The sequence below is a fragment of the Anomaloglossus baeobatrachus genome, chromosome 5, assembly GCF_048569485.1.
Source record: "Anomaloglossus baeobatrachus isolate aAnoBae1 chromosome 5, aAnoBae1.hap1, whole genome shotgun sequence".
Classification (NCBI taxonomy): Eukaryota; Metazoa; Chordata; class Amphibia; order Anura; family Aromobatidae; genus Anomaloglossus; species Anomaloglossus baeobatrachus.
Genome location: NC_134357.1, coordinates 372,334,355 through 372,622,712, shown reverse-complemented (window position 1 = coordinate 372,622,712; position 288,358 = coordinate 372,334,355). Strand labels below are relative to the sequence as shown.

The following is a 288,358-nucleotide window of genomic DNA, read 5'->3' as shown; positions in this document are numbered from 1 at the left end:
ATGGCTCTGCACCGTACACACATGGCTCTGCACCGTACACATGGCTCTGCACCGTACACATGGCTCTGCACCGTACACATGGCTCTGCACCGTACACACATGGCTCTGCACCGTACACATGGCTCTGCACACGCATGGCTCTGCACCGTACACATGGCTCTGCACCGTACACATGGCTCTGCACCGTACACATGGCTCTGCACCGTACACATGGCTCTGCACATGCATGGCTCTGCACCGTACACATGGCTCTGCACCGTACACATGGCTCTGCACATGCATGGCTCTGCACCGTACACATGGCTCTGCACCGTACACATGGCTCTGCACCGTACACATGGCTCTGCACCGTACACATGGCTCTGCACCGTACACATGGCTCTGCACCGTACACACATGGCTCTGCACCGTACACACATGGCTCTGCACCGTACACACATGGCTCTGCACCGTACACACATGGCTCTGCACCGTACACATGGCTCTGCACCGTACACATGGCTCTGCACATGCATGGCTCTGCACCGTACACACATGGCTCTGCACCGTACACACATGGCTCTGCACCGTACACACATGGCTCTGCACCGTACACATGGCTCTGCACACGCATGGCTCTGCACTGTACACGCACACACATGGCTCTGCACACGCACACACATGGCTCTGCAACCCCCCCATCCCCATCGGGAACACATGTGGAGTACATACTCACCCGTCCTCGGTCCCCGCCGCTCCTGCACGTTCGTCCGCTGTCTGTGCTCTCTTCAGCACAGTAGTGACGTCACCGCTGTGCTGCAGAGCGCACAGACAGCGGGAGGGACAGTGACTTCTCATCAGCACATTCAAATGTACCGGTATCGGTGATCTGTGATGCCGGTACATTTGAATGTGCGATCCTGGGCAGGGGGCCCGGTGCTGGAGCTGACACTACGGCAGCTGCCGCCAGGCCCCGCCCCCAAATCACGGACCCCACAGCAGTGCAGGGGGAGGTTACTGGAGGTGCAGGGGAATGTGTGGGAGGGTGCAGGGAAGGGGGGCGGTGACTCCTCGCACTGTAGTCGCCCAGCAGGGAGGTGACATGCTGCTCCACATTTGCATGTCAACATGGCCCTGCCCATGTAGACGTGCAAAGACCGGAAGCAGCAAAATCGCGGCAGGAGCGGTCACATGACTGCTCTGAGCCGGGGGAGAGGGGGCTGACAGCGGGGCAGGTAAGTGGTCTCTATCTACTTACCTGCCCCAATGTAGCCCAATAGGGAAATAAAAAAAAAAAGTCAAAGAAGCCGGATAACCCCTTTAACTATCTCTGACGGGTTGGACAAGTTTCGCAGGGCTCTGCTATCTACTGATGAGTGGGATGCGGATCGCAGGGCTCTGGTATCTACATGGCTTCTGGTCCAGGATCCTGTAAATCTTTTAGGTCAACTCTCATATCACATGAGTGACTGTCACATTTGTCGAGGCCTCTCCTTTAGACTATAATTTGGATACATTTGATCGTGGCCAGTTTGACATGGTAAGATTTGCTGAATGTGTGTTTCCCCCTCATTGATTTTTTAGGGGTTATCAAGACACTATTTGTTGGGTCACCAGGGAGTGCCTGTTGGTCATGGTCCGTGATAACTGATTTTCTGAAGCCGGGACCCTTAGTGACCAATCAACCACCACCCTGCTTTACTTTATAAAGGATCCTATATACCACCCTGCTTTACTTTATAAAGGATCCTATATTTGAGATGTGTTTTTTCCACTAGTATTATTTCTTGGTTGCAGCCGTTATTACAGTTCCCATTTACTTTGTTGCCGTTCACTTTCTTAGATAGAAAATGTGTGTTTATTATGTAGCTGTCCGAGCGTGAAGGCAATGATACGACACGGTCAAAAATAACTTGTTCCTTGTCTCCTGGCAGTCGGGTTTGAGTTCTGGAAGCAGCTCTGTGCGGAGCATGGCATCAGTCCGGAAGGGATCGTGGAGGAATTTGCCACTGAAGGCACCGATCGGAAGGATGTGTTCTTCTATCAGGTGAGTATGGCATGTGGACAGTAAAGAAGGGCATGTGATCAACTGTGTGGTTTCTGTATAGCATCAAGGCATCTGTTTATGGATATGTCATCAACCTTTCTTTGTCGCTCCATTGGGAGACCCAGACAATTGGGTGTATAGCTTCTGCCTCCGGAGGCCACACAAAGTATTACACTTTAAAAAGTGTAACCCCTCCCCTCTGCCTATACACCCTCCCGTGCATCACGGGCCCATCAGTTTTATGCTTTGTGTTGAAGGAGGCACACATGCACTCAAGCTCCCATTTTAGTCAGCAGCAGCTGCTGATTGTATCGGATGGAAGAAAAGAGGGCCCCTGGGCCCCCGGCATGCTCCCTTCTCACCTCACTAAGTCGGCGGTGCTGTTAAGGTTGAGGTACCCATTGCGGGTACAAAGGCTGGAGCCACATGCCGTTTTCCTTCCCCATCCCTTAGAGGCTCTGGGAGAAGTGGGATCCTAACCGGTCATCCAGGCACTGGGACCGGGCTCCCTCCGCAGCCCCTGTGGGATTCTGACGGACAGGAGACTGAGTATCATCAGGGACAGGCCCTGCATCATAAAGGTACTCTGTGTCCCCTTGGGGACGGTGCATGGAGCACTTGGTCTCAGACGCTGCAGCGGCTGCTGTTTTTTGTGTGACGACCGGGACTACCGCACCGACCGCGCCTGCTTGCCGGCTGCGGTATTAAATTTAGTCCCCGGCTTTTGCGGCCTAGTGCATTAAACTCCCGCCCCCGGGCCTGCCAGTCAGGGGTAAGGGCGGGACGGTCGGCCTGACGCCGACTGTGAGGGCTGGAGCATACTTTAGTGTCCTCCTCCCCCTCACTCATCACTCTGGGGCACCAGATTCCCGCACTTTATTGATCACGCCCACGGCTCCCTCCTCCCCTTAGAACGCCGGCAGCCATGTTTTAAACACATTCTGCCGGTGGAGGACTTATGGCTGCAGATCTGGGAGACCCAAGGCAGGGGATCTGGTGGGCACACACCACTCTGGGCGGTCGGTAAGCCGCACCGGTCACACGGTGCTGGTCCCCCTAGGGTGCCGAACTGTATATATATATATATATATATATATATATATATATATATATATATATATATATATATATATATATATATATATATATATATATATATATATATATATATATATATATATATATATATATATATATATATATATATATATATATATATATATATATTATATTTGTATACATTTTCTAGGTTCGGCCGCAGTGTTTAGCCTTTGGCTATATACCCTCAGTGATTACTCTCCTAGGAGAGAACAGCATGTCGGTCACAAGGACCAAGGGTGCCAAGACACAGGGTTATTTTGCAACCTGTACCTCTTGTGCGGCTATGCTACCTGCAGGTTCCACCTGCCCTCACTGTGAGCAATGCTCGGGCCCTGTGGCACTCGCTCAGCGGAGCCTCGGACACTGGTGGGACCCTCGGCCCAGGTAGAACCGCCGGCCTCCCCTGTCCAGGCGGCAGGGACAGAGTTTGCAGTTTTAGCTGAGAAACTCTCTGAGTCACTTTCACAATCCATGGCTCAGTCTATGGACAAATGGTCTGCTAAGATACTAGAAGCCTTACAGTCCAGACCGGCCCTTACACAGGATCCAGGCACTGCGGGGTCATCGCCCCCAGGCCCCTCTCGGTCTGCGCCGCAGCATGCTCCTGGGGTGGCCCCTAAGTATCACGTGGAGGACTCCGGCACGGACCGCAGTCCCAGACCGGCTAAGCGGGCTCGCTGGGAATCTTCCCCGACTTCATCACGCTGTTCGGGGGCTCACCTTGAGGACTCTCTGGAGGATGAGGCAGAGGTCGCAGCCCAGGGCTCTGACCCTGACGTTGCTCTCAATCTTGATACACCTGAAGGGGACGCCACAGTAAATGACCTTATAGCGTCAATCAACCAGGTGCTAGATCTATCTCCCCCGCCTCTACCTGTGGAGGAGTCGGCTTCACAGCAGGAGAAACACCAGTTTAGGTTTCCCAAACGTACACGGAGTGCTTTTTTCGATCACTCTAACTCAGAGATGCTGTCCAGAAGCTCAGAGCTTTTCCGGACAAGCGCTTCTCTAAGCGCCTTAATGACACACGTTACCCCTTCCCCTCTGACGTAGTCAAGGGTTGGGCTCAATGACCCAAGGTGGATCCTCCAGTCTCTAGACTGGCGGCTAGATCCGTAGTAGCACTGGCTGACGGTTCATCGCTCAAGGATGCCACTGACAGGCAGATAGAGCTCCTAATGAAATCCATCTTTGAAGCCACAGGCGCGTCTTTCGCCCCGGCCTTTGCAGCCGTGTGGGCACTCCAAGCTATCTCAGCTTGTCTGTCTGAGATTAATGCGGTCACACGTACCTCTGCTCCGCAAGTAGCATCTTTGACTTCTCAGGCGTCGGCTTTTTCGTCCTACGCCATGAACGCCGTCCTGGACTCTGCTAGCCGTACAGCGGTAGCATCCGCCAATTCGGTGGCAGTCCGCAGGGCCAGGTGGCTACGCGAATGGAAGGCAGACTCTGCTTCCAAGAAGTTCTTGACCGGTTTGCCTTTTTCTGGCGACCGATTGTTTGGCGAGCAATTGGATGAAATTATTAAGCAATCTAAGGGAAAGGACTCGTACTTACCCCAATCCAAGCCAAAAAGACCTCAGCAACGGAAAATTCAGGCGAGGTTTCGGTCCTTTTTGCCCTCAGCCAGATCCCAATCATCCTCGTTCAACAGGCCACAGAAGAGCCAGAGAAACTCTTCTGCATGGCGGTCTAAGTCACGTCCTCCAAAGACCGCCGGAGGCACCGTCTCCAAGGCGGACTCCTCATGACTTACGGCCTCCACAAACCGCATCCTCGGTCGGTGGCAGGCTCTCCCGCTTTGGCGACGCCTGGTGGCCACATGTCCAAGACCGATGGGTGAGAGACATTCTGTCTCACGGTTACAGGATAGAGTTCTGCTCTCGTCCTCCGACTCGTTTCTTCAGAACATCTCCGCCCCCCGAGCGAGCCGATGCACTTGCTCAGGCGGTGGACACTCTGAAGACAGAAGGAGTTGTGATCCCCGTTCCCCTTCAGGAACGTGGTCGCGGTTTTTACTCCAACCTGTTCGTGGTGCCAAAAAAGGACGGATCATTCCGTCCCGTTTTGGACCTCAAATTGCTCAACAGACATGTGAGAACCAGACGGTTTCGCATGGAATCCCACCGCTCTGTCATCGCTTCGATGTCACAAGGAGACTTCCTAGCATCAATCGACATCAGGGATGCCTATCTCCATGTGCCGATCGCACCAGAGCATCAACGCTTCCTGCGTTTCGCCATCGGGGACGAACATGCGTCCACTCCAATGGGACATTCTCCGCAAATGGGACAGGAGGTCGACGTCCCTAGACAGGAACGTCTCTCTTTCCCTGGCAGCCAAAACCTCTCTTCCAGTGGTGGCTTCCTCCCACTTCTCTGTCGAAGGGAAAATCCTTCCTGCCCCCATCCTGGGCTGTGGTCACGACGGACGCGAGTCTGTCAGGGTGGGGAGCGGTTTTCTCTCCACCATAGGGCTCAGGGAACCTGGACTCCGACAGAGTCCTCCCTTCAGATCAGATCAATGTTCTGGAGATAAGGGCAGTGTACCTAGCCCTAAAGGCGTTCCATCGGTGGCTGAAGGGCAGGCAGATCCGCATACAGTCGGACAACGCCACGGCGGTCGCGTACATCAACCACCAGGGCGGCACGCGCAGCCGTCAAGCCTTCCAAGAAGTTCGGCGGATTCTGCTGTGGGCGGAGGCCACAGCCTCCACCATCTCCGCAGTTCACATCCCGGGCGTAGAAAACTGGGAAGCAGACTTTCTCAGTCGCCAGGGCATGGACGCAGGGGAATGGTCTCTTCACCCGGACGTGTTTCAAGAGATCTGTTGCCGCTGGGGGACGCCGGATGTCGACCTCATGGCGTTTCGGCACAACAACAAAGTCCCGGCATTCATGGCACGGTCTCACGATCACAGAGCTCTGGCGGCGGACACATTAGTTCAGGATTGGTCGCAGTTTCGACTGCCTTATGTATTCCTCCTCTGGCAATGCTGCCCAGAGTGTTACGCAAGATCAAGTCCGACCGCCGCCGCGCCATCCTCGTCGCTCCACACTGGCCGAGGAGGTCGTGGTACCCGGATCTGTGGCACCTCACGGTGGGTCAACCGTGGGCACTCCCAGACCGACTAGACTTGCTGTCTCAAGGGCCATTTTTCCATCTGAATTCTGCGGCCCTCAACCTGACTGTGTGGCCATTGAGTCCTGGCTACTAGCGTCCTCAGGCTTATCTCAAGATGTCATTGCCACTATGAGACGGGCCAGGAAACCAACGTCCGCCAAGATCTATCATAGGACTTGGAGGATCTTCTTATCCTGGTACTCTGATCAGGGTTTTACCCCCTGGCCGTTTGCCTTACCAACTTTTCTTTCTTTCCTTCAATCCGGAATGGACAAGGGGTTGTCTCTCGGCTCTCTCAAGGGACAAGTATCGGCGCTATCCGTATTTTTTTCAAAAGCGTCTAGCCAGGCTTCCGCAGGTCCGCACGTTCCTGCAGGGAGTTTGCCACATAGTCCCACCTTACAAGAGGCCGCTGGAACCATGGGATGTTAACAGAGTGCTAAAGGCTCTTCAGAAACCACCTTTCGAGCTACTGCGGGATGTCTCCCTTTCACGTCTTTCGCAGAAGGTGGTCTTTCTAGTGGCAGTCACTTCGCTCCGTAGAGTGTCGGAGTTGGCAGCGCTGTCATGCAAAGCCCCCTTCCTGGTTTTTCACCAGGATAAGGTGGTTCTGCGTCCGGTCCCGGAATTTCTCCCTAAGGTGGTATCCCCTTTTCATCTCAATCAGGATATCTCCTTACCTTCTTTTTGCCCTCATCCAGTTCACCAATGTGAAAAGGATTTGCACTTGTTAGATCTAGTGAGAGCACTCCGGCTCTACATTTCTCGCACGGCGCCCCTGCGCCGTTCTGATGCGCTCTTTGTCCTTGTCGCTGGCCAGCGTAAGGGGTCGCAGGCTTCCAAGTGAACCTTGGCTCGGTGGATCAAGGAACCGATTCTTGAAGCCTACCGTTCTTCTGGGCTTCCGATTCCTGCAGGGCTGAAAGCCCATTCTACCAGAGCCGTGGGTGCATCCTGGGCATTGCGGCACCAGGCTATGGCTCAGCAGGTGTGTCAGGCGGCTACCTGGTCGAGTCTGCACACTTTCACAAAACACTATCAGGTGCATACCTATGCTTCGGCAGATGCCAGCCTAGGTAGGCGAGTCCTTCAGGCGGCGGTTGCCCACCTGTAAGAGGGAGCCGTTGTCGGCTCTTTTTATTGGGGTATTCTTTTACCCACCCAAGGACTGCTTTTGGACGTCCCAATTGTCTGGGTCTCCCAATGGAGCGACAAAGAAGAAGGGAATTTTGTTTACTTACCGTAAATTCCTTTTCTTCTAGCTCCTATTGGGTGACCCAGCACCCGCCCCTGTTCCCTTCGGGCTGTTGTTCTTTTGGGTACACATGTTGTTCATGTTGAATTGTTCTTTTGGTTCATGGTTCAGTTCTCCGAACATCCTTCGGATTGAATTTACCTTAGACCAATTTATAAGTTTCCTCCTTCCTGCTTTTGCACCAAAACTGAGGAGCCCGTGATGCACGGGAGGGTGTATAGGCAGAGGGGAGGGGTTACACTTTTTAAAGTGTAATACTTTGTGTGGCCTCCGGAGGCAGAAGCTATACACCCAATTGTCTGGGTCTCCCAATAGGAGCTAGAAGAAAAGGAATTTACGGTAAGTAAACAAAATTCCCTTCTTTGTGAAGGATCCATTAAATGCATGCCATTATAGCCCACCAGTTACAGATCACTTAGTCTGGGCTCACATTTACATGTTTGCAAATGTATGGCTTATGTGTCGGACGTATAATTACTCTTACATGCTTCAACCTACGTCTATATACATTTAAAGAGAACCTGTCAGCATAAATTTTTTATGTAATTTAAAAACATGACTTTAATACTGATTAAATTGATTCCTTTGGTGAAGAAATCCACATTGTTGTTCTTCTTTAATCAGCATTTGAAGTTAATACCTAATTGAATTTCAGTACACAGGTGCCGAACTGGGTCTTCTCCTCCCTGTCTGTGATTCCCCAGCCCCTCCACCTGCCTCCTCTCAATGAAATCTCAACAGTGACCTGTCATTCACACACCAGAGGAGCTGGGGAATCACAGACAGGGAGGAGAAGACCCAGAGAACAGTCTGGCCCCTGTGCACCGAAAACCACACAGCAGATTTCTTCATCAAACATACCAATTCCATCAGTATCACAGCATCAGTACAGCCATGTCTTTTATTTACATGACATTTTCTCACAGGTACTCGTTAATGCGTCCATTTCTGTTTGTATGTGTGTTTTATAAGGAAAACAAAATGATAAGATTTGGAGGTTTTGTTTCCAATTACTTTTTACTGGTCTAGATAATTCCACCCTCTATAGATTTCAGTGACAACAGAGGGGTGCAGGGGTTATGTTTAGAGCTGAACTACCAAACCCCCACCAAATTCATTAAAAATGTATACATTATATACATATAAATTGAAATATACTTGAATATGCTTCCCATTGAAAATAATCAAAAGAGAAATTTGTCACAGGGACAACCTGGGAGATCAAACAGATATATGCCACCTCTGCCACCAAGTTGTCATGAGCAGCAGTCTGCTACTTCCAATCATCAGGACAATACACAATTGACTGATGGTTGTTGGACATGGCGACGGTTGCTTTCACTACTAGGGAGATTATTGGGTGATTTCGCAGTGAATGTAGATTATATACACAACCAATTCCAATGCATGGAATATATAATATATACACACACTTTGGAAAAGCAGATGTTCCAGCAGCAGACTGTTCAAAGACCAGAGCAGAGTTTATTGGCAAAAATAGATAAAACCAATGTTGCAAGACTTAAAATTAACGAAATAAAAATGATAAAGAAAAGTACTTGACCAGTGGTCGCAGGGATGGCACAATTCTTTTAGAGGGAAGTGCTCCGATTGTAGTTTCCAAACTGAAAAACTGTGAACACTCAGAATCTGTATTTATTAGTTCTCAGTTACTCACACATACCTCCCTTTGGTCACCTCAGATGGGGGCTGGTCATTGGGAGGCAGGTCGGGTCCCAAAAATTATGGGATCTCAGCTCTTCAGGATATCTGACCCCCTGGATGTCCTAGGTGGAAGATATTAATCCCATGCTTCCTATCAAAATTTTATTTTTCTATAGATTGGATGGGGTTATATAGGCCATATTTCCTTTCAGCCGATAATAGTTTGGGCCTGATACGAAGGCCACACGGTTATGTAAGAATATGCATGTTGTTCCCCTCAGGATCACAATGTCAAAAATGTGTCTTCCATTACGCCTGTCACAAAAACCTAAGTATTCATAACTGGGAAAGTGGTGTCAGTCTGTCTATTGTATTTTGAGGTGGGGAAAAGAGTTCTCTGAATTTTTTCACCCTTCAGCTTCTTGCTCAGATTTTGTTTGCTTTCCGTCACGTAACCTAATTAAATTACCTGTTCACACTAGGGGGTCGTAGCTGAATAGGTGTCAGATGTAGTATTAGCGTGATAACTCTTGCTTCCTTTCAAAACTATGCTGAAGTTTTGTTTTAATAGATTGGTTCTCATTTACCATTACATTATGACATAATACATCATGAAGAAGCCCATTTCAGTCTCTACTAGATGCCATCACAGTGTAACGTATACGTCAGGATGTTTTCCCCTCACCCATGACAGCACCCATATAATCACGTGGTGCTGTCATGGGTTCTGGAAAAAACAGCTACCGGTAAGTAACCATGGTGTTTTCCCCTCACCCATGACAGCACCCATATAATCACGTGGTGCTGTCATGGGTTCTGGAAAAAACGGCTACCGGTAAGTAACCATGGTGTTTTCCTCCCACCCATGACAGCACCACGTGATTTATATGGGTGCTGTCATGGGTTCTGGAAAAACCGCCTACCGGTAAGTAACCGTGGTGTTTTCACCGCATGGCCAACTGACAAAAAAAGTTGTTTGCCAACGTATTGTTGCTGGATCCATTCTAACGGATGATTACTATGAATTCAGCCTTACAGGTTTTCAGGTATCCATGGGACCCCTCCCCAATCCAGAGAAACCCATTTGGACTTAGCAGTGGCCGCACATGTGCTCCTCTGCTTCATTAATTTTCTATGGGACTGTCAGAGATAACTGAGTGTAGCGTTTGGCTATCTGGCAGTCTAATAGAGGATACTCGATTAGTGGGAGTGCTTTGCTGAGGCTTTTCTAGGGTTCAGTGGGTCATAGTGGTGAGATCGTCAGCATTTAGGGGATAACTTCACTGTTCTTCTGAAATGGTTGACTATAATAAAAATACTGATGCCATAGATTGTTGGGACATTTTAGAGTTTGTCTGGACATTGTCATCCTTGTGTATCTGATATGTCTGGAACATAAATATTTTATGACCATATAGATTCCAGGTAGCCGCCTGCAGAGAAAGACACCAATACAATTTGTAGTATATACCATTAAAAATACATTATAACCACTGACCCTTGTCCTTATATGAACCTGCTATTTTACAATCCATACAAGAAAAAAGTCCAGCTTAACACTTTCCAGGTCAGGGGTATTTCACATTGTCTGCACACGGAATCTCAGGCACGGGAGAGGCAGAATCCAAAAAGGTATTCTATCCAGCGGACCTCAGACAGATATGTAAAAGTTCTATTTGTTAGCAAAAATCAAAATACACAGTACAGGCTTGAACAGAAGACAAAGGAAAAAAAATCGCAACGCAATCCAACACGTTTCGACCATACGCTAGTCGCTACATCTTATTCCTGGATACTACAAAATCTGATAAAAGCTCCTATAACAATAAGTCTAGAGATATCCCGTCATGCAACAGAGCTGCTACATCATTAAAGTGAAAAACACCTGTTCATGCAGCTGTGCATGACACTGAATATACTCATGCTTATGCAGATACCATTGTCATCTTTTCATTCTCACATATAGCTATGGTATTTTTCATATCCGTATTCACACAGCAGTTTCTGCTTTACATTTATTCCCCTTGCACTGTCACTGGTGTGCAGCCCTTCTCTCTATATAGTGATTTTTTTTTTTAGGTTTTTGCACCCAGTTCAGACTTAGAATGGTGTTACAGACTTTATTTTTAACTGAATGTACTCCGGCCCAATTTGTAGACAATGCAGAAGTATACATAAGGCTGGACTCACACTGGCGTATGGCATCGGATGCGGTATGCTAATGACCCCCGGCTCAGGCTCTGCTGCGAGCGTGAGCCGAGTGTCATGCGACTGTAAGGGTACCGTCACACTTTAGCGACGCAGCAGCGATCCCACCAGCGATCTGACCTGGTCAGGATCGCTGCTGCGTCGTTACATGGTCGCTGGTGAGCTGTCAAACAGGCAGATCTCACCAGCGACCAGTGACCAGCCCCCAGCCAGCAGCGATGTGGAAGCAACGCTGCGCTTGCACGGAGCCGGCGTCTGGAAGCTGCGGACACTGGTAACTAAGGTAAACATCGGGTATGGTTACCTGATGTTTACCTTAGTTACGAGCACACACCGCTTAGCTTAGCGTGTGCAGGGAGCAGGAGCCGACACTGGCAGCGTGAGAGCTGCGGAGGCTGGTAACGAAGGTAAATATCGGGTAACCACCTTGGTTACCCGATGTTTACCTTGGTTACAGCTTACCACAGGCTGTCAGACGCCGGCTCCTGCTCCCTGCACATTCAGGATTGTTGCTCTCTTGCTGTCACACACAGCGATGTGTGCTTATCAGCGGGAGAGCAACAATAAAAAAACGAACCAGGGCTGTGTGTAACGAGCAGCGATCTCACAGCAGGGGCCAGATCACTGCTCAGTGTCACACACAGCGAGATCGCTAATGAGGTCACAAAAACCGTGACTCAGCAGCGATCTCAGTAGCGATCTCGCTGTGTGTGAAGTACCCCTAACCCAATATTGCAATTGGGTCACAGCTACGGAGGAGAGGGAGGGGTTAATCCTTCCATCTCCTCCATTTGTCAGCCTGTGTGTATATTGCACTGCACTGGGATAACATCCGAGTGCAGTCCGATGTTTCTCTTGCACCCATTCACTTGAATGGGTGCGAGGGATACGGCTCTCGCAGAAAATCACAGCATGTTGCCGCTTTTCTCGCATCCATAATCTGGATGAGAAAAGCTGACCAACTGCTCTCCCTCATTGACTAACATAGGTCAGAGTGCAATGCGAGATTTTCTCGCATTGCACTCGTCCGATTTTTCACGCTCGTGTGAGTGTGCCCTAAAAACAACACACATGAAAAGAATTTTGATCAACACTGTTCATATAAATAATGATAATATACATTTGAGAAATATTAGTATAAACCTCATCATCAATTATACTATGTAATAAGATCTTCACAGATATTTAATCCCTGCGGGGTCCTTGTACACAAGTTGAAAATCCTATATGATTCCCGATTGAGGATCTTTGTCTGAAAATTACCTCCCCTCTCTGATCTTATTGTACATCCAACATATTGTGTGGAACAAGAGAACCTCTTGCATCCATGAATAAGATGTAGCAATTCGCTTATTGTTGGATTGCGATATTTTCCTTAGTCTTCTATGCAAGCCTGTACCGTGGATTTTTAATTTTTGCTAATAAATGGAACTTCTACCTATCCCTGTCTACGGTTCCCTGGATATAATATCTTTTTGGATGCTATTTTACAATAGTTTCCACAAGTGGTTGGACGGAATTAATATTAATAACAGGAAGGAGTTTACTATTCTTCATTTTGTAGTATCTGACAATCCATTATGGCCATTAATCTGTTCAGCTCACAAGACACATTTCTGGGTGGATGGTGATCGTTAATCTTTAATATTGTCCATTTTTCAACTGGCCTGGAATTTACGACTGTGAGCCCATACACAATGTAATATTGGTCTGGTGATCTGGTATTCTGCCTTATGAATATCAGTCCCCTGGGTGTAGATAGCAAACATTGGTTCTATGAGGAGATACGTCTACGTACGAGCAGAATGGTGACAGGTGACATTGACTTACATTGGATGTCTCCTATTCCAGGCTGATGATGAGCACTACATCCCTCGAGCCGTGCTGCTGGATCTGGAGCCCAGAGTTATTCACTCCATCTTAAACTCCCCATATGCCAACCTCTACAACCCCGAGAACATCTACCTGTCCGAACATGGCGGAGGGGCTGGGAACAACTGGGCTAGTGGCTTTTCACAGGTGAGTGTGCAATAAGGCTCACTGGATTGCTCTGTATGATAATATATGGATAGAGCCACACGTAGCCAGGGCCGAAAACGTCTCACATGCGGTGGTGATTGGCTGTATAAATTTATGGTTAAAGTTGGAGTTTTACTGGCAAAATCATGAAGCCCTTGGCCAGTGTAGGGGCATGGTTTGTTGGCGCCGCTTTGTGTCCTTGTCCTAATGGCTTTTTTTTTTTTAATGTCATAATAATGACAACTTCAGCTTTCCTCTACTTTCCTTTAAGCCCCCGTCACATGTAGCGACTTACCAGCGATCTCGAAAACGATGCGACCTGATAGGGATCGCTGGTAAGTCACTGGGAGGTCGCTGGTGAGATGTCACACAGTTAGAACTTACCAACGACTCAGTAACGATACAGGTCGCAGTAGTGACCTGTATAACGATCTCTGCTGTCACTGTGACCCTGTCACACAGTGTCAAACACAGCGATGTGTCCTGCCCAGCAAGACATCGCCTTTGAAGAAAATAAACCAGAACAGTGTATAACGATCAGCGATCTCACAGCAGGGGCCAGGTCACTGCTTAATGTACCGTCACACATAACGAGATCGCTAGCGAGATCGCAGCTGAGTCACGGTTTCTGTGACGCAGTAGCGATCCCGTTAGCGATCTTGTTATGTGTGACACCTACCAGCGATCAGGCCCCTGCTGTGAGATCTCTAGTCGTGCAGAATGGTCAATGCCATTTTCTTCAAAGGCGATGTCCTGCTGGGCAGCACACAGGACACATCGCTGTGTTTGACACTGTGTGACAGGGTCACAGTGACTGCTGAGATCGTTATACAGATCGCTACTGCGACCTGTATTGTTCCTGCATCGCTGGTAAGATCTGACTGTGTGACATCTCACCTGCGACCTCCCAGCGACTTACCTGCGATCCCTATCAGGACACATCGTTTTCGGGATCGCTGGTAAGTTGTTGTGTGTGACTGGGACTTTACTCTTTCCTTAATTTCTATAGCATCATTTTCATTACATCTAGTGACAGAGAAGATTATAGTCTTTACATAGGTGATTACCCCGCACAGAAGGTTTCCATTGTCAGGGAGAACAGGGCTGTTTAGTCTTCTCCTGTACATACAGGTCCTCAAAGGTCTATTGTATGGAAAGTCTGACGTCTTTCCTTTGTTGTGAAGGACTATAATGGTGGCACATAGACAGTAGCTGCCCGTGGCACTTTCCCATGCCGTCGCCTGAATTACTAGGGTTCTATGCTACAATATTAGAGCATCTCCTTCATATAGCAGGGGCATTGCTAGGGCGTAAAGCAGCTTGTGGCCTGCAAGACAGCAAGTGCTAGAGAACGGAGCCTGTGCCTCCCTGCTCCACCGTCAGATTAAACTGTATTGGCATCATGTTAGTGTTAATACAGGTCACTGTCACTTGCTGGAGCCAAATAAGGCTAGCGATACCTATGCATATGCGTAATAATAAAATGAGTTTTACTACTTTTCTAGGGTGAGAAAATCCATGAAGATATATTTGACATTATTGATCGGGAAGCTGACGGCAGTGATAGCCTGGAGGTGAGTAGTCGTAAAAGCAGATGGCAAACATTGGACGCCTCACAGGAGCAGGTGCTGCAGTTAGGATTTAGTTTTTTATACTGTCTAATGAATATGCAATGGAAATGTATTGTCTTCTTTTGTAACAGGGATTTGTCCTTTGCCATTCCATTGCTGGAGGCACCGGTTCTGGTTTAGGATCGTACCTATTGGAGAGACTAAATGACAGGTAGGAGTCATTCTATTTGTGGAGAACTAGGGGTCTGACAGCATGGGACTATCTTATATATAAAGCCTTGTGATGTTCCTCTTTTAAAGCGCACCTATCACCAGGATTTTCCTATCTAACGTAAAGCCAGTGCTATACTGGCACTATCAGGCTGATTCTATACAGACCTTTAGTTGTCAGCTAGGATGTATCAGTTTTGAAACACAAGCAAGTAAAGTTTGTAGAATCAGCAGCTTTATGAATGACAGCAGCTGCCGATCAGCTGATAGCTAGGGTGGATAGTCTTAGTGATTTCTGCCCCCTGCCTGTCCATACTCCCCCTGCCTGTCCATACTCCCCCTGCTATTTATGGTAATTCTGTTATTGAATCGTTTTACTATCTAACTAGAAGGACCTGTGCTGACATCATACCCATGTAACCAGAAGGAGCGGGGCCTCAGCCAAGAGAAAAATAATGTTGCTTCCTGGTATCAGCTATGTTGGTTGAGGCCCCGCCCCTTCTGGCCACATGGGTATGTCAGCACAGGTCCTTCTAGTTAGATAGTAAAACAATTCTATAATAGAATTAGAATAAATAACAGAGGAAGGATGGACAAGAAGGGGGGCTGGAATCATTATGAATATCCACCCCATCTGTTAGCTGATCGGCAGTTGCTGTCATTCAAAAAGCTGCTCATTTTACAGACTTTACTTGCTGTATTTCAAAACTGATACATCTAATCTGACAACTAAAGGTATGTATAGAATCAGCCTGATAGTGCCAGTATAGCACTGGCTTTAGGTTATATAGGAAAATCCTGGTGATTGTTGCGCTTTAAAGGGAATCTGTCACCCTGAAAATGCAGTCCAATCTGCCGACACTATGTTATAGAGCAGGGTAGCAGAGCTGATTGATTATATAATTTTGTGAGAAAAAAAATCAGCATAACTTGTGTTTTCATAATTAAATCGTCTGGGATTTTTGGTCCATTGACAGCAATGTCTGTAAGCTCACTTATACAAATAAAGCTGTCAATCACTGCTACGACCACCCACTGGACCGAAAACCCAAGAGAAAGCAGAGATTTAAATGATTAAAACAAAAGTTATCTGGAATTTTGTGTCTCAAAACTATAGATCAATCTGCTACGCTACTTCTCTATAACATGATGGCTGCAATTTCAGGTTACAGGTTCCTTTTAAGGATTTGTGTTAAAGGGTTTGTCCAAGAACAAACTACATTTCTTCATCGTTCCTTATGGGAGACCCAGACCATGGGTGTATAGCTTCTGCCTCCGGAGGACACACAAAGTACTACACTCAAACGTGTAGCTCCTCCCTCCTAGCATATACACCCCCTGGTAGCCAGTCCTAACCAGTTCAATGCTTTGTGTTCAGGAGGTCAGACACACATGCATTCTCTGATTTTTGATTTTTTGTATTTCAAAGATTTGGAAGAAAAGCGGGTCCAGTCTGGACTCCCGGCATGTCCCTTCTCACCCCACTGTGTCGGCGGTGCTGTTAAGGTTGATTTTCCAAGGCTGGAGCCTTCACATGCCGCGCTCCTTCACCATCCCCTGGGGCTCTGGCTTGAAGTGGGAGCCATCACGGTTCTCACTGCTTTGCAGGAGACGGGTCTCCATCCGCAGCCCTTTCAGGATTCTGCCGGACGGAGCGCTCACCTCCCAGGGACCTGGCACCTGCGTCTCACAAGCTAAGTACTGAGACGTTTTTCCCACAGAAAGTGGTCTTTCCAGGGGTCCCTTGTACTTTATTTATTGGGGAGAGTGTGTTTTATGATTGTGTTAACATTTCCGGCTGGTTCTCCAGTTTTCACTGGAGAACCGCGCCGATGGTGCCTGCACGCTGGCCGCATGTTTAAATCTAGGCCCCGGCTTCGCCTGAGGCCTAGTTTCGGTTTTCACTGCCCCTGCATGTCAGTCATGCAGAGGGACAGTGCGGCTCCGCCCAGCGGCTGTTCAGCACAGGGAAAGGACACTCCTCACTGAGGAAGGATTCCCTCCCCTGTCTACCTCATTTGCCCGCTCTCAGAGTAGGCCCCGCCCCCTCTCCTCGCTCCGGTCGCCATTTTCTCAGCGTTCTCAGTGTCTGCATAGGCACAGAGATACCACATTGTGACAAATGGGGGCCTGGGCTGGGGGTCTGGAGGGCACAGAAGTGTATGTTAAACGGTCTGGCAAGCCACAACCTCCGGTTGTGCAGCTGCTTATATTCTCTGTTTATATACTCTGCTGGGGGTCATTCTGGACAGAGCCCCCACTTCTGCAGCATGTCTCACATCAGAGCAAGGCTGCAAGGCTGTTCTTAATATGCACTGCATGTAGACTCGTACTGCCTGTACCGAGCACATAAACACAGTGGTCCCTCAGCCTGGAGGCTCATCAGTGGTCCCTCCAGCTGCTCCGACTCCGATGGCTGAACCCCCGGTTTGGGTAGAATCCGCTCTTCCAGGGGACAGCTGTCCCGGACTCTGCTGAGCATGCATTAGCCCCCTTCTCAGGGCGCTTCTGCTGCTACGGCTCGCTCAGCAAAGCTCACATGGTCTCAGACCCCGTCCTCCTACAACGGAGACGCAGGGTCCCCTGTCCTTCCCCGTCCCGCAGTTCTGATTCACGAGCTGACTCTCTGGACAGGGAGGATGTCTTTACTAGGGGCTCGGACACTACTTCATGTATCATTGATCTGTCCGAAGGTGATGCAGATGCTAATGATTTGATTACGTCCATTATATTTGTACTGGACCTCCATCCGCCTGTATCAGGGGAGCATCCCCCTCTGGCAGAAAGGCATCAGTATACCTTAAAGAGAACAAGGAGTGTGTTTCTTAACAACTCCAGTTTTCAGCCCACTGTGACCAAGCCCAGAGCTTGTCCTGACAGACGCTCCCAAAGCATGGTTCTGATGACTGTTTCCCCCTTCCACCAGAGGTGGTCAAGGAGTGGGCTCATTCACCAAGGGTGGTCCCTCCGGTGTCTAGACTTTCAGCCCGGATAGTTGTATCAGTGGCTGACGGCACCTCTCTAAGGATCCCACTGTACTTTAATTCTGTGCTGGATCTCAATCCGCCAGAGTTTCCCTTGCCTAAGAGAACGAGGAGTGTGTTTCTTAACCGCTCCAGTTTTCAGGCCACTGTGACCAAGCCCAGGGTCTGCTCTGACAAACGCTTCCCAAAGCGTGGTTCTGATGACAGTTTTCCCTTTCCACCAGTGGTGGTCAATGAGTGGGCTCATTCACCAAAGGTGGCTCAGCCCGGACCGTTGTATCAGTGGCTGATGGCTCCTCACTTAAGGTTTTGCTGTCCGCCAGGTTGTCCTTCTGGCCAAATCTGTATGGAGGCGGCAGGGGCCTCGTTCTCCTCAGCTTTTGCAGCAGTGCGGGCTTTCAAAGCCATCTCTGCTTCTCTAGAGGAGATGCATTCCCTCACAGGGACTCTATGTCCGAAATGGTTGCCTTAACTTCCAGACTTCAGTCTTTTCATCCTATGCCATGTCTGCCATGCTGGAGACTCTCACCGCACTGCGGTGGCCTCGGCTAATTTCCTCGCTATCCGCAGGCTCCTGTGGCTTCGGAAGTGGAAGGCAGATGCTTCTAAAGAAGTTCCTTGCTGTGCTCCCCTTTGCTGGGACCAGACTATTCGGGAACAACTGGATGAAATTATTAAGGAAGCTCTTGGCGGGAAGAGTTCTTCCATGCCACAAACCTAAACCAGAAACCTGTCCAGGGCAGGAATCAGTCGAGGTTTCGTTCTTTTCGTTCCTCCATCTGATCGTTCTCTAAGCCCTCGGCCTCGTCCACTAGCTCAGCCAAGGATCGTAAACCCAAATGGCGCACAAAGCCGCGTCCTCAGAGGACCGCAGGAGATGCTGCCACTAAGTCAGCCTCCTCCTGGCTATCTGGTCACGCCAGCAACGTCCTTGGTCAGTGGCAGGCTCTCCCACTTTGGCGACGTATGGTTTTAACACGTCTCCGATCAGTGGATGCGGGATTCCATCTCCCACGGCTACAGGATAGAATTCTATCCAGCCCGCCAAACAGATTTTCTTTTTCGCTCCTAATTGGGAGACCCAGACAATTGGGTGTATAGCTACTGCCTCCGGAGGCCGCACAAAGTACTACACTTAAAAGTGTAAGGCCCCTCCCCTTCTGGCTATACACCCCCCCGTGGGAGCACGGGTCCCTCAGTTTTTGCTTTGTGCGAAGGAGGTCAGACACGCACGCATAGCTCCACTATTTAGTCAGCAGCAGCTGCTGACTATGTCGGATGGAAGAAAAGAGGGCCCATACAGGGCCCCCAGCATGCTCCCTTCTCACCCCACTTTCTGTCGGTGGTGCTTGTTAAGGTTGAGGTACCCATTGCGGGTACGGAGGCTGGAGCCCACATGCTGATTCCTTCCCCATCCCCATTAGGGCTCTGGGCGAAGTGGGATTTTACCGGTCTCCAGGCACTGAGACCGTGCTCCATCCGCAGCCCCTGGAGAAGCCGCTGGATATGGAGCTGAGTATCTTCAGGGACATGGCCCTGCTCCGTCAAGGTACTCTGTGTCCCCGTGCATACGCGCGCACACCGCAGCATTGCTGGGTGTGTTAGTGCGCCGGGGACAACAGCGCTGCTGCGCTTGTGCCATTTCCTCACTTCAGCTTAGCTGAGTGGGTAGACTCAGGGAGAACGGTCGCGCCGGCCGCTGGGACTGCGACGCGGCTGGGACTTGTGGTGCGCCGGGGACTTCCGCGCTGACCGTGCATATATCACGGCCGCGCTTATTACTACAGTCCCCGGCTTTTGCGGCCTAGTTCGTTCGTTCCCGCCTCCGCACCTGCCAGTCAGGAGGAGGGCGGGACGCTGTACAGAGCATCAGCGCTGAGGGCTGGAGTCTTTTTTACATACTCCAGCCCTCACACCAGGCACAGTAGGACGCAGTTTCCCGCACTTTGTTTGTGGCACGCCCACGGTCCGCCCCTCTTCACAGAACGCCGGCAGCCATTCCTGCCTGCACGCTGAGCTGCAGAGGGGAGACGGGGAGACCCAGACACGGGATTCTACGGCCTCCTACCCGCTGTTCAGCGGGCGGTAAGCAGCCCTCAAGGGCTCACCCCCGCTTGTGCCGTTTGTATACTGAGTATTTTGTGTTTGCAAATACTTTGTACTGTACGGTCGCTGGTGATTCTCGGCTATATACCCTCCTAGATTACAAGGAGGCAACAGCATGTCGTCCGCAAAACGCAAGGGTGCCAAGGCACAGACATTATATGGTGCCTGTACCGCATGTGGGGCTGCTCTACCGGCAGGTTCCACTGACCCCCATTGTGTGCAGTGCTCGGCCCCTGTGCAACTTGCACAGCCGGGGCCTCTGCTGGACGTGACCCAGAGTGTACCACCTGTGAATGCTGTCCAGGTGACAGGAACGGAGTTTGCAGCTTTTGCTGACAGATTGTCTATGACCATGTCAAAGATTCTTGAAACATTGCAGTCTAGACCAGTAACTCAGACCATGGACACTGTGGCATCATTGCTCCCTGGTCCCCCTCAGCTGGAACACTTCCCAGCTCCGGGGGTGTCACATGCACCCCAGGGTGACGATTCTGACTCAGACAACAGTCCCAGACAACCTAAGCGGGCTCGTTATGAGGGGCCCTCAACTTCGTCTCACTGGTCAGGATCCCAGCGGGACGAATCTATGGGTGATGAGGCGGATGTAACTGATCAAGATTCTGATCCTGGGACCGCTCTCAATCTGGATACACCGGATGGTGACGCCATAGTGAATGATCTTATAGCGTCCATCAATAGGATGTTAGATATTTCCCCGCCAGCTCCTCCTGCGGAGGAGGCAGCTTCACAGCAGGAGAAATTCCATTTCAGATATCCCAAGCGTAAATTAAGCACTTTTCTGGACCACTCTGACTTTAGAGATGCAATCCAGAAACACCACGCTTATCCTGAGAAGCGGTTTTCTAAACGGCTTAAAGATACACGCTATCCTTTCCCCCCTGACGTGGTCAAGGGTTGGACCCAGTTTCCCAAGGTGGACCCTCCAATCTCCAGGCTTGCAGCTAGATCTTTAGTTGCAGTAGAAGATGGAGCGGCACTTAAAGATGCCACTGACAGGCAGATGGAGCTCTGGCTGAAATCCATCTATGAAGCTATTGGAGCGTCGTTGGCGCCAGCTTTTGCAGCCGTATGGGCACTCCAAGCCATTTCAGCTGGGCTTATACAAGTCGACTCGGTCACACGTACATCTGCCCTGCAGGTGGCACCATTGACCTCTCAAATGTCTGCATTCGCGTCTTACGCGATTAATGCTGTCCTGGACTCTACGAGCCGTACGGCGGTGGCGTCAGCCAACTCCGTGGTTTTGCGCAGAGCCCTGTGGTTGAGAGAATGGAAGGCAGATTCTGCTTCCAAGAAGTGCTTAACCAGTTTGCCTTTTTCTCGTGACCGATTGTTTGGGGAGCGTTTGGATGAAATCATTAAACACTCCAAGGGTAAGGACTCATCCTTACCTCAACACAGACAAAACAAGCCCCAACAAAGGAGGGGTCAGTCTGGTTTTCGGTCCTTTCGAGGCTCAGGCAGGTCCCAAGTCTCCTCGTCCAAAAGGACTCAAAAGGATCAGAGAGGCTCAGATTCTTGGCGGACTCAGTCACGCCCAAAAAAGACAGCAGGAAGAACCGTTACCAAGACGGCTTCCTCATGACTTTCAGCCTCCTCTCTCCGCATCCTTGGTCGGTGGCAGGCTCTCCCGCTTTGGCGACATTTGGCTGTCACAGGTCAAAGACCGTTGGGTGAGGGACATTCTGTCTCACGGGTACAGGATAGAGTTCAGCTCTCGTCCTCCAACTCGTTTCTTCAGAACTTCCCCACCGCCCGACCGAGCCGATGCTCTGCTGCAGGCGGTGGCCGCTCTAAAGGCGGAAGGAGTGGTGACTTCCGTTCCTCTTCAGGAACAAGGTCACGGTTTTTACTCCAATCTGTTTGTGGTGCCAAAGAAGGACGGGTCCTTTCGGCCCGTCCTGGATCTAAAGTTGCTCAACAAACACGTAAAAACCAGGAGGTTCCGGATGGAATCTCTACGCTCCGTCATAGCCTCAATGTCTCAAGGAGATTTCTTAGCATCAATAGACATCAAAGATGCTTATCTTCACGTGCCGATTGCGCCAGAGCATCAGCGTTTTCTACGCTTCGTTATAGAAAGCGAACACCTGCAGTTCGTAGCGTTACCTTTCGGGCTGGCAACAGCCCCTCGGGTCTTCACCAAGGTCATGGCAGCAGTAGTAGCTGTCCTGCACTCGCAGGGTCACTCCGTGATCCCGTATTTGGACGATCTACTTATAAAGGCACCCTCTCAAGAGGCATGCCAACACAGTCTGGACGTGGCACTGAAGACTCTCCAGAGTTTCGGGTGGATTATCAACTTTTCAAAGTCAAATCTAACCCCGATCCAATCACTAACATATCTTGGCATGGAGTTTCATACTCTCTCAGCGATAGTGAAGCTTCCACTGGACAAGCAGTGCTCTCTGCAGACAGGGGTGCAATCTCTCCTGCAGAACCAGTCCCACTCCTTGAGGCGCCTCATGCATTTCCTAGGGAAGATGGTGGCAGCAATGGAAGCAGTCCCTTTCGCGCAGTTTCATCTGCGCCCTCTACAATGGGACATTCTCCGCCAATGGGACGGGAAGTCGACGTCCCTCGACAGGGATGTCTCCCTCTCTCAGGCAGCCAAGGACTCTCTCCGATGGTGGCTTCTTCCCACCTCATTGTCAAAAGGAAAGTCGTTCCTACCCCCATCCTGGGCGGTGGTCACGACAGATGCGAGCCTATCAGGGTGGGGAGCAGTGTTTCTTCACCACAGGGCTCAGGGTACGTGGACTCAGAGAGAGTCCACCCTTCAGATCAATGTTCTGGAAATCAGAGCAGTCTATCTTGCTCTGCGAGCCTTCCAACAGTGGCTGGAGGGCAAGCAGATCCGGATTCAGTCGGACAATTCCACAGCGGTGGCGTACATCAACCACCAAGGGGGAACACGCAGTCGGCAAGCCTTTCAAGAAGTCCGGCGGATTCTGACGTGGGTGGAAAACACAGCATCCACCATATCCGCAGTTCACATCCCAGGCGTGGAAAACTGGGAAGCAGACTTTCTCAGTCGCCAGGGCATGGACGCAGGGGAATGGTCCCTTCACCCGGACGTGTTTCAGGAGATCTGTCGCCGCTGGGGGATGCCGGACGTCGACCTGATGGCGTCACGGCACAACAACAAGGTCCCGGTTTTCATGGCACGGTCTCACGATCACCGAGCTCTGGCGGCAGACGCCTTAGTTTAGGATTGGTCGCAGTTCCGACTACCTTATGTGTTCCCACCTCTGGCATTGTTGCCCAGAGTGCTCCGCAAAATCAGGTCCGACTGCCGTTGCGCCATTCTCGTCGCTCCAGACTGGCCAAGGAGGTCGTGGTACCCGGATCTGTGGCATCTCACGGTAGGACAACCGTGGGCGCTACCAGGCCGTCCAGACTTGCTGTCTCAAGGGCCGTTTTTCCATCTGAATTCTGCGGCCCTGAACCTGACTGTGTGGCCATTGAGTCCTGGATCCTAGGGACCTCAGGTTTATCTCACGATGTTGTTGCCACCATGAGACAGGCTAGGAAACCATCCTCCGCCAAGATCTACCACAGAACGTGGAAGATATTCTTATCTTGGTGCTCTGCTCAGGGAGTTTCTCCCTGGCCATTTGCATTGCCTATTTTTCTTTCCTTCCTGCAGTCTGGGTTGGAAAAAGGTTTGTCGCTTAGCTCCCTTAAAGGACAAGTCTCTGCGCTATCCGTATTCTTTCAGAAGCGCCTGGCGCGACTTCCTAAGGTACGCACGTTCCTGCAAGGGGTTTGTCATATCGTTCCCCCTTACAAGCGGCCATTGGAACCCTGGGATCTGAACAAGGTTCTAATTGCTCTCCAGAAGCCACCTTTCGAGCCTATGAAGGAGATTTCCTTTTCTCGGCTTTCACAGAAAGTGGCTTTTCTGGTGGCGGTCACGTCTCTTCGGAGAGTGTCAGAGCTGGCGGCGTTATCTTGCAAATCTCCCTTCCTGGTGTTTCACCAAGACAAGGTAGTACTGCGTCCAATTCCAGAGTTTCTTCCCAAGGTGGTATCTTCCTTTCATCTCAATCAGGATATCACTTTACCATCTTTGTGTCCGCATCCAGTTCACCAATTTGAAAAGGGTTTGCATCTGTTGGACCTGGTGAGAGCACTCAGGATCTACATTTCCCGCACGGCGACTCTGCGCCGTTCGGATGCACTCTTTATCCTGGTCGCTGGTCAGCATAAAGGGTCGCAAGCTTCCAAATCCACCCTTGCGCGGTGGATCAAGGAACCAATTCTTCACGCCTACCGTTCTGCTGGGCTTCCGACTCCTTCTGGACTGAAGGCCCATTCTACCAGAGCCGTGGGTGCGTCCTGGGCATTACGGCATCAGGCTACGGCTCAGCAGGTGTGCCAGGCGGCTACCTGGTCGAGTCTGCACACTTTTACCAAGCATTATCAGGTGCATACCTACGCTTCGGCGGATGCCAGCCTAGGTAGACAAGTCCTGCAGGCGGCGGTGGCCCACCTGTAAGAAAGGGCTGCCTGACAGCCCGATCACGAGGTATTCTTTTACCCACCCAGGGACTGCTTTTGGACGTCCCAATTGTCTGGGTCTCCCAATTAGGAGCGAAAAAGAAGAAGGGAATTTTGTTTACTTACCGTAAATTCCTTTTCTTCTAGCTCCAATTGGGAGACCCAGCACCCGCCCTGTTTTTTCTTAGGGTATTTGTTTTTCGGGTGCACATGTTGTTCATGTTGATAAGTTACGTTCTCCGATATTGTTTATCGGATTGAATTTGTTTTTGAAACAGTTATTGGCTTTCCTCCTTCTTGCTTTTGCACTAAAACTGAGGGACCCGTGCTCCCACGGGGGGGTGTATAGCCAGAAGGGGAGGGGCCTTACACTTTTAAGTGTAGTACTTTGTGCGGCCTCCGGAGGCAGTAGCTATACACCCAATTGTCTGGGTCTCCCAATTGGAGCTAGAAGAAAAGGAATTTACGGTAAGTAAACAAAATTCCCTTCTTTTCTGTCAACTCCCCCCTGCTCCAAGGCCGCCGCCTTCTCACAGGCCGTGGCATTCTTGCAGGCCAATGGAGTAATTGTACCGGTTCCCGACTGGGAACGGTTCTGAGATTTCTGCTTAAATCTATTCCTAGTCCCCGAAGAGGGCGGTGCCTTCCGACCTGGATCTCAAGCTTCTCAAGCATGTTCAGGTGCGGCATTTTCGCATGGAGTCTCGGCGATCAATCAATGACCCAAGGAGATTCCCTAGCATCCATCGACATCAGAGATGCCTATCTGCATGTGCCAATCGCAGTTTCACACCAGCGTTGGCTACGTTTTGCAATCGCAGTGGTCCAATTCGTGGCTCTTCCCTTGGGGTTAGCCACGGCCTCTCGAGTATTCTCAAGGTCGGGGCGGCTGTGATTGTGGTCCTGCACCTCTAGGGGTTGGCAGTGATCCTTTTGCCCTGGACGGCCTTCTAGTCTGGGCTTCATCCAGTGCAGACTGTTAGCGGAGTGCCTCGCTCACTCTCGCCACTCTAACCAATTCGGGTGGCTTGTCATTCTGTCCAAGTCCACTCTGACTTCGACCCAGAAGTTCACGTATCCAGGGACGCAATTCGAGACTCTCTCGGCACTTGTGAAGCGGCCCTTAGTCAAACAGCAGTCCCTCCGCTGGCGGTCGACGTCGTTCCATCAGGCACCTAATACAGGTGCTGGATCAGATGGTGGCGTCAATGGAAGCGATTCCCTTGCCCAGTTCCACCTGCGTCCTCTGCGGCTGGATATTTTCCGCTGTTGGAACAAGCGGACTTCCTCCTTCCACGGGGTGGTGGCTTCGCCACAGACCAGGGGCTCGTTTCAGTGGTGGCTTCGGCCCCTCTGTCTCAGGGACGCTCCTTCCTGGTCCCGTCCCGGGTGATCCTCACCAGGATGCTAGTCTATCCGGCTGGGGAGCAGTATATCTCCACCATGGAGCGCAGGGCACTTGGACTCTGTCCGAATCAGCCCTCTGGATCAATGTGCTGGAAATCAGAGCTGTGTTTCTAGCTCTCTAAGCCTTTCACCATCTGTTGGCGGCTGGGCACATTCGAGTCCAGTCAGACAACGCGACAGCGTTTGCCTACATCAACCTCCAGGGCGGGACACTCAGCCGCCTGGCAATGTTGGAGGCTCAACGCATTCTTCAGTGGACGAAGGACTCCTAGTCCACCATATCCGCAGCCCACATCCCAGACGTGGAAAACTGTGAGGCAGATTATCTCAGCCGTCCAACCGTGGTCCACGATCCTCAGGTTTTTGCGGCAGACGCACTGGTTCAAGTTTGGTTCCAGCTTCGTCTGTCTTACGTGTTTCACCCTCTAGCTCTTGCCCAGAGTCCTGCGCAAGATCAGTAAGGAGGGCCGTCGGGTCATTCTCATACTCCAGACTGACCCAGGCAAGCTTGGTACCCTGACCTGCTCCATCTGTCCGTAGAGTTGCCATGGCATCTTTCGGACCGTCCAGACCTTTTCTCAAAAGGTCCGTTTTTCCGCCAGAATTCTGCGGCTCTCAGATTGACGGCGTGGCTCTTGAGTCCTGGATCTTGACGACTTCTGGTATCCCTCCTGAAGTCATCTCCACTATGACTCGAGCTCCGAAGTGTCCTTTGGCCTTTTGGCCTTGCCGACCCTCCTGTCCCTTCTACAGTCCGGTCTACAGCTAGGACTATCCCTCAATTCCCTTAAGGGACAGGTCTCGGCTCTGTCAGTGTTGTGCCAGCGGCGTATCGCCCGGCTGGCTCAGGTGCGCTTCTTCATGCAGGGCGCATCTCACATCATTCCGCCTTACCGGCGGCCTTTGGAGCCCTGGGACCTTAATCCGGTCCTCACGGCTTCCGGAAACCCCCCTTTGAGCCTCTTAGGGAGGTTTCTTTGTTTCGTCTTTCACAGAAAGTGGTCTTTCTAGTGGCCATAATTCCCCTCAAGAGAGTCTCTGTTTTGGCTGCACTCTCTTCGGAGTCACCCCCTTTTTTGGTTTTTCATCAAGACAAGGTGGTTCTCCGTCCGACTCCGGACTTTCTCCCTAAGGTGGTTGCTGCTTCCACCTTAACCGGGGCATTTTCCCTGCCTTCCTTTTGTCCGGCTCCTGTTCATCGCTTTGAAAAAGCGTTGCATATCCTGGATCTGGTGCGGGCGCTCCGGATCTATGTGTCTCGCACCGCTGTTCTTAGGCGGTGCACCTCTCTTTTGTGCTGACCACTGGTCAGCGTAAGGGCCTCTCGGCATCTAAGCCGACCCTGGCTCGTTGGATTAGGTCGGCCATTTCCAATGCCTACCAGTGTACTCAAGTGCCTCCCCCGCCGGGGATCAAGGCACACTTGACCAGAGCTGTCGGTGCCTCTTGGGCTTTCAGGCACCAGGCTACGGCTCAGCAGGTCTGTCAGACTGCCACTTGGATTAGTCTGCATACCTTTTCGAAGCACTACCCAGTGCATGCTCATGCTTCGGCAGATGCGGGCTTGGGCAGACGCATCCTTCAGGCGGCTGTCGCCCATTTGTGAAGTTAGGTTTCGCATACTTCTCAGTTTTTCTGTTTATTCCCACCCATGGACTGCTTTAGAACGTCCCATGGTCTGGGTCTCCCATAAGGAACGATGAAGAAAAAGAGAATTTTGTTACTTACCGTAAATTCTTTTTCTTATAGTTCCGACATGGGAGACCCAGCACCCTCCCTATTGCCTGTTGGCAGGTTTTCTTGTTCCGTGTGTTTTCACCGGCTGTTGTTGTTGTAGACAGAGGTTCCGGTTGTTCCGGGTTTTACTCTGTCTCTACTTGTGGGTGGATGTCCTCCTTCAGCTTTTGCACTAAACTGGCTAGGACTGGCTACCAGGGGGTGTATATGCTAGGAGGGAAGAGCTACACGTTTGAGTGTAGTACTTTGTGTGTCCTCCGGAGGCAGAAGCTATACACCCATGGTCTGGGTCTCCCATGTCGGAACTATAAGAAAAAGAATTTACGGTAAGTAACAAAATTCTCTTTTTTAATCAATAGATAGAATAATAAGTGGCACAATTGGATGTGTTAAATAGAAATGTTCCTGTGCTGAGATAATCTTATATACAGTATGTGTGCCTGCTATGTACTGTGTAATGGCTGTGTCTGACCGTACAGGGACATGGTCTGATCATACTACATCTCCAAGATCTATTAATTAAAATGTACTTTGTTGATTGGAAAATACCTTTACATAAATGTGTTCCTCGTAGCCTCCTACGTTGTATCGCGTTACAGTGCTCTGTAAGCCTAATTTCATAGGACCCCTCTGTGTATACTCCAGGTATCCTAAGAAGTTGGTACAGACTTACTCTGTGTTTCCAAACCAGGATGAGATGAGTGATGTTGTTGTGCAGCCCTACAATTCCCTCTTGACGCTGAAGAGGCTGACACAAAATGCTGACTGTGTGGTAAGTGGCCATCTCTGTGTTAGACAAATCTGATACACTATGTTATGCACCGTGCATGACTTAGAGGTTGTCTCAACATCTCTAATGGTTAAAAATCCTCGTTCAGATTTACAAGCTCGATTTCAATGGAGCTTGTAAGCACTGATCTAAAGTTTGCTGGTGTGCACAATCCGCTCAGCTATACTGTCCCTGCGCTTCTCAAATGCTGCTGCATCATTGTAAAGTGCACAGTTTGGACCCGTGGGGCATCCATGCCGCTGATCTGAACTGACAGTCTTAAGGAGCATGCTGCTCCAGCAAACAGGCAGGTGAGCAATGCGCTCCTGAAGATGAAGCTAGAGAACAACTTTTTAAAGAGGGCAGCGCATGGGTTTTCATGAACTTTAAAATTGGGCTATCTGTCATGTTCCACCCACTTTGGCTGTGCTGTAGTCATAGTACAGTATATATTGTGCTTGGGAGTTCCCTAAATGCAATTTGTGCCACAGTTATAATTAGCCATAATAGGTGTAAAACTAATCACTTAATTTACTTGTATTTGGGTCTTACATTTCTATTTACTTTGTAGGTGGTTTTAGATAACACGGCATTGAACAGAATCGCTACAGACAGACTGCACATACAGAATCCATCCTTTTCTCAAATAAACCAGTTGGTGAGTACGTCACTACTTTGAAGTTGTTTTGCAACATAGGTATCGGCTACCTATAGGGAAAATACTTTCCTTTTCAGTTTCTTTAACAAAATAAAAGTTACTAGTGTCTCATATTAGTGTCAAAACCCCGTGCCACTCAGCTGTGTAGTACAGAATGCTATTAATTTGGTCATCCGCAAAAGAGAAAAAAGGATCCAGCACAAATTCCTTCTTTAAAATGAATAATTTCTTTTCCTTTATTGGTGCACTTTAAAAACGTGTGAAGACCGAGGGTTGAGACATACATCAGTACATAGGATCGCTTAACGCGTTTCGGACTTCAAATTTAAAACCAACAGAGTCCTTAATCATAAGTGACTTTGACTTATGATTAAGGACTCTGTTGGTTTTAAATTTGAAGTCCGAAACGCGTTAAGCGATCCTATGTACTGATGTATGTCTCAACCCTCGGTCTTCACACGTTTTTAAAGTGCACCTATAAAGGAAAAGAAATTATTCATTTTAAAGAAGGAATTCGTGCTGGATCCTTTTTTCTCTTTTGCTGATGTCCATTATATGCTGGTTAGGACCTACCAGCGGATCTCAGGCACCCTGAAGATTCACTGTTCGGGTGACAGGTGAGCTGAATTTTTTCCTTACCGCTATTAATTTGGTGCCTTAGATCTCCAGAAGCACAAATCTTAAACCTCTACAATGCCCCTATACAGGCATTGCTCTATAGGGCAGTTCTAGCAGCAGGTCCTACAGGGTCCTGGATCACCTGGTCTGTGCTGGGTATGGTGCACTATGTTGAGGGTTAGACTGGATCTGCATTTATTCCTGCACCATTGATACTCGCAGTACCTCCCTCAACCATGATTTTCACAAATAAAAAGTGTTTCACCAAACCCTGAAAGCTTGGAAAGCAGCAGCTTCTTGTGCTTGGTTTGTTGTCCTGTCAAACATGACCCTGGATGGGGTTGCAGGTTAGATCCCTTCAAACATGACCTTCAAGGAGCCTGCAGGTTAGAACTCCTCATGTACGACCTGGAAGAGGCTACAGGCTGAAGGGCCTCAAACACAACCCTTGAGGAGGCTGCAAGTTAGAGCTTCTCAAATCCAACCCTAGAGGAGGCTGCAGGTTGGAGCTCCCCTAAGGACATTGATTGAGAGACTCCTGATGGTGGCTGTGGCTTTTCTTTTCCTATGTTGAGCAGTTTTCTGTCCAGACTCCCTTGAGACCTTTCCACATTTAGGCAGTGACCTCATCTTCCCAAGTTGTTTAGCTAAGGCCATACAAAGGCATCCATAGTCTATAAAGGCACCCATTAAACATATGGCCCAGGTTAATCAAAGAGTTTACACCAGAAACCTGGCCTAGAACACTTGGAAAATACTCCAAATTTTTGTGCAACACGAAGTTGCGCAAAAATGTTGTGCCTTTTTGTGCTTTTATGCCAGTTTTAGATGGCAAAGCTGAGGAGGAGCTGGGGCGTCGTTACAATTGACTGTGAAAGTCATGGAAAGTTAACGGCGTTTCTTACGCCAGAAAAATGACGCCTCTTCCTGCAGTAACATTCTGACAAGGCGCGCCACTGAGAAGTGAATCGAGTGCATCTTATTCCTGCACGCCACCATTAAAACTGGCATATGAAACATGTACGAAGCCTGATAGTTGTCCTAGTGCACAGTCCCCGCACTTTCAGGAAAACTGGGGTCTGGTGATCTACTGAAACTGGGTCCAGAATATCAAGACGCAACCGGGTCATGTATGTGCTGCGCGCTCTTTATTCTAGTTTATAGGAAGCCATTGATATAAATGAGCCTTGCCATTCTCATAGGTTTGTCAGGAAAATCCATTAGAAGAGGGGCAGCTATTGGGGAAAAACAGCAAGAATAGAAACATCTAGTTTACAAGAGTGAGATTTGTGATGTTTGTGTTTTACAGGTGTCCACCATAATGTCCGCCAGTACTACAACCCTCCGCTATCCCGGCTACATGAACAATGATTTGATTGGATTAATTGCATCTCTCATCCCTACTCCTCGTCTACACTTCCTTATGACTGGCTACACCCCACTGACTACAGACCAGTCGGTAAGTCAAAGGGTGGGGGGAAATGCTGGTACCGGAGATTAATAGTGGTGATACAATGCCAAAAAGTGACATACTTGAGAAGATACAACTTATTGTCCTTGTAGGTGATTTCCGCTGGGGAGGGCACGCAGCAGAACGTATCTTCTAGTTGAGCACAGGCTGACATATTTATTAAAGGGAATTTATAATTCGAAAATTGCCTGAATTTTTTTTCTCCATATCAGTATGGTTTCAGCATTCACAAATTTGCTTTGATTATATTTTTTTTTTTATCCCCTTTAAAGGGAATCCATCACCAGGTTTTTGCTCCCCCATCTGAGAGCAGCATAATATAGAGACAGAGACCCTGATTCCAGTGATGTGTCACTTACTGAGCTGTTCGCTGTCATTTTGATAAAATCAATGTTTTCTTCGGCGCTCCATTGGGAGACCCAGACGATTGGGTGTATAGCACTGCCTCCGGAGGCCACACAAAGCATTACACTAAAAAGTGTAAGGCCCCTCCCCTTCTGGCTATACACCCCCCGTGGGATCACGGGCTGCTCAGTTTTCAAGCTTTGTGCGAAGGAGGTCAGACATCCACGCATAGCTCCACTGTTTAGTCAGCAGTAGCTGCTGACTATATCGGATGGAAGAAAAGAGGGCCCATACTAGGGCCCCCAGCATGCTCCCTTCTCACCCCATTCCTATTGGCGGTGTTTGTTAAGGTTGAGGTACCCATTGTGGGTACGGAGGCTGGAGCCCACATGCTGCTTTCCTTCCCCATCCCCCTGAGGGGCTCTGAGGAAGTGGGATCTTACCGGCCCCCAAGCCCTGAGGCCGGGCTCCATCCACAGACCCGTAGAACCTGCTGGATACGGAGCTGGGTACCGTTCAGGGACAAGGCCCTGCAACATTCAGGTACTCTGTGTCCCCGTATGGACAGGCCGCGCACACTCCAGACTTGCTGGGTGTGCTAGTGCGCCGGGGACAGTAGCGCTGCGCGCTGGGGTTACAGTCACTGCAGTTTCTCTGAGGGACTTTATGTGTTGGGGACTGCCGCGCCGGCCGCCCCTGGAGCGGCGGCGCGGCTGAGACTTGTGGTGCGCCGGGGACTTAGCGCCGACCGTGCTTTTACGACGGCGGCGCTTATAAATCTAGTCCCCGGCTTTTGCGGCCTAGCTCCGCTTCGTTCCCGCCCCCACCCTGTCAATCAGGGAAAGGGAGAGACGCTGTTCTATAGTCAGCGCCGAGGGCTGGAGTCTTATTTACATACTCCAGCCCTCTCACTAGGCACAGTGGGACGCAAGTTTCCCGCTTTTCGTCTGGACACACCCAGGGCCCGCCCCTCTCCACAGGACGCCGGCAGCCATTCCTGCATGCAGTCTGGCTGGAGAACGGACACAGGCTCTGGGAGACCCAGACAAGGGATTTCTGGCGACCACACACCCGCGTTAAGCGGGCGGTAAGCAGCACATTAGTGCTGGCCCCACTAGTGCCACAGTGTTATATTGGTGTATTTTTTTTCTCGATACCATATATATATATATATATTGCACTGTAAGGTCGCTTCTTGGCTGTATACCCTATATTGCTCTGAGGAGACGACAACATGTCATCCGCAAAACGCAAGGGTGCCAAGACACAGGCTGTATACGCTGCTTGTGCCGCTTGTGGGGCTGATCTACCGGCAGGTTCCAATGACCCCCATTGTGTGCAATGTTCGGTCCCTGTGCCACTTCGTCAGCCGCAGTCTATGGTGGTAGTGGCCCAGGCAGAGTCACCGGTGAACCCTGTCCCGGTGACGGGGACAGAGTTTGCAGTTTTTGCTGACAAGATGTCTGTCACTATGACAAAAATCCTAGAGACCTTGCAGGCCAGGCCAGTTACTCAGACCATGGACACTGCTGCGTCAATGTTCCCCGGTCCCCCTCAGTTGGCGTTAATCCGTGCTTCAAGGGGGTCCCAGGCATCTCAGGCTGAAGGCTCTGACTCAGATGACAGTCCTAGGCAGCCTAAGCGAGCTCGCTGGGAGAGACCCTCCACGTCATCACGCGGATCAGGGTCTCAGCGAGAAGAGTCTCTGCATGATGAGACAGAGGAGGGTGATCAGGAGTCTAATCCTGACGCCGCTCTCAATCTGGATACTCCTGATGGTGACGCCATGGTAAATGACCTTATAGCGGCCATCAATAGACTGTTGGATATTTCTCCCCCAGCCCCTTCAGCAGAAGAGGCAGCTGCACAGCAGGAGAAGTTCCATTTCAGGTATCCCAAGCGTAAACTGAGTACTTTTCTGGACCACGCTGACTTCAGAGAATCAGTCCAGAAACACCATGCTTATCCAGACAAGCGTTTCTCCAAACGTCTTAAGGATACACGTTATCCCTTTCCCCCGGACGTGGTCAAACGCTGGACCCAGTGTCCAAAGGTGGATCCCCCAATCTCCAGGCTTGCGGCTAGATCCATAGTTGCAGTGGAGGATGGGGCTTCACTTAAAGATGCCAATGACAGACAGATGGACCTTTGGTTGAAATCTGTCTATGAAGCTATCGGCGCGTCGTTTGCTCCAGCATTCGCGGCCGTGTGGGCACTCCAAGCTATTTCAGCTGGTCTGGCACAGGTGGACTCTATCATACGTCCAGCAGTGCCGCAAGTGGAGTCCTTAACTTCGCAAATGTCTGCGTTTGCGACCTATGCTATCAATGCTGTCCTGGACTCTACGAGCCGTACCTCAATGGCGTCTGCCAACTCTGTGGTTTTGCGCAGAGCCTTGTGGTTAAAGGAATGGAAAGCGGATTCTGCTTCCAAAAAATGTTTAACCAGCTTGCCACTATCTGTAGACAGACTGTTTGGTGAGCAATTGGCTGAAATCATTAAACAGTCCAAGGGTAAAGACTCCTCCTTACCCCAGCCCAGATCAAGCAAACCTCAACAAAGGAGGTGGCAGTCGAGGTTTCGGTCCTTTCGAGGCTCCGGCAAGGCCCAATTCTCCTCGTCCAAAGGGACTCAGAAGGAGCAAAGGGGCTCAGATTCCTGGCGGGCTCACTCACGCCCCAAGAAAGCAACCGGAGGAACCGCTTCCAAGGCGGCTGCCTCATGACTTTCGGCCTCCTCCCTCCGCATCCTCGGTCGGTGGCAGGCTCTCCCGCTTTTGCGACATTTGGCTGCCACAGGTCAAGGACCGGTGGGTAACAGACATTTTGTCTCACGGGTACAGGATAGAGTTCAGTTCTCGTCCTCCGCCTCGGTTCTTCAGAACTTCCCCACATCCCGACCGAGCAGATGCCCTTCTGCAGGCGGTGGGCTCACTAAGAGCAGAAGGAGTGGTGATCCCTGTTCCTCTTCAGGAACAAGGGCAAGGTTTTTACTCCAATCTCTTTGTGGTTCCAAAAAAGGACGGCTCGTTCCGTCCTGTTCTGGACCTAAAGCTGCTCAACAAGCATGTGAACGCCAGGCGGTTCCGGATGGAATCCCTCCGCTCCGTCATTGCCTCAATGTCTCAAGGAGATTTCCTTGCATCAATAGACATCAAAGATGCTTATCTCCACGTGCCGATTGCTACAGAGCACCAACGTTTTCTACGTTTCGTGATAGGACACGAACATCTCCAGTTCGTAGCTCTGCCATTTGGTCTGGCGACAGCCCCACGGGTTTTCACCAAGGTCATGGCGGCAGTGGTAGCAGTCTTGCACTCCCAGGGACACTCGGTGATCCCTTACTTGGACGATCTACTTGTCAAAGCACCCTCTCAAGAGGCATGCCAACACAGCCTGAATGTTGCGCTGGAGACTCTCCAGACTTTCGGGTGGATCATCAACTTTTCAAAGTCAAATCTGTCACCGACTCAATCACTAACGTATCTTGGCATGGAGTTTCATACTCTCTCAGCGATAGTGAAGCTTCCGCTGGACAAGCAGCGGTCACTACAGACAGGGGTACAGTCTCTCCTTCATGGTCAGTCGCACTCCTTAAGGCGCCTCATGCACTTCCTAGGGAAGATGGTGGCAGCAATGGAGGCAGTCCCGTTTGCGCAGTTTCATCTGCGCCCACTTCAATGGGACATTCTCCGCCAATGGGACGGGAAGTCAACTTCCCTGGACAGGAAAGTCTCCCTTTCCCAGACGGCCAAGGACTCTCTGCAATGGTGGCTTCTTCCCACCTCATTATCACAGGGAAGATCATTCCTACCCCCATCCTGGGCAGTGGTCACGACAGACGCCAGTCTGTCAGGGTGGGGAGCAGTTTTTCTCCACCACAGGGCTCAAGGGACGTGGACTCAGCAGGAGTCCACCCTTCAGATCAATGTTCTGGAAATCAGGGCAGTGTATCTTGCCCTACTAGCCTTCCAGCAGTGGCTGGAAGGAAAGCAGATCCGAATTCAGTCGGACAACTCCACAGCGGTGGCATACATCAACCACCAAGGAGGGACACGCAGTCGGCAAGCCTTCCAGGAAGTCCGGCGGATTCTGTTGTGGGTGGAGGACAGAGCATCCACCATATCAGCGGTTCACATTCCGGGCGTAGAAAACTGGGAAGCAGACTTCCTCAGTCGCCAGGGTATGGACGCAGGGGAATGGTCCCTTCACCCGGACGTGTTTCAGGAAATCTGTCGCCGCTGGGGGGTGCCGGACGTCGACCTAATGGCGTCTCGGCACAACAACAAGGTCCCGACCTTCATAGCGCGGTCTCGCGATCAAAGAGCTCTGGCGGCAGACGCCTTAGTGCAAGATTGGTCGCAGTTCCGGCTCCCTTATGTGTTCCCACCTCTGGCACTCTTGCCCAGAGTGCTACGCAAGATCAGATCCGATTGCAGCCGCGTCATACTCGTCGCCCCAGACTGGCCGAGGAGGTCGTGGTACCCGGATCTGTGGCATCTCACGGTCGGCCAACCGTGGACACTACCAGACCGACCAGACTTACTGTCCCAAGGGCCGTTTTTCCATCGGAATTCTGCGGCCCTGAACCTGACTGTGTGGCCATTGAGTCCTGGATCCTAGCGTCTTCAGGATTATCCCAAGGGGTCGTTGCCACCATGAGACAGGCTAGGAAGTCCACTTCTGCTAAGATCTACCACAGAACGTGGAGGATTTTCTTATCCTGGTGCTCTGCACAAGGAGTATCCCCCTGGCCATTCGCGTTACCTACTTTTCTTTCCTTCCTGCAATCTGGGTTGGAAAAGGGCTTGTCGCTCGGCTCCCTTAAAGGGCAAGTCTCGGCACTATCCGTGTTTTTTCAGAAGCGTCTAGCACGACTTTCTCAGGTGCGCACGTTCCTGCAGGGGGTTTTTCATATCGTCCCTCCGTACAGGCGGCCGTTAGATCCATGGGATCTAAACAGGGTACTAGTTGCTCTCCAGAAACCGCCCTTCGAGCCTCTGAAGGATGTTTCACTTTCTCGTCTCTCACAGAAAGTGGCCTTTCTAGTGGCGGTCACGTCTCTTCGGAGAGTGTCTATCCAAGGCTCCCTTCCTGGTGTTCCACCAGGACAAGGTAGTGCTGCGCCCCATTCAGGAGTTTCTCCCTAAGGTGGTATCCTCTTTTCATCTTAATCAGGATATCTCCTTGCCTTCCTTTTGTCCTCATCCAGTTCATCGGTATGAAAAGGATTTACATTTGTTAGATCTGGTGAGAGCACTCAGAATCTACATTTCCCGCACGGCGCCCCTGCGCCGCTCGGATGCACTCTTTGTCCTTGTCGCTGGTAAGCGCAAAGGGTCGCAGGCTTCCAAAGCCACCCTGGCTCGATGGATCAAAGAACCAATTCTTGAAGCCTACCGTTCTGCTGGGCTTCCGGTTCCGTCAGGGCTGAAGGCCCACTCAACCAGAGCCGTGGGTGCGTCCTGGGCATTACGACACCAGGCTACGGCTCAACAGGTGTGCCAGGCAGCTACCTGGTCGAGTCTGCACACTTTCACCAAACATTATCAGGTGCATACCTATGCTTCGGCGGACGCCAGCCTAGGTAGAAGAGTCCTGCAGGCGGCAGTGACCTCCCCGTAGGGGAAGGCTGTCTTGCAGCTCTAACATGAGGTATTTCTTTACCCACCCAGGGACTGCTTTTGGACGTCCCAATCGTCTGGGTCTCCCAATGGAGCGCCGAAGAAGAAGGGAATTTTGTTACTTACCGTAAATTCCTTTTCTTCTAGCTCCTATTGGGAGACCCAGCACCCGCCCTGTTGTCCTTCGGGATTGTTGGTTTTTTTTCGGGTACACATGTTGTTCATGTTCAACGGTTTTCAGTTCTCCGATGTTACTTCGGAGTGAATTTGTTTAAACCAGTTATTGGCTTTCCTCCTTCTTGCTTTAGCACTAAAACTGAGCAGCCCGTGATCCCACGGGGGGTGTATAGCCAGAAGGGGAGGGGCCTTACACTTTTTAGTGTAATGCTTTGTGTGGCCTCCGGAGGCAGTGCTATACACCCAATCGTCTGGGTCTCCCAATAGGAGCTAGAAGAAAAGGAATTTACGGTAAGTAACAAAATTCCCTTCTTCTCTGCTGCAGATCTAGGAGTTAAGGCCACTTTACACGCTGCTATATCGGTACCGATATCGCTTGCGAGCGCACCCGCCCCCGTCGGTTGTGCATCACGGGCAAATCACTGCCCGTGTCGCACAATGTCGCTAACTCCCGTCACACATACTTACCTGCCCTGCGACATCGCTGTTGCCGGCGAACCGCCTCCTTTCTAAGGGGGCGGTTCGTTTGGCGTCACAGCGACGTCACTATGCGGCCGCCCAGTAGAAGTGGAGGGGCGGAGATGAGCGGGACTAACATTTTGCCCACCTTCTTCCTTCCTCATTACCGGCGGCCGCAGGTGCGATGTTCCTCGTTCCTGCGGTGTCACACATAGCGATGTGTGCTGCCGCAGGAACGACAAACAACATCGCTACTGACCAGACAAGGATAAATGGTAAGTGAACGACCTCTCACAGACAAACGATTTTTGTCTCTTTTGCGATTATTTAAGGTCGCTTATAGGTCTCACATGCTGCGATGTCGCTAACGACGCCGGATGTGCGTCTTAAACACAGTGACCCCGACGAAAAATCGTTAGCGATGTCGCAGCGTGTAAATGGCCCTTTATACAGAGCTCATGAATATGCTGGACTACCTGGCAGCAGGACAAGTAGTCCTGTAACGATAATCTCTTGATTAAACAGTGATTTTATCAAAACTACACTTAGCAGCCCAGTAAGTGACACACCGCTGGAATCAGGATCTCTGCCTCCATGATATGATTCTCTCAGATTAAGTGGCCAAGATCTGCTGACAGATTCACTTTTAAAAAAAAAAAATTGTTTGTCACCATGTTTTGACACCCCTAACATTGTTCCACCGATTGGGCTGTGTGCATAGCGAGGTGACTTATTGATGCCAATTTTGGGTAGCTTTGACATTTTGATCATATTTTATTGCATTGTTTTAGGGAGGTGTTGTGTTCTCTCCCACCCAAAATAAAAAAAAATCACAATTTTGCCATATTGATTTATTTATTTATTTTTCTTGTTTTAATCTTTACCAATCAGGTTGATGAATTTTATAATTTGATAAGCTGGAGATAGACGCAGTGATGCCAGATGTTTATTTTTTATGATTTGTAATGAGTTTATTCGAACTTTTTTTATTTTAAAACTTTTGTGCTTTATTTTTTTAGTCCCCACAGGGGACTTGAACCTGCCATTGTCTGATCGCTTATACCATATACAAAAATATCATAAGTTTGCAGTATATGATGAAAATCCATCTGCTATGAAGCTCACCCTACAGTTCAACTTCACAGGAGTACCAAGATGGCAGTTATGGGGGCTTGCAGCAGCCTCCAGACTACCATGGTAACCAATCAGGGCTTCGCTTGCTTGTCGCTGATGCGCTGGAATACTGACACACATTAAATTTACACACAGCATTTAACTAGTTAACAGCAGCAATCAACGCTCTGCTTTGGCTTACTTCTGTTTAGACACAGATATCCACTATATAATATTCCTGGCATCTATTGTGTGTGGAGAAAGCTTAGATCCTGAGCTCTTTTAACACTTTCCACACAGTTACCCCTTGCTTTTGTTTAGACTGGTGCTTTTTGTCTGTCCAGGAAGAGTTTACAACAGTTGCCTTATCCGCACAGGCAGGATAACAATGAATGATAACACAGGATCTCAAGCCTCTCCTTTTACAAAGACCTTTGCCCTCGCTCATTAGATGCTTCAATACAAGAAATAGGGGCGGGATCTGTTCACTGTGACTAATGCGCGTGTGCGGATTCCTGGGACAACAGGAAGCTAATCTTATAAAGCCCCACTGGCCAATGTGAGAACTGCAGGAGTTTTTATTTGTAATACACATTGTGATGTGGGGATTTAAAAGAAAAAACACACCATATATTTAAAACAAAAACCTGATCTAAACAATAGGTTATATTCTGATGACAGCTTCCCTTCCCAAATCAAAAAAAGCTATAGTTGGTATAGCTATTCTAATTAATCCCTATGTGGGTGCATTGCCTACTGGTCAGTGACATCATTTTCTGTATCCACATTGATAAAGGGAATGCTGTCAATCACTTTACTGCCAGTGGGTGAAGCCAGACCTCAGGTTGCTACAGGATCGCCTCTCTTTTCTGAGCTTACGTGCTTGCAGTTATAGATGAGCCGTGACATTTTATAGACCCATAGACGGTGGAGGTCTGTGACACGACCCGGAGTGCTGCTCCTGGTCAGCATCACTTGATTCTGTCCTGGAGAGATGAAGACATTCCAGAGACTATAATCCACTCTAAAAGCTCATTCACACGACCGTTCCGTTTGTCCTGGTCAGTTCCTATTTCTTTTTCGCTCCTAATTGGGAGACCCAGACAATTGGGTGTATAGCTATTGCCTCCGGAGGCCACACAAAGTATTACACTTAAAAGTGTAAGGCCCCTCCCCTTCTGGCTATACACCCCCAGTGGGATCACTGGCTCACCAGTTTTGTGCTTTGTGCGAAGGAGGCAACACATCCACGCATAGCTCCACTGTTTAGTCAGCAGCAGCTGCTGACTATGTCGGATGGAAGAAAAGAGGGCCCATACAGGGCTCCCAGCATGCTCCCTTCTCACCCCACTTCATGTCGGAGGTGTTTGTTAAGGTTGAGGTACCCATTGCGGGTACGGAGGCTGGAGCCCACATGCTGCTTCCTTCCCCATCCCTTTTTACAGGGCTCTGGGTGAAGTGGGATTCTATCGGTCTTCAGGCACTGAGACCGTGCTCCATCCACAGCCCCTGGTATCTGCTGGACATGGAGCGGAGTATCTTCAGGGACATGGCCCTGCTACATGGAGGTACTCTGTGTCCCTGTGGGGACCGCGCAGACACACGGCAGCACTGCTGGGTGTGTTAGTGCGCCAGGGACAGCGGCGCTGTCCGCACTAGTGCCATCGCACACCACAGCGTTGCTGGGTGTGTTAGTGTATTGGGTGACTACTGCGCTAACCGCCGCTGCCACTTTTATTTAAGGCGCCGCTGGGATTTGTGGTGCGCCGGGGACTTCCGCGCCGGCCAGCACTGATATGCCGGCCGCGCTTATTAACTCGAGTCCCCGGCTTCTGGGCCTAGTCTCCCTTCGTTACCGCCCACAGGCCTGACAGTCAGGGTAGGGGCGTGACGCTGCATAGCACAGCAGCGCTGAGAGCTGGAGTATGTTTTGCATACTCCACCCCTCTCACTGTGTGCACTGTGAAACCGGATTCCCGCACTTTCTCAGGCACGCCCACGGCTTCCTTCTCTACAAGGACGCCGGCAGCCATTAGTGTCAGTTTCTGTACGATACAGAGACAAGTGTGGAAGACCCTGGCATTCTGATAGTCACACAATCGCTGCAACAGGCGTTAAGCAGCACCTGTGGTGCTAACCCCACTAGTGCAGAAGTGCACTTATAGATATGCTTGTACTATATACATTGCACTGTTTGGTCGCACGTTGTATATACCCTCCTGGATTGTGCGGAGGAGTTATCAGCATATTCTCTGTGTAAAACAAAGGTGCAGAACCACATGTTTTTCTATGCAGCCGGTACAGCATGTACGGCTATACGGCCGGCAGGTTACATAGACCCCCATTATGTCTAACTCAGCCGGAGTCTCTGCTAATGGCCAGAGGATGAGGACGGTGTCTGCAGTATTTACTGACAGATTTTCTGAGACTATGGCTATGATACTAGAAGCCTAGCAGTCCGGACATGTCTCTCACAACATGGGCACTGTTGAATCATTGATCCATGGCCCCCCTCAGTGTGAACAACTAACAGCTCCGGGAGTGTCACACGCATCCCAGAGTCACGGCTCTGCACAGACGTCAGTCCCAGACAGCCTAAGCGGGCTCACTATGAGCGGCCCTCGGTTTCATCAGGGTCCTAGCAGAAGGACTCTCTGTGTAATGAGGCGGAAGTAGCGGCTCAGGATTCTGATCCTGAGACCGCTCTCAATCTGGATACACCTAATGGTGACGCCATAGTGAATACTCTTATAGCGTCCATCAATAGAATGTTGGTTATTTCTCACCCAGCTCCTCCAGTGGAGGAGTCAGCTTCACGTATTTTTCTGGACCACTCTGCCTTCAGAGAGGCAGTCCAGGAACACCACACTTATCCAGATATGCGCTTCTCCAAACGGCTTAGGATACACGTTATCCCTGCCCCCTGACGTGGTCAAGGACTGGACCCAGTGTCCCAAGCGGCATCCTCCAATCTCCAGGCTTGTAGCTAGATCCATAGTTGCAGTGGGAGATGGAGCTGCACTTAAAGATGCCACTGACAGACAGATGGATCTCTGGTCTAAATCCATCTATGAGACTGTCGGCGCACCGTTGGCCCCAGCATTCTCACCCTTGGGGCACTCCAAGCTATTTCAGCTTGTCTTACACAGATTGACACGGTTACACGTACATCTGTGCCGCAGGTGGCATCCTTAACCTCTCAAATGTCTGCATTTGTTTCTTACGCGATTCAGGTTGCCCTAGACTCTGCGAACCGTACGGCAGTAGCCTACGCTGCTCCGTGTTTTTAAGCAGAGCCTGGTCTGCTCGTTAAGTGAATGGAAGGCAGATTCTGCTTCCAAAAAAGGTTGCTTAACCAGTTGCCTTTTTCTGCTGACCGACTGTTTGGTGAGCGTTTGGATGTAACCATTAAACAGTCCAGGGGTAAGGATTCATCCTTTCCTCAGCCCGGACACAACAAACCCCAACAGAGCAGGAGGCAGTCGTGGTTTCGGTCTTTTCGAGGCTCGGGCAGGTCCCATTTTTCCTCGTCCAATGTGGACTCAAAAGGATCAGAGGAGCTCAGATTCTTGGCGGGCTCAGTCACGCCCAAAAAAGAGACAGTCTGAAAACCCGCTTCCAAGGCGGCTTCCTCATGACTTGCGGCCTCCTCTCTCCGCATCCTCGGTCGGTAGCAGGCTCACCCGCCTTGGCGATATTTAGCTGCCATAGGTCAATGACCGTTGGGTGTGAGACATTCTGTCTCACGGGTACAGGATAGAGCTCACTTCTCGTCCTCCAACTCGATTCTTCAGAACTTCTCCACCTCCCGGCCGAGCCGCTGCTCTTCTGCAAACAGGGTGCACTCTATAGGCAGAAAGAGTGATGACCCCCGTTCCTCTTCAGGAACAAGGTCACGGTTTTTACCCCAGATTATTTGCGGTGCCTATAAGAACGGGCCGTTCCGTCCCGTTCTGGATCTAAAACTGCTCAGCAAGCTCGTGGACACCAGGCGGTTCCGGATGTAATCCCTCCGCCATGTCATCGCCTCAATGTCCCAAGGAGATTTCCTAGCATCATTAGGCATCAAGGATGCTTATCCACACGTGCCGATTGATCCAGAGCACTAGCGTTTCTACGCTTCGTTATAGCAGACGAACACCTTCTGTTCGTAGCTCTACCTTCCGGCTAGCGACAGTCCCACTGGTCTTCGCCAAGGTCAGGGCAGCAGTAGTCACAGTCCTGCACTCTCAGGGTCACTCTGTGATCCCATATTTAGACGATCTACTTGTCAAGGCACTCTCTTAGGAAACATGCCGACACTGCCCGAACGTTGCGCTGGAGACTCTCTAGAGTGTTGGGTGGATCTTCAACTTTTTGAAGTCAGATCCGACCCCGACCCTATCGCTAACATATCTAGGCATGGAGTTTCATACTCTCTCAGCGATAGTGAAGCTTCCGCTAGACAAACAGCATTCACTACGGGCTGCAATCTCTTCTTTAAGAACCAGTCGCACACATTGAGACGCCTCATGCACTTCCTACGTAAGATGGTAGCAATGGAGGCAGTTCTTTTCGCGCAGTTTCATCTGCGTCCACTACAATGTGACATTCTCCGCCAATGGGACGGGGAGTCGACCTCCCTCAACAGAGTCGTCTTTCTTTCTCAGGCGGCCAAGGAATCTCTACGGTGGTGGCTTCTTCCCACCTCATGGTCAAAAAGAAGGTCCTTCCTATCCCCATCCTGGGCGATAGTTACGACAGACGCGAGTCTATCAGGGTGGGGAGCAGTTTTTCTCCACCACAGCGCTCAGGGTACGTGGACTCAGCAAGAGTCCACCCTTCAGATCAATGTTCTTGAACACAGAGCAGTGTATCTTGCCCTACAAACCTTCCAACAGCAGCTGGACAGCAAGCAAATCCGACTTCAGTCGGACAACTCCACAGCGGTGGCATACATCAACCACCAAGGAAGAACGCGCAACCGGCAAGCCTTCCAGGAAGTCCGGCAGGTTCTGATGTGGGTGGAAGACACGGCATCCACCATATCCACAGTTCACATCCCAGGCGTGGAAAACTAGGAAGCTGACTTCCTAAGTCGCCGGCGTGTGGCCGAAAGGGTATGGTCTCTTCACCCGGACGGGTTTCAGGAGATCTGGCGCCGCTGACAGAGGCCGGACGTCGATCTAATGGCGTCACGGCACAACAACAATGTGCCAGCTTCATGGCACGGTTTCACAATCATCGAGCTCTGGCGGCAGACGCCTTAGTTCAGCATTGGTCGCAGTTCCAGCTACCTTATGTGCCACCTCTGGCATTGTTGCCCAGAGTGCTGCGCTAGATCAGGACCGACTGCGGCCGCGCCATCCTCGTCGCTACAGATTGGCCGAGGATGTTGTGGTTCCCGGTTCTGTGGTGCCTCACGGTAGGCTAACCGGGGGCACTACCAGACCAATCAGACTGGCTGTCTCAAGGGCCATTCTTCCATTTGAATTCTACGGCCCTCAACCTGATGGTGTGGCATTGAGTCCTGGAACCTAGTGTCGTCAGGATTACCTCAGGACGTGGTTGCCACCATGAGACAGGCTAGCATACCAACGTCCGCCAAGATTGACCACAGGACGTGGAAGATATTCTTATCTCGGTGCTCGGCGCAGGGTGTTTCTCCCTGGCCGGTTGCATCGTCTATGTTTCCTTCCTTCCTGCAATCTAGGTTGGCAAAAAAGGGTTGTCGCTCAGTTCCCTTTAGGGACAAGTCTCAGCGCTATCTGTATTTTTTCAGAAACGACTTCCTCAGGTACGCACGTTCCTACGGGGAGTTTGTCGTCTCAGCACTCCGTACAAGCGGCCGTTAGAGCCCTGGGATCTGAACAAGGTTCTAATTGCTCTCCAGATGCCGCCTTTCGAGCCTTTGAAAGAGGTCTCCCTTCCCGCTTTTCTCGGGAAGTGGCCTTCTAGTAACGGTCTCGTCTCTTAGGAGAGTTTCCGAGCTAGCAACGCTCTCATACAAATCTCCCTTCCTGGTCCTTCACCAGGACAGGGTAGTTCTGCGTCCGATTCCAGAATTTCTCCCTAAGGTGGTATCCCACTTTCATATCAATCAGGATATCACCTCACCTTCTTTGTGTCCTCGTCCAGTCCATCAATTTCAGAAGGATTTGCATCTGTTGGTTCTGGTGAGAGCACTCAGGTTCTACTTCCCGCATGGCGCTCCTGCGCCACCCGGATGCACTCTTTGTCCTTGTCGCTGGTCGGCGTAAACAGTCGCAAGCTTCTGAATCCACCCTGGCTCGGGGGATCGAGGAACCAATTCTTGAAACCTACAGTTCTACTGGGCTTCTGGTTCTCTCAAGGCTGAAGGCCCATTCTACCAGAGCCGTGGGTGCATCCTGGGCATTACGGCACCAGGCTACGGCTCAGCAGGTGTGTCAGGCACCTACCTGAATGAGTCTGCATACTTTTACCAAGCATTTTCAGGTGCATACCTACGCTTCGGCAGACGCCAGCCTAGGTAGATAAGTCCTTCAGGCGGCGATTGCCCACCTGTAGGAAAGGGCTGTTTGACGGCCCTATCACGAGGTATTCTTTTACCCACCCAGGGACTGCTTTTGGACGTCCCAATTGTCTGGGTCTCCCAATTAGGGGCGAAAAAGAAGAAGGGAATTTTGTTTACTTACCGTAAATTCCTTTTCTTCTAGCTCCAATTGGGAGACCCAGCACCCGCCCTGTTTTCTCGGGGTTTTTCTGTTTTTTCGGGTACACATGTTGTTCATGTGGTATGGTTCAGTTCTCCGATGTTTCCTCGGATTGAATTGGTCTTTAAACCAGTTATTGGCTTTCCTCCTTCTTGCTTTGGCACTAAAACTGGTGAGCCAGTGATCCCACTGGGGGTGTATAGCCAGAAGGGGAGGGGCCTTACACTTTTAAGTGTAATACTTTGTGTGGCCTCCGGAGGCAATAGCTATACACCCAATTGTCTGGGTCTCCCAATTGGAGCTAGAAGAAAAGGAATTTACGGTAAGTAAACAAAATTCCCTTCTTTTTGCAGACCTACTGACTGGACCATCTTTTCAATGTCTTTTGTGTAGGATGGGATGGCACACAGAAGCACTTTCGTGTGCTCCCGATCCTACAAAAAAACAGATCGGATGCCATATGTCCGTTCCGTTATTATGGAACATGTCCTATTCTGTTCCGTAATAACGCACCATGACTCAATACAAGTCAATGGATCCACAAAATCCCCGGAAGCACTTCCATGTGACCTCCGTCGGGTTCCATTGCAATCTGTGTCCCGTTCCTGCGTGTGCCCCACAGCTGCTCACACTGCAGTGTGTCAGCATACGCGAGCAACCGTGGGGATGATGAGCGCTGCCGTCAGGAGGTTAGTAAAGTTCATTACCTGCGGTGATGAAGACCTGCACTCCTGACGTCAGCGCTCGTCACTGACCTCTATGCCCTCCGCGTTCTCAGATCACCTCTCGCAGGTGGCACGAGACTGTGACTATCAGTGACATCACGGGCCGCTCATGAGAGGTAGTCTGAGAACGCAGAGTGACTAGCGATGTCGTCAGGATTTCAGCGGTGTACATCACCGCAGGTAATGTACCTAGCTAACCTCCTGAAGTCAGCGCTGATGTTAGCTCAGGTCACTGCACTGCTCCAGCCAATGGGGAACATTCTGTTCTTCATTGACTGGGACAGGGACTATGGTATGGATCGTCGTGGGACCTCCTTATTGGATTACGCTGGACCCAGATTTCTTTTTTTTCTTTCCAATAAATTGGTGAAAGAGGGAATGTGTTGAGGAGTGTCTTTTTTTTCTTTGTCGCTCCATTGGGAGACCCAGACAATTGGGTGTATAGATTCTGCCTCCGGAGGCCACACAAAGTATTACACTTTAAAAAGTGTAACCCCTCCCCTCTGCCTATACACCCTCCCGTGCATCACGGGCTCCTCAGTTTTATGCTTTGTGTGGAAGGAGGCACACATCCACTCATCATCTCATTTTAGTTATATCGGTTGGAAGAAAAGTGGGCCCCCACGGGGCCCCCGGCATGTTCCCTTCTCACCCCACTACGTCGGCGGTGCTGTTAAGGTTGAGGTACCCATTGTGGCTACAAAGGCAGGAGCCTCATGCCGTCTCCTTCACCATCCCTTAGCGGCTCTGGGAGAAGTGGGATCCTGAGCGGTCATCCAGTCACTGGGACCGTGCTCCCTCCGCAGCCCCTGTGGGAATCTGTCGGACAGGAGTTTATTTATCCTCAGGGACCGGGCCCTGCATCACTAAGGTACTCTGTATCCCCATGGGGGATGTGCATGGAGCGCCTTCATCCCGGACGCTGCAGCAGCTGCTTATTTGTGACGGCCGGCGGACTACCGCGCCTGTTTGTCGGCCGCGGTATTAAATTTAGTCCCCGGCTTCAATTGCGGCCTAGTAGCAAAACTCCCGCCCCCGGGCCTGTCTATCAGTGATAAGGGCGGGACTGCCGACCTGACGTCGGCTGTGAGGGCCGGAGCATCCTGTATGTTTCCTCCCCCCCTCACTGATCACTGTTGGGACTCCAGATTCCCGCACTTTTCTAACGCCGCCCACGGCTCCACTCCTCCCCTGAGAGCTCCAGCAGCCATTTCTTTGGCATTCTGCCTGTGGAGGATTTCCTGGAAAGAGCTCTGCAACGCTGGGAGACCTAAGGCAGGGAATCTGGAGGACACACACTCCGCTTTTTAGCGGTCGGTAAGCCACACCGGTCACCCGGTGCTGGTCCCCTTAGGGTGCCGGAATAGATACTATATATATTTATATACTTCTGTTCGGTCGGGCTGTATACCCTTCCCATATACCCTCAGTGATCACTCTCCTAGGAGACAACAGCATGTCGTCCACAAGGAGCAAGGGTGCCAAGGCACAGGTTTATTTTGCGACCTGTACCTCTTGTGCGGCTAAGTTACCTGCGGGTTCCACCTACCCTCACTGTGAGCAATGCTCAACCCCTGTTTTGCTTCCGCAACCGGAGCCTCGGTCACTAGTGGGCCCCTCGGCTCAGGTAGAACCCCTTGCTCCCCCTGTCCAGGCGGCAGGGACAGAGTTTGCAGTTTTTGCTGAAAAACTCTCTGGGTCACTCTCACAATCCATGGCTCAGTCTATGGACAAATGGTCTGCCAAGCTGCTTGAAGCTTTGCAGTCCAGACCGGTCCCTACACAGGCCCCGGGCCCTGTTGGATCTTCACCTCCAGGCCCCTCTCTGCCCGCGCCGCAGCACGTTCCCAGGGGGTGCCCTAGGTCTCACGTGGAGGACTCCGGCCCGGACCACAGTCCCAGACCGGCTAAGCGGGCCCGCTGGGAATCTTCCCCGACTTCTTCACGCTGCTCGGGTTCCCAGCGGGAGGACTCTCTGGAGGACGAGGCGGACGTCGCTGCTCAGGGCTCTGACACTGACGTTGCCCTCAATCTTGATACACCTGAAGGGGACGCCATAGTAAATAATCTTATCTCGTCCATCAACCAGGTGTTAGATATCTCTCCCCCGCCGCCACCTGTAGAGGAGTCGACTTCTCAGCAGGAGAAACACCAGTTTCGTTTCCCTAAACGTACACGGAGTGCGTTTTTCGATCACTCTAACTTCAGAGATGCTGTCCAGAAGCCCAGAGCGGTTCCGGACAAGCGCTTTACTAAGCGCCTTACTGACACACGTTACCCCTTCCCTTCTGACGTTGTTAAGGGTTGGGCTCAATGTCCCAAGGTGGATCCCCCAGTCTCTAGATTGGCGGCTAGATCTGTGGTATCGGTTGCAGATGGATCATCGCTAAAGGATGCCACTGACAGGCAGATAGAGCTCCTGGTGAAATCCATCTATGAAGCCACGGGCGCGTCTTTTGCCCCGGCCTTTGCAGCCGTGTGGGTACTACAAGCTATCTCAGCTTGTCTGGCTGAGATTAATGCGGTTACACGTAATTCTGCTCCGCAGGTTGCGTCTTTGACTTCTCAGGCGTCAGCTTTTTCTTCCTACGCCATGAACGCAGTTTTAGACTCTGCTAGCCGTACAGCGGTGGCATCCGCTAACTCTGTGGCAGTCCGCAGGGCCATGTGGCTGCGTGAATGGAAGGCAGACTCGGCTTCCAAGAGGTTCTTAACCGGTTTGCCGTTTGCTGGCGACCGCTTGTTCGGTGAACGTTTGGATGAGATTATTAAGGAATCCAAGGGAAAGGACTCCTCCTTACCCCAGTCCAAACCTAAGAGACCTCAGCAACGAAAAATACAATCGAGGTTTCGGTCCTTTCGTCCCTCCGCCAAGCCCCAATCCTCTTCGTCCAGCAGGCCGGAGAAAGGCCAGAGGAACTCCTATGCGTGGCGGGCTAAGTCACGCCCCCAAAAGGCCGCAGGAGGCACTGCTTCCAAGGCGGCCTCCTCATGACTCTCGGCATCCCCGAACCGCATCCTCGGTCGGTGGCAGGCTCTCCCGCTTTTGCGACGCCTGGTGGCCACATGTTCAAGACCGATGGGTGAGAGACATTCTGTCTCACGGTTACAGGATAGAGTTCAGCTCTCGTCCCCCGACTCGTTTCTTCAGAACATCTCCGCCCCCCGAGTGAGCCGATGCACTTTTTCAGGCGGTGAACGCTCTGAAGACAGAAGGAGTTGTGATCCCTGTTCCCCTCCAGGAACATGGTCGAGGCTTTTACTCCAACTTGTTTGTGGTGCCAAAGAAGGACGGCTCGTTCCGTCCCGTTCTGGATCTCAAACTACTCAACAGACACGTGAGCACCAGACGGTTTCGGATGGAATCTCTCCGCTCTGTCATCGCTTCGATGTCACAAGGAGACTTCCTAGCATCGATCGACATCAAGGATGCTTATCTCCATGTGCCGATCGCACCCGAACATCAACGCTTTTTGCGCTTCGCCATCGGGGACGAACACCTTCAGTTCGTGGCATTGCCTTTCGGCCTGGCGACAGCCCCGCGGGTGTTCACCAAGGTCATGGCATCTGTTGTGGCGGTCCTACACTCTCAGGGCCACTCGGTGATTCCCTACTTAGACGATCTTCTGGTCAGGGCACCCTCTCAGTTGGCGTGTCAAAACAGCCTTTCCGTCGCTCTGGCGACTCTCCAGCAGTTCGGATGGATCATCAACTTCCCAAAATCCAAGTTGACACCGACCCAATCACTGACGTACCTTGGGATGGAGTTTCATACTCAGTCAGCGGTAGTCATGCTACCGCTGGACAAACAGCTTTCTCTGCAGGCAGGGGTGCAATCTCTTCTTCGGGGTCAGTCACACCCCTTGAGGCGCCTCATGCACTTCCTGGGGAAGATGGTGGCAGCGATGGAGGCAGTGCCCTTCGCGCAATTCCATCTGCGGCCACTCCAGTGGGACATTCTACGCAAATGGGACAGGAGGTCGACTTCACTCGACAGGAACGTCTCTCTTTCCCTTGCAACCAAGACGTCACTTCAGTGGTGGCTCCTTCCCAACTCTCTGTCTCAGGGAAAATCCTTCCTACCCCTCACCTGGGCTGTGGTCACGACGGACGCGAGCCTGTCAGGGTGGGGGGCGGTTTTTCTCCACCACAGGGCTCAGGGAACCTGGACTACGATAGTCTTCCCTTCAGATCAATGTTCTGGAAATAAGGGCAGTGTATCTAGCCCTATTGGCCTTTCATCGGTGGCTGGAGGGCAGGCAGATCCGGATCCAGTCGGACAACGCCACGGCCGTCGCATACATCAACCACCAAGGCGGCACTCGCAGTCGTCAAGCCTTCCAGGAAGTCCGACGAATTCTGCAGTGGGTGGAAGCCACAGCTTCCACCATCTCCGCAGTTCACATCCCGGGCGTAGAAAACTGGGAAGCAGATTTTCTAAGCCGACAGGGCATGGACGCGGGGGAATGGTCTCTTCACCCAGACGTGTTTCGAGAGATCTGTCGCCGCTGGGGAACGCCGGACGTCGATCTCATGGCGTCACGGCACAACAACAAAGTCCCGGCATTCATGGCCCGGTCTCAAGATCACAGAGCTCTGGCGGCGGACGCATTAGTTCAGGATTGGTCGCAGTTTCGACTGCCCTATGTATTTCCTCCTCTGGCGATGCTGCCCAGAGTGCTGCGCAAAATCAGGTCCGACTGTCGTCGCGCCATTCTCGTCGCTCCAGATTGGCCGAGGCGGTCGTGGTACCCGGATCTGTGGCATCTCACGGTGGGTCAACCGTGGGCGCTCCCAGACCACCCAGACTTGCTATCTCAAGGGCCGTTTTTCCATCTGAATTCTGCGGCCCTCAACCTGACTGTGTGGCCATTGAGTCCTGGCTCCTAGCGTCCTCAGGGTTATCTCAAGATGTCATTGCCACTATGAGACAGGCCAGGAAACCAACGTCCGCCAAGATCTATCACAGGTCTTGGAGGATCTTCTTATCCTGGTGCTCGGATAAGGGTTTTACTCCCTGGCCCTTTGCCTTACCCACTTTTCTTTCATTCCTTCAATCCGGAATGGACAAGGGTTTGTCTCTCGGCTCTCTCAAGGGACAAGTATCGGCGCTTTCCGTGTTTTTTCAAAAGCGTCTAGCCAGGCTTCCGCAGGTCCGCACGTTCCTGCAGGGAGTTTGCCACATAGTCCCACCTTACAAGCGTCCGCTGGAACCCTGGGACCTTAACAGGGTGCTGACGGCTCTTCAGATACCACCTTTCGAGCCGCTGCGGGAGGTCTCTTTATCACGTCTTTCGCAGAAGGTGGCATTTCTAGTGGCAGTTACATCGCTCCGTAGAGTGTCGGAGCTGGCAGCGCTGTCATGCAAAGCCCCCTTCCTGGTTTTTCACCAGGATAAGGTGGTTCTACGTCCAGTCCCGGAATTTCTCCCTAAGGTGGTATCCCCTTTTCATCTCAATCAGGATATCTCCTTACCTTCATTTTGCCCTCATCCAGTTCACCAATGTGAAAAGGATTTGCACTCGTTAGATTTAGTGAGAGCACTCCGGCTCTACGTGTCTCGCACGGCGCCCCTGCGCCGTTCAGATGCGCTCTTTGTCCTTATCGCTGGCCAGCGTAAGGGTTCGCAGGCTTCCAAGTCAACCTTGGCTCGATGGATCAAGGAACCGATTCTTGAAGCCTACCGTTCTTCTGGGCTTCCACTTCCCCCAGGGTTGAAAGCCCATTCTACCAGAGCCGTGGGTGCGTCCTGGGCATTGCGGCACCGGGCTACGGCTCAGCAGGTGTGTCAGGCAGCTACCTGGTCTAGTCTGCACACTTTCACGAAACACTATCAGGTGCATACCTATGCTTCGGCAGACGCCAGTCTAGGTAGGCGAGTCCTTCAGGCGGCGGTTGCCCACCTGTAAGAGGGGGTCGTTTTTTGGCTCTTTTTATCGAGGTATTCTTTTGCCCACCCAGGGACTGCTTTTGGACGTCCCAATTGTCTGGGTCTCCCAATGGAGCGACAAAGAAGAAGGGAATTTTGTTTACTTACCGTAAATTCCTTTTCTTCTAGCTCCTATTGGGAGACCCAGCACCCGCCCCTGTTCCCTTCGGGCTGTTGTTCTTTTGTGTACACATGTTGTTCATGTTGAATTGTTCTTTTGGTTCATGGTTTGCAGTTCTCCGAACATCCTTCGTATTGAATTTACCTTAGACCAATTTATAAGTTTCCTCCTTCCTGCTTTTGCACCAAAACTGAGGAGCCCGTGATGCACGGGAGGGTGTATAGGCAGAGGGGAGGGGTTATACTTTTTAAAGTGTAATACTTTGTGTGGTCTCCGGAGGCAGAAGCTATACACCCAATTGTCTGGGTCTCCCAATAGGAGCTAGAAGAAAAGGAATTTACGGTAAGTAAACAAAATTCCCTTCTTTTTCCCCCAAATAAAAATTTGTTTGTTTTTTTTTTAATTATTGACTGGGTTACTGATGTCTGGTATCTGATAGACGCCGTGACATCAGTAACCACAGGGCTTGATGCTAGGTGACATTACACATCTGGCATCAACCCCATATATTACCCCGTTTGACACCGCACCAGGGCATCGAGATGAGCTGGGGCAAAACACCAGGATTGGCACATCTAATGAATGCGCCACTTCTGGAGTGGCTGTGGCCTGCTATTTTTAGGCTGGGGGGGGTTTCAAGAACCGCGGACCTCCCTAGTCTGAGAATACCAGACCCACAGCTGTCCGCTTTACCTTGGCTGGTGATCCAAATTGGGGGGGATCCCACGTTTTTTGTTTTAAATTATTTATTTTAAAATAACAGAGTGGGGTGCCCTCTGTTTTGGATTACCAGCCAAGGTGAAGCTGCCAGCTGTGGTCTGCAGGCTGCAGCTATCTGCTTTTCCCTAGTTGGCTACAAAAGACAGGGGGGACCCCACATCGTTTTTTTAATTTATTTATTTATTTTTTTTCCTAAATACAAGGCTAAGCACCCTTTAGTGCCACATGAAAGGCTCTTAAAGGGTGCAAGATTACAAAATGCTGGGGAGTGGGACATTATATATGTCTTTCTCATCTATTATCTATCTATCCCTCTATTTATCCCCTTCCGTTTTTTTTCGGTCTGTAAAAAAAAAAAAACTGACACACCACCCGTATACGGAAAGGAATGGATGCCACACGGATGCATCCATGAAAAATCAGGACTGTTTTTTGCGGATTACAAAAACGGGACGGTCGTGTGAATGTAGCCTACTGGGCTGGCATCATATCTCCCAAAACTGGGCAATAAGTGCCAAAGAGGCACAAGCACTTCTAGCCCCTTTATTCTAGCCATTGGTAATGGTCATGGCATACAGTGACACAGGAGGTAAAATCAGGAGACAAGATCCGCATATATTATGGCATTTGCTATAATTGTCACCCTCCACATTGAATGGTATGAAAATCTGCAACAGAAAATTGTCATGCTGTGGATTTTAGGCTATGTGCGCACGTGTGCGCTCTGCACCGCACCGAAAATGTGCGCTTCAGAGCGCAGCTGAAAAGCTGCGTTCTGAAGCGCATGGTGCCGGCAGATTCGTGCGCTCTGCATGCTGCCTCTCCCTATAGACAGCATGCAGAACGCACGAAAGAAGTGACACTTCACTTCTTAGAACGCAGCGATTCGGCAAGCAGCCGAATCGCTGCGTTCTAACATGCCACGTGCGCACGGCTCCTGCACAATCTCCATAGACTGTGCAGGGGACGCAGGACGCATGCAGTTACGCTGCGGTGCAGAACACAGCGTAACTGCATGTAATACGCACACGTGAGCACATACCCTTAGGCATCCCGCACAAGTATTGTGGGGCACTGGGATTGTTTGCTCATGGCTCATCTATATGGTGGGTAATGTAATCCGCTGCTGAATTTTGGTGCCCAATTCTGCACAGAGATTATGCAGCACCTATGTCCTTTTGTGTGTTCCCTACAACTACGTCATTGTTATATGGCTGCAAATTTGTCACATATTTCACCCTTTACATTCACAATCCAAGATCGAATCCAAACTGTGTAACACCGGTGACTGGGGTAAGGAGACCTCACAGATTGTGACTGACGGATGTGTGAATCCGACCTTCTTCTTCTCGCTGGTTCCATATTACCTCCCGGATTTAGAATAGTCTCCTCTGTGCGGTTTCTTATGTAATTGTTTGGTGGTGCTCTGTATAAACGTGTGTGCATTCACTTGTCATACAATCCATATTTTACTCCCTGCATTCATAAAGGATATTCCTCGGAGGAGCAGATCTAAAAGCCTAATGGATTATAAGCGGGTACATCTGTGTGACTATCGATTCTCCACTCTGATAGATTGATCTTGTAGTGTTACCACTTCATCTTCTGTGTGCTCTGCCCTAAATCTGCCTTTCCGTATAATTCATAATTTAATATGGTCTAAGAAGACGTTATCTTAATAGCATTGCTCAAAAGTACCTTATCTAGGTTCTTATAATAATTATGGCGTTTGGAAAAACGTTTATAAAAAATGTACTTTTTATCTTTTATAAACCTTTCCTTTATGAAACCTGTGCTAGCTCTTACTGAAAGTTATCATTGCTGACAGAAGATGGCGCCGGTTTCTGGCGTTCTCTCCAACTATGTTCTGGGGGAGCACTAAGGGGAGCATTTCTCTTTGTGGATAGTGCCAAGCTGGCGTAAGGAGACTTATTGGCCATGCAATGCTCCTTTTGGGATTTTAAATATTCAAATAGCCTCTTGAGACAAAGAGAGGATCGAAACTCTAAGGGTATGTGCACCCGATCAGGACCCAGTGTGTCCTAGACGTGGCGAGTCTTGACCTGCGGGCCGTGAGACTCCTCTGCAGGAAAACGCAGCTGCTCGTGCCCATGATCAGGGTTCAGGGCACTACGGTCTCTCGCTTGTGTTCTCCCTACGGAGGACGCATGTGACACTGCAGCAAAGAATGGACATTCTTGCAGCTCGGAAAGCCGCACCGCAGGTCAGTTTATACTGCGGGCTATACAACCACAGTAGGCAAGGGATTTCTAGAAATCTCATACTCTGTGCTTGTAATGTACAACACAGCGTTTTGGATGCAGCAAAAACACGCTGCATCCAGAACACTGATCACCCTAACACCACCTATTGGGGTAGCAATCCTAAAAGTCAATATGGAGCTTTGCCACATGACCTAAGATAAGAAACCAAACCAGAAACTCCATTTTCAGACGTGTTTTGGGGTGTTTGCCCTCATCAGGGCAAAGTAGGCGGTTTGATTTGGCTTGTTGAGAGCTCGGACAGGTTGTCTAAGGTGGAGTGTTTATCCTTTATGAAGAGTGCCAAGGCAGGCTCTCGTAGGATTACACAGAGGAGCATTGCATGGCCTATAGTGTCTCCTTACTCTGGCTTGGCACTCTGCACATTAAGCAACCATCCCATTTAGACCTAATCTAGCAAGGGTCGATACTGACTTTTAGGATTGCTATGCGCAATAGGAGGCGATAAACTTCAAGTTGTCTTCCTCTCTGAAGAGACTGAGAGAGCACAGAATGTGTGTTCATCGGGATCTGGACATCTCTGGAGTGTGTGTGTGTGTGTGTGTGTGTGTGTGGGTGTACTCTTCATGAGTATATACAGTGTGCTGCATAAATGAGTACACCTCTTTTGAACAGTAAGCTTTTAATTCTCTCACTGACTACAAGAACAGTTTCTAAAATTTTGACAAGGCTGAGTTTCATGGAACAATATTTTAACCCATAACATAAAAGGAAGGTGAATAATATAACTTTCATTTTAATATCTTCAGTTTTACTCAAATTAGTTGATCCAAAAATTATTTTGCCCCACATCAAATACGACTACATCTTGTATTGTGTATGACCTCCATGATTTTTATGGACAGCTCCAAGTCAATAATGTATGGTGTCTACCTACAGTGAAACATGGTGGTGTCAGTGTTCATTCCAGGTCCAGAAGACTTGGCGCTGTCCTTAAAAATCATGGCAGACATGCCAAATGCTAGATGTAGTGGTTTTTCATGTGGGGTGTATACATTTTTGTATCAATTCATTTGAGTAAAACTGAAGATTTTGTAATGAAACATACATTATTTACCTTACTTGCATGTTGTAGAATCCAAAAAAATGTTCCATGAAACTCAGTCTTGTCAAAATTTTGGAAATTCTTCTGTTCAGTGAGATATCAATTATAATCTTTTCTAAGGTGGTGTACTCGTGCTGAGCACTGTGTATGTATATATGTGTATACGTTTTCCTGATCGAACATTATTTTAGCTTTAAATCAGTTTTGCAATTGAACTCCAGTAAATAATTTGCACTCTTATTTTTTTTTCTCTCCTATAGCCTGTGTATCTATTGCTGGCACCAAATTAAGGTAACAAGAATTAGTCAGTGAATTTTTCCCCAACAGTAACGTTTATAACTCCTCCTTCTTTTTCTTTTGAGCTCTTTTATGCTGATTTTTTATTTTTTTTTTTAAGCCCCAAAGTTCAGCTCTATTTTCATGTTGTCATAAATAGCTTTGAAATAGGAAGATAAAAGTTCTAAATCTTCCTGTCAGAACAAGCTCACTGACTGATTCTCAGTTAACTCATTCTGCAACCAGCAATAGAGATTGTAGAAGTCATGTGGTGCAAAATTATTAATAGAACCCAATTGTACAAAGGATTTTTATCCCAAAATAGATATATTTAAAGACGCTAAAATAAAAAAGTCCCTCCCCTTGAGGCGTGAACATGTTAATTATCTAATAAAGTACTGATGAACAGAACCCTACTTGTGTGATGAGATTTCTTGGCACTAGTTATTTGACGTAAGTGCCGGTGTGGTAGTCATTTGGCTATTAGTAGCCCACATTATGCAGAGTAGGGAGGTTTTGTCCTCTCACTATAACGCTCCTCTCTGTTGGTCTTGGCTGAGTAATAAGATGCAGTTGTCTTTCCTTCCGCACTGTATGATCTTATACAAGGCTTTTGTCTGTAGGTGGCCAGTGTGCGGAAGACCACGGTGCTGGATGTCATGAGGAGATTACTGCAACCCAAGAATGTCATGGTGTCCACAGGTCGAGACAGGCAGACAAATCACTGTTACATAGCAATACTGAACATTATTCAAGGAGAGGTGGATCCTACTCAGGTGAGTGCAAGGAAATGAGCAAAAGCGGTTATACAGCCTTAGGTGACTGAAAGTAGAGATTTTACAGCTTTTATCTGACTAAAACTCATTTTCATGACTGAAACCCTCTATGATGTCACACCTGACAGAGTTGTGATGTCACGGTTCCTTACCTGACATAAACTAGTGATGTCACAGTAACTTGTCTATCTAAAACCTGCTTGGATTAGCATAATGATTTACCTCATACTATTGTGATGTCACCGCATCTTACCTGACTGAAACTCATTAGTGATGTCACAGCAGGTCCCCTCACGGGAACAGTTAGTGCAGCGCAACTCTCCTATGATGTCACCGCAGTTACCTGACAGAAACCCGCTAGTGATGTCACATTCGCTTAACTTCATGTCTAAATCCAACCAGTGACATCACAGCCTTTGAACTACTAACACGGGCTTTACACGAGACGAGCTATCGTGCGATGCATCGTCGGGGGTCACATTTTTCGTGACGCACATCCGGCATCGTTCACGGCGTCGTCTCGTGTGACACCTCCGTGCGACGCAGAATTGCTCACAAATCGTGAGTCGTGTACTCGTCTCTAAGTTTTAAAAAATAGTTTATTTAACATGGCGCCGGTTGTTCATCGTACCCGGGGTAGCACACATTGCTCCGTGTGACACCCCGGGGACGATGAACTGCAGCTTACCTGTGTCCCGCGGCTCCCGCCGACTATGCGGAAGGAAGGAGGTTGGCGGGATGTTTACGTCCCGCTCATCTCCGCCCCTCCGCTTATATTGGCCGGCCGCTGTGTGACGTCGCTGTGACGCCACACGACCCTCCCCCTTCAGGAAGTGGACGTTCACCGCCCACAGCGACGTCGCTCAGCAGGTAAGTATGTGTGACGGGGGTTTAACGACTTTGTGCAACACGGGCATTGATTTGCCCGTGACGCACAAACGACGGGGACGGGTACGATCGATCGAGAAATTGCACGATAGATCGTACCGTGTAATGCCCGCATTACACTCCTCTATGTTGTCAGAGCAGCAAAGTTGTGATCAGTTTCTTTCTCGACTAATGGTGCATTTTACACTGCTCGATTATTGTGAATGAGGGTTCCTAGGGACGAGCAGTTTCCCTATAATCGTAGAGGGCACACAGGGTGCCAAACAAGCTAACAAACAAGCAAAACGCTCATTAATTAAGAGGAATGAGCTTTTGGTCTGCAGAAAAGATCATAGTTCTCTGCAGCTCATCCTCCTGTGTAAACAGGACCTGTGCTGCCGAAAACAATGGCCGCCTATAGGCATAGAACATTCTATTACTGATTTATCAGTGCACATCTGCCTGTGAAGTGGCGTGCACCTCTGTGCGCTGTGCCAGATATCTTACTCCAGTCAGAACGCCACACTTTGGCATTAAACAGAGGAGCTGTGGGGTCCCACCCCCGTCCCACCTTGGCTTTGCACATTTTGGCGGAGCTGGGAAAACCTGATGTGAAAAGTCCAAAAGCTGCAAAATTATCTGTGATGTCAGCAATTAATGTCACAAACCTATAATGTCCAAGTGACTTAAAGCAAGACTCCATTGGTTGGTTGTTTGTTTTGGGGGGGGGGGAGGTTTAGCGCTGGAGTGGAGCTTTTAAATGTAAGCTCCATGCTAACTGTTTTTTACTCCCCCCTCCAGCAATTTCATGCTTTTTTGTGCACGTAACTCCTGTATGGCCGAAAATCAGAAGTTACGTTACAAGCTCTCAATACAAGTCTATGACAGCAAGAGCGAGGCTCTCATAGACTTGCATTCATTTCTGACCTCCAGCATGCTCCATGAAACACTGGAGCTGCTGGCAGGTCACAAATCCCCTGAGACCAACAGAAGCGGCAGTGATAAAAGATGAAGCTGCCGTAGGGAGAGTGTATGATAGGGGGGCAGGGAACTTTGATGTAAAGCACCATTCCAGCGGAAAAAGAAAAAAAAACAAAAAACACTGGACTGGTGATTTAATCAGACACTGACTCTAACAGAGGACCCTGTACAAGATAATATGGCTTCAATTCTAGTGTCTGAAGCTGGACAGCAGTGGTTCCAAAAAGTAATGTATGTATATATGCTTGTACAGAACTACAGAATGTGCTGTCTTATTACATATAGAGGCCATTATCCTATGTTAGCCAGAAATACTTTATATCCCCATTCCGGCTCTGATCCGTGGTTCACCATTCCACCTAAGATCAGTGCTCTTTGAATGTGATTTCTTCCTAAATCCTCAGGGATGGTGTCGCTCTACATCTTGGCGTAACCTCAGATGGGGTCAGATACTGCTGAGCTCTCGCTCCACCATAGATGTCTTGCCCTGAGCAAGCTTTTTTTTAATTTCTATCACAACTGAGGGAAAAATAAAGGTGAAATGCATGTGTTGCATAGTATGTGGCCCACAAGCAGGAGATGTCTACTAGACCATTGTATAAGACCATGATGAAACCTAATGAGCTGCTTGTTAATGCCTCTTGTATGTGTGGCTGTATTCTTGTAGGTGCACAAGAGTTTACAGAGAATCAGGGAGCGGAAATTGGCCAATTTTATTCCATGGGGCCCTGCTAGCATTCAAGTGGCCCTCTCCAGGAAGTCCCCATACCTCCCATCTGCACATCGTGTCAGCGGACTCATGATGGCCAATCATACCAACATCTCGTCTGTGAGTAAAAGGGAACCTCTAACAACTCTTTTGTTTATTCTTTTTTTCCTTTCTTTTGCTCCTTTTTCTTTTCCTGCTTTTTCTTTTTATCCCTTTCTTGCTTTCGCTTTTTTTTTTTTCTTTTTCCTTTTTGTCTTTCTTCCCTTTTTCTTTTACTTTTCCCCCCGCTGTCCCCCCCCCCCGCTGTCCCCCCCCCCCCGCTCTTTCCCCCTCTCCCGCTCTTTCCCCCTCTCCCGCTCTTTCCCCCTCTCCCGCTCTTTCCCCCTCTCCCGCTCTTTCCCCCTCTCCCGCTCTTTCCCCCGCTCCCACCGCTCTTTCCCCCGCTCCCGCCGCTCTTTCCCCCGCTCCCACCGCTCTTTCCCCCGCTCCCACCGCTCTTTCCCCCGCTCCCACCGCTCTTTCCCCCGCTCCCACCGCTCTTTCCCCCGCTCCCACCGCTCTTTCCCCCGCTCCCACCGCTCTTTCCCCCGCTCCCACCGCTCTTTCCCCCGCTCCCACCGCTCTTTCCCCCGCTCCCACCGCTCTTTCCCCCGCTCCCACCGCTCTTTCCCCCGCTCCCACCGCTCTTTCCCCCGCTCCCACCGCTCTTTCCCCCGCTCCCACCGCTCTTTCCCCCGCTCCCACCGCTCTTTCCCCCGCTCCCACCGCTCTTTCCCCCGCTCCCACCGCTCTTTCCCCCGCTCCCACCGCTCTTTCCCCCGCTCCCACCGCTCTTTCCCCCGCTCCCACCGCTCTTTCCCCCGCTCCCACCGCTCTTTCCCCCGCTCCCACCGCTCTTTCCCCCGCTCCCACCGCTCTTTCCCCCTCTCCCGCTCTTTCCCCCTCTCCCGCTCTTTCCCCCTCTCCCGCTCTTTCCCCCGCTCCCACCGCTCTTTCCCCCGCTCCCGCCGCTCTTTCCCCCGCTCCCACCGCTCTTTCCCCCGCTCCCACCGCTCTTTCCCCCGCTCCCACCGCTCTTTCCCCCGCTCCCACCGCTCTTTCCCCCGCTCCCACCGCTCTTTCCCCCGCTCCCACCGCTCTTTCCCCCGCTCCCACCGCTCTTTCCCCCGCTCCCACCGCTCTTTCCCCCGCTCCCACCGCTCTTTCCCCCGCTCCCACCGCTCTTTCCCCCGCTCCCACCGCTCTTTCCCCCGCTCCCACCGCTCTTTCCCCCGCTCCCACCGCTCTTTCCCCCGCTCCCACCGCTCTTTCCCCCGCTCCCACCGCTCTTTCCCCCGCTCCCACCGCTCTTTCCCCCGCTCCCACCGCTCTTTCCCCCGCTCCCACCGCTCTTTCCCCCGCTCCCACCGCTCTTTCCCCCGCTCCCACCGCTCTTTCCCCCGCTCCCACCGCTCTTTCCCCCGCTCCCACCGCTCTTTCCCCCGCTCCCACCGCTCTTTCCCCCGCTCCCACCGCTCTTTCCCCCGCTCCCACCGCTCTTTCCCCCGCTCCCACCGCTCTTTCCCCCGCTCCCACCGCTCTTTCCCCCGCTCCCACCGCTCTTTCCCCCGCTCCCACCGCTCTTTCCCCCGCTCCCACCGCTCTTTCCCCCGCTCCCACCGCTCTTTCCCCCGCTCCCACCGCTCTTTCCCCCGCTCCCACCGCTCTTTCCCCCGCTCCCACCGCTCTTTCCCCCGCTCCCACCGCTCTTTCCCCCGCTCCCACCGCTCTTTCCCCCGCTCCCACCGCTCTTCTCCCCCGCTCCCACCGCTCTTCACCCCCCCCACCGCTCTTCTCCCCCCCCCCCACCGCTCTTCCCCCCCCCCACCGCTCTTCCCCCCCCCCCCACCGCTCTTCTCCCCCCCCCCCCCACCCTTCTCCCCCCCCCCCCACCGCTCTTCTCCCCCCCCCCACCGCTCTTCTCCCCCCCCCCCCCACCGCTCTTCTCCCCCCCACCACCGCTCTTCCCCCCCCCCCACCACCGCCCTCCCCCCCACCCCCACCGCTCTTCCCCCCCCACCGCTCTTCTCCGCTCTTCTCCCCCCCCCCCACCGCTCTTCTCCCCCCCCCACCGCTCTTCTCCGCTCTTCTCCCCCCCCCCCCACCGCTCTTCTCCGCTCTTCTCCCCCCACCACCGCTCTTCTCCCGCCCCTCCCCACCGCTCTTCCCCCCCCCCCACCGCTCTTCCCCACCACCGCTCTTCTCCCCCCCCCACCCACCGCTCTTCTCCCCCCCCCCCCCACCGCTCTTTCTCCCCCCCCCCCCACCGCTCTTTCTCCCCGCTCCCACCGCTCTTTCCCCCGCTCCCACCGCTCTTTCCCCCCGCTCCCACCGCTCTTTCCCCCGCTCCCACCGCTCTTTCCCCCCGCTCTCCACCGCTCTTTCCCCCGCTCCCACCGCTCTTCTCCCCCGCTCCCACCGCTCTCTTCTCCCCGCTCCCCACCGCTCTTCTCCCCCGTCCCACCGCTCTTCACCCCCCCACTCGCTCTTCTCCCCCCCCCCCCACCGCTCTTCTCCCCCCCCCGACCGCTCTTCTCCCCCCCCCCCACCGCTCTTCTCCCCCCCCCACCGCTCTTCCCCCCCCCCCCACCGCTCGTTCTCCCCCCCCCCCCACCGCTCTTCTCCCCCCCCCCCCACCGCTCTTCTCCCCCCCCCACACCGCTCTTCCCCCCCCCCCCACCACCGCCCTCCCCCCACCCCCACCGCTCTTCCCCCCCACCGCTCTTCTCCGCTCTTCTCCCCCCCCCACCGCTCTTCTCGCTCTCTCCCCCCCCGCACGCTCTTTCTCCGCTCTTCTCCCCCCCCCCACCGCTCTTCTCCGCTCTTCTCCCCCCCCCACCGCTCTTCTTCGCCCCCCGCCCACGCTCTTCCCCTCCCCCCCCCCACCGCTCTCTCTCCCCCCCCCCCCCACCGCTCTTCCCCCCCCACCGCTCGTCTCCCCCCCCACCGCTCTTCTCCCCCCCCCACCGCTCTTCTCCGCCCCCCCCCACCGCTCTTCCACCGCTCTTCTCCCCCCCCCCCACCGCTCTTTCCCCCTCCCACCGCTCTTCTCCCCCCCCCCACCGCTCTTCTCCCCCGCTCCCACCGCTCTTCCCCCTCCCCACCCACCGCTCTTCCCCCCACCCCACCGCTCTCCCCCCCACCGCTCTTCTCCGCTCTTCTCCCCCCTCCGCTCTTCTCGCTCTCTCCCCCCCCACCGCTCCTCTCTTCCCCCCCGCCCCACCGCTCTTCTCCCTCCGCTCTTCTCCCCCCCCCCACCGCTCTTCTCGTCTTCTCCCCCCCCCACCGCTCTTCTCCGCTCTCCCCCCCCCACGCTTCTTCTCTCCCCCCCCCCTCCCTCTCACCGTCTCTCCCCCCCCCCCCACCGCTCTTCTCCCCCCCCCCACCGCTCTTCTCCCCCCCCCCCACCGCTTCTCCCCCCCCCCCACCGCTCTGCTCCCCCCCCCCCCCCACCGCCTCTTCTCCCCCCACCCCCACCGCTCTTCTCCCCCCCCCCACCGCTCCTTCTCCCCCCGCTCCACCCCTCTCTCCCCCCCCCCCCACCGCTCTTCCCCCCCCCCCACCGCTCTTCCCCCCCCCACCGCTCTCCCCCCCCCCCACCGCTCTTCTCCCCCCCCACCGCTCTTTCCCCCAGTGTTTGGGTATAAACGATGGTGGCAGAGCTTGGCTGTAACCATTCATACGTTTTACTGCTCTTTGTCACCAGGGGGCAGTATGCACCCATCTTTTGGTTTGCACAATTGCATCTGTCTATTGCCGAACAATGCACATGAATACTGAACAGGAATAATGCCTGTCCAGTTGTGACTTTTACGGAGTGGACCACTAGGGGGCACTGTTGCCTCACTGCACTTTACAGCGGCTTCACTTTTACTTCCATCCTTGAAATGTCATTTTCCAAATGCCAGTAGATTGCTTTAAAGTCTCAGGGTTGTGTCTCAGTGCTGCATTGCAGATATAAGCATCGCTCACTCACACCCTAATATTCATCTCCAGAAATCCAATAACGCAGTCCTCCTGCCCGGAGTGTTTCCGCTGCAGAACACGCCACTGTCTCCATTCTATATTTAGCACTGTGACCTATCTAAAAAAAATATTTAATAATGAATGCGATCAGCCTTGTGATGAGTAATGTGGAAGCTGCAGTACTTGTCTGTAATTCAAGATTTTCTAGGATGTCCATGTAGATTGCTGCCACACATGGGGCTCTTTAAAGGGATTTTCCAGAATTAGTAAAGGCATGACTGCCTTCCTCCAGGCAGCACCACTCACGTCTGCAGGTTAGGTCTGATTCTGCAGCTCCGCTCTGTTAAAGTGAATGGGGCAGAGCCGCAGTACTGCACACAACCTGTAGATAGAGGTGGCGCTGTTTTTAGTCGTGTTTCTCTACTTCTAGGCAACTCGATGATGACACATGTTTTACTGTAACATTTCTTGTGATTTTTATACCAGCCTCTCTCTTAATGACTCCCATGTTACTTTCTCCATTTCTCCAGCTATTTGAGAGAACGTGTCGGCAGTACGACAAGCTGCGCAAACGGGAAGCCTTCCTGGAGCAGTTCCGGAAAGAGGATATATTCAAGGACAACTTTGACGAGCTGGATAACTCCAGAGAGATTGTCCAGCAGCTGATCGATGAATACCATGCGGCCACCCGCCCAGATTACATTTCATGGGGTAGTCAGGATAAGTGAGCTGGTGACCCTAAGGACATTGCAGCACTACAATATTGGAGCACAGTGTGTATGCGTGCCGCACAGCACAGGGAGGGATCACCTGTAAAAGATTGTAATCCCATCCAAAAGAAGCAGCATATTCTCGTTCAGAGGAACCAGATGAAACTGCAGCTCATCATGAGTGTTTGCTTATACAGCTTGTTAAAGGCAATTTGATTTTTGCTATGTAATTTGAGAGCAGGGCTTAGACATAGATTCCAGCAATGTGTCGCTTGATTGTCATTTTGATACAATCACGGTTTTCTCTGCTGCAGATCTAGCAGTGTTCAGAATGCTGAGCTCTATAACCCCATCCACATCACTGATTTGCTGCTTCCTGTGCACACTATATATTGACAGAAAGCTGCTAATCAATGGTGGAGGCAGGGTTACACAACAGTTGACTAATAGGCACGAGACAACTAGTCCTGTATTGATAATTTCCTGCTGATAAAACACTGATTTTATTGAAACCGCAACCTACAGCCTAATGAATGATACATTACTCGGAATCAGTGTCTCTTCCCCTTCATCATGCTGCTCTCAGATTACATAGCCAAAACCGGTTGACAGATTCCCTTTAAGGAGCTTCACACTTCCATGTTTTGTGTGTGTGATGAAGCTGGCTCATGCTTATTCATTGTATATGAGGCTATCCAGGCAGACCTGACATCTGTACATTTTCAGGTATGACCATTCATGTCAAGGTTCAGAAAAAATCCAAGCCTTGATGAATGTTTACTAAGCAGGGTATATGGATGCTTTTTACATGTAGATATTGTTTAGCCACATGAAGGCAGCACTAGGTAATGTAAAAGTTCAATATGGGAAATGACCGATCTTATGTTAGAAGCGGCTGACAGTCGTACGTTTTCACTTCACGGGATGACTTGTGGGTTGCCTTTCTTATGAGTGTTGTGAACTTATACTACCTTTATAGTCTAGGTACAACCACACGGCGTAATATTATTCATTGGTGATGGTATCATTTATTAGTGGGTAGTCAAAAACTGATCCCCCTCCCATAAAAAAAGCCTGAAGGAGCGCCATTCTAGTCAATAGGCTGTTTGTGGTATTCATCTCGGTCCCGTTCACTTTAGTAGAGCTGAGATGCCGTACCATCGACAGCCAATGTCCGAGAGTGACCGATAATATTGCGTATAAGTGAAAGCACAGCTGCTGTGAATCTCCACACCTGCTTAATCTCTACAGAGCTCCAAATGGCTTTGATAGTTACAGTTCCGTGAAGCCACCACTAGAGGCCGCATAGTGTCTTATAATTGCGTTCAGTGTACAGTAGTATGCACTGCGCTCCAAAGCTCCTCCTAGTGGTGGCTACTAGGTACGCTTTCTGTTCCGATTGAGTTGACTTGGCGTTCTGTACCAGGAAAACAAAGTTGGGAATACTTTGGAAAAATCCTCTTTGAATTCTTTACATAACAAATAGTTAAACATTACAAAGTGCTTGTAAAAACAAGCAAGTTTGCAATTTACCTCTTTATTAAAAATCGTCTGTTCTCAAAAATGGAGGGATTTTTATATTTCTTTATTGCTTGTTGCCTAGGTTACCAGCCACCTATGCAGTCTATCAACAGTGGCGGGTCTCATAGGCAGCAAGCGCAGCACTTACAAACTTGCAATAGAACTTGTAAGTGCTGTTCTGAAACTGGACCAATCTGTCAGACTGGAGTGCACCGCCTCCCCCAGTAAACGGCAAGCTGGAAGCCAGGGGAACGGTGTGCTCCGGAAAAATGATCATAACTCAACATCTTTAAAGGGAGCCAGTCACCAGGTTTTTTCCCTTATGAGCTGTGGCCACCACCAGTGAGCCCTTGTATACAGCATTCCAGAATACTGTATATAAGAACCTAGGCTGCTGGTTAGAACGTAAAAAATACTTTTAGAATACCTAGTGGGTGGTCTGGACCAATGAGTGTCGCTACTTTCAGTCCAGCGCCTCCTCTCCTACAATCGCCGTCCTCCAGCCAGCCCCGTGTGCATGATCCTTCCTGTGTCATTCACACAGAAGCCCACATTAGACATGCGCACTCTGACCTGCCCAGCTGAGGGCAGAGCAAAGCACTGTAATGCGCAGGCGTGAGAAAAGGTCAAAGACCGCCCGTCCATGTGCACTACAATACTTTGCTGTGACCTCAGCCGGGCAGATCAGAGTGTGCCTGTGCAGGAGCACAATGGAGGCCTCTCTGTGAATGACGCAGGACGTGTGATGCACACGGGGCTGGGCAGGAGGACGGCAGCGACCCCCATCGGACCGGACCGCACCCTTCCCCCCCAGGTAAGTATAATAAAGGTCTTTTTTTATGTTATACAGTGTGACCTGGGCTCTTATATACCGTATTCTAGAATGCTGTATATAAGGGCTTACTGGTGGTGTTCGCAGCTTATAGGCGAAAAACCTGGTGACAGGTTCCTTTTAATCACCACAAAATTGAAGGTCTCTTTAAAAGTTCTATATCAGGTCCATATAAAATGTATCTTAAATACTTTCTTTTTAATGAATCTGCTGCGCTTTTTTTTTTTTAATTTTTTTATTAAAGGGATTTTCTCACTAAATCCACCTCCATAGCCATAGTCCCCTGTGTAAATAGAGCGGTAGTGCACACACATGATCACCATTACATTCGCTCTCGGGAACTGATGCATCTGCTGTCAGTCCCACAAAAGTGAAGCGGTGGTCATAAATTCATGCTACCCCTCCATCCACCCAGTGGACTAGGAGACCCCAATCTTGTGATTGGTCCAGCAGTCAGCCCCCCACTGATCATACAATTATCTATCCTCTGGGAAAACATTTGCAATATATGGAAAGGTAGGTGGAAAATCTGGATGTGTATACACACCATATAATGGATATATAACATTTACACTTCTTGTATGCATGAAAGCCTTGGGGCTCCCAGGTATCTGTCTTGTATTAGCTGTTGGTCAATAAAGTGTCCTTTATACTTGGAAAGCATATAGTGCATAATACATATATATATATTTGTACGTAAAATGTGTGTATTTGAGGTCTGCCTGGAAAGAGCTGTATTTTCAAAGCCTGTCTTTTCACTCTCCGCCATGGTAGAATTATTCTTATTAAATAAGATTCCAATAAATCGCTTGTTTGTCTTTTGTCCTATTATCTCATGGTCTGGGAGCGCTTCCAGGGTTGGAGCTGATGACTGCATTTCTTTTGGAAAAGCCACATCAGTCTTCTGCCCATTACCCTGTATATACACTGACATATTGTATTGATTTGATATTTTATCCCCTATGCAGTGGAACATGCAGACTGGATTTCACCTATAGAAGAGGTCATGTCAATGGCAGTGTTTATTATACTTTTTTACACCCTGATAGGTATATATATATATATATATATATATATATATATATATATATATATATATATATATATATATATATATATATATATATATTATATAAAACTCCTGGCAAAAATTATGGACTCACCGGGCTTTGAGGATGTTCATTCAGTTTTTTACTTTTGTTTAAAAAAAAAAGCAGATCACAGACATGGCACAGAACTAAAGTCATTTCAAATGGCAACTTTCTGGCTTTAAGAAACACTAAAAAAAAATAAAAATGGATACAGAAAGGATAGGCCATCAATGTCTAAACTGCTGACAACAAAAGTGAGTACATCCCTAAGTGAAAATGGCCAAATTGTGCCAAAATGTCAATATTTTGTGTGCCCACCATTACTTAACTCTCTTGGACATGGAGCTCACTAGAGTTCACAGGAGCCTCTTCTATTCCTCCATGACAAAATCCTGCACCTGGTGGATGTTAGAGACCTTGCTTTCCTCCACCTTCAGTTTGAGGATGCCCCACAGATGTGCAGTAGGATTTAGGTCTGGAGACATGCTTGGCCAGTCCAGCACCATTACTCTCCGTTTCTTTAGCAAGACAGTGGTCGTATTTGAGGTGTGTTTGGGGTCGTTGACATATTGAACTGCTGCCCTGTTCCAAGTTTCTGAGGGGAGAGGTTCGTGCTCTACTTCAGGATGTTACAGCACATTTTGCATTCACAGTTCCTGCAATGCTCCCCACAGCTGACAGCACTCATGGAGCCCCCAAACTATGAGACTCACTTCCATGCCTGACTGTAGGTAAGAAACACTTGCCTTTCTACTCCTCAATTGGTAACCACCACACACTTGACACCATCTTGGTCTCATCAAACCACTGAACATGTTTCCAGTAATCCATGTCCTCTGTCTGCTTGTCTTCAGAAAAGTGATTGTGTATTTTTTTGTTCATCATCTTTAGAAGAGGCTTCCTTCTGGGACAGCAGCCATGCAGACCAATTTGATGCAGTGTGTGACTGAGCACAGACAGACCACAACCCCTTTACCTCTGCAGCAATGCTTGCAGCACTCGTACGTCTATTTTGACAAGACAGCCTTTGGTTATGACGCTGAGCACATATACTCAACTTTGATTGACCATGGCGAGGTCTGTTCTGAGTGGAACCTGTCTTTTTAAACCACTGTATGGTCTTGAACCACTGTGCTGCAGCTCAGTTTCAAGGTGTTGGCAATCTTCTTATAACTGAGGACATCTTTATGTAGAGCAACGATTTTATTTTTTTTCCTCTTTATAGATCCTCAGAGAATTCTTTGCCTTGAGGTGCCATGTTGAACTTTCAGTGACCAGTAAGAGAGTGTGGGACCGATAACACCACATTTAACACACCACCTCCGAATTCACACTTGAGACCTTGTAACACTGAGTCACATGACACCAGGGAGGGGAAATGGCTAATTGGGTATACTTAGGGGTGTACTCACTTTTGTTGCCAGCGGTTTAGACCTTAATGGTTGCATGTTGAGTTATTTAGAGGCACATCACATTTACACTGCTATACAAGCTGTACGCTGACTACTTTACATTGTATCAAAGGGTCATATCTTCAGTGTTGTCCCATGAAAAGATATAATACAAAGTTTACGAAAATGTGAGGGGTGTACTCTAAAGGGTGGTAAACAGTGCATCTTTGTATGATTGGCTTACCAACCCTTTCACACTAGATATTCTGTAAGCTGTTGTCATTTTTGACGCTCAGCCCTCCGTTTATGGTGCACGGTGGGATTTGGCTTCTTTGGGGGTCTGAGCTGCAGTATACTTCACTCCGGCCTCTTGTTTTTTTTATCTGGAGTCGCTTTGTCCTCTATACTCTCCCATCACGCAGCAGGTTGCAGCCCCAGCTCTCATTACTCCCACTGGCTGGTTCTTGGAAGAGAATTGCTGGCAGCCGTCCTGGAGATCAACAGAAAGTTATATTTGTTCTCCAGCTTTTGTTCCTGAAATATATTCCAGGAAGCCTGCTTGTAATGTAGGCCACATTATATGTTTATATACTACCAGAAAGAGCTATACATACCCCCTAGTCTAAAGGAGGGCAAACGAGGATCAAGTATCGTGAATTCTGTACCATACTACAGTGCCTTGCGAAAGTATTCGTCCCCCTTGAATTTTTCAACCTTTCTCCACATTTCAGGTTTCAAACATAAAGATAAAAATTTTAATGTTATGGTGAAGAATCAACAACAATTGCGACACAATTGTGAAGTTTAACGAAATTTATTGCTTATTTTTTGTAAAAAAAAAAAGAATAAACTGAAAATTGGGGCGAGCAATATTATTCGTCCCCTTTACTTTCAGTGCAGCAAACTCACTCCAGAAGTTCATTAAGAATCTCTGAATGATCCAATGTTGTCCTAAATGACTGATGATGATAAATATAAGCCACCTGTGTGTAATCAAGTCTCCATATAAATGCACCTGCTCTGTGATTTGTGTTCTGTTTAAAGCGTAGATAGCATCATGAAGACCAAGGAACACAACAGGCAGGTCCGTGATACTGTTGTGGAGAAGTTTAAAGCCGGATTTGGTTACAAAAAGATTTCCACAACTTTAAACATCCCAAGAAGCACTGTGCAAGGGTCATATTGAAATGGAAGGAGTATCATACCACTGCAAATCTACTAAGACCCGACTGTCCATCCAAACTTTCATCTCAAACAAGGAGAAGACTGATCAGAGATGCAGCCAAGAGGCCCATGATCACTCTGGATGAACTGCAGAGATCTACAGCTGAGGTGGGAGAGTCTGTCCATAGGACAACAATCAGTCGTACACTGCACAAATCTGGCTTTTATGGAAGAGTGGCAAGAAGAAAGCCATTTCTCAAAGATATCCATAAAAAGTAGTGTTTAAAGTTTGCCACAAGCCACCTGGGAGACACAACAAACATGTAGAAGAAGGTGCTCTGGTCAGATGAAACCAATATCGAACTTTTTGGGCACAATGCTAAATGATATGTGTGGTGTAAAAGCAACACAGCTCGTCACTCTGAACATACCATCCCCACTGTCAAACAGGGTGGTGGCAGCATCATGGTTTGGGCCTGCTTTTATTCAGCAGGAACAGGGAAAATGGTTAAAATTGATGGGAAGATGGATGGAGCCAAATACAGGACCATTCTTGAAGAACACCTGTTGGAGTCTGCAACAGACCTGAGACTGGGATGGAGATTTGTCTTCCAACAAGAATATGATCGCAAACATAAAGCAAAATCTACAATGGAATGGTTTACAAATAAACGCATCCAGGTGTTAGAATATCCAAGTCAAGCTCCAGACCTGAATCCAATCGAGAATCTGTGGAAAGAGCTGAAAACTGCTGTTCACAAACGCTCTCCATCCAACCTCACTCCGCTCGAGCTGTTTGCAAAGGAAGATGGGCAAGAATTTCAGTCTCTCGATGTGCAAAGCTGATAGACACATACCCCAAGCGACTTGCAGCTGTAATCGCAGCAAAAGGGGGCGCTACAAAGTATTAACATAAAGGGGCTGAATAATATTGCATGCTCCAATTTGCAGTTTATAATTTTTTATAAAAGTTTAAAATAAGCAATAAATTTCATTCAACTTCACAATTGTGTCCCACTTGTTGATTCTTCACCAAATTTTTATCTTTATGTTTGAAGCCTGAAATGTGGGAAAAGGTTGAAAAATTCAAGGGGGCCGAATACTTTCGCAAGGCACTGTAGATGCATTGTTTATGTTTCTTCCATCTGACTGTTTTAGATTGTTCCTGTCCTGTTTTTTGCGCTGTTTGGTTTTTACAGTATCATTGTTTCTTTGCACTTAACTTTGATTTGGTCTGTGGTGATAAATTAGGAAGAGCTCAGAAAGACTAATACAAGATCCAAACTGCCCATCAGACTGTCACAGTGGATTCTCCAATACCTCATTCTCCACGAATAAAGAGTGCAACACAGAGGCCATACAAAAAAAATTGGTGCAATTTGTGTTTTTTTTTTTTTTTTGTTTTTTTTTGTTTTTTTTTTTTTTACTGCAAAAATGTATTTTTAGCCACAATTATGTGCACATAAGTAAAATAGAACTTGGACATCCCCTTTAAATCTTTAAATGGAATCTGGTGTTGGCTACCCCATCTGAGAACAGCGTAATGTAAACAGAGACCCTGATTCCAGCGATGTGTCACTTACTGGGCTGCTTACTGTAGTTTTTATGAAAGTCTATGTTTTTATCTTCTACAAATCTAGCAGTTAACGGATTATTGACCTCTGTATACCCCCGTCACTGATGGGCAGCTTTCTGCCCATGTCCAGTGTACGTGGAAAGCTGACAATCAATAAAGGGGACAGAGTAATACGGCTCTCGTGAATATAGAGGACTACATGGCAGCAGCTTGACATGGCAGCAGCAGCAAGCAGCCCAGTAAGTGACACATCACTGGAATCAGGGTCTCTGTCTACATTATGCTGCTCTCAGATTAGGTGGCAAAAACTGTTGACAGATTTTCATTTTATTGTGAGGCAAACAAGCAATAGGACAAAATAACTGAGAACTTCAGTATGCATAAGTATTCACACACACACCCCCCTCCCCATCCCTAAGGTAAATACTTTGTAGAACCTCCTTTTGTGCAATTACAGCTGTAAGTCCCTTTGGATAAGTCTCTATGAGCTTTCCACATCTCGCCACTGGGATATTTGGTCAGTTAAACTGCTCCAACTCCTTCAAGTTAGATGGTTTCCTCTGCTGAACAGCAATTTTAACTTTTAACCACAGATTCTCAATTTGATTAAGGTCTGAGCTTTGACTTGGCCATTAAAATACATTTACATGTTACCCCTTAAACCACTCTAGTGTTGCTTTAAAAGTATGCTTTGGGTCATTTTGTCTTGTTGGAAGGTGAACATTCATCCCAGTCTGAAATCACTGACAGACTGAAACAGGTTTTGCTCAAGAATATTCCTGTATTTTGCATCAGCCATCTTCCCTTCGACTCGGACCATTTTCCTGGCCTGGCTGCCAAAAAACATCCCCACAGAATGATGCTGCCACCACCATGTTTCACTGTGGGCATGGTGTTTTTCAGGTGATGAGCTTTGTTGGTTTGGCGCCAGGCAGAACATTTACCCTGGTGTCCAAAAAGTTTGGTCTTGTCTGACCACAGCACCTTCCTCCATACATTTGGGGAGTCTCCCATGTGTCTTTTGGCAAAATAAAAACGAGCCTTCCAATTTTTTTTTTTGCAAGTAAAGGCTTTTTTCTGGCCACTCTTCCATAAAGGCCAGCTCTATGGACCGTATGGCTTATTATGGTCATATGGACAGGTACTCCAGTCTCTGCCTGGGAACTCTGCAGCTCCTTCAGGGTTACCTTTGGTCTCTGTACTGCCACTGATTAATGCCCCCCCCTTGTCCATGCTACAGGTTTTGGTGGGTGGCCCTCTCTTGGTAGGTTTGTTGTGGACCATGTTCTCTCCATTTCATGATAATGGAGTTGATGGTGTTTTGGGGGCTCATCGGAGATATGGTATTTTTTTTTTTTGACCCATTCCTGCTTTGTACTTCTCAACAACTTTGTCTCTGACTTGTTTGGTTAATGGTGTTGCAGCCTCTAAGGCATTTCAAAAAAGGTGTGTATACTGACAGATCATGAGACATTTACATAGCACACAGGGGGACTTCCTGTCACTAAGCATGTGACTTATGAAGGGAAATACTTGCACCAACAAATTTTAGGGGTTTCATAACAAAAGGAGTGAATACATATGCACATGGCAATTTTTTTTATTTATTTTATCCCATAAATTTCATTTTTGCCTATTTTTTTCTCACTTCACTTCCCCAACTTAGACTATTGAGTGTTGATGCAACACACATAAATTAGATTCTAAAAATATTTAAACACAGGTTGTAATATAAAAAAAAAAAAAAGGGAAAAGCCCAAGGGGGTGAATACTTTCGCAAAGGCACTGTAAACGGTCATCTATGATAATGAAAACCAGTAAACATTGGCATAGCTGCTAACTCTCCGGCACAAAGAATAGGGGTATGTTCACTGAAAGAGAATCGCAATTTTGCCAGAATGTATTTACCCGTCTTATGCCAAACGCGCTGCCCCCTCCTCCCCCTGCAGGAACTAAATGTAGCATATAAGAAATATAAAAGTAAAACTTTTTATTTCTCAAATATTTTTTATTTAAAAAAAAAAAAAAAAAGAAAAATGCATAATTTTAAAGAGCACATATCTTTTCAGGTGAAAAATTTTGGCATTTGCACATCCAGCAAGGCATTCATTGTAAAATAGTGACAGTGCAAAATGGTGGGAACTCCAGACAAATAGATTTAACACACAAAATGGCGAGCGACTCCTATCAGCTGGTGATAGCCATTATTCCTGACGGGAGCGATTTTACAGGGATGCAATGGTGGCAATAACATGACATGATTGTCCTCTACATCAGACCTCGCAAGGAGATAGTGTAGTTGTGTGTCCTATTATTGCGAATGGTGGGTGATGGATAAATCCCCTCTGATATACTCGTGTGACTGGTCCCAAACAGAGGATGTTGCCAATAATTTCACAAGTGTTCGTGTTTATTTCCAGGCTTGTGAGTGACCGATATAACTGCATAAATCCTAGACACTGTTGTGGTATATGAGAAGTGAGCAGCCACTAAAAAGGGGTTTCTCATGAACAAAGTTAATTTTAACCAATAGATCTTGGAATATATAATATGTGTCCCTGCTATATACTGTGTAATGGCCATGTCTGACCATACAGAGACATGGTCTGATCATCCGACAGCTCCTTCTGGACAGGGGATGACACAAAAAAGTATAAAGACATTATAGCATGGGATCGCAAATTATTCTGTGAGGTAAAACATTTAGAAAACAAACAAATCAAGAAATGTTTAACCTCACAAAAAGAATAATCTATGATCTCATGCTGTGCTAGTTGTACACTCTCTTTTGCATCCTCCACTGCCCAGGAGCTGTGGGATAATCAGACCATGTTCCTGTATGGTCTGACACAACCATTACACAGTACATAGCAGGGGCACATATATAAGATTATCTCAGCATAGGAACATTTTTAAAATATAGGCAGGGAAATATTTTACCTCACAAACAGAATCAGCTATGATCTAGTCCTGTAATATCTTTACTCTTTTTCGTCCTCCCCGACCCAGGAGCTGATCGATCACACCAAACCCTGTACAGTCAGACACGGCCATTACACAGTACATAACAGGGACACATTTATAAGATTATCTCAGCAAAGAAATGTTTTGGGGTTTTTTTTAAAACACATCAAATTGTGAAGCTTATTATTCCAAGATCTACTGATTAAAATTAATTTTGACATTAACTTTGTGCGAAAATCCCTTTAAAAAAAATAAACTCCCCCATGTGTCCAATACTCAAAATATTACACATTTGGGACCTGTATGAAGGCTACATAAACCACAGCTGGTTTGGTTAATAATGTGGGTCTATTCGGAAGGGGCTAAGCAGTGGGGGGTTCATTTCTTGCCAGAAACAATTTTATTATATTATTAATTGACACGGCATGTGGAGGGGGTGCTGCCTGCAGCCTGAAAAATCATAGGCGAGAAGAGAACAGAAAAGAAACTTGGCACTTAGAACACAATACTAATTCTAACATGATGTACGGATGCTCAATCTGGCTTTGGCTGGGAAGGTAATTCTGGTTTATACTTAGAGGTTCTCCTCTCTTTCCTGAGATGTTTGAGTAAATACTTGTATTCCTTATAAATAGTGATGAGTGAGCACTACCATGCTTGGGTACTCGGTACTGGTAACTAGTGGAGTGAGCACTACTATGCTCGGGGGCTTGGTACTTGTAGCTAGTGATGAGTGAGCACTACCATGCTGAGTTGCTTGGTACTCGTAACTAGTGATGAGTGAGCACTACCATGCTTGGGTACTCATAACTAGTGGAGTGAGCACTACCATGCTTGGGTACTCATAATTAGTGATGAGTGAGCACCACCATGCTCGGGTGCTTGGTACTCGTAACTAGTGATGAGTGAGCACTACCATGCTTGGGTACTCTGTACTCGTAACTAGTGGAGTGAGCACTACTATGCTCGGATGCTTGGTACTTGTAACTAGTGGAGTGGGCACTACCATGCTCAGGTTCTAGTGATGAGTAAGCACTACCATGCTCGGGTGCTTGGTACTTGTAACGAGTAGTTTGATGCTTGGATTCGTAAACCGAGCATAATGGAAGTCATTGGGGGACTTGAGCATTTTTTTTGGAAGATTTTTCTGAAAAATGCTCAAGTCTCCCATTGACTTCCATTATGTTCGGTATACGAGTCGAGCCTGTCCAAGCATCAGACTACTCGTTTTGAGTACCGAGCACCCGAGCATGGTAGTGCTCACTCAAAACTAAAATTCTTTTTTGTTTAAGTAGTGATATTATTTTTTCCCCAATAACTCTATTATGTTGTTCCTCTGTTATTCCTTAATATTTTTGAATAAATTGACAACTGGGTGTTACCATTTTTTCCTTTCACAGGGGGTGTGCCCTTACACAGTCTTTTCCACTTGGCACTGGTTAGACATTATCACACAGAAAATTGACTATTTACAGACCTGTCAGGAGAGCACACAGGTTCCTTTTAATAAAATGAAGAAGGTGAACATTTTTTTGCCGTTGATGGATCTTCATGAACAGATTCACATATGGCCACTGTTGGGAAATGAATCATTTGATTTGTGAATATAATAGCTGTGTGCTTGGTATTGATCGGGGATGTGGTTGTAGAACTGTAGATGTAATGCCAAACTGCTCTGCTCTATAGGCAATGTACCAGGAAATTCTACAAACTCTATAGTCAAATTTAGCAGGAAGAGGAATTTCTGCCAAAGAGCAGACGTAGGCCTCCTAGCCATTACTGACTAATAATAGTTGTGGCTGCCAGTGATATTACCAGAAATAACAATAAAAGCTCATAAAACTTACCAGTCATTTCCCAGGTAGACAGATATAAGCCAGGTCTGTCAGGAAGAGCAAAACTAGAGCCGGGAAGATGGCTATCGAGAATGTGTCAACCTAATTGATTACTATGGGCAACGATTCAACTCTTTTGCTGTACGGAGTGATTCACTCACAACTTTGCTCTGAAAAATTGCTGTAACTACTAGAAGAGATGATTTATCATACTGAATTGTGGCCTGTACATACTTTGGTACATGAGAACTCGATGTTTTAAAGAAGGTGTTCAAAATGTCCACCATTCGCATCCAATCACTCCTGCACACGTTGCTCCATATTGTTGAATATATTCTGCAGGACCTCTGGGGACATAGCCTGAATTTCTCTGAGTGCCTGTAATGTTAGTGACTTCTGGCATCTCTATGTAAAGTCACAGTTTCACATCTTGAATTTTTTTCCTCAGACGTTTTCGGACGTTCTCCATTATGGCTATCCAGTAATGTTCCCGTACATACCAGAATACATGGTTTGGATGGTGAATTTTGGCCTCCAAATAAACTTCTTTAGAAACTCACTTTGACACCTCATTAAGGACTCAGCAGTCCAATAAGTTTTCACAATGAAAACATGCTCCTCCAAACTATATCTGTACCTTGTTAACAAATGAAGACGGAATTCGGCAGGAGTGAAGTACAAACACCACAAATTCCGGTGCACAGAAAGGCAAGCGGCAAATTTATCTCGTAGTGGAGATGACCAGCGGGACGACAAGTTGGCGAGACCACGCAGCGTGAAGATGTTTCTTGTCTCAGAGAATCATTGCATTCTTATTTCTCATGAACCAAAGTATGTACAGTCCAAACTTTAGTATGGTCAACCCTCTTTTTTAGGCCTCCTTCACTCATCTGTGCAAAACACTAAAGGGTGCTTTACATGCTGCTACATTGCTAACGATATATCGTCATGTCATGTCATTAGTGACGCACATCCGGCGCCCTTAGTGGCATCGCAGCGTGTGACACCAAGGAGCGATGATCAACGATCGCAAAAGCGTCAAAAATCATTGATCGTTGACACGTCGCTCCTTTTCATATCATCGTTGGTGGTGCATGCCGCTGGTTGTTCGTTGTTCCTGCGGCGTGACTCATCGCTATGTGTGACACCGCAGGAACGACGAACATCTCCTTACATACGTTCACCGGCAATGAAGAAGGAAGGAGGTGGGCGACATGTTCCGGCCGCTCATGTCTGTCCCTCCTCTGCTATTGGGCGGCCGCTTAGTGACGCCGCTATGATGCCGAACGCACCTCTCCCTTGAAGGAGGGATTGTTCGGCGGTCACAGCGACGTCGCCGAAAAAGGTATGTGCGTGTGACGCTGCCGTAGCGATAATGTTTGCTACAGCAGCAATCGCCAAATGTCACACGAACGATGGGGGCGGGTGCTATCGCGCACGACATCGCTAGCTATCGCTAGCGATGTCGCAGCGTGTAAAGCACCCTTAACATTTTGCATGGTCTGTGGTGAAGGTGTATATTTGTGTGTTTTCTATGTGTGACATCCAGATAGCACACGGACAGCATGAGGTGGTATATGTATTTACCTGTCCCCGGCGCTGCTATTACTTCTGGGTCTGCGCTGAGCGCAGTGAGTGGGCCCAGAAGCAACAGCAGAGACAGATACAGCCACGCAGGAGACAGGTAAGTATAGAAATTCTTTATTTTTCAGTGACGTGTTTTCTCCAGTATGTGATACACTGATATTACATTGAAAAAAAGGAACAATGACAGAGGAATAACTTCCGAAACGCGTCTGTTTTTGATATCAATGGCTTACTGATTTTTTTGGGACTACCATTCCTATGGTTTTAATTTTTGGACAATAAAGATTTTTGACTTTTAGAAGATTGCTTGCTGGATCTCTTTATCTTTTACTGATATTACATGGATCACTTGAGTGTGCGGTCCATATGACACCCGTGCTGCCGGGAGAAAACAGACAATTCACCATATGGAGCACATGGACACACGTGTGCTCCACACAGACACACGGTCCGTGTGAAAACACTGACTTGTGTGCAAACCCATTGATTTTAATGGGTCTACGTGTGTCTTTGTATCCAGCACGTGTGAAAATCTTAAAAGTTACAGCAATTTTTCCTGGTAAAGTAGCGAATGCATCACCCTTTACTAGTGATACATTTCCCAATGTGTGATTTCTTCCTACATCCGCCATCTCGGCTCTATAGCACGGCACAGTAGTGCTAGTATTTCCCCAAATGGGATCTCCCGATTGGAACCTAAAAAGTTCTATAATTTATTGCTAACCTTATGCTGGCTACTGTATTTGCTTGTTCATCCTAAGTAATGGATCCTACTATGGTTTATAGCATAGCAATTTCTACAACAATATGGTTGGATTTGCACATAATGTATGCTGAACGTCGATGTATAGTCAGTTAGTGCTACCCTTTCACATGTGCACACGCTAGCTGTATGGGGACAGAATGATTGTTAACACGATCTTCCTGCCTCCATACAGTGAGCAAATTCAGCAGCACATGCCCAGTAAGAGGGAGAAGAATGATAACGTGTGCTGTAGACATACGCTTAGTACCACAATAGGGCACAATACATTCCGAAATGTAGAAATGTCTCTATCCTTTGCCTGAACTTGATAGCTCACCTGTTATCAAAATTTAACATCTGCCAAAGCATAAAGGACTAGAACAGAGGTGCCAGTTTCTCCCCCCCCCCCCCACCCAAAATGTGCCAATTTTGTTCATCGGCTGTATCTGGTATTGCAATTAAGTGGGGGCTATATCACAATTCCAGACTCAGTCTGTAGACTCAAGTGGCACTGGTTTTTATTTTAAGTGACCCTTGAAGGGAACCTGAACGGTTATTCATGCTGACCAAATTATGAGCAGTTTGACTAGGAGTCTGGCTCCATAATTTCAGGCAGGTATGTTTTTGCATTGAAACTCTGCAACGATTCAGAGAAAACATACATGTAACTGTCAGCTGGTTACCATACCACTCAAGTTACTAGTCCAAGAGGCCAATTCCCACCGCTTTCTTCCTGCCCTGCTCTGTTGAGTGACCCATCTCATCCTACAAGTATGGACAAGGACAGACCTGTCCATCAAGGGGCACAGAGAAGCAGCTGGAGAGACCTGTCCTTCAAGGGGCACAGAAAAGCAGCTGAGGAGACCTGTCCTTCAAAGGGCGCAGAGAAGCAGCTGGGGAGACCTGTCCTTCAAGGGGCACAGAAAAGCAGCTGAGGAGACCTGTCCACCAAGGGATGCAGAGAAGCAGCTGGGGAAACCTGTCCTTCAAGGGGCACAGAGAAGCAGCTAGGGAGACCTATCCTTTAAAGAGTGCAGAGAAGTAACTAGAGAGACCTGTCCTTCAAGGGATGCAGAGAAGAAGCTGAGGAGACCTGTCCTTCAAGGGGTGCAGAGATGCAACTGGGGACCGGCCTTGGACAAGTCACCCAAGATCGTTCCCAGCCAGCTTGTAAATGTATATGTTCCCTGAAATGCTGCAGTGTTTAAAAGTGAAACTTACCTGGCTGAAATGTCAATCAGTGACTGAATGATGTTGCGTGTGGTTCGGGCATCATGAATCAGATATCTGGTTCAGTGTAATAAAATTATTTAGCAAGTGTACTTTTTCCACGAAACTTGAATCTTTAACAAGATTGACTTATTTATCTTTTTTTTTTTTTGTCCCAAGGATGGGGTCTTAAGGATGTTAAGTTATTGTTTCGTAATGCAAGCCTTTATCCCTTTTCTCTTCCAAGGATCCACTTCCACATACAAAGTACATTTGTGTGAGGGACTCGCCATTGAGGGAGAAAACAATGTTTTATTCCTTATGCAAATTAGTGTCCAAGTGCTTTGTAGGAGGGCCAAAATCTGGCAAGTGCTTTGTAGGAGGGCCAAAATCTGGCAAGTGCTTTGTCTTACATCAATCCCTCCCCATTGCTTCCCCACTTGCACTAATTGATGGAGCCAGCACCGAACAAAATGAGCTTGTCCAGCTCTAGAATCTGAGGCTGTTTGTTCCAGGGATGTTACATGTGGTGGATCCCCACAGCTGAGAAAGTACTATACTGTATAGCTATAAATCCAATAATGATCTCGTCAAGCACAGGATATCAGAGCCAGACTGAATAATGTAAATGGCTGAAACAGAACCCTAAAATACACTACAGTTATGGCTATTCTAACAATATAGACCAAAATGAAGTTAATTAGCTGATGATAGGTGCACTAGAGATTTAAAGAAACATAGATTCAATACTTAAAGGGAATCTGTCAGCAGGATTTTGCTATGTAAACTGAAGCCAGCATGCAAGAATTCAGGGATGCCTGTCTTTTCAAGGTCCAATCTGTTGTTTATTTGCTATGTTTGTTTAACCTGCAGAACTTGTCATTGCTCTGACTACAATGTCACCGTCATGCCCCGTCCTCTCCTCGCTGTTAATGTACAATTTCTGTTGAGAGCCTGGTGTGGGAGGGACAGCTCTCTCAGCTCTGCTGCATTGCTAAATCTAAAAATTCTGATTGTGTCAAAATGGCTGCAGTTAGTAAACTAAGTGATACATCATTGAATTCATGATCTCTTTGCCTACATCGTGCTGCTCTCAGATAAGGTAGCAAAACACTGTTGACAGATTCCCTTTAAAGGGGGCTGATCTCATGATCATTTCCCACCTTCATCCTCATACAAACATTTATAATATCTGTATCTTTTATTTATAAAATCCATAACTGGGAAATCTATGGTAATCCACATGCAAATGAGACTGAAGAGCTCTCAGCATGATCTGACTCAAGCCTCTAAGGGTGGTGTCACACACAGCGACGATGACAACGACGTCGCTGCTACGTCACCATTTTCTGTGACATTGCAGTGACGTCCCATCGCTGTCGCTGTGTGTGACATCCAGCAACGACCTGGCCCTTGCTGTGAGGTCGCCGGTCGTTGCTGAATGTCCAGCTTCATTTTTTGGTCGTCGCTCTCCCGCTGTGAAGCACACATCGCTGTGTGTGACAGCGAGAGAGCAACGAAATGAAGCGAGCAGGGAGCAGGAGCCGGCGTCTGGCAGCTGCGGTAAGCTGTAACCACGGTAAACATCGGGTAACCAAGGGAAGACCTTTCCCTGGTTACCCGATATTTACCTTCGCTGCCAGTGCCGGCTCCCTGCTCTCTGCACATGTAGCTGCAGTACACATCGGGTAATTAACCCGATGTGTACTGTAGCTAGGAGAGCAGGGAGCCAGCGCTAAGCAGTGTGCGCGGCTCCCTGCTCTCTGCACATGTAGCTGCAGTACACATCGGGTAATTAACCCGATGTGTACTGTAGCTAGGAGTGCAGGGAGCCAGCGCTAAGCAGTGTGTGCGGCTCCCTGCTCTCTGCACATGTAGCTGCAGTACACATCGGGTAATTAACCCGATGTGTACTGTAGCTAGGAGAGCAGGGAGCCAGCGCTAAGCAGTGTGCGCGGCTCCCTGCTCTCTGCACATGCAGCACAGCGACGCGTGTCGTTATAATCGCTGCTGCGTCTGCTGTGTTTGACAGCTAAGCAGCGATCATAACAGCGACTTACAAGGTCGCTGTTGCGTCACAGAAAATGGTGACGTAACAGCGACGTCGTTGTCACTGTCGCTATGTGTGACACCAGCTTAACTTCATGGCTCTATTCCCTGCCCGAAACCGCCTGACTAAACAAAGTATTGGGAAATGCTCTAAACACGCCCAGAGCATTCAGCTTCATTTGCATATTTTTTTTAAATGTATATTTTATAAACAAAGGTACAGATTGGCTAATCTTTCAAGGGGATTCCTAACAGTGTGGTTTGGGGGAGGGGAGGTTGATCATCATGACCGATTACCTTTAAATTACCATGTTTTGCTACTCCTGGATTTCCAAGGGGCTTTAATATAGAGGCCATCTGTCCATTGCGGCAGTATATGGAGACTGTAGTGGAGTAACCGAAATACATTAATTGTGACTGTCATAAACGACTACCGGGCTGGCCCTAACCTAGCAGACAATAATGACATCTCTTCTGATATAATTTTGCTTTTGAATATTATTGCAAAGAGTTCTTGTAGCAAGGGTAATTTACACTAAAGACGTAGAAATAACATTGATGACTAAAGTGCTTTTAAAACATAAACTTAGTTTTTCCCTTTATATAAAGCACAATTTATAAAATAACAAAAACATTACTCCCCCTTTCAAACAAGGCTGAGAAAACCTAATTTTCCTAAAATAACAAAAAAAAATGGGATAACCTCCTCTGAAATAATTTTTTTTTTGCCAATAAATATGAAGGTGATACCCTGGCTGACAATAATGGCATACTGACATATGCTGCGTGGTTTATGAACATGCAAATAGATGAATTATTGATGTATAATGAGAATGACATGTGAAGGAAACCGAACAGGGGAAAAGGTTTTTGGGTTAAAAACAAAACAAAAAAAATACTAGTATTTACTTCATTGTGAGTCCATAAACACATTGATTATTTTGTGTACAGAATATAAAGCTGTGGAGTCATCAGGGTAGACTGTATTCAGCTCCGGTGTATTAGCAAAATGTCTACCACCAGCTGTGGACTAGACTAGTGCAAGTCCAGTTGTGAGAGATGGCACAGGTCAGACCAGCTGGCTTGGGTCTTCAGAAAAACAACTGCTGCTTTCACCAGGATGAGGAGGTCCATTACTGATACAGGTGAGGTATGTGTTAATAAGCTGAGTGATCTCATCCACCTGAAAGCAGAACAAGCAGCTGTTAGTCACATGAATACATATCTATCGAGGAGCGGTGACGCGTGTTGGACCCATATGTTTAGTGTCAACACTAACAGAGTTGTCTCCCACCTGGATCATTCACACTAATAGTTTTTAAGTATTTACAATGGTAAAGATTGTGTTGACAAGTACACTGATTTAGCTAAAAACATCTTTACTTGAACGGGTTGTTCATGAAAAGGAGCCTGACTGTCAAGGTTTGACACTGAATAGTATCGTGCAGCTTGCAATGGATTGTAATCCATGCAAGCTGCAGAAACAAAATGATTAAAAGTTTACAATAATACAATTACTAACATTTTTTTCCACTAAGAGTATGCAATGAAGTTAAATAGCCTGTTACCTATCATATCCTATGAACCTATAGGTCTATAAGTCAGTGTTCCTCAACTCCAGTCCTAAACAGCCAGCAGTAAGTCATAGTTACATAGTTACTTAGGTTGAAAAAAGACCTAGGTCCATCTAGTTCAACCTTCCTCATGTTTTCTGAATTTCCCTAAAATTGCACAGGTAATGGAAATTTCACCTGGGCAATACTAATGAAATCCTGAAAACGTGATCTGTTGGTGGCTCTTGAGGACTGGAGTTGGGGATCACTGCTATAAGTGAAACGAGGTGACCAACAACAACTTTTTTTGTATAGTATCCATAGGTGAAAAATTGTGAGTATTGTATTGCCTATTAAATGGAGGTTCCAAATCCATCCTAAAGACCAGCTTATTACACTACATAACTCGTAATCATTAGCCAAATAAAAATACCATTTTATCATATTTACATATCTACCAACACGGGGTTATTCAGATGGAATAAAAATCTATAGATGTGATCCTAAGCAAATATACAATTTATTAAATTACTTGTATAATGGAAGGTGGCCTGATATTCAGATGTCGAAGATGTCAGGCTGGTGCTTGACACAGGAAAGTTCTCCTCTGTGCTGTATGTGAAGGGGGCTGGCTGATTGCAGTAGCTAAGCCAGACCCTTTCTTTTGTCTGAATCAGCCGAGATTGGAAAACTGGCTTCTGAAATAAACAGTAAGGCCGGTGTCACACTTGCGAGTGCCTCGCACGAGTCTCACGTTGCATCAACCGGCATGGACTCACCCTCTCCTCACAGGAGCGGGTCGGTTGCATGCATCTCTATGCAGCTGAGACGCTCCTGTCCGGAGAGTGTGAGTCCATGCCGGTTGATGCAACGCGAGACTCGCGTGAGATACACGCGAGGCACTCGCAAGTGTGACACCGGCCTAAGCTAGCTTTCTTCACAGAGTAAACTGATGACTCTCTCCTCAGTTCAGTACAAGCTCGAAGGGAAACTGCTGAGATTAGACTGATATTTGAAGATTCAACAGCTTTGATTATATAATTTAGAATTTCTATTTAGATTTTTTTTTTTGTCAAAATTAGGAAAACATACATTTAAAAAATGTTTTCAAATGGATGATCCCTTTAAAGTGAAATCAGACAATAGTCTTTTTCTCTTTACAAACATCACTCTTGGCCAATGGCCTCAGTCCAGTATGAAACAGGCGCATTGATGTGACTCCGGTAGGCTGACATATACATTTGCATGTGGTTGCTTCAGTGCAGTAATAGGGCAGCTTTCCCCACCTGCGCTATATAAATGTGCCGTTAATATGGCAGTGGTCTAGATAAAGGCTGCACAAACATGTAACAGCAGAGTACTGATGAATGGATTAACTGTAAACCTCACCTTGGGAGTTTCGAAGATCATTTCTTTTTCCTCCACTGTCACTTTAAAAGTGGAATTGTCTGAGACGCCAAAGGATGTTATCTGGCTGTACTGAATGCTTTCAAAGGAATCCACTTCTCCCTGCTTGTAGAGACTAAGAGAGGTGGCATTGATGCCCAGCCAAAGCCGCTGTGAGAAACTCCCAACAGAACTCTGCACGGAAGACAAACAAGTGGTGAGTATACTGGTTGGAGGCCTTCTTTGAGCTTCAGGTTAATGAATTGGTGATCATATAATATTCAATCTCTCACTGGAAAGTAGCCCATACATGTTAAATATAAGTCAACCCAGTGCCAATTTGAGAGCGTGAACAATGCTTGGACAAGACTAGCATGCATGTGTATAAGACAGTCAGAAGGAATAGCTGTCGGCCACTTAAAGGGAACCTGTCACCAGGTTTTTCACATATGAACAAATACCACCACTTTCATCAACGACTGTGTTGCATTTCACAAAGTTTTATATTAACCCGATTCCCCTGTATACCTCCCAAAAAATCTTTTGAATTGCTCCCATGCCACATACAAATCCAAGCAGTCCAGTCTGATGCGCGTCATTGCGGCAGGGTCTGTCCCTCCATTCCGCTGCCAATAGCCGTCCTCCGGCTTTGATTGACTATGTGGATGACGCAGGATGCATCATCCACATCAAACAAAATTTTGTGCCTGCGCAGGGACATGTACGGTTGTGTTTTATGCTCTGCCTGCAGTAGGGCAAAGTAAAATATGCTGTGCAAGCCAGCGATGTCCCTGCGCAGGAGCGTTATTTCATTTGGCTATATGAATGACGCAGGAAGCATCATCCACATCCATCAGAGTTGATTAACAGCGTAGAGGACGGACAGACGCCACAGCAATGACGGACTGTCCGTATTTGTATACAGCATGGGAGGAATTCAAAAGGGTTTTTGAGGGGTAAACAGTGATAATATTGAACTTTGTGGAATGCAGCACAGGTGCTGATAAAGATGGCGCTGTTTTTCATACACAAAAAGCAGGTAACAAGTTCAAGTTGAAGGGGTTGTCCACTATTTGGACATCCACTTCTCCCCATGTTCATCCCCATAAAAATATAATAAGCCTATACTCCGCTCCGTTGCCGATGTCCAGCAGTTTCGGAACACGCGTTCCAGGGGCTCATGTGACATTGTAATGACACGCAAGCCCTGAGACCAATCAGCATCGGCTTCCCTCTCCCCGCCTTCAGCTGTTTAAGTAATTAACAAGAAGTGAGCGGCCAGCCGCAGCTCTCACTTCCTATTAATTACATAACCATCTGAAGGTGGGAACAGAACACTGATTGGTCACGCGGCTCGCGTGTCATTATAATGTCACGTGAGCCCCAGGAACGCGAGTTCTGACACTGCTGGACACCAGTAGCAGAGCTGAGTATATGCTTTTTTATTTTTATGGGGTGAACATGGGGAATGAGAAGAGGTTGGCATGGACAACCCCTTTAAGTCGCTGACAAATATTGGGTTTAACATGTTAGCGATCCTAAAAACGTTTTGAAGATAAAAAATGCACTTAATTACGTGCATTTTGCTTTCTACTAACTCATTTGTGTATTCTTCATCAAAGGAACCTCCCACCATTGAATTTATTAGAGGAAGGATGTACAAGTACATACTGTATAAACCACCATTTCCTCTAGGAGCAATTCTTAAGAAAAAAACAACTTACCATATAAAAGTCAATGTCATATAACGTGGATCCATAACCAGACCATTGTTTAACTATGGACAGATATGTGGCCATGACTTCAGTTCTTTCCATGCTCTGTACAGCCTTCCATTTGTCTACAATAGCAGACATCATATTGGCCCCTTCCTCCTTCATTCGACCCTTAAACTTCTGACTTTCCTCAGCCTTCTGTTTTACTAAAGAGTTGTTCCATAATCCATTGGGAAGAGCTCCTGAGAAAAGTCCTTTATGGAGGCCGGGACAGGAAGGTTTTGATGTGATGTGAGGTTTACTAGATGCCAACACCCGAGAGTGAAGAATGTAGATAGGAAACAGCTCCTCTAACCGAGGAAAAGGTGCATTTGGAGAAAAGTCACCATTAAGGAACTGTAGACGAAGAGCTGCCAATGATTGCAACGTTTCCTCATTTGTTGGAAGATAGCCTTGGATTACCGCTTCATGTGCCTACAAGATAAAGGCATATCATAATTAAATCCCATTCTAAAGTGGGTTTTCATTCTCTAGATGAGCACAGACATGACAAAATTTAGAAGCAATATCACACTTGCAAGTCCCAACCCAATGTAGGTCAAATACATTTTTAGACACCCTTTCTCTAGATAGAATTACTCCCATGTACAAAATGAATGGGAGCACCAGTTGGCCTTGTGACATTAATTTTTAGCGAAGTAAAAAATGGAGATCCCACTGACAAGCAAAACGGTAACAATGTTGAACTTTTGACTTTAAGGCTCCATAGCTCACCACCCACGACAGCTTTGAGTATGAGACTACTATCAGTATGTCTACCAAAGACATACTGATAGTGGATTTAGATTTTGAGCTTCAATGAGGACAGTAATGATCATGTCTGTAAAGCTCTATGAAATTAATGGCACTATATAAGTGAGTAAAATAAATAAAAACTAACTAAATAAATAGTCAATCATCTTTGTTATCACATACACAAATTTGACTTCTTATCATGTCACTGCATTGTTACTGTTTTGCTCCTTGTGGTGGAAAAATCCTTTTCTTCCTATATACTACAAATTACAACCTGTTCTCACATTCCCTAATAGCTCAGTGTTGTATTAGGTGGATTTCCAAGCAAAAGGTCATTAGTTCGCATCGAGGAGCAGCCATGAAGAAGATTTCCCAAGAAAAGAGAAACTGCTCCTTCCAGCTCATCGATTCCTCGGGCAAGAAAATTGCCAAATTGAATCATGTGAGTACCATGACAGTTGGAAAAATACAAAATGCAGTCTGTCCATTCATTCAAAAGCTAAGAAGTGGACATCCAGGCAAAATATCGGAGTCAACAAGTTGGCTCCTTACAACATCTATCTGTTTTGGCACAACAAACACAGCAGTGGAAGTGGCTCATATGTTTCATAATAGTGAGATCATAGACGTCGATGCAAGCACCATGCAACACATGCTACAAAAGTCTGGACTAGTGGCCCAAAAAAAGGTGAAGAAGTGTCGGCTCGAGTTTGCAAAAAGTCTGAAAAGTGGACAGTAGAAGATTGGAAACAGGTTTTTGGAGCAACGGGATGAAAGTCAATAAATAGACTAGGCTCCAAAGGGTGCAATTGGGTCTGCAAGAGAAAGGGCTAATAGATCAAGAGATTAAAGGTACTGTCAAGTTTGGTGGAGGAAGCCTGATGATATGGTGGTGTTTCACAGCCAAAGGCGTTGGATACTTGACCAGGATCGATGAAGGTCTCAATGTTGAGCTATAGATGAGTATTCTACAAGATGAGTTACTTTGTACACTTGAGTACTATAGATATGAAAAGGGCAACATAGTCTCCAGCAGGACAACGACCAGAACCATACATCGAGATTAGCGAAGAAATGATTCAATGTCAATTAAATAGATTTGCTGGATTGGCCCCGACAGTCTCCAGAACTCAACCCAATTGAATACTTGTCGGTAGAGTTGAAGAAAAAGCTGTACACATAACCAAGTGGGTAGACCAGTAGGCACCAACATTAGGAGTGTGTAAAACAGACCTGGGATCAGATTTTGGTCCAGACATGCTTGAATCTGAGAGCATGACCAGAAGGATTCAGGCAGTGTTGAAAGCCAAAGTTGGATTACAAAATACTAACAAAATAATAAAAAATTAAAATTGATATTTTTCGGAGAAAAACAGTAACTATGCAGGGACATGACAAGAATCTCCATAATTAATCATATGCTAAATAGTTGCAAGTCAAATTTATGTATGAGATAGCCAAGATGATTGTCTATAAAATGAAGGTAATCTTACGCTCAATTATGTAGTAGATGGTGAGATATGGAGCCTGAAATTAAAAAGTTCAAAGCATTGTTAGACTTTTGCTCATCAGTGTATGTTCTTCCCATGTATGACTTAGTATTTTCAAAGATTTCTGTAATGATTGATCACAGGACTAAATATGGGTCTGAGTCAAGACTCAAAAAAATTGTTACATGTAGATCAATAGCATACCTGCTCGAAGAGGAAAGAAAATTCTAAGCTGTCTTTCGGGACATCGTCTGTGTCTAGGAAACAGTAAAGCTTGAAGCATAATCGCCATCGCGTTTCAAATCCCTTTTCTTTACACGTAAAGCTAGAAAATACAAAACAAAAATGAAGAATGGCTTAATGAAAAGAGCAAATCAATTGATATGATTAATTTTCTTTTTTATTATAACTTTTCTATCTATAAAAACATAATTCTTTTAACATTACATTTTTATAGAAAAAATTTTTTTTAATAATAAAAGAGCATTGTTACAAAGGTACACTATAAAACTTAGTTTTAGGGTCTTTACAGTGAAACAAAAATATAGGTGAATGATTTTTTTTTTTTAAGACTAAAGAAAAATCTTCTAGCCAAGGTGACCCATTATTCTTCTAGCAACTCTATTCTGGGTCGTTGTTCATAGTTCATTGTCCAAGCAGTGAGTGAAGGGCACAGGCCCATTTTTCCAATGTATAAACAATGCTCTGGTCTGGTTACACATGAATCTGATCAGAATAATTAGATGTAACTGAACGAACCCACCACCCTCCTACTCGCCCCTAAGAAGCCACAAGTAAAGATGTATTTACTTTTCAAACCTGGTGAGTGTATCGGCAATTATAGTGGCCTTGGCCAGAGCTTGCTCGTAATGGTTGTTCTGCTCGAAGAGTGCAAACACATTTCTGCTGTGAGTCAGCTTCAGTTTTTTGATCAGCTCGTCCACCAACTAAGGGGATAAAATTGAGAAAGATTCCTGACAATGAGTCATTCCATGTAGGAAGCCAGTGTCTAGCCCACGTGTCTTCTAAAACAAACACTGTTACTAATAAATATATTACAGATGAGACGGAAAAAACCCAAATTGATAAGATAGTAAAAACACAGATTCCAAGACAAGAACTGCCAGCTCAGAGCAAATTAGACCTCAAGGGTAAAAAAAAAAAACGTTGCAGACCCAATGGGAAGTCGATTTGGGCCTTTCTTTAACGAAAGTCAATATGGAATGGTTAGAGTCTCCAGCGGAAAAATTCCAGAAAACATTTTTTTCATAATTTAAAAAGTTTTTTCTTGCGATTTATTAGAAATTTTCATTAAAAATAGATCCACAATCCAGGCAATAAATGAAATCAGATAAGGAGTGGTCGCCTCTCAAACTACGCGTTTCGGCATATGTGCGCCTTCTACATGGTCCTTCAAGGCGCACATACGCCGAAACACATAGTCCGAGAGGCTACCACTCCTTATCTGATTTCATTTATTGCCTGGATTGTGGATCTATTTTTAATGAAAATTTCTAATAAATCGCAAGAAAAAACTTTTTAAATTATGAAAAAACGTTTTCTGGAATTTTTCCGCTGGAGACTCTAACCATTCCATATTGACTTTCGAGGCTGGCTCCTGCCCTAATATCCTTGCGGAAACTCTTTTCTGGATGATACGAAAGATTCCACATATCGGGGAGTACTAGTAAGCTGGCTGAGCGAATTGTATTTTTTTTTTCTGTCTTTTCTTTAACGAAGGATCAGTGGAAGCATATTTTCCCCCCAATGCATAAATCATCTATCTGCTCCCATTTTTATGAGGCCGCGTATAACTGTCTCTCTAGGTAGTATAAATGTCTCTCTAGGTAGTATAAGGTCATGACTGGCCTGTACTTTATCTTTCTGTAGGCGAGACCCTTGTGTTGAAGATGTGGGGAGGAGGAGAGTAATATGTTACATATTTTTTTGGCCCTTTTTTTGGGCGAAAGTGCAACAGGTGATACATAAAATCACAAATCTCATTTTAGACCTGGACCCGGCTCTCGTCCTTCTCAATTACTGTGCCGTTCCCTTAAAAACCTACAGGGATTCAATATTAAGACCTCTAATCGCGACTGCAAGAGCGTGAATCCCTCTGCTGTGGAAGAGATATACCACACAGACAATCTCCCTCTGGTTTACTAAAATAAATGAGGTGATATAATGGAAGAACTTACCTCTACGATTAATAACTCTTATCATCGTTTCTACAAAACCTGGTTTTTATTGGACCTAGTTTAGAACATCAGATGACTGTCTGGCCTATATAGGGGAAAACTAATCTGTGCTCTTTGGGCCCCATCTGGAAACACTTTTTCATATTGCCTTACCCCCCTCATCCCCTCCCACTGTCCTCCCCTCCCGTTGTCCTCCCCTCTTGTCTTTGTCCTTCTTCTTCTGCTCTTTTCTCTTTATTCTTCTTTGCTCTTTGTTTCCTTTTATGTCTGTTTTGCTACACTAAACCTAAACAATTATGGCTATGTATTTACATATTCTGATCTTCAATGCTCCAATGTTGTTTATATTCTATATAGCCTTCAGGATTTGAGTAAGATTTTTTTTTTTGTATATTTCTACCTTCTGATTTTTTTTCTTTCTATTTATATATTCAATAATTAAATGTAAAGTTTTATAAAAATAAAAAAAAGCTTCTGTTCACAGTACCAATAATGTGAATGACATTTCTGAAATTTCATGCACATGCTGCATATTTTTTCCTTGTGAATTTGACCCACCAATACGTTCTTTCAGTATTTTTATAGCGTTTATTATGTATGAAAATAAATGGGAAAACGCAAGTAAAGATGCACATAAAAATGCATCGAAAACACATGTATTTATGCAGGGTTTACCTGCCAGAACTCACAAACGGGTGATCCTAAATGAATCCTAATTTTCATCCTAAATACCTATCTATTTAATGCCATAATCTGAACTATTTTCTAGTATAATTGAATTCAAAACTCCCTATTTTTCCCTAACTACACTAACAGGTTTCTTTTTTTCTTTTTACACCTTTCTTTTGACACTGATCGGGGCCCATTAACCCCTTACATACCACTGTCAATAGCAAAAGCGGTATCAAAGAGGTTAAAAAAGGGGTTAAAAGATCCCCTTTAACAGTATTGGACTACGCGATTGTAATTGCAGGTGACGATTGTTGCCATGGTACCTTGAAGTGATCTAATGACCCCAGGGTAGGGTGGCCTGTTAGATTATGCTATAAGCGGGGTCTAATAGGTACAGTCAGTGAGTCACTGACAGGTGTCATGTACTGTAGTACAATAGTACTGTAGTACATGAGACCAGCTATCAAAGTGAGAAAAATTCATGTCATGGCGCTAAGTGAAAAAAAAACACAAAAAATTTGTGCACAAATTACAAAAAGCTAATTTTCCACTAAAAACGCAGCTTTTGTGTTAAAACAAAAATAAACAAAGAAACGTACACATAATTGGTATTGCCGCATCCAGATTACGCAATTTATAAAGCTGTCACATTATTTATTCAGTATGGCAAACACCGTAAAAAAAAATAAAAAACATGCCAAAAATGTAATTTTATCATTATACTAACACAAAAAAGTGAATAAAAAGAGACCAAAAAGTCATATGTAAAATAAAAAATGGTATAAATTAAAACACCAAACTGTCCAACAAAAAACAAGCACCAATATGGCTTATTAAGAGAGAAATAAAAAGTTACATCTCTCAGAATATGGCGATGCAAAAACAAATTAATTTTTGGAATATATAGTTTTTAATGTGTAAAAGTAACAAAGCATAAAAATGCAATATAAATATGGTATCGCTGTAACCATACTGACCCGAATAATAAATTGGCCCTCATACAGCTCAGTTTGCAAAAAAATTGCAGCTTTCTGGATATGGTGATGGAAAAAATATTTATCATAAATAAAAAAATATTTTTACTGTGTGATAGTAGCAAAACATAAAAACTACCGTATATCAATCTGGCATCGCTATAATCGCACCGACCCGAAGAATAAAGCTGCCTAATCACATACACTGTGTGGTGAACCGCGCAAAAATAAAAAGAACAATTCTTGTACTAAATTTAATTTTTTCTATGTGCCCAAACAGTAGTTTTTGACCATGTGGGGTATCACTGTGTTCAGGAGAAAATGATTAACTAATTATTGGGTTCATTTTCTCCTACTATCCACTGGCAAAAATACAACTTTGGGGCTAAAACAACATTTTAGGTTAATAGATTTGTCCAAGGACAAAAGTAAGCGCTAGATCCAAAAACTCACTTAAAATTCTGCAGCTGGTTTATAGGCAAAAAATTGCAACTTGAGGACTGCACTGGACTTTTTTTCATCCTGAATATGAGACTAGCAGCCTAGCCTTCCATGCGCGGATCCACATATACAGCGGATTACAGCAACTCGGCTCTAATGGAATGACTGAGCTATCCTTGAGGAAGGGGGACTGGTGACGCCCCCGAAACGCGCGTCGGATCTAGCTCAGTTTAATATTGTGAAGTGGACGTAATTGTCTGCCTGTTTCTATCGACTACGGACCCTGCCGGCTTACTGGCAAGTGAACGTCTAAGCAAGGTGCACGGAGGAATCTATGCCCTAGGACGGTGCAATCTTGCTTCAGCAACTCTCAACTAGTATCCTGCTTGGATCTAAGGACTTTCGCAAATCGCAACCCAGCATTATTCTCTCCTCTCCAGCTGGGAGAGAGAATTGCTCCACGCAAGGACCATACTTCACGGAGCTCCCATTGCCAGCGCGGGTGTCAGGTAATATACACCGGGACTTGTAACGAGTTCCTGGTGCACTGATCCCTCTGCCTGTTAGAGCCTTTGGTAGAAGCGCGGCATATTCAATCTCATTCAGGGACCGTGAAAACTTGCAGCGTGGATGTCAGTGCAATTTAATCAATTTTGAAGTATTCATCTGTGCACTAGTACCCGCCAGAAGGAACCCTTGCCCTCACACATGGGCTAGCACGGACGTGGTACCCCCCTTGGAAAAAAAACTCTTGTAACAATTACTACTCATTTTTTGATCATTCCTGAGGAAGTTGTTTTTCTTGGTCGGATTTTTAGTTTTACTAACACTTATTAATATTCGTGGTGCCACCGGCCGGGGCCCCACGAGAGTACAGTTTTATTATACTTCTTCTTGTTTGTATATCTATTTTGTCTTTTGTGTCCTGTCTCATGTAGTAGTATTACTATTCATTGTTATTTTCATACTGCTAATTAATAAAATATCAAAATATCAAATAATCTTATTATTCAGCGCTGGTTGGTGAGCTTTTTCTATCTACGAAAAATCTCTAATTTATTAAAACAACATTTTAGAGGAAAAAAAAACGTAACTATTGTATTCACATCCACATTTTAAAACATTCTATGAAGTACCTGTGGGTTAAAAATGCTCCCTATACCCCTGGATAACATCTTTAAGGGGTGTAGCTACTAAAATGGGGTCACTTGTGGGGGGTTTTGTTGTTTAGGCACCTTTGGGGCCCTGAAATTTCGACATGATGCCTGCAATCTATTTCAGTCAAATTTGTGTTCCAAAATTCAAATATTGCTTCTTCCCTCTTGAGCCAGGCATTTTGTCCAAACAGGTCTGCAGAACATGACTAAAACCTAGCGTCGAAGCGCGTAGTTCTCACTGAGATCTATATCATGAGCTGTTATGCTGGATTTTAAGAATTTTCTAATAAAGTGGAGTATTTTATTGGACAGCGCTGGAATTTTTTCTTTCTAATATTATGTTGCATTTCAGACCACCCCTCTAAGGTCTAAGGAAGCATTAATTATATGAGTAATAAATGGCACTGAGATTCCTATTCCGCACAGCAGCACAGGCATTTTGTGTTGTTGTATAGCAATAAACATAATTTTCACTATAAAGGCAAGTAGTAGCCACAATGCAAATGGACCCTCACCTCTCCAGCTGTAGTATGAGATGTAATTGAAACTTTGCAGACTCCGGATCCTGGGTAGTATACAGTACATATGAGCTCCTCCCTCTGAATAAGCACCGAGATCTCCTCGTAGGAGGGTACAAACTCTCGCTGCTTTGTCTTATCAAGAGACGAGAGGATGAAATCAGCGTACTTCTCCATTTCTGTGTGAGGGAAACAGGTTTTCGTTCTAGGAAGGGTAAAATAAGATTTTATGAAACACATCATTGTTTGTCAAGAAAGTAATAATTGACTGTCAATCATATGAGTTTGTCCTATTAACAACATGCAATACACGGACAAAAGAACTGGGATTAGATCTACATGACCTTTTAAAGCCATAAGTATTAATATGGAGTTGGTCCCCAATGTGCAGTTGTAAAAGTTTTTGCTCTTCTGAGAAACTTTCTATATGATTATGAAATTTTTCTAAGGGATATTTTCCTTATTACTGGAAGAGCTTAAGTGAGATCAGACACTGATGTTGGATGAGAGGTCCTGGCTCGCCATCTCCGTTCTAGTTTATCCTAAAAGTGTTTCCAATCAGGGCTCTATGAGGCCAGTCAAGTTCTTCTGCATAAAAAACATGCAGCCATGCCTTTATGAACCTTGCCCTGTGCACAGACATGTAGGACCAGAAAAGGGCCTTCAACAAACTGTTTCCACAAAGTTGGAAGCTACAATTGGCTAAAATGTTTTAATATAATGAAGCATTAAGATTTCCCTTCACTGGAACAAACCCTGAAAAGCAACCTCACGGTATTATGTCGCCTCTACTAATCTTAACAGTTGGCTCAATGTGGTCAGACAGGTAATGTTCTCCTGGCTTTCGCCAAACCCAGTCTTGTCCATTTGACTTCCAGACAGAGAAGTGTGATTTGTCACTCCATAGAGTCCAGCGGTAGTGTGCCTTATACCACTCCATCTGACACTTGGTTTTGTGGTTGGTGAAGGATGGCTTGCATGCAACTGCTCAGTCAGGGAAACGAATGCCATGAAGCTCCTGGAGCAGTTTTTCTGCTAATGTTAGAAGAGGTATGGATAATAGCAGTTATGGAATCTGTAGACCTTTGGCAATGTAAGAACTGTGACCCATCACTTGGCGACCCCACTCTTTCAACTCTTTCAACCCAACTTTCAGTTTGCCACTTTGTGGTTTAGCTGGTGTGGTTCCTAAATGCTTCCATGTATCAATAACCATTTAAAGCTGATCATGAAACATTTAGGAGGGAAGAAATATCACAAACTGACTTGTTACACCAGTGACATACAATTATCGGAACCAAACAAATTCAGTGAGCTCTTCAGAATGGCCCACAAATGTTGGTAATGACAAACTGCAAGTCAAGGAGCTGGAGTTCATATACTCTTATGGAAGCCAATGCCACAGATATATCAGCTTCCTACAGCATGGGTGATGAATGTATGATAGCTAGGAATCCAACCTCTAAGACCACCATTTTAACTAGAATAGTCGTCCAAAAGTTACCTGTGTGAGTGTGTACTGCCCCGTGCTCAGCAGCTGAGCCGCTCGGATTCGGACCTTCAGTGGGTGGCTCGAGGGTCTCCAGACCCGGGGGTCTCGTGGTCACTTCAACTAAAAGGGGGGTTGTGGTTTGGGGACGTAGATGTACGGCCGGAGCCGTTTTAAGTTCATGACGCCACCCACGGGATGTGGTAAAGGTGGACACCACCGCTGAAGTTACGGGGCACCCGGGGGAGATGTTGAGCAGCAAGTTGTTAACCTCTCCGTGGGCAGGGATGGTGGCCTCGGGACCCGTTGGGGGTGTTTGGCGGTGCAGGGAGATGGGCGACCGCAGGGTGCTGATGTACTCACGATTAGTAAACACACGAGTCTCTGGTAAACCAAGATGATGGTGGTCGGTGCCCGCAGCCGACTGCGGTCTGGTCCCCCACTCGGCTGGTGGTCTCTGTCTTTCTCCTGCACCTGTGTTGGATGGTGGACTGCTTGTGCTTGCAACTTCAGGAGTCCGCTCCCAGCTTGTTGTTGCCTAAGGAGCCCTTTGCCCGCAGACGCTGGCCCGTGGGATCTCTGAGCCGTGGCGGTGGCCGTTTGTTGGGCTGTTGCCTTCAGTCGGGACTTTGGGTGGGACAGGAACTCTAGTCCTGGCCGCAATCAGTTAATTAGCTAGCCCCCAGTAGCTTCTGGACCTAGCTTCAGGGTCTGAGTACCCCCCTTTGTGCTCCGGTTTCCGAGTCGGTTCCCTGCGTCGGTACCGGCGGGCTACAACCCTGTCCCAGTCCACCTCGGTTCCACCGAGCAGTCTTCCCGGCTCCTGCAGATGGAGACCGCCGTCTGCCTCCTAGCCAAAGGTACCAGGGCTCCTACCCCGGCATCTGCTCAAATTGGTTTCTCTCCTTTGCTGGAACTGCACCCAGCTCCAGCCCACACACCTCTCCAACCTGAACTCTCAACCTTCTCTCTCTACTGTGTACTTTCCCGCCCCAGGCTATCTGAGACTCCTCGGTAGGTGTCTTCCAACCGCCTGGTTCCGCCCCCTGGTGTGTCCATCAAGCCCTGAGGGGGTGACTAGGGTTTTAATGTTTGGCTGAATGTTACCTATGAGGGACAGGTGTAATGCGGGGCCCTATTTGTGACTACCTGGCCCGGCCAGGGCGTCACAAGTGAATGGAACAGTCATGAGCATGTGCGACTATAGAAGGGGTAATTACGCATTAGCTCTACTATTCCATTCATACAGTGCACTTTGGTTTCCTTGTTCTTGGTAATAATGTGGGTCTCAACATCTGCACCCCCAATGATCATAGCTGTGTCATCTGTCCTATAGGACAAACTTTACATATCAAGATCTGATTTTCACTGCTAATCCTGTTTTATGTCCTAAATGCTGTATATATCTCAACAATCCTTCCATCATTACTAGGAGTTTCATAATATAATGGTCTGCTCCTGTCTGAGGAGGAGACTAGAAACAGCGTGAAATTAACATTTGACACCTCACAGTCATTCCATTAGTGTATAAAGAGCTGGGGAGGGGTGAAAATTACAACTGATGATTCACCATATTTGTCACTAATATGTAATATCAGAAGAACTAACTCCATGTAACCGGCTTAGGTCACCTTGATGGCTTATAATTGACTACTAATTTACCTGTGCAGGTGAAACTGTAGGAAACGAAGGACAGCAGGACTGGGAAGGTAAGTGCAACTCATGCAAGTAAGCAGCTGCCAATATCGGAGGTCGGATACACTCCCTCGCTCTGGTGGATCTGTGGTTTGCTTTATAACCTGGCAGTAAACCTCGTCTCGAAGAGGCCGTAGGTCTAGGCATGTCTGAAGGACCCCCTGCATTAGCGGCACTGGGTCGCGTTCATTCTCCATTTGCTGTAAGGAGTTAAATATTTTCACCGCTTCATCTCGTAGAGCCGTGTATCCTTTGACATTATGCGCTGAAAAAAGCAGAAAGTGCAGATTAGGATTTGAAACGCACTAAATAGTAATGCTGATCTGTGATTTTCACTAGTCTAAACATGAAATATATATAATTATACACAATTTGCATTTGTAAAACGGCATGCTTCAAAAATACATGAAAGGGGGCACTTAAAAGAGCTTAATAAACCTTCGTTATACCGGAGTCTGGCAGGAGACAGATAATTGCTGCCGCAAACCCTTTTCAATCGTTTCACAAAAAAAATCATGGTTTGGAAGGTTTTGCCCAATGGCCAAGAGGGCGGAATGGAAAATGGGTGCAAAAAAAAAGTGGTGTTACTCTCAGCCAAAACTATAGAATAACAGCTTCTTTAGTTCTCTCTCTACAATCTCTTGCCCGCTCCTGCCGCTTGCACCTCAAGAACATCTCTAGGGTCTGCCCCTTTCTCACCATGGAAATGACAACAACCCTCACTGTGACCCTGATCCACTCCCACCTTGACTACTGCAATTCTCTATTAATTGGTCTCCCCCTAGCTAGACGCTCTCCTCTACAGTCCATCCTTAATGCTGCAGCCAGGGTCATGTCTCTGGCTAACCACTACTCTGATGCTTCCGCTCTGTGCCAGTCACCTCACTGGCTACCCATATATCATAGGATCTCATTCAAATTGCTTGTTCTCAACCACAAAACTTTCCACAGTGCGGCACCCCCTACATCTCCACCCTCCCCCCTGTCTATCACCCTACCTGCTCTTTACACTCCGCAAACAACTTTTGACTAACATACACGATTCCACACTAATCCGAACCTCCCACTCCCGGCTTCAAGACTTCTCCTGAGCTGCACCAATCCTCTGGAATGCTCTACCCCAAGAAACTAGGACGAACCACAACTTACTCATATTCAGACGCTCCCTAAAAATACATATTTTTAGGCTGGCCTACCACACTGCCTAATCGAATTCAATTCACATACTTCCTCCACCACTTCTCAGAACATGAGTGTCTGTCAAACTCTACCGCACCCAAAAGCATCACAAAGGTTGGATGATTTAAAGAATGTACGTCTGGAACTCCAATGGTGTGAACAAGGTGCAAAACACAAAAACATATAACTATACAATAAAATAAAGAGTTGCACATTAGTCACAATGTATGGGGAAATAATGAAAAGCAAAACTGCTATGGGAATACTAGAATGAAAAATACAATGAACTATTTAAAAAATTGAAAAAACTTGAAAATGGAATATGTATAACTGCTATGAATAATAGGAATATAAGAGATGTTTAGCCATTGTATTGATCAATGCAAAAGAGCCTCAAACGACGCCAAGGTAATCTCTATTTTTGGGGTCCCTAACTTATGTGTAACCTCACCTGCAGTTAAAAAACTTGCTCTGTATGGGAAGCAAAGGACTAAGCTATATATGTGAAATGAAACACATGGCTATGGGTGGGGTAGGGTTCTCAGACAGAAAGTGCATACTAATTAAAGAATACAATGGCTAAAAATCTCCTGTATTCCTATTATTTATAGCAGTTATGCATATTCCATTTTCAAGTTTTTTCAATTTTTAGGATAGTTTATTGTATTTTATTCTAGTATTGCCATAGCAGTTCTGCTTTTCATTATTTCCCCATACATTGTGACTAGTGTGCAACTCTTTATCTTATTGTAAAGATTGGATGATGATTGGTCCAGGAAGCCTTTATCTATCCCCCATTTCTTTGAGATGGCTGGATTGTCATTGTATATAAGCACCTATACCTTGTCCTCCTAAGCCTCCACCTCATTGTAGATTGTAAGATCTCACGGGCAGGGTTGTCTTTATTTTTGCCCTAATTATTGTATCTTCTATAACTGTTAAGCCAGCTTTACACAGTACAATATATCATACGATGTGTCGGCGGGGTCACGTCGTAAGTGACGCACATCCGGCATCGTAAGGTACATTGTAGTGTGTGACAGCTACGTGTGATTGCTATTGAACGGTAAAACGTTCATCGCATGCACGTCGTTCATTTCTCTAGAATTGAACGTCAGATTGTTCATCGTACCCGGGGTAGCACACATCGCAGTGTGTGACACCCTGGGAATGATGAACAGATCTTACCTGCGTCCTGTGGCTCCTGGCCAGCAATGCGGAAGGAAGGAGGTGGGTGGGATGTTTACGTCCCGCTTATCTCCGCCCCTCCGCTTCTATTGGTCGGCTGCCGCGTGACGTCGATGTGACGCCGAACGTCCCTCCCACTCCAGGAAGTGGACGTTCACCGCCCACATCGAGGTCGTATAGAAGGTAAGTACGTGTGACAGGGGTTAATAGTTTGTGCGGCACATTCAACAAATTGAACGTGCCACACATACGATGGGGGCGTTGCAAATCGCATACGAGATCGTATGCGAAATTGCAACGTGTAAAGCTGGCTTTACTTGCTTGTATATGAACCTCTGAATTGTAAAGCGCTGCGGAATATGTTGGCGCTATAGAAATAAAGATTATTATTATTTAGTTCCTATGCGTAACTTGCTATTTTACTGGCTCTCAGAAAGGGATATTAGTCACATAGCATAACATTGGAGGATTGTAAATATATGCCATGGACCAACTGATGCGGGTCTTGCTTCTCACACTGGCTGCTACAAGGGAAATGCGGCCATAGAAATAAATGGATGGATGGAGGGTTGATGTAGATGAAAAACAAGTCTGTAGGACTTGATAAGGGTACACAAATTGCCTGTGCTTTGTTTGGTCAGCCATTTTGTCCTGACAGACCCCCTTTATAGGGGTTGTCCTAGTGCAACAACCAATATGATCTCATGCATTTGTACAATGCCACTGTATGGAACAAATCAGAGGAGTCAAAGAACAGTTTCCGAGAAAAAGCACAAATGTGGTAAAAATAAAATGAGATATGAAGCGTGACCAGAAGCTTTCATTTTAATATTTAATATGGGATGTTTGTGCTGCTTTGTCTGCCAGACTGGAGGGAGCAGAGACAAGGGATCAAAGGACAGTGAATGACTAAGACATTTCCCAAACTCCCAGGCGTCTGGGGTCCTCATGAAGAGACAATGATTTCCTTATTAGCTGGAGTGAAAAATCCCCCAAGTGACAAGCTACATGTGCTGTAAATGACCAAATCACAGATCACCAGTAATATCTTCGGAGATTTGCTTGGTATCTTATTTTGCCTAATGAGAGCTAATGTATAAGTGTGTTTTTTTCCTGTATTTTGCAGATCTGAAAACTGACCACCACCAAACACTAGAAAGAAGGGCCCATGAAGCACGCAGCATTTAGAGAAATTACTTTACAGAAGCTACATGGACCATAGCTAGACAAAGATAGGCTCTGACTCATTGACTTCTATAGGAGAGCTTTCTAAGCATGTTCTGATCTGGGAAAAAGTTATTGTTAGGAGAGGGGGAGGAGGTGAGCTGTGACATCTCCTAATGTGAATGTAGTATCCTGTTCTACTGTGTGTTGTAATCCTGCCTGTAATGATAACATGATAAGTGGAGAAAATAAATCTTTACAGAAGACAAATGGACAATATTTCTGGGGGGTTTTCAATACAGATAGTGATATGAGAAAAAAAAAAATCAAAATGTAAAAATAAATCTTTTACATTTCAACTGCTTAACTAGTATAAAATTGGCACCAACCTTTTTACATAATGAAGTGAGCCACTAGTAAAGGCGGCCATACATGTAAGAAAGCTGCTGGCTGAACACTCAGCCAAGTCTGCATGTGTTCCTAATGGGGAGAGCAAAGTAAAGCGGCTGCCAAGACACCAACAGCAGCAGCTTATTCTAGTGCCAATCCTTCTCTCCCTGACACCCTCATGCACATTAGATGGTCATCCAGTTGCAGAAAAACAATCAGGTTCGTCTGACATTTATGTAATGTCTATGGCAAGCCTAAAGGGTGCTTTACACGCAGCGACATCGCTAGCGATGTCGCTGGTGAAAGCACCCGCCCCCGAGGTTTGTGCGTCACGGGCAAATCGCTGCCCGTGGCGCACAATAACGTTCGGAGCCATCACACGGGACTTACCTGCCTAGCAACGTCGCTGTTGCCGGCGAACCGCCTTCTTTCTAAGGGGGCGGTTCGTGCGGTGTCACTAAGCCCAATAGAAACGGTGGGGGGGAGATGAGCGGGCCAAACATACCGCCCACCTCCTTCCTTCCTCATTGCCGGCGGACGCAGGTAAGCTGTAGTTCGTCGTTCTCGAGGTGTCACACATAGCGATGTGTGCTGCCTTGGGAACGATGAACAACCTGCGTCCTCAACAATCAATGATTTTTTTAAAAGGAACGACGTGTCAACGATGGACGATTAGGTAAGTAATTTCCATCGTTAACGGTCGCACGTTGGTGTTACACGCAACGACGTTGCTAACGATGACGAATGTGCGTCACGGAATCCGTGACCCCGGCGATATATCGTTAGATACGTCGTTGCGGGTAACGGGGCCTTTAGTCTTCTAATATCTCTTAAGGCTACTTTACACGCAGAGATAAATCTTTGGCAGATCTGTGGTTGCAGTGAAATCATGGACATATTGTTCCATTTGTACACAGCCACAAACCTGGCACTGATTGTCCACAATTTCACTGCAACCACAGATCTGCCGCAGATTTATCTCTGTGTGTAAAGTGGCCTTAATTATTCAAGGTGAAACAATCGTCATCACTAAAGGCCCCATCACACGCAGCGATATCGCTAGAAATATCGCTAGCGACCGTACCCGCCCCCGGCGTTTGTGCGCCACGGGCAAATCGCTACCCGTGGAGCACAATATCGTTCGGAGCCGTCACACGGACTTACCTGTCTAGCGACGTCGCTGTTGCCGGTGAACCACCTCCTTTCTAAGGGGGCGGTTCGTGCGGCGTCACAGCGACGTCACTAAGCGGCCGCCCAATAGAAGTGGAGGGGCGGAGATGAGCGGCCGTAACATCCCGCCCACCTCCTTCCTTCCGCACTGTCGGTGGCCGCAGACAAGCTGTAGTTCGGCAACAACCTCAATAATCAACGATTTTTTGAAAACGAACGTGTCAACGATGAACGATTTGGTGAGTATTTTCCATCGTTAACGGTCGCTCGTTGGTGTCACACGCAACTACGTCACTAATGATACCGGATGTGTGTCACGGCATCTGTGACCCCGGCGATATATCATTAGATACGTCGTTGCATGTGACGGGGCCTTTATAATACATAGCAGGTAATATTTGCACGTTTTTATGGGGTATTTAAAAGACAGTAGTGCTCACTGCTGTCACTGAGCCTACAATTGTGGTCAGTGTTAATAATAGCATAGCAGATTGAAGCAGGAATGACTAGTGATATTTGTAAAGTGAAGGGTGCGTCTTATAGTCTGGATGTACCTGGCTCACTGTGGGGGTTAGTGAGGTGGTGGCAGTGGAGTGGATCGCAGGAGGCAGCAGGCAGGAGCAATTCACAGCTGCAGGAAGCCGGAGGCTGGGGCAAACTTGTGCGTCATAAAAAAAATTAATATCCACTGCTCCCCATGCACATTTAGATCCGGACTCTTTGCTGTCTCTTCAGAACTTTCCAGCACCTTGTATACATTTCTGGGAGCTTCTTGAAGTATGTTTGGGGTCATTGTCCTTCTGAAAGACCCATGCCCCAAGACACAAATCCACCTTTTTGACACTAGGCACTACATTGTGACCTAAAATCCTTTGGAAATCTTCAGATTTCATGATGCCTTGCACACAACCAAGGCCCCCAGTGCCAGAGGCAGCAACATCTTTGAGCCTCCACCATATGTGACTATAGGTACTGTGTTCTTTTGTTTGTAGACCTCATTTTGTTTTTGGTAAACAGTAGAATAAAGTGCTTTACCAAAAAGCTCTATATTGTTCTCTTCTGTCCACAAGACGTTTTCCCAGAAAGATTTTGTCTTACGTACATTTTGATAACCTGCAGTCTAGCTTTTATATGTCTCTGTGTCAGTAGCGGGGTTCTCCTAGATCTCCTGAAATAGTGTTTAATTTAATTCAAATGTCAACAGATAGATTGTGCTGACACTAATGCACTCAGCATGCAGGAAAGCTTGTATTTCTTTGGAACTTGATTGGGGCTGCTTATCCATCATCCGGACTATCCGGTGTTGCAACTTTTCATCAATTTTCTGGGAGAAATAATTCAATTTCTGGAACATTTTCCAGAAATTGCCAACCATGACTTTATATATACACACACATATATATAGATATATATTTTTTATTTTTTTCCTTTTTCCTGATGAGTTCCTTTTTTATGCAGATCTATAAGCAACTTCCTTTTTTTGTCATATGTTTCTGCAGTGAGTTTTTATCAGGTTATTTGTTTTGACCTACAAAGGTTTATCTTGTATATGCAAATACAGGTATATATCTAGAATCTTCTGGTTATAATACACTGCATTTAACTCTTCCCCGGACTATATGGCTGATAACATAGAACAAAGATTTGCAGTTGATGTCCTAATAAATTTTGACGCAACAAATCTAAGTTTCTAACTGTGCCTGGACAAACACACCCCATGGCCCTTGGCTTACCGGTATATATGATATATTTGCCATTACATAGTATAAACTATCTTTATTAAGTTGAGATAAAATGAGAGTGAATTCAAATGGTAAAAATCTTTAAAAATCTTTAAAGGGACAGAGAAAGACATGTGGAACTTGTGATCTAGGAATATCTAAGATTCAGAAAAATGATTGGACAATATATTGGACAATGTGTATGGGGCGACATGGCATATGCTGTCTATACAAACAAGGAGGTGTGCTAGATTTTAATGTTCTTCCTTCTTTATGGGAGAGATAACTGATGGCTTTAGAAAAGTCTGGCACATACGTGACATCACCTATTTTAAATCCTTCAAGGATTTAACATCTACATGTTTCATCTTCAGTCTCTAGTCTACCTTGGCAGAATAATCTGTCACATCTGATTGTTGCTATTCACAGCACTTACGGGAATGATCGTCAGATCCATAGGGGAAGGGTAGAAGTGGAGCGTATAGCGGGTTCTTTGTATGCCGTAGGATGGGGTTCAGTTTGTAGATTTCCTCTACAGTTTCTTGATTGCAATAATTTTCCTGAAAGAAGGACAAAAGAAGAAAGAAAAGACTCGCGTAGTAAGAATTTCTTTCTCATGGCACTGACGCAATAGTGGTTATCCTGTTGCAGAACGCACACAACATATCTAACATCATGAAACTTCCCTCTTACAAACTCGAAATCAGCTTCAGATTTCTCTCAATATCCTGTTTCCACAGAAGCTTTTTCTGTAAAATTGCTGAGATTATACGATATTGAGAGGCAGTGCTGCATTTTGTGTAATATGTTACGACATAAAAGTCTGATTAAAGCATAATTTAGTGGATACCTCTTGTGGGAAAATATGAATACCCAACAAATTAAGGCCATCATATACAAGTACAGTGGAACCTCGGTTTACAAGTAACTTGGTGTGCGAGTATTTCGCTATATGAGCAAAGCTTGCTGTAAATTTGTAAATCAGTTTACGAGCAAGCTTTGCTGTTCGAGCAAATACTCACCGCACACACTTCCGGTTCCGTACTTTCACTGCGCTCTGACCCGCTCTTGCAGTCCGCACAAACACACACAAACACGCATGGACACACATATTATGCTCACCTTACCTTCCGTTCCCTCGCTGGCCTCCTGGTTCTTGTAGTTCGCCGGTATAGGATGTGTATCAGGTAACCATCGCGACGATGGAGGAACTTCCGCTGTCAGACGCTACTCAAAGGCAGTGTAAGGTCCGGCATCGGTTGCGATGGTTACCCGATATACATCCTGTACCGGCGAACTACAAGAATTAAGAGGCTGGCGAGGGAACGGAAGGTAAAGTGAGCATAATATGTGTGTGCGTGTGTGTTTGTGCGTGTGTGGAATGGCACAATAGGGGACCAGGATGGGACATTGAATACGTTGAATAAGTTAATACTTACTCAATCTAAACGCATACTGAAATATCATGTAAAAGAAGATATACCACAAAAAAAGTCTCTGATGCACAATGCCTCACTGTTATACTTAAAGGGAATCTGTCACCAGGCTTTTGCTCTCCATCTGAGAGCAGCATAATGTAGAGACAGAGACCCTGATTCCAGCGGTATCACTTACTGAGCTGTTTGCTCTCATTTTGATAAAATCAATGTTTTCTCTGCTGCAGAAGTAGCAGTTATACAGAGCTCATGAATATTCTGGACTACCTGACAGAAGGCCAAGTAGTCCTCTAATGATAATCAACTGCTGATTAAACAGTGATTTTATCAAAACTACACTAAGCAGCCCAGTAAGTGGCACACCGCTGGAATCAGAATCTCTGCCTCTACGATATACTGCATTCAGATTAGGTACCAAAAACCTGGTGACAAATTCCCTTTAGGGCTTTAGGAGTTTCCCAACATACATCTCAGCCCTATGTGACATGGTATAAAGTGTGGAGAGACAATGCTGCATCATATAGATGGTGAGGAAATAGTCCTGCACCCAGGAAGTATCGTGCATGAGCCACAGTCTAATGAAGATCGGTGCTTCCTACACATAAGGTTATGGCAAGACTCCGTTGTATAACACCCAGTGCATGAAATTTAGGCCAATCCACAGCTACAAATAGCAAGAGAGAGTCTGTGTTCAGCTTGAAACACGCTGAGAGTTTTGTACATTTTTGGTAAAATAAAGCTTTGAAAAATTTTCTCTCAGGTGTTGGACTATTTCATGTTCCAATGAGATCCATCAAAAATACTTGCTGGGTTTCAGGCTGCTGCCTCTGCAGCTCTCCATGAACATGTATTTGTTGTTGTGAACACTAGATAAGTGGCTGAAGTCTACAGTCAGTCAAGTCTACTCACTTCAATGTCTTTTATGAGCAGCTGTGTGGGAGTCTCCAATGGGTCTTTGCTGTCAATCACTTTCTGGATGGCGCACACCCAATGCACCGCTTCATTGAGATGTTCTGTGTACAAGCGATAACAGTGCTTCCTTCCATACACAGTTACATTCCAGTACCCTGGGGACAAGTAGAACAGTGGACTGAATACTTAATACCCATCAAAGATTTAAAACCTTATTTTGGAACAAGAGGTCTATCAATTATTTGATTATTATCCTACCCAATGTTAAATAAATGTAAAACAATAAAGCCAAAAGATATTAAGGCCTCCTGTCCCAATGGATTTATTTCCCATAACCAGTGAGCAGACATATTGAGAGAAGTGTAAGCTGCTGCCAGACACCTTTGGTGGTGGATTATAGTCTCCGCGAACAAAAGTTGGAACCACCTTATTCAAATTGTCTCTCCAGGAAAGGAGACAAACTCTAGCGCAGCGCTACCGTGGCGATCCTAAAAGTCAAAAGTGGATTTTTAACAATCCTTTACATATGACTTAGGATTTATGCCAGCTCAGAATCCCAATTTGCAGACACGGTGTTTCAGGGTGCTTTCCCCTCGTCAGTGCAAAGTATGGGGTGTCTGATCTGGCTCATGAGAAGCTATGTGGGGGGACCACGGGGGAACACTATTCTCCTTAAGGAGACTTTGCAAGCCAGTCTGGCTGCCAGTAAGGGGACTTATAGCTGCAATGCCCCTCTGGGGAATATTCAAATTGTCTCTCCAGGAAAGGAGACAAACTCTAGCGCAGTGCCACCTATTGGAAGTGGCGATCCTAAAAGTCAAAAGTGGATTTTTAACAATCCTTTGCATATGACTTAGGATTTATGCCAGATCAGAATCCCAATTTGCAGACACGGTGTTTCGGGGTGCTTGCCCCTCATCAGTGAAAAGTATGGGGTGTTTGATCTGGCTCATAAGAAGCTATTAGATAATCGGAAACTGTTACCAAGATTGGTGGGTTCAGCAAGCATCAGTTTTAGGCCCGTTTCACACGTCAGTGAAAAGCACAGACGTTCTTCACTGACGTGTAAAACACGCACATGTCCCTCCGTGTTTCGTGATTCACGGCACACGTGGGTTGTTTATGTGGAATCTGTGATACGTGATCCGTTATCCGTGATTGCACATGGACGTATGCTCACCTGTCCCATTCCTGCTGTCCATGGTGCTGAAGTCTCCAGCTCTGTAGTGTCTGGCCACCGCTCTCTGCAGCTACTTCTGGTTCAGCTCTGGCTGCATTCATGAATATTCATGAGCCGGCCAGGAAGCTGCAGAGAGCGGAGGCTGCACAGAGCGTCACTGGAAAGGTGAGTTGAAAATGTTTATTATTTTAAATGTCCGTGTTTTTCTGGTACGTGTTTCACGGATCACACCACTGCGTGGTCCGTGGGACATCAGTGATGCCAGAAAAAAACGGACATGTCTCCGTGTGACAATCACGGACACGTGTGTACACTGCACGGAGACACAGTCAGTGAAAAATCACTGATGTGTGCTGTGACGGGGTGTACAGCAGAGCAAGGAGAGACAACAGGCCGAGGAACGATCCAACAGGTTTATTCACAAGAACACTGGAACAGCACACGATAAGTCCACGTAAAACAGATTCGGGGGCCCTTCCCGACAATCCTCGGACCGGATTACAAAGCAATCGTCCTTACAGTAGTCCAAAGAGTTCCACACAATCCCACGGGCCGCCACACAGGCCTAGCTCCGTCCGTGTCCACAGCCACACAGGCTGGAGCTCCTGCTCCCTTCAAGTTTCAGCTCACTCTGAAGTTACAAAAAGGGAAATGCATTGTCTGTGCTCCTTGACCAGCCCACCATGTTCAGGGGGTGGGGGTCACACATCCTATCATCAATGGTTTGGTCCATCACAGGGCTCCGATATGTCTGCCAGCCACAGTAGATGAAGGGATCCCCTGCTGTGCAGAACAATGACTATTCCTTCACTGGCCAATTCAATTACAGATTAGATACACAACTCTGGAAAGAAGAGGACAGGCTATTTACATAATCACATTAGATGCCAAGACTACAATTGTATGAGAGAGACACATTGAGATCAGTAGCTCCCCCAAGGAAATACATGAATTACAACTAATACAACCAGGGAAATATGCATATCATGACATAGTATCACAGCATATACAGTGAGAGGGTAAATTACATCTTCACAATCCCTCCCCCTCCCAACTTGTGTACGTACTAGGGACCTCTACAGGTCACTGGTTAAGTACACACAGGCAGAGCGTTACTTACATGTGGCTTCATGCAGCCACGAATTGGCATCGTAGCTCTCCCACATCATTGCCCAGGAGAACAGCTGCAGGCAGACCACCCATCACCCCAACCACACATCGCTTGACCCCAAAACCAAAGTTCAGATCCACAGTGGCTGTGGGAATAGTCCTCCATTGTCCACCAGCCAGTTCAATAACAATCCCAGGTCCTCTATGGATTGCCTCAGGCCGAACCACTCGGGGATCAGCCAGTGTGAGGAAAGCACCCGAGTCACAAAATCCAACAAGTCTCTGTCCATCCAGCACAACCTCCTGCAAGTGCTTACCTCGATGAGCAGAAGTCGTCATAACTGCGGGTCGCACCCCGTAAACTCCTGGTGATGCAACATGGGGGGCTGAGTCACTAGGCCAGTCCTCACATAACGGTGCCACATCTTCCTCCATGGCACTGGGCTGTAAATAATTAACAATCCGATTGGGTGCAGGATCAGTCCTCATTTGAACAGCTGGGCAGGAGACTTGCCGATGCCCTGGCTGTCCACATTGATAGCATCTGAGCTGGGTCTCCCTCCATCCAAGGCGTCCTCTTGGGTAAGGGGTAGGGGAACTTGGAGGCCGGCTCCCACCTGAAGGTGCTGTAGGGGTTTGAGGATGATTCCTCCATGGCCTGGCTGGGCATGAGGCCTGCAAATGCCCGGGATGCCTACAAACATAACACCTGCGCTCTGTTACTTCCTCTCCCCGGCGTATTCCAGAAAGTGCAGTAGAAGCAACTGGAGGCACATTAACACGGGTATCAACATGTGGTGGCTTAGAGGAACGGGGAACAATGGGGACAGAATAACTGGGGGCATCCGGTGTTGTGGAGCTGTTAGGCGTCTCTCCATCCTCCAACAGAACCCTCCACTGAGGCTTGATGGTGAGAGCCTCATCAGCGAGAGCAGCAGCTTCCTCCACTGTCGCTGGTTTTCTCTCACGCACCCATTCCCGGATCTCAGCGGGGCACTGGGCAAAGAATTGTTCTTTTAGGATGACCTGCAGGAAGGTCTCCCAAGATAAGGCCTCCTCTGCCTCCAGCCAGCGATTACATATTTGTTTGAGTCTATGAGCATATATCTTAAAAGACACTTCCCCATCACAGGCTAAAGCACGGAACTGAGTCCTGTAAGTGTCTGGGGTCACAGCATAATGTTTTAGAATAGTCTGTTTAATCTCCGCATACTCACAGTTCCACCGAGGGTCCATAGGTCTATAGGCTTCAGCAGCTCCCCCCTCTAGGAGCCCAACCAGATGCCGGACGCGCTCCCTTTCTGGGACTTCCATTAATCGACACTGATGCTCAAAGTCCTGGAAGAAGCCCTCAATGTCACCAGCAGCCTCATTAAACTGCTTGAAGTCTTTGCGGGACACTCTGGGAAGTTCCCTCATGATGGGTGCTGGGGTTACAGTCTGTCTGGAACCTCTCGCGGCTTCCACAGCGAGCTGCTTATCCAGCAATGCCATCTCCTCCATCCTGCGCTCCTTCTCTTCAGCTCCACGCATGGCCTCCCTCTTATCTTCTATGGTGGCCTCATCTCCAAGCAGTGCCATCTTTTCCTTGTACCACACAATCCATTGACTTTTTTGGGTATTTACCTCCAGCTCCCGTCTTTCCTCCCTTTGCTGTGAGGATCCTTCCTCCACGTCATTTTGCGAGCAGACTCCTTCTAGCGCCTCAATCAGCTGCTCCTTGGAGAGTCCTTTGAAACGAACTCCTACTTCACGGGCCTTTGATTGCAGGCTCCCCAAAGTCCAGGTCTTGTACTCTGCAGTGCTGGTTCCTGATGTTGAGCCATTGTCCTCCATTCCTTCTGCTCTGATCCCAGCGCTGCCAACCAGTTTGTGACGGGGTGTACATCAGAGCAAAGAGAGACAACAGGCCGAGGATGATCCAACAGGTTTACTAACAGGAATACAGGAACAGCACACGACAAGTCCAAATAAAACAGATTCGGGGCACCTCCCGATAATCCAAAGTGCCAGATCACAACGTAATAGTCCTTTTCAGAGTCCCAGAAATCCCACACAATCCACTGGACGGCGAGGTCTGTCCGCAGAATCAGATCTCGCTCCCTTCCTCTTCAAAAACTCAACTCCCAACTGCATTTAGAAACAGGAGTGAATTGTTTGAGCTCGTGGGCCCGCCCCTCAAGGGTAGGGGTCTATGCAATGGTTGGGCCCACTAGAAGATTCTAGAAGGTTGGCTCCGAGATGTCTACAGGTTTGTGTAGTTGGCGTTATCCACTGCTTACGAAACAATGAGAAGTTCCCCTGGCTGTGTGGACAAGAGATAATTGCATTATGGGCCCAGAGACACAGGAGATGGGGGGAAGGTATGGTTACTTACATCCCAAGACATTTCAAAGTGTTCAGTAAGTACAACCAAAGGAAAGTGACATCACATCCTGACATAGTATTACAGCAAATACAGTGAGAAGGTAAAATACATCATGACAATTCCTTTGTGCGCAGACCCATTCATTATAATGGGTCTGTGTATGTCAGTGATTCTGGTACGTATAAAAAAAAAAAAGCACAAATGTACCAGAATCACTGAAACAGGGCGAAAGTGTATGGATAGCTGAGTTGTAAGGTAGTGTGACATGGCAGGACAAGTCCACTGGGTTTCATTGTACGATAAAGAATTTTTCCACTTGAACAATGCTTCTAGTGGAAAATACTCTAATATGGGATCATTTAGGTCGGACATGGCACATAAGCCTTCATATGACTCTAAATAGAACTGGAGGTGTACAGAAGTACCGTAGAGTCTTATACAAGTTTATGGGTGTCCTATTGCCTTATGCCTTGAAAATAAAGTAAATATAAGGCATTGGATGTCATGACTATGACGGTTCTGGGATTGCTCTGTCCCTATGTGACAGTTGCTGTTGCTCACCTGTCTCCTTGTAAGTTTGTTTTGATGGCCACATGACAGAACACAAACTGGTGAGCACCAAGCTTCCCAAGCGTTTGTTAGGCTTCTCATTGCTACTGTAGCAATCCAAGGAATCTGGAGTCAGGACAAACCAGTATTTCTTCATCCTGGACCAGGGTCGTCTGGCTTCACCACACACCTCGCGCTGCAGCCACCCTGAGGCAATGGAAAGAGGAAAACTGAATTTAATTTTGTGGAGATGAAGCTAATCCTGCTAAGTTCACAATGGACAGATATCCATCCATTTATTTACCTCTAGGGTCGCTGTGTGTGAGTATAGAGCAAACATAATGGCCAGCAAGACCACAAAACGCTAGAGAACCAACAAAAAACCCCTTTCAATTTAATATACTAAAATCAAAAACTTGTTCTACAAATAACAATGTAGGAATCCTAATAGACTTTTATATTTTACTGGTAGAATTACCCATATTCTCACAAGTCAACTCTTGTTTAACTGTTTGTTGCTTGTGAGTGTGGTTAAAAACCTAATTTTCTCCACATAAGTAGAGATTGGTAGGTCCTAGACAACTGAAATCTAATCTAAATCCTTCCAAAGTGACTAATATACCAAATTTGGTGCCGATTGTTCCAGTCGTTTGGCCATGCATAGACATGTCAGGGTTGGCGCTGTTCCAGCAGGGGAGGTCTTGGACACTATGCGTATGTGTATATTTCCTTGATTCATGTGTCTATATGCACCTTGCTCTTTATGTTCTATACATTATACTGACACTTTCTGTGCCTAATATTTAGGTCATGTTTAGTTGCATGATATGTGCTACATCCTTCATATTATATTGTTATATCCGTGTGTAGTGTTTTGCAATTATACACCAGCATTGAATATGTGTCATATATAATTTTATTACTTTTTCCTCGCCTGCTGATTATTTTGTAGCTATTTATTGTTATTTGTCTCATCCTACGTGTTCCTATTAGCAACTAAATTGGATTTTTAATCAATTTTTGAGGTGTCTCAGGATTGTTGTTCCCTATTGTGTAGTGTCATTTATAATAAAGCAAGGACATCTGAACTTGCCAATTTCGGCAAGACAGAGCAGCTATCTCATGTTTATGGGGCCTCCCCGCACATGACGACAGGAGAAAGATGGATCGGTCATGTTGAATTTTAATGGCCATCCTTTTATTCTCAAAACTTCCAGAGTGGGTGAGGTTGAGGGGCGAGGGTTGGGAGGAATAGCTGTCAGTAAAGGGGGCTTTACACGCTATGACATCGCTAATGCGAACTCGTTGGGGTCACGGAATTGGTGACGCACATCCGGCCGCATTAGCGATGCCGTTGCGTGTGACACCGATGAGCGATTTTGCATCGTTATCGCTTATCGGTGACATGGGGGTCCATTCTCAAAAATCGTTACTGCAGCAGTAACGAGGTTGTTCCTCGTTCCTGCGGCAGCACACATCGCTCCGTGTGACACCGCAGGAACGAGGAAGCTCTCCTTACCTGCCTACCGGCCGCTATGCGGAAGGAAGGAGGTGGGCGGGATGTTATGTCCCGCTCAGCTCCGCCCCTCCGCTGCTATTGGGCGGCCGCTCAGTGACGTCGCTGTGACGCCGCACGGACCGCACCCTTAGAAAGGAGGCGGTTCGCCGGTCACAGCGACGTCGCCGGGCAGGTAAGTATGTGTGACGAGTCTGGGCGATGTTGTGCGGCACGGGCAGCGATTTGCCCGTGTCGCGCAACAGATGGGGGCGGGTACCCACACTAGCGATATCGGGACCGATATCGCAGTGTGTAAAGCCCACTTTAGTGTTTTGGTTACTTTCATCTGTTAGGGGTACTTTGCACACTACGACATCGCAGGTGCGATGTCGGTGGGGTCAAATTGAAAGTGACGCACATCCGGCATCGCAGGCGACATCGTAGTGTGTAAAGCCTAGATGATACGATTAACGAGCGCAAAAGCGTCGTAATCGTATCATCGGTGTAGCGTCGGCGTAATCCATAATTACACTGACGCGATGGTCCGATGTTGTTCCTCGCTCCAGCAGCAGCACACATCGCTGTGTGTGAAGCCGCAGGAGCGAGGAACATCCCCTACCGGCGTCACCGTGACTCCCATAGGATATACGGAAGGAAGGAGGTGGGCGGGATGTTTACGTCACGCTCATCTCCGCCCCTCCACTCCTATTGGCCGCCTGCCTGTGTCCTTAATAAGGAGGCAGGTCGCCGGCCAGAGCGACGTCCCAGGACAGGTGAGTCCATGTGAAGCTGCCGTAGCGATAATGTTCGCTACGGCTGCTATCACAAGAATATCGCATCTGCGACGGGGGCGGGGACTATCACACTCGGCATCGCAGCCTCGGCTTGCGATGTCGCAGCGTGCATAGTACCCCTAAGAGCTGCTGAACAGATATGGGGGATGATTCATTGCTTTTGTGATTGCTTTTTCTAGTTTTACACATTTTTGGCCCTTTTTTTTTTATTTATACTTATTTTAAGCATATTCATCTTACCATTTGTGCCCTTATTGAAGTCTAATTCATCTATTTTTTACATTCGTCATTGTGGGGGGAATTTAGGGTTTCCAGATGTTTTCACCTGACTCATCATTTGCCACATTTTGAAAATGTGTAAAAACATCATTTAAAAATTTGGAATTAATTTTGCCATAGTTCTGGTGTAAATAGTTTTAAAAAGTCACAATTTTTTGGAGCAATTTGTGACTTTTCACGTTTTCACACCGTTTCTCCCAGCTCTGTCAAAGTGTATGGAGCTGTGGTGGGATAAGGGCACAATGCCAAACCTTGTCCAATTCATGACGAGCTGTGGCGTTCCTTACACCACAGATTATTCCAGTCCCTGATTGGAGGTGCACGCCATTTGTGAGATACTCCTGATTCATTAAGAGGTGTACGCCTCTTAAAGGGAACCTGTCACCAGTTTTTTGACTATTAAACCAAAAGTGTCACCTTCTGCAGCTCCTGTGCTGCATTCTATGAAGTTGCACCTTGTTGCTGACCCCCCCTTGTAGACCCCAAAAAGAACTTTATAAAATCCCACGGTGTTCTGTGCTAATGAGCAGTGTTGGCCAGATGGGCGGGCTCTATTTCGGCTCCTGCCCCTCCTTGTTGCCTTGTTCGCCGTCCTCCTGTCATGATTGAGCTGTCCAAGTCTCACGCAGGCGCAGTTCTCTCTGCCCCTCTCTGAGCATAAAAACAGTTTACCTCTCGCGCGCCTGTGATGTATCTGCGCAGGCGCGAGATCATGGTCGGGTACGAGGATGACGCTGCTGTCATCACAGCGCCGACCATGATCTCGCGCCTGTGCAGATACATCACTGGCGCACGCAAGATAAACTGTTTTTATGCTCGGTCCGTGATAGGGGCAGAGAGAACTGCGCCTGCGCGACACGTGGACAGCAGCGTGGTATGATGACTGCGGCACCATCCTTGTCAATCATGACAGTAGGACGGCGAACAAGGCGGGACAGGAGCCAAAATAGAGCCCACCCATCTGGCCAACACAGCTCATTAGCATACAACATGGTGGGATTTTATAAAGTTCTTTTTGGGGTCTGCAAGGGGGGGGGGTCAGCAACAAGGTGCACTGACTCGCCCACCCCAGGGCCTTAGGTGACTCAGTGTCGGGCCGGACTAGTAAAGGGTAGTCAGTGGTGGCGGGGCCCGACTCTGTGACCTTGGTGGAGTCAATTAATGATGTGGTGATATTGGGGAGGTGATGATAAAGTTTATATGAATAGTCGTGATGCCACCTGTGGTAAATTGCAGCTATGGAGCCACAGCTGCTTGAAGGGACCTCCGGGGCTGATGTTATGGCAGCTAATGTGTTTCTTGCTCTCCACAGGTAGAGCGGATACCCCGGGGCAACCTTTGGTGCTTGGTAAAGTCTATGGTATGTGTGGACGAGGTGTAGGATAAACCAGATGACACACAGCTTGCAGTCAAGATGTTTACTCACTGTTCAGTTCAATTCGGCCGCGGACCGCTTGCCCACGGAGTGCCAGGATCCGCTGTCAGGGGCCGCCGCCGATCCCGGATAGGTCAAAGGTCAGTCCCGGTGTACCCCTAGTTGTGTTTTCTTTTCTGACTGACTTCTTAGCCTTGACTGTTTTAGCTGAGCTGGTCTTGGCCTCCACCACAGGGCCTGTACAAACGGGGCTAACCGCAGTTGTTTCTTGCCCTCTTCACCGGAGATCTGTGGCGGGATGTGGCCCTGGGCGCTTGCAATGCTCTCCAAGGCGTTCGGTTTTACGTTTGAGGAATTGTCTTTCTTCCCTCTGTCTAGGGACCGTCCCTGAATGCAGCCAGATCCCTCCATCCGATGTTATCAGTGGAACAGGTCACGGGAAAATTGCCCTTCCGTGGCCCTGGAATCCTTTCTTTCTTTGGGTGTCACCTGGGCCTAGCTAGACCCCAAGATCTTCACCAGGAACCTCTTTCTGTCTCTGTCCTTTCAATCTCTGCTGTCCTCTCCTGACAGCCCACCTCCTCACTGCTTCTCTCTCACTGCCTGACAGGCTGACTAAACTTGAACTTCCTAGTTCCCTTTGTCTACTCTCACTTTCTGACTCCTCCCACACACCCACTGACTAGGCCCCACCCACACTATTGGGAACAGAAATGGGACTTACGGCCCCATGAATACATCTATGGGGGTTCTGCCACTATCCCTGACCCAGTGCATGCCTACCAATTAGTGTGTGCAAGTTTTGTCTGTACACCGGTAGTTGACCCCATTCTACCCAGGATGGGATACCACACCTCTGGCAGAGGTGCAATATCTCTGTGGCGACAGAAGCCTCAGGGGCGCCACAGCACCTTCATAGAATGCAGCACAGGAGCTGCAGAAGGTGACACTTTTGGTTTAATAGTCAAAAAACTGGTGACAGGTTTCCTTTAATAAATCAGGAACGTCTGACTCTAAAGCCAGCTTTACACCTTACAATTAGGTGTGCGATCTCATATGCGATGTGACACGCCCAGGTCGCATATGCGATTTAATGAGATCACACGTAGGTCGTTCATTTGCTGTCACACGTGCGTTAGTAGTCTATGTTAAATTGATCAATTTTGTGTGCGATCTTTTAGATCATGTGTTCTGTGACGTATGCATTGGGCACCCTTTTTTTTTTTATTTATTTATTGACTTGCCAAGCGTGTGTAATGTGTAGGGATGCGTTTTTACTATGTCATCTGCCATTCAGCTCTGCTACATGGCCGCTAACAGCAGACACAGACAGCCATGTAGCAGAGCTGAATGGCAGATGACAGCAGACACAGACACAGCCGCACGATCAGAATGAACTCGGGTTAACTTCACCCGACTTTATTGTCATGCTGCGGCTCTGTCTGTGCTGCGTCCTGATTAGCGGCCACCCGTGAAGGACTCACCGGTGACCGCTAAACTCCTGAGTAACTGAATTGAGCAGCCCTCTCTCATATACTCACCGATCTCCGATCCCCGGCCCGGCTCTGCACAGCATTCACACTGCTCCGGCGGCTCTCACTATTTTGAAAAAGCCGGCCGCTCATTAAACAATTTCTTATTCACTGCTTTCCCCGCCCACCGGCGCCTATGATTGGTTGCAGTGAGACACGCCCCTACGCTGAGTGACAGGTGTCTCACTGCACCCAATCACAGCAGCCGGTGGGCATTTCTATCTTGTGCAGTGAAATAAATAATTAAATAATTAAAAAAAAACGGCGTGCAGTCCCCCCAATTTTAAAACCAGCCAGATAAAGCCATACGGCTGAAGGCTGGTATTCTCAGGATGGGGAGCTCCACGTTATGGGGAGCCCCCCAGCCTAACAATATCAGCCTGCAGCCGCCCAGAATTGCCGCATACATTAGATGCGACAGTTCTGGGACTGTACCCGGCTCTTCCCGATTTGCCCTGGTGCTTTGGCAAATCGGGGTAATAAGGAGTTAATGGCAGCTCATAGCTGCCACTAAATCCTAGATTAATCATGTCAGGCGTCTCCCCGAGATACCTTCCATGATTAATCTGTAAGTGACTGTAAATAAACACACACACCCGAAAAAATCCTTTATTAGAAATAAAAAACACAAACATATATCCTCGTTCACCACTTTAATAAGCCCGAAAAAGCCCTCCATGTCCGGCGTACTCCAGGATGATCCAGCGTCGCTTCCAGCTCTGCTGCATGGAGGTGACCGGAGCTACAGAATACACAGCCGCGCGATCAGCTGAGCTGTCACTGAGGTTACCCACGGCCACCGCTGTATCCAGTGACAGCGGGTAACCTCAGTGACAGCTCAGCTGATTGCGCGGCTGTCTTCACGTGAACGACGTGTATGCGATCACCGTATTTGCGTTCAATCTTGATCGCACGTAGGTGTCACACGCAAATACGTCACGAACGATGCCGGATATGCGTCACTCACAACTTGACCCCGACGACGGATTGAAAGATATATTGAAGTGTGTAAAGCAGGCATAACACACCCATTTATCAAAACCGGTAAGAAAATCGGGGGCCTTCATGTTTCCCACCATAGATTATCTTAATATTGTGCAATATTTCACAGTTTAATGTTTGGCTTGCATTAGATTTGGACTAAGATCAAAGATCAGTCAGTACAATAAAATTAAAGGAACGGCTGATAAAGATATAGGATATGACTCATTACTGTATTTGCACCTTTTTTGTTTAAAGTTTTTGATATTTTGCACCTTGTTTCTTGCACCAAATTCCATCTTTCCATACGTGCCTTCTTGTAATCTATTTTATGTATTCAACACTGTGGGTGGCATTTAGGATTTGCAGATTTATTTTTTTTTGCTTTTTTACTCATTTGCAACTTTTCCAAAAGCTGCAAAATGTGTTACAAATGAATGTTTGCGCTAAATAGTTGCAAAAACAGTTAAAGGATGAAAGAAGACTATTTTAGACTTCATGCAACATTCACAAACCATGTGCATCATTTTGATTACTTTGGCACAAAAGCGTCAGTGATTTCCACAAAACAAAAATTAAAGAAAAGTGACTTCACAATAAATGTAAATTATCATTCGGGCCCATATTTTTTATTGGTAGATAAACTCTTTCTGTAAAGTGATGGAAGCTTGTGATGTGTACAAGTAACGAGGAACTCTAACTTTTATCATATTATATGATGATGACCAGTCAACGACCAAAGGCCTCCATAGACTGAAATAGTTAGAAATCAACAATATTGGCAAGGTCAACCTACAGTCTGGCATCCTCATAAATCAAAACCTGTCTTTGAAGGCTGACTGATACGTGGGATTGATTTTACACAAGGACTGGACCTTTATTATACACATTTGATATCACTAGTCCTGGTCCATGGCCAATCCTCCCACCACTTACTTTTATATCTAAATGTTTCCAACTCCCACCATGTGTGGTTGACTTTCACTTATATTTCTTTACCTTTCACAATGACATCCTGGTCGTCCTTGCATATAACCTTGTTGCTCGGTGTTATCAGGCTGTCTTTTTCCTCAGAGACATGTAAGGGCCTGAAATAAGCAGATACAGGATAAAATCTCCTTGCCAGCCAGCCGCCCACACTTGTTACATAGCATATGATAGCTGATAAGAGTCTTCTAGGCCACCTACCCCTTTTTTCCCTCCTATCTCATATCAATCATGATTTATAACCAGAAATAACGGAAGTAAGCACTTGTGAAGTAAGATGTTACCACAAGTCATATATCCATCTTCTCAGATCTGTTAGTAATGGCATCTTAGAGCTATCCCTTTTAAATAAAAATCACTTTTGCTTAAAATGAACATGCCTCAACTCTCCGGAAATGGCTTTTTTTTTTAGTAATTTTTGTCCTTCCCCATAAAGTAACAATTGTCAAAATTTACTTTTCCAAATGTATTGTGCTTTACCTCAATTACTCCATCTGGAAATGTGTAAATAAATTAAAAACTAGGTTTTCCTATTTCCCCTTGAGACATATACCGCATCGCCAACTATGACACTTTAAAATGGTTTACAGGGAAAAACAAAACTGTCCCTCATAAGAGATATACAGTATATATATATATACACTGTATTTTTCGGACCATAAGACGCACTTTTTTTCCCCCAAATCTTGGGGGAAAGTTGGGGGTGCGTCTTATGGTCTGACTGTGGCTGCGGGGAATGAGGGTGCTGCGGTGGAGCGGGTCATCGGGGGCACGAGCAGGCTACTATAGCAGCCTGCCGTGACCACATGTGCCCGCTCATTACATATGCACGCCCATCCTCCCGCCCATTTCTCAGCGCAGAAGCCGGCGCTGACAGGTGGGCGGGAGGACGAGCGGGGACGCGCGCATAGTAAAGAGCCGGTCCACATTATCACCTGTTACGAGGGGGACCCGGGGAAGCGTGCCAAGATGGGAAATGGACTGCTTCCGCCGGTCAAGGTCCACTGTGCGGTGTAAGGGACCGCCGCTATGGTGGGTGAAGAGTGAGCGGGTTGCTGCTAGCGATCGTCTGGAATGTCACAGACGATCTATGTACACCGATCTGCCCTAACCCGTGAGGGTTGTATGGCACAGATCTCACGGCTCGGTGTACCTGTTGCACGGGGAAGCACAGAGGTGCCCACGCACGTGTGCCAGTGGAAGTCACGAGAATATGGCACGAGGGTAGCACAGAGGTGCCCACGCACGTGTGCTTTCAATAACCAGGTGAGTCCAATGGAGACTTGAGGAGCTCACCTGGGACAGGAACACGGCCTGTTGACGGGGGTACTGCCGGAGCAGCAAGGCAGGAATACGGCCTGCAAACGAGGTACTGCCGGAGCAGCAAGGGCCAAGCCCACAAGAGACAGAAATGCCTGAGCAGTGGCGTGGCAGCACGCTGCCAGACATCCAAACATAGAAGGACGGTCGCACGCCGCCATGATGGCAGGGGGAGCTTTTAAGGAGGTGCAGCTCCACCCGAGGGCGGGCGCGAGGCGGAGATGACGGACTTGACCCAATCAGGGTCCACGACGTCCCAGCCTGGCCAGTCAGGATTCACCACGTCACCAGCCTTGTCATCAAGCCGTGTGACGTCAGTGAGCGAACCAGGACCCACCACGCATTGCACATGCTCACCCTCCTGCCTCTGGGAAATAGAGGCGGGATCCTCGGTCTCACAATGTGCAGAGATAATGGGAATCTCACTGCTTCCCTGAGCAGTAAACCTCTGCACATTGCGCAGCCTCGCAGACCTTCGGGGCCGCTGAGCAGGAGAGTCTGCGGCAGGCCAGGAATGGGAGACCGCTTCACTCCTTGTAACAGGAGAACCACTAGGTGTCACCCTTCTGCTGCCTCTCTGAGAAGGTATCTCCTGCACACTGCGCAGTCTGGCAGACCTTCGGCGCTGCTGAGCAGGAGTGCTCGTGGCAGGCAAGGAATGGGAGAGACTGCCTCAGTCCTTGCCTCAGGAGAGCCACGAGATGTAACATTACCCCCCCGTCTAGGCCCCCCCCCCCTGTCCGTGCTCGAAGGCCGCTATCAAACCCGGGGCGCGGATATGATCCTCCAACTCCCAGGATCTATGCTCCGGACCACGGCCGGCCCACTCCACGAGGTAGTACCTCTTGCCCTGTATGACTTTTGTCTCCACAAGTTTTGCCACCTCAGGGTCGTCGGACGGGAAGTCGGTTTGAGCCGGCAGGGACCCCGAGAATTTATTAAGTCGTACGGGTTTCAGGAGGGACACGTGAAAGGTGTTGGCTATAGCCCAGCGTGGAGGGAGCTGGAGTCAATATGCCACTGGGTTTACCTGCTGTAGTACTTTAAACGGACCCAGATACCTAGGGGCGAATTTGGCTGCCTGTACCCGTAGGTTAACATTTTTAGAGGACAGCCATACTAGGTCACCAGGGGCGAAGGATGGTGCAGGGCGGCGGCGAACATCAGCCGTTGTCACCATCCGGTCTTTAGCCCTTTTAAGAGCCTCTTGGGTGTCATCCCAGATCTCCCGGGCCTTGGTCGCCCAATCCTCCACTCTAGTATCGGGTGACGTAATGGGCATCGGAACCGGGATTCTGGGATGTTGTCCGTTATTGAGTAGGAACGGAGTCTGGCCAGAGGATTCATGGACCGAATTGTTAATGGCAAATTCGGCCCAAGGAAGGAGGTTAGCCCAGTTGTCGTGGTGCGCGGATATAAAATGGCGGAGGTAAGTTACCAAGGTCTGATTAGTCCTCTCCACTAGTCCATTGGTCTCGGGATGGTATGCGGAGGAGATGTTCAGCTCTATCTGCAGGAGCTTACAGAGCTCTCTCCAGAAGCGAGACGCGAACTGGGGACCCCGGTCGCTCACCACCTTGTCAGGCTTGCCATGCAACCTAAATACATGCCGAATGAACAAGGTGGCGAGAGCACGTGACGTCGGGAGTCGTGGGAGAGGCACCAAGTGGACCATTTTAGAGAAGTGGTCCGTGATGACCCATACGACCCTGTGCCCTGCTGACTTGGGCAGATCTCCCAGGAAGTCCATCCCTACCACTTCCCAGGGACGATCCGGCACTGGCAGTGGGTGAAGAAGACCTGCCGGTCTCTGCCGGGACGGCTTATTCCGAGCACACGACATACAGGCTCCCACATATTCCTGTATATCCTGGGGTAGTCTTGGCCACCAATAATGCCTGGTCACCAGGTCTCTGGTCCTTTTGACCCCGAAGTGACCCCCGACCTTGGAGGCATGGGCCCACGATAGCACCTCGTTCCGTAGTTCAGGGGGAACGAGGGTTTTGCCAGGTGGCACCTGGTCCAAAGAAGTGGGAGTGACCATCCTCAAGCTGTCCGGGGGTAGTATAAGACGAGGCTCCTCCTCGTCCTCCTCCAACACAACCATACAACGTGACAAGGCATCGGCCCGTACGTTCTTCTCACCGGCCAGGTGGCGGATAATAAAGCGGAACCGGGAGAAGAATAAAGACCAACGGGCCTGCCTTGGGTTCAGGCGTTGTGCTGTCTGGAGGTATGTGAGGTTTTTGTGGTCAGAAAAAACCTCAAATGGATGCTTCGCACCCTCCAGGAGATGCCGCCATTCCTGGAAAGCTAGTTTCATCGCCAGTAACTCCCTATCCCCTATGGAGTAGTTCCTCTCGGCCGGAGAAAAGGTCTTGGAGAAAAAGAAACACGGATGTTTCCTTCCTCGTTCGTTTTTCTGGTACAGGACTGCACCTGCACCGACCGAAGAGGCGTCTACCTCCAGTAGGAAGGGTTTGGAGATGTCTGGACGATGAAGGATGGGAGCTCTGGAGAAGTGAGTTTTGAGAGTGTGAAATGCCTCTACCGTTTCCAGTGTCCATGCTTTGGGATTAGCGCCCTTGCGGGTAAGGGCAATGATGGGTGCTGCCACCGTCGAGAAGTTGGGAATGAACTGGCGATAATAATTGATAAACCCCAAGAATTGCTGGATCGCCTTCAGCGAGCGGGGCTCAGGCCAGTTCATCACTGTCTCCAACTTCCCCGGATCCATTGCTAACCCCTGACTGGACACTATGTACCCCAGGAACGGCAAGGATTCCTGTTCAAAAACGCACTTTTCCAGCTTAGCATATAACGAATGGGTGCAGAGCCTCTTAAGTACTCGGATGACATCCCTCCGATGGGTGGTAAGATCGGGGGAGAAGATAAGAATGTCATCCAGGTATGCAACCACGGAAAGATACAAATCCCGGAAAATGTCATTCACAAAGTCTTGAAATACGGCGGGGGCACTGCAGAGTCCGAAGGGCATTACTAGATACTCGTAGTGACCGTCCCTGGTGTTAAAGGCGGTCTTCCACTCATCGCCCTTTCAGACTCGCACTAGATTATACGCCCCGCGTAGATCCAGCTTTGTGAAGACCTTTGCCCCGCGGAATCGATCAAATAGCTCAGTAATGAGGGGCAAAGGGTATTTGTTCTTGATTGTGATTGCATTTAATCCCCTGTAATCGATACAGGGGCGCAGATCCCCTTCCTTCTTCTGCACAAAAAAGAACCCTGCACCAGCCGGTGAAATAGACTTGCGAATGAACCCCTTCGCCAGGCTGTCCTGAATATATTTGGACATAGCCTCCGTCTCTGGAGCAGAGAGTGGATACACTCTGCCCCTGGGGGGCTCGGAGCCTGGCTTCAGGTCTATTCGGCAATCATATGGCCGGTGGGGAGGAAGAGTATCTGCGGCCCTTTTGGAAAAGACATCCCTGTAGGCCTCATAAGGTGTCGGTAAACCCGGCCCCTCAGTATTCCCTGAGGACCCAACCGACCTAATGGTAGCGGGTGGTTCGGTAGTCACGAGGTGCTCTCTACAGGATCCTGCCCAGGATGAGATCTCCCCTGTTGCCCAGTTGAGTATAGGAGCATGCTGTCTCAACCAGGGAAGGCCCAGTAGGATCTCATCCGTCCCCCCTGGAAGCACCAGGAAGGACACCTGCTCATGGTGTCCCGGTGGTACATCCATCCTGAGAGGGATGGTGATCTGGGTGATAGGATCGAGTAGTATGGACCCGTCGACTACCCGGACCCTGAGTGGCTTGGGCAACAGAACCAGGGGAACTGAGTATCGGGTTGCCAGGGAGGTCAAGATGAAATTGCCTTCAGCGCCTGAGTCCAAGCAAGCCAGGGCAGAGAAGAGAGTAGTGCCGAACTGCAACTGGGCGCTGATAGTCAACCTAGAGGGAGAAGTAGCGTCTAGAGTCCCCCCTCTGATAGAAACTAGACGCTGTCTTTTCCCGACGGTTTGGGACATCGGGTAGCTATGTGTCCCCTCTGCCCACAGGAAAAGCAGATGACACAAGACCGAGAACCTGGGGCAGAGGAGACCACCTTGGACACCTCCATTGACTCCACGGAGTCGCCTACAGGACTGGCTGGGGGACCTGTCTGATGGAAGACGGGAGTCAGACGCTTTTTAGGCCGAGAAGACGTGGGTGCTGAAGAGACCTCGAGCCTTCGCTCCGCCTGGCGGATGTCTATGAGAGAGGCAACCTGAATCAAGAACTCTAAAGTGGCAGGCACCTCACGTGTGGCCAGTGCGTCTTTGACAAACCCTGCCAGGCCCTCCCAAAACACAGGGACAAGGACCTTATCCGGCCAGTGCAGCTCTGCGGCCAGTGTCCTAAAGTGTACAGCAAAGTCCCCGACTGAAGCAGACCCTTGCCGAAGTCGTAGGAGGCGCAGCGCGGAATCGTGGGTGACTTGAGGCCCGAGGAACACCATTCTCATGGCCCCAAGATAAGCTGCTAAGTTATTCACCACACGATCTCCGCGCTCCCACAACGGCGTGGACCACTTCAGCGCTCTCCCTGTGAGCAGGGACTGGACGAAGGCTACCTTCGCCTTCTCGGTAGCGTAAAGAGTCGTGGACAGCTCTAAGTAGGTGGTAACCTGGTTTATAAAACCACGGCACTCAGAGCTGTTGCCGCTAAAGCGCTCTGGAAGCGCAAGGCGAGGAGACCTTCCGCCCAATAGCACAGCCTGGGTAGCCGCCTGGGTGGCGACTGTCGTCAGAGTAGTCTTATCGGAGGAAGACTGCTCCACTGCTGCCAATCGTGACTCCAACTGCTGCACATAACGCAGCAACTGCTGCTGCTCTTCAGCCATAGCCAGACCTTTGGCGCGACCGTAATGTTACGAGGGGGACCCGGGGAAGCGTGCCAAGATGGGAAATGGACTGCTTCCGCCGGTCAAGGTCCACTGTGCGGTGTAAGGGACCGCCGCTATGGTGGGTGAAGAGTGAGCGGGTTGCTGCTAGCGATCGTCTGGAATGTCACAGACGATCTATGTACACCGATCTGCCCTAACCCGTGAGGGTTGTATGGCACAGATCTTACGGCTCGGTGTACCTGTTGCACGGGGAAGCACAGAGGTGCCCACGCACGTGTGCCAGTGGAAGTCACGAGAATATGGCACGAGGGTAGCACAGAGGTGCCCACGCACGTGTGCTTTCAATAACCAGGTGAGTCCAATGGAGACTTGAGGAGCTCACCTGGGACAGGAACACGGCCTGTTGACGGGGGTACTGCCGGAGCAGCAAGGCAGGAACACGGCCTGCAAACGAGGTACTGCCAGAGCAGCAAGGGCCAAGCCCACAAGAGACAGAAATGCCTGAGCAGTGGCGTGGCAGCACGCTGCCAGACATCCAAACATAGAAGGACGGTCGCGCGCCGCCATGATGGCAGGGGGAGCTTTTAAGGAGGTGCAGCTCCACCCGAGGGCGGGCGCGAGGCGGAGATGACGGACTTGACCCAATCAGGGTCCACGACGTCCCAGCCTGGCCAGTCAGGATTCACCACGTCACCAGCCTTGTCATCAAGCCGTGTGACGTCAGTGAGCGAATCAGGACCCACCACGCATTGCACATACTCACCCTCCTGCCTCTGGGAAATAGAGGCGGGATCCTCGGTCTCACAATGTGCAGAGATAACGGGAATCTCACTGCTTCCCTGAGCAGTAAACCTCTGCACATTGCGCAGCCTCGCAGACCTTCGGGGCCGCTGAGCAGGAGAATCTGCGGCAGGCCAGGAATGGGAGACCGCTTCACTCCTTGTAACAGGAGAACCACTAGGTGTCACCCTTCTGCTGCCTCTCTGAGAAGGTATCTCCTGCACACTGTGCAGTCTGGCAGACCTTCGGCGCTGCTGAGCAGGAGTGCTCGTGGCAGGCAAGGAATGGGAGACTGCCTCAGTCCTTGCCTCAGGAGAGCCACGAGATGTAACAATCACCCCTGGCAATTACAGCCTGGAGTGATCATGTGCGGCTGTATTCACTGCCCCCCGCACATCATTATCAGCGCGGGGTGCAGTGAATCAGTACACTCACCCGTCCCCGTGTGTGGAGCCGTTCCCCCGCAGCAAGCGATGTCTTCCTGTCTGTGCCGGTCAGCTGATCTGTGCTGATCAGCTGATCGGCACAGACAGGAAGACATCGCGTGCTGCAGGGGAACGGCTCCACACACACAGGTCAGCGGCGCAGAGAGGAAGATGATCGGTACTGGAGGGAGTGAGGAAAAGGTGAGTATAAACGTTTGTTTTTTTTTCTCTGTGCTATAGGATACAGGCCATATACCAGGATGGTATATGAGCACGATGGGGGCATATAGCAGGATGGGAGTATATGAGCAGGAGGGATGGGGGGTATATGAACAGGATGGAAGTATATGAACAGGATGAGGGTATATGAACAGGATGGATGGGGGGTATATGAACAGGATGGAAGTATATGAACAGGATGGATGGGGGGTATATGAACAGGATGGGGGTATATGAACAGGATGGGGGTATATGAACAGGATGGGAGTATATGAGCAGGATGGATGGGGGGTATATGAACAGGATGGGGGTATATGAACAGGATGGGAGTATATGAGCAGGATGGATGGGGGGTATATGAACAGGATGGGGGGTATATGAACAGGATGGGGGGTATATGAACAGGATGGGGGGTATATGAACCGGATGGGGGGTATATGAACAGGATGGATGGGGGGTATATGAACAGGATGGAAGTATATGAACAGGATGGATGGGGGGTATATGAACAGGATGGGGGTATATGAACAGGATGGGGGTATATGAACAGGATGGGAGTATATGAGCAGGATGGATGGGGGGTATATGAACAGGATGGGGGTATATGAACAGGATGGGAGTATATGAGCAGGATGGATGGGGGGTATATGAACAGGATGGGGGGTATATGAACAGGATGGGGGGTATATGAACAGGATGGGGGGTATATGAACCGGATGGGGGGTATATGAACAGGATGGGGGTATATGAACAGGATGGGGGCTATATGAACAGGATGGATGGGGGCTATATGAACAGGATGGGGGTATATGAACAAGATGGGGGTATATGAACAGGATGGGGGTATATGAACAGGATGGGGGTATATGAACAGGATGGGGTATATGAATAGGATGGAGGAATATGAGCAGGATGCTGGTATATAAGCAGGATGGGGGTTTATAGCAGGATCATATACAAGGCAGGAGGATCATTACCAGGATGGGGTACCTTAGTAGAGAATTTGGGGACATTACCCCCATAACAGTGTCAGCAGCAGATCCTCGCCCCATAACAGTGTGTCATGACCACATTTTTTTGTTAAAAGTTTTATTTTCCTATTTTCCTCCTCTAAAACCAGGGTGCGTCTTATAGTCCGGTGCATCTTATAGTCCGAAAAATACGGTATATATATATACCAAACTCGGTCATACTCGCATAACAGCTCCGACCCGACCTATCACAAACTGCTCTGTGGTCTGCACAGAAACGGGAATCATTGATGTCATGGGTCCACCAGCCTCGTCCTCATTAAATGTTTTATCCACCTGACCTCTGCAGCTAATCACAGGCTGCAGCGGTCCAGCAGTGGGTAGAACAGTGACACCACAACCGCTTCCGGTCTCTGTGAAGACCACTCTGTGCTGGATCCAGGTGAGTGTTATTTATTTTTTTTATATATTTTTTTTTATTTTACATAACCTGTCCTTTGGACAGTTTTGTATTGCCTGGACAACATCTTTAGGAGCTGTTCACACACATTTCATTTACAAGGCTAATGGTAAATCCCCAGCTAGATATCTCTGGTGGCAGATAACATCCATGAGTACATGATTGGCATGTTGAAATTCAACAGAACGAGCCTTTTCTCCCCCAATATTTGCGATTAGGTGCAAGTAGGGACACGTTCATGCACAATAAATGGTGGTCCTGCTGTGATGAAATATTAATATGTATGGCCACTGATGTAACTAGAGTCCGATGGACCCCAATGCATAATTGGGACCTCAGCCCACCCTCATATGTTGGTCAGATGTATGGGCCCTTTAAAGTGTTCTAAATCCTATAAAGACATATGAGTTGCCTCCCCCCTTCAACATGTATTAACATCCTCTATCCTGCACTAATGTCCCCCATCCTGGTAAATATGTCCCACATCCTGGCATACATTCTCCCTGTCCTGGTATATATGTCCCTCATTTAGATATATATGATCCTATATTGGGCCTATCCTGGTATATATGTCCTCATCCTGAGCCCATCCTGGTATATATGTCCCCATCTTGGTATATTCGTCCTCATTCTGTGCCCCTTCCTGTCTCTGTTCTGTTTCCAATGCATAAAAGAAAAAAAATCATGTCGCACTCGCACTGCGTCCTCCTCTGTAGCCGACAGAGCTGTCGACAGCTGACATCAACGTGCCAGCTATGACTGAAGTAGGCACTGGAGTCAGCGGGCCCCCTCCACCACTGGTCCAGAACGCGACCTCTGCGATCGCGATCATTACGCCCCTGTATATGGCTTTGGCATAGAAATGTAACACAAATACTAACTATTTTCTGAATTTTAGAGGAAATATACCAAGCATTTGATTTTTACTAGAGATGAGGAATTCGATTGTCACTGCCCTGTCTGGCATCAATTTCGGTTATCTTTGCAGCTAGTCATCTGAGGCCTAGTAAGCCCCAGAGGACCCCTGGATGTTGGTCTTGAATGCTGGTTGCAGAAGTTAAAATTGTCTGCCAGGGAGGACTGAACAGGTCACCAAACCAAGGCCATGGAAAGTGAATTTCTAATCTATGCTAATTACATAAAAACATCAGAGGTGGTGTTGGTCCTCTTTCGAGGGGCCCCTTGCCTGTTCCATGAATGACATTGTATACCAATGCAAAGTAATGGGAAATTAGTGTGGATAATTTATCCAACTAAGTATATGGTTTGTGTTTTTCTTTAGACGATTACAATTAACGTTTTGTACACTCACTCTCGTCCTTTATGTGGCTTAACAAATACTTTGCACTTTCCATTCCATTATAGAAAATGTATGAAATCACTATGATAAAGACTCTCTTAAGAAGAAAGAAAAAATCAGAAGTGTGAGGCCCTGGAGAAATACCAGGATAGTTGGTTAAGAAAGTCTCATGCCAGAGGGCTAAACTTATACCACAGGATTATGCCTCTAAAAGTGCCATGGGATGTCGCAAGCCCAGCAGGAAGGAATGCTTGGCCACGCCAATATGCTGTGTTTAATTTAACCACCTGAAGGAAGGGAGGGAAACCACATAAGCTATGGGCCTGGGCCAATGCCTACACCCAGACAGTCAGATGAAGGGCAAAGGAGATGGGGCAGCAGTACAGACTGAATGTGTGAGGGAGGAGGAAGTGGAGGAGGACGGGAGGCTGAATCACTGGGAAAGAGAGAATGATTTGTGTAATGATGGTGCTGAGTCAGAAAAACTGGAGGGAGGGAGAGAAAAGGTAAAATTAGTAGAGTTGGTGTGCTGGACAGATTGTGATAAAGATGAGAAAGAACATAATTGTGCATTTAGACGTGCCAATTATTAGCCCGTGAATGCATCTCAACGAGCGCAGATCGACTATATAAAAAGTCTATACAGAGAAGAGTAAAGGAAAAAATGAAGAAACATTGTAAGAGCAAAGTGATACAAGACATACGGCCAACAGATTGTAAACTGCTGGCATTACCCTCCATTTCTGCTGGCAGAACTCTGATGGTATAAATATAGCTAAAATGAAATATAAATACATGTTCGATGTCCTGCAGCAATGTCCTTCCATCTGTGATGTTCAGGGGTAAACACAGATTTCTAACAATCTGATTACATTGGCAGCCTGAGGTACAGAATGACCTCCCCTGACTACTGTAGAGACAAATCACCCCATCGCTGCTCTAAAGTAGACATGGGAGGGTGATCAGCTGAGCCAGCTCATTTTAGGAGCAATCAGTGGCTGCAGTGGTCATTCCTCCAAACAGTCCCGGATCCAGAAATTGGCGAGCTGTCCCGGGAGGTCAGGAGTATGTCCCGACTTCAGCTGCATCTATGGTATGTCCTTAGGGCACAAATACAACTAAATTTAACAATGGCGCAGGTAGCAGATAGGTCCTTCCTCCACCATTCAGTCTATGTAAAGAATGAAGATCCTGCCAGGATCATCAGGTCACTAGACAGTCACAGGTGACATGACTAGGCAGTGTAGAAGAGGAGAAGGACGAAGACAAGGTGTGTGTGTTTGACGTAGCAAAGCTGTGTATGTGGACGTTGCAGTGCTGCGTGTATATGTGACATTGTAGCGTTGTGTGCATTTGTTGATATAGCGGAGTTGTGTGCGTAGAAGGGGCAACCTACTGTGCGTTACAATACACAGTCTGTACTGTTCCTTTGTGGGCATCACAGTGTATGTGGGGGCATCGCATTGCATAGGGTGCACTGTAGTGGACATAAAAGGTTTACCATAGTATGTAGCAACACTAATGGGCTTCATTAGGAGCAAACGTTCTGTGTAGGCGCATATAAATGGTGGGCGAGGTTATGGTACTGGCATAATGTGAAATAAAAAGTGCCACAGTGCACTACAAACGCCTCTTTTTTTAATCATTCAAGGTTATGACATGATATCCATAGTATGGCACATGACTAATGTAGAGGAAGAAAAAAAATAATTATTTCCTATTTTGCAGCTGTTTTTAAGAAGTTGGATAAAAGCTATAATTTAGCTTTCGACTGAGCAGTAATTCTAGTTGCTAGCAATACCCTGCCTAACAACTTACTAGGCCTTCATTTGTTAGACAGAGGTCAAAAAGTGAGATTTTTTGGCCTCATGTTGAAGGTTTATGTCTATATACAGTCTGATTAACTACGGTATATAGGAAAATGCAACAGACTATGCTCTCCTATACAGAGGGCTAGTGCAAAATACAGTATAATGGCTTTGATTCATCAAGACTGACATGAACAATGCCAGTCTTGATGAGAGGACATGTTGGAGTCAGACGCATTTTGATTCATTTAGAGATACAAGCCTCTTAAATTTGTCAGCAGGTTTTTGCTATGTAAGCTGAGGACAGCATGCTGTAAAAGTTAAAAAAAGAAATAACACCTGTGTTTCTCTTATCAGTGTGTGAGCTATTGTTTATACAAACAAAAGGGTTTATTACCCTGTGATTAACATTGCAGGACTAGAAGCTCATGTGCAGGTTAGTCTGACACGTCCCCTGCAGTGATTGACACCTCACAGTCAATGCACAATCTCTATTGAGAGCCTGGCATTGGCAAGTGCTCCTGTGTTTCTGAATCTAAATTATCCAACTGTTTCAGAAGGGCTGCACCCAGTAATCTATGTGATACACCAATGGATTCAGAATATCCTTGCCTACATTATGCTGCTGTCAGATGAGGTAGCAAAAACCTGCTGACATATTCCCCTTGATGATTCAGGTGTGTCTAAAAAGAGTTGTGCGCCTCGGCATAAATCTTATTCCAGCCAGCGGCTAGAGTATGATGTCTGGAGTAAGTTATGGCACAGCACTACATAAATTAGTCGGACTGTGCCTTCACGCCCCTGTTGTGCCTCCATCCCCCCCCCCCAGCTCTGCCAAAATGGAGTGAAAATGGCAAAAGTCCTAACATTTTTGCACAACTTCGAATTGAGCAAAATGTTTTTAACTTTTCAAAGAGTTTTACACCATATTTCTATCAAAAACACATTGATGAATCAGGGTGGATGTGTTTTACAATGAGGCCCTATGGTAGATGGATGTCACAGCATTTACAAAGACTGCCCACTGTTGGATGTATACCCGATGAACATACAGTGTATGTCTGTCAGTTGGCACAGAGGCAACCTGCATTTAGCCTAAGTAAGGTAATATATAGGAATGATGGTGGCATCAGTTCACCATCATGGTGAAAGGTGGCCTTATTGCAGACATGTACAACATATGGGTATGAGGGGCCCACAATTTCTGCATGGAAACAAGATCTTGTATGCATCTTGTAATATTCTTATTAACTCCTTGCGAGGATTGATGTGAATGGTGACAATCTCTGTACAGTGCTATGGAAAATGTTAACGCTATTGTAAGACCTGTTAACATTTACATATATAGGTTAGAAGACTGTGAACTTTTCCTTGTTATGCTGCCACCTGCTGTCAAAACAAAGAACAGCGGGCACAAACCCCTGCTGCTTGATTTACTTGGTACAGTCCTGAACAGGATGTGAGGAGGAGCTAGTTTTGTTTGGTAGCTGTTTATGCTGAGGTGTGTGTGGTCGGACGTGCTGAAGAAGGCAAGGCCGCATTCTGCCCTGCTGAACAAGGTCCAAGTACCTGAGTGTTCGTGACATCTCCCCAAGACACAGATCCAAGAAAGGCTGGATGTGGAGCGAGGAGCCAGACAGCACGGGCAAATTACAGAGACGGGACAAAGACTGAACTTTAGAGGTGTCTGCCGGCGGAATACGGGCCCCAACGGTGACGAGGTACCCCACGCTGAAACCTGCAGTTAAGTGTGCACACTACTTTTAGTTAGGGACAGATAGGAAATGACTCTGCACTGTGTTATGCAAGTAAGGTAACAAGGACTCTGCGTTTTTTTTTGCTTAATAAGGATTTTTGTGTTTTGCTTTTGGGAGTACAATCTGAGGCTTCCCACCCTTGACAAGCTATTCAAAGTGGTTGTATGTATATTACATTATATCTACTGCTGTGCACATTCCCGCTTTTCTCTCCCTCCTTTCCCGCACTATTCCTCCACCTGTGTTGTGCAATATGTTATTAAATTTGCATTGATTAACCCCCGTGGTTCCGTGCAGTCCTTGCGTATCCCGTTACCTGCAGGTTATTACACTATATTGACAATGGGAAATATACTGTATACTATTATATTGAGAAAATAGCGATAAGATCCTTCGAGGAAGTCACAGCCACTAAGTGTTGGGACAGGTCCTCCGAATATTCACAGGTCAGACAGCTCAGAACAAACATTCAGCAAAAGCAACTGCTGAAATGAATTCATTTCCAGCTTTCTAGGTAATTGTCCTTTAAGGCTTAGACAGGCCGTCCTCTAAGAGATATGGCCATTTCCGCCTGCATACCAAGAGAAGTAACTTTTAATAAGAAATGTAGCCGTTCATAATCCTTCCAGATTCCCAGACTCCTTTGCTGCTGAGTTGGTGGGAAAGTAGGGAGCCAGTCTAATCAGAGCGAGACCTCGGGCCTAAAAATAAACTTGTTTACGTAAATCCTGCGGCCAAGGAATTTGGAAAATGGTCCGAAAAAGTATAAGGAGGGAGGGAGAACTACAGAGAAAAGTCAGAAAAAGAAAAATCGACAATGCATTAGTACACAGCTTCAAGGAGCACCAAAATCCTGCAGTTACCTACTGCATATTCTTGTTAATAAAAAGTTAGGGAAAATTACAAATACTAAGAAAAAAAAAAGTTTCTGCTTACAAGAAAAGGACTTAGAAAAGAGAGGAAGAGGCATGCGGGGGAGGGGATTATGGCAGCGCCTGCTCTCTGTATTAACCTTGCTGTCATTCTCTCCAGATGGATGGAGCTATTACATTCACATACTGGGACAGTGCTGAGCCCAGCTGGTCTGGATCTGCAAACTATCAGGGGACTCTCTTTGTGGAGCACACAGGAACACTAAATCCAGGGAGTAGGGGTACGGCTCGCTCGCTTGCGGTTTGAGGTAGCCACAGGGAGCGGTTTTAGTAAAATGTTCGGGCTGGTTAATTTAGATTTCATAAACCATTCAGGATAACAAAATAAAAAACAGACTTTTCCAACATAAAGTGAAAATACAAAGCAAATAGTCCATACACCAGTGCGGGTTCCTTGCTACAGGTTAATGTCCACCTCTCATTCCTTAGCAAGGACAAGCAACACTGGAGATCTGCACACCTCCACACACTTAATCAGTCCACCTGGACTTTCTTATGTCCACCATACCACGCCCGGAGGTGGGGATATGTGAGCAGCCAGTTCCACTCATTTCTCTGACTGCTCGTAAATCAGGCCCTATTCACCATCTCAGTACTACATGTACTGGAACTATCTTCCAGGCTTACATCTCTGAGGATAACCACCTCTGTGACACATATCTTCCCTCTATGATGTGTCTGGCTGGGTACATCTTACAAGAGGTACAGTCTTACAAACAGTGAAAATTCCTTTTACCGCTATTGCCTAATGACAGATATACTGTATAAAAAATGTTATAGCCGCAAAAATAAGCCATGATATTGTATTTATAGTAAGACAAACTCTACAGACCTGTTCTTACAGCCTCTCTCTCGCACTCACATTATAGAGGTGGCCATACACATTAAATGGAACCAAACATCAGGATTTTGGTATATAAAGTAAAGCCAGTGCAGTGTGCAGTACTGGCACTATCAGGCACAGTCGGTACATACCATTAATGGGCAGCTCGGATGTTTAGGCTGTGAAATCCATGTTTATGAAGTTTGAAAATTCATCCACTTTTTGATTGATGCACATGATTCCCGTCCCCCACCCCCCGCCACCCCCCCGCCGCCTGTTCCTCCCTCTCTCTGGCTGTATGTAAATTTCTAATCTTCGGTTACACGGCGTCGGTGAGTGGTCACAACGAGATCTGAAGAAGCGAGGGCGCAATCATGTGCATAACCCGCCCGCATATTATCTGGAGAGGTGCACACATCAATCAAAAAGTGGATGAATTTTCAAACTTCATAAACATGGATTTCACAGCCTAAACATCCGAGCTGCCCACTAATGGTATGTACGGCCTGTGCCTCATAGTGCCAGTACTGCACTGGCTGCACCTTATATACCAAAATCCTGATGTTTGGTTCCTTTTAAGCCAATGTATCCAGAGATTGCAATCTCGGAAGGCCTGGACAACCATCTAATATGCACAGATGTTTGGTTGATGTTCGTTCCACATGTATCAGAATAAAAAACAATCAAGCAGTTGGATTTAACCTGCCGAATCCTTTGTTTTCAAGGAAGAAAAGCCATTACCAGAAGAGGCTATGCTGCTATTTCAGCAAAAACAATTGAAGGTGCAAAGTCATACAACTTTAATGACATAATCCACAGCATTGTTCATATTTACATAAGTCCTTATCTCCTTTCTGGAGCTTAAATTTTGGAGGTGACCATACACTAATGTATGCCAAAGCGGTAATCTCAATAGGACTGGCCAACCATTTATTGTGTACTATGTGTTTGGCCGCAACTTATTCCACAGGTACCAGACTAAAAAACTATCAGGAAGTTGGATTTCAATGCCTAATACTTTGTTCTCAACTGAAATAGACCAATGTTAGAAGAAGCTAAATTTGTTTGGCCAAAAACTATTGAAGGTGCATGGTCATACACCACTGGAGTTCACATAGTGCAGGTGACCATTGACAGACTGATGTATCCTGAAACAACAGATTCAGTAGGATTGCACAACCACCTAATATGTGCTAGGTGTTTGGCCGACATTTATTCCACAGATCTTGGGGTAAAAAAGGATCTGATTTCAACATATCTGATCCTTTGTTTTGAAAGGAGAAAAAGGATAGGTTGCCAAGATGTGCGTTAATCAATCAGTGTTATGCACTTTGCCTATATAAGAATGCATAAAATACAAAAGTTAAAGGGGTTGTCTGAGATACCTGAACCCTCCTTCATAACTCGATCAGCTGTTCCTAGTGCCACCACCATCTGGAACTACTGAATTGTGGAGCTGCACAGCGCACATCAGTCAACTGTATAGTGCCACGACTGAGTAGTGCATATCCACCCCCTATTCAATTCAATGTGGGGCGGATGTGCAGCACCTGGCTGCAGCCACCTTCTTTTGATGGAGCTAAAAGCTGTGTAGCTTCAAAACTGAGTAGTTTTGGTTGAAGGTGGCACTGGAAACAGCTGATCAGGGAGGTGCCGGGTGTCGCACCCCCACCGATCAGACATTGATGACTTATACCAAGAATAGGTCATCAATATTAAAGTCCCGGATAACTCCTTTAATGCTTTTTTGAGCAATTTTGTCTGTATAAATGCCTAAATTCCCTTAACGTGACTACTTATTCAGTAACAGAACCACACACATTTATCACATGCCAAGAGCTTCCTATTACATAATTCCCATCTTGTGTTTTTTATTTACTGTGGCACGCGATGATTGTATAATGTTATTTGTACTCAGAATGCCATACTTTAATACATATTACCCAACCTGTCATTCATGTGTGAGTCTAGGACTTACCTTTCCAAGCCATTGGACGTATGGACAGGTGGGGTAACGCCGCCATCTGCTGACCCCTAAACAAATAGAATGAAGTTGTTTAGTGACAGAACGTTACATATTCACAACTTTAATGAACATCGAGACTTTTCAAAATCCTCCGTGACTGACTAACAATAACGACTGTGATGTACAAATTCCTGAACTCAAATCTCTGCCGTCATATACACATGGAAAACAAAGTGAAGAACCAGTTCTGCTTGACCTGCGTCCATGCTGTGTGCATGCTTCATGGCTTGTCTCCTTCAGTGACAAGTCAAATACAAAGAACTAATCAGGAGGGTGAGAGATATTTGACAGCTGTCAACATTAGGACAACAGTTTCTGGACACATTTGGTTGACCTAAATATCTTAAAGGGGTTGTGCAAGAATAGAAAAAAAGGTTTGATGTTTTTTTCCAAGAGCAGTTCTTAAATTTACTAACATACTTGAATAAGAAAAGCTAACCGATCTTGAGACACCAGCGCTGATCTTGGGTCCACTCCACTTCCAGTTTTGTTTTGACACAAGAGAAAGTTTCTGGCACGTAACCGGTGATTTATCGTTGCTATTGAAATGAGTCAGTCAGCAATCCCATGTTACCCACAGAACCAGTCAGTGCTGTCACTGGAACCAGTCTCCTGTGTTGAAATAAAGCCAGTTATGGAGTCGCTGGGCAAGAGTTGATAGAAAATTGGGGTAACTTTTTCAATTAAAGTTGCTTTGAATGTTTTTTTCACTTTTTGAACAAATTAAAATAAGTTTGTTTTTAAGCAGGAAATTCTCTTTAACCATACTATTCATATTATATACTGTCTACTGGATATATTTTGTTGCAAACAACCACTGTAAGGCTATGTGCCCACGGGACTCTGTACCTGCGGATATATCCGCAGGTTTCCCGCAGCAGCTCCCCGGAATCCGTAGATATACATTGCTGCGGGTTTCCAGAGAAATAGGTGCGGTAAACCTGCGGACATTCATGCGACTTACCTGCGGAAGTCCCGGCCTCTATCTCCATAGTGGAGAGTTGGGATTTCCGCAGGTACAGTTAGGTCCAGAAATATTTGGACAGTGACACAATTTTCGCGAGTTGGGCTCTGCATGCCACCACATTGGATTTGAAATGAAACCTCTACAACAGAATTCAAGTGCAGATTGTAACGTTTAATTTGAAGGTTTGAACAAAAATATCTGTTAGAAATTGTAGGAATTGTACACATTTCTTTACAAACACTCCACATTTTAGGAGGTCAAAAGTAATTGGACAAATAAACCAAACCCAAACAAAATATTTTTATTTTCAATATTTTGTTGCGAATCCTTTGGAGGCAATCACTGCCTTAAGTCTGGAACCCATGGACATCACCAAACGCTGGGTTTCCTCCTTCTTAATGCTTTGCCAGGCCTTTACAGCCGCAGCCTTCAGGTCTTGCTTGTTTGTGGGTCTTTCCGTCTTAAGTCTGGATTTGAGCAAGTGAAATGCATGCTCAATTGGGTTAAGATCTGGTGATTGACTTGGCCATTGCAGAATGTTCCACTTTTTTGCACTCATGAACTCCTGGGTAGCTTTGGCTGTATGCGTGGGGTCATTGTCCATCTGTACTATGAAGCGCCGTCCGATCAACTTTGCGGCATTTGGCTGAATCTGGGCTGAAAGTATATCCCGGTACACTTCAGAATTCATCCGACTACTCTTGTCTGCTGTTATGTCATCAATAAACACAAGTGACCCAGTGCCATTGAAAGCCATGCATGCCCATGCCATCACGTTGCCTCCACCATGTTTTACAGAGGATGTGGTGTGCCTTGGATCATGTGCCGTTCCCTTTCTTCTCCAAACTTTTTTCTTCCCATCATTCTGGTACAGGTTGATCTTTGTCTCATCTGTCCATAGAATACTTTTCCAGAACTGAGCTGGCTTCATGAGGTGTTTTTCAGCAAATTTAACTCTGTCCTGTCTATTTTTGGAATTGATGAATGGTTTGCATCTAGATGTGAACCCTTTGTATTTACTTTCATGGAGTCTTCTCTTTACTGTTGACTTAGAGACAGATACACCTACTTCACTGAGAGTGTTCTGGACTTCAGTTGATGTTGTGAACGGGTTCTTCTTCACCAAAGAAAGTATGCGGCGATCATCCACCACTGTTGTCATCCGTGGACGCCCAGGCCTTTTTGAGTTCCCAAGCTCACCAGTCAATTCCTTTTTTCTCAGAATGTACCCGACTGTTGATTTTGCTACTCCAAGCATGTCTGCTATCTCTCTGATGGATTTTTTCTTTTTTTTCAGCCTCAGGATGTTCTGCTTCACCTCAATTGAGAGTTCCTTAGACCGCATGTTGTCTGGTCACAGCAACAGCTTCCAAATGCAAAACCGCACACCTGTAATCAACCCCAGACCTTTTAACTACTTCATTGATTACAGGTTAATGAGGGAGACGCCTTCAGAGTTAATTGCAGCCCTTAGAGTCCCTTGTCCAATTACTTTTGGTCCCTTGAAAAAGAGGAGACTATGCATTACAGAGCTATGATTCCTAAACCCTTTCTCCGATTTGGATGTGAAAACTCTCATATTGCAGCTGGGAGTATGCACTTTCAGCCCATATTATATATATAATTGTATTTCTGAACATGTTTTTGTAAACAGCTAAAATAACAAAACTTGTGTCACTGTCCAAATATTTCTGGCCCTGACTGTATTTCCGCAGAATTAATTCACATGCAGTTATGTGCGGCTGCGGGACTTCCGCAGCATATTCCGCAGCCGCATATGCCGCAGCATTGACACAGACACTCCCCATGTCCCATAGGATAACATGGGGAGTGTCTGTACTTGCTAAAACCTGCAGATTTATCTAGAAAATCCAGATAAATCCGCAGGTTTTCAGCAGCAAAATCCGAGGGTACAGACTCCCATGGGCACATAGCTTAAAGCGAACTTATCAAGTCCCTTATGCCATCCAAACCAGCAGTATTCACATTTGCACTTCAAAATTGCCTTCCTAACCAGCACTGTATAACATCCTTCTCTAAAATAAATGTGTAAAAAAAGCATTTATTACCTAAGGGACTTGACTAGTCACAGGGGCGTTGTTTCTCCAGACTAGTTGGCCCTCTTCCCATGTTATCACGGCCCTGTGAGCGTAATGACATGATTTCCACGAGCTGACGTCATCACAGCTCCTGAAAATCTTTTGCGGCTCATTTCAACACCATCAGTATGCCTCTCAAGCCGGGTGTATGCATCCCGGCTTCAGAGAGGCGCACTGCGCATGATCGGGATGCAGCAGTTGTTTTCCTATCATGCACAGTGTCCCTCTCTGAAGCCAGGACGTGTACACCCGGCTTGAGAGGCACACATAAGCTGCTGAAATGAGCCACGAGCATGCGCAAGATTTCTGGGGACTGCGGGGACGTCAACTCATGGAAATCATGTCATCATGTGATAACATAGAAAGAGGGCAGACTAGTCTGGGGAAACAACACCTCTTCAACTAGTCAAGTTGCATAAGAACAGAGATAATAAATGCATTTTTTACACATTGAATTTGGAAAATGAATTTATAGAGGGCTAGTTAGGAAGGGAATTTTGTAGTGCAAATGCGAATGCTGCTGACTTGGATGGCATAAGGGACCTAACAGGTTCCCTTTAATGTCTTAAAGCGCAGCAACCACCAGGATTTTCCTATATAAACTAAAGCCAGTGCTAAACTGGCATTATCATGCTGATTCTATACATAGCTTTTGTTGTGAGATCGTATGTATAGTTTCTGAAATATAGGCAAGTAAAAATTGTGAAATTCACTGTTATTTGATTGATAGGTGCTGCAATATATCTATTTGCTGGGTCGGGTTTTGCTAGTTATTCTTGCCCGTCTGTCCTTCCTCCCCCGTCTTTCCTTCCTCCTTCCTCCCCCTGTAATAGAGACAGGGGGAAGAAGGACAGGAAGGCAGACAGGGGCGGGAATAACTAGCAAAACCCCACCTACTTATTAGATATTCTGCAGCACCCATCAATCAAGTAACAGTGAATTTCACAAACTTTACTTGCCTGTATTTCAGAAACTATACATCTGATCTCACAAATAGAGGTGTATAGAATCAGCATGATAGCACTTGCTCTGCCACTGTTAAAAAAAATTGTGTTGATATCTAGAATAAATGGTATGTAAAGGGGAACAAACTGTAAGATGTATTCCTGTGGTCCTTTGGGACCATACACAAAAAGAGTATAAAAAATACATACACATATTTCCTTTATTTTTCCATGATATCAACCAATATTGGCAAAAAAATAGAGTATACAAAAGGACATAAAAATGAGCCCCATGTATCACAAAAAATTCAAATATTATTTGAATATCCAAATAACAAAACCATTTTACAGCTCTTTAAATTGCATGTACAAATAAACCCCCAAATTAACGTGCCTAGTCTGGAACGGTTAAATGGCCTAGTTTTGAATTGGTTAAAAAAGGAAAAAGCAGCATACTCAGGGGAGCAGAATATAGAATAGAATAGGGGTAAAAATTGGCCACTTTTGACCTTATGATTGGTAAGTCTTCTTCAATGACTAGCCCTAACAAGGCCTTTGTGACCAGCCATCCCCCCCCATTTTTTGTTCCCCACATTTCAGCAGCCATACCTATTTTTGAGGGGGGTTTTCCGATATGGCTATATATATTATTGTCTTTGCTATTTTAAAGTTATATATAAATTAATCTGTGATTACGGTAATATATTTTTTTTGTGATGCAAATATAGACTAGAGAAATGTTTGCTATCATTTGATTTATATTTTATTGTTCAGATTTTGCACCTGTTGAATACATTTTTCAAGTTATTACAGTCGTGTAGATACCTAATTTATGTATTTTTTGTTACATATGTACTAAAATGTATTTTATTTGAAAATATTGTTTAGTTTGGGGTTTTTTTGCAGGTTGGAGAGGTTTTTTCTTTTAAAACTATAACCTTGTTATCCCTTTATCAACTAGTCTGAAGAAGAAAAGTCAAGTACTTTGATTATGGAGGGGGATGGTGTTTGGAAACTGTTTAGTCTAGAAATGACGCTCAGTTCTTAATATACAGCTCGTACTTTGCTCTGTTTGAACCTTCAGTTGATGCTCGTGTTAACAAATGCCTACGGACATACAGACCAAATAAAGAGTCTCTCTTGAAGTAGCCTCAGGGTGTTCAAAGACGTTTTTATGTCTCCAGAGACCTCTCCCTCTAAACACATGTAGATCCTTTTGTTGTAAGTAAAAATAAATGGACGCAAAAAAAAAAAAAAAAATACCGAAAAAAAAAATGCATAAAACAAAAGACACAAAGATTCTGCTACATAGAAAGTGTGCTTCTTCAGGAGAGGTGCCACACTTGAGACCATCAAGGAAGCTTAATTATTAAAAAAAAAATAATACTGTTGACAGGATAATTACTAAAAGTAAACTAAGTGGTCCATGCAGTGTATTGTGCAAGATGGGGGTGTAGCGGGATGCAGTTTGGGGGCTGGCAAATTGTGCACATGCCTACAATACTGTGCTGCACATCTCTGATGGTGTGGTTGGGTTCAGATGGTGGTGGCTTTTCACAGTTTATGTGGCTCTGGTTATGTGAATCAAATGGAGCAACAAATACCCATTTTGCCTTGGCCAAGTGGTTTAGATACAGGGCTAAAGCTGGCCATATACAATAGATAGTTACATCTTGGTTGAAGGCTTTCTTAGCCAGTAGCTAACTCATTCACCCTAACTGTACAATATTTACCTAACTCCCTATATACTTCTCATGGAAATTCTTGGGTTCAATTTATATACTTCACATGTGTATGAGCAGCTTTAAGGCCCCAGTATGTGTATAGAGGGACACCACACATGGTCAAACTCGCGGATTTTGCAGGGAATGTCAAACCACTGATGTGTATGTGGGCATCACAACTCTTCCCCATCAGATGATGTGGTGGTTGGAGGAAGGATTGTTTTGTTGGAATTTCAACACTCGATTCTTTTGTTTTAGGGGGAGAAGCTCCTGTCATGGGTGTCTGGCAGCAGACTTCTCTTCTCTCGCATCATTGAAAATACATGATCACTTGGCCGAGCTGAGCACTCACGTGTCTGAAGGAGTTGGGAGAGATAGCTGTCTGTCCTATAAGCATGGTGTATGGCTAACTTTTAACAGACCGGAGAGTCTATATCCCAGATAAAGAAAGGCCAAACTTTCAATCTGTTCTGCATTTCTCTGATGATCACTCCAGAGTGACTTCACTAACACTAAAGGGTACTTTACACGCTGCGACATCGCTAGCGATCTCATTAGCGATGTGAAATTTTAGATCGCAAGTGCGATCAATCGGATCGCACATGCGTAAAATGACCTATGTGCGATCTTGTAAGATCGCACTTGCGATCTAGAATTTCACATCGCTGATGAGACCGCTAGCGATGTCGCAGCGTGTAAAGTACCCTTAACTCTACAATTCTGACACCAATGATTTGTCGTAATGTGGGAGATCCACTGACACCGCTGCTATTCTCACAATGATGTATTTGTTGCTTCTGTTAGGAGCATAAATGATAATAATAACCAGGAAATATGATAACATTATTTCTGGCTAATCCAAATTTAATACTATACAATGATTTTCTCCCCAGACATCAATCTTCAGGGGAGAATTAGGAGGTCCCCATACATATTAGATGATTGCATTGTTCACCATAATGTAATGTGTATGGCCAGCTTTAAACAATGTTCTACAAATAGTGCTTTTCCAGCTGTTGTGACAATAGAAAAGTCCACAGATGAAATGGCTGTTTCATGCTCCCATACACAGAAGCGCTTGTTCGACTACATATTCCAATGTTCTCTATGAAAGACCTGCTAGCAGACATGTCTGGCTGCGGCTCATCTACAGGAGAACTAAAGGATCGGCTGTCTGAATTCGATCTTTAACTCCCCCAACAATCAATTGTCCGGAGCCCCATACACTTGATACATCACTATCTGAGGGTTCAGTTGACGTTAGTCTGGTGAATATGGTGGCTTAACTCCCAGGATGGCATATGAGATGCAGTTTTAAGAAAACGGCAGATGGTATGGTGTAGATTTTTAAAGGTGAACTATATTTTCTTATTCTTTTAAGGAATACAAGTCCTTAATCGTCATGAAACAATTCATTGTGCTCATGTAGAACATATAGGTAATGGATTTTCAGTAGAAGATCTTCACAAAATCTTTTTTGAATTGTTGACATTATTTACCTCATTTACACTTTAATATTTTTAACCAACGTGATTAATGATTTAATAGTCAATTGTTTCATCTACAGCTAGATTAAATCCATCACAGTAAACTGCATTCATATATTAATATTGTCTGTAAGGTTCATGCAGTATATATATATTTCTTAGACTATGTTCACATTAAGTTCTTTATGGAAGTTTTTTTTAGCAGAATCTCCAAAATTCTCCTAAAAAATGCTTGGAAGACTCTACCTATCCATTTCATGTGTATATATACTGTTGGTTTTCTCAATAATATATACTGTAAATTCACTCTCCTTAGAGGATTGCTGACAGTTAGCATTTACATTGAAGCTGTAATGTACACAATTTACAAGCACTCTATAATTAAAAGATGATCTATATTGAGTGACAAGCAATTACCATTATACCTTCTAAAATATGTAATTAGCTACTTAACATTCTCTAGATTACCCTCCATTGGGTATATAGTTATAACTATGGGTATACAATATGTCCCCATACAGCCAAAACCCCTCTGACGAGCATCCAAAATATATTTTAGACATTTGGCATCTATAATGAAATAGCTGAGAAGCTGTGTCCCTGCATAAATGCATGGAGAGATGTGTCATAAATGGTTACTTTATAAGATATCAGCCCTAGACTACATAGCTGTCATCCAAGTGGTCCATGTCTCCCAACCCCGCATAAACATGGTCACTTGGCCTGTCTAAATATACATTAAGACATTAGCTGGCCCAGCAAACAATCAGCGGATGCCTTAGAAGGCCCTAGTCTTTTACAGTCTTTTTCACTCCAGGCTGCAGTTGTGACCTTCTTTGTGGCCGATTGCTTTTCCCCTCTATGAGGCAGATATTTTGATTGGATAGCATCATAGGGGAGAAAAAGTAAACACCCACAGAGACGTTCTGTGGTATACACCTAATTGATTAAATGGTAAATCTGCATATTGGGCACTCTTTAATACTGGGGGGATACGTTTGGAACAGAGGGGCACAGATAAAAAAAAGAAAAACTATTCTAGAATCATTTGATCAGTGACAGGTGGAATAGGTACTCAGTTTAAATTAAAAAAAGATCAAGTGAAAAGCCCCTTTCTAATTTGTTACACTAAAGAATGGGGAAGAACTGATTGCCTGGTTTTTGGCTGCCTCTGTTAGTCTCCTATCTTTTTAAAAGAGCACAAGCGATTTCTATGTAACCTCATTCCTGTCATTAAAACGTTATGGAGCACACAGCATAAAATACACAGGACTACTGTGCATAAATCAGAACTTCCCCACTTATGCTAGTTTTACACAGAGGTTTTTGAGGCTTACAAAAACCCCATGAGTTTTTCAAGCAGAAACTCCCTTTTTGGAGGGAGTTTTCGGATGAGTTTTTCTTTCTCTGTAGCATTTCCTGTAGAGATTTTGAAAACCGTTGGAAGATTTTTTTTTCCTAAAGCAGTTTTTGACAACCTTCTTTATTGGATCGGGTCTAATTTGGAGAGGGTTCTTCTAGGAATCGTTTCAAAGCATTTTTGAACACCCTTTTAGGAAAACAAAAACTTAAAAAGCATCTCATATGATTAGCAGAGCATTTGCCATTGAAATGGATAGGTAGAGTCTTCCAAGCATTTTTTAGGAGAATTTTGGAGATTCTGCTCAAAAAAACCTCCATAAAGAACTTCATGTGAACATAGTCTAAGGGACACAGAGTTTAAGAGGTTTCGGAGCAGGAACTAAGCAGAAACTGAGCTGCAACTCTACAAACTTGGAAGATTCTTCTCAATTCTATTCTTTAAAGGCAATCTGTCATTGGAATTTCATATTGCAAATTATTTATATTGCACACGTAACTCGTGCAAAGACAAGTCCCACCATTTTCCTGACCAGTCAGTTCCTCCATTAATGAGAAATCAGTGTTTGAATTAATATATAAATGAGGTTGAAGAGCTATTTGTAGATCTGAAGCCTGTGTCACTCCAGCTCTATTCCCCTCCTTGCAACATTTCCTTCTGCTTGACTGACAAATTTGGAAAAAAGTCTCATGTCTCACAGCACAGAGGCTGTCAATCAAGCAAGAGGAGACGGTGCTGGGTGGAGAATAGAGCTCGAGTGACACAGGCTTCAGATCTACGAACAGTTCTTCAGTCTCATTTGCATATCAATTCTAAAGTGGGCTTTACACACTACGACAATTGCTAGCGATATCGAGCTTGTAAAGCCCGCTTAAGCACCCGCCCCCGTCGTGTGTGCGATATCGTGTGTTCGCTGCCGTAGCGAACATTATCGCTACGGCAGCGTCACATGCACTTACCTGGTCGGCGTCGTCGCTGTGACTGCCGAACAATCCCTCCTTCAGGGGGGAGGGACGTTCAGCATCACAGCGACGTCACCGCAACGTCACTAAGCGGCCGGCCAATCAAAGCGGAGGGGCGGAGATGAGCAGGACGTAACATCCCGCCCACCTTCTTCCTTCCGCATTGCGGCCGGCGGCAGGTAAGGAGACGTTCCTCGCTTCTGCGGTGTCACACACATCACTGTGTGCTGCCGCAGGAGCGACGAACATCATCGATAATCAACCATTACCGATTTTTGGTTTTAGGATGACCTCTCCATGGTGAACGATTTTCACCATTTTTGAGGTCGCTTAATGTCGCAGGTACGTGTCACACGCTGCGATATCGTTAATGACGCCGGATGTGCGTCACTAACAACGTGACCCCGACGATAAAACATTAACGATATCGTAGCGTGTAAAGCCCCCTTAACACTGATTTCTCAGTAACGGAGGAACCACTGGCCATGTAAAGGCATGGCTGGCCTTGTCTTTAAAAGAGCTACAAGCACATACAAATAGATTGAGGGTGGAGAGTGGATCCTAAAGACAAATTTCCTTTAAGACCAAGTTTATTTTTTTTGTGGTTTATTAGCATTTAATTGTGTCACTAAATTAACAATTTTGGAACCATTTGAAAGCTGCTAAGGGTTATTCTGCTGATAGAGGGGCTTTAGGGACTAACAGGCATCCTTTGAAATCAATGAATGGCTATTGATTTCTGTGAACATTTTGCATTGCTTAATGTACTCTGTAGAGAAAATCAGCATTTACACTGCAGCTCCTAGGAATCAGTTAAATATGTTAAAGGGAACCTGTCACATGATTAATGCTGCCTGAACCATCAGAGACTCCCTCCTTACAAATGTCCATGTTTCACCCTGATATGCTGCAGGGTTTTAGAGACCATACAGATGAAAATGGAGGCAGAAGACTAGGTGCCTGAAATGACTAGACTTGTCACAGGGGTGGTTGCCGCGACTTCTCCCAATATGGCTCTGATTTATTATTAAATGGGAGAAGCCCGCTGAGACTCAGTCCTGTCACTAGTCTTCTGAGTCACCTAGTCATGGTAAGGCTATGTGCAAACGTTGCAGATTTGGTACAGAAATTTTCTGCACCAGATCTGCACACTATAGCAAAAAAAGCATCAAAACTGGATGCGTTTTTGACAGGGCTGTGGAGTCAGAGTCGTAGTCGTAGTCGGAGCTCATTTTGGTGGAGTCGGAGTCGGTATAAAATGCACCGACTCCGACTCCTAAAATATATAATAAATTGGGGACAGTACTGCAATGCAGAGTGTGCTGAATATTTTACTAAATAATAGCATTTAGTATAATGCTATAGTTAAGTGAAAAATGTATTGTAGTACAATGTGAACATCAGACATTTAATTATTTTTATGATACAATAATCAAGATATTTAGAACATAAAATATATTTATTGGAATACAACTTTAGATCACAAAAAACTAATAAATTCTAAATATGTAATACAATATGTAATATATATATATATATATATATATATATATCATTACACACACACAAGATATATATGTAATCTACTGAATATTACATAGTGTATTACATATTTACAATTTATTACAGTTTGTGTTCTAAAGTTGTATTCCAATAAATATATTTTATGTTCTATCCAAATATCTTGATTATTGTATCATAAAAATTATTAAATGTCTGATGTTCACATACACATGTTCATGTATTACAATACATTTTTCACCTAACTATAAGCAATATATGTAGGAGTCGGTGCAAGAGAAATTGAGGAGTCGGAGTCGAAGGTTTGGTTTACCGACTCCACAGCCCTGTTTTTTTAAGCGGTTTTGACGATGTTCTGATGCAGTTTTTTTGGGCCATCAAGAAAATCAATGAAATTGAGTCAATGAATGAAAAAACACTGCTAAACCTGACCAGTATTTGACATAATGCAGATTTTTTTCTGCATCAAAATCTGCATCAAAACAGCACAGACAACAACCGCACCGTGTGCACAGCAAATCTTAAATCCCATAGACTTTGCTGGCTTCAGGAGAGGCATGCAGATTTTGATGTGGATTTTAGAAAAAAACTGCATCAAAAACTACAGTATGTGCACAGGGCCTGACAATTTTTGTCAGTTTTTCTCCAATTTGCGCAGAGTCTGAAAGGAATTGGGATAAAGCATGGATTGGCAACACCTGTCAGACAAATTTAATTAAAAGAATTGGCATACCTGATGCCGAAATGTTATTTTATTCCCTAAATGGAGTAACATTTCTGACAAGGTGCATGTGTATAGAAGTGGACTGGGAGCTGTTGTGTTCCTTCCCTTGAAGACACGAATGAAGTAAAGGGGGCTTTACTCCTGAAAATACCCGCCCCCGTCGTTTGTGCGTCACGGGCAAATTGCTGCCCGTGGCGTACAATATCGCTAGTCCCTGTCACACATACTTACCTTCTTAGCGACGTCGCTGTGGCCGGCAAACTGCCTCTTTTCTAAGGGGGCTGTTCGTGCGGCGTCACAGTGACGTCACACGGCAGGCGTCCAATAGAAGCGGAGGGGCGGAGAGCAGCCGAAGGAAAGTCACGCCCACCTCATTGCCAGAGGACGCAGATATGGTGTTGTTCGTCGTTCCTGGGGTGTCACACATAGCGATGTGTGCTGCCTCAGGAACGATGAACAACCTGCGTCCTGCACGAGCAACGACATTTGTGAAATGAACGACGTGTCAACAATCAACGATTTGGTAAGTATTTTACATCGTTAGCGGTCGCTCATACGTGTCACACGCAACAACGTCGCTAACGAGGCCGGATGTGCGTCTCGAATTCCGTGACCGCCAACGACATCTCGTTAGCGATATCGTTGCGTGTAACGGGGCCTTTATTATTTTGTCGTGTACTGTGATGTGAATTATGTACTGCATGTGTAAATAATGTCTTATGTGAACTGTGATATATCCTGTGTCATTATGAAGGTAATATGATGTAATGTGTTCCTGTGTAATGTATAATGTACAGTGTAGTAGTGTTTTCATGTATGATGTTATGCACTGTCCTGTTAGGGGATTGAGTTTTACCCAGCAACAGGCAGTGAGCAGGGTCAGAAGTAGTTAAGTGTTGGGACTAGCTCAAAGGGGAGGTGTTAGCTGATAGGGAAAGAGATGGTTCTTACCTAGAAGAGTTAATGAAGGTTCAGTTTGGGCTAAATACGGATGTATAATTTGTAGATCGTCGAGGCCGTGTATGACATGTTGTAAAAGGAGGAAGGAGACTGGATCAGAGATAGCGTGATCCTTAACTGCTTACTGAGATACAGAGCGAGAACAATGTTGAGGCCAGAGAGCAACACCCGAATGGAGTGTCCCCAGACAATAGAAGCCGAAGGACAGTGGCCAGGCCCCTAACGGTAAAGGTAACGAGTTAAGACGTACTGGTGTTTGAACGTAAAAAACTTACCCTGTTGGATTCTCCCTTAGCATCTGAAGAGGATGTCTCCACTCTGATACTAATGACTATCCTCGTACCCCCTTCTCTACGATAAGAGGCATAGAGCCATTGAAATGGAAGTGACTGTCACATACTCAACTGTTGTGTTGAACTGCGTGCGCTGGAACTCATAGGACCAGTAAGATCGGAAGGAACTCGGTGGGAACTGAGACAGTCTAAATATGATTCGTACAAATGGAACAACCGGGAAGTTATGTGCTTGGTATCTTATGTGTAAAGTTCCTATTGAGGAACTGTTAAGTAAAGCGTTGTTCTTTAAGATGGTTTCTTTGTGTAAGCAAGTCGTCATTTGGTCCTGGCCAGCCGATGCCAATTGCAACGTGGCAGACTACTCAGGCCTGCAGTTCACACAATGCAAGTCCACACACCCAGCCAGGACCATGTCTTGTATGTAGTAGCGTGTCGAGGCTCCCGAAGTCAATCCATCGCCCACGACTATTGCCCGTGCCGCTTTACAGATGCCACTCATAAGATACACCAAAATTCATCAAGTGGCGTGCATGTCTTAATGAATTTGGCGCATCTTATTCTTGCACACCCATCATTAAGACTGGAGTATGAAACAATAGCAACCTATGTGCTCTGAGCAATCTATTACAGATCACTCAGTGAGCATCGTTTACTTCACTCTGCCTGTTTCAACTGTCTATTAAAGGGAACCTGTCAGCAGAAATGTCCCCTAAAACCTAACAGATTCCCCCTCTGCAGCTCCTGGGCTGCATTCTAGAAAGGTCCCTGTTATGATTGTGCCCCCTTTCTGACCAAAAAAAAGTGTTTATAAAGTTGTACCTTTTTGGCTTCTGATTCTGTAAATCCGTCACGGGGGCGGGCTGCCTGATGGCCGTTATTCTGCCCCCTGGTCCTGTATGCCGCCCCCATCGCTGATTTCAATACTTCTGGACGCCGCCCACTGCTCCAGCCATCCCCGCGCATGCCCAGTGCCCATCTCTCGGGGATGAGCACTGTGCCCAGCGTCACCGCTGGTGACGTGCACGCAGGGTTAAGATTATGGGCGGTGCTGTGATGTTTATTCCTAAGCAACCGCCCATAATCGCGGGACCGCGCTTTCCCCCTCGGCCTGCTTCTTTCTGCGCAAGCGCGCTGCTGCTGACCTCACTTCGCCTCCTTCCCATCTTGCCCCGAGGCAGGAAATAGATGGGAAGAGCACGGAGCAGTGACTACACCGAAAGCGCGGTCCCGCGATTATGGGCGGTTGCTTAGGAATAAACATCACAGCACCGCCCATAATCTTAACCCTGCGTGCACGTCACCAGCGGTGACGCTGGGCACAGTGCTCATCCCCGAGAGATGGGCACTGGGCATGCGCGGGGATGGCTGGAGCAGTGGGCGGCGTCCAGAAGTATTGAAATCAGCGATGGGGGCGGCATACAGGACCAGGGGGCAGAATAACGGCCATCAGGCAGCCCGCCCCCGTGACGGATTTACAGAATCAGAAGCCAAAAAGGTACCACTTTATAAACTCTTTTTTTTGGTCAGAAAGGGGGCACAATCATAACAGGGACCTTTCTAGAATGCAGCCCAGGAGCTGCAGAGGGGGAATCTGTTAGGTTTTAGGGGACATTTCTGCTGACAGGTTCCCTTTAAAGAACCACCACTCAGTAAAGGCTTACCCTTAGTCTAATCTGTAATCTATATGTAGCGCCCCTGAAGCCTCAGGGTGCTACAAGGTTCTGCATCCCTACCAGGATGCAGGGCCTACCCCCTTAGGAACCCAGAACCCCAGTGACGGTACCACCAAAAACCCAGGTCATCCCAGTTTTCCCCAACAATCCCCCATGCAATGGTACCTAGCTAGGGTGGGACCATGGATGGCCGCCTAGAGGTGGAGCCAGTCCAGTCCACTAGTTGACCAGGTGGAAGGGGCAGACTGTGGAGAGTATAGGGAATACAGGAAGTCAGAAGGGAGACTGCAGTGGTCAGAGCAGCAGTGACTGTAAAGGTGGAAGTGAAGTGACTCCCTGACTGGATTGATGGTGACCTGGTACCCAGGAGAGGTGGCTGCCGGTGGAGTACTCTCGAAACTACGCACAGATGGGATACAGGACCCTAGGACAGGAAGAGCTTCAGGCCGACCTATTAACACCTGCACAGCAAAGGGGACCGTCAAGAACCTTGCTGACCCTAAAGAATCCCAAGACTCAGTAGCAAAGAGAGAGTCGGGGACAGGACTAGAGACTCCATCCCCACAGGGTTCATGCTACCGTCAGGCGGACAGAAGTGGACAAACCACAGACCGGGGGGCCCCTGTGTTCCATACCATGGGGACCTACTTATCAGAGAAAGGTGCAAGGGAAGAAGGTACCAGAGAACCAGACTGGCACTGAGACGACTGGGTCCTGGAGGCAAAACCAGCCAGCCTCAGGCAACCAGTTAACAACTAAAGTGAGTAAACCAGTTGCACTGAATACCTGTCTGGACTCCTTCTTCCGTCGTCCACCGCACCATACACCCACTGTGGCAATACCCTACTTGCGGAGGGACTAAAATACTGGCTGCAATACCATCAGCCCCGGTGGAGACATTCTGCAGCGGCGGCTGCCTACCTTTAGCCCAGGGCCGTATTTGCCACTAGGCACCCGTGGTCCCGTGCCTAGGGCGGCACGTTGCGGGGGGCGGCACTTTCTGGCAGCAAAAAAAAAAAATATATAAATTTTTTTTTTTTTTTTTTTTACATCCCCGCCCCCCGTCCCTCCCTCCGTTACACTCGGCTGTGTTCCGGGGGGATGGGCGGCAGGCATAGTGAGCTGACTAACCCCGGAAGTTCCATGGCCTGCACTTCCGGGGTCAGAGGCGCGCGGGCGCGACAGTCAGCTCACTCACTGCCCCATGCTGCAGCGTCCAATCCTGCAGATGACACACGCCGCGGAGGAGGACGCGTCTGCAGCTGGAGCAAGCCAGAAGAGGAGCCAGCCAGAAGAGGAGCCAGCCAGAGCAGGGCGGCGGGCACCGGAGCAGGTAAGGCAGAGGCAGAGCCTAGAATGTATGGGCTCCTTACAGGTTAGTTGATGATCGTTGCAAATTGCGATGCCTCTTTTTGTCCACTGTAATCATGCAAGGGGAGGCTGGGGGGAGAGAGGCTGAGGCTGGGGGAGGCTGGGAAGAGAGAGAGGCTGGGGGGAGGCTGGGAAGAGAGGGAGGCTGGGAAGAGAGAGAGAGGCTGAGGCTGGGAAGAGAGAGGCTGGGAAGAGAGGCTGAGGGGAGGCTGGGAAGAGAGAGAGGCTGAGGCTGGGAAGAGAGAGAGACTGAGACTGGGGGGAGGCTGGGAAGAGAGAGGCTGAGGCTGGGGGGAGGCTGGGAAGAGAGAGAGGCTGAGGCTGGGGGGAGGCTGGGAAGAGAGAGAGGCTGGGAAGAGAAAGAGGCTGAGGCTGGGGGGAGGCTGGGAAGAGAGGGAGGCTGAGGCTGGGGGGAGAGAGGCTGAGGCTGGGGGGGAGGCTGGGGGGAGAGAGAGGCTAAGGCTGGGGGGAGAGAGAGGCTAAGGCTGGGGGGAGAGAGAGGCTGAGGCTGGGGGGAGAGAGAGGCTGAGGCTGGGGGGGAGGCTGGGAGAAGAGAGGCTGATTCTGGGGGAGGCTGGGAGGGGAGGCTGATGCTGAGGGAGGCTGATGCTGAAGGAGGCTGGGAGGGGGAGGCTTGGAGGAGGGAAGCTGATGCTGAGGGAGACATGGAGGAGGGAGGCTGAGGGAGGAGGGAGGCTGAGGCTGGGGGAGGAGGGAGGCTGAGGCTGGGGGAGGAGGGAGGCTGATGCTGGGGGAGGCTGGGAGGAGGAAGGCTGATGCTGGGGGAGTCTGGGAGGAGGGAGGCTGATGCTGAGGGAGGCTGGGAGGAGGGAGGCTGATGCTGAGGGAGGCTGGGAGGAGGGAGGCTGATGCTTGGGGAGGCTGGGAGGGGGAGGGGGAGGCTTGGAGGAGGGAGGCTGATGAGGAGGGAGGCTGATGAGGAGGGAGGCTGATGCTGAGGGAGGCTGATGCTGGGGGAGGCTGGGAGAAGGGAGGCTGATGCTGGGGGAGGCTGGGAGAAGGGAGGCTGATGCTGGGGGAGGCTGGGAGGAGGGAAGCTGATGCTGAGGGAGGCTGGGAGGAGGGAGGCTGATGCTTGGGGAGGCTGGGAGGGGGAGGGGGAGGCTTGGAGGAGGGAGGCTGATGAGGAGGGAGGCTGATGAGGAGGGAGGCTGATGAGGAGGGAGGCTGATGAGGAGGGAGGCTGATGAGGAGGGAGGCTGATGCTGAGGGAGGCTGATGCTGGGGGAGGCTGGGAGAAGGGAGGCTGATGCTGGGGGAGGCTGGGAGAAGGGAGGCTGATGCTGGGGGAGGCTGGGAGGAGGGAGGCTGATGCTGGGGGAGGCTGGGAGGAGGGAGGCTGATGCTGGGGGAGGCTGGGAGGAGGGAGGCTGATGCTGGGGGAGGCTGGGAGGGGGAGGCTTGGAGGAGGGAGGCTGATGCTGAGGGAGGAGGGAGGCTGATGCTGGGGGAGGCTGGGAGGAGGAAGGCTGATGCTGGGGGAGGCTGGGAGGAGGAAGGCTGATGCTGGGGGAGGCTGGGAGGAGGGAGGCTGATGCTGGGGGAGGCTTGGAGGAGGGAGGCTGATGCTGAGGGAGGCTGGGAGGAGGGAGGCTGATGCTTGGGGAGGCTAGGAGGGGGAGGGGGAGGCTTGGAGGAGGGAGGCTGATGAGGAGGGAGGCTGATGCTGAGGGAGGCTGATGCTGGGGGAGGCTGGGAGAAGGGAGGCTGATGCTGGGGGAGGCTGGGAGAAGGGAGGCTGATGCTGAGGGAGGCTGGGAGGAGGGAGGCTGATGCTTGGGGAGGCTGGGAGGGGGAGGTGGAGGCTTGGAGGAGGGAGGCTGATGAGGAGGGAGGCTGATGAGGAGGGAGGCTGATGAGGAGGGAGGCTGATGCTGAGGGAGGCTGATGCTGGGGGAGGCTGGGAGAAGGGAGGCTGATGCTGGGGGAGGCTGGGAGAAGGGAGGCTGATGCTGGGGGAGGCTGGGAGGAGGGAGGCTGATGCTGGGGGAGGCTGGGAGGAGGGAGGCTGATGCTGGGGGAGGCTGGGAGGAGGCTGGGAGGAGGGAGGCTGATGCTGGGGGAGGCTGGGAGGAGGGAGGCTGATGCTGTGGGAGGCTGGGAGGGGGAGGCTTGGAGGAGGGAGGCTGATGCTCAGGGAGGCTGGGAGGCTGATGCTGGGGGAGGCTTGGAGGAGGGGGGCTGGGAGGAGGGAGGCTGCTGCTGGGAGCAGGGAGGCTGATGCTGGGGGAGGCTGGGAGGAGAGAGTCTGATGCTGGAGGAGGCTCATGCTGGGGGAGGCTGGGAGGAGAGAGGCTGATGCTGGAGGAGGCTCATGCTGGGGGAGGCTGGGAGGAGAGAGGCTGATGCTGGAGGAGGCTGATGCTGAGGGAGGCTGGGGGGAGAGAGGCTGCTGCTGGGGGAATGGGAGAGAGGGGCCAATGCTAGAGACAGAGGACAAGGGTTGAGGGATAGAGCAATGACAATATCGATGGCGGGGGAGTGTAAGGACTCAGAATAAGAGGGGGGCAGCATTGGGAGCTCATTATGGAGAAGGGGCAGCATGTGTTGGCTCAGTATGGAGTGGAACAATGTAGGGGGAGTCAATATCAAGAGTGGGGTAGTGTGTGTGTGTGTGTGTGTGGGTCTCAGCATAAGCGCTAGTGTGGTGGTCTTAGTATGATGAATGGGGCAGCATGGAGGTGTCATTATGGAAAAGAGGAAGGCAGCATTAGGAGCTCATGGAGAGGGGCAGCATGCACGGGACACTGTGAGGAGGGGGCAGCATGCATGGGACACTGTGAGGAAGGGGCAGCATGCACGGGACACTGTGAGGAGGGGGCAGCATGCACGGGACACTGTGAGGAGGGGGCAGCATGCACGGGACACTGTGAGGAGGGGGCAGCATGCATGGGACATTGTGAGGAGGGGGCAGCATGCATGGGACATTGTGAGGAGGGGGCAGCATGCATGGGGCATTGTGAGGAGGGGGCAGCATGCATGGGACATTGTGAGGAGGGGGCAGCATGCATGGGACATTGTGAGGAGGGGGCAGCATGCATGGGACACTGTGAGGAGGGGGCAGCATGATGTGAGGACAATGTGCAGATCATATTTCATAATTGAGGAAGGTGTGGTGGGTATAATTTATAAGGGAGGGCAGTGTGTAGTTTATTAGGGGCAGTGTGAGAGTCACAGTATATAAGTGGGGATGGTGTGGTGGAAATATTTTATACCCATGCTATGTTTTGATGTGCCCGTGGTGATCCCCATTGGGGGGGGTTAGTGCCCTTCGTTTCTCATTGATACTTTTTAGGCTATGTGCGCACGTTGCGCAAATACATGCAGTTACGCTGCGCTTTGTAGCGCAGCGTAACTGCATGCGTCCTGCGTCCCCTGCACAGTCTATGGAGATTGTGCAGGGGCCGTGCGCACATGGCGCTTTAGAGCGCAGCGCTTCGGCTACTGCCGAAGCGCTGCGTAAAAAGAAGTGACATGTCACTTCTTTCCTGCGCTTTGCCGGCAGCTCCTGCTCTGTCTATGGGAGGAGCTGCAGGCAGAGCGCATGGAATCGGTGCTCACTACGGACATTTTCTGCAGCGATTAGAAGCGCACATGTGCTCTTCAGATCGCTGCAGAAATTTCTGCAGTGAACTGTACGCAAGGTGCGCACATAGCCTTAAAGTGTTTTACAGAGTAGATCTGCCTTAAACAGATGTCGTGTGCGAAAACTCAGTTTTACGTTGTCAATAAGGGGCGCGACCACTTAAAGTGCCTAGGGCAGCACGAAGGCAAAATACAGCCCTGCTTTAGCCGCAACACCGCAAGTGGCGTCACAAATAACTTTATTCACAAATCCCCTGTAAATATCCCCATTACAAAAAGGGTCCAGGGCAGGGAACCGGGTAACAGCCACCATCGTGACATCCCCAATAGAGACACTGGCCGGAACCGAGCACCCCATATCCCTAGGTGCTACATATACAATAGTGTATACTGTAAAATATGGTGTCAGAAGATCTTAAAAATCATAACAGTACTTGAAAACTAAATTTATGAATTTAAAGGAATGTTAGGAACTGTAAGCAGTGAACAGGTTAACTTTGTATGAAAGGACCGAGAACTGTCATAAAGAGGGAGCACTCAACCATGTAACTTCTTCCAAACCAGGTGGCTTATCACAGTCTGAGACATAAGTAAACACAGACAGAGAACTCCACAAGAAGATGGGGGAGGGGAGGTCTGCGAAATGCATTGTCCTTCAGCTGCATTTGCCATGTCCATGTGTACATTTACTACAACCACATCACATTTATATATTTTATCCGTTTCCAAAAACATATAAGATGCATTCATGCTTAAGGAAAGGTCAAGGGAGAAAGGTCAAGGGTAAAAGGTCAAAGGATCATTTACTCAATGTGTATTGCCATTTTAAAAGTATTTTTTCACCAGGTTTTTGCTAACTAATCTGACAACAGTGTGAAGTATGGTGAGAAACCCTGATTTTAGCGATGTGTCCCTTACTGGAATGTTTGCTGCCGTTTTTAAGAAAATCACTGTTTTATCAGCGAGAGAGTATCACTAGAGGACTACATGGCATCCATATTTTGTATAATACAGTAGAAGCAGAAATCAGGTTTATGCCGCGCTAATACTCCAATGTGATGTTAATATAATATTCCTTTATTGTTGTACAGGTCAAACCAACCCATGGCCTCCAAAGTTCTGTAAAACACCAGCCCCACTACTAATTGGCAGCTTTCTGCCTACGCACAGTGTACACAGGAAATTGCCAGTCAGTGGTGTAGACGGGGTTATACAGACCTCAGAATTCAGAGAACTGGTTGATATGTGGCAAATAAAACAGTTTTTAATCATAACTGCAGTAAACAGCCCAGTAAGTGACACATCATTGGAATTAAGGTATCTGCCCCTACATAATGCAAAAAAAAAGAAACAATAGTGATACTCAGAGCTCCCATTTCCAGCATAATGACAACCAAAGCATTACCATAGAAATCACACCAAGGCAGTATACCAAGATTCAGGGGTTCCTACCTTACCCCCGTCACAACTCGGCATCATGGAGGTAAAGCTGTCCACTTATGGCATAAACTATTCTTAATTATGCCAGACATATTATTCCTTTATTCGGTAAGTCAAGGGACATGAGCAATTGTTTCAAATGAGACCGTCCAGTGTCCCTTTTTGTATTCTAATTTGTGGAATGCCTGCTGATGACGGAATATATCAGCCTCCTTCGGTGTACTAGTTTCAAGGACAATTATCTAATCTAGCGAACAATGAGGAAACAGCCATGTTTATCTCCCCCCAATCCTGTGCTGCAAAATGCCCTGAAAAGGGTGCTAAGGAATGTAAAAACGTGGCCTACTTCTGTCACTGGTGCGATTCTACAGGACTTCAGCCTAGGCACCATGGTTCAAGATGGTGGATTACAGAACAGCTCAACTGCCCAACACTGAGCCCACAAATTAGTTTGGGGAATCAAAGTTGAGACAATCCGTTCACCTGGCCACATACCTTGCTGTGCTCGGTCAGCTTCCTATGCTTGCTGCTGTCTCCTCTCAATTGGTGCCACCATAAGTGGGGTGCTGCTGGCTGGGTTAGTGGCCCTGGATACCCCGAAGTCTCGGATGTTCTAGTCCTGATGAGTCAACGGAAGGGTGAGACTCTGTCACTTGCACCATCTTGTGTCCTTGCTGGGAATATACTATATGCTGTTGTCTGTTGGTGACCCAATAAAGTCTTACTGGAGTGTGGTAACCTCACCTGTGTTGTTTGAGTACTGTTCTAGTTTAAAGGAGTTGTCCGACATAAACGCAAAAATTTTTGTTAAGCTAATCTGCGCTGTATTGTCATATAAAACACCCCTACATTGTTATTTTTTGTTTTCTAACTTTTGTTCCTCTTGAATTCACCCTTTATTCTCTGCAGCTCTTTGTTTACATTCAGCTCTAGCAAACATGACCACTTCCTGTGCAAAACCTCAGTCAGAGCTGGCACCGCCCGACCTCAGTGTCCAGCCCCGCCCCAGTGTCCAGCCTCGCCCCCTGCACACACATTCCATGTCAGTATTCTTCCCCAGCACCTGACCTGTTATCACTACAGCATTACAAATAACAGCCCCACATCGGGCTCTGCACCCCACACCACATCGGGCTCTGCACCCCACACCACATCGGGCTCTGCACCCCACACCACATCGGGCTCTGCACCCCACATCACATCGGGCTCTGCACCCCACACCACATTGGGCTCTGCACCCCACACCACATTGGGCTCTGCACCCCACACCACATCGGGCTCTGTACCGCACACGCACATATGGCTCTGCACACCACACGCACACATATGGCTCTGCACCACACACACACACATATGGTTCTGCACCACACACACGCACATCGGACTCTGCACCGCACACCGGACTCTGCACCGCACACGCACATCGGGCTCTGCACCGCACACCGGACTCTGCACCGCACACGCACACCGGGCTCTGCACCGCACACACGCACATCGGGCTCTGCACCGCACACGCACATCGGGCTCTGCACCGCACACGCACATCGGGCTCTGCACCCCACACCACATCGGGCTCTGCACCCCACATCGGGCTCTGCACCGCACACGCACATATGTCTCTGCACACCACATGCACACATATGGCTCTGCACCACACACACGCACATATGGTTCTGCACCACACACGCACATCGGACTCTTCACCGCACACGCACATCAGGCTCTGCACCACACACGCACATCGGGCTCTGCACCGCACACACACACACATATGGCTCTGCACTGCACGTACACACGGCGCTCTGTACCGACCCCCATAGGGAACACATTTAGGGAGTACATACTCACCTGTCCTCGGTCCCCGCCGCTCCTGCACGTTCGCGCGCTGACTGTGCTCTGGACATATCAGCACAGTAGTGACGTCACCGCTGTGCTGAAGAGAGCACAGACAGCGGGACAGTGAGGAGAAGCAGCGCTCCCTCTCATCAGCGCTTCAAATGTATCGGCACCTGTGATCTGTGATGCCGGTACATTTGAATGTGTGATCCTGAGCAGGGGGCCCGGTGCTGGCGCTGACACCACGGCAGCCGCCGCCAGGCCCCTCCCCCAGGTCACGGACCCCACAGCAGTGCAGGGGGAGGTCGCGGGGAGAGTAAGTGGTGCGGGGGAATGTGTGGGAGGGTGCAGGGAAGGGGGCAGGGCTCATCGCACTGTAGCAGCCCAGATTTGCATGTCAACATGGTCCTGCCCATGTTGACATGAAATGACCAGAAGCAGCAAAATCGCGGCAGGAGCAGTCACATGACCACTCTGAACCGGGGGAGAGGGGCTGACAGCAGGGCAGGTAAGTGGTCTCTATCTACTTACCTGCCCCAATGTAGCCCAATAGGGAAATTAAAAAAAAAAAAAAGTTAAAAGAAGCCGGATAACCCCCCTTAACAGACGTGACAAAATACCTATTAAAATCCGTACATTATAGGTATGAATAGACTCAAAAAATAGAAACTTACCAATAAAAATTGGTGCTGGATGGGAATGTACAAACATGATATGAAGGATATAGGGGTACTATTAAATTGCTCAATTTGCTGTATTGCCTAGGAGTCCCTAAATATGACCCTGGAGGAATGCCTTGCCTGGCTGCAGAGGTTGGTGTTCTAAAGAAACACGCAAAATGTCACCCCCGCTCAACTTTGGCTATTCCTTCTTTATCCCTAGGTAATCCTTATGTGTATATACATATACATTGACATTCAACCAGTAAAAATAGAACGTATTATTAAATATAGATAATTCACAGTAAAAAGTGGTTGCAATCCATACAAAAGCACTCCACAAAAATCAATGGTTTACTTTATATCTGCAATGCACACATAAGCATGTGCTAGTGAATCAAAGAGAAGGTTCAGTGACAAAATAATTCACAAATTAGTAAATACCAGAACAATTTCTCCTTCATACACTAAATCAAATATATAATGGGCATGGTATTCCAATCTTTGATCCCTACTGGATGTCAAAGGGTCAGTGCAAGCAGAGTCAAACACCCAATATGGATACAATGTATCAAAGCGCCAGTGCATAACAAATGGGTTCCCTTAAGGAGTATGGTCCCCAAAATAACACAACCTTGACACATTTCCCCTCCTTTCAAGGTTCATCAGGAAGCTCAATGGAGGGGGTTGACACCCCAAAGATAGTGTTCTGCCCACTGGGAAGGAGTATGGGTGCTCAGTGGGATGAATCTGAGCCTGTGCAGTTTTTCTACCAGAGAGTACCCCCTGACCCTCATATCTCCACACCCCCCCATTTATATGTGCTCTTTTGTGAGGGTCTACTCACAAAAGTCTCCATCTGGAGACATCCGAGAGCCACACATCACAAGCCTGCGAGCCAGATGTGGCTCCTTAAGGCCCAGTCACACTAAACAACTTACCAGCGATCCCAAAAACGATACAACCTGATAGGGATCGCTGGTAAGTTGCTAGGAGGTCGCTGGTGAGATGTCACACTAAGCAACGCTCCAGCGATCCCACCCACAACCTGACCTGGCAGGGATCGCTGGAGCGTCGCTACACGGGTTGCTGGTGAGCTGTCACACAGGCAGATCTCACCAGCAACCAGTGACCAGCCCCCAGCCAGCAGCGCCGCGTGGAAGCGATGCTACTCCTGGTAACTAAGGTAAATATCGGGTAACCAACCCGATATTTACCTTGGTTACCATCGCACACCGCTTAGCGCTGGCTCCCTGCACACCTAGCCATAGTACACATCGGGTTAATTACCCGATGTGTACTCTGCTACGTGTGCAGGCAGCAGGAGCCGGCTTCTGCGGACGCTGGTAACCATGGTAAACATCGGGTAACCAAGAAGCCCTTACCTTGGTTACCCGATATTTACCTTCGTTACCAGCGTCTGCCGCTCTCACACTGCCAGTTCCGGCTCCCTGTTTCCTGCACTCCTAGCCACAGTACACATTGGGTTAATTACCCGATGTGTACTCTGCTACGTGTGCAGAGAGCAGGGAGCCGGCACTGACAGCTGAGAGCGGCGGACGCTGGTAACGAAGGTAAATATCGGGTAACCAAGGTAAGGGCTTCTTGGTTACCCGCTGTTTACCGTAGTTACCAGCGTCCGCAGAAGCCGGCTCCTGCTGCCTGCACATTCAGTTGTTGCTCTGTCGCTGTCACACACAGTGATCTGTGCTTCACAGCGGGAGAGCAACAACTAAAAAATGGTCCAGGACATTCAGCAACAACCAGCGACCTCACAGCAGGGGCCAGGTTGTTGCTGGATGTCACACACAGCGACATCATTAGCAACATCGCTGCTACGTCACAAAAGTTGTTCCTTAGCAGCGATGTTGCTAGCGATGTTGCTTAGTGTGACGTGGCCTTTAGCCACAGTTGGGGACCCCTGGTTTAGCTCCCATACAACTGTGTCAACCATTTTAAAAAGGAAGAGACATGGATGGACCATGGACCATGGAGACACAAAAAGAAATAATGTTTGAAGATTAACAAAATGCAGAAAAATTCCACACCACATTGATACAATGTGTGAAAAGATCTTTACTAATAACATAGGGCTACACAGCGACACATTGGTGTAATAACTTCTATGGTGTCACGTTGTGACCTGTAACTTACTGCTCTACAATGCAGTGTCGCAGATGTGTCCAAATGTGTTGGATTTTGTGTCACTGATCACATGCAACACACGTGTCAGAGACTTTCAAGGTAATTGCTATCGCACCACTTCTGTTGCTGTGTAGCCCAGTTTAATGCACATTTTTACAGCAAAGATGGCAACACCATAATCAAGCCCTAGTTGAGCCAAGTCTAAAAGTGCACTACTGTTAAACCACTAATGATCAAGTGTCTCACAGAAAAAAAAGTGCGGCATGAACCAGTGAATCCTAAATCTAGTGTGTATCTGAACAGAAGTGGCTAGCCATGTAATGTCAATTAAGGGGTTAGTTCCAAGATTCGAAGTTAGCACCTACAGTGGTATGTAAACGTTTGGGGCCCTCGTGGTCAAAACTACTGTTATTGTGAACAGTTAAGCAAGTTGAAGATTAAATGATCTCTTAAAGGCATAATGTTAAAGATGACATATTTCCTTTGTATTTTAGGCAAAAAAGTATATATATTTTCATTGTTTACATCTTAAAGTTAACAAAAAAGGAAAATGGTCCAACACAAAAGTTTGGGCACCCTGCATGGATAGTACCTAGTAGCATTCCCTTTGACAAGCATCACAGATTATAAATGCTTTTTGTAGCCAGTCAAGTCTTTCAATTCTTGTTTGAGGGATTTTCATCCTTTCTTCTTTGGAAAAGTCTTCCAGTTCTGTGAGATTCCTGGATCGTCTTGCATGCACTGCTCTTTTGAGGTCTAGCCACAGATTTTCAATGATGTTCATATCAGGCGACTGTAGAGGGCCTTTTGAGGTAGTCTATTGTGGATTTTGACGTGTTTAGATCATTATTAGGGATGATCGAATACCTCAAATATTCAACTTCGCCAATATTTTCCGTATAGGCCACCACTATGCGAATATTCGATGCGCAATGTAAGGCGGGCTTTACACGTTGCGACATCGGTAACGATATATCGTCGGGGTCACATCATTAGTGATGCACATCCGGCGCCGTTACCGACATCGCAGCGTGTAAACCCTAGGAGCGACGATCACCGATCGCAAAAACATCAAAAATCGTTGATCGGTGACACGTCGCTCCTTTTCACAATATCACAGCTGCTGCCGGTACGATGTTGTTTGTCGTTCCTGCAGCACAACACATCACTGTGTGTGACACCGCAGGAATGACAAACATCTCCTTACCAGCCTCCACCGACAATGCGGAAGGAAGGAGGTGGGCGGGATGTGTACATCCCGCTCATCTCCGCCCCTCCGCTTCTATTGGCCGGCCGCTTAGTGACGTCGCTGTGACATCGCTGTGACGCCGAACGCACCTCCCCCTTGAAGGAGATATTGTTCAGCAGTCACAACGACGTCGCCGACCAGATATGCGCGTGTGATGCTGCCGTAGCGATAATGTTCGCTACGGCAGCAATCATCACATATCGCATGTGCGACGGGGGCGGGTGCTATCGTGCTCGACATCGCTAGCAATTGCTAGCGATGTCGCAGCGTGTAAAGCCCGCCTAAGTCTATGGGAAGCCCGAATAGTTCAGAATAGTTGTTATTCGGGTTTCTCATAGACTTACATTGTGCATTGAATATTCGCGAATAGTGGTGACCTATTCGGAAAATATTTGCGAAGCCGAATATTTGAGGTATTCGATCATCCCTAATCATTATCCATTTGTAGAAGCCATCCTCTTTAAAATTTCAGCTTTTTTACAGATGGTGTTATGTTTCCATCAAGAATTTGTTGAAATTTCATTGAATCCTTTCTACCCTTTACCCTTGAAATGTTGCCCATGCCCTTGACTGCAACACAAACCCAAAGCATGACTGATCCACACCATGCTTAATGTTTGACGAGATATTATTTTCCTGAAATTCTGTGCCCTTTTTTCTCAACACATATCTTTGATCATTGTGGCCATAGAGTTCTATTTTACCCTCATCGGTCCACAGGACTTGGTTCCAAAATGCATCAGGCTTGTTTAGATGTTCATTTGCATACTCTGATTTTTATGGTGAAGATGCAGGAGAGGTTTTCTTCTGATGACTCTTCCATGAAGGCTATATTTGTGCAGGTGTCTCTGAACATTAGAACAATATAACAGAACTCCAGAGTCTGCTAAATCTTCCTGAAGGTTTTTTGCAGTCAACGGGGGTTCTGCTTTGCCTTTCTAGTAATCCTACGAACAGCTCTTACAGAAATTTTACTTGGTTCTTCAGACCTTATCTTGATCTCCAGTGTTCCTGTTAACTGCCATTTCTTAATTACATTTCGAACTGAGGAAAGGGCAACTTGAAAACGCTTTTCTATCTTCTTGTAGCCTTCTCCTGCTTTGTGGGCCTCCACCATTTTAATTTTTAGAATACTAGCAGCTGGTAGAAGAACCCATGGCTGCTGTTTTGAGCACAAGGTTAGAGGAGCCTGGGTTTTATAAAGCTGTGAAATTTGCATCACCTGACTGTTCCTAACGATGATAGTGAACAAACCATAACTCTAACAGGCTAATTAAAGGTTGAAACCTTGGTCAAAGTTATGTGAGCACACATTTCTCCAAGGGTGTCCAAACTTTTGAATAAGACCATTTTCCTTTTTGTAATTTTTGAAATGTAAAAGATGAAACTATATATATATTTTGCAGAAATACAAAGGAAATGTGTCATCTTTAACTTTATGCTTTTCAAAGATCACTTAATCTTCAATATTCTTAACTGTTCACAATAAGTGATTTTGACAAAGGGTGTCAAAACTTTTACATGTCACTGTATACACAAGATAGGTTATAACTTGCTGATTAATGGGGTCTGACAACTAGGACCCCCAATAATCACCACCAAATAGGACTCTGAAATGCCCAGATGGAATGGAGTGGTAGCTTCCGCCATCTGCTGGGGGACTAAACCTTGAAAAGGGTTATAGAGATGACGTCACCCACTTGAGACCCCAATCTACACTCCTTAACATTAAGATTGCAACACCAAGAATTAACGGTGTAATTAAGGAAATCACAGGAAGGATAGGCATGTTACTAATAGGCAAATTATGAAAAAAATGGAAGCTAAATTTTCAAACCATCTTTTATTCAGTGTTAAGTTAAGAACCACACAGAGAAATTCCCGAACTTACACGCCTTGGCTGCTATTAATAAGGTTATTATTGGTTGTCTGAGGACTGTTCTGCCATGCTGAATGCACTTGGACACACAAATCATCGAGATGCTAACTTCCTTTGCAATTGCCGACCAATGACATTCTAGATGTTTTTGATTGAAGACAAGTCCGGAGAAGCTGCAGGCCATAGTAGTATGTAAAGGCCATGCAGGTAGCCTGCAGTAACAAGAAGCATACAGCCTGGTAATTTGTTTTAAAAAATGGCTCCTGGGACACTTTCAATTTCCATCTAGAAGATCTCTTCATGGTGTTAATGATGATTTGCAAGCACAAGTGCATTCAGCGTGGCAGAACATTCCTCAGACAAACATTAATAACCTCATTAAGCACTTGCCAAGGCGTGTCGGTGCAAGGATTTCTGAGCGAAGTGCTCATATTCTACACTGAATAATCTGAGATGTTTTGAAAAATTTGTTTCCATTTTTCATTTGCGTAACATGTCTATCCATCATATGATTTTCTTTCTTGGTGATGCAAGTTCAATGTTCAGTTGGACTGCTATAAGGAAAATACAAGAACAGATGTGGCTAACCCCAGAAAGGCTTCTGATTAAAAGGGGCTTGTCTTTGTGAGACAGCCCCTCTAAGGCCCACTTATGTATAGCAATTACATGATGTCATCTCAAATAGTTCTGACTGTTAATAGCAGTAACTGCTCTCTCTCTCTCATATATATATATATATATATATATATTATGAAAGAGAGCAGTTACCGCTATTAACAGTCAGAATTACTTGAGATGACATATATATATATATATATATATATATATATATATACAGTGCCTAGAAGTAGTATTCAACCCCCTGCAGATTTAGCAGGTTTACACATTCGGAATTAACTTGGCATTGTGACATTTGGACTGTAGATCAGCCTGGAAGTGTGAAATGCACTGCAGCAAAAAAGAATGTTATTTCTTTTTTTTTTTTTTTTTTTTTTAAATTGTGAAAAGTTTATTCAGAGGGTCATTTATTATTCAACCCCTCAAACCACCAGAATTCAGTTTGGTTCCCCTAAAGTATTAAGAAGTATTTCAGGCACAAAGAACAATGAGCTTCACATGTTTGGATTAATTATCTCTTTTTCCAGCCTTTTCTGACTAATTAAGACCCTCCCCAAACTTGTGAACAGCACTCATACTTGGTCAACATGGGAAAGACAAAGGAGCATTCCAAGGCCATCAGAGACAAGATCGTGGAGGGTCACAAGGCTGGCAAGGGGTACAAAACCCTTTCCAAGGAGTTGGGCCTACCTGTCTCCACTGTTGGGAGCATCATCCGGAAGTGGAAGGCTTATGGAACTACTGTTAGCCTTCCACGGCCTGGACAGCCTTTGAAAGTTTCCACCCATGCCGAGGCCAGGCTTGTCCGAAGAGTCAAGGCTAACCCAAGGACAAAAAGGAAGGAGCTCCGGGAAGATCTCATGGCAGTGGGGACATTGGTTTCAGTCAATACCATAAGTAACGTACTCCACCGCAATGGTCTCCGTTCCAGACGAGCCCGTAAGGTACCTTTACTTTCAAAGCGTCATGTCAAGGTTCGTCTAAAAGTTTGCTCATGATTACTTGGAGGACTCTGAGACAGACTGGTTCAAGGTTCTCTGGTCTGATGAGACCAAGATCGAGATCTTTGGTGCCAACCACACATGTGACGTTTGGAGACTGGATGGCACTGCATACGACCCCAAGAATACCATCCCTACAGTCAAGCATGGTGGTGGCAGCATCATGCTGTGGGGCTGTTTCTCAGCCAAGGGGCCTGGCCATCTGGTCCGCATCCATGGGAAGATGGATAGCACGGCCTACCTGGAGATTTTGGCCAAGAACCTCCGCTCCTCCATCAAGGATCTTAAGATGGGTCGTCATTTCATCTTCCAACAAAACAACGACCCAAAGCCCACAGCCAAGAAAACCAAGGCCTGGTTCAAGAGGGAAAAAATCAAGGTGTTGCAGTGGCCTAGTCAGTCTCCTGACCTTAACCCAATTGAAAACTTGTGGAAGGAGCTCAAGATTAAAGTCCACATGAGACACCCAAAGAACCTAGATAACTTGGAGAAGATCTGCATGGAGAAGTGGGCCAAGATAACTCCAGAGACCTGTGCTGCCCTGATCAGGTCTTATAAAAGATGATTATTAGCTGTAATTGCAAACAAGGGTTATTCCACAAAATATTAAACCTAGGGGTTGAACAATAATTGACCCACACTTTTATGTTGAAAATTTATTAAAATTTAACTGAGCAACATAACTTGTTGGTTTGTAAGATTTATGCATCTGTTAATAAATCCTGCTCTTGTTTGAAGTTTGCAGGCTCTAACTTATTTGCATCTTATCAAACCTGCTAAATCTGCAGGGGGTTGAATACTACTTGTAGGCACTGTATACACAAAGTATATATAATATAAAAAATATATTTTTCAGAGCAGCACCGAGAGATTATAGTTGGGTGCAAAAATCCTTCACAAACAGCATCCTACCGTCCATTCAGTATATTAAAAAAATCAGAAGGCAGCGCTCCATTTTTCTTAAAGTTTGTCTTTCTTTAATGGCCCATAACACAGGCCGTTTCGGTCAAAAACTGGTCTTTCTCCAAAAGTCTCTCTTTTGGAGAAAGGTCATTTTTTGACCGAAACGTCCTGTGTTATGGGCCTTAAAGAAAGACAAATCTGAAGAAAAATGGAGTGCTGCCTTTTGATTTTTTTAAAAAAAATAAAAAAAATAAATATATATATATATATATATATATATATATATATATATACTGTATATATATGCATGCCGTATATATACTCGTGTGTAAGTTGACTTTCTCAGCATATTTTTTATGCTTAAAAAGGACCCCTAGGCTTATACTCGAGTTCTCTCTTACCTGCTTCTGGCAGTCTTCTGGCAGATTGACCCCTCAATGACTTTGGCCGGTACACAGAGCTGCCCCTGCCGTCAGTACTTTACTTCAGTTGAATGATTTGTGGCGCTGCAGATCATTCAACTTAAGTAAATAAAGCGCTGATGGCAGCCTCGGCCCCCTGCACCGGCCGAGATCATCGGAAGGGGGGGGTCTACACACCTGTGATCTGCAAGAAGCAGGTAAGAGGACACAGAGGAAACAGAGGATAGGTGAAAAGATTTTTTTGTGTGTGTACGTGAACAACGGCATAATAGGGGACAAGAAGGGGACCAGTATGAGGACGTTACTAAAGGATGGGCACATTACTAGAGGGTACAAGGATGGGGCACATTACTACAAGACACAAGGATGGGTCACATTACTACAGGGTAAAAGGATGGGGCACAAGGATGGGCACATTATTACAGGGTGCAGGGATGGGGCACATTACTACAGGGCACAAGGATGGGCACATTACTACAGGGCACAGGGGACATTACTACAGGGACAAGAATGGGGCACAAGGATGGACACATTACTACAGGGCACAAAGACGGGGCACATTACTACAGGGCACAAAGATGGAGCACATTACTACACAGCAAAAGGATGGAGCACAAGGATGAGCACATTACTACAGGATACAAGCATGGGGCACATTACTACAAGGCACAACATTGAGGAACATTACTACAGAAGACAAGGATGCGGCACATTACTAAAGGGCACAATGATGGGCACATTACTACAGGGCACATTACATTTTATTAGCATCTATTTTTATTTTGAAAATTTACTATTAGATGCTGCAATTCCTACCCTAGGCTTATACTCGACTCAATAACTTTTCTCAGTTTTTTGTAGTAAAATTAGTTGCCTCGGCTTACATTTGGGTCATCTTATACTCGAGTATATATGGTATACATATACTTACACATTCAAGGTAGAAAGAGTTGACACCCTTGAAATGGTTCCAGAAAATGAAGTATTTTGTATTTTAATGTCGTCATTGAGGAGTCGAACAGGATCCCAGTGGCGCCTGTGAAGCTCTAGTGAACTCCATGCCCAAGAGCGTGAAGGCAGCTCTTGAAAATAATAGTGGCCCAATAAAATATTGACACTTTGGGCATAATTTGGCTATTTTTTTTAGGGGTGTACTCACTTTTGTTGCCAGTGGTTTAGACATTAATGGCTGTGTTGTCCCATGAAAAGATATAATAAAATATTTACAAAAATGTGAGGGGTGTGCTCACTTTTGTGACATAATGTGCATACATATATATATATATATATATATATATATATATATATATATATATACATATATATATTAGTGAAAATTCAGACAGACTACACTATATTCTATACACTCCGTTCAGTTACAGACAGTTCTTCACTGAATGGAAAAGATCGTGTTTCCATCTTGCCCATGTCTGTACAGGAGAAATGAAGGTGACACTATCTATATTTAACTTTGTGTCCCATCTGTCCCACACCAGGTGTTGTCACCTCAATCCAACGCAAACGGCAGGTGGCCAAATGGAGGACCTGATACTAAATTTAATAGGGACATGGTAGTGGATCTTCAAAAGACGAGTACAAATGGTCTTAAAGCTGTAATACCCAGTCCTGCATTATAAGCTCTACTAAGTCCTACGTGCACTAAACATGCAACAGAACAGAAACTGGAATAGTAAAATATACTTCTATGTGGACCTGTAACAATGTGGACAACTCTGAACATTTAAGTGTTAAATATTGATTCACAATTTCTGCATGCTGCTAATCTAATCTAATCTAATCCATAACCTGTTCTGCTGCCAAAAAGTCATGTAATTAGGTCCTTAATGTTAACCCTGTGGCTCATGATGACAATATAAAATTACAGAAACTTTTGGGTCTAAAGTTGTTTCTTCAGATAGTATAACCAAGTGCACTATTGCCTTTTTAGATGGATAGAAAGCCTAATACAACCACAAAGACCACAAAAAGCAAAATCCACCTATCCATCTCACAGGTACTTTCCTGTACATTTCAATAGATAACTCTTGTAAGCTTAGACATGCTGAGTTAATAGGGAAAAACCTGTGTACAAAAGCCCTGTAATCATCATATACACGTGCATATACAATCATGGCCCAAAAGTGTGGTCACCCTTGACATTTTGCCAGAAAATGAAGTATTTTTCTCAGAAAGTTATTGCATTTACATGTTTTGTCATACACATGTTTCTTTCCTTAGTGTGTATTGAAACAACACACACAAAAAAACCCCAAAAAGAAACAGAAAAAATTGGGCATGATTTCACACAAAACCCCAAAATTGGGCAGGACAAAATTGTTGGCCCCTTTCCAAAATTGTGGGTAAACAACTTTTGTTTCAGCTATGTGATGCTCGTTCAAACTCACCTGTGGAAAGTAACAGGTGTGGGCAATATGAAAATCACCCCTGAACCCAGATAAAAAGAGGAGAAGTTGACTCAATCTTTGCATTGTATGTCTGTGTGTGCCACAGTAAGCAAGGAGAACAGAAAGAGGAGAAGAGAACTGTCTGAGGACTTGAGAACCAAAATTGTTGAATAATATCAACAAGCTCAAGGTTACAAGTGTATCTCCAGGGATATTGATGTTCCTATGTGTAGGGTGTGTCACATAATCAAGAAGGGTACAACCCATGGTACTGTAGCTAATCTCCTTGGATGTGGACTGCAGAGAATAATTGATGAAAGGTTAAAATGCAGGATAGTCTGGATGGTGGATAAGCAACCCCAACCAAGTTCCAAAGAAATTCAAGCTGTCCTGCAGGCTCAGGGTGCATCAGTGTCAGCTCGAACTATCAGTTGATATATGAATTAAATGAAAGCCTATGATTAAGGTGCATTATTTTTTCCAAATTCCTCTTTGCACATCGGTAAATAAGGAGACCTTTTGAAAATTCAAGAACTAATCCAGCAGCTAGTGCTGGCGGTTTGGAGTAGATACACCCTTTCACAGGTTCTCTTTGAACATACTTAGGTAATTCCCAACAGAACAACTTCGCACTAATGGGTCTGCCAAGACTTGATGAAACTGTGAATATTGAAGGATCCCATTTCCTGGTCTAGAAGGTTAGACCAGGGTAAAGTGAGGTAACTAATGATATCCAGTTTTACATGTGGCTGTGGGTTATTTAGTTGTACATAGGAGTAAATCACTTCCCTCTCACAGTGGTGACCTGGGAAGACTTTCTGCTCTGTACGCAATGTGGTTTCCACACCACTGCTATTTATCTTGCAGGAATTAACCATCTCTAATAACTTCAGGGGCTGGAATTAATGGTGCAATATCACTGTCCAATTATATGGCCAATATTTGCACTGCTATCATATCCCGTGTAAGCGGTAGTGTGCCAGAAAATGGGAGGCAATCATCATCATTTCTTTTTCCATTTATACAGAAGTTTGCCATCTAAGACAAGCTCGTGTTTGTTTCCAGAAAGATACCAGCTTTTCTTCGAGCATCAGGATGTATTTGAGATCCTTCATGTTCAGTTGTTGATCTTTATTAGAGATCAGGGGACCTGTAGATGTTCGGGTTCACTGGGTTTGGCCAGACTTTAGTTAAAAGTTAATTTTGGTACCCTGACTTGACCTGAACTTGTTCCCGGATCCCAAACCCCATATAAGTCGATGGGAAACCAAACAGCTTGACTCAAGTAATGAGTATAATGGAAGTCAATTATTGGGCAGTTCAGCTCTCTGTCCACATACAGTCAGCCTTATACAGAGCATTTTGGGGGGGCTGGGTATGACGAATGGGGTTGTTTTTTTTATTTTTTACATACAGCATCTGAAAACCTTGTTTTTAACCCCAGTGAGAAATATTCAGGGTCTACAAGCGGCTCTAACTGGACCCTGACCGAGCGTAACCAAGCACCCCAATTCTCGATAGAGTGGGTAGTATATGAACAACATCTGAAATTGGACAGACTTTTCTCTGGACAGACTTTTCTCCTTTCATAGCCCTAAACACAATATATATATATTTATATAATTGCTTATGAACAGTATGACTCACCCTATGCACTTATAACAACTACCCAGGGGCATGTAGGGTCTTTCTATTCCCCCTCTGCACTGTTTCCATCTGTTTTAATTGATTAATTCTGATCTGTATTATCCTGAAGCATTTGTTACAATAATTATTCATATAGCATGTATTATTGGCTTCATGGGATGGTTTTTTCACTAATTTGCAAAATTTAAAGACTTCTTCGCTTTGTGTCCTCATATATATATATATATATATATATATAAAAAAAATAATAATATATATAATATATATATAATATATATATATTATATATATATATATATATATATACCCCGTATTTATATACATAATAATATATAGAATAATATATATATATATATATATATATATATATATATATAAAATATATATTAAATAGATCCAGCAAAAAAAAAATTATATATATATATATATATATATATATATATATATATATATATATATATATATATATATATAAATTATTTTTCTTGCTGGATCTATTTAATATAGGATCTCAAAAGCAGCTAACTGCATAAGGTGTCTGCAAACAATCACTAACTGCAGATATAACATGTTGACCACAGCTATGGTGTGTGATTGGCTGCAGAAGTCATGTGACACCCACTATGAATAAGCAAGCAAGGAGACTAGAGGAAACATGGGCAGCAATATGGAGGTGCTTGGGTGGAATCAATAAATTAGTAATAACTTTTTTTTTATTGTAGACCAAGTTAGGCATAGATTTAAAAAAAAAAATTGACACTATATTAGCAGTAGAGAAGGGGAAGTTACACCATGTTACTTAGGAAATTACACCATGCCATTTTTCATGATTGCTTGCATTAATAAAAAGAGGACCAGACAGTTCCCCTATAGTGTATATTCTCAGAAATACTTATTTTGTACATAAAATCAGCATTGTGCCGATTTTCCTACTCTCTTCTATAAATTCATGAATATTAACAGAACTTTGAAATAACAGAGGAATGAAAATAAGCAAAGTTCTAAGAGAACATTATCCAGAGTTGTGATTAAATTGGGAGTATAAGTATTAATTATAGCTGATGTCAGGAGAGATTACAGGAATCAGATTTAAAAAATGAATGAAAATTAAGATTTATTGCATTTTGTATAAATTCTCCATGGCACCATAATTACCATGAATGTACAGTATACAACTATTAACTGGTGGGACGTAAAAACTGAGGAATCGTACCGTATAAAGCCACATATTTAAGGATATGACATACCAGCATAATACAAACGTGTTTTACAACATGTAAAATTGCACAGCACTGTCATAAAATCTTTAATCCAAGTGATGACATGCACATGCTCTCTAGTGACTAAAGAATTTTGGCGCCAGTGAGGAGGTTTTTCCGGTAAAACAGGTTAAAGTCCTCTGGATATTGTTGAAATACATCGTTAATTATCCTCTGCCAAATACACGTTGGTTCTGATATAAATGTTCTCTTGCATTAAAGGGCTATTAACCGTGAAGTGTGCAGCTTCCAAAAATGTGTTTTATAATGGCAGCAGAGACCATATGCATACACACATATAGACCGGATTCATTATTGCATTTGTGTCTTTTTTTGTCTAGGTCTTGGAGTTTTTAGCCTTTTTGCATTTGCGCCTTTTTTTAAGTGTTTTGTATGCGTTTGCTTGTTTTTGTTTTTTTATGTCCACCAAATCGGGCCTTATATTGTCAAAACTATCTTGAAACTATGATGGTTGACACTATGTGGTGTAGTGTGATGCTAGTCACTAGGTGGCACTAGATACTACTTGCGTGCAGTGTGATTAGAGAAGTAGTCAAACATGCCAGGATCAGGAACCAGGAAAGTACGTATAGGATACAGGGAGCAGGAGGTGACGTGATCAGGAGAAGGTCCGAGATCAGAAGCCAAAAGGTAACGAGAAAGTCAGGGGGTGGGCAGAGCAGGGTCAACTACGGTCAAGGGTCGAGAAGCTAAGATCAGATACGTGTACGCAAACAGGAACCAAGAGGACTTACTGCGGAACCAGGAAATATGACTGGCGACGTTCAAGGCAAGTATGCTCCATAATGAAGCAGCGTAATCACCCGGAATGAAGAGTATCTGGGAAATCCACTCCCAGCACTAGTGAAGGACCCAGTGCTGAGAAACAACCCGTCCTCAGGAGCTTAAGACAAACAGCAGAGCATCTAAGCCTGCAAAACGCTCTGCACGATGGAATAGGCAAGTACTCTGCAGGAGAGCATGGCAGAACATAACAGAGCAGAAGATACTCCGCACATCAGAATCATGACAGAAACACTTCTTAACAATTGAATCCAGACTTCCATTCAATCCCCATTGTAACAGATGGATAAAATCCAGTCCATAGCTATGCAGTCAACCTTTACTAATGTTTGTGTAAGAATGTGGTTGTAAACAGCTTACTGAATTTGAGAGTGGTCCTGTAATTGGATACCACTATTGTAACAATTCAGTTCATGAAATTTCTTCCCTTTTAAATATCCCATGATGAACTGTGCGTGGTATTGTTAAAAACTGGAGGGAACCTCAACAACACAGCTACAAATTGGAGACCATAAAGTTACAGGATGGATTCACTGAGCGCTGAGGCATATAGAGCATAATGGTCGCCAACGCTCTATTGACTCAATTCTAGAAGAGATCCACACTTCCTCTGTATGCCTCGATCTTTATGACATGGGCTATCAGAGTCGAACAGTAGTATGTGAATCTTACCATCACCACATCACCATACACATGGCCAAGTGTTGGATGGAGTGGTGTAAAGCACACCGCCACTCAACTCTGGATCTGTGGAAACACGTTCTCTGGTATGACAAAATATACTTCTTTATCTGGCAGTGTGATGGGCAAATCAGTTTTTGGCAAATCACAGTGTTACATGTCTAACTGACTTGTGCCCACATACAGTGCCTACAAGTAGTATTCAACCCCCTGCAGATTAAGCAGGTTTACACATTCGGAATTAACTTGGCATTGTGACATTTGGACTGTAGATCAGCCTGGAAGTGTGAAATGCACTGCAGCAAAAAAGAATATTATTTCTTTTTTTATTTTTTTTTTTAAATTGTGAAAAGTTTATTCAGAGGGTCATTTATTATTCAACCCCTCAAACCACAAGAATTCTGTTTGGTTCCCGTAAAGTATTAAGAAGTATTTCAGGCACAAAGAACAATGAGCTTCACATGTTTGGATTAATTATCTCTTTTTCCAGCCTTTTCTGACTAATTAAGACCCTCCCCAAACTTGTGAACAGCACTCATACTTGGTCAACATGGGAAAGACAAAGGAGCATTCCAAGGCCATCAGAGACAAGATCGTGAAGGGTCACAAGGCTGGCAAGGGGTACAAAACCCTTTCCAAGGAGTTGGGCCTACCTGTCTCCACTGTTGGGAGCATCATCCGGAAGTGGAAGGCTTATGGAACTACTGTTAGCCTTCCACGGCCTGGACAGCCTTTGAAAGTTCCCACCCGTGCCGAGGCCAGGCTTGTCCGAAGAGTCAAGGCTAACCCAAGGACAACAAGGAAGGAGCTCCGGGAAGATCTCATGGAAGTGGGGACATTGGTTTCAGTCAATACCATAAGTAACGTACTCCACCGCAATGGTCTCCGTTCCAGATGAGCCCGTAAGGTACCTTTACTTTCAAAGCGTCATGTCAAGGCTCGTCTACAGTTTGCTCATGATCACTTGGAGGACTCTGAGACAGACTGGTTCAAGGTTCTCTGGTCTGATGACGCCAAGATCGAGATCTTTGGTGCCAACCACACACGTGACGTTTATAGACTGGATGGCACTGCATATGACCCCAAGAATACCATCCCTACAGTCAAGCATGGTGGTGGCAGCATCATGCTGTGGGGCTGTTTCTCAGCCAAGGGGCCTGGCCATCTGGTCCGCATCCATGGGAAGATGGATAGCACGGCCTACCTGGAGATTTTGGTAAAGAACCTCCGCTCCTCCATCAAGGATCTTAAGATGGGTTGTCATTTCATCTTCCAACAAGACAACGACCCAAAGCATACAGCCAAGAAAACCAAGGCCTGGTTCAAGAGGGAAAAAATCAAGGTGTTGCAGTGGCCTAGTCAGTCTCCTGACCTTAACCCAATTGAAAACTTGTGGAAGGAGCTCAAGATTAAAGTCCACATGAGACACCCAAAGAACCTAGATAACTTGGAGAAGATCTGCATGGAGGAGTGGGCCAAGATAACTCCAGAGACCTGTGCCGGCCTGATCAGGTCTTATAAAAGACGATTATTAGCTGTAATTGCAAACAAGGGTTATTCCACAAAATATTAAACCTAGGGGTTGAATAATAATTGACCCACACTTTTATGTTGAAAATTTATTAAAATTTAACTGAGCAACATAACTTGTTGGTTTGTAAGATTTATGCATCTGTTAATAAATCCTGCTCTTGTTTGAAGTTTGCAGGCTCTAACTTATTTGCATCTTATCAAACCTGCTAAATCTGCAGGGGGTTCAATACTACTTGTAGGCACTATATAGCCAGTCATAAAAAGAGTATTTCCGGGGGTGGGAAAGTGGATTTTTTTGGACACCCTACATCTGAAAATGTTGTTTTAACCTCCAGTGAGAACAACTCAGAGATGGAAGTGATTCTCACTGGGGTTCAGGCTCACATTATGGAGTAAAGGGAGCCGATGCTTTGTGTTTGATGTTTCACAAACGACACATCCGAGCACCCCAATGCTTGATTGACTGGTGAGCAGTGGCAAGCATGCTCGCTCATCATTAATCTTAAGAAGAGAACCCCAATAAATTATGAGGTATGCTTAGGAGCTTTGACCTGTTATGGGTATATAACAGCCTTATGCCTATTATTTATAAATCACAATTTTTTTTTTAAACAATCCCAAAATGATTTCTGCTGTACGAAATTGTTACATTCTTAAAACAAATCCTCATGTCGCTACATAAGTACGCTGCCATACTCAATCGCACATGATGGACTTTTCATAGCAGTTGCTCAGAATACATAATACAGTATATAGGCCGCTTTACACGCTGCGATATCGTGACCGATATCGCTAGCATGGGTACTTGCCCCCATCGGTTGTGCGACATGGGCAAATCGCAGCCCGTGGCGCACAACATCGCCCAGATCCGTCACACTACTTACCTGCCTTGCGACGTTGCTGTGACCGGCGAAACGCCTCCTTTCTAAGGGGGCGGTTCGTTCAACGTCACAGCATCGTCACAGCTGCGTTACTGAACCGCCGCCCAATGGAAGCAGAGGGGCGGAGATGAGCGGGATGAACATCCTGCCCACCTCCTTCCTTCCGCATTGCGGGCGGGAGTCAGGTAAGGAGAGGTTCCTCGTTCCTGCGGTGTCACACGTACCGATGTGTGCTGCCGCAGGAACGAGGAACAACTTCGTTACTGCTGCAGCAACGATATTTGAGAATGGACCCCCATGTCACCAATGAGCGATTTTGCACGTTTTTGCAACGATGCAAAATCGCTCAAAGGTGTCACACGCAACGGCATCGCTAAAGCGGCCGGATGTGCGTCACCAAATCCGTGATCCCAACGACATCGCTTGAGCGATGTCGCAGCGTGTAAAGCGGCCTTTAGGTGAAGCTAAAAATCTGTCATAGGAAACCAGCTACTTTTGAAGAATAAGTGCAAGATCCAGGTTATCAGCATTCAGCATATAAAAGAAGTAATGAGAAGGCAGATTCGCAGTCTGACAAGTACTTATTACATAGCAATGTCTCTCTGTGACAACTAACTCAATCCTCTAAAACATGACATCTCTATCATTGAAAAGACAGCCGTAATAATCGCATCTTGTCCAACAGGTTTTCTACAGCCTCCAGCAATCTGATGCTAGAGCCACTCCTTACTCCGTTTGTACAGAAAGAGTCTGATTCCTTTATGCAAGTCTCCAGGTTTTCACAGAATACCACACAAAGGCAAAACCACTTCCTCAAAGCCACCCAACAATTAGAGTGGTCATGATTTCCCAAAATGACTAAGCCTTGTTCTAACTGTGCAATTAAATACAGCTTGCTTCTTATACTAAACTCTCTGTGTTGGCTGAGAAAGAGAAGAGAGAAGCAGGAAGATTGATCCTCTGGGGGAGAAGCTGTGGCTACAGGCAGCACCCAAGAGAGCCGTTGAGAAACCCCGATCTCCCTGGAAAAGGATTGCTGGAGGATTGTTACTGATCCCCAGGACATTTATCCCATTACTGGACTACTTTACCCTCTCTGTAGTGTATTATATTATGGACTGTCTGATTTTGCTTGGAATAAATGTTTTTTGAATTGTTCAATTATCTCTCGCTTTGTTGATTGTGTGATATCGGAGAAGGACCCCGTGACACCCAATTAATATTTTGATAAATAAATAGGGACACAAGTTTAAAATGTCAACCAACAATTGTAACCACCTTGTATTATGTTCATGGATATTATAATAGGATTCACAGATTATTGTGGTTCACAGTGTAAAAAGTGACTTTTATTGATACTATGCTAAAACCTCAAAAATGATTAGACAATATTTAATTCATATTCCAAAATACAAAAACAACCCTGACCAGTCAAAAAATGGAAGGAAATAAAACAAATGTCAACTGGCATTAGTTATAGGGGAATGCAGTTACTGCAATGTCTCTAGTTTCACCCCCTACCTAACCGCAAAGGTTGGCATCCTCTTGGACGCAAAGTGGTTCCCTGCTCACCATCGGATGACCCTAAATAATCCCTGCTAGGCCCTATTGAGGGGTGGGTGGGAATATACCATGAATTCCAAATCACCCTAATTCAGCAAGAATCAAATCTCATCTGCTAGAGATATATAGAGCACTACACTAGCACCACATTAGAAAAATATGCCCATTCACATGATATATCATATACATAAGTTAGTCACCATAACCATTGTATTTAGTCCTCGTAGACCTTATACCTGTATACAGTCCCTTTCAAGCCCCTCAAACATTTCTCCCACAATGGATTTTAAGCTTTACTGGTTTATAATTACCTGGGAAAAACCTGGAGTCCTTATTGAAATTGGGCACCAAATTAACTTTACGTAAGTAGCACATTGCCAGTCACTAGTGATCTATAGGGTCACAGCAGTACCTGAGCCGAGGTACTTTATAGCTCTTAGAAGAAGCTCATCTGGTTCACATTGATTTTATGTAACTTCACTTGGACCATATCTACATTTTCCCAAGTGAGAAATCAGATGACACGGTAAGAGCACTGGGATGGACTACGTCCTCCATCCTCTCTTCTTTGGTATATACAGAGCTGAAGAACCCATTTAACAATTCTGTCTTCTCTTGATCTTCAGTGACCACCTCCCCATTACCATTATTTATGTAACCCACTTGTGCAGAACTCAGTTTTTTTTGTAAAGAATTTCTTTGGCTTTGTCCTGCTTTCCCTGGCTACTCGCCATTCATTTTCTATTTTAGCTTACTTTTTTACATGTTCTATTCTGCTATTTTTAGATTTTAAATGCTATCACTGACCCCTCGGAATCATGTATTCTAAATGTCTTTTTGTCACTAATCGCCTTTCTTACAGTAGGTATATAAGACATCTGGTGTTTCATTTTTGCTATCTATACTTGTTAACTATAGAAAAATACATTTTGCAGTCTAATATCTGGTTAGTTAAAATCACATCATAATAATAATAATCTTTATTTCTATAGCGCCAACATATTCCGCAGCGCTTTACAATTCAGGAGGCTCATATACATATACATATCATATACATAAACATATACAAACAAGTAACAATTATAGAAGATACAATATTTAAAGGGAAAAATGGCAACCCTGCTCGTGAGAGCTTACAATCTACAATGAGATGGGGGGAGGGGCAAGGTACAAGTGCTTATTTACAATGACAATCCAGCCATCTCATGGGGGATAGATAATGGCTTCCTGGACCAGTTGGCCAGAGCCTTGAGATGTATTTGGGTGCCATGGAGTTTGACGTGGGGTTATGTTCTGAGAAGTTGTAGAGGGATTAGGTGAAATTAGTTGGGCTAGGGAGTGTGATAGGCCGCCCTAAAAAGATGCGTTTTTAGGGAACATCTGAAGCTGAGTAAGTTGTGATTTGTCCTAACTTCTTGGGGTAGAGCGTTCCAGAGGTTTAATCTCTACTGTACCAGCCTGTGCTGTCTGTGCCATCTGATTATGCAGCTGACCATCCAATTCTTCAGTAATGTTGGGGGTCTTTAGAATATACCTAAAATTTACTTTTTCAGTGTTTACCTCTTTGTATTTCAACCTAAAAGGGTTACGCTTCCATATGTGACGCCCTGTTAAAACCAGGTAGTCACAGATAGGCCCCCGCATAACACCTTCCCTCACCGAGGAAATACACAGCCGACCTAAAACCCTAGACACCCCCCTTAGGGAAAGACAAACACCAGTGGGCGGTACCAGGCGGTTGGACATGCCCACCCAGGGGTCTAGACAGCACGGGGCGGCAAAACAAGCAGTGAAGTGAAGTTAAGCAGAGGTGGAGAGGAGTGTGGGCTGGAGCTAGGTGTAGCTCCAGCAGAGGAAGTTCAAGTTGAATGGTGCCAGGGTTAGAGCCATGGTGCCTTGGCTAGGAGGCAGACGGTGGTCTACGTCAGCAGGAGACGGGAAGACGGCTCGGCAGAACCGAGGTGGACCGAGACAGGGTTGTAGCCCGCCGGTACCGGGGAACTGACCCGGAAACCGTAGCACAGAGGGGGTACTCGGACCCTGAAGCCAGTACTGAAACCAGCAGCCTAGCTAATTAACTGATTGAGACCAGGATTATAGGTCCTGTCCCACCCAAAGTCCCTAATAGAAGACAAGAGCCCACCGATAGGGATAGGAGGCCACCGCCAGGGCCCATAGATCCCGCAGGCCAGCGTCTGCGGGCATGGTTCCTTAGGCCACATCTAGCCGGGAGCGGACTCCTGAGTTCCAAACCAGGCAGTCCACCATACACAAAATCAGTGCAGAGGAAAAAGACAGTGACCAACAGCCCGGGTGGGGGACCTGAATGCAACCGGCCACGGCGGCCGGCCACCAGCACCTTGGTTTACCAAAAGACTCGTGTAATTTATTTACTGTGAGTAACCAAACATCCCCCTTCGTGCTCGGGCGCGCCGGCCCTTGCCGTCGCTATACCCTGCACGAAGACACTGGGTCCCGAGGCAACCATCCCTACCCACAGAAGGGTTAACATCCAGCTGCCACTACATCTCCCCTGGATGCCCACAACAACAGCGATGGTGTCCCACCTCACCACACACCGTGGGTGGCGTCACAAACCTAATACGGCCTAGCCTGTACATCTACGTCCCCTTTTTACTCGGCACATCCGCGAGACCCCCGGGTCCGGAGACCCTCGAGCCACCCCCCTAGAAGGTCCGGGTCCGAGCAGCGGCGGCTGCTGGCACGGGGGCGGCACACATACATTTTTCTCCTTTACTGCCCCTGCTCAGTTGAACATGCATGTGTCTTCAATAGGAATAGAGGAGTAAATCGTGACAGCTTATTTTCCAGAAAAACTAAAGAATCAAGCATTTAAAATCCATAAGTTGAATAATTCCTTGGAATTCGTTGGGACAGAGTCCTGTGCCCCCCATATACCGTATATGGTCAACCTGTAAATCGGTGGCTTAAGCTTTTTTATTACGGTTTATGGGCGCCATAATCATTTGTAATAGTTTACTAGGGTTATTGATGGGGGCACACTCAACTGAAGGCCACTTTCAATGTTCCACAAGAGAGACAGGCTAGAAGCTCATACAATAATCTGACAACAGAAACAGACTGATCTTTCATATTTCCTGTTAATAGTTTTTTTTTTATGACATTTTAAGGACTTTTTAAGGACTTTTTATCTTAGCAATTCAGCATTATGAAACCAGTGGCTTCGGTCAACTTTAATGTGTATGGGGTCCTTAAGGCATGAAGGCTTTACAAAGATACAAGGTCCAGCAGATTTGTGCCATGGAGAAACACTCCAAGAAAATTCCCATACACATATACACTTGGCCAAAAGTGCACATGCTGTCTATAAGAAAAGTGAAATAAGCTCCTGCAAAACACATCTAGTAACAAGTTTTTTTCCCAGCAATACAATATATTGGGCATGTTAAAATCCAGCAAACCCAATTCTTTCCTCCACCAAATGCAATTGACGGAAAGTTGAGAAAACCCTATACACATTAATTCACACATACATAATGTGTATTGACACGTTAACATACACAAGACAAAGATTTGTTTCTGTAAAAGCTTGGTAACAATTTAAAGGGGTTGTCTAGAATTGGGACAAAAATCTGCAGTCACGGCTGAATTGTGACAGCATGAGGCTGCTGGTGTAAGCAGGTGGTCACATATCAGCATGTATGTGATTTGTAGCCACACGCCAACTAGACGTGTTGAGCTTCTCTCAATGGAAGTGAATAAAGAAAAGCTGGACATAACTGATCGGAACGTGACTACAAATATGCAAATCACATACATATGGTTGCTGGTTTGAGCGGGTGGTCACATAACTGTATGTATGTGATTTGCATACTTGCAGCCACATGCCGACTAGACATGCTCAGTTTCTCTCAATAGAAATGAATAGAGAGAAGCTGGACATAACTAATCGGAACATGATTACAAGTATACAAATCACATACATGCGGTTACGTGGCCGTACACGCGTACTGAGTACCTGGAAATCGTGGCAGCGTGTATACTGCATGCTGTCTTGATTCAGCAGTCTGGCATAGGGGCTGCAGACTTTTAATACAGCTACTACAGGTCTCACAAGTTTTCATCTACCTCCAAATGACATATCTACCTAGTTACCCATAGAAATTAAAGCAAAGGACATATTCTTAGACAACATAAGCAGAAATGCTGATTGGAAAGCTTGATGTCCTTTCTATAGGTGCCCTATCTATAGGTAAGTAGGTACACTAACGCAAAATGCTTGCATTAACCAACATCCTACATCAGCCTGATGGGTTACACTTAGTAGACCCTCCTATGTTGCAAATACCTTTAAAGGGATATTTCCATCTCCAAGATCCTATCCCAATATGTAGTAGGTGTAATAATAATAATATTAGCAAATACCTCCAAATACGGTAGAAATGTAGTCTAGTCCTCCTGATATAGCCATGTCTCTTACCTCATATGCAGGGCATTGCAGGACCTTAGGTATCCATTGTTATGACCACACATATAGTCACAGTTAGCTAGTCAGTTGCTAGTGGTCGTCACTATGGATACCTAAGGTCCTGCAATTCCCTGAACAGAAGGTAAGTGACATAGTGAATCAGAAGAACTATACTGCATTTCTAATTAGAGGTATTTGCTAATATTACTATTATTACACTTACTACATAATAGGATAGGATATTTTGGATGGGAATAACTCTTTAAGTACAGCATCATTATTGTGTCACAGAAAAATAAATTATGATCAGAGATAATATAAATCTGTTCTTAGAGGATTTAGCACCGATTCATGAAGACCTGTGTGACGCCCCTGGACTAGTCAGGGTGTCACAGGGAACTGCACTCCTTCTTATGGTGCAGAACCCACCCACCATGGTTCTGGGATCCTAACCTTTGGTATTGCTTCCATCAGTATTCAAATCCTAGTCACCTCACACCACACCCTGTCAGGCACACCAGTGGGTGGTCTAGCTGGAATTGGGCCACTCTCCTAGGGATCAGACAGGCTGGTGGGAGGGACTTAGTCAGTTGAGTGGTAGCCCTCAGAGATTGAGGAGCTAGGGGAGTTGTAGCTCTCTGGGAGACTTTGGCTAGGTCGCTGACGGTGGTCTAGGACCGGAGGAGTCGGAGACCCGGTCACAGGGTATTGGAGAAAGGGGCCAGACTTAGTTTTGGAGAACGGTCGGCACCGGACTATCTAGTAGTCGGACTGGTACCAAGCACGGGTGGTGTCACGAACACTAATGCCCTGTAAATAGACTGCCCCCCTTTTATTTTTGAGGGTCCGCGAGCCCCCGGGTCTGGAGACCCTCGAGCCACATCAACCCCCGGATCTGAGCAGTCCGACTGCTGCAGGGGCGGTACACCTGCATGTTGGAGTCGGAGGTGCATGTCTCTTAATGAATTAGGCGCATCTGCAAAGTGATGTGTGCCTCGCCATAAATTTTGTTCCCGTTTATAAGATTTTTGGTTTAAGGTACGCGACAGCTTATAATGAATTAGACGAGCTGCGGCATCATGCCCACGTTCCATCCCCTGAGCTCCGCTGATTTTAGCGTGAAAACACCAAAAGTCGTTAACTTATTGCACAACTCCATGTTGGAACTTCAAAGTGATTTACAAGGAATAATCGCTTTAATGAATCAGGACATTTGTTCTTTGGAGGATCTAAAACTAAGCTTCATGAATATATATTCTGTAATACTCTGTAGAGCAGCAAATTTGGATTATAGAAAATGAAAGCATATAAGTGTTCAAAGAACAGTGTGTCCCTGCGTATTTTAGCTTCTATCTGTTTACCCATATGTGTGCTAGAGGGATTGGGTTAGATGTACGAGGCCGGCAAACCTACAGCAGATGAAGCATGTGGCTCTCATTACTGGGACCTTCACCGCAGGCCAGATACTGAGGGGCTTTGTTGCTCCTCTCAGAAACCAGGTGCTGAACATCCATTGTGAAAATGAACGTTCAAGGGTTACATCGATGACCAAATTCCCAGATGCAGCCCAGCAGATTTCTTTTCCAGAAAATCCATTACTTTGTTACAGAGTGTGTGAATAAATACTGGTGATGTCCTAGCATGTAAAGACAGGCCATCATTCAAAGGCCAAATATAATTTTAAGTGCAAGGGGGTAACAGCATAGACCAGGGAAAATCAATCTACTTATTTGCAAAGAAAATTCTTGATTTTATGTTCTCTCCATGAACTGTATTTAACGCTAAAGAAATCCCTTTAGGGCATGTGCTCGTGACGTCTTTTAGATGCCGGCGTACTCACCGAGGTTTTCAAGCAGAAGATGCTTCAGGAAAAACACAGCTGGCGCCTCTGTGGCCGTCTTTTTGAAGCGGCGCTGCCACCGGCATTTTTGTTGCAATTACTTGTATGTATAAAATATTGAGTGTCTTCGAAGTGGAAGCAACCTTAAAGGGAACCTGTCACCAGGTATTTCCCACATGACATGCGGCCACCACCAGTAAGCTGTTATATACATGTATGTATATATCTATATATATAATTGCCTTATTCTGTCTGTATGTCTGTCTGTCTTGCTCCAAAATTGTGTCCTTACGGTGACACAAAGCTGATTGGCCGCTGGGCTTGCCATGGCCCCGCCCCCCCGCACGGATTGGCCGCTCGTCCAGGCAACTCGCCCACGCCCCGCCCCCGCACGCATTCCCCGAACCGACCAACACGGAGCCACGACTCCCAGGTGAGTACTGTACCCCCGGGAGCCCACATCAGCGTACGCCGCCAACCCAGCCGACACATACCCTCGCATTGCTGGGGTTGCCACCGTATGCTGGTGTGGCCTCCCGTGCGAGCGGGGGACGGGATACGCTGGTAACCATGGTAGCATAGTTACCAGCGCATCAAGGTCCTGCAGCGGCAGAACATACACACACGCACACACATAACAACACACACACACACACTCACTCTCTCACACACACACACATCAGATCACACTCACTCTCACACACACCTCCCACACACATCACATCGCATCCACACACTCACAACATCCTGGGATATCGCTTGCTTCTCGGCGGCGATACTGTGCAGTGAGCTTCCAGGACCTGCCGGAGGATCACATGTGGTATCTCCGGATGTTGTGAGTGTGAGCGCGTATGTGCAATATCGTCAATGTGTGTGTGCGTGAGTGAATGCGATCGTGTGTGTGTGAGTGTATGCGATCGTGTGTGTGTGTATGCGATCGGATTTGTGTCGGCAGAGGAGCACGGCGTGCTGGAGGAGGCTGGGAGGAGAGAGGCTGATCCTGGGGAAGGCTGGGAGGGGGAGGCTGAGAGAAGAGAGGCTGATGCTGGGGGGGTTGAGGCTGGGGTAGGCTGGGAGGAGAGAGGCTGATGCTGGGGACAGAAAAGGCTGATGCTGGGAGGAGAGAGGCTGATGCTGGGAGGAGAGAGGCTGATGCTGGGAGGAGAGAGGCTGATGCTGGGAGGAGAGAGGCTGATGCTGGGAGTAGAGAGGCTGATCCTGGGGAAGGCTGGGAGGGGGAGGCTGAGAGAAGAGAGGCTGATACTGGGGGAGGCTGAGGCTGGGGTAGGCTGGGAGGAGAGAGGCTGATGCTGGGAACAGAAAAGGCTGATGCTGGGAGGAGAGAGGCTGATGCTGGGAGGAGAGAGGCTGATGCTGGGAGGAGAGAGGCTGATGCTGGGAACAGAAAAGGCTGATGCTGGGAGGAGAGAGGCTGATGCTGGGAGGAGAGAGGCTGATCCTGTGGAAGGCTGGGAGGGGGAGGCTGAGAGAAGAGAGGCTGATGCTGGGGGAGGCTGAGGCTGGGGTAGGCTGGGAGGAGAGAGGTTGATGCTAGGGACAGAAAAGGCTGATGCTGGGAGGAGAGAGGCTGATGCTGGGGTAGTCTGGGAGGAGAGAGGCTGATGCTGGGAGGAGAGAGGCTGATGCTGGGAGGAGAGAGGCTGATGCTGCGGGCAGAGAGGCTGATGCTGCGGGCAGAGAGGCTGATGCTGGTGCAGCATGGGGGATGGAGCACGATGGGGGGTGCGCAGCATGGGGGATGGAGCACGATGGGGAGTGCGCAGCATGGGGGATGGAGCACGTTTGGGACTGCACAGCATGGCGGATGGACCACGTTTGGGAGTGCGCAGCATGGGGGATGGAGCATGTTTGGGAGTGCGCAGCATGGCGGATGGACCACGTTTGGGAGTGCGCAGCATGGCGAATGGAGCACGTTTGGGAGTGCGCAGCATGGCGGATGGACCACGTTTGGGAGTGCGCAGCATGGCGGATGGAGCACGTTTGGGAGTGCGCAGCATGGCGGATGGAGTACGTTTGGGAGTGCGCAGCATGGCGGATGGAGCACGTTTGGGAGTGTGCAGCATGGCGGATGGAGCACGTTTGGGAGTGCGCAGCATGGCGGATGGAGCACGTTTGGGAGTGTGCAGCATGGCGGATGGAGCACGATGGGGGGTGCTCAGCATGGCGGATGGAGCACGTTTGGGAGTGCGCAGCATGGCGGATGGAGCACGTTTGGGAGTGCGCAGCATGGCGGATGGACCATGATGGGGAGTGCGCAGCATGGTGGATGGAGCACGTTTGGGAGTGCGCAGCATGACGGATGGAACACGTTTGGGAGTGCGCAGCATGGGGATGCAGCACGATGGGGAGTGCGCAGTATGGCGGATGGAGCACGTTTGGGAGTGCGCAGCATGGCGGATGGACCACGTTTGGGAGTGCGCAGCATGGCGGATGGAGCACGTTTGGGAGTGCGCAGCATGGCGGATGGAGCACGTTTGGGAGTGTGCAGCATGGCGGATGGAGCACGATGGGGAGTGCGCAGCATGGCGGATGGAGCACGATGGGGGGTGCGCAGCATGGGGGATGGAGCACGATGGGACGTGCACACCTCCCCCCAACACACACACACACGCGCGCACTGCACAACACACACACACACACACTGGGAACCACAAACACCGCCCTACACAGACACCCACACACACAGACAACGCTGCACACACACAACACCCAACACACAAACACCGCGGCATACATAAATATACGCACATACCGCACAACACACACATTGCACAAAACATACCTCCCCCCAAAACACACCACACCCACACAAACCGCGCAACACACACACACACAATGCTACAGACACACAGCGCTCCACAAACAACGCAACACACGCAACACACATACAACACTGCTCTCACCCCCCGCCACACCCAGAACATGTAAAGACCCTACACAAACACTTGGTAAGTACACACAACAACATCTATATATATATAACAAAAATCATACATGAACTACACAATACGTAAATTCTAGAATACCCGATGCGTAGAATCGGGCCACCTTCTAGTATATATATATATATATATATATATATATATTACAGTACAGACCAAAAGTTTGGATACTCCTTCTTATTCAAATAGTTTTCTTTTTTTTCAGGCTCTGAAAATTGTAGATTCACATTGAAGGCATCAAAACTATGAATTAAAACATGTGGAATGTAATACTTAAAGTGTGAAACAACTGAAAATATGTCTTATATTCTAGGTTCTTCAAAGTAGCCACCTTTTGCTTTGATTACTGCTTTGCACACTCTTGGCATTCTCTTGATGAGCTTCAAGGGGTAGTCACCGGAAATGGTTTTCCAACAGTCTTGAAGGAGTTCCCAGAGATGCTGAGCACTTGATGGCCCTTTTGCCTTCACTCTGCGGTCCAGCTCACCCCAAATCATCTCGATTGGGTTCAGGTCTGGTGACTGTGGAGACCAGGTCATCTGGTGTAGCACCCCATCACTCTCCTTCTTAGTCAAATAGCCCTTACACAGCCTGGAGGTGTGTGTTGGGGTCATTGTCCTGATGAAAAATAAATGATGGTCCAACTAAACACAAACCGGATGGAATAGCATGCCGCTGCAAGATGCTGTGGTAGGCATGCTGTTTCTGTATGCCTTCAATTTTGAATAAATCCCCAACAGTGTCACCAGCAAAGCACCCCCACACCATCACACCTCCTCCTCCATGCTTCACGGTGGGAACCAGCCATGTAGAGTCCATCCGTTCACCTTTTCTACAAAGACACGGTGGTTGGATCTAAAGATCTCAAATTTGGACTCATCAGACCAAAGCACAGATTTCCACTGGTCTAATGTCCATTCCTTGTGTTCTTTAGCCCAAACAAGTCACTTCTGCATGTTACCTGTCCATAGCAGTGGTTTCCTAGCAGCTATTTTACCATGAAGGCCTGCTGCACAAAGTCTCCTCTTAACAGTTGTTCTAGAGATGAGAAAATGTGTCCAAACTTTTGGTCTGTACTGTATATATAAAAATATATATATATCCCCAATCTGCTCTGCATAACGTAAAAACTAGCTTTTATTATACTCACCTATGGGGCGGTTCGATCCAATGGGCATCACTGGTCTTGATCCGCTGCTTTTTCTTCTTGCTTCTTGTGTATAATGCATCGTACGTCATCCACACAGGGTCTTTCATTGCAATCCTGCCAGGCGTGCACTTCTCTGTATCCTGCTTAGGGCAGAGCAGACAGAAAAAAGCAAAGTATGCGCATGCGCGGGCGTGCTCTGATCTGTCTCCGAGAATGCGCACTACAATAATTTCTACTGCCCTGTATTGTAATGTGCATGCGTAGGGAAAGGCCGAAGAGTGCTGGCACATGCGCACTACAATAGTTTGCTCTTGGCAGAGAGTATGCCTGCATATCAGCGCAATGGGGGAAACTGTGTGGATGATGTAGGATGCGTCATGTACACGAAGAAAGATGGAGGACGATGTCAGATCAAGACCAACCATGCCCATTGAACCGACCCGCACCATAGTATTGATAAGCTATTTTTGGGGACATATATACAGCATTCTAGAATGCTGTATGTAAGGGCTTACTGGTGGTAGCTACACTTTATATGGAAGAAATCTGAAGACAGGTTCCCTTTAAAAATGTTGGGTTGACTTCTTTGAACAGTTTCGCATGTTTAGAAACATGGCAAGACTAAAAGAAGCTCCTTCATGGAACATAGCCGGTATAGCGAGTCATTTTTACATTGCAGTGCAAATATTCATTCTTTTGAATGATTCTTTACCACTTCTTCAGGCAGTTATGGAGCGTATCTGACTCGCCCACCCCAGGGCTATGGGACACCCGGTGCCGGGCCGGACTAGTCCGGTGGTAGTCAGTGGTGGCTGGGCCCGGCTCCGTGGCCCTGGTGGGTGTCAGTTGAATATGTGGCTTGCTTGTTAATGGTTGTGTTCGTGACGCCACCTGTGGCATGCGGCTATTAAGCCGCCGCTGCTGTGTGAGGCCTCCGGGATGATGATATAGCAGCTATGGTAGTACTGCTCCCCACAGGTGGAGCAATGCCCGGGGCACAGTTGGTGCTTGTGGAAGTCTATGGTGCTGTGTGACTAACATGGTGCAGGGCCGACAAGCAATGAAAGAAACAGGCACAAACAGTAGTCTCTTTACCTTCTCCTCTTTTACTCGGCAGAAACTTAGTCCAGGGAGACCGTCACAGATGGTAAAGATGATCCGGCCGGCCTGGAAGTGCCTGGGGTGATCTTTGGCCAGTTGAGTATGAGGCCTACTCCTTAATCTTTCTCTGCTGTTTTAGGACACTGCACTTTAGGTTTGCAATTGCCCTCTTGCTGCTGGGACTTGTTGTTCGTCCCCCTTTCTGTGTGGTAGACTGCGCAGGCCCTCTCTGGTGCTTCTCTGCTGGAGCCCACACCAGGCCCTTGGGATGCAGTTGTACCTTCAGATTGCTTCTGGGACAGGGGGCTTGCAGCTCTCCTGCCCTCCGGATTCAGCTACCAGGGATGGATTTTATGCCCTGGCAACTACAGACTCCGATGTCCGAGTCTCTGCTGTGCCTCTCTGCTCCCCTTGCTTCACTGGGCCAAGCTATCCAAGCTCTAGGCCCCAGTTTCACAAGGCAGCACTACCCTGCGTCTGCACTCTTTCACTCCTGTCTCCAGACTAACCACTACTTCCTCCCTTCAGCCAGACTTAAGGAATCCTCCCTGAAGTTCCAGGTTCAGAGCTCCCTCTGCTGGCCGGAGGGAGAATTGTGTTGAGTGTTAACTTACTGGCCAATAGATCTCCCAATTACCTCCAGGCTCAGCATTAACCCTTTGGGAGGGCAATGCTGTTGTGGCGACCAGGTCCTGGGGCGCCACACTCCCCCTTAGTTAAATTCAGTACTCCCGGACTGTAGAAACAAACATGACATGTTAGAACATTTCATCCCATTATGGGAGGCGCAAATACTTTAACGTTACAAACTTAAACATTTCTATAAGAGTCCAGTGTGGCTCCCTGCCGGGTGTCCATTACACTGCTCCATGGGGGACCCGCCGCGATCAAACCCCCAACGTAGGCTCTGGGCGTGCGTCAGAGCATTGATGACCCCACTCTATGCACGCCGGACGGGTTTTTCTTCAGGGGTGTTTGAGCACACTGGTGCTAACTATGAACAATTTAGGTGTTGGCCACCCATAGTCCAGTGGCCCAATTGTCCATTTTCGCAATCAAAGAAAAAGAAAACATTTTGTACACAACATGACAGACATTTTGCATAACTATTTACACTCTAATAAGTACTCTTTACTTTATACAGTAGACTCCCTATACCTTAGAGGGGGTTGTCCCCGAGTGCTGCGCTGGGACCTACGTAGCTCTGGTGTTTGCCCCTGACTACGTGGTGCGTCTTCTATCTCAGCACTACAGGTGGGCCTAACCCCAATAGGTAAGCGTGATGGTTGCCTTTGTGGTCTAGGAGTCGCCAAGGGTATGACAGGTTCACCACTGACAGGGGGTTGATCCTCCTGTTCCACTGCTGGCGTGTCATCTCGTGCTGGAGCGGACGATTCTTTAGGTGGATCCGGAACCTTTTCTGTTTCTGGCTCGACCAACTGCGGAAACGCCAAAACTGGTACCACTATGGCATTGTTGATTCGGGTCCAAGTTTTGGGGAACTTCCCAAGGATGGTTTGAATCATCTCCCCTTCTTTCTCTTGACTTTGGGGACTTCCTTGTACTCCTTCCATTTCTCTTTGGATTCGGCACCGTTCAGGGCACGCTTTCAGGCGGTCTCGGGAAATTGCTTGACAGGTCTTGCCTTCATCTTTGCTTATGAGGCATACCTTACTATTGTCAAAGTTGGAGGGGATAATGGTGTAGGGCTCGTTTTCCCACTGATCATCCAACTTATGCGTCTTCCGCTTCTTCTTGAGGACTTGTTCTCCAGGTGCTAAGGGAGTTGCTGGGGCTGTTTGATTGTAATGCTGTTCTTGTCTCGTTCTTGCTTGAGACAGGCTCCTTTCCACGCACTCCTGGACCTTACGGTACCGCTGCTGCCGTTCTGCATCCCAATCCTCTATTTCTTGAACCGCCTCAGGCGACACAGTCCCCATCTCAAAGTCTACAGGCAACTTGCCTGGTCTGGCTCGCATCAGGTAAGCGGGGCTGCAGTTGGTCGAATTCACTGGGATGTGGTTGTACAAGTCTACCAGATCTGGCAACTTTTCTGGCCATTGGTTCCTCTCTTCCAGCGGTAGGGTCTTCAGCATATCAATAACCACATGGTTCATTTTCTCGCACAGTCCATTGGTCTGGGGGTGGTACGGTGTGGTTCGAATTTTCTTACAACCGTACATGTTACAGAACTCTTGGAACACTTCAGCCTCGAATGCAGGACCCTGATCCGTCAGTACCCTTTCCGGATAGCCGTGCGGTCGACAAAAGGATGCCTGGAACGCTCTAGCTGCCGTCCTGGCTGTCTGGTCCTTCACAGGCACTACTACCAGGAAACGAGAGTAATGGTCCACAATGGTGAGGGCGTACACATAGCCTGACCGGCTTGGTGTTAACTTCACGTGGTCCAGGGCCACCAACTCCAGGGGCTGCTTCGTGACAATTGGCTGTAGGGGAGACCTTTGGCTGGCATCATCCTTCCGCCTCAAGTTACACGGGCCACAGTCTCGGCACCATTTCTCGATCATCTTTCTCATGTGCACCCAGTAGAACCGATCACGGAGTAAGGCCTCCAACTTCTTCCACCCGAAGTGCCCTGCGTTATCATGATACGCTGCTAGGACCATTGGAGCATCCCTCTGCGGAACCACTATCTGCCAGACAAGTTCATTTGTTCGATAGTTGACATATCTCTTGCAGAGCTTGCCCTGGTAGGTGAACAGTCGTCCCCTCTCCTTCCACAGCTGCTGGGCTTCCTCTGGAGCGTCTGGGCCAAGATGGGTCTCAGCTTGCGCTAGCTTCTCTTTGACCAATCGCACGGCCGGGTCACCATTCTGTGTTTCTTCCCAATTATGGTGGAGTAATGGATTGACCGAGACCTCGTGCTGGTTTAAGCGCTTCACTCCCACAGCATGCTCACACTGTGAAACACCCTGGTGATGGAAAGCCGGTAACTCTATCTCTTCGAGTTCATCCAGGTCTTCTCCAGACTCGGGTAAGTGAGGCATTCTGGACAGCGCATCAGCATTGTTATTCTTCTTGCCAGCCCGATACTTGATGGTAAAGTCAAAGTTAGACAGCCGGGCCATCCATCGCTGTTCCATCGCACCTAACTTGGCTGTTGCCAGGTGTGTCAACGGATTGTTGTCCGTGAAGATGGTAAACTTGGCCGATGCCAGATAGTGCTTGAAGCGTTCAGTCACTGCCCACACAATAGCGAGGAACTCCAGCTTGAAGGAACTGTAGTTTTCTGGATTCCTTTCCGTGGGCCGAAGCTTCCTACTGGCGTACGCTATTACCCTCTCTCTGCCTCCCTGTACCTGGGACAGAACTGCTCCCAGTCCCACGTTGCTGGCGTCTGTGTACAGTATAAACGGTTGGCTGTAGTCAGGGTAGGCCAGAATTTCTTCTCCCGTGAGAGCCCCTTTCAGCCGGACAAAGGATGTTTCCAGTTGGCTGCTCCATTCAAATGGAGGGCTCTGCTTCTTAGCCTGCTTTGGCTGGCCCACCAGGAGATCTTGAAGGGGCGCTGCTATCTTGGTGAACCCATCAATGAACCTTCGGTAGTAGCCCACCAGTCCAAGGAACTGCCGCACCTCCTTCACCGTGGTGGGTCTTGGCCAGTCCTTGATTACCGTGACTTTCTCCGGATCAGGTGCCACGCCTTCTGCGCTGACCACATGACCCAGGTACTGTACCTTTGGCTTCAAGAGGTGACATTTGGACGGCTTGATCTTCAGGCCATATTTCGACAAGGACTCAAACACTTCTGCTAAGTGCTTCAGGTGGTCCTCATAAGTCTTGGAGTAGACTATTACGTCATCCAGGTACAGCAGCACGGTTTCGAAGTTGTGGTGGCCCAAGCAGCACTCCATCAACCTTTGGAATGTCCCTGGGGCGTTGCAGAGCCCGAATGGCATACAATTGAACTCACAGAGACCCATTGGTGTCGTGAATGCAGTCTTCTCCTTGTCCGCCTCTGCCACGGGAACCTGCCAATACCCACTGGTGAGATCCAAGGTGGAGAAATAGTTAGCTGACTTTAAGGCTGTTAGTGACTCCTCTATTCTGGGTAGTGGATAGGCATCTTTATGTGTAATGCGGTTAATTTGCCTGTAATCTACACACATTCTCATTGTACCATCTTTTTTCTTTACGAGCACTAGTGGAGCTGCCCAGGGGCTACAACTATCTCTGATAACCCCAGCCTCCTTCATTTCCCGTAACATTTCCTTGGCACACTGATACTGTGCGGGGGGTACAGGGCGGTATCTTTCTTTAATGGGATGATGATCACCCGTGGGGATTTGATGTTGAACCCCTTTCACCTGCCCAAAATCTAGGGGGTGTTTGCTGAAGACCCGCTCGTACTCCTGTACCACCCGGTAAACCCCATGCTTTTGGTGTGAGGGGGTGGAGTCGGTGCCCACATGTAATTTTTGGCACCAGTCTTCCGGCTGCCCCTTGGAGCCATTGTCTTCCGCCTGGTCGGACGGGATCAAGGGTTCCACTGCTTTAATGGTATTGTTGCTGACAGTGTACAATTTTGCCACAGTGGCATACCGGGGCAATTTGGCCTCCTCCTCTCCACAATTCAGGACACGGACGGGCACTCTCCCCTTGCGGACGTCCGCTACCCCTCTGGCTATCAGGACTCCAGGCCTACTGTCTGAATACATTGGTTCTACCAAGGCATGGTAATCCTGACCCTTGAGGCCTATTGCTGCCCGACACCATATCAACATTTCACTTCTTGGGGGTATTACAATGGGGAGGGGGTCACTTACCCTCACACTGCCAATTTCTCCTCCGGCCAGCTCTACCTGCTGCCTCCTCATCAGGGCTCTGATCTCCCTCTGTAGGGCACGCTGCTGCCCGCAGCTGGCAGTTTCAGACGCCTGTTGTAACAAAATTATCACTTCGGCAATACAATTTTCTATCACATTTGTACCAAGAGTTAGCAGTGGGTCAGATTCTTTGCGATCAATATCTACAATTATCATCCCCTGACATGGCAATTCCACCCGCCCCACTTTAATGGTTACTTCTTTGTACCCAATCTGAGGTAAGGGCTGACCATTACTGGCCACAATTGTTAAATCATCATCTGGGCCATGGTCAATGTCTGAATCAGCCCAATATCTTTTGTACAGTTTGTGGGGGATGGTTGTTACCTGGGACCCCGTATCCAGGAGGGCATTCAAAGGGATCCCATCCAGCACAATAGGAAGGACCGGTCGTCCTCCCACATACTTGCTGCGGCTGGGGGTTGAGCCGGGCTTCCTTACACCTGGGGGTCGGCTCCTGGCCCCAGGCTCGGCCCATTTAAAGGACAGCGTCGTGCAATGTGGCCCGCCTGGTTGCAGTTGCGGCAGATCGGTTGTCCTGTTGAATCGTACCGGTCTGTGTCTCTGCCTCGGGTCGGCGGAATCCTTCTCTGTCGCATCCATGGGACGTCCTCTGGGCTGGAGGCCAACTCGATTTTCGCAGGCGAGGGGGTCATTTGTAGAGACTGCACGGTCTTGGCAAGGGCAGCCACAGTCTTGGTCAGCTCCTGGACCTGTTGTCTGAGCTCCGCAGTGGGATCCTTATCCAGGGACTGCGCCTCAGCCCCTGCAGTGGCTCGTGTTGCAGGCACCACCCCGGGGTACGTGATAGCAAGAGGCCGGAGGGGTACTGGGTCATTCGGCGTAGATTCTCTCAGTACCCGGATGGCCTGGTCCTTAAACTTGGCAAAGTCCAGAGCAGGGTTCTGCAGGACCATGATACGCAGCTGGGTCCTGTGGGCATCTGACAGGAGCCCCTCTATGAACTGCTCAGTTAGGAGTTTGTCTTCTTCACGTACACCCTCTGGGTCCACCTGTTTAACTGCTTTCAGGGCCTCTTGCAGGTTTAGGGCATAGTCCCTTATGCTGTCTGTGGCCCGCTGCTTGCACCCAAAGAATCTCATCTTTATCTCTGCTGCGGTGCGAGTGTCAAACGTACTCTTTAGCTTGGCCAGTATCTGGGCTGCTGTCCCTTTATCTGTATCAGGCCATGACTTCGCTTCACGCTGGGCTGCGCCGGCTAGCTGTCCCATTAATATGCCCACCTTCTGGCTCTCAGTCAGCGGATACACCCGGAATAAGCTGTGCAGGCTTTCTCTGAAGTCACTCAAGGTATGGGACTCCCCGGAGTATTGCGGCAGCCATTCTGCTCCCGGTATGTATGGCATGGTGATCGGCATTACCGGCGCTACAGTGGGGGCCGGGGCGACGGCGACTGGGATTGCTTCTGCTGGTGCTGCGGCGTCTCGGGCTATGGCAGCCACCTGCCCTCCCTCTGAGTCGGACATCTTCCTCCCCCTTAGTGAGCCTTACCAGGCTCCGTTCACTTTTCAAATTTTCTTCCGGGTCGCGCGGGGTTAACAGCGCTCTGCTCTGATGGCGCGCTCCCTTCGCGCTCTTTGTCAGGCACGCCCCCCTTCTTCCTGCGCTCGGCGAGGCTAATGGCGGCGGTGGTCTGCAGCCAGTACACAGTCTTTTAAGCACAATTCCGGCAGGCGCACAGTACCCGGTGGGACCGGGCACGAAATCCTGTTCGTGACGCCAAAATTGACTCGCCCACCCCAGGGCTATGGGACACCCGGTGCCGGGCCGGACTAGTCCGGTGGTAGTCAGTGGTGGCTGGGCCCGGCTCCGTGGCCCTGGTGGGTGTCAGTTGAATATGTGGCTTGCTTGTTAATGGTTGTGTTCGTGACGCCACCTGTGGCATGCGGCTATTAAGCCGCCGCTGCTGTGTGAGGCCTCCGGGATGATGATATAGCAGCTATGGTAGTACTGCTCCCCACAGGTGGAGCAATGCCCGGGGCACAGTTGGTGCTTGTGGAAGTCTATGGTGCTGTGTGACTAACACGGTGCAGGGCCGACAAGCAATGAAAGAAACAGGCACAAACAGTAGTCTCTTTACCTTCTCCTCTTTTACTCGGCAGAAACTTAGTCCAGGGAGACCGTCACAGATGGTAAAGATGATCCGGCCGGCCTGGAAGTGCCTGGGGTGATCTTTGGCCAGTTGAGTATGAGGCCTACTCCTTAATCTTTCTCTGCTGTTTTAGGACACTGCACTTTAGGTTTGCAATTGCCCTCTTGCTGCTGGGACTTGTTGTTCGTCCCCCTTTCTGTGTGGTAGACTGCGCAGGCCCTCTCTGGTGCTTCTCTGCTGGAGCCCACACCAGGCCCTTGGGATGCAGTTGTACCTTCAGATTGCTTCTGGGACAGGGGGCTTGCAGCTCTCCTGCCCTCCGGATTCAGCTACCAGGGATGGATTTTATGCCCTGGCAACTACAGACTCCGATGTCCGAGTCTCTGCTGTGCCTCTCTGCTCCCCTTGCTTCACTGGGCCAAGCTATCCAAGCTCTAGGCCCCAGTTTCACAAGGCAGCACTACCCTGCGTCTGCACTCTTTCACTCCTGTCTCCAGACTAACCACTACTTCCTCCCTTCAGCCAGACTTAAGGAATCCTCCCTGAAGTTCCAGGTTCAGAGCTCCCTCTGCTGGCCGGAGGGAGAATTGTGTTGAGTGTTAACTTACTGGCCAATAGATCTCCCAATTACCTCCAGGCTCAGCATTAACCCTTTGGGAGGGCAATGCTGTTGTGGCGACCAGGTCCTGGGGCGCCACATATCCTCTAAAAAAGATGTCATTTACATATACCATTATCCTTACTATACAAAGTTGATATTGTGCTAGATGTGAAATTGGTGCCAGCATAGGGATGCACTGGGAGAGGTCTAGGCCCCTTACCAATTATCCTAGGTTTATCTCCTGTATGTGTTGCCTTTTTCAGACCTTGCACTATGCACTACGCTCTACCATAGGAATGAATGGAGTCACACAAAGTGTACAAACATTGACACATTAACCACCAAAATTGGAATTTGTCAGCACTTGTGTGATACAAGATGCATAGAAGTCAATGCCTGCCACTATCAGAATATATTTTCATTGACGTCCATGAGGAAAAAAAAACACAACTTAAGTGTACATAAAACACATCATTCATTGCGTAGTGTGACTTCAGAACTGAATTTTAATCTTCCTTTATCAAAGTGATGTAAGAACCTTAGACACTCCACAACAAAGATATAACGTAGGTGAGAAATCATTAACCTTACCAACCACGCAGCCAGTCAGTAATTCTCCTGCCTAGACGGACCCCTGTCATCAGAAAAACTCTTCAAAAAAGGTTCATTTGGCTTGAGCATGGTCTGTTCTCACTAAGTCTGGGTTCACATGCTCACGTCTGAAAACTGCAGTGGATCTGGCAGCAGTGGTCTTGTCTCAGGTTCGGGACGAAAGTCTGCTGTCAGTCTATGTGACTGAAAGAATGTGAATCCTCACATTGCACACAGTGCACATTGTCAGGATTCTCCAGTGCCAATGACGAGACCAAGCGATTATGAGACAGCAGGTAAGTAATAATTATATTTCCAGCCAAATTCCGACTAGATGTGTGCAGCCTCGCTCAGCTTACTGCTATTGAGTGCGGGTGTGCATGTCTAGTCAGGATATGGCCAGGAGCATGCATATTGCATACCAGCTGTTCTGACGCCCCTAGACTATCAGGTCGTCACAGGGTACTGCACAAGCTGCCCTCCCGTGCAATATTCAAATCTCTCATGGTTCAGTGCTGCCTCCAACAGCAAATAAAATCCTAGATAAACCCTGCACCACACCCACCAGGCACACCAGTGGGCGGCTTGAGCGGAATAGGGTCGGCCACCTAGGGGTCAGGAAGGGGAGGTGAGGAGTGAAGAAGTAGTGTAGTGAAGGAGTAGTGAAGTGGAGGAGGCTGGGAGTAGTGGCTCTCAGGAGAAGGTGACTAGGTTGCAGACGGTGGTCTGGACTTAGAGGAGTCGGACCCCCAGTCGCAGGGGATTGAGGCTAGGTGCCTGGACCTGTCAAGGAGGACGGTCATCAGCCTGGTTTTATCACCGGTCCAGGACCGAAGGCACGGCGGGGTACACGGACCCTAGGTCGGGGAGAAGCTTCAGGCAACCCGGCAATCAACCTGCGGAGAACGGAGCCTTTATGGACTGTTCCCACTAGCTCCAGAATCGAGGCACTAGCGCAACGAGGGGGATAGGGCCTTCCACATAAGCAGCCCACTAAAATCCCAAGCGTGAGCCCTGAGAGCAGGCTCCCACACTTAGCCACAGTGGGGAGCGGGGCCCGGCAAGTTCCAGACTACTGGGCCACTACGGTGAATTTAAACTTTGTGCCAGGAGGCAGGTCACGGATCACCAGGCAGCACAGCAGGGGACAGGACCCCCACGAGCAACCCTTTGAGAGGCAGCGGCACCCAGAGACTTGGTTTACCCGGTTGTCAGCGCCTGCTTATTGGCTGAGTGAGTACCTGAGTGATTCCCCCTTCACGGGACCCAGTAGCATCATCCAGAGTACCGGGGCCTACCCCTACCTGTGGAGGGCAACGACACCTTGCTGCTCCATTCAATCACCCCGGGTACTCCCAACGGCAGCGGCAGTACTTCCAGATACTGCACACCACGGGTAGCATCACGAACTATAACTCGCCTGTAAATATCCCCCCTTTTACTTTAGAGTGTGGCCCCTAAGCCCCCGAGTCCGGAGACCCTTGAGCCATGAACGGACACTACCCCCGGATCCGAGCGGTTCGATACGCTGCAGGGGCGGCACACTGTCTCATGACTGCCCGGTCTTTCCACTAGCATCCTCACAGTGCACGCTGTGAGGATTTGCATGTCTGCAGTCACATATAGTGACTGCAGACTTTCATGCTAAAACTTGGACAACCCTTTAAGTGATTCTTGAATGAGTATGGATCACAGCGACTCACGCTCCATGTGTTTTGTGATAGGACGTGCTTAAACTAAAGGTGCAATTACACTGCATGATTATGCCATGGAAGCCAATGGTTTCCAGCATAATATTGCAAGCTTGCCTTCTTCCCATAGTGTGGTGCAATTATTCTGTATGGAGGGCTATTTGGGGCCCATTCATCTGTATAAAGGGTTATGTGGGGCCCATTATTCTTTATGGAGGACTATTTGGGACCCATTAATCTGTATGAAGAGTTATGGGGGGCCCATTATTCTATATGCAGGACTATTTGGGGCTCATTACTCTGTATGTAGGACTATATGGGGCTCCTTATTGTGTATGGAGGACTATGTGGGTTCCATTATTCTATATGGAGGACTATGTGGAGCTCATTCATCTGTATGGAGGGCTATGTGGGGCACATTATTCTGTATGGAGGACTATGTGGAGCTCGTTATTCTCTATGGAGGACTATGTGGGGTCCATTATTCTGTATGGAGGACTATGGAGGGGCCCATTATTTTTCATGGAGGGCTATGTGAAGTATATTATTTTGTACAGTGGACTATTTGGGGCCCATTAATCTTTATCGAGAGTTATGTAGAGCACATTATTCTCTATGGAGGACTATATGGGGCTCATTATTCTGTATGGAGGACTATGTGAAGCACATTATTCTGTATGGAAGACTATTTGAGGCCCATTGATCTGGAGGACTATGTAGGGCACATTATTCTGTATAGAAGACTTTTTGGGGCCAATTAATCTGTATGGAGGACTATGTGTGGCCCATTATTCTGTATGGAGGACTATGTGGGGCACATTATTCTGTATAGAAAACTATATGAGGCACATTATTCTGTTTAGAAGACTATATGGGGTCCATTTTTCTGTATGGAGGGCTATGGGGTACATTATTTTGCATGGAGGACTGTGTAGGGCACATTATTCTGTATGGAGGATTATGTGGGTCCCTTTTTTTGTATGGAACACTTTGTGGGGTCCGTGACTAGGTTGGCCAGTGACTTTGTCCAAGTTTTTAATTTTAGCCCTCTGTGTATTTGATTTTGACATCTCTGATCTACAATCCCATGGCAGATGCAACTATAGGCATGCACTGGATCACACAACGTGTAGCGTTGGAATCTTTGCATAGTCATGTTCCTATGGAATCCTATGTTAAATAATGACCACTTTAAGAGAGGAAAAAAATATAAATATGCTATGTCTAATATTACCCAACTGAAATCATAGTGTTGTACAAGTTAGTTTATCAGGCAGAACTTCCATAGATCCTCATCTTACATCTGCACATACCTGTCACTCTATAGATTCTCTAATGTCAACCTTTGGATTAATGTGGATTTTAAAGACAGATAAATCCATCCCACAAACAGAAGTCACCTCTCACTCAGCTTTTATAGCCACCTCATGATCCAAGAAAAGCCATGGACAGAATTATATTAACCCTTACTTTCCTTTTAGACCAATACCACCAGGCTGTGCGCCAACAAGACAAGGTGTCCAAGCATCAAATATCCATATGTAAAAAGAAATAAACCTAAAATATTCCCACCTCTGCTGACATTGTCCTTAGTGAACACATTTTTGTTCTGCAAGTAATTGGATAAACTTCTGTACTGTTGCGCAATGATGAGTGCACACAATGCAGATGGTGGACCTGCCCGAGACATTAGAATATGTATGTCCTAGTGCTACCATACCTCGAAGAACGCGCCCTTTATTCTACACCTACAATGAATATTGCCCAGGGCAAAGTAACAAAACTGTAAAATGTAGCAACACTCAACTTGGCGGAGTTCCCAGAATGGTTGTCATGGTAACACCAGTTTAACCTAAATAAAGTTTACATATAGATGGAACCCCACTGCTATATCGGACCAGGATTAGAAAGAGCATCATATATTTTAATATTTTCACTTTCCTGCCAGGGTCGTTGTCCCATACATAAAATAGTTAATGGTAATGATGTGATTCTACAGATTGATCACCAAACTGATCAAGAAGATCACATTAGTCTCAGTTGGCCATTTACAATGACAAATTTCCTAGGATATTATATTACCAATTTTCATTTTTTAGATCTGTTCTGATTGTCTCCAAATTAAATCTTTCTATTCCATATAAAGTCTTTCAGATGCTGTTAAGCGACAACCAACCGAGATTGTTGGAGATTTGGAGACCTAAATATAGAAATCTAAATTTACCTGACATCTCAATGGATTTAATTGAATTATATCCAGAGAATTTGGCAAGGTTGACTTCATGGTTGCCAGCAATGTCGCTGGTTCTCGCCTTTGTGGTAAGATAAGACATCACATAAGTAGAGGACTAATATTGTAGCTTTGCCAGTCGATATTTCTATGTCCTGTTGGGGCTCAGTGGGTGACTCTTCAGATATTATATTAGACCGTTCCTGATGAAGAGATCTGAGTAGTGGAGAAATTTGTCATCATCACCTTTTCAGTTAGCCATTAAAGCCACTGAGGACTCTCAATATTGAATATTTTCCCATTTATACATTTATATCCAAGGCCAAAAATGGAGAAAACAAAGCTACCAATTAAGCACGCTTCCAGGCCGTTAGACTGTTAAATCATTCATTATAGACTAGCGGCTATTACATGAATTAATAATTCATAGGCAGGATTCAGTCATCGACAATTTGTAAAACCGGCTTTGACAACTTAACTGCAACTTTTAACATCGCCTTATTTAATCTTCAATACGATTTCATGGGTCATTGCCGGTGAAGGCCAGACGATCAAGCGAAATAATGGCATAATCATATACAATATGCTGGATGGACACTTACATTTCTGTTGGCCATCAGGACACCAGGGCTGCTCATCTCAAAGGATTCCTCCTCTTCCTCTTTCTCCCCATATCTGCCCAGGAGGGTGAACCCATGCCTGCAGCAAACCCACCACCAGAAACCTTGTAAAGGCATTCAGAAGGGTCCCCTCCACCTTGCTCCCCCCACCCTGTTCTTTGACTTAGATGGTTCACATCTGACAATCCTTAACCCCCAACTGAGAATAAAGACTGGAACAGCTTCTGGGCAGTCAGATACAATGTCGCAGGTCAAGAAATAATATAACTAATAGGGAAAAAGCAAGACTAGCAGTCAATGATGAGAAAAAATGAGATGGTACGCCAAGAAGAAGAACGGTCCTGAGTAGAATGCTTTATAATCCCAACTGCTTGAAAGTCTAGAAGAATCCAGTATTAGGAAGGATTTGTCAAGCCAGAGGTGGGCAGACAAGACGATCAGGGACCACAACTGGAAGACAGGACAGTCTTCTGTTCTTTATCAGCCTTAGGTTGAAAGGAGGGGTCTTGGCATCTGGTGGTGCCAACATCTGTAGCCACCACAGCCTCACAACTGGCAGCAGGGCATGATCTCACCCCAGTTAGGGCTTCGCAGTGTTGGGTGTGCAATTGGTATTCTGATAATCCACATCTGGAATTAGGAGGCGCAGATTAGGATGGACCTTTTATGCCAGGGTCCAGCTGCAGATATAGGTACAATTAGCCAGATATACAGTAAACCGTTGACAAGTATAATGCACTGTAACTCTGTGGTTGTTACTTGGATATTATTATCTCCTATAAATCCATTCGTAGCCACCAGAGTAGTCCAATGAAATACAAAGAAAAAAAATAGTATTTAGGATTTTAAGGCAAAAAAAAAGAGAAAATATCCAAATGAAGACGTGACTGCAGCTGTGTCTGTAACTACTTCCTGATGAACAAGGAGAGAAAAGGAAAAGAGTGGAGGGAGAGTAGAAGGAGGGAGTGGAGGGAGTGTGCTCCAGCATGGGGAGGGCCTCCTCCAGTGTACAGGCAGATGCCTGACACTCACTACCATGTGGAGGGGGATGGGATCGAGAACTGACCAATGGCACAAAGCCTACACATGCCTGCAGCCAATAGGAATGCGGAGGTGTGTCACCAGCTAGTGCAAAGCCCTGCTCTGAGTCTATGGCTTGTTGCATCATGTGCCCCTTGGCAGAGCACAGGGAGGAGGGGGACAGCCAGCTGCAGAGCTCTGCTGCCACTGCTTTTAACCACTTGCGGGCTCTTTTAAGCCAAAATTACTGGTTACTGTATAGCTTCTATAGAATGTCAGATCTCGGCATGTCCTATTGATCTGGCTGCTGAGGATTCTGACCGACACATGCATTGCAGTCCAGTCTATGTACACTGGAGTCATAGAAAGTCCTTTATTTGTGGAACGTATTAGGTAAATAAATACAATTCTCTGTATCAAAACATTTTCGGGCACGTACAGTCAAAAAGCGTGCATTAAAAGCTAGAACAAAGCAAGGTTTGTCTGATTACTAGGAAACAATGTGGCCACATGGACTAATAAAGAAGGCAGCTCCTTTCCATATAGTTACATAGGTTGAAAAAAGACCTGGTCCATCTAGTTCAACCTTCCTCCACCAAATATACATTTGTCATTAAATCATTTATAACTGACAATGTTGTGTGTATTGAGGAAATCATCCAGCCCTCTTATAAAAGCTGTTAGACCCGCAACACACATTCGTTTAATTTGTACGTGTGCGGTACGTATTTGCACGTACACACGGAGACCCATGTTGTTCTATGGTAGATGGCACACACACGTAAAATGGCACAGAACGTGTGTCCATGAGGTAAGTACGTGTGTGCGCTTTTCTACACGGACGACATGTCCGTTTTTGGCCGGCAGCACGCAGGCACGGACCCGCTTTAGTCTATGGGTCCGTGCCTGCACGTACCGCACACGGAGTATGTCCGTGTTCAGCACGTTTCGTGCGTGTGCGTTTTTACACTAGCAATCTTATTTTTTTTTTAAATTAAAGTCAGTATACTTACCTTTTTTTCTGCTGTTCTCAGTCATACTTACATTGGCGCTCGTTTATTTACTTCCCCCGGCTAATACCGCTCCCCAGGGCCGTATTTGCCACTAGGCACCCGTGGTCCCGTGTCTAGGGCGGCACATTTTTTTTTTTTACATCCCCGCCCCCCGTCCCTCCCTTCGTTACACTCGGCTGTGTTCGGGGGGGGGGGGGTTGAAAGGGAGGAGAGGCGCACTTCTGTCTATTTAAATACATGGCGGGCGCCAGGCATAGTGAGCTGATTAACCCCGGAAGTTCCATCGCCTCCACTTCTGGGGTCAGAGGCGCGTGGGAGCGACAATCAGCTGACTGCCCCGCGCTGCAGCGTCCAATGCTGCAGACGCCGCACGCCGCGGAGGAGGATGCGTCTGAAGCTGGAGCCAGCCAGAGCAGGGCGGCGGGCACCGGAGCAGGTAAGGCAGAGGCAGAGCCTAGAATGTATGGGCTCCTTACAGGTTAGTTGATGATCGTTGCGATGCCTCTTTTTGTCCACTATAATCATGCAAGGGGAGGCTGGGGGGAGAGAGGCTGAGGCTGGGGGAGGCTGGGAAGAGAGAGAGGCTGGGAAGAGAAAGAGGCTGAGGCTGGGGGGAGGCTGGGAAGAGAGAGAGGCTTAGGTTGGAGGAGGGAAGCTGATGCTGAGGGAGACTTGGAGGAGGGAGGCTGAGGGAGGCTGATGCTGGGGGAGGCTGGGAGGAGGGAGGCTGATGCTGGGGGAGGCTGGGAGGAGGGAGGCTGATGCTGGGGGAGGTTGGGAGGAGGGAGGCTGATGCTGAGGGAGGTTGGGAGGAGGGAGGCTGATGCTGGGGGAGGCTGGGAGGAGGGAGGCTTAGGCTGGGGGAGGCTGGGAGGAGGGAAGCTGAGGCTGGGGGAGGCTGGGAGGAGAGAGGCTGATGCTGGGGGAGGCTGGGAGGGGGAAGGTGAGGCTTGGAGGAGGGAGGCTGATGCTGAGGGAGGCTGGGAGGAGGGAGGCTGATGCTGGGAGAAGCTGGGAGGGTGAGGCTTGGAGGAGGGAGGCTGATGCTGAGGGAGGCTGATGCTGAGGGAGGCTGATGCTGGGGGAGGCTGGGAGGAAGGAGGCTGATGCTGGGGGAGCCTGGGAGGAAGGATGCTGATGCTGGGGGAGCCTGGGAGGAGGGAGGCTGATGCTGGGGGAGGCTGGGAGGAGGGAGGCTGATGCTGGGGGAGGCTGATGCTGAGGGAGGCTGATGCTGGGGGAGGCTGGGAGGGGGAGGGTGAGGCTTGGAGGAGAGAAGCTGATGCTGAGGGAGACTTGGAGGAGGGAGGCTGAGGGAGGAGGGAGGCTGATGCTGGGAGGAGGAAGGCTGATGCTGGGGGAGGCTAGGAGGAGGGAGGCTGATGCTGGGAGGAGGGAGGCTGATGCTGGGGGAAGCTGGGAGGAGGGAGGCTGATGCTGAGGGAGGCTGGGAGGAGGGAGGCTGATGCTGAGGGAGGCTGATGCTGAGGGAGGCTGATGCTGGGGGAGGCTGGGAGGGGGAGGGTGAGGCTTGGAGAAGGGAAGCTGATGCTGAGGGAGACTTGGAGGAGGGAGGCTGAGGGAGGAGGGAGGCTGATGCTGGGAGGAGGGTGTCAGGTTTCCGGGTTTTCCAGTTCTCTGTTGAAAAAGCTTGCCCTCAGTTAACATGGAGTTTACTGTTCTGTTGCCCTACTTCCTGTCCAGCTGCTTAAAAGGCCGCCTCTAAACCTAGTCCAGTGCCTGAGTATACTGCTTGCTGTGTGCTCCTGCTTTGCTGCTGCTAATCCTGTTAGCCTTTGGATCCTCCTAAAGACTACCAACCGACCGACTCTGGACCTTACCCGGTTTCTCAAGTTGTGCCCGGATTCCGTCTGCCATCTTCGGTTAGCACTCTGCCCGGTTCTCTCTGGTTCGTAACCACTCTGGACAATCATCCCGTACGGACACTCCTGGACTTTTACCGTTTGCCCCTTGTGTCCCGGCTGCTGCGCATTTAGGCCCTCCGGGGTGATTGCCGGACAGTCCCTGTATAGGGGTTCGCTCTGGTGGTCTCCCTGGGGGAGTCCGGTGCGTGGCCCCGGGAATTCCCTTCGCTCCGTTTTGGGAAAGTATTGTGTGTATTTGTACTGCTGTGTTTTCCGTTGTGTATCCGTGGTTACATATTATAAAATATCTTGTACCAAGAACTCGTCTCTGATTGTCATTGCCCTACGCTATCGAAATCCTCAGAACATATATAAGTATTACAGAGGGAGGCTGAGGGAGGAGGGAGGCTGATGCTGGGAGGAGGGAGGCTGATGCTGGGGGAGGCTAGGAGGAGGGAGGCTGATGCTGGGAGGAGGGAGGCTGATGCTGGGGGAGGCTGATGCTGAGGGAGACTGATGCTGAGGGAGGCTGATGCTGGGGGAGGCTGGGAGGAGGGAGGCTGATGCTTGGGGAGCCTGGGAGGAGGGAGGCTGATGCTGGGGGAGGCTGGGAGGAGGGAGGCTGAGGCTGGGGGAGGCTGGGAGGAGGGAGGCTGAGGCTGGGGGAGGCTGATGCTGGGGAGGCTGGGAGGAGAGAGGCTGATGCTGGGGGAGGCTGGGAGGGGGAAGGTGAGGTTTGGAGGAGGGAGGCTGATGCTGAGGGAGGCTGAGAGGAGGGAAGCTGATGCTGGGGGAAGCTGGGAGGGTGAGGCTTGGAGGAGGGAGGCTGATGCTGAGGGAGGCTGATGCTGGGGGAGGCTGGGAGGAGGGAGGCTGATGCTGGGGGAGGCTGGGAGGAGGGAGGCTGATGCTGGGGGAGGCTGGGAGGAGGGAGGCTGGGAGGAGAGAGGCTGATGCTGGGGGAGGCTGGGAGGGGGAGGGGGAGGCTGATGAGGAGGGAGGCTGATGAGGAGGGAGGCTGGGAGAAGGGAGGCTGATGCTGGGGGAGGCTGGGAGAAGGGAGGCTGATGCTGGGGGAGGCTGGGAGGAGGGAGGCTGATGCTGGGGGGAAGCTGGGAGCAGGGAGGCTGATGCTGGGGGAGGCTGGGAGGAGAGAGGCTGATGCTGGAGGAGGCTCATGCTGGGGGAGGATGGGAGGAGAGAGGCTGATGCTGGAGGAGGCTCATGCTGGGGGAGGATGGGAGGAGAGAGGCTGATGCTGGGGTAAGCTTGGAGCAGGGAGGCTGATGCTGAGGGAGGCTGGGGGGAGAGAGGCTGAGGCTGGGGGGAGAGAGGCTGATGCTGGGGGAGAGGCTGCTGCTGGAGGCGGGGGGAGAGAGGCTGCTGCTGGGGGAATGGAAGAGAGGGGCCAATGCTAGAGACAGAGGACAAGGGTTGAGGGATAGAGCAATGACAATATCGATGGGGGGGAGTGTAAGGACTCAGAATAAGAGGGGGGCAGCATTGGGAGCTCATTATGGAGAAGGGGCAGCATGTGTGGGCTCAGTATGGAGTGGAACAATGTAGGGGAGTCAATATCAAGAGTGGGGTAGTGTGTGTGTGTGTGTGTGTGTGTGTGTGTGTGTGTGTGTGTCTCAGCATAAGCGCTAGTGTGGTGGTCTTAGTATGATGAGTGGGGCAGCATGGAGATGTCATTATGGAAAAGAGGAAGGCAGCATTAGGAGCTCATGGAGAGGGGCAGCATGCACGGGACACTGTGAGGAGGGGGCAGCATGCATAGGACATTGGGAGGAAGGGGCAGCATGCATAGGACATTGGGAGGAGGGGGCAGCATGCATGGGACACTGTCAGGAGGGGGCAGCATGCATGGGACACTGTCAGGAGGGGGCAGCATGCATGGGACATTGTGAGGAGGGGGCAGCATGCATGGGACATTGTGAGGTGGGGGCAGCATGCATGGGACATTGTGAGGAGGGGGCAGCATGCACGGGACACTGTGAGGAGGGGGCAGCATGCACGGGACACTGTGAGGAGGGGGCAGCATGCATAGGACATTGGGAGGAGGGGGCAGCATGCATAGGACATTGGGAGGAGGGGGCAGCATGCATGGGACATTGTGAGGAGGGAGCAGCATGCATGGGACACTGTGAGGAGGGGGCAGCATGCATGGGACATTGTGAGGAGGGGGCAGTATGCATGGGACATTGTGAGGAGGGGGCAGCATGCATGGGACATTGTGAGGTGGGGGCAGCATGCATGGGACATTGTGAGGAGGGGGCAGCATGCACGGGACACTGTGAGGAGGGGGCAGCATGCACGGGACACTGTGAGGAGGGGGCAGCATGCATAGGACATTGGGAGGAGGGGGCAGCATGCATGGGACATTGTGAGGAGGGAGCAGCATGCATGGGACACTGTGAGGAGGGGGCAGCATGCATGGGACATTGTGAGGAGGGAGCAGCATGCACGGGACATTGTGAGGAGGGGGCAGCATGCATGGGACATTGTGAGGAGGGGGCAGCATGCATGGGACACTGTGAGGAGGGGGCAGCATGCATGGGACATTGTGAGAAGGGGGCAGCATGCATGGGACACTGAGGAGGGGGCAGCATGCATGGGACATTGTGAGGAGGGGGCAGCATGCATGGGACATTGTGAGGAGGGGGCAGCATGCATGGGACATTGTGAGGAGTGGGCAGCATGCATAGGACATTGTGAGGAGTGGGCAGCATGCATGGGACATTGTGAGGAGGGGGCAGCATGATGTGAGGACAATGTGCAGATCATATTTCATAATCGAGGAAGGTGTGGTGGGTATAATTTATAAGGGAGGGCAGTGTGTAGTTTATTAGGGGCAGTGTGACAGTCACAGTATATAAGTGGGGACGGTGTGGTGGGAATATTTTATACTCATGCTATGTTTTGATGTGCCTGTGGTGATCCCCATTGGGGGGGGGGGTTAGTGCCCTTCGTTTCTCATTGATACTTTTTCATGTGTTTTACAAAGTAGATCTGCCTTAAACAGATGTCGTGTGCGAAAACTCAGTTTTACGTTGTCACTAAGGGGCGCGACCACTTAAAGTGCCTTGGGCAGCATGAAGGCAAAATACAGCCCTGCCGCTCCCCGATCACCAGCGCGGCGAGGAACAGCTGTGCAGAGAATACGCGGCAACAATTACTTTGAATATGCCATCCGCTCATTAATCAATCTCGTATTCCCTGCTTTCCCCACCCACAGGCGCCCGTGATTGGTTGCAGTCAGACATGCCCCCCACGCTGAGTGACAGCTGTCTCACTGCACCCAATCACAGCAGCCGGTGGGCGTGTCTATACTGTGCAGGAAAATAAATAAATAAATAAATAATTAAAAAAAACGGCGTGCGGTCCCCCCAATTTTAATACCAGCCAGATAAAGCCATACGGCTGAAGGCTGGTATTCTCAGGATGGGGAGCCCCACGTTATGGGGAGCCCCCCAGCCTAACAATATCAGTCAGCAGCCGCCCAGAATTGCCGCATACATTATATGCGACAGTGCTGGGACTGTACCCGGCTCTTCCCGATTTGCCCTGGTGCGTTGGCAAATCGGGGTAATAAGGAGTTATTGGAAGCCCATAGCTGCCAATAAGTCCTAGATTAATCATGTCAGGCGTCTATGAGGCACCCTCCATGATTAATCTGTAAGTTACAGTAAATAAACACACACACCCAAACAATCCTTTATTAGAAAAAAAACCACTAACAAATTGCCTTGTTCATCAATTTAATAAGCCCGAAAAAGCCCTCCATGTCCGGCGTACTCCAGGATAGTCCAGCGTCGCTTCCAGCTCTGCTGCATGGAGGTGACCGGAGCAGCAGAAGACACATCCGCTCCAGACAGCTCCACGCAGCTAATGAAGGGAATAGCGCAATTTTTACAATCTTTATACTTTGTACACAATACACTTTGTGTTTTTATACCAAGTAGGGGATGTTTGATGAGCTTATTTTAATAACTAAGCCAGCCCCCTTCTTTGTCATGGACAATGCAAACACAGAGTTTTTAAAAGGTTTCAGTCAGCGATCCCCCTTCACAGAAAGCATTGATCTTCCCTGTCACTAGAAGTGCTGTAGTAAGTCAAAGACAAGCTGAAAGAAGAGGTGTCAGGTCCTGGCCCCCCTTAATGAGAACCTGTCTGGTCCATTATGCCCTCTACCAGGCAGCATTCACATCTGTATGACTTAACCCCTTCACCCCTGAGCGATTTTCCGTTTTTTGGGGTTTTTTTGCTCCCCTTGCACGATTGTTTTGGAGGTATTTTATTCACCAGGTTTTACGCCATTTTCTGCAACCCATAGCGTTCTCACTTTTCTGGATATGGGGCTCAATGAAAGCTTATTTCTGGCATCTCAAGTTGACATTTTTAACGTTACCATTTTACCGCTGATGATACATTTTCATCGCCTGTTATTGCATTTTGTGCAAAATTTGTGACAACCAAAAAATGTAATTTTGGCGTTTGGATTTTTTTTTGCCACTACATCATCTACTGATCAGGTTAATTGATTTTATATTTTGATAGATCGGGCATTTCTGAACGCGGTGAAACCAAATATGTATATACTATCTATTTAACTGTTTCATTTTCAATGGTGCGTATGGGGGGTGATTTGAACTTTTAGGCCTTTTTATTTTTTTTTTTAATTTTTTAAAATTTTTTGTTTATTTTTTTAATTTTACTAGTTTCCCTAGGGGATTATAAGAATCAGCAGTCTGATCGCTGATTCATTTCTGTTGATCGGAGCTGCACAGCTCTGATCTGCTGAAATGCTGTGTTCCTGTTAAAGCCACTACTCTGTTGGCTGTAACAGGAACTATGTCATGATAGCGACAGGAGTCATCACATCACCCTGCGTTACCTTGGCAACTATCGGCTCTGATGGCTGTGGAGAAAGGAGATTTCCCCACCGCGGCCATAAAATTTGCGCTATCACATTTTGACAGCGCGATCTTAGGGGTTAACAGGCATGAGTGGATCGCAGATCTACCTGCGTCTATTAATCGCACATGTCTGCTATTCAAATCAGTACTGGTATGTCCTTAGTCGTGAAGGGGTTAGAAGGACTCTGTCACCAGATTTTTGCTCCCCCATCTGAGAGCAGCATAATGTAGAGACAGAGACCCTGATTCCAGCGATGGTGTCACTTACTGAGCTGTTTTCTGTCATTTTGATAAAATCAATGTTTTCTCTGCTACAAATCTAGCAGTTATACTGGATATTTATGCTGGACTATCTGCAGCACACCAAGTAGTCCTCTAATGATAATCTCCTGCTGATTAAACAGTGATTTTAGCAAAACTACACTAAGCAGCCTAGTAAGTGACACACTGCTGGAATCAGGATCTCTGCCCCTACATTATGCTGCTCTCAGATTAGGTGCCAAAAACCTTGAAACAGATTCCGTTTAACTCTGTGCCTAACCAGCTCTGTATAATGTTATTCACTTAACTGAATGCTTCTGAGCTTCCGATCATGTGCAGTGTCCCTCTCTAAAAGCCTGGATACATACATCCGGCGTCCAAATGAGCTGCACGCATGTGTAGTCCCCCTGAAAGCTTCACGGCACTACAAGGAACTGCATCCTCGTGGGGATGCAGGACATACCCCCTGGTACCTGAAGTACCAGTGCCGATTCCACCAACCACATCTAAAATCCTAGTTCTCCTCTCCACACTGGCATAAAGGGTTAACCATGTAAGGGGATGGTCGCCAAAGGAACAGTCCCTGGGTATAGCCAGCCTGGTGGGAGGGGTCAGTCAGTCAGTGGGAGTCAGAGGAGTTGGGAGTCTGTGTAACGGTGACCCCGGGGGCACAGGAGAGAGGTCACCAGGATGGGTACCGGGATACTGGTAGGACCGGAGCATACACGGGGCACAGGGCCCTAGGTAAAATATCAAGTTTCAAACGGTTTGATAAATACCTGCATGGTGAAGAAAACTTCACGGACTTCATTGAATCAAATAATCCGGGGGCATCAACAGTAAACTAGGATCGGGATTCGGACACTTACCTCCCCGCAGGGTTCGCACTGCCCGCCGTATGTAGAAGGAGACTGTACCCCAAAAGGGACGGTCGGGGTTCCCAAACGCTCCACGCTACGGGGACTCAATCTACAGAGAGTGCCGGGGATAGAGCAACCTGGGTCACTACATTGGCACTGATACTCCAGGGACCGGAACCAGCAAGCCGTGAGTCCATGTGAGTAGAGACTGTTAAAGTTAACCTGGTGTGGTCTCCATCATTATACACCATACATCTCCCAGGCACAGCCCTACCTGCGGAGGGCCTTCCACCATAGCTGCCACTATCACCATCCCTGGGAGTACCCACGTTGAGCAGCGGCGGTTCTCCATTCTTAACCGCAACCCGCAGGTGGCGTCACGAACATTAACTCTATTGTCCCCTGTATATACACCCTTTTATTAAGCGTCCCCAGGGCACGGAACCGGGCAACGGCCACCTGAAGTGACATTCCGGTTTGCAACCACCCCGGACCGAGTACCCCCTTCCCTGAGCAACACACATGCGTGAGATTTCCAGTAGCTGGCGGTGACACCGACTTGTGGAACTCATGTTATTATGCCCACAGGGGCGTAATAACATGGAAATAGGGCTGACTATTCTAAGGCCCTAATCAGCATAGGAAAAGTGGAGGTTATAAAACATCATATTTTTTTTTTAAACTTTTAGTTCAGTGAATAACATTATACAGGGCTGGTTAGGCAGGGAATTTAGTCATATATAGTAGATGTGAATGCTGCAGGGTTGGAGGGCATAGGGGACCTGACAGCTTCCCTTTAAGGGCCAGCACACGCGGCGAGTAATACAGAGTGATTTTAATGTCACTTGGACCAAAATTACTCTATGGGGCAGCTTCCATGAGCCATTATTTTCTTAGCCCTAATCGGACCGAGAAAAAGTCGTAGTATGCTGCGGGTGGAATGCAATCTTGTTCCACTCTCACCCATTCAAGTCTTTGGGGCGGGAGAAATATCGCACTGCTCTCGTGTTACACCGGTTCTAACATCAGCCGGCAACGGAGGAGATAGGGAGATAAATCCCTCCCTCTCCTCCGCAGCGTCGGCCCTCCCCTCCGCAACTGTGGTCTGATCGCACGATTGGACCACAATCTCATGACACTCGCATGGCACTGGGCTCCCGCTGTGTTGCGAGCGTCTGCCAAGTGTCATGCGACCACTCGCAGTAATCTCCGTGTGGCCTCAGCCTAAGGCAATTACCTGAGCATGCTAAGCTGCAATCTTCCCATAATAAAGCCTCATTCAGACGACCATTTTTACCCACATCTATCTGTGATTTTCATGAATAAAACACATAACTATTATAATCTGTGGCGCTGTTCACATATCCGTTTGTCGCGCCCAGGGTTATGGGATACTCGGTGCCGGGCAGTGTTTATCTTGGGTATGTCACTGTGGTGGCCGTAGCCCCCTTCCGTGCCCTGGGCCCTTTTTGTAATGGGGGTGTATTTACAGGGGATTAGATTTGTGTTCACACGTGACGCCACTTGCGGTGTTGCAGCTATATGGATGGAGCCACCGCTGCAAAATGTTACTACTGGGGCTGGTGTTAATTACAGCCTGGATGGTAGGCCCTCCTCAAGCAGGGCCGGGCCCAAGAGGATGGGTGATGTGACGGGCGTCGGAAGAAGGTAATCCGGTAGTCCACACAGTAATTTAGTGCATCTGGTCTTTACTCACTGTCTGGTGATGGTAACGGTTTACCCGAGGCCGGCTGCTTTCATCTCCAGGTCCCATTCATTCCAGTGCCAGTGTAGTAATCTGGTACCTTCTTCACCTGCACCTGTCTCTGGTTAATGGGTCCCCGTGGCGTAGAGCAACTGGGGGTCCCCGTTCTGTGGTTTGTCCACTTCTCTCCGCCTGATGGTAGCATGAACCCTGTGGGGTTGGAGTCTGTGGTCCTGTCCCCGGTTCTCCCTTTGCTACTGAGTTTTCGGATTCTTAGGGTCAACGAGGTTCTTGATGGTCCCTTCGCTGTGCAGGTGTTAACAGGTCGGCTTGGAGCTTCTACCTGTCCTATGGTCTTGTACCCCGTCGGTGCGTAGTTCCGGGAGTACTCCATCGTACTCCACCGGCAACTACCCTCCTGGGTACCAGGTTACTTTCAACCCCTCGTCAGTGCGTCTCCTCCTGTCCACCTTCACTCCTCGACACTCTACTCTGTACTGACTACTGTCCACAGTCTGCCCCTCCCACCTGGTTAACTGGTGGACTGGACTGGCTCCACCTCTAGGCGGCCATCCATTGGTCTGACCCTAGCCCTGTACCATTGTATGGGGGGTTGTTGGGGAAAACTGGGATTACCTGCAGTTTTTGTGTGTGACCGGCGCTGGTCTTCTGGGGCCCAAGGGGGCAGGCCCTGCATCCTTGTGGGGATACAGAACCTTGTAGCTCCCTGATGGCTTCAGGGGCGCTACACGTGTCTTTTTGCAGAATGTGCGTCCGTGCAATAATCATGGAAGCATGCTAGTTTTTTTACCGGCATCAGGGATGAAAATTCCTCATATAAGTCTATGCCTCCGTGAGTCTCTGCGTAGGCTGTGTTTGGTAACATTACAAAAGATAGACGAAATGTATCCAAATGTGGAAAACACTAATGAAACACTGATGACACACTGACCAAACACTGATGAATTTTAGATCCACCTATATGGCCATGAGCACATATTGCTTTTTTTCATGCATTTTTTCCTTGCAGATTTTAATCAATACTGCAAAGAAAACGCATCCCAGCAAAGTCTATGAGAATCCTGACTTGCTGTGCACACGCTGCTTCTTTTTTCCTTGCAGATTTTGTTGCAGAAAAAAAGAAGCAGCGTGTCAATTGTTTTTGTGGGTTTTTTCTTGCATGTGATCACTGATCTAATCCATTGCAGTGCTCGAGCTCGATCACTACAGTGGATTATATCTGTCAGTGCTGAACACGCGGCACTGACACTTCGCCTCACACTCCATGCAACCGACATCGTTTGTGAGGCTCTCCGTAGCTCAGTAACCTGGAGTCGTCATGGTGACGACCCAGGGTTGCCATGACAGCAATCATGTCCCTGTGATCGCATTACAGTGACCAGATCGCCAGGGAGAGGTAAGAGATCCCTCTCCCTGCCTCCTGAATGCTACAATTGCATTGATCGCAGCATTCAGGGGCAGGGCCGGACTGGGACTCGCATTCAGCCCTGGCATTTGAGGGTGTGTGTCGCCCTGGGCAAGCCAGGGGACACAGGTCACACACCACCACACCCTACATCCCAGTTAGGAACACCAAAGCTAAACAAAAATCCTTGTTGCCTTCCTCCAAAGGCTGATGATTCACACCAGGGGGTGGGCCAGGTGGTTGGCTCCGCCCACCGAGGAGATCACAGCTCTGGAGGCGGGAGAAACCAGGTAGATAAGCTAGGGGAGTGAAGGAGTAAACAGCTAAGATGAGTTAAGGAAGTAAAGTGGTAAAGGAGGAAAGCAAGAGTGGTGACAGAGAGAAAGCCTGAAGTAGTCCAGCTGTGTGCAGGACAGGTCAGCAAGGTCAGCAACGGCGGTGACTGTCTGGAGGGGGACCGTTTGGAAGTTCCTGGAAGGACCGCGGACGGGTAGTGGCCCGGCGGTCTGGAGCAGTGTTCCGAAGGACAGTCAGCACCAGGGCAGGGGCCTCTCGGACCCCGGCAAGGCTTGGAGTCGCCAGAATTTGCCAAATCCGTCAGTGAAGGGGACGTAGATCCCCCAACAACCAAGTCCCGATTGAAGGCAACAGCCCAACCAGTGTAGGAGAGACACCGCCACCGCCAAGGCACCAGTTTCTCAGGGCCAGCGCCTGCGGGCAAAGAGTAGAGCTCCCCCGGTCCAGCTTGAAGCCGGGGAGCGGGTTACCGGTGGGGACCCATCGCAACCAACAAGTAAACAAAGGTGCAAGGAAGAGGGACATCACCGTCACCTACTGGGAGAGCAAGTGCAGCCGTCCGTGGGACCGTCTTTCCAGCCGTGTGGTTTACCGTAGAACTGTGTCAACGTCTCAGGCTGAGTGAGTACCACAGTGCCGCAAGGCACAGCGCTGCCCCCGCGTCCCTGCGCCCACCAGGCCCTGCACCTCCCAAGCCATCACCGGGCCCCGGGATCACCAACACCTACCCACGGAGGGGCAACACAACACCTGGCTGCTCCGCATCACCATCCCCGGGAGCCCCATATAGAGCAGCGGTGGTGAAATCACCACAACCGTGGGTGGCGTCACGGACAATAAACTATCCCCACACCCAACAAACCCCCTTTCACTCACGGGCGAGGAGTGCCGCTCGAGAAACCCCCGGGATCCGGCCCACAGCTCGAGCCACCACTGAGCAGCAACCGCCGGACCCGAGCAGAAGGGGTGAGCGTAGTGTGCTGACACCTTCCTCCCCGCCCGCGACAACTTGGCGCCACGAACAGGATCTTACCGCTCTGCCGTTTGGTAGAGGTGCGCCTTGTTACCGCCGGAGATATCCGGCAGAAAAATTTCAGAAGCCGCCATCTTTGGCGCGAAAAGTTCCCGCTCGAGCGTCTTCTCGAGTAGCAGAGGCGCGAAGGCCAAAACCCCGCCCCGAGTGAGGAGGGGCCGGAAAGAGCTAAGGGGGACGCGATGGCGGCTGGACGCATGTAGCTGCAGCTATAAAAGCAGGGACGCCAGGACTCTGCAGACACACCGTTCCTGGAAGAAGAAGCCATCATGTGGATGCCGTCCCGCGACACCGTAGCCCCCGTGCCTGGAACCGCGGCGTGGGTGGAAATCCGGACCGCGCAGCTCTACCAACGGCTGCAGGTGAAGATGCAGCTCCTCATGGAGGAGTGGGAGGCCGACATGGCGGACGTTGTAGCCACCGTGCGGAGACGCGAGGAGGAGGCGGAGAAAGGGAGGGTGAGTGACCCACGTCCCGATGCCCTTGAAGGGCCGGTCATCGCGGCTGTGGGGCCCGGTCCAAGCCCTCTCCCCCCGTCGCCTCCCTCGCCACCCGTCCCGGAGGCCGTGACCCCGCCACTAGGCCTGCTACCACCGCAACCGGTAGCAGTACCCAGCGTCCCCGCCCAGGCGGGCCAACCTGTAGCCGGAGCCCGTAGTAAACCGGAGGTGTTGCCGTGGAAGATCCCGAAGGTTGAACCGGAGGCATCCCTTGAGAAGTTCCCCGAGCCGGAGCCGATGACCCGCTCCGAACCGAAGGCCCAGCAGCGGAAAGCCCCTATGCCCATCCCCCACACCTCGGCTGAGGTAGCGCCGGGTTGTTGCTGCAAGGCAGCGCCCAAGGCCAAGACACCGCGGGACATGCCACCCAGATTCCTGACAGTGGGCAACGTCCAGGATGTCCCGCGGGGCCCGACCCGTGTGCCGGCGCTGGCAGCAGCGCCGTATTGGGATAGGGAGCCGGTACCGCTGTGCCTGGAGATCGCTGAGAGGGAACGGAAGAAGGCCGAGCTGGTGGCCCGAGCTATCCGAGAAAAAGAAAATCTCCGCCAGGCCACGTTCCGTGTCCGGGGACCGCTGTACGAGGGGCAGGTGAGGCGGTTTGATGTCCGCCGGGGCTACGGGTTCATCTACGAGCCGGGCCTGGAGGCCGAGGTGTTTGTAGTCCGGCGGGATGTGAATGCCCACCTGCCCGAGGAGCATCCTGGCCGCAACCTAATGCCGGGAGACCTTGTTCGGTACACCCGACACTGCGGAGAGAGGGGGTGGTTTGCCCTGGATGTGAAACTACGGGGCAGCCAGGAGAGCAGAGTGAGCTCGGCACCCCCTCCCTCGGATGAAGCTGAAGGCCTGGAGTAGGGCAGCGGAGCACCGTTGTCCAGTCCCCGTTGGGACCACCACTTTGTTGTTTGTTTAAAAGTTTGAAAAGTTTGAAAGAATGATGAAAATGATTACCGAAGTTTAACCTGATTTGCTTTGTGATTTGCAACCGGCTGGAGCCGGCACCGTTGTCCCCGTAGGGACCGTTTAAAAAGTTTGCATGGGAACTATCCATGGACAAGCCCGTGAACTTGCAGGGCACCCACAAACGTTAAGTGGCTTGTAAATATGTTGTTTGCCGTTACCGTTTCCGCAATGCCGCCTCCGGAGAGGCAGGTTGGAGGGAGGGCCCTGAGCAGAGCAGGCTGGGGCCCAGCCACCAAAGGAACCGGTGGCTACCCTCTGGAGGGAAGGACAGATCCCGCTCGGGTACCGTGTGCTGGACTGTGGGTCAAGGGGTGCTGCCTGGGTTTTAGGGGCAGCATCAGGGCCAGGTTACTTGGGTGGGAGAGAGCGGAAACCGTAACCGTAAACCGTTATGCAACGTTTAAGAAATGTGCCTTCCGCTAAGTGAAGAGTTATTAAAAATGTACATATGTTATTATTTTACCATGTTATCTTTTGCAGAAAAATAAAACCGGTGTTGGACGGCAGCCCGCGGACGGTCTGCATTTTGCTAAGGGGGAATGTGTCGCCCTGGGCAAGCCAGGGGACACAGGTCACACACCACCACCTCAGGCTGAGTGAGTACCACAGTGCCGCAAGGCACAGCGCTGCCCCCGCGTCCCTGCGCCCAACAGGCCCTGCACCTCCCAAGCCATCACCGGGCCCCGGGATCACCAACCCCTACCCACGGAGGGGCAACACAACACCTGGCTGCTCCGCATCACCATCCCCGGGAGCCCCATATAGAGCAGCGGTGGTGAAATCACCACAACCGTGGGTGGCGTCACGGACAATAAACTATCCCCACACCCAACAAACCCCCTTTCACTCACGGGCGAGGAGTGCCGCTCGAGAAACCCCCGGGATCCGGCCCACAGCTCGAGCCACCACTGAGCAGCAACTGCCGGACCCGAACAGAAGGGGTGAGCGTAGTGTGCTGACACCCTCCTCCCCGCCCGCGACAGGTGCACAGGCCACTTTTCGCGTGTTGAATGTGTAATATCTTTGTGCACTAGTAGGTTGTGTAACACGACCATATAACATGTAGTCACGGCTGCATCCAGTATTACAGCTCAGGCCTATTTATTGCTCTTAGTAGCAGGACCTGGTGAAGCCGCTATTTTCCCTACAGAGCAGGGTCTCGCAGATAATGAAGAGGATGCTGCTCTCCACATAATGCTGCGGTCATATAGCTGATGGGGAGGGATACAAAATCACATCCCCCTGAACTAATATTGATGACCTATTCTACAGATAAGTGATCAGGGAAGCTGTTGTTGTCACTGGTGATAATTTTGGACACATACCACTTAGGGAATGTGCAATGACAATTTTTGGGGGCAGATCCCACCATGGAAACCACTATGAAAAATACTCGAATGACCATATGCATCTCCTCGCCGTGCACAGGTTCAGGATTTTGAGCATCTTTTACCAACTTCAGATTTCTAAAACCAGCAAGTGATTAAAGAAGTGACCGCTCCATTCTTCTGGTGTTTACCACTCGGAAAAAGCTCTGTATTTTACAATGCAGATCAATGGGAAGGCTCGGAAGATGCCGGAATCTACAACTCCCAGCTTATCCTTAACAATGGTGAGGAGATGCTGGGAGTTGTTCTTATCAGAATCCGGACCATACAGGAACCACAATACTGATAAGACGCAGGCAATATCACAAATAATCATTTACATCCAGGTACCTTTATAGGTGACATCTTCTGAGTCGTTCCCATCCTTTTTGTCTCCACGCAGTACAGACGCCATGATGAGGTTTCGTGCCCACCGCTCGTCTCTGAAGACCTCCCTCTTTATTCTTCAGCAGCACTTCCCCACACAGCACCTTTAACCCCTTCACAACCTTTGACGGATATATCCGTCATGGAGCGTGTGACATTAAGCCCCACCCCCTGCCACAGGCAGGATGCGGCGATCCGCGCACATATCAGCTGTTTTCAACAAATGTTCCCCCATCCTCAGCCCCTCCCCACTCATCCCCATTAATTAAACCTTTCATCTTTAGCTCCTCCATGGAGCGCTTACCGCTGCCTGATGTATCCTGTATGGCACCTGCAGCACTGTGATGATGTCAGCAAGGTGCTGATCTCATCACGTTGCTGCACGTCGGGGGCGGGGCCCAGTCTTGGCACACTGTTCAAATGTATTTACATCTGAAAGACGCAAATACACATTTGCATAGGAAGGAGGAAGCTGCGGTCGCCGGTATCGCCACCGCCGTGCACCTCAGCAGTGCATGCATGCCGGGCACACTGTCACACAGCCGGGCTGGAAAAGCACAGCGCGCTGCCTCCTGGTCTTCTGCAGCTAGTATTCGCACTGCAGATAATGCTGCCAGGCCTGCACACTGTCTGAGCAAAGCAGCGGTGACTGTAGATAGAGCGGCCCACTACAGGGACCGACCCACTACAGGCACCGGCCCATCTGGCATTTACCAGAATTGCCCTATGGTCAGTGCTGGCCTGTTCAGGGGGTTAAACTACCTGTAACGGCGCAGGCACTGCTCTGGGCAGTGAGAGCTGGGTCCCAGCTGTAACATCAGCTGAAGACCCAGCGGCAATCGCGGGAGTACAGCGCCTGAACTCAGGCAATCGCGATGACGAAAAAAAAACCCAAAACAAATGGAAAAACGTCCGAAAAAAACGCTTTAAAAAAACCTGCGAAAATGCAATAAAAAACAAGTGTTTTTTCTGCCAAAACATGCAGTTTTATGTAAAGAAAAACTGAACACAAATCTGTTACGTGGGCACATAGCCTAACACTTTTTTTTTTTTTTTTTTTTTTTTTTTTAATACGTGGAAAAACACGGACGTCTGAATAAGGCCTTACTGTCTAAGGGTACTTTCACACTTGAGTTAATTACCTTCTGGTGCAATCCGCCCTTTTTGAAAACAGCGGAATCCGTTAACGGATTCCGCTGTTTCCCATAGACTTCTATGGATGACAGATTGTGCCAGAACTACCTGCGTTACTTCCGCCGAGCAGAAGGAACGCAGCATGTAACGTTATTTGCTTGCGTTAAAGTGACGCCGAGCGGCGGATTCCGTTATATCCGTCAATAGTTATAATGGATCCCTATGGTGGCGGATTCCGTTGCAAAGTGCTTTACAACGGAATCCGCCACTGGATTCCGCTAATTTCTACTGAGCATGCCCAGAATGAAGAAAATGCCAAAGAAAAAAAACCGGAGCCGACACATTCCGTTAGACAGACGCCTAACGGATGCCAAAAAGACGCCAAACGGATGCAACGGGTCCGTTATTTCACAGGAATCAGCTAATCAGCGTCAAAACAACGCAGCAACGGACCCAGCGGATTCAACCCAACGCAAGTGTGAAACTAGCCTTAGTCTAAGTCGGTAAAATTGGCCAAATTTTTTTTGCAAACTTTGAATCAAATTTCCTTGACTTTTCGAGCCGTTGCTGTGTGCACATGTCCCTACATGTCTGATGCACAGTGTCTGTCAGGATGAATGCATTTGGATTATAAATCACGTATATTGTACTTTTCACACATTGCAGTAGCCTTGATGCAATTAAGAGAGTCATCAATTGTCTTACAGACTTAATAGGATCAAGTTCTTAAAAAGTCAGAATGGCTTCCTGAGACAGCACTTTCCTCCTATAAAACAGAATAGGATTTTCCAGTCCACCCTACTTGCTCTATGCACTAATTGCCAGATATCTTTCAAAGGAATCCTTTACTTTCAAGTCTGGATTACCCTCCTACATATTGATGGGACCGCAGAGACATCTGTAGGATCAACAATAGGATTTTTATGGGAATTCCTTAATCCGAGCCCAGGCCCTGTTGGTTTTGAGATGTGGAAATAGGGCTAACCACTGTAAAGAAACCACAGATACCTCAATATTTGGCAGAGTTCATAGAATGAATGTACTACTCAGTTGGCAATGTCATAGTCAGCAAAATCTAGAATGTATGTTAATGGGCGAGAACTAGAAAGAAATAAGTAAAACAGCAGTTACATAAAGGACAGTAGTGGAGGTGGAAAAAATGTTAGAATAGATTTTCCTGTTACAAAAATGATACTAAAGGGGTATTCACCTTTCAAGATAATTGTGAAATGAGCGTTTCTGCACATATTGCCTAAATTAGGTTACTAGCATTTTTCTCATTGTGTATTTGAGTGCAACTTTTTACTTTATACTGGAGGTCAGGTTTTACAGGGTTAAAAAAAAGCATCGTGGTCATGAAATTTAGAGAAATCCCATACACTTTACTGGAATTGTAGACGCTGCATTTTTTTGCACAGTGAAAATTCACGGCGTCAAAGCTGCAGCAAGCACCACGGGAACTTAGCCTAAATGTGGCAAAAATTGCAATAAAAAGTATTTTATTCCTTGTATTTGCTAGACATAGTATTGAAAAAAATATTCACACAAGATATAAATTAATTTTTAAAAGTACAATGGAGAGAAAAGTGTGAAATATATAAATAGAAATTATTTATTGCACATTTTACACCTATCTACAATGGATTTACCTCCAGGCTCCTTTTGACCCCTTAAAGGGGTTTTTCAGGTTTGAAGAGCAAGTTTGCACTTAATTTATGTGACTGCAGTGTCGTGAGGAGGTGTGTGCGTGACCACAAGTATGTGATTTCCATACACGCTGTCATGTGCAGACTAAAGGTGCCCAACCTCGCACAAATTAATTGAGCCACACAACACCTAAACCAAGTAACCGGATCATCTTTCAGCCAATGCGAATAAAATCCTGTCTTGCAAAGTATGAGATTTCAGAACACACAAAAACTGCACCCAAACCACAGATGACTGACCTCCTGCCACAAAATCAGGTCTTGGTCAGAAGAAAAAGCTACAAAGGATTCCCTGTATGAACATTGTCTTAAGCGGGCTTTACACGCTGCGACATCGCTAATGCGAACTCGTTGGGGTCACGGAATTCGTGACGCACATCCGGCCGCATTAGCGATGCCGTTGCGTGTAACACCGATAAGCGATTTTGCATCGTTGCAAAAACGTGCAAAATCGCTAATCGGCGACACGGGGGTCCATTCTCAAATCTCGTTACTGCAGCAGTAACGATGTAGTTCGTCGCTCCTGCGGCAGCACACATCGCTGCGTGTGACGCTGCAGGAACGAGGAAGCTCCCCTTACCTGCCTCCCGGCCGCTATGCAGAAGGAAGGAGGTGGGCGGGATGTTACGTCCCGCTCAGCTCCGCCCCTCCGCTGCTATTGGGCGGCGGTTCAGTGACGTCGCTGTGACGCCGCACGGACCGCCCCCTTAGAAAGGAGGCGGTTCGCCCGTCACAGCGACGTCGCCGGACAGGTATGTATGTGTGACCGATCTGAGCGATGTTGTGCGGCACGGACAGCGATTTGCCCGTGTCGAGCAAAAGATGGAGGCGGCTACCCACACTAGCGATATCGGGACTGATATCGCAGTGTGTAAAGTAGCCTTAAGGCCTCCGACACATCCATGCCGCCTGTACGTGTTTGGCAGTTTTTTCACGTACCGGCGGCACGTAGACACGTGGACCTATGTTTTCACTATTGTTTGGACACACGTAAGTATTTTGGAACGGACCGTGTGTCCGTTCCGTACTTACGTGCATCCGTGATTTTTATACGCTGACATGTCCACATATTCTCCGGCAGCACGGGTGTCACACGGCCAGCACCCGTACCACACGGATGTAGTGTGGATGCGGTTCCGTGTGACCCGCGCCGGAGAACACGTGTCATTAATTTTAAAATAAAAAAAACGAATACTCACCTCCACCAGCCCCGCAGATTCTTCCGCAGCAAACTGCTCCTGCCGGCCGCCGCTCGTTATGAGCGTGTAAAGGAGGTGGGCGTGTTGTCACGGGCGCTGATCTCCCGGCCGGAAGCAGCGTCAGCAGGGAGTGGGCGGGGCTGGAGCCGAAGATCAGGACCCTGGACAGCAGCAAGGACCACGTGAGTATGCAAATTACCTGTTCTCCGTGTGCTATCGCGGATAGCACACGGAGAACACACGTGGACCGCACGTACCCGAGACACGTACTTACCTCACGCAACACGCAGGGAAAATCCGTGTCTCGCGGCACGTGCGTGTTTATAACGGATGTGTGTTTCAGGCCTAAGAGTGTATGTAAAAGGCATGCTGTAGATGCTGACGTACCTGTTGAGTTCTGTTGTTGGAAGAGGCTTCACTGTTGGTGGCTGACAAATGAATTGAGGTATGACTAGTTGGAATATGGCCTAAAGTATGCAAATCGCATACTTGCAGTCACATGACAGCTTGCCTCCGGTTTACGTAGAGTGACTGTAGACTTGTGTCCCAAGCCTGGAAAACCCCTTTAAGGGCCAAGTCATTTTTGATCCACAGGACCAGATGTCTTAAAGGGATTTTCCATGAATAATGTTTTTCACCCCTTCAGCTAGCACTTGGGTAAAAAAATAGAAGGGACGGCTACTAACTCTCTCAGCACTGCCTCTCTGCCACTGCTCAGTTGAGTTTACAGTGCTTGAGCAGTGCTTACAGTCACCGGCTCACCGCAGATGATATTGTTCTATGTAGAGAACTGAAATGAAGATCCTTGATCCAAAAATTGTTTTTGCCATTTGGGTTTTGCACTGCAAAGCAGAGTTTTTGTCCAAAGTTCTGCCAGAAAAAGGCTGCAGTTTGAACTGCATAGTGTGAACAAGAAACCCAAATTCCCATAGACTTTGCTATGATTAATCTGTAAATTACAGTAAATAAACACACACACCGAACAATCCTTTATTAGAAATAAAAAACACTAACAAATTCCCACATCATCACCAATTTAATAAGTCCGAAAAAGCCCTCCATGTCCGGCGTACTCCAGGATGGTCCATGCATGAAGGTGACCGGAGCTGCAGAAGACACATCCGCTCCTGTCAGCTCCACGCAGCTAATGAAGGGAATAGCGCGATCAGCTGAGCTGTCACTGAGGTTACTCGCGGCCAACGCTGAATACAGCTGATCGCGCTATTCCCTTCATTAGCTGCTGTATGCGGCAATTCTGGGCGGCTGCTGACTGATATTGTTAGGCTGGGGGGCTCCCCATAACGTGGGGCTCCCCATCCTGAGAATACCAGCCTTCAGCCGTATGGCTTTATCTGGCTGGTATTAAAATTGGGGGGGAAAGCACGCCGTTTTTTTTAATCATTTATTTATTTATTTTACTGCACATTATAGACACGCCCACCGGCTGCTGTGATTGGTTGCAGTGAGACAGCTGTCACTCAGCGTGGGGGGCGTGTCTGACTGCAACCAATCCCAGGCGCCTGTGGGTGGGGAAAGCAGGGAATACGAGATTGATTAATGAGCGGCCGGCATATTCAAAGTAATTGTTGCCGCGTATTCTCTGCACAGCTGTTCCTCGCCACGCTGGTGATCGGGGAGCGGTGGGTATGAGAGAGGGCTGCTCACTTCAGTCACTCGGGGGATTAGCGGTCACTGGTGAATTCTTCACTGGTGACCGCTAATCAGTACGCGGCACACAGACAGAGCCGCGGCATGACAATGAAGTCGGGTGAAGTTCACCCGAGTTCATTCTTATCGCGCAACTCTGTTTGCTGTCAGCCGACATGTATCAACGACATTGTGCAACACACAAACGGACATTCCACACGGACATTCCACGTACACATACACGGGCATTTTACACACAAACACGGGCATTTTACACGTACACATGGCTCGCATACGCCATCACACGGATGCCATACGTACCGGAGAAACGCCCCAAAAAAATGGAACACTGACCCGAAAAACGGACCGTGTCACACGGACGTTTTTTTTGCGGAAGTGTGTTTTAGGCCTTAAGTAGTTGTGCCACACACAACTAGGTCAGATGAGCAATCAACCTCCAACTTACCCTCCCCTGTTGCCCAGGATGTTATACAGGTAGCGACTCTTGTTTTTTATCTTTCCACCTGAGCTGTGGATTTCTGCAGCTCCTCCAGGGTAACCATTGGTGTAAAATCTTCAGAAGCACTTTATGGAAGTATGTTGTTTGTCCGTAAGTTAATATTTGTTTTTTGTGTTATGTTTTTTCTGGCAAATAGATCAAGAACACTTTTGTTTGTCCTAAATAGCTGAAAAACTATGCTAAACCTTCAGAAGTGCCTGATTTACCTATGTGTCAAATTTGGTGCTGACTCATCCAGTCATTTTATATATACAGTGCCTACAAGTAGTATTCAACCCCCTGCAGATTTAGCAGGTTTGATAAGATGCAAATAAGTTAGAGCCTGCAAACATCAAACAAGAGCAGGATTTATTAACAGATGCATAAATCTTACAAACCAACAAGTTATGTTGCTCAGTTAAATTTTAATAAATTTTCAACATAAAAGTGTGGGTCAATTATTATTCAACCCCTAGGTTTAATATTTTGTGGAATAACCCTTGTTTGCAATTACAGCTAATCGTCTTTTATAAGACCTGATCAGGCCGGCACAGGTCTCTGGAGTTATCTTGGCCCACTCCTCCATGCAGATCTTCTCCAAGTTATCTAGGTTCTTTGGGTGTCTCATGTGGACTTTAATCTTGAGCTCCTTCCACAAGTTTTCAATTGGGTTAAGGTCAGGAGACTGACTAGGCCACTGCAACACCTTGATTTTTTCCCTCTTGAACCAGGCCTTGGTTTTCTTGGCTGGTGCTTTGGGTCGTTGTCTTGTTGGAAGATGAAATGACGACCCATCTTAAGATCCTTGATGGAGGAGCGGAGGTTCTTGTCCAAAATCTCCAGGTAGGCCGTGCTATCCATCTTCCCATGGATGCGTACCAGATGGCCAGGCCCCTTGGCTGAGAAACAGCCCCACAGCATGATGCTGCCACCACCATGCTTGACTGTAGGGATGGTATTCTTGGGGTCGTATGCAGTGCCATCCAGTCTCCAAACGTCACGTGTGTGGTTGGCACCAAAGATCTCCATCTTGGTCTCATCAGACCAGAGAACCTTGAACCAGCCTGTCTCAGAGTCCTCCAAGTGATCATGAGCAAACTGTAGACGAGCCTTGACATGACGCTTTGAAAGTAAAGGTACCTTACGGGCTCGTATGGAACGGAGACCATTGCGGTGGAGTACGTTACTTATGGTATTGACTGAAACCAATGTCCCCACTGCCATGCTCCTTCCTTGTTGTCCTTGGGTTAGCCTTGACTCTTCGGACAAGCCTGGCCTCGGCACGGGTGGAAACTTTCAAAGGCTGTCCAGGCCGTGGAAGGCTAACAGTAGTTCCATAAGCCTTCCACTTCCGGATGATGCTTCCAACAGTGGAGACAGGTAGGCCCAACTCCTTGGAAAGGGTTTTGTACCCCTTGCCAGCCTTGTGACCCTCCACGATCTTGTCTCTGATGGCCTTGGAATGCTCCTTTGTCTTTCCCATGTTGATCATGTATGAGTGCTGTTCACAAGTTTGGGGAGGGTCTTAATTAGTCAGAAAAGGCTGGAAAAAGAGATAATTAATCCAAACATGTGAAGCTCATTGTTCTTTGTGCCTGAAATACTTCTTAATACTTTAGGGGAACCAAACAGAATTCTGGTGGTTTGAGGGGTTGAATAATAAATGACCCTCTGAATAAACTTTTCACAATTTAAAAAAAAAAATAAAAAAAGAAATAATATTCTTTTTTGCTGCAGTGCATTTCACACTTCCAGGCTGATCTACAGTCCAAATGTCACAATGCCAAGTTAATTCCGAATGTGTAAACCTGCTAAATCTGCAGGGGGTTGAATACTACTTGTAGGCACTGTACATCTATTTATACATCTATTCTATTCCTACTAATACCGCTGTTTGCTGCATTCACTGTACAGATAGCTGCTGGAGGAGGGATAGTTTGGGATTAGAGGCATATAGGCAGGTATTATAGCCTTAGGGGTACTTTGCACGTTGCAACATCGCTGCTGCGATGTCGTCGGGGTCAAATCGAAAGTGCCGCACATCCGGCGCCAGTAACGACATCGCAACGTGTAAAGCCTAGATGCACCGATAAACGATCGCAAAAACGTCGTAAATCGGTGATCTGTGTAGTGTCGGTCATTTTCATAATTTCGCTGCAGCGACAGGTACGATGTTGTTCCTCATTTCTGCGGCAGCTCACATCACTGTGTATGAAGCCGCAGGAGAGAGGAACATCTCCTTACCTGCGTCCACCGGCTATGCAGAAGGAAGGAAGGAAGTGGGCGGGATGTTTACGTCCCGCTCATCTCCGCCTCTCCACTTCTATTGGCCGCCTGCCGTGTGACGTCGCTGTGACACCGCATGACCCGCCCCCTTAGGAAGGAGGCGGGTCGCCGGGCAGAGCGACGTCGCAGGGCAGGTAAGTGCGTGTGAAGCTGCCGTAGCGATAATGTTCACTACGGCAGATATCACAAGATATCGCATGTGCGACGGGGGCGGGGACTATCGCCCTCGGCATCGCTACCATCGGCTAACGATGTTGCAACGTGCAAAGTACCCCTTACAGTCCTTGTTGCTACACCCTAAAACCAAAAGTCCCTTGTCAGGGCTACATCTATTCTATTCCCTATTAATACCGCTGTTAGCTGCACTGTAGGGATAGCTGCTGGAGGAGGGATAGGTTTGGATTAGATAATCAGGAACCAAAACAAATGTGGAACTTTTCTGCGGTGCTGTAAGAATGACAAAGATCGAAAAGTGCTGAGTAAAATGTAGGTGGTTTTATTCTACGCGTTTCAAAGTGTGTCCTCATTTCTTTATCAGGAAACCTACCAATTGGGGTGCACCTAAGAGGGTAACATGGTAACATTTTACTGTATGGGGCCCAGAGAGGGGAAGATTATTCACTATACATTAACAACACCCCTCCTACATTTTTTATGTACGGGGCCACAATTTTTGATGTTCCAACTGTATTGAGGGTGACACTATTAGTATATGGGTGCTACTGGGGACGGGGGCACTACTGTTGTATTATTTTATTTACATTAATACACTATGGGTCCACAAAAATTTACAAAGTGTATATTGTACCAATAAAAGATTTATTTTATTTATCATATTAATATTACAATATATGAAAAAATAACAAAACAAAGCATTAAAATCCAAGTTTACTGACAGAAAGTGCAGGGACACAATGGCAGTATATAAATATACCAGAGGCGTAACTAGGGGTTCAGTTCAGGAGGGGCAAAACATCTGGGTGGATCCCTAACCAGGTAACCATGATAACTACGGTGGCGCAGACTAATCGTGGGTATAGGGTAATCTCAGCAGATGACCACTATCAGGGTCGGCCTGGGGTGTCTGGGCTCACCAGGGGAATTAACTCTAGGGGCCCACCCTACAGCTACATGCAAATACCTATTAGCCACTATCCCCGTAATAGTGAAGCACTGACTGTAAAGCACAGGCGGCTCCTGCACATCTCCTGTACACCATAGCTGATGTATAATTACAGTAGATTGCAGTAGAGGGTCTTTGGTGACAAGTTATCACCAATCCACAAGTTTGCTAGGTGATAACTTATTGATCTTTGGTACCAGACCAGTGGAAACCGCACCAATCGGAAGAATGAGGAACTTTTATCCCCATTATACAATGCAGCAGCGGCAGGTGGGATGTATGACCACAGCTCCATTCATCCTCTTTGGGGCGGTCAGATAAAAACAAGCATCACACTCGCAGCCACTGAGGGAATGAATGGATCAGGGGTCGAGTCGGACACTAGCTCCAGTGTAATGGGGATAAAGGTTGCACAATTTACAGATCAGTGCAGGTCCCAGCAATCAGATCTCGACTGATGAATTAGTTATCAAATGCTAAGGCCATGTTCATGTGGCGCCCTGGACTAGCCAGGTAGTCACAGTTAGAGCCCCGCACAACACCTGTCCCCTAAAAAGGTGTCATCAGCCAAACTTTAAACCCTAGTCACCTCTCTCAGTGCTTGATGGACACACCAGGGGGCGGAGCCAGGCAGTTGGCCACGCCCACTGAGCAGTTCCGAGTGCCTGAGGCAGGAAAAACACAGTCAGTTGTGAGTTGCTAGTTGCAGTCTGTTAGTGGAGGAGGAGTAGAGTGGAAGCAGGCCTGTGCCCAGGTCTGCAGCAGTCTGACAGGTGCCAGGGTTGGAGCCCTGGTACCTTGGCTAGGAGGCAAACGGTGGCCTAAGGGTGGCTTTACATGATGCGATATCCGGCCCGATATCGCTAGCATGAGACCCGCCCCCATCGTTTGTGCGCAACAGGCATATCGCTACCCGTCGCGCACAAAATCGCGCACCCGTGTCACACGTACTTACCTGCCCTTTGACATCGCTGTGACCGGCGAACCGCCTCCTTTCTAAGGGGGCGGTCCGTTCGGCGTCACAGCGACGTCAATGAGCGGCCGCCCAATGAAAGCGGAGGGGCGGAGATGAGCGGGAGGAACATCCCGCCCACCTTCTTCCTTCCGCATTATGGCGGGCGGCAGGTAGGAGATGTTCCTCGTTCCTACGGGGGTCACACACAGCAATGTGCACTGCCGCAGGAACGAGGAACAACAATGGGAAAGCGATAGTATCGATAATTGGGAGCGGACCCCCATGTCAACGAGGAGCGATTTTGGACGTTTTTGCAACGATCCAAAATCGCTCCTTGGGGTCACACACTACGAGATCGCTACAGCGACCGGATGTGCATCACAAATTCCATGACCCCAACGAGATCGCTGTAGCAAAATCGTAGCGTGTAAAGCCCACTTTAGCCTGCAGGAGCCTGGAAGGCGGCTCGGTGGAACCGTGGTGGACCGGGACAGGGTAGTGGCCCGCCGGTACCGACCCGGGGAACCGACTCGGAAACCGGAGCACAAAGGGGGGTACTCAGACCCTGAAGCGAGGTACAGAATCCACTGGACTGAGTTAATTAACTGATTGTGGTCTGGACAATAGGTCCTTTCCCACCCAAGTCCCCACTGAAAACAACAGCCCAACAAGGGGGATAGAAAGCCACCGCACAGGCAGAGAGATCCCACGGGCCAGCATCTGCGGGCAAAAGGGCTCTCCCGACATCTACCAAGCCGGGGAGCGAACTCCTGACGCTGAAGCGCAGGCAGCCCAAGTACATAACACGATGCAGGAGAAAGGCCAAGACCACCGAACCGGGTGGGGGACCAGACGCAGCTGGCTGCGGGCACCGACCTCCATCAACTTGATTTACCAGAGACTTGTGTGTGTCAATAACAGTGAGTACAACAGTGCCATCCAGCCACGCACCGCCCTGCACCGTCCAGCTATCCCCAATGGGTCCCGGGGCCATCATCCCTACCCACGGAGGGGTTAACATCTTGCTGCACTACCATGTCCCCCGGGGTGCCCAGTAATCGCAGCGGTTGTGTCCAACTTCATCACAACCCGTCTGTGGCGTCACAAACTCAAACACGGCTCCGGCCGTGCACTTATCTACCCCCATCCAAAAGCGCCAGCACCCCTTTCAGAGCGAAGTGACCCCGGGTCCGGAAGTGCTCGAGCCACCCACCAACGAGCCCGGATCCGAGCGGCTTGGCTGCAGCCGAGCGCGGGGCGGTACATTCACACGTTCAGTATTTGGTCAGTATGTTACCTCAGTATTTGTAGCCAAAATCAGGAGTGAGTGAAAAATACAGAAGTGGTGCCCATGTTTCTATTCTACTTTTCCTCTGACTTTACCGCTCCTGGTTTTGACTTCAAATACGGAGGTAAAAAACTAACCAAATACTGTGTGCATGTTGCCTTAGAAGAGGTGATTACTTGATTTCACTGGAGAACCTCTGTAAGTGCATATTTGCTACAGTGCAATAGTCACAGGACAGGGAGGGGTTAAACATTCAAATATTTAAACTATTGGAAATAAAGAATGTTCCCCATATTGATATCAGAGAGAAAAAGTGACCTCCATACACAACACAATCCACTATACCAAGACTACCACATACAAGGGAGAAATACCGCCACATAGTGACCAGACAACATATTGTCACCACATAGTGACCAAATACAACCCCATACAAGGGAGAAATACCACCACACATGTGACCAAACATATTACTACCCCATAGTGATCAAACACAACCACATACAAGACAAGAGAGTAATACAGCCATACCATAATTAGACCACATAGTAACCAAATATTAACACATACAAGGGAGAAATACCACGACACTATGACCAGACTACATAATGACCAAATAATACCACATACAAAAGACAAATACCACCAAACCATGACAAGACCACATATTACTACTACACAGTGATGACTACTACAATAAATGACCATGAATAAAAACTACAATACTAATAACAATAATATTACCATCAATGCCATTATACACAGGAGCTCTGTATATAGTGTCAGTATACAGGTTGTACAGTGATCACCGATGAGTTTATAAACAGGAGATCTGTATGTAGGTAATGAAGTGATCACCTGTGACATTATACACAGGAGCTCTGTATCTAGTGTACAGTGTGTGTGTGTATGCAAATGTAACACACTGACTTACCAGTGACATCTCTAGCTGAGGTTATTCATCTTCGCTTTTCCTCTTTATCCAGCACTGACCGTCATCACAATTTGCTGCCACTGTCTCCAAGAGCACATTCCACACTTTTTCCTCAATTTCTACACTATGTCAGACTTTTGTTCCCCCATGGAAGACAGTATCTCAAAATTAACTTATATTACAGCAGTAATAATCTCCCCTAAATCTCCCCTACAGTAATTATGCCCCACTTGCCACCATTAACCAATAATGTATGTCCCTCATCCTGGCCCCTTTTATTTAATAATATCTGGGGGAACAAGTGGAATCAGAAGGGTTGTTAATTGCTTCCTGCACAAAATATCACCCTATACACTGCTCCTCTCCAAAATAGGGCCACAAACTGCCCTTTTCCATAATGTACCCCCAAAACTTGCCCTTTCTATAATATCTCTCTGCATAAATTCCCCCCAACTCCTCATTATACTATGCTGCCTTTCACAATTCCCTTCAAAATTGCCTCATAATTACCCTCATTTCCCCATAAAGTCCCCACTGTCCCATAATGTCACTTGTAAAGTAATACCACTCCTCCCCCACCAAGGCCCCCTCGTCTCAAATTACCATATATACTCGAGTATAAGCCAAGGCCCCTTATTTAACCACAAAAACCTCTGAAAACTTATTGGCTCGAGTATAAGCCTAGGGTGGGAAATGCAGCAGCTACTGGTAAATTTCAAAAATAAAAATAGGGCCCAATAAAATGTAATGCCGCCATCCCTGTGCCGTGTAGCAACGGGCCTCCCCCATCCCTGTGCCGTGTAGTAATGAGCCCCCCCATCCTTTAGTAATGTCCTCATTCCAGTCCCCTTCTTGTCCCCTATTATGCCGCTGTTTACATACACACAAACACACACACACACACACACACACAAGTTATTCTCACCTGTCCTCCGTTCCTGCGGTGTCCTTACCTTACCAGTCCGCAGGCTCATAGACCCCTCCATGATCTCGTCCGGTGTACGGAACCACCACCGCAGGATGCCATCATGACTTTACTGCAGTTAAATGCTTTGCGGTGCCGTAAAGCATTTAACTGCAATAAAGCCATGAAGTCAGCCTGCAGGGATGGCTCCTTGCAGTGGACGGATCACTGAGGGGTCTCTGTGCCTTGCGGTCTGGAGCACTGGGGGAACAGAGGTGAAGAGGTGAGAATGATTTTTTTTTTCTTCGGCTCCTCCTGAGCACTTACCTGCAACCCTGCACGTCCTCTTCTTATCTGCGGCCCCGGCGGCAGTGTGATGATGGCCGCTGTATCGGTGCAGGGCTGAGCAGCTCCTCTGCCTCCTGTCACCGGCTGCACTGTTCAAATGTACATGTGTCTGAAGGATGCACGTACATTTGAATAGCGACACGGTCTCCAGACCTGTTCACCGGATATGTACAGGCCTGGGACTTCCGCAGTGCAGGACCTTTGGTGAGTCACATGACTGTGATGTCACCACAGGTCCTTCTGCAACCGCGAAAAACTGCAGCGATAGTACAGAACTTGTGCTATCGCTGCACTTTGTGATTGAAAGGCTGGGGGGCCATCAGAGCGTAGGGGGGCCCATCAGAGCGTGGGGGCCCTGCCCAGTCTGCCTCCACATAATGCCGACCCTGAGAAACAGGCGGCTCCGCGGCACTGTACACAGCTCCGCATTGTATAAGGCACAGGGGCCAATGAGGGCCTGGGGCCTACCGGGGAATTCCCCGCTACCCCGGCGGGCCAGACCAATCCTGACTACTATATATACTAGTATACTACTACTATATGATGACTGTATAATCACTGTGGAGCCTATAACTATCTGGGAGCGCTTCTTTATTGAATTATGAAGCTGGATCATGCCTGTGACACCATACAATATAGTCACTGATTCATCAAATATAGTTAAGTCTAAATGCTGTTGGGAACGTAACTGGAGATGAAACTTCATTATGCATGTTCCCATTCTTATTATCATACAAAATCACTTATCTAGATTTAGTTTTGACCCTATTGAAGTCTGAATTAAGTATGGCGAGGATGGCTACTGGAATCTAGAAGATTTATACTTTATTATTGATGGGATTCCCCTGGGAAAAAAATATCCACAAATGGAATGGAATTACTGGAAGATCTGTTCTGTGACAGTCTGTGTCACGTTGCTAAGGCTGCAGTCTGGTATCTAAGGGGCACCACTGCCCGCACCACTCCCTCAGCAACACCCACATCCAATCCGGAGGCAGCTGAATAGAGAGGTATGTCTGCCAACTACTCATCGTTTCCATGAATTGCCTTTCGTTGTGTACCCTGCTTTCTGTGCAATTGGTATGTCTGTAACTGACCACTCCATGAACCCCCATTCTCACTTTTCTTTATGACCCCCTGTTATCTCTGCCCATGCTATCCAACAGCTGGGTTCAGCTTTAATTTAAGTAATTAAGAAAAGCACCAGCCCCTCCCTTCTGTGATCCACCTGAGTGCCTTCCTAACATTATATATCTGTACCACACTGTCGGCCTAGACACTGTCGGTGTGTGGATCACTAAGTGTGGATCTATAAGTGTGCAGAAAATGAATTAGGCCAGAATTGGACCGGAAGGTAACTGGATACATAGTCACAGTAAACAATGTTTGTGTGTGTTTTTACTTTCACCCCTATAATACTTTACTTTCTACTTTCCCCTCTAATCCCAGTAATGAGCTAATCCTCTCTCCCACCATCCTCACCCATCTCACCCTCTCCTCAGATCTGTTCCTCCACTTTACACCCAGTGTCTCCAAACACACACGACCACCTCACGGCCTCTCCTGCTCCCACCTACTAACACTCTCTCTGCTTCTCCTCACTGCTGTGGATATCTCTCCAAATCCTGGCCCTCCGCACCACATCCCCATTGTCACATCTCACTGCCATCCACACTCTAACACTAATTTCCAAAACCCTTCTAACCTTATACCCATTCACCCAGCCCCCACTCACCCAGTCCCACTAACAGGAGCTCTATGGAACGCTCGCTCTGTCTGCAATAAACTTTCCTACATCCATGATCTTTTCATTACTAATAAACTTCTTTCCTCGCCATCACAGAAACCTGGCTCACCCCCTCTGACACTGCTTCTCCTGCTGCACTTTCTTATGGTGGTCTCCAACTGTCTCACACCCCCTGCCCCAGTAACAAGCATGGTGGAGGAGTTGGTTTGCTCCTGTCCGACCAATGCTCCTTTACACCAATTCCACTACCACCCTTGGTTACTCTCCCCTCTTTTGAGGTGCACCCCGTACGAATCTACTCCCCTTCCAACCTACAACTGGCCGTCATTTATCGCCCCCCAGAGCCAGACACTGCCTTTTTTGACCATTTCACCACCTGGCTACTACATTTCCTTTCCACCGACATCCCCACCATCATCATGGGTGACTTTAACATCCCCATTAACACTTCTCCCTCATCTGTCTCTAAACTTCTAATACTCGCCTCACTCAATGGTCCTCTGCAGCTACTCACAAAGATGGCCACACGCTGGACCTCATCTTCACTCGTCTCTGTTCCCTATCTAACCTCTCTAACTCACCTCTCCCCCTGTCTGACCACAACCTACTCACATTCTCTTCCCTCTCTTCTCCAAGTACACAACCCCCCCTCCACAAACTTTCACACCCCCACAGAAATCTTAATCACCTTGATTTACACTCACTTTCTCAGTCTCTTTTCCCTCTTGCAGACATTGCTTCTTCACACAATGCAGATGCTGCTGACACTTTATACAACACCACCATCTCTGCAGCTCTCGAATCAGCTGCCCCCCTCACACACACCAAAACCTGCACAATCAACAGGCAACCCTGGCACACGAGTCAGACTAAAGAATTGAGACAGGCTTCCAGAATTGCTGAGCGCAGATGGAAGAGGTCTCATTCCACTGAGCACTTCGTTACATACAAACAAGCTCTCACCACTTTCAAGTCTGCACTCACTGCTGCAAAACAAACCTACTTCTCATCCCTCATATCCTCTCTATCTCACAACCCTAAAAAGCTATTCAACACTTTCAACTCTCTCCTCCATCCCCCGGCACCACCTCCGTATCCTCTCATCTCAGCTGAAGACTTTGCCTCTTTCTTCAAGCAGAAGATTGACAACATCAGAGCAAGCTTTGGCCCACAATCACCACAGCCACTCCTCACAACTACTCAGCCTTCTTCCTCCAAATCCAGCTTCTCCACCATGACAGAAGATCATCTTTCCTCTCTACTCACAAGATCACATCTCACAACCTGCCTGCTTGATCCACTCCCATCCCACCTCATCCCCAATCTCACCACAGTCTTCCTCCCAGTCCTAACCCATCTCTTCAACCTATCACTAACAACTGGTGTATTCCCTTCATGCTTTAAACATGCCTCTATCACACCCATCCTCAAAAAGCCCTCCCTTGACCCTTCCTCTGTGTCAAATTATCGCCCCATATCACTTCTCCCCTATGCCTCAAAACTACTGGAACAGCATGTTCATCTTGAACTGTCCTCCCACCTCTCTTCCTGCTCCCTCTTTGACCGATTACAATCTGGCTTCCGACCCCATCATTCCACTGAAAGTGCCCTAACCAAAGTCACTAACGACCTACTAACCGCAAAAGCCAAGCGACGCTACTCTGTCCTCCTCCTGCTGGACCTGTCCTCTGCCTTTGACACAGTGTACCATTCCCTTCTACTACAGATTCTCTTGTCTCTGGGCATCACAGACTTGGCGCTATCTTGGATCTCCCCATACTTAACCAATCGAACTTTCAGCGTCTCCCACTCTCACACCACTTCCTCATCTCGCTCCCTATCTGTCGGTGTCCCCCAAGGTTCAGTTCTTTGACCCCTACTGTTCTCCATCTACACCTTCGGTCTGGGACAGCTCATGGCTTTCAGTATCATCTCTATGCTGATGATACGCAGATCTACCTCTCTGGACCTGACATCACCTCTTTACTAACCACAATCCCACAATGTCTGTCTGCTATTTCATCCTTTTTCTCTGCTCAATTCCTAAAGCTGAACATGGACAAAACAGAATTCATCATCTTTTCTCCTCTTCACTCAACCCCCCCCACCTGACATATCCATCAATGTCAATGGCTGCTCACTTTCCCCAGTCCCACGTGCTCACCGCCTGGAGGTAAAGGGGGCTTTACACGCTACGATATCGTTAATGTTTTATCGTCGGGGTCACGTTGTTAGTGACGCACATCCGGCGTCATTAATGATATCGCAGCGTGTGACACTTATCAGCGACCTTAAGCGACCTCAAAAATGGTGAAAATCATTCACCATGGAGAGGTCGTCCCAAAACCAAAAATCGGTAATGGTTGATTATCGATGTGGTTCGTCGCTCCTGCGGCAGCACACATCACTGTGTGTGACACCGCAGGAGCGAGGAATGTCTCCTTACCTGCCGCCGGCCGCAATGCGGAAGGAAGGAGGTGGGCGGGATGTTACGTCCCGCTCATCTCCGCCCCTCCGCTTTGATTGGCCGGCAGCTTAGTGACGTCGCGGTGACGTCACTGTGATGCCGAACGTCCCTCCCCCTTGAGGGAGGGATTGTTCGGCAGTCACAGCGACACCGCCGACCAGGTAAGTGCGTGTGACGCTACCGTAGCGATAATGTTCGCTGCGGCAGCGATCACACGAAATCGATCGCATGCACGACGGGGGAGGGTGCTTTTGCGTACGATATCGCTAGCAATTGCTAGCAATATCGTAGCGTGTAAAGCCTGCTTAACTCTAGACTCTGATCTCTCTTTCAAGCCACACATCCAAGCCCTCTTCACCTCCTGCTGCCTCCAACTCAAAAATATTTCCCGGATTCGAACATTCCTTTCCCAAGAAGCTGAAAAAACCCTAGTACATGCCCTTATTATCTCGCACCTAGATTATTGCAACCTACTGCTCTATGGCCTCCCTTCTAACTGTCTCGCACCCCTACAATCTATTCTAAACTATGCTGCCCAGCTAATCCAGCTGTCCCCCCACTACTCCCCGACCTCTCCTCTCTTCCATTCCCTTCACTGGCATCCCATTGCCAAATGACTCCAGTTCAAAACACTAACCATGACATACAAAGCCATCCACAACCTGTCTCCTCCCTACATCTGTGACCTAGTCTCCTGGTACTTACCTGCACGTAACCTTCGATCCTCACAAGATCTCCTCCTCTGCTCCCCTCTCATCTCCTCTTCCCACCATCGCATCCAAGATTTCTCCCGTGCCTCCCCCATACTCTGGAATGCTCTGCCATAACATATCAGACTCTCGCCTACCTTGACAAGCTTCAAAAGGAACCTGAAGACCCACCTCTTCCGACAAGCCTACAACCTGCCGTAACCCTCAGGCTCTGTGTGCACTTACCGGTTTTTGCTGCGGATTTCCTGCGGATTTGGTGCATGTTTCACTGCAGAAAATGTTCATAACATCTCTGCAGTGAATCACCAGCAAAACCTATGGAAAAAAAAATGCTGTGCGCACTATGCGGATTTTCACAGCTGCATGTTTTGCTGCGGGATTCCGGCAGCAAAAACAATTGCATGTCACTTCTTTTCCGCACGTCGCTGCGGGATTTCACTCCATTGACTGCAATGTAATCGTGAAATCCCGCAGGGAATAACGCAGGCAGCAAATTCTGTGCGGTTCATTGCGTTTTCCTGCGTTATTCCCTCCTTTATTTCGCGGTTTACCTGCGGTAATGTACATCGCTTGCCTGCGGTTTGCAGGGAAGTGATGTCATTATGACAGGAAGAGGAAGCGGAGCAGAGAGTAAACACACACATCACAGACACAGACAGACACAGACATCACAGACATAGAACACAGACACAGACACAGACATATAGAATACACATAGAAAGCAAACGGAAATATAGAAAAAAAACCACGTGGGCTCCGCTGTATTTTTACCTTCCAGCCAAGGTAAACACACAGCGGCGGCCCGGTATTCTCAGGCTGGGGAGGGAGAGGGGCAGGGTTAATGCCCCCCACCTCCCTCCCACCTCCCACAGCCGAGAATATCAGCCGCAGCTGTCCCGGGACTGTCGCATGCATTATGCGACAGTACCGGAGTGTCCCCGACTCTTCTTGTTGCCGTGATGCAGTGGCAATCAAGGTAATGTAGGGAGTTAATGGCGGTGGATCACTGCCATTAACTCCAGGCTTGATCATGGCAGCGTCTATGTGACAGCTGACATGATCAACCCGTAAGTAAAGTGAAAAAACACACACACCGAAAAATCCTTTATTTTAAATAAAACACAAATAAGCCTCGTTCACCCGTTTATTAACCCCCCCGAAACACAGCTCCGACGTAATCCACGTCCTGCGCTGCTTGTATCCAGCCACGACTGACACAGACACTGCTGAAGGCAGCCTCGCAGCAAGACAGACAGCAGAGGTAACTACAGGGCATTTCCCACGGCCGGTAATGTGAACTCACTGCCGACCGTGAGAAATGCAGCGTGTGCTCACAGGGACTATCTATTCCTCTATCTATTCTTCTATCTATCCCTCGGTCTGTCTATCTATCTATTCTTCTATCTATTCTTCTGTCTATTTCTATATCTATCTCAGAATGAAATTACTTTTTTTTTTCGTCAATGTGCTTTATTGCATTGAATGCAATAAAGCACATGTACCAACACGCACGCGGCAAAACTGCGGCAATACCGCAAACAATACCGTGGTAAAACCGCAGCAAACCGCATGCGGTTTTCGGGTGCGGTTTGCCGCGTTTTTTTTTACCGCGGGTGCTGTAATCTTTCAATACCTGTGGAATTTTCTTGAGAAAATTCCATTTTCCAGTGCACACATAGCCTCAGTCTGATATAACGCCGAACAACCAGCTCTACCCTAACCTACTGTATCCTTACCTAGTCCTTGTAGACTGTGAGCCCTCATGAGCAGGGACCTCTATCCTCCTGTACCTGTCTGTGCCTTGTATTGTTTATGATTATTGTACTAGTCCCTATTATATACACCCCATTCACATGTAAAGCGCCGTGGAATTGATGGTGCTATAATAATAAATAATAATAATATAGTGGTAGATATCAGTCCTGCAACACATACAATAGATTACAGTGCAGTTACAGTGGGAGACTTAAGGCCCCTTTACACACTGAGACTTTCAGAAATCCCACCAGCGATTCCAACCTGGCCGGGATCGCTACAAAGTCTCTGGTGAGTCTCTGGTGAGCTGTCAAACAGGCAAACCTGGCCAACGACGCAACAGCGATCCGGACCTGCAGAACGACCTAGCTAGTCAAACACTGGAAACGAGTGATGTGTCACAATATCTGCCAATCACTATTCTCTGTCAGTCGGTCTCTCCCTCTCGGTCTCTATTCTCTCTCTGTCGGTCCGTCACTATCTCTGTCCCTCTCTCACAGTCTGGTCGGTCATTTTCCCCTCCTCTCTCATACACACCGATCCCCAGCGCGGCGCTGCACGGCATTCACACTGCTGCGGCGGCTTTTCCTCTTTAGAAAAAGCCGGCCACTCATTAAACAATTTCGTATTCCCTAATTTCCCCGCCCACAGGCGCCTATGATTGGTTGCAGTGAGACACGCCCCCACGCTGAGTGACAGGTGTCTCACTGCACCCAATCACAGCAGCCGGTGGGCGGGTCTATACTGTGCAGTGAAATAAATAATTAAATAATTTTAAAAAACGGCGTGCGGTCCCCCCCAATTTTAATACCAGCCAGATAAAGCCATACGGCTGAAGGCTGGTATTCTCAGGATGGGGAGCTCTACGTTATGGGGAGCCCCCCAGCCTAACAATATCAGTCAGCAGCCGCCCAGAATTGCCGCATACATTATATGCGACAGTTCTGGGACTGTACCCGGCTCTTCCCGATTTGCCCTGGTGCGTTGGAAAATCGGGGAAATAAGGAGTTATTGGCAGCCCATAGCTGCCAATAAGTCCTAGATTAATCATGTCAGGCGTCTCCCCGAGATTCCTTCCATGATTAATCTGTAAATTACAGTAAATAAACACACACAACTGAAAAAATCATTTATTAGAAATAAAAAACACAAACACATTCCCTCATCACTAATTTAATCAGCCCCAAAAAGCCCTCCTTGTCCGTCGTAATCCACGGACCTCCAGCGTCGCATCCAGCTCTGCTGCATGCAGGTGACAGGAGCTGCAGAATACACCACCGCTCCTGTCACCTCCACGCAGCTAATGAAGGCAATAGCGCGATCAGCTGAGCTGTCACTGAGGTTACCCGTTGCCACTGGATCCAGCGGTGGATGCAGCGGTGGATGCAGCGGTGACCGCGGGTAACCTCAGTGACAGCTCAGCTGATCGCGCTACTCACCTCATTTGCTGCGTGGAGCTGACCAGAGCGGCGGTGAGTAGCGCGATCAGCTGAGCTGTCACTGAGGTTACCCGCGGCCACCGCTGCATCCACCGCTGGATCCAGTGACAGCGGGTAACCTCAGTGACAGCTCAGCTGATCGCGCTATTGCCTTCATTAGCTGCGTGGAGGTGACAGGAGCGGCGGTGTATTCTCCTGCTCCGGTCACCTCCATGCAGCAGAGCTCGATGCGACGCTGGAGGTCCGTGGATTACGCCGGACAAGGAGGGCTTTTTGGGGCTGATTAAATTGGTGATGAGGGAATGTGTTTGTGTTTTTTATTTCTAATAAATGATTTTTTCAGTTGTGTGTGTTTATTTACTGTAATTTACAGATTAATCATGGAAGGAATCTCAGGGAGACGCCTGACATGATTAATCTAGGACCTATTGGCAGCTATGGGCTGCCAATAACTCCTTATTACCCCGATTTGCCAACGCACCAGGGCAAATCGGGAAGAGCCGGGTACAGTCCCAGAACTGTCACATATAATGTATGCGGCAATTCTGGGCGGCTGCTGACTGATATTGTTAGGCTGGGGGGCTCCCCATAACGTGGAGCTCCCCATTCTGAGAATACCAGCCTTCAGCCGTATGGCTTTATCTGGCTGGTATTAAAATTGGGGGGGAAAGCACGCCGGTTTTTTTTATTATTTAATTATTTATTTCACTGCACAGTATAGACCCGCCCATCGGCTGCTGTGATTGGGTGCAGTGAGACACCTGTCACTCAGCGTGGGGGCGTGTCTCACTGCAACCAATCATAGGCGCCTGTGGGCGGGGAAAGTAGGGAATACGAAATTGTTTAATGAGCGGCTGGCTTTTTCAAAAGAGGAAAAGCCGCCGCAGCAGTGTGAACGCCGTGCAGCGCCGTGCCGGGGATCGGGGATCGGTGAGTATGAGAGAGGAGGGGAAAATGACCGAAAGACTGTGAGAGAGGGACAGAGATAGTGACGGACCGACAGAGAGAGAATAGAGACCGAGAGGGAGAGACCGACTGACAGAGAATAGTGATTGACAGATATTGTGACACATCACTCGTTTCCAGTGTTTTAAGTCCCCTTTACACACTGAGACTTTGCTGCACAGCGGGAAACAAAGGACCAAAGAATGGTCCTGAACGATTTGTAGCGATCAGCAACTTCACAGCAGGGGCCAGGTCGCTGATGTGTTTCACACACTGCAATGTCGCTGGGGAGGTCGCTATTACGTCACAAAACCAGTGACGTTACAGCGATGTCGTTTGAGATGTTGCAGTGTGTAAAGCCACCTTTACAGCTGATGTTCTTTTGATGGAATTGTTCCCTTTCCAGTCTTTTCCATTTGGCCAGACAAACATGACAGCTTCTTTCAGCCATGACTCATCTACAGAGATTACAACAAAAACACATTCCCCTTCTCACATTTCCAGCACTGTCCCCATCTATTCTCAACCTGCACAAACTCCTCATCCTGCCGTCACCCCAATACTGAGCCGCTGCTGTATGTGCCCCTATTACTGCACCAGCTGTGTGGCACAAAAACCATTGCTCCTACTACTACCCCACATTAATGCCACCACTGTGCCCTTTACATGGTAATAATGCCTCCTTTGTGCCCTCTAGATGGTAAAAAATATTAATGGTAGAAAATATTAATGCCCTGTGCAAGTGCCCTAGAAAAGTGCCCACATATTGCTCCTAAAAGGTAATAATGCCCTCAGTGTGCCTGTGACGGTCACAATACCCTGAGTGGCCCTATAAAAATAATGCTTCTTAAGTGTCTACTTAACTGTTAATAATGTCCCCCCCATCTACAGCTCCTCTATACACAGTATGAAGCCCCTACATCTCCCCTATACACAGTATGATGTTCCCATAGCTCCCCTATACACAGTATGATGCCTGTACACCTCCCCTATACGCAGTATGATGGGACCACAGCTCCACCAAAGCAATGGTCCCCATACTGTATATGGCCACCAAAGTAGTCTATACACTGATTAATTGTCCCAACAGCAGCCCCCACATTGCATAATGTCACGCTCCCCAGCTCCCATGCCACGCTCTCCAGCTCCCGTGCCACGGTCCCCGGCTCCCGTGTCACGCTCCCCAGCTCCCGTGCCACGCTCCCCGACTCCCGTGTCATGCTCCCCGGCTCCCGTGTCATGCTCCCCGGCTCCCGTGTCACGCTCCCCGGCTCCCGTGTCACGCTCCCTGGCTCCCGTGCCACGCTCCCTGGCTCCCGTGCCACGCTCCCCGGTCACAGCCTCCTTGCCTCCTCTCCCTCACCTGCGTCCTCCAGGCGTCCTGGTCCCCGCTCCCGGCACCCTTCCGCGACTCTGAGCCCTCTGCTGGGCACTCCTGCTTCTTGTGCACCGCTTCCTGCCCTGGCTTCTGGTACCCGGGCCTCGCGTATGCGCGTTAGGGCGCGCGTGCGGTCATTGACCCTTTCTTAAAGGGCCAGCGTCCACTGACAGGATATTACACACACGGGTATAAAGGGGTCTCCTTTCCAAGTGGGCGGGGCCTGTTCTTCGTGTTTAGTAAGCTAGGAGTCAGGTCCACCTGTGCCTTGTCCCGTACTGACTTATCTGTCTTGTAGAGCCGCTCCTGCCTCGCCAACTGGTCCTGACGGTTCCAGAACTCCGGACGGTGATTGCCCGCCATCTCATCAGTCCCTACCGTCTATGATCCCTGGATCCGTGTGGTGACCGACCTCCTTGCTCAGCTGGTTCCGGATTCTGCCTGACATCATCCCGGCCTCCGAACCTGAGCCTCGTCACCCGGACTACCTTCAGAGACTCTGTGGTCCCAGGGACTTCTTCACTCCGGTTCTCTGAACGGACTGTCCTGCTACCCATAGTGCTCCGGCTACCGGGCACCTTGCCCTCGGTGGGGTGCTCAGTCCAGTGGATCCACCTCCTGGGCCTACCCGTCCTCCTGGTCCTAACAGCAAGAACAGGCCATGGATCCCGCCGAAGCACTAGCGTCCCAGCTGGCCGGATTGCAGCAGGAACTCGGACGACAACGTGAGACCCAATCCCGCATGCTAGCCTTCATGACCTCAGTGGACACCCGCCTGAATACGCTGCAAGCAACAGCCACGTCCCTGGCATCACAGTCCACAGCTCCCGTGGGAGCTTCCTCGGAAGCCTCTAAACTCCGCTTGGCCTCTCCGCCCCGGTATGCCGGAGATCCTAAGACCTGCAGAGGTTTCTTGAATCAGTGCTCCCTCCACTTTTATCTGCTTCCGCATCTGTTTGCCTCCGACCAAGCCAAGGTGGCGTTTGTGATGTCCCATCTAGAGGGTGAGGCACTGGCCTGGATGAACCCCTTGTGGGAGAAGGAGGACCCTCTAACCACTAACATCCAGGAATTCCTGCAGGCTTTTCGAACCACCTTTGACGAACCCGGACGTGCCGCCGCGTCCGCCTCATCACTCCTCAAGCTACGTCAGGGGACCTTGACGGTGGGTCAATATGCCATCTGCTTCCGCACCTTGGCCTCCGAATTAGAGTGGAATAATGAGGCCCTAACCGCCGCCTTCTGGGAAGGACTCTCCGGTCGTATTAAGGACAAGCTGGCCGGCCGCGATGTTCCTTCCACCCTGGATGCCCTGATCGCTCTAGCCACCCGCGTGGACCTCCGCTTTCAGGAACGATCCAAAGAGGTGTCCCGCGAGAGACGTCCGATACGGCACTCCTCTCCTCCGCAGAAGCCCGCCGTTCCTCAGTCAGCGTCATCTGGCGTCTCTGTCCACGAGCCCATGCAGATTGACCGTTTGAGGCAGTCCGAGCAACGCCGAGCAGAACGGCTCGCCAAGGGCCTCTGCTTCTACTGCGGAGAGGGCACACACCTGCTACGTTCCTGTCCAGAGAGGCCGGGAAACTCCAAAGCCTAGGGTTGGTAGGAGAGGCCACCCTAAATATTGGGACTCTCTCAGACCCGGTTACGTGGATTGTTCAAGTGACAGCGGGAGAGACGCGGTTCACGGCTGAAGCGTACCTCGATTCCGGGGCAGCAGGCAATTTCATCCAGCAGGCTATGGTGGACAAGTACCAGGTGCCTGTTATTCCACTCGACAAATCTCTCGTGATTGCCTCTATAGATGGGAGACCCCTCTCAGACATCATCTCGTGGATCACCAAGCCTGTAGAACTACGTATCGGTGCCCTGCACACCGAGAAAATCACTCTCTACGTCCTCCCGCGCATGTCTCATCAAATCCTGCTGGGACTCCCTTGGTTACGGACACACGAACCGTCGGTCAGCTGGCGTGCTGGAGAAATTACCCGATGGGGTCCCTCTTGCCACGAGAACTGCCTGAAGTCCATACAGCCCATCCGACGACCTCCGGTCCCGGAGTCCCTACCAGGACTGCCTTCGGCCTATTGGTCCTTCGCGGACGTTTTTGATAAGAAAGAGTCAGAGGTACTGCCGCCACATCGTCCTTACGACTGTGCCATCGACCTACTGCCGGGAACCACACCACCTCGAGGACGGATATATCCTTTGTCCCCTGCTGAAACAAGGGCCATGTCTGCCTACATCACTGAGAACCTGGCAAGGGGATTCATCCGGAGATCCTCCACTCCTGCTGGAGCAGGCTCCTTCTTCGTTAAGAAGAAATAGGGCGACCTGCGCACCTGCATTGACTACCGGGGATTGAACCAAATCACCGTAAAGTATAAATACCCCCTGCCGCTCATCCCCGAATTGTTTGATCGGCTTAGAGGAGCTCGTGTGTTCACCAAGTTGGATCTTCGTGGTGCCTACAACCTGGTCCGCATCCGCTCGGGGGACGAATGGAAGACCGCATTCAACACTCGCGATGGGCACTACGAGTATTGTGTGATGCCCTTCGGCCTGTGTAACGCACTGGCAGTCTTTCAAGAACTAGTGAACGACGTGTTCCGGGACCTTCTGTACGTCTGTGTGGTGGTATATCTGGATGACATCCTGGTCTTCTCTCCGGACCTACAGACCCACAGAAAGAGCGTGCAGCTGGTACTACAAAGGCTTAGAGAGAATCGCCTGTACGCCAAGTACGAGAAGTGTGTCTTCGAACAGTCGTCTCTTCCCTTCCTGGGTTACGTAATCTCCGATACCGGCCTGCAGATGGACCTTAATTGGCCCCCTCCTTCCCCCTCCTTCCGGACTGAAGGCGATTCAACGTTTCCTTGGCTTTGCGAACTATTACCGTCAGTTCATCCCTCACTTCTCTGCCCTGACTGCGCCTCTCTCTGCCTTGACCAAGAAGGGGGCTAATCCGAAGGACTGGTCAACTGCGGCCGACGCCGCGTTTGGCTCCCTGAAGTGGGCATTTGCTTCCTCTCCTGTGCTCTAACGTCCTGAGTTAAACCGACAGTTCACCTTGGAGGTGGATGCCTCCTCCTCTGGGGCCGGGGCAGTGCTCATGCAGAAGTCCTCCACCGGGAAGATGATTACTTGCGGATTCTTCTCCAAGAGTTTCTCGGCGCCTGAACGCAACTACACCATCGGTGATCGAGAGCTATTAGCAGTCAAACTGGCTCTGGAGGAATGGCGCTACCTTCTGGAGGGAGCAGTGTACCCCGTGATCATTTACACGGACCACAAGAACCTGTAATATCTGCGGTCTGCTCAATGACTGAACCCACGACAAGCCAGGTGGTCCTTGTTCTTTGCCAGGTTCGATTTTCAACTCCATTTTCGGTCCGTGGATAAGAACGTGTGAGCAGATGCCTTGTCCAGGTCTTTCGTGCCCATGGAAAAGGAGGAGGAGACATCCCAGCTCATCATCTGCCCAAGTAAAGTCATTCCGGTGGCTCCTGTCACTCTGGCTCAGATACCCCCTGGGAAGACCTATGTCTCTGAAACCGACAGACAAAAAGTCTTGCACTGGGGCCATACCTCGAAAATAGCCGGCCATGCTGGTCAGAAGAGAACATGGAGTACGATTGTCCGGCATTATTGGTGGCCATCCGTTCGCACGGACATCACGTCTTTTGTCTCAGCCTGCTCCTCCTGTGCCCGGAACAAGACGCCCAAACACCTGCCATATGGTCGTCTTCTGTCGCTGCCTATTCCCTCCGTTCAGTGGCAACACATTGCAATGGACTTTATTACAGACTTGCCCTTGTCCTCTGGACACATGGTCATATGGGTCGTAGTGGATCGTTTCTCCAAGATGGCTCATTTCGTCCCTATGGCTGGACTGCCCTCTGCCCAGGAGTTTGCTGACGCCTACATACAGCACATCTTCCGGTTGCATGGCTTTCCCTCACACATTGTGTCCGACAGAGGAACTCAGTTTACCTCGCGCTTCTGGAGGGTTCTCTGCAAACATCTGGGAGTGGCTCTGGACTTTTCTTCGGCCTACCACCCTCAGTCGAATGGCCAAGTGGAACGAGTCAATCAGATCCTGACCTCCTTCTTGCGCCACTACGTTAACATCCATCACGACGATTGGTCCATGCTCCTTCCTTGGGCTGAATTCTCCCATAACCCTCACGTCAGTGAGTCCTCCTCCAGCTCTCCCTTCCATGTTGTTTACGGACTTCAGCCTTCCGTCCCATTACCTGTATCCTCTACCTCGGATGTCCCTGCTGCTGATACCGTAGTCCGTGACTTCTCAACAATTTGGAACTCTGTCAAGACGTCCCTTGGACGCGCTTCCCTGCGGATGAAGAGACACGCGGACAAGAGGCGTCTGGATCCTCCGTGTTTCTCTCCAGGAGATCTGGTCTGGCTTGCTTCCAACTATGGCCGATTGAAGCTACCATCGTACAAGCTGGGTCCTCGCTACATCGGGCCATTTAAAATCATCGGCATGATCAATGAGGTCTCCTACAAGCTGCAGCTCCCGGCCACGATGAGGATACCCAACTTCTTCCACGTCTCCCTGCTCAAGCCGGTTGTCCTTGGTCCCTTCTCCGCTGATGCCCATTCTGTTCCTCCCCCTATTGCTGACGATGACATCTATGCGGTAAGGGATATCGTGGCCATGAAGACCGCGCGGGGCCGGCAGTTCTTCCTGGTGGACTGGGCGGGGTATGGTCCTGAGGATAGGTTCTGGGAAGCCCGGGAGAATGTGGGTACTCCCCTGATACGTGCCTTCCTGTCCCGGTTGCGGGGAGGGGGGCGTGGGGGAGGGGGTGCTGTCACGCTCCCCAGCTCCCGTGCCACGCTCCCCGGCTCCCGTGTCATGCTCCCCGGCTTCCGTGCCACGCTCCCGTGTCACGCTCCTTCGCTCCCGTGTCACACTCCTTAGCTCATGTGTCACGCTCCCCGGCTCCCGTGTCACGCTCCCCGGCTCCCGTGTCACGCTCCCCGGCTCCCATGCTACGCTCCCCGACTCCCGTGCCATGCTCCCGGTCCTCTGCTCCACAGCCTCCTTGCCTCCTCTCCCTCACCTGCGTCCTCCAGGCGTCCTGGTCCCCGCTACCGGCACCCTTCCGCGACTCTGAGCCCTCTGCTGGGCACTCCTGCTTCTTGTGCACCGCTTCCTGCCCTGGCTTCTGGCACCCGTGCCTCGCGCATTTTCGTTAGGGCGCGCGAGCGGTCATTGACTCTTTCTTAAAGGGCCAGCGTCCACTGACAGGATATTACACACACAGGTACATGGTATAAAGGGGTTTCCCTTCCAAGTGGGCGGGGCCTATTCTTCGTGTTTAGTAAGCTAGGAGTCAGGTCCCCCTGTGCCTTGTCCCGTACTGACTTATCTGTCTTGTAGAGCCGCTCCTGCCTCGCCAACCGGTCCTGACGGTTCCAGAACTCTGGACTGTGACTGCCCGCCATCTCATCAGTCCCTACCGTCTCCGATCCCTGGATCCGTGTGGTGACCGACCTCCTCGCTCAGCTGGTTCCGAATTCTGCCTGACATCATCCCGGCCTCCGAACCTGAGCCTCGTCACCCGGACTACCTTCAGAGACTCTGTAGTCCCAGGGACTTCTTCACTCCGGTCCTCTGAACGGACTGTCCTGCTACCCGTAGTGCTCCGGCTACCGGGCAACTTGCCCTCGGTGGGGTGCTCAGTCCAGTGGATCCACCTCCTGGGCCTACCCATCCTCCTGGTCCTAACACATAATGGCTTCAATAGTAGCCGCCCACACTGTATGAGGGCCCCCAAAGTAGTCCCCATAGTATGACAGCCCCCCACATTAGCTCCCACACTGTATAAAAGGCTCCAATAGTTAACACCCTGTATAATGACCTCTATATTAGCTACCACACTGTATAAAGGCCCCTCATTAGCTCCCACACTGTATAACTGTCCCCTACACCAGTGGCATAACTAGATTCCGATGGACCCTGATGGAAGATTTGGATCTTGCCCCTCCATTCTCACTCTCATGTTTATGTCACATGTACAGGCCCTTGTTGCGTTTTAAATTCTATAAAGACATGTGTTGCTCCCCCTTCATTATGCAGTAGTGTCCCTCATCCTGATATATATAGTATGTTCCCATTAAGGGTCCTTCCTGATGTATATGTGACGCCCCTGGACTTTCAGGTCATCACAGGGTACTGCACAACCTGTCCTCCCGTGCAGTATTCCATGTCCTTCATGGTTCTGGGTCCCTATCCTATAGCGTTGCCTCCAACAGCATATCAAATCCTAGATACACACCGCACCACACCCACCAGGCACACCAGTGGACGGCTTGAGTGGAATAGAGTCGCCCACCTGGGGGACCAGGGAGGGGAGGTGAGGAGTGTAGTCAGTCGGAGTTAGAGAGAGTGAGAGAGAGGAGGTTGGGAGTGGTGGCTCCCAAAAGAAGCTGTCTAGGTTGCAGACGGTGGTCTGTACCTAGAGGAGTCGGACCCCCAGTCGCAGGGGATTGAGGCAAGGTGCATAAACCTGTCAAGCAGGACGGTCAGCAGCGTAGCACGATCACTGGTCCAGGACCAAAGGCATAGCAGGGTACACGGACCCTAGGTCGGGGAGAAGCTTCAGGCAACCCGGCAATTAACCTGAGGAGAACGGAGCCTTTATGATCTGTTCCCACCCGCTCCAGAATCGGGGCATTAGCGCAACGAGGGGGATAGGACCTTCCAACCATACGGCCCAGAAAATCCCAAGTGTGAGCCCTGAGAGGAGGCTCCCACACTTAGCCACAGTGGGGAGCAGGTCCCGGCAAGTTTCAGACTACTGGGCCACCACGTTGAAGTTAAACTTAGTGCCAGGAGGCAGGTCACGGATCACCAGGCAACACTATAGGGGACGGGACCCGGACGAGCTCCCCACAAGCGGCAGCGATACCCCGAGAATTGGTTTACCCGGTTGTCAGCGTCTGCTTAATGACTGAGTGAGTACCTGAGTGACCCCTGCATCCCACAGCACCACACCGAGTTCCGGGGCCTTCCCCTACCCGTGGAGGGCAACGACACCTTGCTGCCCCACTCCATCACCCCGGGTACTCCCAACGGCAGCGGCGGTATCCCTTCCTTACTACACACCACGGGTGGCGTCATGAACTATACCTCTCCTGTACATACATCCTATACGTTTTGGAAGTGGCCCCAGGCCCCTGGGTCCGAAGACCCTCGAGCCGCAAACCGTTGCACGGACCCAAGCGGTTCGATCTGCTGCCGGGGCGGCACATATATGTCACCATAGCTAGGTGTATATGGGCCCCCTAGCCAGGTGTATATGGGCCCCCTAGCCAGGTGTATGTGGGCCCCCAACCTTGTGTATATGGGCCCCCAGCCTGTTGTATATGAGCCCCCAGCCTGGTGTATATGGGCCCCCAGCTTGGTGTATATGGGCCCCCAGCTTGGTGTATATGGGCCCCCAGCTTGGTGTATATGGGCCCCCAAACTGGTGTATATGGGCCCCCAAACTCGGCCCCATTCTGGTGTACATGAACCCTTAGCCTGGTGTATATGGGCCCCAGCCTGGTGTGTATGGACCCCAGCCTGGGCCCCATGCTAGTATATATGGGCCCCCACCCTAGGATCCCATGCTGGTATAAATGGGTCCCCAGCCTCGGCCACATGCTGGTATATATGGGTCTGCCTGAGCTCCATCCTGATGTATATGGGGCCTTTACCTCATGCTATTATATATGGGCCCCACCCTTGGCCCCATGCTGGTATATATGTGCCCCCAGCCTGGGCCCCATGCTGGTATATATGGGTCCTCTGCCTGGGCTCCATCCTGGTGTATATGGGCCCCATGCTAGTATACAGTTAGGTCCAGAAATATTTGGACAGCGACACAATTTTCGCGAGTTGGGCTCTGCATGCCACCACATTGGATTTGAAATGAAACCTCTACAACAGAATTCAAGTGCAGATTGTAACGTTTAATTTGAAGGTTTGAACAAAAATATCTGATAGAAATTGTAGGAATTGTACACATTTCTTTACAAACACTCCACATTTTAGGAGGTCAAAAGTAATTGGACAAATAAACCAAACCCAAACAAAATATTTTTATTTTCAATATTTTGTTGCGAATCCTTTGGAGGCAATCACTGCCTTAAGTCTGGAACCCATGGACATCACCAAACGCTGGGTTTCCTCCTTCTTAATGCTTTGCCAGGCCTTTACAGCTGCAGCCTTCAGGTCTTGCTTGTTTGTGGGTCTTTCCGTCTTAAGTCTGGATTTGAGCAAGTGAAATGCCTGCTCAATTGGGTTAAGATCTGGTGATTGACTTGGCCATTGCAGAATGTTCCACTTTTTTGCACTCATGAAGTCCTGGGTAGCTTTGGCTGTATGCTTGGGGTCATTGTCCATCTGTACTATGAAGCGCCGTCCGATCAACTTTGCGGCATTTGGCTGAATCTGGGCTGAAAGTATATCCTGGTACACTTCAGAATTCATCTGGCTACTCTTGTCTGCTGTTATGTCATCAATAAACACAAGTGACCCAGTGCCATTGAAAGCCATGCATGCCCATGCCATCACGTTGCCTCCACCATGTTTTACAGAGGATGTGGTGTGCCTTGGATCATGTGCCGTTCCCTTTCTTCTCCAAACTTTTTTCTTCCCATCATTCTGGTACAGGTTGATCTTTGTCTCATCTGTCCATAGAATACTTTTCCAGAACTGAGCTGGCTTCATGAGGTGTTTTTCAGCAAATTTAACTCTGGCCTGTCTATTTTTGGAATTGATGAATGGTTTGCATCTAGATGTGAACCCTTTGTATTTACTTTCATGGAGTCTTCTCTTTACTGTTGACTTAGAGACAGATACACCTACTTCACTGAGAGTGTTCTGGACTTCAGATGATGTTGTGAACGGGTTCTTCTTCACCAAAGAAAGTATGCGGCGATCATCCACCACTGTTGTCATCCGTGGACGCCCAGGCCTTTTTGAGTTCCCAAGCTCACCAGTCAATTCCTTTTTTCTCAGAATGTACCCGACTGTTGATTTTGCTACTCCAAGCATGTCTGCTATCTCTCTGATGGATTTTTTCTTTTTTTTCAGCCTCAGCATGTTCTGCTTCACCTCAATTGAGAGTTCCTTAGACCGCATGTTGTCTGGTCACAGCAACAGCTTCCAAATGCAAAACCACACACCTGTAATCAACCCCAGACCTTTTAACTACTTCATTGATTACAGGTTAACGAGAGAGACGCCTTCAGAGTTAATTGCAGCCCTTAGAATCCCTTGTCCAATTACTTTTGGTCCCTTTAAAAAGAGGAGGCTATGCATTACAGAGCTATGATTCCTAAACCCTTTCTCTGATTTGGATGTGAAAACTCTCATATTGCAGCTGGGAGTGTGCACTTTCAGCCCATATTATATATATAATTGTATTTCTGAACATGTTTTTGTAAACAGCTAAAATAACAAAACTTGTGTCACTGTCCAAATATTTCTGGACCTAACTGTATATGTGCCCCCATGCTGCTATATATGAGCTTACTGCCTGGGCCCCATCCTGGTATATATGGGCCTCCAGCTGGTATATATGTGCCCCCAACCTAAGTATATATGTCCCCCGTTCTGCATTGAAAAATTAAATAAATAAATCATACACTCACCTAATCCGGCAGGTCTTGTTCGGTGCAGCCCAGGCAGAACATCATGCACACAAGACATTAGAGTCCCAGCACTTAGCAATGACATCACCACACTGGGACCCTGATGTCCTGCGCGTGCGCTGTCATCAGCGGCAGTGCAGGGAGATCGTGTCTCCCGGCACTGTCGCAGAGACTAAAGGGTGCTTTACACGCAGCGATATCGCTAGCGATGTTGCTGTGAAAGCACCCGCCCCATCGTTTGTACGTCACGGGCAAATTGCTGCCCATGGCGCACAATATTGTTAGGAGCCGTCACACGGACTTACCTGCCTAGCGACGTCGCTGTTGCCGGCGAACCGCCTCCTTTCTAAGGGGGCGGTTCGTGCGGCGTCACAGCGGCGTCACTAAGCGGCCGCCCAATAGAAGCGGAGGGGCTGAGATGAGTGGAACGTAACATCCCTCCCACCTCCTTCCTTCCGCATTACGGGCGGCCGCAGGTAAGCTGTACTTCGTCGCTCTCAAGGTGTCACAGCTATGTGTGCTGCCTCGGGAACGATGAACAACCTGCATCTAGCAAAAATCAACGATTTTTTGAAAAGGAACGATGTGTCAACAATGGACGATAAGGTGAGTATTTTCCATCATTAACGGTCGTTCCTTGCTGCCACATGCAACGACGTCGCTAACGATGGCGGATGTGCGCCACAGAATCCGTGACCCCGGTGATATATCGTTAGATACGTCGTTGCGTGTAACGGGGCCTTTACTATATTGGTGCACTGTGCATGCCGATATAGCTCCGGGTGGGCCCCCTCTTAGCACAGGTCCCGGGGCAAGCACACCCTCTGCCCCTCTGGTAGCTACGCTACTGGCTAGGAGTTTGTTTCTTCTGCCCCAGATAGAAGATGGTAGATTGTAAGCCTGTGAGGGCAGGGTCCTCAATTCTGTATCAAAATGTCGTTGTTATTGTCGTGTGTTTGCACTTAGTCTACAGTTAAGGGTTCTTTACACGCTGCGAAATCGCCAATGATATATCATCGGGGTCACGGAATTTGTGACGCACAGCCGGCGTCGTTAGCGACGTCGCAGCGCGTGACAGGCTGGAACGACCTGAAACGATCGCAAAAAATACAAAAATCGTTTGTTTTGGAGAGGTCGGTTAATAACAAAAAATCGCTGTCAGGTAAGTAGCGATGTTGTTCCTCGTTCCTGCGGCATCACACATCGCTATGTGTGACACCGCAGGAGCGACGAACATCTCCTTACCTGTGTCCACCGGTAATGAGGAAGGAAGGAGGTGGGTGGGATGTTCGGCCCGCTCATCTCCGCCCCTCTGCTTCTATTGGCCAGCCACTTAGGCTATGTGCGCACGTTGCGTACAGTCACTGCAGAAATTTCTGCAGCGATCTGAAGAGCACATGTGCGCTTTAATCGCTGCAGAAATGTCCGTAGTGAGCGCCGATTCCATGCGCTCTGCCTGCAGCTCCTCCCATAGACAGAGCAGGAGCTGCCGGCAAAGCGCAGGAAAGAAGTGACATGTCACTTCTTTTTACGCAGCGCTTCGGCAGTAGCCGAAGCGCTGTGCTCTTAAACGCCACGTGCGCACGGCCCCTGCACAATCTCCATAGACTGTGCAGGGGACGCAGGACGCATGCAGTTACGCTGCGCTGCAAAGCGCAGCGTAACTGCATGTATTTACGCAACGTGCGCACATAGCCTAAGTGACGCTGCAGTGACGTTGCTATGACGCCGAACGCACCTCCCCCTTGAAGGCGGTCACAGCGACGTCGCTGACAAGGTATGTGCATGTGACGCTGCCGTAGCGATAATGTTCGCTACGGCAGCGATCACCACATATCGCACGTACGATGGGGGCGGGTGCTATCGCGCACGACATTGCTAGCTATAGCTAGCGATGTCGTAGTGTGTAAAGCACCCTTTAATGTTTAATAAAGTTAGTTTTATTCACCAAGTATGCTTCAAAAACACAGCGAAAAATGCTGGTTTTTCACTTTCTCATTGCTTCCTATGGGTGAAAAAATGCTGCAAAAATACTGAAAGAATTGACATGCTGCATTTTTTTTTTTCTTTTTCTTTAAGGCTGCAGTTCTCAAATTTAGTCAGGTTAAAAAGCAATCGAGTGCAGGAAATGTCTGAAATCTTAAAGCTTTTGCTGGTGCTGTAAAAATTACCTTTTAATTTGCATTAAAAAATTCATAAAAAATTTTTTTTGCATGTGAACATTTCCTAAAATGTCTTTTAAAATAATCATAAAATCATCAAATCCGCAATAAAGTGAACATAATGTGAACTGAAAACATAAAAGTGTATAGAAGTATACATAGTGCAATACTCAGGCTTTGGCAAACTTACATTTAATACTTGTTCTGATATATTTTATACAGTATTTGCACAGTTGGGTCGCATAACTAATGGAGTTGGTCACTAAGGATAAAGAGAAAACACAATTACTGAATGAGCTCTATGGATCTAAATCAAAGAAGGAAGCGCAGCGGATGTACCTGATCCCAGTGCCCGTAATACAGTGCTGGCCAAAAGTATTGGCACCCCTGCAATTCTGTCAGAGAATACTCAGTTTTGTCTTGAAAATTATTGAATCACAAATTCTTTCATTTAATTTGTCTTCAATGAGAAAAAAAAAATAATTGTCATAAAGCCAAATTGGATATAATTCCATACCAAACATAAAAAAGGGGGTGGACAAAAGTATTGGCACTGTTTGAAAAATCATTTGATGCTTCTCTAATTTGTGTAATTAACAGCACCTGTAACTTACCTGTGGCACCTAACAGGTGTTCGCAGTAACTAAATCACACTTGCAGCCAGTTGACATGGATTAAAATTGACTCAACCTCTGTCCTGTGTCCTTGTGTGTACCACATTTTTGAGCATGGAGAAAAAAAAAGAAGACCAAAGAACTGTCTGAGGACTTAAGAATCCAAATTGTGAGGAAGCATGAGCAATCTCAAGGCTACAAGTCCATCTCCAAAGACCTGAAAGTTCCTGTGTCTACGGTACGCAGTGTCATCAAGACGTTTAAAGCCCATGGCACTGTGGCTAACCTCCCTAGATGTGGAATGAAAAGAAAAATTGACGAGAGATTTCAACGTAAGATTGTGCGGATGGTGGATAAAGAACCTCGACTAACAGCCAAACAAATTCAAGCTGCCCTGCAGTCCGAGGGTACAACAGTGTCAACCCGTACTATCCGTCGGCGTCTGAATGAAAAGGGTCTGTATGGTAGGATACCCAGGAAGACCCCACTTCTTACCCCGAGACATAACAAAGCCAGGCTGGAGTTTGCCAAAACTTACCTGAGAAAGCCTAAAACGTTTTGGAAGAATGTTCTCTGGTCAGATGAGACAAAAGTAGAGCTTTTTGGGAAAAGCCATCAACATAGAGTTTACAGGAAAAAAAAAAAGAGACATTCAAAGAAAAGAACACAGTCCCTACAGTCAAACATGGTGGAGGTTCCCTGATGTTTTGGGGTTGCTTTGCTGCCTCTGGCACTGGACTGCTTGACTGTGTGCATGGCATTATGAAGTCTGAAGACTACCAACAAATTTTGCAGCATAATGTAGGGCCCAGTGTGAGAAAGCTGGGTCTCTCAGAGGTCATGGGTCTTCCAGCAGGACAATGACCCAAAACACACTTCAAAAAGCACTAGAAAATGGTTTGAGAGAAAGCACTGGAGACTACTAAAGTGGACAGCAATGAGTCCAGACCTGAATCCCATAGAACACCTGTGGAGAGATCTCAAAATGGCAGTTTGGAGAAGGCACCCTTCAAATCTCAGGGACCTGGAGCAGTTTGACAAAGAAGAATGGTCTAACATTCCAGCAGAGCATTGTAAGAAACTCATTGATGGTCACCGGAAGCGGTTGTTCGCAGTTATTTTGGCTAAAGGTTGTGCAACCAAGTATTAGGCTAAGGGTGCCAATACTTTTTGTCTGGCCCATTTTTGGAGTTTTGTGTGAAATGATCAATGATTTGATTTTTGTTTCATTCTCTTTTTTTTTTTTTCCATTGCAAGCAAAATAAATGAAGATAATAATACCAAAGAATTTGTGATTGCAATCATTTTCAGGAACAAACTGAGTATTCTCTGACAGAATTGCAGGGGTGCCAATACTTTTGGCCAGCACTGTATGTCATCTAATATGCTCAGTTAGTTGGACGTAGATATGGTCCAAGCTAGGTTATATAAAATCAATGTGAACAAGGCCCTTTGCCCAGATGCGCTGCATCCCAGGATTCTTAAGGAGCTTAGTTCAGTTATTGCTCCAGGTTTTTCCCATGTAATTATAGACCAGTAAAGCTTAACTGGGGTGTCCAGGACTTTAACATTGATGAGCCATCCCTAAAATATATGAGGGGCTGCTGATAAGTCTTTCGCTTTATCGAGAATTAAACTGACTCGCCCCAGGGCTATGGGGTACTTTGTCCCGGGCCATATATTTACGGGGACAGTTCACTGGGTGGCCGTTGCTCGGTTCCGTGACCCTGGGGGTCGCTTGAAGGGGGTTATATATAGGGGAGTATTTGTAAAGTTTATATCGTGACGCCACTTACGGGTTGCGGTTATGGTGATGTTACCGCCGCTGCTCAGTTTCTCAACGCTGGGGCTGATGTTAGTGGCAGCCTGGATGTTGGGCCCTAAGCAAATAGGGCCGGGGCCCCAGAGGGTAGGTGATAGAGCCAGGCACAGAAAGATTGTAGGCCACGCAAGGGATTGCAGTGTAACTGGGTTCTTTACTCACAGCAAGTTGGTAACTGGTACCCGGAGGAAAGCAGGTGTTCACCGCTGGTTCCCTTAGTCTCAGTGCCGGGTTGGTGACCTGGTGGCTTTTTTCCCCTGCACCCTCCTCAAGTTTGTGGGTCCCCGTGGCTTGGAGCGTCCTGGGGTCCCCTCCTGTTAGTCTCTCAGTCTTTAGTCCATACGGCGGCAGTTTGAACCCTGTAGGGTCGGTGTTCCATTCCGGTCCCTGGTTCTCCCGTCCCTGCTGATGCCCCCAGACTTTATGGTCAGTGAGGTCCTGGATGGTCAGCTCACTGTGCAGATTATATCAGGTCTGCTTGGAGCGTTTGCCTGACCTAGGGCCCTGTACCTCGTTGGTGCTATGGTTCCAGGAGTACTTCACAGTACTCCACCGGCAACCGCACGCCTGGGCACTCAGGTCACCGTCACACACTCTCGTCAGTACGGTTACGTCCATCTCCTCTCACTTCCATCTTACTGACTGTTTGTCCCCTCCCACCTGGTTGTCATCTAGTGGACTGGATCGGCTCCACCCCTGAGTGGCCATCCATTGGGTTCAACTGTAGTCTGTAACCAGTCTTTGGGGATGGGGAAAACTGGGATTGTATTGTTTTTTGCTGTTACCGGCACTGGTCTTCCAGGTCCCTGGGGGTAGGCCCCGCATGTTTGACAGTATGCAGTACCTTGTAGCTTCTGATGGGTTCATAGGCGCTACAAAACCAGATAGGATGATGAAACTTTACATTTATTCCACATACTCTCCACTGATGTCAACACACTTCTTACATCGGTATTCCAAGTTATGTAAGCCTAGCAAAAAAGATTTCAGTTCCACCTCAAACCAGGCAGCCGTAGCAGCCATGGCATCAGAAATGGTGTGAAATTTGGTACCCTTGAGATGTTTCTTGTAGTTTGGAAACAGATGATTGTCAGAGGGAGCTAGATGTGGTGAATAAGGTAGGTGGTCAACCAGCTGGAAGACCAGCTCTGCCAGTTCTGCTGTGGTCACTTGTGCCGTGTGAGCGGAGGCATTGTCTTGCAGGAACAAGATTCCTTTGGACAGCTTGCTGTGACTTTTGACCTTCAGAGCTGCCTTCACTTGGTCCAAAAGTTCAATGTAATACCTTGCATTGATGGTGGAACCCTTTTGAAGGTAGTCCCCTAGCAGTATGCCCTCCTTATCCCAGAACACAGATGCCATCACCTTAGTGGCTGATTTTTGCCCCCTGAACTACTTTTGATGAGGAGAACCACTGTGCCTCTACTCGTTTGACTGCTCCTTGTTTTCAGGGTCATACAAATAAATCCAGGTCTCATCCATAGTGACCAGTCAATCCAGTTCTTATCAGTCCGGTAATGCTGACAAATGGTACGGGAAGTTTTCACTCGCATGCTTTTCTGATCTGTTGTCAAACATTTGGGGACTCACTTTGCAGATAGCTTCCTCATGTCCAATTGTTCACGGATAATGAGACAAATACGTTCACGGGAAATCCCCATGATGTCTGCTAATGCTTTAGCTGAAGTTTGTCAATTCTCCTGTATGAGATTGTGCACAGCATCTACAATCTCTGGAACAATAACCACTCACGGTTGTCCAGGATGTTCCTCATCATTGGTGCTGAAGTGGCTGGTTTTAAATTTGGCATCCCAGCTCTTAACTGTGGAGTATAAAGGGAATTGATCCCCCAATGTCTGCGACATATCACCATGAATAGCCTTCGTGGACTTTCCTTGCAGAAACAAGAATTTTATCACTCCTCTGCTCTCAGTTGCTGTGAATGTTGCGTTAGACTCCGTCATTTTGCTTTCCCGCTTGCGTAGTACACTGTTGCCATAAGCAACAAACGCAAAATTTTAAAAACATATATTAGACATATAAGGCTTTTATGTGATGTAATATAAGTTTAACATAGAAACAAAAAAAGATCAAAAAAACAAATACTTATCAACAGCCCCTTGTATTAATGTCTGATTGGTGGAGGTGAGACGCCCGGTACCTCAGCCGATCAGCTATTCCCAATACCGCAGCCGACTGGAACTGCTCAACACAGCTTCATCAACTGTATCGTGGCCACAGATCTTTATTGCATATCCGCCACTTACTCAAAGCAATAGGCAGCAGATGTGCAGTACGAGGGTGTGGCCACTATTTCATAGACGGAGGTGTCCTGTGCCTCTCCAGCCAGCTGCGGCATTGGATGCAGCTGATCAGCGGGGGTGATAAGTCTCACACCACTAACAATCAGACATTGATGACCTAAAGATTGTTCATCAATGTAAAGTCCTGGACAATCCCTTTAATATCCATTGTGGGAAAATTGATTGAAGGGCTTGTATGGATTATATACAGTAGTAGGTGATAGACTGAAATTCTGAACCTGATAAGTTTTACCATTCAAGGCTCAGTGCTGGGTCCTCTAATAATCTGCTTATCTATTAATGATATAGAAGCCGAGATTAAAATGATTGTTTCAATTCTTGCAGATGACACTAAACTATGTATTCTAGTGCAGTCTATGAAGAGAGAGAGAGAGAGAGAGCGAGAGAGAGAGAGAGAGAGAGAGAGAGAGAGAGAGAGAGAGAGAGAGAGAAAAATATGTAGCCCTGAAAAGAACTTTTGGTTGTAGGTTTCAGCAGCATAAGTATATGATTGTTTTGCACAAAACCCTGCCTATATGCCTGGTATAATCTAAGCTCTCCCTTCTAGATCAACTCTCCCTGAACTGAGGTGACCCGAACATCGCACACTTGGGTCTTATACAGTCTGTCCACCCATATCCTGTCCACCGCCATTAACTTGAGAACGGCGGCAGCTATAGGCATAGAAGTGGTGTGGTGTCTAGGTATAGTAAAGTATCCATGCACTACGCAATGAAACCACCTATAGCGCCACCTGGTGGAAAACAACGGAGTTAGCTTTTTTATTTAAAAAACGGAACGAACTAGAGAAAAAAAGTGTTACAACGTTGTAGGGCATCATCAATTCAATACGAATCGACACCTTGCATACAGAAATGCTATGATTAGAACGTGTAAAATTCACAAGGCTGCGGACGTGAAGCGATAGCTCATGGAGACCTTCCCACAAGTCATTGGGTATGGTGGCTGTGTGGAGTGGCCTCCACGCTCACCTAACCTGACCCCATTGGACTTGTTTCTATGAGGTCACATCAAACAGCAGGTGTATGCAACCCCTCCACCAACATTGCAGGACCTACGACGACGTATCACAGATGCTTGTGCAAATGTGTCACCTACCATATTGCACATTGTGCAGCAAGATACAGTATGCTGTCCAGAGTGCAGATGTGCATTGCAGCTGACGGTGGCCACTTTGAGCATCAAAGTTAAATGAGTGCCATATGCATGACCAGCATTCAATGTTTTGAGGGGGGTCATGGGTTTCATATCATAGCATTTCTGTATGCAAGGTGTCGATTCGTATTGAATTGATGATGCCCTACAACTTTGTAATTCACTTTTTTTCTCTATCTCGTTCCGTTTTCGAGATAAAAATGCTAACTCCGTTGTTTTCCACCACGTAGCACTATAGGTGGTTTCATTGCGTAGCGCATGGCTACTTTACTATACCTAGACACAAATTCTATGCCTATAGCTGCCGCCGTTCTAAAGTTAATGGCGGTGGACAGGATATGGGTGGACACACTGTATAATGTGATGCGGCCGGCCAATCACAGTAATGCCAGTAGCCAACATGGCTATTTACAGTATGAGCACCCACATAGCCCCCTATATACAGTATGACCCCAAACATAGCCCCTATATACAGTACAATCCCCAACATAGCCCTCTTATACACAGTATAAGCCCCCACATAGACTTCCTATATACAGTATGAGCCCTCAAATAACCTTCTATATACATTATAAGCCCCCACATAGCCTACTATATACAGCATGAGCCCCTACATACCCCCTATATATATAATATGAGCCCTCGCATAGACTTCCTTTACTCAGTATGAGCCCTCTCAAAGACACCCTATATAAAGGACGAGCCCTCACATAGCCTAGTATATACAGCATGAGCCCTCACATAGCCCCCTATATACAGCATGAGCCCACACATAGCCCCCTATATACAATATGAGCCCTCTCATGGACCCCCTATATACAGCATGAGCCCTCACATAGGCCCCTATATACAGTGTGAGCCCCCACATAGCCCTCTATATACACAAACACATCCCATACACATCTTAAAAAAAACAAAACATCAATTTATACTCACCTCGCTCCAGTTTTCCCAGTGCTTTGCTCGAGTCCACGGGATCCACTTTTTCTTGGGCTTGATCATAAAAAAAAGGTAATAAAAGCAATGTGCACACCAAAATAATGTGTCATTTTTATTAAATAGTTAAAAAAAAACACCCTCCAATACTATTAAAAACATAAAATACTGACATCCAGGTATGTAGCCACTATGCCACTAGCGTATAATGTATAGATAGTCAAATAAAAAGTGTATGTAGAGACAGCCAACAATGTGCAAGTTGTATATAAGAAGCTATATGCTCCTACTGGAATGTGTACTCAGTCTTAAAATACCACTAGACATAATGATTTAGAAAAATCAGATAATAAAGTATGAAAAAGCATCAGCGATCAGCCACACAATTGCCAATTATAAGATAAATGGTTCCAAGAAATACAAGCAGTATGACGATATCAGGCAAATAGCAGAGTGGCAATAATGTACACACAGCATTATATGTAAAGGCCCCGTTACACGCAACAACGTATCTAACGATATATTGCGGGGGTCACGGATTCCGTGACGCACATCCGGCATTGTTAGCGACGTCGTTGCATGTGTACCGCCCCGCACTCAGCTGCAGCCGAGCCGCTCGGATCCGGGCTCGTTGGTGGGTGGCCCAAGCGCCTCCGGACCCGGGGTCACTTCGCTCTGAAAGGGGACACTGGCGCTTTTTGGTGTGGGTTAGGTAGGTGCACGGCCGGAGCCGTGCTTGAGTTCGTGACGTCACCCACGGGATGTGGTGAAGGTAGACACCACTGCTGGAGTTACGGGCACCCGGGGGAGATGGTAGTGCAGCAAGATGTTAACCCCTCCGTGGGCAGGGATGGTAGCCCCGGGGCCCGTTGAGGATAGCTGGGCGGTGCAGGGCGGTGCGCGGCCGGATGGCACTGTTGTACTCACTGTTATTGACACACACAAGTCTCTGGTAAACCAAGTTGATGGTGGTCGGTGCCCACAGCCGGCTGCATCTAGTCCCCCACCCGGTTCGGTGGTCTTGGCCTTTCTCCTGCACCGTGTTGTGTATTTGGGCTGCCTGCGCTTCAGCGACGGGAGTCCACTCCCCGGCTTTATGGATGATGGGAGAGCCCTTTTGTCCTCAGACGCTGGCCCGTGGGATCTCTCTGCCTGTGCGGTGGCTTTCTATCCCCCTCGTTGGGCTGTTGTCTTTAGTCGGGACTTAGGTGGGAAAGGACCTATAGTCCAGACCGCAATCAGTTAATTAACTCAGTCCAGTGGATTCTGGACCTCGTTTCAGGGTCTGAGTACCCCCCTGTGTGCTCCGGTTTCCGAATCGTTTCCCCGGGTCGGTACCGGCGGGCCACTACCCTGTCCCGGTCCACCACGGTTCCACCGAGCCATCTTCCCGGCTCCTGCAGGCTAAGGCCACTGTTTGCCTCTCCTAGCCAAGGTACCAGGGCTCCGACCCCGGCACCTGTCAGACTGTCACAGGCCTGTCCCACAGGCCTGATCTCCTCCACTCCTCAACACTAAAACTCAACTCCTTGTGTTTCCTGCCTCAGGCCCTCTGAACTCCTCAGTGGGCATGGCCAACCGCCTGGCTCTGCCCCCTGGTGTGTTCATCAAGCACTGAGGGAGGTGACTAGGTTTTAATGGTTGGCTGATGACACCTTTTTGGGGGACAGGTGTAGTGCGGGGGTCTATCTGCGACTACCTGGCTAGTCCAGGGCGTCACACATGTGACACCAACGAATGGCCGTTAACGATCAAAAATACTCACCTTACCGTTGATCGTTGACACGTCGTTCATTTTCAAAAAATCGTTGATTGTTGCAGGATGGAGGTTGTTCGTCATTCCCGAAGCAGCACACATCGCTACGTGTGACACCTCGGGATCGACGAACTACAGCTTACCTGCGGCCGCCGGCAATGAGGAAGGAAGGAGGTGGGCGGGATGTTACGGCCGCTCATCTCCGCTCCTCCGCTTCTATTGGGCGGCTGCTTAGTGACGCTGCTGTGACGCCTCACGAACCGCCCCCTTAGAAAGGAGGCGGTTCGCCGGCAACAGCGACGTCGTTAGGCAGGTAAGTCCGTGTGACGGCTCCTAACAATTTTGTGTGCCACGGGCGGCGATTTGCCCGTGATGCACAAACGACAGGGGCGAGTGCTTTCACCAGCGATATCGCTAGCGATATCGCTGCGTGTAAAGCTCCCTTTAGTGGCACAGCTTGTTACAACTTTGTTATTAGTACATGTCTGGATGTCAGTATTTTGTGTTTTTAAAAGCTTTGTGTGTTTTTGTATTATTATATCCAATTTAGATGTGCACATCGCTTTTGTATTACCTTTTTTTCCCATGGTCAGGCAGTTTAATACATGATGTAGCCCCCTCTTGTTAGTGGTAGAACTGTGCACCCGCTTTCTATCCTGTTTTCTTCTTGTGCTCAGCACGTACATTCTGAAGATGGCGGCATCACACCGACATGTCACAGAAAAGGCTCCCCTGAAGCTGTGCTGCTGTAGCGCCCCTGAGCCACTCAGGGCACTACAGGGAATTGCATCCTCTTGGGGATGCAGGACCTACCCCCTGGGACCTGGAGTACCAGTGCCGTTACCACCAAAGCACAACCAAAATCCTAGTTCTCCACTCCACACCAGGCATAAAGGGTTAACCATGTAAGGGGATGGTTGCCATGGAAAGGAACAAGTCCCTGGGATCAGCCAGCCTGGTGGGAGGGGTCAGCAGTCAGTCAAGAGTCTAGAGAAGTGTGATACACAGGAGAGGTGTGCGGACGTGCCTGAGCTGGGTCCGTGCAACGGTGACCCCGGGGGCACAGGAGAGAGGTCGCCAGGTTGGGTACCAAGAGATACCGCTGGGACCGGAGCACGAACGGGGAACAGGACCCTAGATCAGGGGCCAGTTCTACACAGCTTGATAATTACCTGCCCGGTGAGGACACCTTCATGGACCTTCACCGAATCAAATAATCCAGGGGCATCAGCAGTAAGCTAGGATCGGGGTTCAGACACTTACCTCCCCACAGGTTCCGCACTGCCTGCCGTACGGAGAAGGAGACTGTACCCCAAAAGGGACAGTCAGGCCCCAAACGCTCCACGCTACGGGGACCCAACCAACAGAGAGTGTTGGTGACAGAGCAACTTGGATCACTAAATTGGCACTGATACTCCATGGGACCTGAACCAGCAACCCCTGTGTCCGAGTGAGTAGAGACTGTTAAAGGTAACCTGGTGTAGTCTTCGTTATTGCCCTGTTACATCTCCCAGGCACAGCCCTACCTGCAGAGGGCCTAACACCATTGCTGCAATCACCACAAGCTCTGGAAGTACCCACATTTATCAGCGGCGGTTCTCTATCCTTAACCGCAACCCAGAGGGGGCGTCACATGACATTAACTTTTATCTCCCCTGTAAATACCCCCTTTTACAAAAGAAGCCCCAGGTCACGGGACCGGGCAATGGCCACCAGAGTGACATTCACATTTGTTACCGCCCGGGACCGAGTACCCCCTTCCCTGGGAGCGACACTGCCATGCTGTTTTTGCAGCTGAGCTGCAGGAAAGCTCCCTGCCTGCCAAAGGCAGGGCACAAAACATTATAATGGGGGCATTCTGGCCATGGGCCCCCCAAAGCCTCAGAACCAAGGCAGCAGCCCAGATTGCCCTCATTATAGTCCGCCTTTGCCCTCCTGGTTCTGTGGCTTCCAATATGTACTGCCTCATATTTATTACACCATGTGCCCTACACCATTCTGTGCCAACACCCTGGATCCATGTGGCCACCCTGCCCTGTGGCTTCATGAATACATCCCACCAGGAAAACTCTGACATCCTTATAATGGGCTGTGCTATATCATGTGAATTGATAGCTGCACGTTTTTATGGGGCAGCCTGCACAGCTGCCTTTGAAGTCATGCGAGCCTTATTTCTCTCATGCAAGCTCCTTGTTTGTTTAAAATGGTAGCTGCCATTTTTTGGGGCATTTTAGATGACTTAAAGAGTACAGCCATGATTTTTCTTTTCAAAGTGCCTAAAAACTAACAGGCAGGTAGTTGCTTACAAAGGCAACTACCTACCTGTTGTGCCCGGTGCTGGCTCAGGGCTGTCATTGAGCTCTGTCTGCTGGCGTGACTGCCAAAGTCATGCTGAATGACCGCCAGATTCCCCCAATTATGCAAAAAGGAGTCGGCTGTGAATCAGCATGACATCAGCAGTCACACCCCATAAACAGAGCAGAGTGTAAAAGAATCTTTCACATTGTCAACATGGAGTCAGTGGAAGGTGCGGAATCGCCAGCAGGACCGGTCTGTGACCACTCTGTGCTGGCAAATTTTGACACCAGGCACAATATGTAGGTAGTTACCAACTACATGTGTATTAGTGTTCAGGCACATTGTAAAATTAAAAAAAGGTCCCATATATCCCTTTAAATAAAAAATTCAAAATTGTTCAAATTCACCTGTTCCAGAGAATTTCCTTCAGTTTGATGCAAATTATATTTGCACCAAATTGATTTGCTCATCTCCAGTAATTGTGATATAGGCGATAGTATTACAACATGAAAGAAAAAAGTAATAATTATTTGGTTAAATATGGAAACCCTAGAAGAATGTGATGTTACCGTATGTTAGATTTTTTATTGTATTATTTTGCATATTTTTACATCTCTGTATATGTGTATAAAAAGTGTGTATTATGACATGAAAAAAACAGCACTAGAAGCCGACATGAAGTTTTCTTTCAAATCTATGGACGGTAAACTGTCAACCATGATGCCCACATCACAGTGTATAGGGCAGAGCAGGTCCATGTGCTGCTGCCTGGCAGGTGCCACCTGAGGGTTCACCTGTGACATCACGTCACCTGCAGACAAGCAACTGCCGTTTACTTTCATCTATGGACGGAGGTGATTGGACTGAAGTCTACAGACGGGAAGACATTTCTGAGAATGGTGTACACTGAACATGGAGAAGAGAGCAAGGAGAAGAAAAGAAAGCAGAAGAGGAAGAGATAAGAGAACAGATACCACTGGATTGAAGAAGATCTCAGAGAAGAGGAGGGAGGCCAAAACAATAGATTGGAGGATAAAGAGCCAACACCTGGATGCAGCGGAGACCCCAGAACATCCAGCCCTTACCCCAGGCTTGACATGAGCCACTTCAACATCCACAAAAGTTTGGATAGGGGCACCTTTGGCAAAGTGAGTATATATTTTTTCTTTATAAAACAGTTTGCCATTTTATCTCCATCCATTTTCCTTTGTAGGATATTCATTAAAGTGTACTTCTATGAGTTTACAAAAAAAAACATCCAGACACTCCCCTGCCTCCATGACCCTTTGTATTTCACTTATTGGAGCATCTTATAACCATAGTTAGGTGTAGTGCTGCTATAAATGGGTATTCTGATTCATTAAAGAGCTGATCTCTGGGGTCACATCTGTGGGGAGTGGGGGGACATGGTTTATTTCCTTGTATTGGTCCATATATGCTGTTTTCAGGATACAATATATACTTTAATCTCTGTTTTATTATCAGCTGCACATTGATATAACACCAATACTGACCCCAATCAACTTAAAGAGCCATCCAGTGTTTGCCCTATTTGTACCCATATGACAATAGTTGAATACCACATTAACCCCTTCACCCCCCGGTCCATTTTCCATGTTTCATTTTTATTTTTTCCTCCCTTTCTTCCGAGAGGCATAACCTTTTTATTTTTCCGCCAATATAGCCATATGAGGACTTATTTTTTGCAAGATGAGTTGTACTTTTGAAAGAAATCATTAGTTGTACCATATAGGATACTGGAAAACGAGGAAAAAATTCCAAGTTCGGTGAAATTGCAAAAGGAGTGCAATTTCACAATAGTTGTTGGGGTCTTTTATTTCAAGTACTCACTATATCAACACCAATTAACAACAAACAAGTAAATTTAAAAAAAAAATCACTAATTCTTTATTAATAAAAATTAATAAACGCATAAAACCCGAATGGACCACCCCAAATGACGGATGGTATTGATATGGGGAACCAGCACCCACAATACAGATTTAACAGTTTGTAATAGTAGTTAAATGATTACATTCAATATGAGTTAACTATACATGGAAGACCATGGCACACCCTCGCAGAAATATCAAACACCTTGATTTACATGCACTTTCTCAGTCCCTTCTCCCTCTCACAGACATTGCATTTTTACACAATGCAGATGCTGCTGCAACTTTATACAACACTACAATCTCTGCAGCTCTTGAAGCAGCTGCCCCCCTCGCACACACCAAAACCCGCACACTCAACAGGCAACCCTGGCACACGAGTCGGACTAAAGAACTGAGACGGGCTTCCAGAATTGCTGAGCGCAGATGGAAGAAGTCTCATTCCACTGAGCACTTTATTGCATCTAGAGTCCCTCACCACCTTCAAGTCCACACTCACTTCTGCAAAACAAACCAACTTCTCATCCCTCATATCCTCTCTCTCTCACAACCCTAAACAGCTATTCAACACTTTCAATTCTCTCCTCTGTCCTCCAGCACCACCTCCCTCTCTTCTCATCTCAGCTGAAGACTTTGCCTCTTTCTTCAAGCAGAAGATTGACAACATCAGAGCAAGCTTTGGCCCACAATCACCACGGCCCTTCATCATAGCTACTCAGCCCTCTTCCTCCAAATCCAGCTTCTCCACCATGACAGAAAACAATCTTTTCACTCTACTCTCATGTTCACATCTAACCACCTGTGCACTTGACCCGCTCCCATCGCACCTCATCCCCAACATCACCGCAGTCCTCATCCCAGCCCTAACCCATCTCTTCAACCTATCATTAACAAGTGGTATATTCCCCTCATGCTTTAAACATGCCTCCATTACACCCATCCTCAAAAAGCCCTCCCTTGACCCATCCTCTGTGTCAAACTATCGCCCCATATCCCTTCTCCCCTATGCCTCAAAACTACTGGAACAGCATGTCCATCTTGAATTGTCCTCATACCTCTCCTCCTGCTCCCTTTTTGACCAGCTACAATCTGGCTTCCGACCACATCACTCTACTGAAACTGCCCTAACCAAAGTCACCAATGATCTACTAACCGCCAAAGCCAAGCAACACTACTCTATCCTCCTCCTCCTGGACCTGTCCTCTGCCTTCGACACAGTAGACCATTCCCTCCTACTACAGATTCTCTCATCTCTGGGCATCACAGACTTGGCCCTATCTTGGATCTCCTCATACCTAACCGACCGAACTTTCAGCGTCTCCCATTCTCACACCACTTCCTCATCTCGCCCCCTATCTATCGGTGTCCCCCAAGGCTCAGTTCTTGGACCCTTGCTGTTCTCCATCTACACCTTCGGCCCGGGTCAGCTCATAGAGTCACACGGCTTTCAGTATCAGTATCTGTGTGCCGATGACACACAGATCTACCTCTCTGGACCTGATATTACCTCTCTACTAACCAAAATTCCACAATGTCTGTCTGCTATTTCATCCTTCTTCTCTGCACGATTCCTAAAGCTTAACATGGACAAAACAGAGTTCATTGTCTTTCCTCCTACTTACTCATCTCCTCCAACAAGCTTTTCCATCAAACTTGATGGTTGCTCACTCTCCCCAGTCTCACAAGCTCGTTGCCTTGGAGTAAACCTCGACTCTGCTCTATCCTTCAAGCCACACAAACAAGCCCTCTTCACCTCATGCACACTACAACTCAAAAATATCTCCCTGATCAGTGCTTTCCTTAACCAAGAATCAGCACAAACATTAGTGCATGCCCTCATCATCTCCCGCCTCGACTACTGCAACCTCCTACTCTCTGGCCTCCCTTTCAACACTCTTGCACCCCTCCAATCTATCCTAAACTCTGCGTCCCACTTAATCCACCTCTCCCCTCGCTATTCCCCAGCCTCGCCACTCTGCCAATCCCTTCACTGGCTTCCCATCGCCTAACGACTCCAGTTCAAAACACTAACCATGACATACAAAGCCATTCACAACCTGTCTCCTCCTTACATCTGTGACCTAGTCTCCCGGTACCTACCTGCACGCCACCTCAGATCCTCACAAGATCTCCTTCTTTACTCCTCTCTTATCTCCTCTTCCTACAATCGCGTACAAGATTTCTCCCGTGCCTCCCCCATACTCTGGAACGCTCTACCTCAGCATATCAGACTCTCCCCTACTGTGGAAAGCTTCAAGAGGAACCTCAAGACCCATCTCTTCCAACAAGCCTACAACCTACAATAACCCTCAGTCCAGTACACCACTGCGCTACCAGCTCTGTCCTCACCTATTGTACCATCACCCATTCCCTGTAGACTGTGAGCCCTCGCGGGCAGGGTCCTCTCTCCTCCTATACCAGTCTGTTTTGTACTGTTAATGATTGTTGTACGTATACCCTCTTTCACTTGTAAAGTGCCATGGAATAAATGGCGCTATAATAATAAATAATAATAATGGCAGAGGAAGGCATTGCCGGTTATACAGTTGTATGTGACTGTGCCGCCCCCGTGACAGCAGCTGGCCTGCTGCTGCTCGGATCCGGATCCACGGTGGATCAAGGGGTCTCCGGACCCGGGTGTCGCGCGGCCACTTAATTGAAAGGGGGGGACTATGTACAGGGGATTAGGAAAGTCTGTGATGCCACCCACGGTGCGTGGTAATGTGAGGGACCACCGCTGCCGCTGGGGAGCCCAGTGACAATGGTGTGGCAGCCTGATGTTTAACCCCTCCGTGGGTAGGGGGTTTGTATCCCGGGGCCCGTTGATGGTGAGATGGTAGTTGGGTGCCGTTGAGGATAGGAACAGGGCTTTGCAATGTACTCACACAGTCCTGGAATAACTACACCGTCAGCTTGTAAACCAGAATTCTGAGCACCACTGTAGCTTGTAGGGAGCACGCTTGGGTCCGTGCCCTTGGTGTTGCTGTTAGTTTGTGGCCCTGTCCTTGGCACCTTCGTCTCTGTTGGACCCGTGGGTATAAAACGCTTCGGGTCCCGCTCACCCGTATGGCTAACGGAGTGAGCTTGCTCTCAGGGTTCACGCGTAGGATTTCTTTGGACTGTAGTGGGAAAGTCCTATCCCATCGGTGCGCTAGTACCCCGATTTTGGAGCGGATTGGGGATGACACTTGAAGTCTTCACCCCCGTCGGGTAAATACCGACACGCATGAAGCTACTTTCTGGGGTCCACGTACCCCGTCGTGCCCTAGCCCCTGCTCGGTGATAGCTCAAGGCCGCCGGCCGCCCTCCTCGGCAGTCCGTGTCCCTTGACACTGTCCCCTGCGACCGGGGTTCCAGCTCCTACCAGGCCCAGACCAACGTCTGCCACCTAGTACACTGGAGCTCTCCTCCGTGACCTCTCCCTCTCGGAGAGTCACTTCACCACCTCTCCTTTCACTCTACTCGACTTGACTCTCTCCACTGAACTCTCAACTCAACTGTCACTTTCCTCACTTTCCCCTCACCAACCCCCCATGTGGGCGGCCCTATTCCCTTCAGGCCACCTAATGGCGTGTCTGGTAGGTTAAAGTGGGAAGTGTTCCTAGGATTTTGACTGGCAAAGCTGTTAGCAACACCAAAGGACCAGGACCCGTAACCAAGGAGGGTGGATATTGTGCAGAAGGGCAGATTGCACAATACCCTGTGACGACCTGATAGGCCAGGGCATCACATTCCCACATTCCCCCTTGGTTAAATGTTGCTCGTCCGTGAGCTACAAGGCGCCAGAGGTTTATTTTTGTTTTGCTTGAACTGGGAAAAGAAAAACATAAATTAACATATTTTTGTTCAATGGATCCATCCCACACAGGGGAGGTAATGCACTTAACGTTACTAAAATTATTGAGAGTTCATCGCCCAACCGTGGGACGCTACCGTTTTTTATGGTAACGGAGGCTCAACCTTCCACGTTGCAGCCCCTTCCTGCGACAGTCCAGTCCCAACGTCCTGGATCCCAATGACCCGCCGTCCAAACAATCTGTTCCCCCCTGGAAACCTAAGGTGGGTCCTTGACCAGGTTAAGGTCCCGAGTGTTGTAATTTTAATGACTATGGTTGACACAGGAGGTGCAACTATTATATAAGATACAAGTTTGTGTTGGTCACGCCAGTCCTGTGACCGTGGTCAATTTTTACTTAATATGCATATAAAAACTCTTAACAGAGTCCATGTACCGGTTGTACACTTTTTGACAATCTGCTGGCAAATATGGTAATTTTTACTCTTTTCATTAAAACTGGTTGATTAGGCACTTATTCACTAACATTTTGTATATGAAAAATAACAAACTATGAAAAATATTAAACGAAAACACCGATACCTAACATTCTATGGCATCGCAACTACTGGTACTGTAACGTTTTTCCACACTCTTCTCTGTACCTCTGTGGAGGTTGACCAAAGTTTGCACGGGTTGACCTCCTCAGTTCTGGACTCTCACTTCTTTCTAGGGAAGCATCTACACTCTCTACGGGTCCCTCGCCCCCTGTGTTGGGTGTAACTGACAGGACCCTACATGTGCATGGCAAGGGGACTGGCGGTACTCTAGGTGCTGGAATGGGTGCAGTGTCAGTAAGCCTTTCCTGTTCTGGTTCTTCCACGGGTTGTGGGAATGTTAACACAGGGACTATTACTGCTCCATTCTGCATTGGCCAATTCTCTGGAAAATCACCTAGAATAGTGAATAGTGTGGATCACCTTCTTCCTTCTTACTGAGGTTCATCTGCCCTTTTCAAAGGTTCTGGGCACTTCTTCAGGTGATCTCTGGACACTGTAGCTACAGTTCGCCCATTATCTTTGCTGATCAAGCAAGTCTTCTGATTGTCAAAATTAGATGGCTGTATCACATACGACTCTCTCTCCCACTGGTTGTCCAACTTGTGTTGCTTCCTTTTTCTCTTTAAAATGACCTCACCAGGCGTGAAGGGGGCTGCTTTAGCCTAATTATTAAAATTCCTCTCCTGCCGCTCCCGGGCCTGATCTAAGCTTTCTTCAATGCATTTCTGAATCTGTTTGTACTGGGCTTGGCGACGTGAGTCCCAATCTTCTCCAGGTGTGTAAGCTTCAGGTAATTCCACTTCAATTTCTAAGTCCACCGGGAGTCTCCCTGGACGAGCCCTCATCAAATAAGCTGGGGTGCACTTGGTTGACCCTACCGGAATGCTATTGTAAATATCGACCAAATCTGGCAGCTTTTCGGGCCATTGATTCCGTTCCTCAAGAGGGAGGGTTTTCAACAAATTGATTACTAGATGGTTCATCTTCTCGCACATCCCGTTTGTTTGTGCATGATAGGGAGTGGTGCGGATTTTCTTGCACCCGTATAGACTGCAGAACTCTTGAAAAATCTCGGCTTCAAACGCGGGACCCTGATCAATCAAAACCCGATCTGGATACCCATGCGGCCTACAGAAATGAGCCTGAAACGCCTTTGCTGCTTGAGTAGTGATCGACCATTGTGAGTGCATACGTGTACCCACTCCTGCTGAGGGTCAGTTTAACATGATCGAGTGCCACAATCTCCAGAGGTTGGTTGGTAACGATCGGTTGGAGGGTGCATTCTGACTGGTGTCATCTTGTCTCCGCAAGGCACAGGGGCCACAGTTTCTGCACCACACCTCTATGGAGTCTCTGATCCCTATCAAGTAGAAGCGGCTTCTCAACAGCATCTCCAATTTTTTCCAACCAAAATGTCCAGCTCTGTTATGGTACGCTTCCAGCACCACTGGGACATAGGACTTAGGGCGGTGTTACACGGTACGATATATCGGGCAATCGAATGAGCGATCGCACCCGTCCCCCTCGTTTGTGCGTCACGGGCAATTTGTTGCCCGTGGTGCACAAAGTCAATAAGCCCCTGTCACACGTACTTACCTGCCGAACGACCTCGCTGTGAACATCCTCTTCCTGAAGGGGGAGGGACATTCGGCGTCACAGCAGCGTCACACAGCGGCCACCCAATAGAAGCGGAGGGGCGGAGATGAGCGGGATGTAACATCCCGTCCGCCTCCTTCCTTCCGCATTGCCGGTGGGATGCAGGTAAGCTGTGTTCGTCGTTCCCGGGGTGTCACACGGAGCGATGTGTGCTGCCTCGGGAACGATGAACAACCGGCGCGCAGAAGGAGGAACAACTTTATGAAAATGAACAACGTGTTAACGAGCAACGATAAGGTGAGTATTTTTGCTCATTCACAGTTGTTCGTAGCTGTCACACGCTACGATATCTCTCACGATGTCGGATGTGCGTCACGGAATCCGTGACCCCGACGACATATTGCTCGATATATCGGAGCGTGTGACGCCACCCCTAGGGACCACTGGCAGATTCTTTCATGGGTCTTGTCATTGATCAAACTCCTGCACAGTTTACCTTGGTTCTGATAGAGTCGACTCCGATCCTACCACAAGTTCTCGCACTTCCCGAATGAAGATCCTGCCCGGATGCTCCGGGGCAAAGTGTTGGTCTCTCCCGGAAGTTGGCCAGGAAAAGGAGGGACAAAAAGAAAAAGACACCCAAAAGACGAAAGAGAATAGAGACGTCAGCAATGTCCCATTTTGGAGCGCAAGAGACGACGGCACAGGCTGAAACGCCGGGCTATCGGCATGCATGCGGCAAGAATCCAAGGGCCAGGTTACGAGGGAAGTGAGCACAGCGTGGCACATCCGCAGACAACAAAACCTACACAAAGCAGCCACCGCAAGAAGGCCAACACCATAGCTTTCTGACAGAAGGGCTCGTCCAGGATTTGAACCCAGGACCTCTCGCACCCAAAGCGAGATTCATACCCCTAGACCAACAAGCCGAGCTGCAAGCCTTCCCATTAGGCGATTCACCTAACCTCACACAGGGGTCCGGACTGAGGATTGCTCAACAGGGGGCAGGGGAAAAAAATGGAATACCCGGGTTCTCCGCCAAGGAAGGGTGAACAGACTCTTCGGACAACCTCTCAGAGCACAGCAATCACTTTGAAAACGACAACATCCTCCCCAAGGCAGTCGCCGAAAGAAGCCCTGCAGCAAAGGTTTGCGCCGCAAGGGCTCGTCCGGGATTTGAACTCAGGACCTCTCACACTCGAAGCTAGAATCATACCCCTAGACTAGAGTTGAGCGCGGTTGGCGGTTCGTGGTTCTCCAGTTCGCGGTTCGAGTGATTTTGGGGGCTGTTCTAGATCGAACTAGAACTCGAGCATTTTGCTAAAGCTCGATAGTTCTAGTTACGTTCGAGAACGGTTCTAGCAACAAAAAGCCAAGCTAATTACTAGCTGGCTCTCCGCTGTAATAGTGTAAGTCACTCTGTGACTCACACTATTATGAAATTTCAGCGTACAGTGTGCGGGAACAGCACATTCAGAACACTGCTGCTGGGATAATGGCGATCACCATTTTTTTTTTTTTCCTTGTCTTCCTTCCCTAAACGCGCGCGTGTAGTGGGGCGGGCCAGCATGTCAGCCAATCCCAGACACACACACAGCTAAGTGGACTTTTAGCCAGAGAAGCAATGGCATGTGTGATAGGATGTCCATGCCACATGTCCCTGCATTATAAATACAGGCATCTGCCAGTCTGGACGCCATTATCTGCCTTCTGCGCCTGGGTGTCAGTCACCGCTGGCGTAGCTCCTGTCTCCGATACTGCTGTGTACGCTCTATACACAGCCCTATACAGAATAGGGATAGCAGTTTCTTTCAGCTCTTGTAAGGGCTAATTACAGCAGGCTCACAGCCGTAGGTGACAGTCAGGTCTGTGGAAACAGATTTTAACAGCTACACAAGATAACAGCGTCTGTGTAGCTAAGGTCAGGGACTTCCTCGCTGCATTTCCCCATTAGGAGGGATATAAAGTCAGGCTTACTTTCCTCTACCCAGACCCACAACCCTGCCACTGTACCCTCCTGCCCTTTGCACACTCAAGCTCATTGTTACTAAGCCATTATACTAGCAAACACTGAGTAAACTTAGTAGCATCCTAAAAGTGGCAGTTGGACTTCCATTAGTGTCCCACTAGTGCAAAGCTATTTGCAGCACCTCTGCATTGCACACTCAAACTCATTGTTACTAAGCCATTATACTAGCAAACACTGAGTAAACTTAGTGGCATCCTAAAAGTGGCTGTTGGACTTCCATTAGTGTCCCACTAGTGCAAATCTATTTGCAGAACCTCTGCATTGCTCACTCAAATTTATTGTTACTAAGCCATTATACTAGCAAACTATGCTGCCAGTTTAAGGGCCGTAGTTGCATTGTCAGGGATAATTATTGTTGTTTATTCTGCTGTTAATAAAGCTAGACCACCGCTGCAATCTACACCACCTCTCAATTTTTACTACCACATTTTAAGTGCACAATCTTGTCGCAATCAAAATGAGTGGCAAAATGACAGATGCTGGTGGAAAGGGGAAGAGGCATGTTGGAAAAGGAAAAAAAGGGTTTGTCCAAGGGGAAGGTGTCAAAGCTCCATTAACATCTGCTGAAGATAGACCATCTTCCAGCAAAAGTAAGATGTCTACTACTTACCGTGGACAATCCGATGTGCTCCCTTTTTTACGGACACGAACAACTGGAACAAAGGTAGATGATGGCCAAAAAAGGAAAATGCTTGAATGGATCTCAAGTGGTCCAACAAGTGCCCTCTCCGACACCTCAACTACCGCATCCAAAAAACACCAGTCCTCTGAGTTGTCAGCCCAATCACACTTGCTTTCTCCCAGCTCTGAAGTCTCCATCCGCCCTGCACAGTATGGTGGAACTGAGATGGCTGAGTCTGCAGAGCTGTTCAGTCACACTATAGCCTGGGAATCAGAGGTCTGCTCCCAAGCTACAGTGAGCACAGACCAGGAAATGGTCTGCAGTGATGCCCAGAACCTTTGTGACTCTGATTCAGGCCATGAGGACCAAGTTTCTGAGCATAATGTTGACCCTTTTTCACAAACTGTAACACCTGTTGTTATAGACAATGAGGAACATACTGATGACGATGAGATGCAGATACCAGATTGGGATGACAACTTAAATATTCTGTCAGGGCAAGAAAAGGCTCGGTCTGAGGGTGAGGAGAGTGCAAACACAACAATTGATGAGGAAGTTCTAGATCCCACCTACTGTCAACCCACAGTCAGGCACTCGAGGAGGTCAACAGAGGCGGTGGAGGAGGATGCAACCGACGACGAAGTTATCTTGCGCCTTCCTGGACAGAGTCGGAGCACTGGTAGCACATCTACAACTGCATCCTCAGCCACCACTCTGCCTCTGAGCACTAGTCGGGGTGGATCAGCAGGTCGCATGCCCTCTAAGCCTTGCCTAGCCTGGTCCTTTTTTGACATAGCAAAAGATCGCCCAAATTATGTGATCTGTAAAATTTGTCGTGATTCTGTTAGTAGAGGGCAAAACTTCAGCAGTTTGACAACTTCTTCCATGAATCGTCACATGAATAAATATCATATGTCCCGGTCGGAAGCTCACCGTGCTGCAATGCGGCCTAGCGGAGCGAACCATCCACCACCTGCCCCTTCCAGTGCATCCGTGCGCGCTTCATCTTCTAGGACTGTGGGGACAGCTGTCACACCTGGTTTTCCATGCACAACTTCCACCACTGTAACCGCAACAGGCAGTTTGCTTGGTAGGTCGTCAGTTGGTTTGGAAGGGGAAACAAGTGCGTGTGTACAGCTCTCTCAGTCATCTATAGCACCAACGTTGGATGAAGGCAACATCATGTCTACGTCTGCACTTTCCTCACAAACCTGCATTTTTCCAGGTACACCCTACTCAACACCGTCTACACACAGCAGCCAGATCTCTGTCCCTCAGATCTGGACAAATAAAAGGCCATTTCCTGCGACCCATGACAAAGCTAAGAGGTTGACTTTATCCCTCTGTAAGCTCTTGGCTACCGAAATGCTGCCTTTCCGCCTGGTGGACACACAGGATTATAGAGACATTATGTCTGTCGCTGTGCCCCAATACCAGATGCCCAGTCGCCACTACTTCTCTAAGAAAGGTGTGCCTGCGCTACACCAGCATGTCGCACACAACATCACCGCTTCCTTGAGAAACCTTGTGTGTCAACGGGTGCATTTCACCACCGATACTTGGACCAGTAAGCATGGACAGGGACGTTACATGTCGCTGACTGGGCACTGGGTAACTATGGTGATAGATGGTGAAGGGTCTGCTGCACAAGTCTTGCCGTCCCCACGACTTGTGTGTCAATCCTCTGTCTGTTCAAGTTCCGCCACTGGTTCTGCCTCCTCCACTTCGTCTGGATCCTCCACCTCTGCCCCAAGCCTGCCTGGTCAGGCCACCAGCGTTGTAACTGCGCAGAAGGAATCACGCACCCCTCATTACTATGCTGGCAGCAGAGCGCAACGGCATCAGGCGGTCTTTAGCTTGAAATGTCTTGGAAATAAGAGTCACACAGCGGCTGAGTTGTGGGCAGCTCTGGAGACTAAGTTTAATAAATGGCTGTCTCCACTCAACCTGCAGCCTGGTAAGGCCGTGTGCGACAATGCTGCAAACCTGGGTGCGGCCCTTCGCCTGGGCAAGGTGACACACGTGCCTTGTATGGCTCACGTGTTGAACCTTGTTGTCCAGCAATTTTTAACACACTATCCCGGCATAGATGGCCTTCTGAACAGGGCACGAAAACTGTCTGCTCACTTCCGCTGTTCAACCACCGCTGCTGAGCGACTTGCATCGCTCCAGAAGTCTTTCGGCCTGCCGGTTCATCGCCTGAAATGCGATGTGCCGACACGCTGGAATTCGACTCTCCACATGTTACAACGACTGTGGCAGCACCGTCGAACCCTGGTGCAATACGTCATGACGTATAGCCTGGGCCAACGAGATGCAGAGGTGGGGCAGATCACCCTGATGGAGTGGTCTTAGATCAAGGACCTATGCATCCTTCTGCACAGTTTCGACATGGCGACGAATATGTTTAGCGCTGACAATGCCATTATCAGCATGACAATTTCAGTCATTTACATGCTGGAGCACAAGCTAAACACTATTCGGAGTCAGGGGGTGGGACAACAGGAAGGGGAGGAACTACAGGAGGATTCATATGCGCAAGACACAACAACATCACCAAGGTCCAGACGTTCATCATCACCAACGCGGCAGGCATGGGACCATGGGGTAAAGGGATTAACAAGGGCGCATAGTAGCAGGCGAAATGTTGAGGAAGGTGCAGGAGAACATGAAGAAATGGAGGACGAACTGTCCATGGACATGGAAGACTCAGCGGATGAGGGAGACCTTGGTCAAATTTCAGTTGAAAGAGGTTGGGGGGAGATGTCAGAGGAAGAAAGAACGGTTAGCACCTCTATGCCACAAACACAGCGTGGACTTGGTCCGCATGTCTGCGCAAGACACATGAGTGCCTTCTTGCTGCACTACCTCCAACACGACCCTCGTATTGTCAAAATTGGATGTGATGATGACTACTGGCTTGCCACACTATTAGATCCCCGGTACAAGTCCAAATTTTGTGACATAATTCCAGCCATAGAAAGGGACACACGTATGCAGGAGTATCAGCAGAAGCTGTTACTCGATCTTAGCTCGACTTTTCCACCAAACAACCGTGTAGGTGCAGGGAGTGAATCTCCCAGTTGTAACTTGACAAACATGGGACGGTCTCGTCATCTTCAACAGTCTACCCGTACCAGTAGCACCGTATCTGGTGCTGGTAACAGCAATTTTATTGAATCTTTTCATAATTTTTTTAGACCCTCCTTTGCAAGGCCACCAGAGACAACAAGTCTGACACATAGTCAACGGCTGGAGAGGATGATACAGGAGTATCTCCAAATGAACATTGATGCCATTACTTTGCAAATGGAGCCCTGCTCATTTTGGGCTTCAAATCTTGAAAAATGGCCAGAGCTCTCCACTTATGCCTTGGAGATTTTGTCATGTCCAGCTGCCAGCGTTGTCTCTTAACGTGTCTTCAGTGCTGCTGGGTGTGTGCTGACAGATAAGCACACGCGTCTGTCCAGTGACAATGTGGACAGACTAACGTTCATCAAAATGAACAAGTCATGGATCCACAAGGAATTTACTATCCCTGTGTCATCCTGGGGAGAGTAAATGCTTGTGGATTTGGAATGTGCTTGATGCAAATGTACCTGTGAAGTGTACAACTGGGGCATAACTGCTGCTACTGAAGGGGTGGGTGTCTGTGTGGCCCAATTTTTGGAAAAAAGGGAGACTCTGCTTGGAGTAACCCTTGCTTGCTGTGTTTTTTAAAAGGAGCCAAGATGAACAGAGCTGGGATCAGGAAAGACTTCGCTACCTACCCCGGTGTCATCCTGGGGACGGTTAAGGATGGCGTATTTTTGAATGTGCTTGATGCAAATGTACCTGGGAAGTGTACAACTGGGGCACAAGTGCTGCCACTAAAGGGGTGGGTGTGTATGTGGCCCAATTTTTGAAAAAAAGGGAGACTCTGCTTGGAGTAACCCTTGCTGTGTTTTTTAAAAGCAGCCAAGATGAACAGATCTGGGATCAGCAAAGACTTTGCTACCTACTCCGGTGTCATTCTGGGGACGGTGAAGGATGACGTATTTTTGAATGTGCTTGATGCAAATCTAGCTGTGAAGTGTACAACTAGGGCACAAGTGCTGCCACTGAAGAAGTGTCTGTGTGGCCCAATTTTTGGAAAAAAGGGAGACTCCGCTTGGAGTAACCCTTGCTTGCTGTGTTTTTTAAAAGGAGCCAAGATGAACAGAGCTGGGATCAGGAAAGACTTAGCTACCTACCCCGGTGTCATCCTGGGGACGGTTAAGGATGGCGTATTTTTGAATGTGCTTAATGCAAATCTACCTGTGAAGTGTACAACTGGGGCACAAGTGCTGCCACTGAAGGGGTGTCTGTGTGGCCCAATTTTTGGAAAAAAAGGGAGACTCCGCTTGGAGTCACCTTTTGTGGTGTTTTACATGATTTTAGAAGGGCGTGCCATGCCTATATCTGTGTCTCCTCCTCTTTTTCCTTGTCCAGCTCTTTCGTTTTCGTATGAGTATATGTCCTTGTCACTTTCCCATGTGTTTGTGTTGTGTTGTGAGTTGTTTGTCACCTTTTGGACACCTTTGAGGGAGTTTTCTAGATGTTTTTATGTGTTAGTGATTGCCTCCCATTGTTTCCTATGCGGTTCGAGCGGTTCACCGAACCGGTTCGCCGAACCGGACTCGAACGGGACCTCCGTTCGGCGAACCGAACTCGAGCCGAACCACGACCGGTTCGCTCATCTCGGGGTGTAGATTGCCTAGAGTGGGAACGCCAGGAAGAGTCCCTTGAGGGACCGGATCCCCGATCTGAGCGTTGCGACGACCCCTGTGATGGTTTTTGGGGGGCGGGCCGAAAGGACTGCCTGCGCCAAGAAGACTTTAAAATTTTTAGATACAGGGCGCTTTTGTGGTAGAATGGTACTTTTACCACCCGTCATCTCAGATAAAAGCTTGTCCAGGGATTCTCCAAACAGACGAAGACCCTGGAAGGGGAGTGTGGACAGGGACTTCTTGGAGGCACTGTCCGCGTTCTATATCTTTAGCCACAGGACTCTGCAGGCAAAAAATAGCATTGGCTGCCGTTAGGGCTGACAAACTAGCTGCATCTAAGGAGCCGTGAAGCAAGTAATTAGAGACTAGAGAGAACAAATCAAGGATCTCAAGAGCCTCTGAAGGAATATTGCAAGAGCGAAGCAACTTGCGCAAGTTCCTACTCCACACACTCATAGCTCTCGCCACCCATGTCAAGGCAAACAGGGGGAGCAGAGAGGAGCTGGAAGTCTGGAAAATAGATTTGACCGCAGCATCAATTGCGCGGTCAGACGAGTCCTTGAGAGACGCGGTGTCTGAGACAGACATAACCGTGTGTTTAGCCAGCCAGGATACTGGCGGATCCACAACGGGGGGTACTGACCAGAGCTTAACCAGTTCCAATGGAAAGGGATAAGCGAATGAAGAGGAGGATGTTTTATTAAACCTCCTATCAGGGTGATCCCACCGTTTTAGATATGATTTGATGAAAAATTGGATCCTGGGCAAAGGACTTAGGAGGCTTCTTGGCCCGCTTGATTGCCGACTGAGAAGTCGGGTCTGAAGGCTGATCAGACATCGACAGAGAGTGATTGACAGCCAAAATTAATGTGTCTTCCATATGTCTAGACTCAGAAGGGACATCTGAACCAGAGTCAGAGTCTCGGGAATCGTGACTGCTAAAGGTCACGGAGCCTGAGTCAGACTGATCATCGCCCGAGTCGGACGAGACGTAACGGTCGCAATGGCGCCTTTTGGAGACAGCCTTTTTACGTACTGGGAACGAGACACCAGACAAAGGTGGGCTCCCCTGGGGGAGGCTGTGAGAGCCTGTGGAAGGCTGGGATATCTGAGTGGCCAGGTCATCTAACCTCTTAGACATTAGAAGAGCCCAGGCAGGAATAACGTCATCAGACTGGGGTACTGCCTGGATAGTGGCCGCAGCCAAATCCACAGACTGCACGACCTCCTGGTCCGGCAGCGGAGGCTGTTGTGACACGGTAGTAGGGGCATCGCAGCCCCGGCATAGTGGATAGCTTCGGCCATTACAAAAACGAGCGTCCACAGGTGGTACAAGCATAGTACAGGTCCATAGAGGATGCCTGGGAAGCTTTATCACCCTTGCGGTTACGCATGTCAGCAACAGTTCCACAATAAGTACAGTGAGCCTCCAGCAGTATTATAAAGGGACTGCTGTGGGTGAGGAGCTGCTAGCAGTATTATAAATGACTGCTATGCAGAGCCGGTGTATACCGAGTAAAGTAGCACACCCTGTCAAACAGTCGGTATATACCTACAGGCTCAGTTAGTATATACTGCTAAAAGCTGATATACACCGCCAGCCAGCAGACACACACTGCTAGAAAGACAGCGATATACCACTGAGCAGAGCGGTATATAGTGCTGCAGAATCGCAGAGCCAAGGACGCGATCTCACCCGTGTCTGCTCCCAACATGTAATGGCGTCCAGTGTTCTCTGGCAGCATGGAGGGGAGAGACGGCCCACTAGAGGGAGCGGCTTCTGGAGCAGTGGAGGGGGCGTTGCTAGAATGCAGGCCGACGTCGGGAGCTAAATTAATGATGCTTCCCTGGGATCACGGCCTGCATCGCCCCACCGGCGCCTTTCCAGGCGGCGGTTTGGATGCAGGGGACTGACTGCTCCTGACTCCGTCTGAAGACGCGTCGGTCCTGGGATGCGGGGATCGCGGGGACGCATCTTCGGCTCAAGGCTGAAGCAGGTTCTCGGCTCTGCTAGCCCTCTGGAGCTACCACCTTGGTGTGAGGTGCTTCCAGGGAGCCTGGAGGGGTACGCAGACCCAACCACTTGGGCGCGAGGGAAGACTGACGGCTTGTGGATGCCAGGTTTCCTCTGCCCGGGAACGGGGGTGGCAAGGCACCCTGGTATTGCCCCTATCAAAAATAGAATGAATAAGAAAAGAAAAAAAAATAAAAAGTAAAAATAAGCTGGCCTGAGGCACCTCTGGTGGAGCTCAGTCCAGACATGTCAGCCTCCCTGCTGACATTAGGAAAAAATTGAGCTAGTTTCCTGCCTAGCTGGGGTTATATGCTGTGGGAAGAGGAGCTAACACTTTTTTCAAACCTAGTGTCAAGCCTCCCCTGGAGACACCATATAGTGGGAACGCCAGGAAGAGTCCCTTGAGGGACCGGATCCCCGATCTGAGCGTTGCTGTGCCCTGTGATGGTTTTTGGGGGGCGGGCCGAAAAGACTGCCTGCGCCAAGAAGACTTTAAAATTTTTGGATACAGGCCGCATTTGTGGTAGAATGGTACTTTTACCACCCGTCATCTCAGATATAAGCTTGTCCAGGGATTCTCCAAACAGACGAAGACCCTGGAAGGGGAGTGTGGACAGGGACTTCTTGGAGGCACTGTCCGCGTTCCATATCTTTAGCACAGGACTCTGCGGGCAAAAAACAGCATTGGCTGCCGTTAGGGCTGACAAACTAGCTGCATCTAAGGAGCCGTGAAGCAAGTAATTAGAGGCTAGAGAGAACAAATCAAGGATCTCAAGAGCCTCTGAAGGAATATTGCAAGAGCGAAGCAACTTGCGCAAGTTCCTACTCCACACACTCATAGCTCTCGCCACCCATGTCAAGGCAAACAGGGGGTGCAGAGAGGAGCTGGAAGCCTGGAAAATAGATTTGACCGCAGCATCAATTGCGCGGTCAGACAAGTCTTTGAGAGACGCGGTGTCTGAG

At 48.0% G+C, this 288,358-nt stretch overlaps 2 protein-coding genes across 2 annotated transcripts in view; one reads left to right on the top strand and one right to left on the bottom strand.

Moving 5' to 3' along the window:
• TUBG1 (tubulin gamma 1) overlaps nt 1–68,147 on the top strand; it is a 76,333-nt gene extending 8,186 nt beyond the window's left edge. Inside the window, exons 2-11 of the mRNA XM_075349992.1 lie at nt 1,914–2,026; nt 13,230–13,397; nt 14,903–14,971; nt 15,100–15,179; nt 28,582–28,708; nt 29,277–29,363; nt 31,291–31,440; nt 57,565–57,717; nt 60,233–60,394; nt 64,810–68,147. Coding sequence (XP_075206107.1) covers nt 1,914–2,026; nt 13,230–13,397; nt 14,903–14,971; nt 15,100–15,179; nt 28,582–28,708; nt 29,277–29,363; nt 31,291–31,440; nt 57,565–57,717; nt 60,233–60,394; nt 64,810–65,007 — 1,307 coding nt within the window. The 3' untranslated portion in view covers nt 65,008–68,147. The remainder of the gene's footprint in view (nt 1–1,913; nt 2,027–13,229; nt 13,398–14,902; nt 14,972–15,099; nt 15,180–28,581; nt 28,709–29,276; nt 29,364–31,290; nt 31,441–57,564; nt 57,718–60,232; nt 60,395–64,809) is intronic.
• A 13,049-nt stretch (nt 68,148–81,196) lies between these two features.
• PLEKHH3 (pleckstrin homology, MyTH4 and FERM domain containing H3) lies at nt 81,197–206,280 on the bottom strand. The gene is made up of 13 exons (XM_075349991.1): nt 205,320–206,280; nt 138,474–138,529; nt 120,862–120,950; nt 113,416–113,610; nt 108,194–108,351; nt 106,285–106,408; nt 99,004–99,301; nt 95,850–96,057; nt 90,703–90,839; nt 90,097–90,217; nt 87,617–88,081; nt 85,896–86,087; nt 81,197–84,136 (listed from the first exon to the last, which is right to left on the bottom strand). Exons 1-13 carry the CDS (start codon nt 205,452–205,454, stop codon nt 84,023–84,025), a joined length of 2,292 nt encoding a protein of 763 aa, XP_075206106.1. The 5' UTR covers nt 205,455–206,280; the 3' UTR covers nt 81,197–84,022.
• Nucleotides 206,281–288,358: the final 82,078 nt, after the last annotated feature.

What these genes read in the sequence shown, in the direction of transcription:
- PLEKHH3 (XM_075349991.1), bottom strand. Translation starts at nt 205,454, where the DNA reads ATGCCTTTACAAGGTTTCTGGTGGTGGGTTTGCTGCAGGCATGGGTTC. An exon ending in CTCATACTACAGCTGGAGAG is followed by an intron (nt 90,840 to 95,849) that starts GTGAGGGTCCAT and finishes TTATCCCCTTAG; the next exon opens with TTGGTGGACGAGCTGATCAA. An exon ending in ATGACATTGACTTTTATATG is followed by an intron (nt 86,088 to 87,616) that starts GTAAGTTGTTTT and finishes TCTTCCGTGCAG; the next exon opens with AGTTCTGTTGGGAGTTTCTC.